Source organism: Schistocerca gregaria, chromosome 9 (genome assembly GCF_023897955.1).
Source record: "Schistocerca gregaria isolate iqSchGreg1 chromosome 9, iqSchGreg1.2, whole genome shotgun sequence".
Taxonomy (NCBI): Eukaryota; Metazoa; Arthropoda; class Insecta; order Orthoptera; family Acrididae; genus Schistocerca; species Schistocerca gregaria.
Genome location: NC_064928.1, coordinates 235800350 through 236088707, shown reverse-complemented (window position 1 = coordinate 236088707; position 288358 = coordinate 235800350). Strand labels below are relative to the sequence as shown.

The following is a 288358-nucleotide window of genomic DNA, read 5'->3' as shown; positions in this document are numbered from 1 at the left end:
TGATCTGGCAGCTTGTCATTACCGGATGACTTATTGTTGGCTTGATCCTTTACTGCTAGACGAATCTCTTGCCAGCATGGCATTCTATTTTCCTCTTCTTCCACTTGTTGCTATTCAGTTAGATGACACGCCTTAGCATTCTCTTAATATAATAATACTTAAAGTACTTTGCCCAGCGATGTAACCCTCCTTCCTGTGACGCCTTTAGTTCACAATTTTTTCCCCTACATTGTGTTGTGTTGTTATTGATTGAAACTCTTTTCTAAGATTATTGGTGCTGGAATGAGATTTTCACTCTGCACCGGAGTATGCGCTGATATGAAACTTCCTGGCACATTAAAAGTGTTTGCCGGGCCGAGACTCGAACTCGGGACCTTTGGCTTTCGCGGGCAAGGGCTCTACCAACTGAGCTACCCAAGCACGACTAACGCGCCGTCCTCACAGCTTTACTTCTGCCAGTACCTCGCCTTCTACCTTCCAAACTTTACAGCTCTCCTGCGAACCTTGCAACACTAGCACTCCTGAAAGAAAGGATATTGCGGAGACATGGCTTAGCCACAGCCACAGTTCGGGTCTCGGTCCAGCTCACAGTTTTAATCTGCCAGGAAGTTTCATATCAGCGCACACTTCGCTGCAGAGTGAAAATCTCCTTCAGGAAACATCCCCCACACTGTGGCTGTGAGGACAGGGCGTGAGTCGCGCTTGGGTAGCTCAATTGGTAGAGCACTTGCCTGCAAAAGGCAAAGGTCTCGAGTTCGAGTCTCGGTCCAGCACTCAGTTTTAATCTGCCAGGAAGTTACATTACTGGTGCTTCTGTAGATTAGCTTGCTTTCATTAGCGTTATCCCATGATCCAGTGTCCTGCAACTGCCTTTCAAAGCAGCTTCTCTTCTTTGCTTTCAGAATCTGCTTTTCTGTACTTCTTTTTTCCTACTCTTGCTCTTCTAACCTGAATCTTTTTTTATGCTTCATTCATTTATCTAGTTGCCCTTTCTCTCTTCATCATACCATTCATGTCTTCTGGTTTGTTGTTCGATAGCAATCACTGCCTATGCTGCAGCCTGTATTTCACTTCCAATTTTATTCCACGTCTCATATAGATTGTTGGTTTATTTCTGTAGGATTACTTTCAATCTATTTTCCAAATTAATGGCTAGGTGTTCACCTTTATTTGGGCCCTAAAGTTTTCAGGTATTACACTTACTTTGCCTATCTGCTTTAACTTTATGTTTAATTTTTGCTATGAGGAGGTCAAGATCACTGTTTATAATAGCACCTCTGAAACTAAGGCACAGTAGTCCATCAGAACCATGCCGGTATACATTAATCTATGATCGATTTGGTTCCCAGTATTGTCGTCTGGTGACACGCTGATCACTTCATGTATATTTTTATGCTGGAATAACGCGCTAGGAACCGTCATAATAAGTGATGCTGAATACTGTATCGGAAGGAATCCATTGTTATTACTCTCTTTAAGGAGGACCTGTCTATTAGTGGTAATGGAGAAGATCCTATCCTACCTATTTTAGCACTCATATCTATTACGACCATCTTCAAATCACTTCTAACAGACTGGCGGTATGTTTTCTGCAGTTACTCAGAAGATCTCCTTGTCTTCTGTTTTCTTGTCTTCGGTAGGAGCATGTGCATTTATGTAACTGTGGTTTTATTTTCATGTAACAAACCCTTGGGGTTATTGCTTTAAATCCTATCTCTAGTTATTCATTGCTTTGATTGACTGTAAATCAACATATATATGTCAGTACTGCGGCCGCTGTAGTTCATAACACATTTCTGTTCTGGAAGGTACCCTGTCTAGCTCATCTTATCTTATGGTAAGTTTTCACTATTACGAATAAAAATAAAACACAAGAAAATGTTTACGACTAAGGATGTGGAACAATAAACGTTCACACCGAAGGTAAATGTTTCAAATCAGGTGTCACGAATATAATGACTACTTGAGTACTGAAACACCAAGAATGTACTGCAAATTCGAAACACAAGATAACTGTATTTTATCGTAAATTTCGTTGTCTTCACCTATTTAAAGGCTCAAACAGTGACGGCCAATGACACGTGGATGGAAAATTTCATTTCCCGAAACTCTTTCCACAACATAACATCGGTGACCAACAAAGCCATCAACAATTGGCAACGTTTGCAGGGGACGAGGGACATTGCTGAGGCGTAATACGAAAGAGTTAATTCGGTGCTTACGAATCTCTTCGTGTTTGCCGTGGAAAGACTACGCATCTTACATGGTAAGCGTAAACTGTCTTTCACTGTATCTTTTTAACGTTTTTCTTAGTTTGACTCCCGAGATTTGAAGAGTTCAATGATACACGATGCGGTTGAGGAATCCCCAGCTTCGTTTCGCTTCTCGGTAGTACAGTAGTGACGTGTTAGATTTGTAGAGACCGCAATATCATTGACTCAAGTACTTGTAAGGGTGCGTTAAAGAAAAGGCGTGAATATTCTCTTAGATGTATACTTTTTCTCGCTTCACTGATAACATCGACACAGGAAAATGTCTAAAATCGCATGGTTTGTCATTAGTTGTATTTCGTGTTTCATCATAAACGTGAAAATTATTGAGTAAACCCAATATTTCCTAGGAGAGATCTTCTGTGATCCCATAAGTGACTAACATAAATCCTGTCATGCATCTGCAGTTGCGTTAGGGCTTGGTAAATTAAATTTGATTCCTTAGAGTGGAGCTAATTCAAGGTGGTATTTGATTCGCCTTTTTGATTACATATACGGTCAAACCTTCGACTAGTGCGTCAGGCACTCTTAAAATTTTGTATTCTGTTTACAGCATATTTCCCTTATAATTCAGATAATATGTTGCAGCCCATGACTGTTATTAGAAATTCTACTTAATTGTTAATTTTTCTATTTTATATTTCAGTCAGAATGAGTGACTGTAAACTTTCATTTCGTATCATTCATTAAGATATGAATTCTATAGATATAATGGTATAGTGTCCTTAACGTTCAGCGCTGTTTCTACTAACCTAAATAGTGTATCAGAGTATGAGACACCCTTTTATGCAGAGCTGTTAGAATATTGGGCAATCCTTTAATGAAAATTTCGCATGAATAGCATACTGAATACAGATGATTGATACGAAGACAATGTGAAGTAAGAAACACACCTCAACTTCCCAGAGAAGTGTCGCAGGAGATCCCATTAAGCTTATTGAGCCTTTTTGCATTGATGCATCGTTTTCCTGTCAGAGAAAGTGGTTCTGGCTCTGACGAGGTGAGGAGCGCTTACGGCGATAACAGAAGTTTGGAGGATTCTGAAACTACACATAATTTACTTTGGAGTTTCAGGCAAATGGATGCCGGCCGGAGTGGCCGAGCGGTTCTAGTCGCTACAGTCTGGAACTGCGCGACCACTATGGTCGCAGGTTCGAATCCTGCCTCCGGCATGGATGTGTGTGATGTCCTTAGGTTAGTTAGGTTTGAGTAGTTCTAAATTCTAGGGGACTGATGACGTCAGCAGTTAAGTCCCATAGTGCTCAGAGCCATTTGAAGAAAATGGATAATGGAAATACTTCCTTTTTGGGGATGTAGCAGACACCTGAAATGCCCGTGAAAATGTAATTTGGCATTTCATATTTGACCATCTGATTTTCTTCAAGGCAGTATGTTTTGTGATCAACGAATTGATCCTCCTAGATTACGTCTTTCTGTGTGAAATATGGACGATAAACAGTTTAGGCAATAAGAGAATGGAAGCTTCCGGTATGTGGCGTTGAAAGAACAGGAAAACAGGCTGCCATCGATGCAAGGTATTCGTCTCCCAGTAAAGAAACTAGTCAGCAGTAAGTCACATGGCAACGTAAAGCTTTTATCTCACTTTATAGGGTGTGATGGCCAATGGCCTTGCCGCAATGGTAACACCGGTTTCCGTCAGATCACCGAAGTTAAGTGCTATCGGGCTGGGCTAACACTTGAATGGATTGTCATCCAGTCTGCCAAGCGCTGTTCACAAGCGGGGTGCAGTCAGCCATTGTGAGGCAAACGGAGGAGCTACTTGAACGAGAAGTAGCGGCTCCGGTCTCGGAAACTGACATACGGCCGGGAGAGCGGTGTGCTGAGCACATACCCCTCCATATCCGCATCCAGTGACGCCTATGGGCTGAGGATGACACGGCAACCGGTCGGTACCGTTGGGCCTTCATGTCCTGTTCGAGAGTTTTTAGGGTGTGATGGGGAACATCTAATTCATTACATGCACTCCTTGATCTCACATATATCGACACAGAGTGTCGTCCGAGATGATTGACTGTGATTTACAAAGGAAAGTTGACATGCTGGAATGTTCCAACTGTAGGGGAATCAGATTATTGAACATCACGAAAACCTTTAGTACTAAGAGCAAATAGCAGATGTCAGACAGGCTTTAACTCTGTGAAACAACTATTGATCAAATATCCATCCTGAGGCAGGTATTGGAAGAAACACGGTAAACTAAAATTGTAACGCGTCAGTTTTTTTAAGTCTTAAATTAACGTACGAAACAATAAAAACAAATAAGCATATTGAAGCCAAGGATGAACTGGGTAGACAACAACATTTCAAATGCCTCGCAAAGTTTGACTGTAGGAAAATTAGCATGGAAACTACGGATACAAAAGAATTTAACACCAGCTTTCGAAACTAGATGTTTTCTGAGGCAATGGTTTCTACTCTAGGCACAACAGACAATAGAATGTTTGAGCTTCCTCGTATACAGATGATGTTGATATCATCGCAAGAACGGAACTAGCTGCTAGGAAAACATATAGGGCCCTGTAGGCAGATGCAATGGAATTGGAACTGGAAGTGTACATAAGTCAACCAAAACATATGCGAATAATACCACCAGGACTAAATATAATGTTTGAAATGGACCAGGGCAAATAGAAATCGTTGCTGAATTCGTCTTCTGGGAACACTAGTAATATTACAAAATGATATTAATACGGAGATAACGCTGCACGTCACCCTATCTAGTAAATGCTATTATGGGCTGAACACACAACTTAAGTACAGAAATATGCCTTGATGAACAAAGCATCAATGTACAAACCTTTAATACTTCTCGAATTAACATGTCGCTCAGAAACCTGGACACTGACCGACACTGTGAACAGTTTATAGGATGTTTGAACGAAAGGTGTTACGTAAAATCCATGGGGCGTCTAATGATGGTGGAGCATGAGGTAGATCATATAATTTTGATCTTTACAGGTTATAAACAGGGTGATTTTTTTCACCGTGTACTAACTCCAGGGATTGATCGATGAGAGGATACAGAACTAAAAAGGTTTAATGAACTTACGTCCGTGATTGCATGGTTCCATGCTAAAGACCATTTATTCAATCTTACTTTGTTACAGAGACTGCAGTCTAACACTTGATGTACTGTGCAGCCACAGTTACAGTATGAATGGTTTCTTCCTAGACGGTGGTACTGTCTCTCATACTCATGTCCTGGCGCCCTCTCCTGTCATAGTAATTGGTAATGTCCTGTGCGCTTCACCTCCCTTGCTGTCTCGCCGTCTGGTGGATGTGATACGGTGTTGTACACAATGGTTCAGTATTCGAATCGAGAGCTTGCCGGCATGGTGTTTACTTATGGAAAGGCAAATGGCAGCGGACGGCGGTTAGAAAGGTTGTATGAGCGGACATTTCCTCGCAGACAACGACCACAGCATTCAATGTTTGCACCAGTATTTCGCCGTTTGTCTGAGATAGGGTCGTTTCAGGAAGCAGGAAACCATGAAGGATGCACCCGAAATGTTCGGAAACCAGCTTGAATGAAAACACTATGGAAGGCGATCGCCGTGTCAGTACCAGGTACTTGGTTAGCCAGTACAGGGACAGCCAGACGACCGTGTGGAACATTCTCCACGACAAGTTTTTACTATTCATATCACTTAAAGCGTGTGCAGAGCATACTAGCAACAAAATTTCCACGTTAGGAGTAGTTTTGTCACTGGTTTCTTCATCAGGCAATCATTATTCCGGGCTTTGTGTCTTTCATACAGCTCACAGACGAAGCCACCTTTACGCGGAATAGTATTGTCAACTTTCATAACAGTCGTCTTTAGATTAGTATGCAGGACCCCATGGTATGGACACAGCAAATCATCAGCATCGGTGCACCCGCGTTGTGTGTCCAGGATATTGGCGACCGTATTTTGTGACCAACGTTCCTTCCTCGTCGCCTAAAAGGGCGGAACTATCGGTGTTTCTTGCGGGTGACTAAGCCTCCCCCACTGGAAAAAGTGCCATTGATGATTCGAAGCGTTATGTGGCTGCTACTTAATGGTCCCTCAGCCCACCTCTCCTTAACACCCGGATGCATCTCAGCCGTGTCCTCCCTGCTCGATGGATCGGACGAGGGGATCCAGTTGCATGGCTTGCTCGTTCACTGGATCTCAAGCCGTGACATTTCTGGTCTCAGAAGTACCATGTACACAGGGCCCATTCCAGATGTGGAGACACTGGAGCAGAGCATTCATGCTGCCTTTGACACAGTTCGGTTGCAGCTTGGCCGATGCGAAAGTGTGAGACAGAATATGCTACGGTGCGTACACGCATGCGTTGAGGCACATGGAACCCATTCCCAACACATACTCTGATTGTGGTTGCCCGGTACAGCGCATATTAGACTGCAGTCTCTGTAACAATGTGTTGTTGTTGTTGTGGTCTTCAGTCCAGAGACCGGTTTGATGAACCTCTCCATGCTACTCTATCCTGTGCAAGCTTCTTCATCTCCCAGTGCCTACTGCAACCTACAACCTTCTGAATCTGTTTAGCGTATTCATCTCTTGGTCTCCCTCTATGATTTTACCCTCCACGCTTCCCTCCAGTACTAAGTTGGCGATCCCTTGATGCCTCAGAACGTGTCCTACCAACCGATCCCTTCTTCTTGTCAAGTTGTCCCACAAATTCCTCTTCTCCCGAATTCTGTTCAGTAACTCCTCATTAGTTACGTGATCTACCTATCTAATCTTCAACATTCTCCTGTAACGCCACATTGGTTCAAATGGCTCTGAGCACTATGGGACTAAACATCTGAGGTCATCAGTCTCCTAGAACTTAGAACTACTTAAACCTAACTAACCTAAGGACATCACACACATCCATGCCCGAGGCAGGATTCGAACCTGCGACCGTAACGGTCGCGCGGTTCCAGACTGAAGTGCCTAGAACCGATCAGCCACTCCGGCCGGCTCCTCCCTTCACGGGAATAAGCTTCGGCTTATTAAGCCTCTCCTGGCGCATTGGATGATCTCCTCCCGGAGATTATTTTAACTCGGCTGCGTATTGGGCACTGCCTTTTTGGCCATCGTAATTTGCTAAGTGGCGCTACCGCACCACTTTATACGCTTTGCGCCCACATTTTAACTGTCCGTCACTTGCTGCTGGAATGCCATTTTCTTAAAAATTTACGTTCCAGCTTGGGTTTGCCATCTGATTTATCAGTCGTTTTAGCGAATGAGGCACGGGCTGCCGACCTTGTTTTACGCTTTATCCCCCGAAGAAATATGGCGAAGGCCATTTACTTTTTAGTATTGGACTTCCATTTCCGCATGCTGTTTTTTTAGCCATTTTTCCACGTTCCTGTTTTTATCTGTCTCCTGATCTGTCAATTGGTACTGACGTATAGTAGTTTAACTCCCCTCTATGTTCGTGTTCTATATGTTTTTGACTTGGGCGTGAATGACCCCAGTGGTTTTTTGCTTCCTAAAGCAAAACAAAACAGATCCCATGTCTAAGATTCTCTGATATAACAATTGATTAAAAGTACTTTTCCCAACAACACTCCTTCCTGTGAAGCGATTAGTTCATAATTTTTGCAGTTGTAAGGTTATTGACATTACGGTAAAATACTTTGCTTTCATCAGCATTATCTTACAAAGTCTGGCAACTGTCATTAAAAAAATAGTTTCTCTTCTTTGCTTTCAGAATCCGCTATGCTGCTCAGCTCTCTCCTCTGCTCTTGCTCTCCAAGCCTGTATCCGTTTCTAATCTTCATTCATTTATCTCGTTCCCCCTCATTATCTGCATCATACCATTGATTCCTTCTGGTTCGTTGCTACATACCAATAATAACTTCTTCTGTATTTCATATCTAATAGTGACCAGGCCAAATATCTCACGAAATAAGCGCCATACGAAAAAACTACAAAGAACGAAATTTGTCTAGCTTCAAGGGGGAAACCAGATGGCGCTATGGTACATCCGCCAGATGGCGCTGTCATAGGTCAAACGGATAACAACTGCGTTTTTAAAAAAATAGGAACCCCATTTTTTTTACACATTCGTGTAGCACCTAAAGAAATATGAATGTTTTAGTTGGACCACATTTTTCGCTTTGTGATAGATGGCGCTGTAATAGTCACAAACATATGGCTCACAATTTTAGACGAACAGTTGCTAACAGGTAGGTTTTCTAAATTAAAATACAGAAAGTAGGTACCTTTGAAAATTTTATTTCGGTTGTTCCAATGTGATACATGTACCATTCTGAATTTATCATTTCTGTCAACTCATGCTGTTACAGCGTGATTATCTGTAAATACCACATTAATGCCCGCATTTCGTGGTCGTGCGGTAGCGTTCTCGCTTCCCGCGCCCGGGTTCCGGGTTCGATGGCTGGGTGTTGTGTGTTGTCCTTAGGTTAGTTAGGTTTAAGTAGTTCTAAGTTCTAGGGGACTGATGACCAGAGATGTTAAGCCCCATAGTGCTCAGAGCCATTTGAACCATCTGAGGCACATTAATGCAATAAATGCTCAAAATGATGTCTGTCAACCTCAGTGCATTTGGCAATACATGTAACTACATTCCTCTCAACAGCGAGTAGTTCGCCTTCCGTAATGTTCGCACATGCATTGACAATGCGCTGACGCATGTTGTTAGGCGCTGTGGTGGGTCACGATAGCAAATATCCTTCAACTTTCCCCACAGAAATAAATCCGGGAACGTGAGATCCGGTGAACGTGCGGGACATGGTATGGTGTTTCGACGACCAATCCACCTGTCATGAAATATGTTATTCAATACCGCTTCAGCCACACGCGGGCTAAGTGCCGGACATCCATCATGTTGGAAATACATCGCCATTCTGTAATGCAGTGCAACACCTTGTAGTAACATCGGTAGAACATTACGTAGGAAATCAGCATACATTGCACCATTTAGACTACCATCGATAAAATGGAGGCCAATTATCCTTCCTCCCATAATGCCGCACAATACATTAACCCGTCAAGGTCGCTGATGTTCCACTTGTCGTAGCCATCGTGGATATTCCGTTGTCCAGTAGTGCATATTATGCCGGTTTACGTTACCGCTGTTGGAGAATAACGCTTCGTCGCTAAATAGAGCGCGTGCAAAAAATCCGTCATCGTCCCATAATTTCTCTTGTGCCCAGTGGAAGAACTGTACACGACGTTCACAGTCGTCGCTTTGCAATTCTTGGTGCATAGAAATATGGTATGGGTGCAATCGATGTTGATGTAGCATTCTCAACACCGACGTTTTTGATATTCCCGATTCTCGCGCAATTTGTCTGCTACTGATGTGCGGATTAGCCGTGACAGCAGCTAAAACACCTACTTGGACATGATCATTTGTTGCAGGTCGTGATTGACGTTTCACATGTGGCTGAACACTTCCTGTTTCCTTAAATAACTCTTCGGCGAACTGTCCGGACACTTGGATGATGTCGTCCAGGATACTGAGCAGCATAAATAGCACACGCCCGTTGGGTTTTTTGATCACAATATATATCAACACGGTATCTACCTTTTCCGCAATTGGTAAACGGTCCATTTTAACACTGGTAATGTAATACGAAGCAAATACCGTCCTCACTGGCGGAATGTTACGTGATACAACGTACTTATTCGTTTTGGCAATCACAGCGCTATCTATCACAAAGCAAAAAAAGTGGTCCAACTAAAACATTCATATTTCTTTATGTACTACACGAATATGTAATAAAAATGGGGATTCCTATTTTAAAAAAAACGCAGTTGTTATCGTTTTATCTTTGGCAGCGGCATCTAGCGGATCAACCATAGCGCCATCTGGTGTCCCCCTTCAAGCTAGACAAGCTTCTTTTTTTGTAGTTTTTTCGTTTGACGCCTATTTCGTGAGATATTTGGCACGGTCACTATCAATGGACCACTCTGTATGTAGGTGTATTTTTCTGCTGCGCTGATTTCAAGCTATTTTGCAAATTAGTAGCCACGTTTTCATCCTTCCTTGGTTTCTTAAGTTCTGAGATATTATACTTATATAGTTTACTTCCTTTACCTTAGCGTTAATTTGAAATTCTCCCTCCATCGTTTCCTATTAGGAGATAAAGATCAGTGTTCCTATTAGCATCTCTGAAACTACGACACTGTAGTACATTTACAGCCATACCGATAGTGTCTTGAAGAGAAGATATAAGATGAACATCAACAAAAGCAAAACGAGGGTAATGGATTGTAGTCGAATGAAGTCGGGTGATGCTGAGGGAATTAGATTAGGAAATGAGACACTTAAAGTAGTAAAGGAGTTTTGCTATTTGGGGAGCAAAATAACATGATGGTCGAAGTAGAGAGGATATAAAATGTAGACAGGCAATGACAAGGAAAGCGTTTCTGAAGAAGAGAAATTTGTTGACATCGAATATAGATTTATGTATCAGTAAGTCGTTTCTGAAAGTATTTGTATGTAGTGTAGCCATGTGTGGAAGTGAAACATGGACGATAAATAGTTTAGACAAGAAGAGAATAGAAGCTTTCGAAAAGTGGTGCTACAGAAGAATGCTGAAGATTCGATGGGTGGATCACATAACTAATGAGGAGGTATTGTGTTGGACTGGGGAGTAGAGAAGTTTGTGGCACAACTTGACTAGAAGAAGGGATCGGTTGGTAGGAGATGTTCTGAGGCATCAAGGGATCAGCAGTTTAGTATTGGAGGGCAGCGTGGAGGGTAAAAATCGTAGAGGGAGACCAAGAGATGAATACACCAAGCAGATTCAGAAGGATGTAAGTCGCAGTAGGTACTGGGAGGTGAAGATGCTTGCACAGGATAGAGTAGCATGTAGAGGTGCATCAAACCAGTCTCAGGACTGAAGACCACAACAACAACAACAACAACAACCGATATCTATTAATGTATGATCTGTTCGGTTCCTACCATTGTTTTTCTGGAGACACTCAGGTCATTTTATGTATAATTTTATATTGGAACCATGCCCTATAAATTGTCACGTTAAGTGATGCTGAAAAATTTATCAGACGGAATCCGTTGATATTACTTCTAGCATTCATGACTCCCGTTACCACCTTTATATCATTCTTTGGAGACTGTCGATGAGTTTTCCTCAGTTTCTCAGAAGGTGTCCTTGTTTCTGCTGTGTTTTCCTCAGGGGAAATTAGGAGATTGAAGTTAAGGAATGCCGACTTCATTCGCATAAAACATACCTTAGGACTTACTGCTTTAAATCCAATCACTAGTTATTCAGTGCTTTGAGTGACTGTAAATCCCACAGCAAAAATGTGTTGACTGTTGTGGCCACTGTAGTACAGAGTAGACTTTTTTTATGTACCTTGTCCGGGCCTAGTTATCTCTTGCGAGGTTTTTGCCATTAAGAATAGAATTAAAAACGCAAGAAAACGATTACGACTATGAATGTGGAACAATCGACTTTGCTGTGGGAGATGAATGATTTCAATTGAGGTATCGCGCTTATAAGGACTACTTGATGTTATTATAATAACTGTAAGTAACACCAACACTGTACCGGAAAGACGCAAGAGGAGCAATCTGCATTATATTATAAATTTCATTTTCGTCATCTATTTTACGGTCTCAAACAGTGAAAGCCCGAGATATGTGGGGTCAAGTTTAGCAGGGGATACAACCCGTCAGCTTTGACCAATGACGTCAGAATTGGCCAGAGAGCATGTATTACAAAGATGAAAGAGCTGAGAAGAACGTTCAGAAACAAAGGAATGCAAGAGAGAAAAACTGTACTTCAAATATACAAGGGCCAGAAGCATTTTCACTTTAACGATATCACGTGTTTGTATCTTAGTATTTCTCCGGAAAATACAATGGAAAGAAATGAATGAAATATATTACTAGCAAAGAATACATCACGTTACATGTATGTCAGTTGTATCTCGAAACTCTTTAGAACTGTATTGCTTAAGTGCAGTACGGGATACAAGTTCAGCGTACGTCGATTTCTTAGTTTCAACTAGCATTGCTGTCCTGTTGTTCACCTGAACTATGTATCCCCTGCTTCACTCAACCGTAAATGAAACACCGGATACAAATTAAAAGCTCACTCGAAGTGTGTTGTTAAGTACAGTACGGAATACGAGTTTGTCGTAAGTCGATTTCTTCGTTTTCACTAGCGTTACTGTCCTGTTCTTCACTTGAACGGTGTACCCTCCGCTTCAGTAAATCGCAAGTGGAACACGGGATACAAATTGTAGATGTGTTGTTTATTTCGTTTCCGCTATTACTAACAGTCTTTTCTTACGTACATATCAGTACTGCTGATGACCGAAGGACCTACGTATGTAATATATGTATACCAGGCTTCCGTTGACCTCTATATATGTACACTGGTAACGAAAAGGTGGAAATATACGTACGTTACATTTGAAACCTGTACCACAACTGAACTACACGGAGACAAGAAGACGACACATGTAGAATTTGTATCCCGTACTTCACTATGGGGCACAGTTTTCTTGTTGCCTTGGACGCTAATAGTATCCCATATAGTGTCGGTGTAAAAGCGAAGTGAAGGACGGGATACAAATTTTCGTCGTGTCGTCAGTGTAAAGGCGAAGTGAAGGACGGGGTGCAAATTTCAGTTGTGTTAGGGCTTTCGCCTGTGGTATAGCAAGTACACATTCCAAAATGTCGTATTGATACTAGTGCTGGGAAACGAAAGAAGATCGACAGCCGAGAAATTTCTATTACGTACTTCACAACACGAAAATACACATAATGGTGGAACAAAACAGTGAAATATGTCAAAATAGTGAAATACAGTGAAAGAAGCAAATGGAAAAGTGAACTTACCACACAGAAATATCGAGGAATAACCGAAGCTCGCCTAGACAGACAGTAACGAAAATTACATACCCACAAACAGACAAATCCATTCCTATAAACGAAAATAAGACAGTATATATTGTTCTACGATTACAAACGAATACTACAAATTACCTCAATATCATTGCGAATAATTTTAATGTACAATGATAGCGCTGTTCCGGGACACAGAACTGTTTTATTATCTATGCCTCGAAGTGAAGACATTACTATCTATGACTAATGTGTGACGTCATTGCTCAAAGCCAACGGGTTGTATCCCCTGCTTCACTAGACCCGACATGTGGATTGAAAAGTTCATCTCCGGCAACGATAAAGCACTGTCTCTACTGCGAAACATCGGTGGCCAGCAACGCCGTCAACAATAGGAAATGACTGGACACTACGAGTGACGTTGCTAAGAGACAGTCTGAAGCGTAATACGAAGGAGCTAATTCCGTGCTTACGAATCTCTTCGCGCTTGCTGTGGAAAGACTACGTATCTTACGCGGTAAGTGTCAACTGGTTTTCATTTTATTGCCGGCTACTGCTGCTATTACTTTTTTCTCAGTTTCACTCCCGAAATTTGAAAAAAAGTCGCAGCCCGCCCAGAGTTCAATGATACGCGACATGGTTGAGGAATACGCAACTTCGTTTCGTATCTCGGTAGTCTAACAGTGGCGTGTGAGATTTGTAGAGACCGCAATATTGTTGGCTCAAGTAGTTTTAATTGTTAGTTAAGGAAAGGGCGTAACTGTTCTCATAGATAGGACTATGGAAATGCTGTACACTCTTCTGTCGTCCCTGTCAACATCAATATAGGAGAATGTCTAAACTTGCATTGTTTGTCATCAGTTGTATTTCGTATTTTATCTTAACAGTCAAAGCTATTGTTTAGACCGAATATTTGCCAGCAGAGAAATTCCATAATGGGGCTTAGTTTCTGGTCGCACATGTTAATGAGATACATCCTATCATGCAGCGTAAGCTACATTACGACTTGGTAATCGCTACGGTTGCAGGTTCGAATCCTTCCTCGGGCATGGATGTGTGTGGTGTCTTTAGGTTAGTTAGGTTTAAGTAGTTCTAAGTTCTAGGGGACTGATGACCTAAGAAGTTAACTCGTATAGTGCTCAGAGCCATTTGAACCATTGTTTTTTGACTTGGTAATTTAAATTTGATTCCTACGAGCGGAGTTATTTCAGGATTGTGTGCGATTCGCCTTCGTCATTACACATATAATGCTCCTTCGACTATTGTATAAGACACTTGATAATTTTGTGTCCTGTTTTTAGCATATTTCCCTAGCATATAGATAAAGTATTACTGGATTGTTGGTTTCAGTATTTTATTTTTCAGTTGTAAGGAGTCACTGTAAAGTTTCATTTCATTTCTTCCATTAAAGATACAAGTCTCACAGATATAACTATATAGTCTCCTAGATGTACAGTAATGTTTCTACTGATCTACATACACTACTGGACATAAAATTACTACACCAGGAAGAAATGCAGATGATAAACGGTTATTCATTGGACAAACATATTATACTAGAACTGACATGTGATTACATTTTCATGCAGTTTGGGCGCATAGATCCTGAGAAATCAGTACCCAGAACAACCACCTATGGCTGTAAAACGGCCTTTATACGCCTGGGCATTGAGTCATACAGAGCTTCGATGGCGTGTACAGGTACAGCTACCCATGCAGCTTCAACACGATACCACAGTTCGTCAAGAGTAGTGACTGGCGTATTGTGATGAGCCAGTTGCACGGCCACCATTGACCAGACGTTTTCAATTGGTGAGAGATCTGGAGAATGTGCTGGCACGGCAGCAGTCGAACATCTTCTGTATCCAGAGAGGCCTGTGAAGGACCTGCAACATGCGGTCGTGCATTATCCTGCTGAAATGTAGGGTTTTGCAAGGTTCGAATGAAGGGTAGAGCCAAGGGTCGTAACACATCTGAAATGGAACGTCCACTGTCCAAAGTGCCGTCAATAGTAACAAGAGGTGACCGAGACGTGTAACCAATGGCACCCCGTATCATCATGCCCTTTGATACGTCAGTATGGCGATGACGAATACACGCTACAAATGTGCGTTCGCCGCGATGTCGCCAAACACGGATGCGACCATCATTATGCTGTAAACAGAACCTTGATTCATCCGAAAAAATGACGTTTTGCCATTCGTGCACCCAGGTTCGTCGTTGAGTACACCATCGCAGACGCTCCTGTCTGTGATGCAGCGTCAGGGGTAACCGCAGCCATGGTCTTCGAGCTGATAGTCCATGCTGCTGCAAACGTCGTCGAACTGCTCGTGCAGATGGTTGTTGTCTTGCAAACGTGGCCATCTGTTGACTCAGGGATCGAGACGTGGCTGCACGATCCGTTACAGCAATGCGGATAAGATGCCTGTCATCTCGACTGCTAGTGATACGAGGCCGTTGGGATCCAGCACGGTGTTCCTTATTACCCTGCGGAACCCACCGATTCCATATTCTGTTAACAGTCACTGGATATCGACCAACGGGAGCAGCTATGTCGCGATACGATAAACCGCAATCGCGATAGGCTACAATCCGACCTTTATCAAAGTCAGAAACGTGATGGTACGCATTTCTCCTCCTTACACGAGGCATCACAACAACGTTTCACCAGGCAACGCCGGTCAGCTGCTGTTTGTGTATGAGAATTCGGTTGGAAACTCTCCTCATGTCAACACGTTGTAGGTGTGGTCACTAGCGCCTACCTTGTGTGAATACTTTGAAAAGCTAATAATCATTTGCATATCACGGCATCTGCTTCCTGTCGGTTGAATTTCGCCTCTGTATCACGTCATCTTCGTGGTGTAGAAATTTTAATGTCCAATAGTGTAGTTCATCAGACCAACTTCTAAGTGTTTCACGCACTTCTTTAAGGAAAATCGTAACTTATGATTCCCATGATTTGCGTCCAAATGGATGATAAGAGGACTTAAGTAAATTAAGAAGCAAATCTCACCATCCAGGACAACTGTCGTAGAAGATCCCATTAAGTTTTCTGATGTTTTTACTAGGCTGCACCATCTGATATCATGAGATGTGGTTCTGGCGGTGGCGAGCTGAGGAGCCCTTACAGCAACAAACAGAAGTTTGTAGCAGTGTGGATACGCTAAAATTATGCACAATTAATTTTAAAGTTTTAGGCAATCTTACGGAACGTCTACTGAAGAAAACTTTCTTTATGGGCAGTGTCTTGAATGGAGGACATAAGGTGAACATCAACAAAAGCAAAACGAGGATGATGGAATGTAGTCGAATCAAATCGGATGATGCTGCGGGAATTAGAGTAGGAAACGAGACGCTTAAACTAGTAAATGAGTTTTGCTATTTGGGAATCAAAATAACTGATGATGGTGGAAGTAGAGAGGATATAAAATGTAGACTGGCAATTGCAAGGAAAGCGTTTCTGAAGAAGAGAAATTTGTTAACATCGAGTATAGTTTTAAGTGTCAGGAAGTCGTCTCTGAAAGTATTTGTATTGGATGTAGCCATGTAGGGAAGTGAAACGTTGGCGATAAATAGTTTATACAAGAAGAGAATAGAAGCTTTCGAAATGTGGTGCTACAGAAGAATGCTGAAGATTAGAGGGGTAGATCACATAACTAATGAGGAGGTATTAAATAGAATTGGGGAGAAGAGGAGTTTGTGGCACAACTTGACTAGAAGAAGGGATCGGTTGGTAGGACATGTTTTGAGACATCAAGGGATCACCAATTTAGTGTTGGAGGGCAGCGTGGAGGGTAAAAATCGTGGAGGGAGACCAAGAGATGAATACACTCAACAGATTCAGAAGGATGTAGGCTGCAGTAGGTACTGGGAGATAAAGAAGCTTGCACAGCATAGATTAGCATGGAGAGCTGCATCAAACCAATCTCTGGACTGAAGACAGCAACAATAACAACATGGGAATTTAGCAGACCACTAAAATGGCCACGAAAGTATAATTTCGAATTTTACATTACGGCCTGGATGTGTAATATTTTTAGTGTAGTATTTTTTCTGAACAAGTAATTTGTCCTCTTGCATTACGTCTTTCTGTTGTTTTTTTGCCGACTAATAAAACACAGTATTCGAACAATGAGCTAGTGAGACCAGTACAAAGAACTGACTGCTCCTCCTACGTGGCTGTACATCCCTTGACGAGCCTTCGCCTCTCCAGGACATCATTACATTCATCCCCGTCTATCGTCTTGCTTCTCCATCTCGGACACCAACAATTTTTGAATCTTGTTGAACGTAACTCTTCTTTTTGACAATTTAACAGATTCGCTGTAATGACTAAGAAAGCATACTTCTCCATTTCAGATTACTGAATTACCGTCTTATATATCCTAGAGTAATGTATTTCCTGATGAACGAATTGATCCACCTGCATTACCTCTTTCTATTAAATTTTTTGCCGACTAGTAAAAATTCAACAATGTACTACGCAATGAAATGTCGAAAGCGGAAAGATTTACGAAGTTTGTTCAAAGGCACAGTAAGCCGTGTATCGACTCCTGCTATACCTTGTACACTCCTGGAAATTGAAATAAGAACACCGTGAATTCATTGTCCCAGGAAGGGGAAACTTTATTGACACATTCCTGGGGTCAGATACATCACATGATCACACTGACAGAACCACAGTCATATAGACACAGGCAATAGAGCATGCACAATGTCGGCACTAGTACAGTGTATATCCACCTTTCGCAGCAATGCAGGCTGCTATTCTCCCATGGAGACGATCGTAGAGATGCTGGATGTAGTCCTGTGGAACGGCTTGCCATGTCATTTCCACCTGGCGCCTCAGTTGGACCAGCGTTCGTGCTGGACGTGCAAACCGCGTGAGACGACGCTTTATCCAGTCCCAAACATGCTCAATGGGGGACAGATCTGGAGATCTTGCTGGCCAGGGTAGTTGACTTACACCTTCTAGAGCACGTTGGGTGGCACGGGATACATGCGGACGTGCGTTGTCCTGTTGGAACAGCAAGTTCCCTTGCCGGTCTAGGAATGGTAGAACGATGGGTTCGATGACGGTTTGGATGTACCGTTCACTATTCAGCGTCCCCTCGACGATCACCAGAGGTGTACGGCCAGTGTAGGAGATCGCTCCCCACACCATGATGCCGGGTGTTGGCCCTGTGTGCCTCGGTCGTATGCAGTCCTGATTGTGGCGCTCACCTGCACGGCGCTAAACACGCATACGACCATCATTGGCACCAAGGCAGAAGCGACTCTCATCGCTGAAGACGACACGTCTCCATTCGTCCCTCCATTCACGCCTGTCGCGACACCACTGGAGGCGGGCTGCACGATGTTGGGGCGTGAGCGGAAGACGGCCTAACGGTGTGCGGGACCGTAGCCCAGCTTCATAGAGACGGTTGCGAATGGTCCTCGCCGATACCTGAGGAGCAACAGTGTCCCTAATTTGCCGGGAAGTGGCGGTGCGGTCCCCTACGGCACTGCGTAGGATCCTACGGTCTTAGCGTGCATCCGTGCGTCGCTGCGGTCCGGTCCCAGGTCGACGGGCACGTGCACCTTCCGCCGACCACTGGCGACAACATCGATGTACTGTGGAGACCTCACGCCCCACGTGTTGAGCAATTCGGCGGGACGTCCACCCGGCCTCCCGCATGCCCACTATACGCCCTCGCTCAAAGTCCGTCAACTGCATATACGGTTCACGTCCACGCTGTCGCGGCATGCTACCAGTGTTAAAGACTGCGATGGAGCTCCGTATGCCACGGCAAACTGGCTGACACTGACGGCGGCGGTGCACAAATGCTGCGCAGCTAGCGCCTTTCGACGGCCAACACCGCGGTTCCTGGTGTGTCCCCTGTGCCGTGCGTGTGATCATTGCTCGTACAGCCCTCTCGCAGTGTCCGGAGCAAGTATGGTGGGTCTGACGCACTGGTGTCAATGTGTTCTTTTTTCCATTTCCAGGAGTGTATTTAGATTTCATTGGTTTTCCTTTTCTTCCCCTGACATGTTTATTTGATATGTTGTCTGTCATTAAGTGGCTGCTTGGTTCTCTTTTCCCTCTGCTATCGATATCTGCGTTTGGTTCCGGGAAAGTGTTATGAAGGAAGTGAGGTCTTTGACAGGTTGTAACTTTGTGTGGTGGCGCGGAAGTAGGAGCGTTGAGCGCTCGGAGAGAGTCTGGTGGACACGGGAGGGCAGTGTGGCTCGCCAGCGCGGACCAGGCGTGATCGGTTGTACCGAGTCGCCACGTGACGTATGTCGGTTGTGTGTAACGAGCGGGTCGAGTTGACGGAAGAGCTCCCCGCGGGTTGGTTGTACACAGAATCGCCCCACGATTAGTTGCTGTTCATTTCACCTCGGTGGGACGTTAACAAGCTTCTTTAAGTGCTCCGTTTCGACACTGGAGTTTAAAATAGAGACACCTACATGAAGGAGCGGTCAATACTCGTCAACGTTGCAGAGAAGATGTGAACTCCGGCGACAGAGCGTGTTGTCGCGTAACCCTGGCGTGTTCGGTACGCTGGCGACGCATGCGCGGTCGGATGTGTGGATCCTTGCCTGTTCGAGCATAATTGCAAGTTAAGTTAGTGGAAGGCTTACTCATTAAGTAATAAGTTTGCGTAACCAGTGTCTCTTCTGCCTTGTGGCCTTCAGCGATCGGGTTTCCTGTCCCCGGCACCGGTGTAATTGAAGACAGTGATCTTTCCTCCTCCTCTCGTTACTGCACGACGGGAGGTGTTGTTTCGCTATTGTGCCGCGTGTTATGAGTAAATTCATGCTTCTTCTTGGTTGATCGTGTGGTCGCTCATTCAGGACTGCGTGGTGTAATGTTTCCTTGCACGAGGTTAGCTCTAATTCTGTCAGCATGTTAAGCCATCTTATTACAAGTTTTCGCTGGCTAAAGGTCGGTGCAGTGACCAGCCTGAGAGTGGCAATTGTGTTTACGGGTGTATTTAAATTGTTCAGTATTCTGTCTAGCCTGTGCATTCCTGAGTGGGTGATTTGTGGCCGCCTTACACGGGTCCGTCATATTTGTAATGCTCTAATGATATTCCAGGACACTTTTGTTTAAAAACTTCTTTTAAATTCCTCCATTCCTCTATTGACAGTAATCGTGTGTTTGCTGAGACTTTTGATTTTTTTTTAATGGCGGTGTAGGTAGCTTCACTACCTCACCGTACCTTATTAACAAAGTTCTGTATTTACTTTAGTAGCCTGTTTACTAATGTTCTTTAAATTTATATTAACTGTTGTATTGCTATAAATTACTGGATTGCCGTTAGCGGCGTGTTTTGAAAGGCTGTTTTGCCGTAGTGTTAGCTTCTGTGTTTTAAAAAAAAATTAGCTGTTGTGTTGCTATAAATGACTTGACTGCCGTTTTTTAAAGTAATGTTTAACTATTGCGTTGATATAAATTATTTGATTGCCGTTAGCGGCTTGTTTAAAAGGCTGTTTATTGCCGTACTGCTAGTTTCTATAAGATATCAATAAAGCATTTGTGTGTGAAAATGTCAACTCGACAGTAAACTACTAGAAATTTGGCCCCGTCTCCCAACTTGTCCTGTGGCTTGTAGTAACCGTAACCACTGTGTCACACAGAAACTTGAATTCACTGTTGGCAGAACGGGTACGAAGAGCTTGGAAGTAGATCTAACTTAACCAAGTTTAGTAGTGCGTTGGCACTTCAACAGGAAATTTTTGACTACACGGAGGCGATAGCTGTACTTTCTGTAGGTTGTAATCACCAATGGAAAAATTTGTAGCTTTCTTGGCTATTACTGTTTCATTGTTTAAAAGTAAGTGGAAGAATCCCGCATTGTTATCGACTACGTCAGTAATGTTGAATGTCCTTCCAAACTCTCAGCGAGACTGTCCCCTTCCTGCCGCAGATGTTTCGTCGTGTGGTGACCCGTCTGTTCCGCCAGGAGCTAGACTTCTGTTTTGGCCACCTGTTCAAGAGGAAGAGGCGCACTGCCGATAAAGATCCGGAGGGACAGGAATTCTGCTTTAAGGAGCCGACGAGAGAGGAATCGCAACTCGCTGTCGTTGCCGTGGGATGGTAAGATAATGTACCTAACTGTGGTAAGCGTTGAAACACTTTAATTTGCGGAATATGAGGATTTTTCGATGTAGATTTCACTGAAAATACCTCTCGTTTGACATCAGATAGTAAGTCGAACAACCACGTCAATAAGGATAGGCATTTACATACAGGGACAATTAAGAGATCTTAGGGATAAGTAAGTCACCGTTGTGTTAGGACTGTCGTACTCTCAATTGAAATAGATGTGGATCGGCAACTAAGTAAACATTTGACTGTCACAATGCGTGGAAAGAGAAAAAAGATGGTATACAGATTTTGGGTACCTTCCTTTTCTGTTTCTCTGCCGAATTATTTGCGGGTTTTGCAGCCAGTGTAAAAAGTAAATTCAAACGATTTGTTTAGAGATATAATTAACTGAATGAATATATGAATGAATCAGTCAGTCAATCCATCGTTGTATGTGGACGTCGAACAAGCTATTAACAAGCACGGCAGATACTATGCACAATCCACAATGCTCAATGAACCATACAGTTACATGAAGTTGATAGATTAATGTAGAAACAAGTCAGGGGTGTTAGCTTTCATGCAAATCCTTTGTGGCAGTTGGAATAGCATGCAGGAAAGTAAAACTATTTTGCACATGTTCCTACACAGATAAACGATACACTAGTTAACTACTCACTGACTCTTACTGTCTCAGAATTCAGAGAATAGGCATACTATCCTGCCTACGACGAAGACGTAAGGCGATATACAGGTAAGGCGTCAGAGGCGAATGATCGACGAAAAAATAACAATAAATTTGCACGTTTCTGTGCAGTGGTAATCGTCCATTAAATTGCTTATTTTTCCCTCCCCTCCCCTCCTTTCCTCGTTATGACTCTCCTTCAATAAAACGTTCGTGGTTTTCGATCAAACAAACATGATTTACGACTGGTCTTAGAATCGCAGCGTCCACTTGTTCTCTGCCTTCAGGAAACAAAATTTTGTCCTCACGGCCGCTTTGCGCTCTCGCGTTTGTTTCCGGTGCGTTTTGACCTTTCCTCCGAGGATGACATTCTATTATGTGGGAGAGTCATGTTGCTCATACAGGATGACGTTCTTAGTCAATTCATCTCCCTGACTACCTGCCTTCAAGCTGTTGTAGCTCATATTTTCGTTCCTTGCATGACCTTTTTCCCTTTGTACCGTTTACATCTCTCTGTCATTCACTCTGACCAGGGCAGACTTCCTCTAACTTATTGGGCAGCTACCTAATCCCTTCTGCTGCACACCATCCCAGTACCTGTCCGAGAGGTGCCCTCTTTGCTGAACTTCTGAATCAACTTAACCTCCCCTGTCTTAACACAGGAGCACCCATGTTTCTTCGAGACTCCACGCATACCTGTTTCCATTTGGATCTCACCTTCTGCACTGCCCATCTTTCCCATCGTGTGGTCCGTTCTCTGTGACACGTACTCGACACCCCATGGATTTTAATACCTACACCGAACTTTTCTTTTGTTTCCTTTACTGCTTGCTCAGTATACAGATTGAATAACATCGAGGATAGGCTACAACCCTGTCTCACTCCCTTCCCAACCACTGCTTCCCTTTCATGCTCCTCGACTCTTAAAACTCTCATCTGCTTTCTGTACAAATTGTAAATAGCCTTTCGCTCCCAGTATTATACCCCTGCCACGTTCAGAATTTGAAAGAGAGTATTCCAGTCAATCCTCCGCCCCAGGGTCGGACAATATTCACATTAAAATGTTGCAGAACCTTTCTCTTGTGGGCAAGCGCTTTCTGCTTCATACGTACAGCCACATACGGGCAGAGGGCTCGTTTTCCACGCCCTGGAGTGAAACCACTGCCGTACACTTACCTAAGCCCGGTTTGGTCAAACACTTTCCTTCTAGCTACCAACCCATGTATCGGACCAGCTGTGTCTGCAATATGATGGTACGTATGATTCATGTCCGGCTTGTATGGTGGCTCGAGTCTCCCAATTTCGAGCACGCCGTTCTGCAGTTGACCATCTCGTGACTTTGTCCAACCATGTCTTGAACGGCCTTCTGCGAAAATCGCAGACTGTGGCCGTGCTCTTCCATTTGGAGAAGGCCAACGAAACCTGCTGGAGGACTGGTATCCTCCGCCCCCTCTACACGTGCGGCTTACGAGGTCGAATGCCTCGTTTCCTTCAAGAATATTTAAAAGACCGAGTTTTCAGGGTGCGTGTGGGTTCTGCCTTGTCGGACACTTTTATCCAGGGAAACTGTGTTCCTCAGGGTCCCGTCCTGAGCGTGGTACTCTTTGCTATCAGCATTAACTCTATAATGGCCTCCCACCAGGAATCTCCGGCTCCCTTTTTGTTGACGATTTCGCCATATATTGCAGTTCTCCACGAACTTGTCGAGCGGCTCCTCCAGCGATGTCTCGATCGACTTTACTCGAGGAGAATCGACAGTGGCTTCCGCTTTTTCACTGTAAAACCGTTTGCAGGAATTTGCGGCGGCGCAATTACTCTCTTCTACGGTCTTTACATCTCGGACCTGTTACACTCCCGTTCGTTGAATGTACGAAATTCCTGGGGCTCATACTCGACAGAAAGCTTTCTTTGTCCTTCCACGTGTCTTACCTTGCAGCCCGCTGTGAGAGGTCTCTCAGTGTCCTACGCGTCACCAACGCTACCTCCTGTGGAGCAGGTGGAACTACGCTTCTCCGTCTGTACCGGTCCGTGGTCCCTTTCTAAACTAGACTACGGTTGTTAAGTTCATGCATCTTCACGTCCGCCCTCTTCCGCCGTCGCCGACCAAAGCGATTCGGTGGCTCAGAACAGGATTCGTGGTGACAGAGCCTGTTGCTAGGCTAACACTGTGTTGGTATAACACAGCCACGCATTCTCATACAACGGAACCGAACAGTGAGCCAGAGACTGCGCAATGAAATCACCAGGTTTAAGAACACAATTATAAACATGGCTGTGAGACGCAACGGTACAACAATATAATTTTTATAATACAGAAGGCAGGTTGCAACACGATTTTACTTTAACCTGGATTTTCGTACAGACTTTGGGTATCTTCATCAGAAAATTGAAACAGTTAGCTAACAAGATTACAAAAGCATTAACATAGAGAAAAACCAAGAATACAGATTATTATACTGAGAGTTGGCAATACTCTCTTAGGATGTAAAGGTTTGCTACAGCGCGTATACACAAGCTCTGGAATCTGGGATATTGTTGTCGCGCCTCGCAGCACACGGATTAACTGGTGGCAGTTTGGAAGGAGCCCGCCTGCTGCGGTGCGCACGTGTGTTGGGCGAGGGGTCGTCGCCGAGCTGCCGTACTGCCGTGTCCGCCAGCAGCGACACAGGATTTGGTATTCAGTTGATATTTTTTTATAATTTGCAGCGCACTTATTAATTTAAAGGAAAGGGTTTGTGTATGTGCGTAGCAGCAGACGGTAGTTTTGATAATGATAGGAGTTGAATTCTTAAGGGAAACCATTGTTAGATTAAGTATTGATTTTTGTCATTGATTTCTTTTCTAATTGTCAGGGAATTGTTTCACTATGTATTCAATTGAGAAGTATTTCAGTCTGTCTCAGGAATTTGATTGATTTGTAATGTTGCTTTAATGCCACTGGAGGCAGATTTACAAACAATGCGATTGTTCAAATAGCTTCTAGCGTTTTGTTAATTGAAAGAGAAAGAATCGCTTCCAGAATATAGATTTTTGTTTGCGTTATCATTTATTGAGTTTAGATTTGACCAAACCCTTTTTCTTGAATTATATGTAGTTGCAGTAAGCAGCAGCAGCCGCAGCAACAGCACGAGCCGCCATACAGAACGCGCATTGCACTCAGCATGAATAACAGTCTTTTTTATGTTTTTGTTAAACAATGGAATGCAGCAGATCAAGCAGTGGCAGCAGAAAGACCAAGTAAGTTATTTGTTGCGCACAGGACCAATAAAAATAAAATAAGAGTTTAGGCGATCTCTGTAATAGTAAATTTAACAAGAGTACAAGCAAGATATTTTCAGTAGAAAACTCGAGATAAGAACATATAGAGCTCGCGACTTTCAATACTGAAGAGATTTATGAGGAGATTATACTCAGTTGTAGTAACAGATGAAATGATTTCCTCGTAAATCTCTTCCTCTGTTAGTTCTGGCTTCCCACGCCCGGGTTCCCGGGTTCGATTCCCGGCGGGGTCAGGGATTTTCTCTGCCTCGTGATGGCTGGGTGTTGTGTGATGTCCTTAGGTTAGTTAGGTTTAAGTAGTTCAAAGTTCTAGGGGACTGATGACCATAGATATTAAGCCCCATAGTGCTCAGAGGCATTTGAACCATTTTATTTCTTCCTCTGTTACCACAGGTGTTTAGAGACTCCACTAGATCTGTCCGGTGTAATAACCTTGTATCGCGTTTCCTGTCTATGTTTGTTGTTTTGTAATCTTTTTAGCTAGCTGTTTGAATTTTCTGGTGAACACACCGATAGTCGGTGTCGAAGTCAGGTTACAGTAAAATCTTCTTGCAAACGGCAGGTTATTTTACACAAATTATATTAAGCACAGTGATAGAGTATCATCACATATTCACACGAAGTATGGCAGAATGACATGTTGAAAGTGTGTCTAATAATTAACTGATGGAGATGCCATGAAGTTTTCTCAAGCATCTCAATAACATTCGATAGTGTGATACGATAAATTCGCCGCATTCTAGCGGCTTAACGTTGTATTATCCGGGAAAATCTCGAAATTCACGACTCGTCCATTATCTTATCGTTATTAAGTGTATATACACTCCTGGAAATGGAAAAAAGAACACATTGACACCGGTGTGTCAGACCCACCATACTTGCTCCGGACACTGCGAGAGGGCTGTACAAGCAATGATCACACGCACGGCACAGCGGACACACCAGGAACCGCGGTGTTGGCCGTCGAATGGCGCTAGCTGCACAGCATTTGTGCACCGCCGCCGTCAGTGTCAACCAGTTTGCCGTGGCATACGGAGCTCCATCGCAGTCTTTAACACTGGTAGCATGCCGCGACAGCGTGGACGTGAACCGTATGTGCAGTTGACGGACTTTGAGCGAGGGCGTATAGTGGGCATGCGGGAGGCCGGGTGGACGTACCGCCGAAATGCTCAACACGTGGGGCGTGAGGTCTCCACAGTACATCGATGTTGTCGCCAGTGGTCGGCGGAAGGTGCACGTGCCCGTCGACCTGGGACCGGACCGCAGCGACGCACGGATGCACGCCAAGACCGTAGGATCCTACGCAGTGCCGTAGGGGACCGCACCGCCACTTCCCAGCAAATTAGGGACACTGTTGCTCCTGGGGTATCGGCGAGGACCATTCGCAACCGTCTCCATGAAGCTGGGCTACGGTTCCGCACACCGTTAGGCCGTCTTCCGCTCACGCCCCAACATCGTGCAGCCCGCCTCCAGTGGTGTCGCGACAGGCGTGAATGGAGGGACGAATGGAGACGTGTCGTCTTCAGCGATGAGAGTCGCTTCTGCCCTGGTGCCAATGATGGTCGTATGCGTGTTGGCGCCGTGCAGGTGAGCGCCATAGTCAGGACTGCATACGACCGAGGCACACAGGGCCAACACCCGGCATCATGGTGTGGGGAGCGATCTCCTACACTGGCCGTACACCTCTGGTGATCGTCGAGGGGACACTGAATAGTGCAGGGGACACTGAATAGTGCAAAGTACATCCAAACCGTCATCGAACCCATCGTTCTACCATTCCTAGACCGGCAAGGGAACTTGCTGTTCCAACAGGACAATGCACGTCCGCATGTATCCCGTGCCACCCAATGTGCTCTAGAAGGTGTAAGTCAACTACCCTGGCCAGCAAGATCTCCGGATCTGTCCCCCATTTAGCATGTTTGGGACTGGATGAAACGTCGTCTCACGCGGTCTGCACGTCCAGCACGAACGCTGGTCCAACTGAGGCGCCAGGTGGAAATGGCATGGCAAGCCGTTCCACAGGACTACATCCAGCATCTCTACGATCGTCTCCATGGGAGAATAGCAGCCTGCATTGCTGCGAAAGGTGGATATACACTGTACTAGTGCCGACATTGTGCATGCTCTGTTGCCTGTGCCTATGTGCCTGTGGTTCTGTCAGTGTGATCATGTGATGTATCTGACCCCAGGAATGTGTCAATAAAGTTTCCCCTTCCTGGGACAATGAATTCACGGTGTTCTTATTTCAATTTCCAGGAGTGTATATATCTTAATCCAAAGAATGCTTTAGTAGGCTTTTTGATTTCATCAGATCTTATAAAAGGAAAAAGGCAGTAAGTTAAATGGATTTAGAGTTGTGGGATTCATTACATAGATATAGACAGATATGTTACATTAAGTAGCATGTTTCAATTTACCAATATTCATTTTCAGAAGGGTAGAAATACTTATTTGAAGTTGGATACATTGATTGACATTTCAATAACCGTTGAATAATTTTGCATAGCCGATAAAATTGAGGACTATTTGAAGAGTTCAGCTCATGAGTAAAACGTGGCAGTAGAACAAATGAATTATTATTTACTTTATTCTTGTGATTCTTTTTTTCAGTGATTTGTCCACATCTGTATTTCAGCTTCCTGCGAACCCAATACAGCAAGCAGCTGACATGGAAGAACAGTGCGATTTCGATAGAGATTTAATTCATAACCATAATAAACAACTTACTGGTGATGACTTTGTCGCAATTGTTTAAGATTTACCTGCAGAGGAATTTATGACATCAAGGATGTTGGCATGTAGAATGGCGTCGTCATATTATGGACGTGTGTCAACGACAGCAAGCGGTAAGTAACTCCAATAGTTGACAAATTTATCTTCTGAAGCTGATAATAAAAAATGTGTTAGAAAAAAGTAGTGATGTGTTTCATTAGGAAATATTAAGATTATCAGTCGTGTTTTCACAAACTGATGATAAATCTGGACTAGTGCAATGTGTGTTGATGGTCAGTAGCTTTCTAGTTATTTTACAGTAATAGTAACTGTGTTGTTGTTTAGTCTTGGGAGTATTGAATCTGTCATAATCTCCAGAGCTATGACAGCTTCTCCAATGAGGTGACATATCTTTGGGATTAAAAATTTGGACACTAAGATTAACCACAATGCATTCAAAATTTGACGTCGGAGCGAGATCAATCACAACGCATCTAGCATGGGTGGTACTAAGCGAACAACACGAGAAATTACTCCAGCAAAGGCGGCGTTTGTGCTTAGTGTACTTTGCATTTCCCTGCTGGGTCCTGGTCAAGAACACCAGCGTACACTGTAACGTTGTGGAACGTTGCATCTTACAGTGAGTTGCGATATCAACACAGTATGGCAAATGGCGACATTCGTATATATCTCCGTACAAAAAATTAAAATGAAGAGTAGCCACCATCAAGGAGAGGTATGCTTCGAGTGCTGAACAACAAAATCGTATGCCACGAATGTCCTGGAGAGCAGCTCTATAAGGCTGTTAGATGATAACTAGTGTCAGACTGTGCTGACAGTGCTTTCTTTACTTTTCGTAAGATTCGAATAATCTAGTTTTGAAGGACCTCCAGAAGATCGAACACATCTTCCGGCAAACGAGTTCGAGAACGTACTCACCCCATCTATTAGCAGTTTGAGAAACGTGCAATGAACGTCAGATGCTGTGGAAGATTTTCACTGACTTGAAAGAGAAGAGGACAGGATATTTAAGAATCCTTATAAAGGGGAGGCTGTAGGAGCTGTAACGAACTCTGATATACAGGGTGTTACAAAAACGTACGGCCAAACTTTCAGTAAACATTCCTCACACACAAATAAAGAAAAGATGTTATATGGACATGTGTCCGGAAACGCTTAATTTCCATGTTAGAGCTCATTTTAGTTCCGTCCACCTACGCTCAATGGAGCACGTTATCATGATTTCATACGGAATACTCTACCTGTGCTGCTAGAAGATGTGCCTTTACAAGTACGACACATGTGGTTCATGCACGATGGAGCTCCTGCACATTTCAGTCGAAGTGTTTGTACGCTTCTCAACAACAGATTCGGTGACCGATGGATTGTTAGAGGCGGACCAATTCCATGGCCTCCACGCTCTCCTGACGTCAACCCTCTTTTGACTTTCATTTCTGGGGGCATTTTAAGTCCTTGTCTACGCAACCCCGGTACCAAATGTAGAGACTCTTCGTGCTCGTATTGCGGACGTCTGTGATACAATAGGCCATTCTCCAGGGCTGCATCAGCGCATCAGGGATTCCATGCGACGGAGGGTGGATGCATGTATCCTCGCTAACGGAGGACATTTTGAACATTTCCTGTAACAAAGTGTTTGAAGTCACGCTGGTACTTTCTGTTGCTGTGTGTTTCCATTCCATGATTAATGTGATTTGAAGAGCTCTAACATGGAAAGTAAGCGTTTCCGGACACATGTCCACGTAATGTATTTCCTTTCTTTGTGTGTGAGGAATGTTTCCTGAAAGTTTGGCCGTACCTTTATGTAACACCCTGTATGTAAGGCAACCAATCATAGTCCCCCAAACAGACTCAACTGTTTGGGGGACTATGATTGGTTGCCTTACTTATATCTCCGTGCAAAAACATAAAATGAAGAGTAACCACCATCAAGGAGAGGTATGCTTCGGGTGCTGAACAACAAAATCGTATGCAACTATATTTACCACCGTGTTGAGTATGGTATAGAATGATAATTAATTTTGACACCACTACAGTAAGTCCAGGGAATGCAGGAAGCGTGAAATAGTCAGTAATGAGTATGACTGAGCCAGTAGTTGCAACAGGGATTTACAGCAAATAGACTTTCCTACAGTTCCATTTCATTTGTTGGTTCTCATAGAAGACATATAACTTCTTGCACACGCAGCTTGGATTGGAAGACGTGCTATTCATTTCGCATGCAAATGAACATATTAAGGGTAAGACGTACAGAGGCCAGGATGAAGAGCATGTTCTACATAGAGCACATAAGTGTGGTATGCCGTATTCACCCATATAAGAATATATTTGCTGCTCTGAAAAGTAAGGAGTTTGAGCAGAAGATATTCAGTCGCTCCTTAGAGATGATATAATAAGAATTAAAATATAAGGAATAGGGTTCTATATATAACATATGTGTCGTTTCAGCACCGATTACGCCCAAATCTTCCATCGTTTATGCTAATTTAGCCTTAAGCAACTCATTTTGTGAGAAACCAAGACGCATATCATCGAAGTTGAACTGTGGATTATTTATAAAGCGCTGTATACAGATTTATCCCTTCACACATCCTCTTTCTTAATTTACAAGGCAAATTAATCCAGGATTTTGAAGGTTCTTAATACATAAAGAGCATTTATTAAATAGGAATTTGATTTCACTGTTTAATTTCTTTGCAGATGAACTGCGTAAATTTTGAATCGTTTCAGCGTGGACGGTAACTTACAAGTGATAAGAATTGCCGTCGCAATATTAACTTGCATTGAAAATGAGGAGGATGTTCAGTCCAACAATTCATATTGTACGTCAACTTCGGAGAAATACGCAGAGGAAGGAAAGGTACTATAATTTTAGTACACATATCTCATAGTAATTGTTCTTAGCACAACCACACCAAATAGTTTTTTCCACACAAAGTTGGTTTGTTGAACACAATATTACTAGTAAAAAAATCACAGCTTCGAAAACATAAATATATCTACCTATTTAGAATTGACCAATAACGCAAATACAGACCAAGTGAGTGCAGATTTCCTCGTGCTACGTTACTGGAGTTTAGATCCATTCACCAGACCTCTCGTCCATCAATGTGGCACATACACATCTAGCAACATAGATGTAGCATCGTCGTTAGCACAACTACACTAAATAGTTCTTTTTTCCACACAAACCTCGTTTGTTGAACACGGGGGGCATTCCTCGTAATCATGCGCGTGTTCATCTATAGATCTTCAAGGGCTTTAGTTGTTACCAAAAGCATGTGAAACTATTGTAGAATATACTGAATGTTTCAGTTGGTCCATATATTTAAACGTAATGTATCAGTATTTTCGTGGAACAAAGAATTCGACTGACAGTTCTAACATTCTGCGTGGTGTCTGTTTGTTTTAAGTCGTGTCTCCCTACCACTTTCGTGCAACGACGCTCTGAGCCTGTTTGTTAGGGAACTGACTAATTTGAACCTGGGACCTGTTGCTGGTAAGGAGACGCCAGACCACACATGACATGTAGGATTCAGAATAGTTCAGTGAGACTAGCGAAGATATAATCAAATACTTAATGATTTCAGCGTCAGCTCCACTGCACTCCCTGTAAAAGAATCTTAATTCTAACTAAATTTAGTGGTAGGGGTTCAAGGCTTTCCTATTTTTAGTTAGCTGGTAAAATAACGTCGAAAAAGCAGTTAAGTTTATCATTGTAAATTTTATTCTACTCACAAAACATTGTTTATAAATTGCGCCCTTGATAAAAGGAAATATTTTAATACAGGATGATAAAAACCAACTGCGTTCAAGAAAAATGTGAATGAATATTCCCTGAATGGGTTTTGAAGTTCTATAATGGACCGAAGGATGACCTATGCCATATCACATCTATAATCTAGGTTTAAGTTAAGTTTCATAAAAGAGAAAACTATCAAAATGGCCTACAGTGACCCTCAATTATCTTTAATTACTTAACTTGTCGTAAATTACCGTGGCTGATGTGGCTTCTCAATAGTTATATAACAGAAAAATCATCGCGTTACACATTTTAACTTCTAATAGCAAATGTGAATACCACGAGGTTCAATTGACGATGGACACTAGTATTACGCAAAAAGCGGATGAAACAATGAGACTTCTGCAGTTCTGAGTGAAGCTTTATGCGGCCTTATGAGGTATCGCGTGCGTTCATTACCTTGTCGCTGGTTAGGCAGCATCATGGTGCGGCAGGCGGCGCAGCTCCACACACCTCGCCGTCTCGGAAGCAGCTCTCTCCCAACTTCTCCTTACTACAATTTACTGAAGTTGATTTAAGAAAAGCTATCTGGCTGTGTTTTCAACTGACCGATCAGGGTCTGTGTTAACCTTAAGCTCCGCCTACAAAAACTCTGCCTATCCAATGAGAAACGTTATACTTTTCGTGGTGGGGCAATGTTTTTAATGTTTGCTACGTAACAGAGACGCGAATAAGTCTCACGCTAAAACTTGCAGCTGGTGCGGCCCTTTTAGTGTTATCGTAAGATCTATATTGTTCTTGTGGAGGGCTCTATCTTCTAACGTGGGCTGGGGGGTGGTCTTGGCGGTCGGCTGGAAACGTGGGTGTCCGTCCCTTATTGTAGAGCCTTCTAGCTTACACGAGTTTGCTCTCGGCTTCTGTTCTCATTTCTCCCCTCGGAACTGCGTCTCTTTCAGAGTGGGAAGGTATGACATGCATTTAGGCGTTCTTGTGTTAGTCTGTGGTATTCCATTTGCTCACTCGTTGATCGTATTACTTTGGTTAATTTAATGTCAGGATTTATTAGGAGCTGTGTGACATACTGCCGGATTTGCTATCATGTCAAGGCTTTCATGGGAGGTGTTGGATTTGCTTGACACCTTACACAGTATCTTTTTCTGATTCTTTGGTCTTTCCAGTTCCGCTACAGGGTCGGCATTGTTATATCGTTTGTGGAAATGATATGTGAAAGTGGCTGGAGACTATCTTGTTGCCAAGAGTCCGCAATGCAATGTTAGCGTACACAACAGGAAATTAAAGAGAACCGGCAAATCCTTGACAGGATAAATATTGCTGTAGCGCGGCCCTTCTTAAAAGCTAACAGCGTTATAATTGCTTCTGTGAGTGTGTAAGCCCAAATGTAATAAAGGAAGTGCAATAAAGGTTAAGTCTTATAACATCAAAGAGTCCTATGTAGAACTGATTTATTATTTCTTAAGATCAATGCTGTTCTTGAATACATATGATTCCAAATGCGACCATTAATAAAATGTTCCAGATTTAGAACCTATAGTTCTAAAGGCAGCAGATAATCAAGTTGAAGAGTGCTACAATCATTTAATCAAAATAGCAGAGGAGTAGTAATCGTTTCTTGTATGTTGTCATAAAACTAGGAGTACTAAACGAAGTAAATTCCTGTTTCAAGGACACTTTCACAAGTGTTCCCACCTAATCATAATCTTAAAATCAAAGCTAAAAATTAACATTTGTAATCGAAAAATGAACGTAAATAACCAAGAACCATGATCCTAAAATGACAGTAAATAATTAAGAACCATTATAAGACGATAGAAATACATTACACTTCACTGATTCTTAAATCTTGCAAGAAATAAAACAGATTTGACTTTTCAGACAGTTGCTTTGTTGTAGCAATTACTGCTGGTCACATAGACGTATTGTGCTCAATCGATACTTCATATTTGAATATATGTGGTTAAGGACACCAACAGAGAAAATATTTCCGATGCTGAAAGTTTTATTAATCCATTTCCACCATTAATTCCGCACTGGATTTAAGCCATGAGCCACATGAAGTGGTCGGTAAGTTGGGCACTGGTGTTGGCAAGTGAGAGGCGGTTGTACTGAAAAAATTTCAGCAGCTTTTTCTATTACCGCCAACTCAAATTTCGTAAACAAGTCTTGGGTTCTATGGAGACCTGAAAGACCTTAAGTTCTCTGGAGAGCTCGGCGTCAGGCATGAGAAGCTGAGACACCTGGGACACCGCGGTCTCGTCTTTGAATAAAGTGATCTCACTCCGACTGACACCATCATTGGCTGACAATATTTAGACCTAGGCCAAATAAAAGCATTCAGTCGGTTAAGGCCGTAAAAGTTGAGCAGAAACGCATTGAGTAATCGTTAGAGACTTCTGAATTTTCGGGGTGAATAAATATTAAATGTGAAGGGAAAGCGCACTATGTCTAAGAAACAACACTTACAGGCTCTGAGCACTATGGGACTCAACATCTGAGGTCATCGGTCCCCTAGAACTTAGAACTACTTAAACCTAACTAACCTAAGGACATCACACACATCCGTGCCCGGGGCAGGATTCGAACCTGCGACCGTAGCGGTCACGCGGTTCCAAACTGAAGCGCCTAGAACCGCACGGCCACATCGGCCGGCAACACTTACAGCTAGGTAGTTAAAAGCGGAGAGAATATTACTATGTGCCCATTTAGCAATTAACGCTACCGCACGTTAGTAGAGACTGGAGCTACTTAAGGTACTTTAACTAGGGCGCTTACTTGATGTTTGTGAACTTAAACTAGAACATCACTTAGAGCCATGGCCATAGAAAAGTATCTTACGTAATGCCAGTCTGCTGACTTCGTACCTTTATCTAGGTTTGCAGTTTAGAACGCGGAACTTAACCGCTTTATTCTTGACTGGCATTAGCCTGATGAAACCTTACAGTGGAATACGAGAATACTGTGGTACCCTTGCTAATAATCATCACTTTACACGGTTTTATCAGTGCTGAGATGGAGCAGCCCCAGCAACAAATTTTACTTCTGACACCTTAGGACTCAAACTGAGCAAAGCGGACACAATGCCTAAACACATGGTGCTTCTTAGTACATGGGACTGGTCAAACGTAAGCAACACCATAATATAGATACACAGAGTTCGTTCAGTAACACCTACTACATTAAGAAACAACACACGACGAGAATTGTAAAGCCAAGATGAGATCGACACAATGGCACACGTTCAAAATAGTTCAAATGGCTCTAAGCACTATGGGACTTAACATCGGAGGGCATCAGTCCCCTTGACTAAGAACTACATAAACCTAACTAACCTAAGGACATCACAAACATCCATGCCAGAGGCAGGATTCGAACCTGCGACCGTAGCAGCCGCGTGATTCCGGACTTGAAGCGCATAGAACCGCTCGACCACAGCGGCCGGCCAATGGCACCCGTTAAAATAGATGCGCTCAGTACACAGTTAACGGCAAAACACCACGAGACTACTCAAGACATGCAGTGGCCACGTCAAAACAACAACGTAAGGTACACAAACGTGCGTGCAATGTACACACGGCCAAAAGGGTGAAACCCGTTCCTAATTGGTCGCCAGGCGAATCTCGCTACTCACTGGAACACGGACCCGCGACTCTCACGCCCTCTGACGACGCAAACAGAGCAGCAGCCGACCGCGTGACAGTTTGAAACACAGCGGTGCTGACGGTCTTTACTATGACGACCACATTCATGTATACTTGCTCAAGCAGCCACACCGTACACAAGCGAGGCTTACTGGTCCTTTGTTTCCGGGTGACTTGCAAAACTCGTTTCTCCCACGTATCAACTGACACCGCATCTGATATGGGCAATCAGTACAAGATTTGAGCCTGATCCAACAAAGAGAACGATCTCAAAACAGAATACGTAATATATACTGAGATGGTATCTGTTCTTTCGGACATGTCCGAAAGAACAGATACCATCGGTGACCATGCAGCTCGTTAGAATGAAATTAAAATGAACTCTTACGGGAATCGGCAACGCGCCCTGAGTAATGAGTATAATGTGCTGGGGCACTACGAATGTAGTGCGGGACAATACGATGAGAACGTGGGTTTCACGGGAGGCGTGCCAGAGAGAAATCCCTGCAGTCGCGCTATCCTCTGTGTCTTCGGTGGCTCAGATGGATAGACCGTCTGCCATGTAAGCAGGAGGTCCCGGGTTCGAGTCCCGGTCGGGGCACACATTCACATCTGTCCCCGTTGACGTATGTCAACGCCTGTAAGCAGCTAAGGGTGTTCATTTCATTGTAAGAATACGTAATACAAAACATCAGGCAGTCAACCCACTAGTGACTGACCCTCCACTCGGTATGCCTGTGAGAAACCAAATAAAACGTTACCGTCACTTATCGCCAACCATACATCGTTTCGGAAACGGTCGGAACCGAGCCAAACCCAATTTACGGATACGTAATACGTGAATGACTAGGTACTCACGCATACACACTTACGCTCACAAGCGCACACACACACACCGACGATACACCCACACAACCCACCGCAAAACCACGCAGACATCAGATTGTCGTTCTAGACAAGAAGACCCTAACTACGTGTGACAGAATATACACTCCTGGAAATTGAAATAAGAACACCGTGAATTCATTGTCCCAGGAAGGGGAAACTTTATTGACACATTCCTGGGGTCAGATACATCACATGATCACACTGACAGAACCACAGGCACATAGGCACAGGCAACAGAGCATGCACAATGTCGGCACTAGTACAGTGTATATCCACCTTCCGCAGCAATGCAGGCTGCTATTCTCCCATGGAGACGATCGTAGAGATGCTGGATGTAGTCCTGTGGAACGGCTTGCCATGCCATTTCCACCTGGCGCCTCAGTTGGACCAGCGTTCGTGCTGGACGTGCAGACAGCGTGAGACGACGCTTCATCCAGTCCCAAACATGCTCAATGGGGGACAGATCCGGAGATCTTGCTGGCCAGGGTAGTTGACTTACACCTTCTAGAGCACGTTGGGTGGCACGGGACACATGCGGACGTGCATTGTCCTGTTGGAACAGCAAGTCTCCTTGCCGGTCTAGGAATGGTAGAACGATGGGTTCGATGACGGTTTGGATGTACCGTGCACTATTCAGTGTCCCCTCGACGATCACCAGAGGTGTACGGCCAGTGTAGGAGATCGCTGCCCACACCATGATGCCGGGTGTTGGCCCTGTGTGCCTCGGTCGTATGCAGTCCTGATTGTGGGACTCACCTGCACGGCGCCAAACACGCATACGACCATCATTGGCACCAAGGCAGAAGCGACTCTCATCGCTGAAGACTACACGTCTCCATTCGTCCCTCCATTCACGCCTGTCGCGACACCACTGGAGGCGGGCTGCACGATGTTGGGGCGTGAGCGGAAGACGGCCTAACGGTGTGCGGGACCGTAGCCCAGCTTCATGGAGACGGTTGCGAATGGTCGTCGCCGATACCCCAGGAGCAACAGTGTCCCTAATTTGCTGGGAAGTGGCGGTGCGGTCCCCTACGGCACTGCGTAGGATCCTAGGGTCTTGGCGTGCATCCGTGCGTCGCTGCGGTCCGGTCCCAGGTCGACGGGCACGTGCACCTTCCGCCGACCACTGGCGACAACATCGATGTACTGTGGAGACCTCACGCCCCACGTGTTGAGCAATTCGGCGGTACGTCCACCCGGCCTCCCGCATGCCCACTATACGCCCTCGCTCAAAGTCCGTCAACTGCACATACGGTTCACGTCCACGCTGTCGCGGCATGCTACCAGTGTTAAAGACTGCGATGGAGCTCCGTATGGCACGGCAAACTGGCTGACACTGACGGCGGCGGTGCACAAATGCTGCGCAGCTAGCGCCATTCGACGGCCAACACCGCGGTTCCTGGTGTGTCCGCTGTGCCGTGCGTGTGATCATTGCTTGTACAGCCCTCTCGCAGTGTCCGGAGCAAGTATGGTGGGTTCTGACACACCGGTGTCAGTGTGTCCTTTTTTCCATTTCCAGGAGTGTAAGATATCTAGGCGATGCTTTCATGATCCAGAAGTGATTAACAACACACGGACACACGGAAGAATACTCGCAACTCTTCCCCTTGTTTGCAGATTACTTGATAGTAGGCAGCTCTACTTTGCTGCACGTGACGGTGGGATGGGAAGCTGGCACGACATCTACAGAGGTGACTTCAGGCCTAGCGATTTAAGGAGGAAAAACCTATCGGAGAAATGCTATAGGCGGCAAGTATTGTTGACAAATTCCACTCTACTGCATGTCAAGAGACTTACCACCACCTCTCTGGGCGCTGCATCGCCTCTCTAGCGAAACCAGCAGTCTGGGAGAATAACTTTGGCATAGCCCCGTGGGCAGTAGGTGGCGGAATTTTGAAATCCTCAGATAGCAGGACAACTCGACACAGCCTCCTTCCTATTTTGCAACTTAACTGCCGTTGATTCATAAATACGCACCCAGGCGCCCCCCCCCCCTCCCCCCCCCCCCCCCCCCACAAACACATACAGGTACATGTACTCTCACTGAGAAGTGAGACACCATATTGTTGCTCTTGCAACCTTCGGTCCAGCGACTGGTGCTATGCAGCTCTCCCTGCTGGGTTTAAAGAATAGATTAACAGACAGTATAGTGTAGGTGAAACATTAATTCAAATCCTGCTAAATTATTCGTGTATAATTCATCAAGGTGATAGTAAACGCTCTTGAAATCCGAAGCCGGCCGCTATTGCCGTGCGCTTCTAGGCGCTTCAGTCCGGAACCGCGCTGCTGCGATGGTCGCAGGTTCGAATCCTGCCTCGAGCATCCATGTGTGTGATTTCCTTAGTTTAGTTAGGTTGAAGTAGTTCTAAGTCTATGGGACTGATTATCTCAGATGTTAAGTCCCATAGTACTTAGAGCTATTTGAACCATTTGAATTCCGGGCTTTGCAGACAGGCGTGGCAACACAGAGGAAGCACGCTGACTCGGCGAGTAATCACAGCACGCAGCTCGGCCTTTTTGAAATGCGACGCCTGCAAAAGGGCGACTCTTGATCAGAAGACACAGTGGCAACGGGAGTTCCTGCGGAACCCTATAGTACAAGTGGTGTCACAGTTCTTGCTACAGATGTTTTAAATCCACTGCAGCATTAACTACTATATATCCTGTGATGTACCTTTTGCATTTCTTGCTTTTGTGTTTTCGTTTTCTTCAAAGGCAAAGAGAAAAGGCGAGGCGGTAGCCCAGTGTAGAGTCTGCGCCTATCGTCATGTACTTTTGATTTTCAACTGTTAAAAAATCTAAGATGTTGAACCGTGGATTTAATTTCAAAGGATACTCTTAAAAATTTATTCTACTTATTAGCTATTCACCAAGAACATTAACACATTTACTCACACTATGTGAGCGTGGAAGTAGTTGCCAGGGAGTAACTGATGAAATCAAAATCAAATTGCTTTTAACAAATAGGAATTTTATTCCTAAAAGCTTTTTTTTGTTTTTTTTTGTTTTTTGTTGGGAACAGTTTTGGACCTTGCCGCTCCCTTTTGACGCGGCCGTAGTCACGACCGCTCACAACCACCTCTCAAAGACTACACTGGTGCAAATCTGCAGCACACCAGATGACCTTAAAGTAAAAGTTTTAACAATTCACACAAGCACACAAACTAGGTACCCAGTAGGAGGGATGGAAATGGTATGAAACACTAAAATTAAAAGATTGACTTACCACCGAGGGTGCAACTTGATTTTAACTTCTAAGAAAAGTCTTACGGTGGGAGGGTGGCAACTTTATATAGTAAAATGATCATTTAAATAAAAGCACATGAAATATAAAACTATACAAGGTTGGCCAAACGAGTTACGATGCTCTACAGTACGCAGATACCGCCTCTCAAGATGATAGGCAAGATCAAAACTTGTTTCAGAAATTGGGCCGTTACACTCCAAGCAATAAATTCGTTAACACACCGAATCCGACAAACGTGACAGAGGCAGCTCCGAACGACAGACAGACACTAACTGCCTCACAAATTCGGACGAGAGAGACCAGCAAGCTGGGGACGGGAGACTGACCCAGAGTCACCCCAGACTGACTCCTGCCGAGCTCATAACGCCCCTTAAATGCACGTGAACAGGCAGCCTTTCCCGCTTTCCCACCAGAGGGAGACACCAAAGCCGCGATTGCCACAGCGACGCCACCGCCAGAAACGGAGGGCGACTGCTTCACACTACGCGCTGCGGCGCGCTCTTCAAAACAGCAGTTTTTACCACGGCTCAGATGTTTTTCCAGTTCCTTGGTAAGAGGAAGGACTCGCTCTCTGTTAATGAACGTAGGTAGATGCACGTTATTTTAGAGCGGGATCGGCGATACCCATTTTGGTTGTGAGAATAAGTAAAAAGTCTGTATTTTTTATGCTTGTAGAGAAAATAATATTGTCGTATTTCACCAGTGAAAAATTGAGTTATTATTCCAAGTATTACTGTAATAAATAAAAATCCAAGAAGCCGACGTGTGTACTTCAGAGTTATTACGAAGACCCATTACAAAAGAAATGATGGACACGATCAAGATTTTGTAGGTGGATACAGCTATCGGACATAGTCTTATTAATTGGTAAGCATAAATCCCCAACAAGAGAAAGACTATTTGGTTTCATGGAACTAACATGAACAGATTCTTTACCTACTTACAGGCGTAATTCAGATTATTGTGCTTGTCCAACAAGCCGAAAAATTAATCTCACTATTTCCATATATCTAAACATTTATTATATTTTTTTATTACATTAAAATCCGTAAACCAAATTTTGCTTGGGTACTCTGCTGCACTTTACAGTCTACATAGACGCACTTTGGGCTCTGTAAGCATTTTTGAAAGTCATCTCCGTGGAGCAGCTGATGAAGCAAAATGTGGCTAATATGAATTATTCCGTCTCCCTTACTCCACCTCTCACTTTTCTACTACTGGAGCTCATTTTATTCGGCTTGTGGTTATTGAGTGGCAGAGGGAATAAACCCAAAGAGAACAGAGAATTATTACAATGCTTTTTACTATTTATACATGTACTGAATTGTCCTTTTTATCTGAGGCACATATCATAATCACTAATTCATTTAACAAGAATACGATTGTCAAAGATAATAATATGTCATGGGTTCAAAGTCAAAAAATCCGAAAAAACGTCAAATAATCATGAATTTTTTACATACACACATAATATATTCGTGAAATGTTTACACAGTCTTGCTTTATTGCTTCACTTGGTCATGTTTATTAATATTTAAATCATTTCTCTTTCGCCGTGTGCGTAGCACTATATCGATAGATATTAACTGGTCTTGCACAGACGGAAAAAATTCTATCACACGCTTTTTATGACGGCTGGCCAGGAGACGCTACAAAGTCTTGAATTATCACGATAAAATTTGCATAAGAGTTCTTCTAGGCTCTCTGGGCGATACTTATTAGCACAATGATTTGTTTATGTCTTGCACGTCCAGAACTAAGTGAATGCTTGTGCCTGGTTTTTCTACAGCTAACAATAGACTACTATATGTAGAATTTGATGATTCTATGATTCGCCAGTCTAACATTTTGCTAATTTCTTTGGTTACTGCTTCTTTCTTTGGCCAAGGGTCAGAACAATAGTCTCTGCAAAATCCTTAAGAGGATAAACCTCCATATAAACGTAATCATTTATGATACCAGGTTTGTTGTTGTAATCTTTAATGTACCTAGACAACACTTGGTATAGTTCCTTTTGTTGTTCATTTGTCAGATTTTAGATTGTAATAACATCACTAATTTCTAATCCTTTTTCTCGAGTAGAGTTATCCTAACAAAAATCAGCTGTGATATGCAGCTACTTTGGACCAGCATGTCTGGTATTAATACGCTGACAACATTTACTAAACAACTTTGGCGTTTTTACTGGATCAACCTTTACACTGCTACTATTGCTTTCTAAATAAAAGCTCCTGCCTCCATGCCCATGATGGCTTTCCTTTCGCACAGGAATTGCCATCCCCAGTATCTGTAATTACATATACATGTACATCTTTTATTGAAGCTTTAATCATGGCTTGTATTACCTTACTCTTGCCAGATTTACATTCCCATGGTTCACTATTTAACTCATTCTTAATGTTAATTCTGTAGTTATACCATAGCACTAACACATTGCTTGCCATCGAGCCTTCCTCTTTCTCTTTGACCGGCCTCGGAAAGCTAAGATTTGTCGGACCCAGTTTGATGAAGTAGAAGGTAAGCTTCATGGGTCATCAGTAGCTTCGAACACTATTATTTGGCTGTGTCCAGAACCTGGATGGCCTCTGTACAGGTTGTGAATTTTTATCATTAATATTAATTGGTTCTGTATCTGCAAATTCTGCTCAGTTCCTATTGCATCAGCGGATGGTTGCCAAGAACATGAGTTGTTATTACGCCACTGTCCATTTAAGATTCCTGTTATTGGTATGGGTATCGGAATTAAAATTATCATCGTACCTTCTCCTCCCACTAGCATTGTGCTGCATACCATTACTGTTATTTTGATCTTCATAAAATGTTCAGGTGGTCCTGGAGGATATAAAAAATTTCTATTCCCATTACCAAAACGATTGTCATATTCATTCATATTGCGATTCTCATTATTATTATTGTTGCCCCTACTAAGTTGGTACCAATTAGAATGGCTTCTTCAAGCTTTTTCATTAGAATTATTATATCCATTGTCGTTAAGGTTTCAAGTCTTCTTGAATCAAATCTGATGAAACTATCATGGACAAAAAATGTTCCAGGTCCGTGTCTGGCATATAAAACAGATCTTCACTAATGTCAACTGCTAATTTTGCTTTAAGGACCCAGAAAACTCCTCTGTGCGGGACTATCTCTTCCCAGTATCTAGTTCTGTTAATATAGCGTTCGAAATATATTCTTAAGCTGCCTTTTTCGTTTTGTGATATTCAGGACTATACACCTCTTGACGCAATTTTTCTTGTTTATTCGTTGATAAAAATTTGATTACAAACATTCTTTAGGATTCTTCGTACGTTATTCAATCCTCTGCTGCTTTGTTGGGTCACAGAGCGGAATCTCTGGTTATATGCCATACAACAAATCGTCAATGGAACGTTGTTTCGCATATCATAAAGGCCTTCTGCTTTTTTGATTTTCAATCCGACTTGGAATTTCGATTAATTCCAACCTACAGTCTGCTTCGCAAAACTTTGTTGTTGATTGTTTTACAATCGGCTTTCAACGCTTCTATGACTTCATGAGTGTTAAATTCGTATTTCTTGGTAACTCTTTACGCTGCTGACGTTATCTTCGATGTCACACGCATATTTATTTCGGTACTTTTAGTCTCCATCCACTCAGACATATCGTCCTCCCACTTTCTGAATTGCTTCACTAAATGTTAGTCAATCAATTTCTTACTTTCTACTTCCAGTTATAAAACTGTTCCAAATTGATTATTTCTCTTCTTAACTAAATCATTTCCATTAAGATTTGAAAATGTTAAATACCTGTCCAGTTATATTCAAGGGTTTTCACAGGTTAAAGCTTTGTCAAATAAAATCCAATATTTTCTCACCTTTCAATATATTTCTACAGAGTAGAACCTATCCAGTACAATGATAGACATCAGTGCTTCCCAGAGCGACACACAATGAACAGTAACAGGGAGAGAGATAAACAAAGAGTTTCATTGTATTTATAAGAACATGAAAACAAAAAAGTCTCATCTTTAGCTTCCATAGCCTATAGGTTCTTAGGAAGCTAATTATTCCAATATTAATACTGTCAGAGAAGAGGCTGAGTAGCACAGTCCTGTAGTGGTTATGATCCTAAATTGTTTGCATGGAGGGTCGTGAGTTCGAAACTCATCTGGACTGTAAAACTTTAATTTCTATATTCGGTTCGAGTACATTCTAGATGTATCTACGAATGTCAAGAATCATTGTACTGGAAAGTTCTGTAACTGTGTATATATTGTATGTGTTCGGGCCGGAGGCAGTCCGCTCCGGGCTGTTGTGTGTGCAAGTGCTGAATAAACTTTCGCTAAGTGAAGTTAGTGTTCGTCATTCATGTAGTTACACCTTCTACGTAATAATTCAATATGTTAAATATTTGTTAAAGTATACAAACTAATTACTTATATTAGTAAAAAAATCTTAAATTACGACGTACGACCACGTAAGATTGGTTACAAAATTTCAGTTGGTTTGGCTGTTGTCAAGTTTTTAACTTTTCATTTGAACACCCCTAATATATTTCTGCATTTTTCAATCAAGGATTACTTCTGTAGTCCGTGATTGGCGTTTATTGAGAGCCAGAATTTCAAGTAATGTTTATTTTCAGCCTTTAGTTACTCTATGGAGAACATAATGTTTAATATCACAAGAATGATATTCCATCAGATCATATTTACCAAAAGTGTGAAGTCTTTCTTTGTCAGTCTCTAACTACTTTTATGTTCAGTTAGTCTAGTAGTCATAGCTCTACCTGACTGACATACAAATAATTTGCCACACAAATTTCATGGAATCCTAGAAATTCCGCTCTGTTCAATAAATGAAATATTATATTTACTGTTGGACAGAACCTGCAGAACAGTTTTCGTAGTACAAAAAATTGGAGTTCCTTGATTTTAGTTTGCTGGCAAGTAACTAACAAATGCCATTAATATATAACATGGAAACCCATCTGTTTTCAGTTGTGAAATAGCACCTTCTTAGGAGAATACAAAAGTGCTATTATCCTGTCTAAATATGTTACTACTGAGTATGTTATCAATTAGGATAGGACTAAAACCAGTATGTATTGAATTCCTTTGATTATATTTAACTCATTTTCCAAATATGATTTCTGATGCAAATAGCTGGTGGTGCTCCATGGAGTGCAAGGATGCATGTTTGTATGTTACAGAACCATGGAATACGGCCAGTATTAGTGTTGTCTATAGAAGTTACTTTAACGTTAATCCTTAATTAAAGCTTTTGATTGATGGCGTCAGTAGTAAAGTCTAAGAAGTGGACTGAGTCTCCACCTACCTTCACCGTAAACTTAATTTTAGGGTAGTGTTAAATATGGAAAAATACTGTTTTTATTGTCTGGTGCTACCTGTCCACAAGCACAATACATTTTCCACATACCTCAAGAAGTATTCTGTTTTAGAACTATACCTATAACTAAGTAAATTCTGGTATAGATCAGGATCTAGGAGGAAGAACTTATGAATTTATATTGCTGAAGCGCCAAAGAAACTGGTATAGGCATGCATATTGAAATACAGAGATATATAAACAGGCGGAAGACGGCGCTGCTGTCGGCAACGCCTATATAAGACAACAAGTGCATGGCGTAGTTGTTAGATGGGTTACTGCTGTTGCAATGGCAGATTATCAGGATTTAAGTGAGTTTGAAGGTGGTGTTATGGACGGCGCACGAGAAACTCGACACAGCATCTCCGAGGTGGCGATGAAATGGGGATTTTCCCGTACGACCAGTAAACCACGAGCCTCAGGAATGCGGTAAAACATAAAGTCCCTGACACCGGTGCAGCCGGAAAAAGACCCTGCAAGAACGGGACCAACGACGACTTTAGAGAATCGTTCAACGTGACAGAAGTGCAACTGTTCCCCAAATTACTGCAGATTTCAATGCAGGGCCATCAACAAGTGTTAGCGTGCGAACTATTCAACGAAACATCATCGATGTGGGGTTTCGCAACCGAAGGCGCACTCGTGTACACTTGTGACTGCACTACACAAAGTCTTTCGCTTCGCCTGGCCCGTCAACACCGTCGTTGGACTGTTCATGACTGGAAACATGGTGCCTGGTCGGACGAGTGTCGTTTCAAATTGTATCGAGCGGATGGACGTGTAGGGGTATGGAGACAACCTCATGAATCCATGGATCCTGCATGTCAGTAGGCGGACGTTCAAGCTGGTGGAGGCTCTGTAATGGTGTGGGGCGTGTGCAGCTGGAGTGATATGGGACCCCTGATACGTCTAGATACGATTCTGACCGGAGAAACGAACGTAAGCATTCTGCCTGAAGACCTGCATCCATTCACTCCCCAGACATGAACATTATTGAATATATCTGGGATGTGTTGCAACGTGCTGTTAGAGAGATATCCACCCCCTCGTACTCTTACGGATTTATGGATAGCCCTGCAGGAATCATAGTATCAGTTGCTTCCAGTACTACTTCAGACATACCAAGTTGTTTCGCGGCACTTCTGCGTGCCTGCTGGGGCAGGGGCCGTATGTGATATCAGGAAGATGTGCCAGTTTCTTTGGCTCTTCAGTGTAATACTCGTGATTGTATAATGGGTTTCCACTGGCAAGTGGTGAATTTTGATTAATAATTTTGAAGGAATGTGTTGCTGTCCTTCAGACAGAAAGAAAGGTTTATTACTTTGTGGTAATGGAAATGTAAGTTTCTTAAGGTTCTGTTCTCAGTGTGTGTCTGTTTTTAATAGCTATTAGCGGGCTCGCAGCGGCTGTGGGAAATACTGTCTCCATTTCCTTGTATGCTGACGACTTCTGCATTTACTACAACTCTATTGGCGTTGCAGCTGCTGAACGTCAGCTACAGGGCGCAATCCGCAAGGCGCAGTCTTGGGCTGTAGTGCATGGTTTTCAGTTTTCCGCGGCCAAGACCTGCGTTATGCATTTCTGCCGGCGACGCACTGTTCACCCGGAGCCGCGGCTTTATCTTGACGGCGAGCTTCTTAAAGTGGTGGAGTTACATAGGTTTTTTGGGGTGGTTTTTGATGCCCGGTTGACTTGGCTGCCTCACATTCGGCAGCTTAAACAGGCGTGTTGGCGGCATCTAAATGCTATGCGATGCCTGAGCCACACCAGGTGGGGCGCCGACCGATCTACTCTCCTACGGCTTTACCAGGCGTTAATCCAATCCCGTCTGGACTACGGGAGTCTGGCTTATGGCTCAGCATCCCATCTGCGTTGCGGGTGCTGGACCCAATCCTCTACAGCGGGATACGCCTTGCCACTGGTGCCTTCCGAACCAGCCCTGTGGACAGCATACTTGTGGAGGCAGGTGTCCCTCCACTGCGGTTACGACGCCAACAATTACTGGCTGCTTATGCTGCCCATGTTTTTAGCTTGCCCGGGCATCCAAATTATCGTGTCCTCTTCCCGCAGTCAGTCGTTCATCAGCCAGAACGTCGGCCCCGGTTGGGTTGTCCGATCGCCGTACGTGTCAAACAGCTTCTTTCCTGGCTTGGGTGTTTCCCTGTACCACCTCTTTTCCGGGCCCCTCTGCGTACACCCCCATAGTGTGTGCCTCGCCCTTGCCTTTGGCTCGACTTGGCACAGGGCCAGAAGGACTCAGTCCCTCCGGAGGCTTTTATTCCATCCTGGCCACGTATCAGGGCTCTGGCGTTGTCTATACCGACGGTTCGATGGTTGCTGGTCGTGTCGGTTATGCACTAACTCTAGGGGACCATTCTTAACAACGTTCGTTGCCGGCTGACTGCAGTGTTTACACTGCTGAGCTGGTCGCCATCTTTCGTGCCCTAGAGTATATCCGCTCCTGCTCAGGTGAGTCCTTCGTTACCTGTAGCGATTCCCCGAGCGGTTTACGAACTCTCGACCAGTGTTTCCCTCGTTCTCGTCTGGTGATGGCTATCCAGGAGTCCCTGCATACTCTCGCCCGTAGCGGCAGGTCTGTGGTCTTTGTTTGGACCCCAGGCCAAGTTGGTATACCCGGCAATGAAACTGTTGACCGCCTGGCGAAAGAGGCGACCAGTGCGCCATCTCTGGAGATTGGCCTCCTGGCGGCTGATTTGCGGGCAGTCTTACGCCGCAAAGTTCTCTCGTTTTGGGATGCTGAATGGCGCGGTCTGGCCACCCCTAACAAACTCCGCGCCGTCAAGGACACGACGACTGTGTGGCGGTCATCCATGCGAGCCAACCGCAGGGACTCAGTCGTCCTTTGTCGGCTCCGCATTGGCCACACCCGACTCACGCTAAGTTATTTACTGCCTCGTGAGGATCCCCCTCTTTCTCGTTGTGGGGCGTCCTTGACGGTGGTCCATATTCTGTCGGAGTGCGCCCTTTTAACCGTGCTCAGGCAGACTTTTGCAATGCCTGACACGCTCTTTGCTCTTTTATCAGGTGACTCTGCCATGGTGGACTTGGTTTTGTGTTTTATTCGGGCAGGGGTTTTTTATCCTTTAATCTGAGTTTTTTAGTGTTGATTCTGGCTTTTAGCCTCTGATTTTAAACTGAGTTTTTAAAGTGTTCTTGGTGGTTGGCTTTTCCTCTTTTTCTCTACGGTCGGCCGACCACCGTCACACTGTGTGTTTTAATTTGTTTTGTCTGGTCTCTGTCAGAGTATTTCATGTCCTGTGTTTTGTCTGCTGTCTTTCCTGTTGTTCGTTTTTTATTCTCTTCGGTTGGTTTTAGTTTTTATGGAACAAGGGACCCATGACCATAGTAGTCTGGTCCCTTTAATCCCACAAACCAACCAACCAATCTCTCTCTCTGTCGCTGTCTGTCTGTTTCTCTCTCTCTCTCTCTCTATCTCTCTCTCTCTCTCTCTCTCTCTCCTTCTCTGTGTGTGTATGTGTGTCTGGTTGTGTGTGTCTAATATTCAATAAGCTGTTATCTCCATACAATTAACAGTTTACATTCCACCAAGGACCTTTCATTACCATATTCTACTACGTGCGTTTTTGTGTATAGTCTATAATGAAATTAATATTCTAATAAATTTTTGAATTCTAGTGCTGGGTTAGCCGGCCCTGCTGTATTCAGGATTAGCTTGGGGAGAGGGAGATGGAGGGTTAGCGTAGTGCTCGTATGCCTGTAAACCTGTAAACCATAGGCTACGACCATCTATCTAGGTCATCACAATAAGAGGCAGTGAAAAAGAGGGGTATGTTTACTAAAAGTTCGTCGCACTGCTGAAGGGACTTTCCTGTTATAGTTGTCTTTATTCTTTGCACAAGTTGGTACTTACTTCTTTGACGGCGAGAATACACAAAGCTGTTTTAAACAAATGTAGATAACATTCCATCAGAATTTCTAAAATCATTAGGGGAAGTGGCAACAAAACGACTATTCACGTAGGTGTGTAGAATATACGAGTCTGGTGACATACTATCTGACTTTCGGAAAAGCATCATCCACACAATTCCGAAGACGGCAAGAGCTGACAAGTGCGAGAATTATCGCACAATCAGCTTAACAGCTCATACATCGAAGCTGCTTACAAGAATAATATACAGAAGAATGGAAAAGAAAATTGAGATTGTTCTAGGTGACGGTCAGTTTGGCTTTAGGAAAAATAAAGGCACGAGGGAGGCAATTCTGACGTTACGGCTAATAATGGAAGCAAGGCTAAAGAAAAATCAAGACACGTTCATAGGATTTGTCGACCTGGAAAAAGCGTTCGACAATATAAAATGGTGCAAGCTGTTCGAGATTCTGAGAAAGTAGGGGTAAGCTATAGGCAGAGACGGGTCATATACAATATGTACAACGACCAAGAGGGAATAATAAGAGTGGACGATCAAGTACGAAGTGCTCGTATTAAGAAGGGTGTAAGACAAGGCTGTATCCTTTCGGCCCTACTCTTCAATCTGTACATCGAGGAAGCAATGATGGAAATAAAAGAAAGGTTCAGGAGTGGAATTAAAATACAATGTGAAAGGATATCAATTATACGATTCGCTGATGACATTGCTATCCTGAGCGAAAGTGAAGAAGAATTAAATGATCTGCTGAACGGAATGAACAGTCTAATGAGTACACAGTATGGTTTGAGAGTAAATCGGAGAAAGACGAAGGTAATGAGAAGTAGTAGAAATGAGAACAGCGAGAAACTTAACATCAGGATTGATGGTCACGAAGTCGATGAAGTTAAGGAATTCTGCTACCTAGGCAGTAAAATAACCAATGACGGACGGAGCAAGGAGGACATCAAAAGCTGACTTGCTATGGCAAAAAAGGCATTTCTGGCCAAGAGAAGTCTACTAATATCAAATACCGGCATTAATTTGAGGAAGAAATTTCTGAGGATGTACGTCTGGAGTACAGCATTTTATGGTACGAGTAGTGAAACATGGACTGTGGGAAAACCGGAACAGAAGAGAATTGAAGCATTTGAGATGTGGTGCTATAGACGAATGTTGAAAATTAGGTGGACTGATAAGGTAAGGAATGAGGAGGTTCTACGCAGAATCGGAGAGGAAAGGAATATGTGGAAAACACTGATAAGGAGAAGGGACAGGATGATAGGACATCTGCTAAGACATGAGGGAATGACTTCCATGGTACTAGAGGGAGCTGTAGAGGGCAAAAACTGTAGAGGAAGACAGAGATTGGAATACGTCAAGCAAATAATTGAGGACGTAGGTTGCAAGTGCTACTCTGAGATGAAGAGGTTAGCACAGGGGAGGAATTCGTGGCGGGCCGCATCAAACCAGTCAGTAGACTGATGACCAAAAAACAAAAAAAAAAGCATTCATGGTGCTCAGAACGTTTCTTCACTGTCCTGCCTCTTGCTCCTTTATACACTTCGCTGCAACCACTTTATAGACTGTCGCAAAGTGGACACAGTGAAGCGGGATCATGCTAAATTATTCAGCGACTTGCTGGCGTAGCGAAGTCCTCTCAGGTTGCGGAGTGTCTGGGAAGATTCAGGAGGTGTATTCTACCTACTCCCACCCCCTGGTGAGTAGCTGGTGTGTCACACTTTTCACCCTTATACAGGCGTCGTTGGTGACACGCATTGCCGCTACAGGACGAATTAATGGCCGTACTTGTTCGTTACTCACCCGCCATCGCTGATTCGTAAGGGTGTTTCCGATCTAGTGTTTGCGACGTGGGCTGCCGGAGAGGTGACACGAGAGAATGTGAGTGCATTTTGCAGGGTGTCTTCTAGATGGTGGAGAGTCTCTAAGACACAGTAATGTGGAGAGCTTGTCAGGAGCACCATTCAAATTCGAGTTAAGTGGAGAGATCATAACTTTACGTGAAGCGAAGAAAGGATTTCTCTTCCTAATCAAATGAAACATGTCAAAATTCTCCAAGGTAGGGACTAGGTATTTAGATTATGTTCCAGAACGAGTCTGATTTGAAATCATTTCCCATTGCATGAAGGCACCATTTTAATTTTTAAATTACACGTTTTGAATCAGTTCGCTTAGCAAAACACGTTTTGATCGAGCCACTTTTTAATATAACATGATTTGGAACTTTAATTTCCCTTTTTTCATTTCCCTTTTTTTATTTCCCTTTTTTTCATTTCCCTTTTTTTATTTTACTGTTCGACTCGACAGTAAGAAAATGAAGTTACTGAGATGTTGTTGGCGATAGATCGATGTTACAGTCTTGCACTTACCCATTCTTCATCGTGCGAACAATCTCAGTGATGCTCGAACAGTCCACGGTTGTACTGCCGGTCCATAGTGTCCAACGGGCACAATATTTCGGCGATCAGACATGTCGCCATCGTCAGGTGCGGTGACGAACTGAGCTCCTTGGGCGGGCGGCCGTCCTAAATCAGAGGCTCAGCAAAGAAAATGAACGAGCGACCAGGGCGGACGAGGCAGTTACACCGACGCCACGACAGACGCCGACGCCAGCCTCTCAGCGACCGCGGGCGCTCGGCGGCGGCGCGGACCGCGGAGAGAACGCCTCGTCGGGGATGGGGATTTAGGACGGCCGGTCACCCTCAGGAGCTCAGTTCGTCAGCGCACCTGACGATGGCGACATGTCTGATCGCCGAAATAGTGTGCCCGTTAGACACTATGGTCCGGCAGTACACCAGTGGACTGTTCGAGCAAGAAGTACGCCCGGAGAAGTTGAAGAATCACATCAGTCTCTCTTGCCGGCCTACGAGTTTCAGCTGATGTCGCATCGATGTAGGGTACCGAGACATAAAACAGCAGACTATCATTCTCCTTGCAGTTGTCTCCAAATCTTGTTTTCAACAGCTTATCGATACCCAGTGTCTTAGCGTCATGTAATTCTCTCATTTTGTCAAAGGAAATTCGACTTCACTTTTCTTGTGTACATAGCTCCGCGTAGTCAGCGCGTATACAACTAAACCAATAGAGCGCGCCCCACTAAGCACAACAGCGCAGGCGCAGCGCTCGTCCGTCTCCGTACTACGAGATGGCGCTGCCATAGAGACGGACCAAATTCTGCTTCCGCCGATCACCGTACTTATATGTAATGCAGCCAATGAGATTGCTGCTAATGTAGAACCTATCCTCCTCGCGGATCACACTCGCGCAGTGATACATGAACGCGCGAGGTATTATAACGAGTGTGCAGACCTCCGATTAGTTAGTCTGCATTTGTCTGTACCAGTCTATAGTCAAGTTTCAGTATGCGCCTAATAAGATTATCATATTCCTGTACATAGCCATGAAGAGAAATGTATAGACACTTTGTCAAGTATCAGAGGTACGTGATAATAAGATTAACGTACCAAGACCAAAGGAACTTCAGATTGTCAATTGTAAATAGCATCCAGTACCAAGTTAAGTTATTTTATGCTTTGTTATTATTTCAATAAATGTGTGTGAAAATTAATTAAGGTCTGTTTAAAGTTGGTCACCGTCAATCTGCTACTCGAAGCGTGCAAGTGGCATTTCTATCGTCTGACCTAACGGCAGAAGATAAATACGCCACGATAAGACCGCGAGACATGTTGCTGTCACTCGCCTACTTCGTTAGAGCGACAAGTCAAATAATCTGATGGTGTGTGTACCGAAGGTCTTACAGTACGCACACCACAACTTTCCTTCATAATGCTTTTCAGTTATTCGTGATTTTGGAGGTGTAACATTAATCACATATTTGAATCTGCTTTCTTGTTCCACTTAGTTCGGTATGCAGTAAACTTCATTGTTTGCTTTCACCAGGTGGAATACTGGGATGCTTCCATATTTGAATCTGCCTTCTTTGTGATTATATGGCGGCTCAAAATTATTTAAATGTGGATCTCGACTGAAGTACCTGAAACAAAAATACGTCTGATCACGTCATAAATGCAGATACTAAGGCTCCACACAAATAACACACCAATGAAACGACATTACAAATGTCCCTGAAAATAATCATTCGTGAAATAAACCAGGTGTCATTACTTACTGAGTTTCCTTTTCACGCTGTCTTTTAAATTTTCTCATTCTAGTTCCTTTCTCTCTCTCTCTCCCCTAACGGCTCAGAAGCCCTCCTTTGTAATCGAAAGTGCACAGTCATGGATTCAAACATCATTTTATGGGCAGTAAGATGAAAATAGCGTAAAGAGTAGGCAAAAGAGCGGGCTAATAACACAGGCTGGGAAACCTGTCCTGAACATAATACGTTTTGAACCGTTGCGTGTGGTGTACATAATACAATTTGATCCGATTCGTATTTTTTTAGCACCAAACTGCTATGGGAAAGAATATGAAATGACCCAATATGATTCAACAGCATTAAAGAGCTGATTGGGATGACAATGGATCAGACTCTGTTCTGATCTGTGATGCGTTTAATAAGTTTTGAAACAATGCTGCTCATACAGGGTGTTTAAAAAATGACCAGTATATCTGAAACGGCAATACAAACTAAACAAGCAGCGATAGAAATACACCGTTTGTTGCAATATGCTTGGGACAACAGTACATTTTCAGGCAGACAAACTTTCGAAATTACAGTAGTTACAATTGTCAACAACAGATGGCGCTGCGGTCTGGGAAACTCTATAGTACGATATTTTCCACATATCCACCATGCGTAGCAATAATATGGCGTAGTGTCTGAATGAAATTACCCGAAACCTTTGACAACGTGTCTGGCGGAATAGCTTCACATGCAGATGAGATGTACTGCTTCAGCTATTCAATTGTTTCTGGATTCTGGCGGCACACCTGGTCTTTCAAGTGTCCCCACAGAAAGAAGTCACAGGGGTTCATGTCTGGCGAATAGGGAGGCCAATCCACGCCGTCTCCTGTATGTTTCGGATAGCCCAAAGCAATCACACGATCATCGAAATATTCATTCAGGAAATTAAAGACGTCGGCCGTGCGGTGTGGCCGGGCACCATCTTGCATAAACCACGAGGTGTTCACAGTGTCGTCTATGGGAGTTTGTACCGCCACAAATTCACGAAGAATGTCCAGATAGCGTGATGCAGTAATCGTTTCGGATCTGAAAAATGGACCAATTATTCCTTTGGAAGAAATGGCGGCCCAGACCAGAACTTTTTGAGGATGCAGGGACGATGGGACTGCAACATGGGGCTTTTCGGTTCCCCATATGCGCCAGTTCTGTTTATTGACGAAGCTGTCCAGGTAAAAATAAGCTTCTTCAGTAAACCAAATGCTGCCCACATGCATATCGCCATCATCAATCCTGTGCACTATATCGTTAGCGAATGTCTCTCGTGCAGCAATGGTAGCGGCGCTGAGGGGTTGCCGTGTTTGAATTTTGTATGGATAGAGGTGTAAACTCTGGCGCATGAGACGATACGTGGACGTTGGCGTCATTTGGACCGCAGCTGCAACACGGCGAACGGAAACCCGAGGCCGCTGTTGGATCACCTGCTGCACTAGCTGCGCGTTGCCCTCTGTGGTTGCCGTACGCGGTCGCCCTACCTTTCCAGCACGTTCATCTGTCACGTTCCCAGTCCGTTGAAATTTTTCAAACAGATCCTTTATTGTATCGCTTTTCGGTCCTTTGGTTACATTAAACCTCCGTTGAAAACTTCGTCTTGTTGCAACAACACTGTGTTCTAGGCGGTGGAATTCCAACACCAGAAAAATCCTCTGTTCTAAGGAATAAACCATGTTGTCCACAGCACACTTGCACGTTGCGAACAGCACACGCTTACAGCAGAAAGATGACGTACAGAATGGCGCACCCACAGACTGCGTTGTCTTCTATATCTTTCACATCACTTGCAGCGCCATCTGTTGTTGAAAATTGTAACTACTGTAATTTCGAAAGGTGTATTTCTATCGCTGCTCGTTTAGTTTTTATTGCCGTTTCAAATATACCGGTCATTTTTGAAACACCCTGTATATACGCTTGCTCTTAGCTTAGTACTTCGTATGTTCACTGTCAGTGACCTGGAAATTGACATAATGATGAGATCTGCCAGTTCCTCCTATTATCTAAAAACTAAAAGGACATACGTTCTTTCTGGTTGCATCTTCTCTGCCATTTATAGAGTACGAATAAGAATTCTGTTTGGCAAAAAGACTTTAATTACTTTCCGTATGTACATACTTAATGAGTTATTGATGAAGTTACATTAATTAAACCATACACATACAATGACGGGTACGGTCTTCATAGCAGGTCCATGTATTGCCATACAATGACAGATACACTCTTTACAGTTCTGTACATGCAACATGTGACTGTTCTGTAGTTCGCTGATTTCTACAACAGTTCTACATCTATACTTTCAGATGACACTAGATGTACGTTGGTGAAATTGTAGCGTGGATTTGAGCTTCCATGAATTTAGCCTGTTTTTTTTTGTGAGCTCAGTTAGTGACAACGTGTTGTGGATGGTGAGCAGTCAGACTGAGTGCGTTATGTAAGGGACTGAGGCAAATTTTAAAAATTTTTTGTTCCATTCTGTTCTTTGCTTCTGGTGTTGTGACTTACGATAATACAGCCAGTGGGCCTGTTACTAGACACACACCTACCCGTGCTCTGTTGACGCGGGTAACATTCCCGCAGTTGGTACTACTGAGCTGAGTACTTTATAGTAAAGACAATTCTGACAGAGGGACGTGCTACACTGTCCTTCTGCCAGCCAATTGGAGGGCTAGAAACGCTCACGTGGGGGACGCAAGTAGGCTGGCAAGAGAGTACTCATACCATGCGTTCCATCTCTCGCCTATCAGCTATCCTCCGAACCAGACGCGTTCCTTGTCTGCTCTTTTAGGACACCATGTCCCCAGTCTGGCTGCGTCAGTCTCGCGTCATCGCAGGACTGTAAGGTTTGGAGCAGACAAACTCCCAAGTGGCACAGCTATTCCTTTTGTCATGGTCTTTATTTTAGGAAACGTCCTGAAAAACCTGGATACCCACATCCCGCCTCTGTCCTAATTCAGCCGTACTGGTGTCAGCTACAAAGTTGAACTTCTTTGGTATAACTTGGTACATACTTTTTCGGCTAGTTACCGTTTATTGATCATAAGACAGAGATAGTGGTATGTTGCACAATTCTCACGTGTTAGTGTGGTGTCACTATAAGAGACCACTCTTGAGATGGCCATCAGAAGACCGTCAAGCACGAACGTCAGCATCTGGCGCCGCGCCTGCCCTCTCCAGGAAGATTACACGACACCGTTGCCCTCTCCGGCGCTGGCATAAAAGACACTGACGACAGCTCTCAGAGGCCAGTTCGTCAGCACAGATTATCTCCCCAGTTCGACGCCTCAGCTTCACGGGACAGCGGCTGCCGACGGCACAGTTAGGTCTGTGACAACCGGCGTGGCTAGAGAGGTAGTTTGCTACTGAGTTGACGAAAGACTTCATCCTCAGAGAGGAGATGCTTATTACGCTCTACACGACTGCTTTTCAAAAGACAAGCAGATGTGTTTTATTATTCAGTCATAGCACTGGCTGTTGATATGCTGTAGTGTGCCCAGCTAGCCTGGTCTGTGTCACGCTTCCTAGTCTATGAGTTACTGTCGTGACCACCCGAGATACAACAGTCAGCCTTCGACGCGCTCTTCCGTGCAACGTCGTGCTTGCACACAAATGGCTGGTAAGTGCCGTCAGTGGTGTGTATGACCCTCCCTCGCCCTGCCGCCGATCTCTTAGGTCCACCAGTCGGCATACGGCGACTGGCCTACTGTACTCCACAACTTCACCGTCATTGGAGGCCGATGTCACGTCTCTTCTTTGCCGCGGCGTCCGGCGTGGGTCTGTACCGACATCGGCGTTGCCGGCTTCACCATCGCTGACGGTCCACGCCGTGTTGCCGACCTCGCCGACGACGACATTTTTGGGCTCTTCCACGTGACGCGGGATATTCCGAAACTAAGTCTGGCTGTCATGATCTTTAACATTTTCATGCAGCGACAGCAACTGATATTGTTTATATAAGAATATACAGTCTACGTTAGTAATAACGTCTTCTTTAGAACCTGTTTTTTTTCTTTATTGTTATTTTCAAACCCATACAAACAGGCAGGCTGTCAGCAGCATGTTACGCCGCTCTTCAGCCATAGAGTGGATAAATAAACAACAGAAAGAATACACAGACGTGACATAACGGTGGGTAATAAAACAGTAGACACATACAGACAAACACGGAGCCGTTCACACTCGACGATAATCCACACTACAAACTGTTGTCACGACGCACTAACACTGAAGATGGCGATGGCACAGGTGAACGATGGAGTGTGACGGTGAACACTGAACACTAAACACGACGGCACACACGAGACACTGATGGCGATGATCTCCAGCGCTTGAATGTCCACTTAGCATGTGCGAGTCCAGGGACCTGCCAAGAGGGGAAGAAGGGTGAGGTGGGGGAGAGGGGAGAACAAAGATGCCAATGGCTGAGGAGATGGGGGGAGGAGGGGAGAGACAGGGGAGGGGAAGCATGGGGGAGGAGTGGGGAGAAATGGAGGAGGGAGGGAAGAGGGAGACAAGGGTGGGAGGGTGCCCAAAGGAACAAAAACAGGAAGAGGGAGGGAGGATCAAAGTTGGTAAGAGGGGTAGATGGATGGGAGGAGGGCATCATCAGGTAGAGGGAGCGGGTAAGGAGAGAGCGGAGAGATGGAGACCGGGTGGGATGTGGGAATACAGGCGCAGCAGCAGGTAGGGGTGGGAGAAGATGGGCGAGACAAGCAGGTGAGGAGGATCGAGTTTGCGGAAGGTCTACCGGATCCATGTCCTTTCAAGGAAAAGGAGGTGGGGGAACGGAATGAGATCGTACAGGATCTGCGCGGGGGAGGGGAGACGGAGGCGATAGGCGAGGCGGAGAGCATGGCGTTCAAGGATTTGAAGGGATTTATAAAAGGTAGGGAGGCCGAAGATCCAGGCCAGATGGGCGTAACGAAGGATAGGGCGGATGACGGTTTTATAGGTGTGGTGGATGGTGGAGGGGCCCAGACCCCACGTACGGCCGCAAAAGAGCTTGAGGAGACGGAGTCGGGAGTGTGCCTTGGCTTGGATTGTCCGGAGAGTCCAGGAGAGTCGACGATCGAGGGTGACGCCATCCTACAGGATGCAACGAGTAGTACTTACATAAAATATTATTTAAATGTTTGCCTAAAACAGGCCATGTCCTAAGTCAATTTCATAAAACTTGATGCATAAGCATAAGGTTTTGTCACTGCTACTAAACAAGCTGTAGCAAATTCACTTTAAGCCTGTTGTATGGGCCTCGTCGTGTGACTAGAGACAGCGGACCGCGAAGGCTTCGCGGTCTGCCTCGCAGAGGGCGGCGCAGCATGCGCAAGACGTATAGAATCAAACTCTTATCACGACCGCGTCACATAACTTTTTTGCTATGAATTAATTTTATATTTTACTATTGTAAGTTAATTACAATATCCAGCATGACTACGTTTTACAGTCTACTACAGAGCCTTATAAACTGACCAATAAATCTCGCATGAACATCTGTGGGAAAGGTCCTATTATTACAGAAACTGTAATGGTCACATTATGAATTATTGTAAACCTAATTTAGGCTGGAAGCCTTCGAAGTATGCCCTATTTTTTTGAGATACAGTTGATCGTTCAGTGAATTGACTATCTGTAATTATGTGTGCATAAATTTGTAGTCCCTCAAGCGTGTCGAGTCTATATCCCGTAACTTCATGATGTGATAGCTGTATGTCACGTAATGGTTTAGGTGTATGAGCCCTTTGCACCAGATGTTCCGCAAACGCTGACCCCCGTGTTCCTACCCCCTTTATTTGAAGATGTTCTTTAAACCTTACTGCTATAGCTCTGGCTGTTTGACCTATGTAATAACATGGGCAATCATCACACATAATGTTATATACGCCTGATTTCGCTGACTTGTCACCGTCTTTCTCAAGGGAATGAACCAAATTTTGCTTTAAACTATTACTCGTCGAGTAGGAAATTTTGAAACCTGAATTTTTCAACAGGCGCCCTATCTTGTAGGAGACATTACCTGTATAAGGAACCGACAGCCATTTCTTGGTCTGATCTTGGGTTTGAGTATTTGTGTTTACTAAAGCAGTTGTCCTTTTTCGCATTTTCTTATGATATAACTGTCTCACTATCTTTGGATCATAGTCATTATTCTGTGCAATACTCTCGCGAATTTGTAATTCTTTTTCGAGGTTGACATTTGACAACGGAATAGAAATCGCCCGATGAAGACTGGCTGTCACGCGTACTTTTGCCTTCTGCACGCTGCCACCGCTGGACGTTGATGCGGTCAGTTTTTTATGTTAGTTAAATATTGAGACATTTTTCCTTTATTACAGTCTATGGTCTCTAGAAATTTTGGTCTCCCATCTTTTAACTACACCTGAAATGCGCTATGGAGCGAATCGGCGGCGGGATCGGCAGGAAGCCGCTGCTGCTAAGGATCCTGAAGTGGATAACGCCGCTCTAATCCAGGAAGACGTTAATGCGTTGTTATTACAGATGCAGCCACAGGAATAGATTGCTGACGTAGTACGTCAAATTATAACCCGAAAAAAATTACTTGATAGACAAGACTTCATGCATCGTAGTCGCTTTACTCCAATAACATCGCTCAACGTCATGCCTGAACTGTTCGCTACTGCCAAACTGTCACAACAACTAGTTCACTTCCGATTCCCTGTCCAGCTTTCTTTCTCGATGCGTTTCGATTCCAAATCCTGGGACTAGGTCGTTTATTTCGTATTTCACACACACACACACACACACACACAAACACACACACACACACACACACACACACACACACACACACACACACACAGGATGGTCCATTGATAGTGACTGGGCCAAATATCTCACGAAATAAGCATTAAACTAAAAAACTCGTCTAGCTTGAAGGGGGAAACCAGATGGCGCTATGGTTGGCCCACTAGATGGCGCTGTTATAGGTCCAACGGATATCAACTGAATTTTTTCAAATAGGAACCCCCATTTTTTGTTACATATTCGTGTAGTGCGTAAAGAAATATGAATGTTTTACTTGGACCACCTTTTTCGCTTTGTGATAGATGGCGCTGTAATAGTCACAAACGTGGTGTCAAGTAACATTCCGCCAGTGCAGACGGTATTTGCTTCGTGATACATTACCCGTCTTAAAATGAACCGTTTACCAATTGCCGAAAAGGTCGATATCGTGTTGATGTATGGCTATTGTGATCAAAATGTCCAGCGGGCGTGTGGTATGTATGCTGCTCGGTATCCTGGACGATATCATCCAAGTGTCCGGACCGTTCGCCGGATAGTTACATTATTTAAGAAAACAGGAAGTGTTCAGCCACATGTGAAACGTCAACCACGACCTACAACAAATGATGATACCCAAGTAGGTGTTTTAGCTTCTGTCGCGGCTAATCCGCGCATCAGTCGCAGACAAATTGCGCGAGAATCGGAAATCTCAAAAACGTCGGTGTTGAGAATGCTACATCAACATCGATTGCACCCGTACCATATTTCTATGCACCACTAATTGTATGGCGACGACTTTGAACGTCGTGCATAGTTCTGCCACTGGGCACAAGAGAAATTACGGGACGATGACAGATTTTTTGCATGCGTTTTATTTAGCGACGAAGCGACATTCATCAACAGCGGTAACGTAAACCGGCGTAATATGCTCTATTGGGCAACGGAAAATCCACTATGGCGGCGACAAGTGGAACATCAGCGACCCTGGCGGCTTGGCGGGTTAATGTATGGTGCGGCATTATGGGAGGAACGATAATTGGTCCCCATTTTATCGATGGCAATCTAAATGGTGCAATGCATGCTGATTACGTACTTAATGTTCTACCGATGTTACTACAAGATGTTTCACTGCATGACAGAATGGAGATGTGTTTCCAACATGATGGAAGACCGGCACATAGCTCACGTGCGGTTGAAACAGTATTGAATAGCATATTTCATGAAAGGTGGATTGGTCGTCGAAGCACCATACCTTGGCCCGCACGTTCACCGGATGTGACAACGCAGGATTTCTTTCTGTGGGGAAAGCTGAAGCATATTTGCTATCGTGATCTACCGACAACGCCTGACAACATGCGTCAGCGCAATGTCAATGCATGTACGAACATTACGGAAGGCGAAATACTCGCTGTTGAGAGGAATGTCGTTACATGTATTGCCAAATGCATTGAGGTTGACGGACATCATTTTGAGCATTTATTGCATTAATGTGGTATTTACAGATAATCACGCTGTAACAGCATGCGTCCTCAGAAATGATAGGTTCACAAAGGTACAGCCGGCTGCGGTGGCCGTGCGGTTCTAGCGCTGCAGTCCGCAACCGTGAGGCTGCTACGGTCGCAGGTTCGAATCCTGCCTCGGGCATGGGTGTGTGTGATGTCCTTAGGTTAGTTGGGTTTAGGTACTTCTACGTTCTAGGGGACTGATGACCACAGATGTTATGTCCCATAGTGCTCAGAGCCATCTACATCTACATCTACATGACTACTCTGCAATTCACATTTAAGTGCTTGGCAGAGGGTTCATCGAACCACAATCATACTATCTCTCTAATATTCCACTCCCGAACAGCGAGCGGGAAAAACGAACACCTAAACCTTTCTGTTCGAGCTCTGATTTCTCTTATTTTATTTTGATGATCATTCCTACCTATGTAGGTTGGGCTCAACAAAATATTTTCGCATTCGGAAGAGAAAGTTGGTGATTGAAATTTCGTAAAAAGGTCTCGCCGCGACGAAAAACGTCTATGCTGTAATGACTTCCATCCCAACTCGTGTATCATATCTGCCACACTCTCTCCCCTATAACGTGATAATACAAAACGAGCTGCCCTTTTTTGCACCCTTTCGATGTCCTCCGTCAATCCCACTTGGTAAGGATCCCACACCGCGCAGCAATATTCTAACAGAGGACGAACGAGTGTAGTGTAAGCTGTCTCTTTAGTGGACTTGTTGCATCTGCTAAGTGTCCTGCCAATGAAACGCAACCTTTGGCTCGCCTTCCCGACTATATTATCTATGTGGTCCTTCCAACTGAAGTTGTTCGTAATTTTAACACCCAGGTACTTAGTTGAATTGACAGCCTTGAGAATTGTACTATTTATCGAGTAATCGAATTCCAACGGAGTTCTTTTGGAACTCATGTGGATCATCTCACACTTTTCGTTATTTAGCGTCAACTGCCACCTGACACACCATACAGCAATCTTTCCTAAATCGCTTTGCAGCTGATACTGGTCTTCGGATGACCTTACTAGACGGTAAATTACAGCATCATCTGCGAACAGTCTAAGAGAACTGCTCAGATTGTCACCCAGGTCATTTATATAGATCAGGAACAGTAGAGGTCCCAGGACGCTTCCCTGGGGAACATCTGATATCACTTCAGTTTTACTCGATGATTTGCCGTCTATTACTACGAACTGCGACCTTCCTGACAGGAAATCACGAATCCAGTCGCACAACTGAGACGATACCCCATAGCTCCGCAACTTGATTAGAAGTCGCTTGTGAGGAACGGTGTCAAAAGCTTTCCGGAAATCTAGAAATACGGAATCAACTTGAGATCCCCTGTCGATAGCGGCCATTACTTCGTGCGAATAAAGAGCTAGCTGCGTTGCACAAGAGCGATGTTTTCTGAAGCCATGCTGATTACGTGTCAATAGATCGTTCCCTTCGAGGTGATTCATAATGTTTGAATACAGTATATGCTCCAAAACCCTACTGCAAACCGACGTCAATGATATAGGTCTGTAGTTAAATGGATTACTCCTACTACCCTTCTTGAACACTGGTGCGACCTGCGCAATTTTCCAATCTGTAGGTACAGATCTATCGGTGAGCGAGCGGTTGTATATGAGTGCTAAGTAGGGAGCTATAGTATCAGCGTAATCTGAAAGGAACCTAATCGGTATACAATCTGGACCTGAAGACTTGCCCGTGTCAAGCGATTTGAGTTGCTTCGCAACCCCTAAGGTATCTGCTTCTAAGAAACTCATGCAAGCAGATGTTCGTGTTTCAAATTCTGGAATATTCCATTCGTCTTCCCTGGTGAAGGAATTTCGGAAAACTGCGTTCAATAACTCCGCTTTAGCGGCACAGTCGTCGACAACAGTACCATCGGCACTGCGCAGCGAAGGTATTGACTGCGTCTTGCCGCTTGTGTACTTTACATACGACCAGAATTTCTTCGGATTTTCTACCAAATTTCGAGACAATGTTTCGTTGTGGAACCTATTAAAGGCATCTCGCATCGAAGTACGTGCCAAATTTCGCGCGTCTGTAAATTTTAGCCCATCTTCGGGATTTCGCGTTCTTCTGAACTTCGCATGCTTTTTCCGTTGCCTCTGCAACAGCGTTCGGACCTTTTTTGTGTACCACGGGGGATCCGTTCCATCTCTTACCAATTTATGAGGTATGAATCTCTCAATTGCTGTTGCTACTATATCTTTGAATTTGAGCCACATCTCATCTACATTCGCATAGTCAGTTCGGAAGGAATGGAAATTGTCTTTTAGGAAGGCTTCTAGTGGCACTTTATCCATAGAGAATGGCGTATTGTATCACAGCCGTCCACAATACGAGCACGAATAGTCTCTACATTTGGTACCGGTGTTGCTTAGACAAGAGCTTTCAAAATGCCCCCATAAATGAACGTCTTAGACAAGAGCTTTCAAATGTCCCCATAAATGAAAGTCAAGAGGGTTGAGGTCAGGAGAGCGTGGAGGAATTGGTCCGCCTCTACCAATCCATCGGTCACCGAATCCGTTGTTGAGAAGCGTACGAACACTTCGACTGAAATGTGCAGGAGCTCCATCGTGCATAAACCACATGTTGTGTCGTACTTGTAAAGGCACATGTTCTAGCAGCACAGGTAGAGTATCCCATGTGGAATCATGATAACGTGCTCCATTGAGCGTAGGTGGGAGAACATGGGGCCCAATCAAGACATAACCAACAATGCCTGCCCAAACGTACTGTAGAGCAATGAGTCGCATGTCAACACAAGCACCGAAGTCAACATCACCTTCTTTCAATTGGGCCAACTGGCGGTGAATCGAGGAAGTACAGTACATACTGACGAAACTAAAATGAGTTCTAACATGGAAATTATGCGTTTCCGGACACATGTTCACACAACATTTTTTCTTTATTTGTATGTGAGGAATGTTTCCTGAAAGTTTGGCCTTACCGTTTTGTAACACCATATAACAATGCTAACACACAGCAATAACCAAACACTACTGGCTCCTTCTGCACAAGATGCGATTCAGTGACTTTTACTTAGTTATTATGATCACAAAAATCGGCTGAAATTAGGTAAGCTCCAGTGGATGAAGCCAAATTTTTGAAGGCTTTCAGTGAATCGTTATGACTGGGAAACTGGAGTCGTAAATAAAACAGTTCTATACAGGGTAATGGTATACCGTAGTGGTTGTTGTAGAAACCAAAAGTGCAGAAGATTGTATGATAGTATCTCGTCACGTGTAACGAATTTTTTTATTTTTTAAAATATAATCAAAGGAGTTTCATTATCATTTTTATTCAGTTAATTGGTTTATATACCGTTTTGAAACGTATATTACCTTGCCATGTCATTTTCATCAGCGTATTGACTTTTAATTTGCTCTAGGTTTTCTTCCTTTCATTCTACTGTTCGTGTTGCCCATAATCCCAAAGCTGGGACTGCTTAACAGTTGATAACGCGGTATCCTGTATAGCCAGTGTGAGGACAGTTCCAGGTAATCAGTGACAGAGAGAAATTACAGTCAGATTTTAGCGCTAAAACTGAAATTTTGCTGCCGAAAGTGGATATGTAAACAAGCAAGTTATGAAATTTATTTGTCTTGTGTTTGCTCGTAGAAGTTAGTCTAATCGCCGTGAACTTGAAATTTATTTGTCTTGTGTTTGCTCGTAGAGGTTAGTTTAATCGCCGTGAACAAAGCGATCACGATTTTAGTTCTGTCACAGATTATCGATCGCCGGATTCTCAGGTATATTGCACATCACGAGATTGCGGGTGGGTTAGCATGTGCGTTTAAATTCAGGCCTAAAAAAAAAAGTCGTCTGCTGTCGACAGAGCACCTCGCGACATATCTCGCGGCGGCAGCTGCTAGCAGTGGGAGTAGCAGTATTTCTGAAGTGACCTGCAGCATTTGTGCCTCGCCTGTAACCGAACTGTAGCTGATCAGCCCATGTGGCTACACTGTAGTGCGAAGTGGCAGATGTCATCTGTCAAGTAATTTTGATCGGGCTACAGGCACATAGCAAGTGAAACTGCAGGAAGTACCCCTACTGCTTCTGCAGTGCATGTGGTGGTCAGTCCACCCTAATTGTTTTGAGCGGGAGGGCCGGGTCACATGAGCAACATTCACAGTTTATAACAACAAAACTTTTCTTAAACTTTTCTTCAGGAAGTAAAATTTTATCTTTAAAATTTTTGTGACAAGGTGAGTTAGCAAACAATCCTTACAAGGGCGGGCAAGCGCCCTATTCAAACAACATTAATCTTTAAACAGGCATTAAGTGACTCGCAAGTTAATTACATTCTCTACACAGTAAAGCTCGGAAAAGGAGACTGCAATAATGAGATAAAGTTTAATCAATCATGGATATCACAATTTTTGCTAAAAAAAAATTACAAACAGATACACCCCTTCGTGACAGATTTTCAAACCAGGTGACGTCACATAGGCACGGGAAAATTCAAGTAGCAGAAGGGGGGATCACTGGAGCGAGACCAGAGGCGGCTGCACCCACGACCCACAGCAAGCGGGCGAGCTGGTCAGAGTCCCGCACACAGTACACTCTAACACACTGACAAGAAGGTCTTGGAGCCCGTGCTACTATACAATTTCACAGAAAGGAGGGGGGGGGGGGGGGGGAGAAAACGGCAAACATTAATTCCTCAAACGTAAAATAACTACGATGTATAAAATGATAGCCTACTTCACGAACATTGAAATAAAATAGTCAAGGGTGAATCAATTACTAATGCCCTTGACGTAACCTTAAACGACGAGGGCGAATAGCATAATACCAAGTTAGCTTAGGAATTTAAACTACACTAGTAGGTTAACATATGCTCACTGGAACTGGGGAGCTCATGTAAATTACCCCTTAACAGGATACTGATAAACTTAAACAGTCAAGTAAGGCTACCATTTCACTGTTTACGAGTGAACAAGTAATACAATTAGATAACACAGAACGTACAGATTCAATGTTAAGCCTGTGTTGCAAACCAACTGTAACAACGTCCACACAGGAAAAAATCTTACAGTTTCACCATACTGGCTTATGCCGTCCGTCACTCGGAACAGCAATAGTAGCAATTAATACACCTCGCTTACTCGGACTGTATCACATCACAAAGTCCAGATAAATCTTTGAACAAACACAACAACACGTGTTTACTTAAACAGCGCTAAATAGAGGGGACCTTTTGGTTGGCAAGAGGTTTCCAGTCATCGTGCCGATACTCGGGAAGCAAGTATCAGTATAATATGCGCACCAGAAACTTGACAAGCAATTCTCACCAAATCTTTTATGAAATCCTTTACAGATCCAAATCAGGGTCGCACGACTCTATTCGGGTAATGTGGCCGGGTCCAGTTCCAACACTACAAGCCAGGTTCGGTCTTGCAAACGTGTCAGACTCTGTGTCGTGCCCGGCCTGCTCAACCGCGCTCCCCCTGATTCTAACGCGCCGCGCGGCTCTCCGGCTGCCCCTCTCTAGCGCAGCGCGTCCGTCGCGGCCAAAAGCCACGTCAAACGGCCCAGCCCAAAGATCACACCATGCCGACCCGATCGATCAATCGATACGAGCCGGTATGGCTAAGCGCAAACAGTGGCTTTTGTACCAAATGATGCTAGCACCCTTCCTGCGCTTCCTGCAGTTTCTTTTCTTTCTTCATTATCGGAAGAACCCAGCCAGAATGTTACCACCTTTTAACAGAACGTCTGAACTGTAGAATGCACTTGCTTCTGGCTGGAAAGTTTTCTGTTAAATGTAACTAAACTAAAACTTTCAGACGTGCATACACCTTTGTCGAATCACCAGATGCCTTGCGCGAACTCACAACAATTAGTGCCCTGCATAAGGTATTAGCACAGCGCTACTCTGATAAAAGGAGTGTCAGTTATTACAGCGAACGTTTGTCCACTTTACGCAGAAAAATGGTGATGACTTTGAGGGTTTCGCCGATAGGATACGAATAGTGTCTTGTCGTCCATATTCACTAGGAATGAGTTCCTGAACTTTTCAGGCGGTGATAGATTATAAGTGTGCGGTTTAGTGAGTCAGTTCACTGTTTTGACAGTAAGCACGTGTCTCAGTCACGAGGAACTTTAGGTGTGAGGCCTCCCCCACAGGGACCGATAGAACCATGTTCAAGGGCGTCAAAGATTAGCACCCCTAGCAGATGGTTCAAATGGCTCTGAGCACTATGGGACTCAACTGCTGTGGTCATTAGTCCCCTAGAACTTAGAACTACTTAAACCTAACCTAACCTAAGGACATCACACACACATCCATGCCCGAGGCAGGATTCGAACCTGCGACCGTAGCAGTCATACGGTTCCGGACTGCGCGCCTAGAACCGCGAGACCACAGCGGCCGGCACCCCTGGCAGAACCAGCAAATGTTTGGGAAAACTTCTGTGCTTTGATGTCGAACCCCGGACACTGCCAAGATTGGACTTTCTAGTTGGTCCGCTCAGCTCTTTATCGATTGCAATTTCATATCAGAATAAGCATAAGTAAATCAGAAACAGGAGAAAGGAAGTTTCATGTGCTCGCATGAGTTGCAAATTTTGGTCAGAGAAATGTTGAAAATCCATGTGGTTCCATATTGGCTAGTGTTGAGGAAGTAATGAAAGTATAAGTTCAATGTGATAAGGAGTTTAGGCAGAAGTTGCCAGTGAGAAATGTTCCCAGAATTATTAACTTACCAAGCAATGTGTAACGAGAGAAGTTAGTACATTCGTCTGAGTCACAACAGAATCTTTTGCATCCAGTTCTGGAGAAATATGCGTGGCTATTCAAGAAATGGCAGTACCTTCCATCATCTGACCTTGTACCACATGAAATTCCCGTAGAAGACGTTAGACAGATTGCTCAGAAACCAGACACACTACTATATCACCTTAAGTTTCTGAAGGCCCACCACTGACTCGTTTTGACTCTTCAAAGAGCGCGGAACCTTTGCTGCTTCATGGATGTCACTCCGCTATACACACCAACAGCATCGGAAGAGAAAGAGGACGGATGTATAACGAAAACATTTCAAATCTTACACAGTTTTATAAGCTGTATGGTGAAGTATTCATAATTTTTAACGTTTTCACTATCTTAAAACTCAACTAAATAATAGAGCTATATCAAATTTCATGACTCTGATGCAAATACCAATCAATACAAGGCCTCTTAAAGTTGTAGTATAGAGATTATGTTCTACTGTTAGTTCCATTCTAAAAGTTCTAGATGGCAATGTTTAAATGCAGGCGAGCTAAATCCTTTTCTGTGATTATAGCCAACTTAATTACATTCATAAAGAAATTACGAAGATTCTAAATCGATGCACAACAATGTTATAAAATATTATGTGTCCGAGAAACCGGACGGTTAGAGGCCACTACCGGGGCATAGGGCGAATGACGGCAGGTGGTCTCTCGGCCGTCCGCTGGGCCAGCATATAAAGACAGCCTGAGAGGCAACGACTTCGCTTCACTTCGCACCCAGCTACTATACGATCCGCGTCAGTCAAACGCCGGCTTACAGGCTGCCTCGGGTGACGTCACAGCCAGACTGTTACGAAACACGTCGTCTGTACAAATAGGAAGTGAACTCTCGAGGACTGTACACCGTTCTGGACTGCTAGGATTTCGCTGAAGTAACTGTTTGTGTGCCACCCGTAATGTTAAAAAGTCCACGTGGCAAGTGGTCATACTTATTTTCCACTTTTATGGCGAGCAATTATTTTGATTATCAGAAATCAGGGAGGAAGACTATTTAATGGGTACTTACCATAGGGGTCGCCTCTTCACTGTTCATAGTGTTGTTTAGGATAGACACATTTATTATTAGTCTTATCTTCAGGAGTATTACCATATTGTGCCTGTGAAAGTCCATCAAATATATCTATCAATTAGAGCTCAAAATCTTCATTTATAATCATAGTTCCTGATCCCACTGAGTGAGCAGAGAACTTCAGTGGACTTGCAGACTGGAAACTATAGTCAGTATGTTCTTCATCGCCTTCTGGCTGGCCACAGAAATAGTTTCCAACCTCTCATAGTAGACGACGCTGCTGCCACACAATGTAGGTAGAACATACCTTCCCCTCGTCTTGCATCCTCCTGCAGCCTTACAGTTATCAGCTAGCCACGTCAGCTGAGACATGCTGCACTTTTTTCACTCTCCTTTTTGTAGCGGCACCACAGTTTAAGATAGGAAATGTTGTGGTTGGCAGGAGAGCCAACACCGTGTTACTAGAGGAGGCCGAAAGGCACACGATTTAGCTCACGCAGGCTGGCGTGAGGTCGGGAACAGGACAAGGAAATTAGAATTTAGAAACAACGGACGTAGCTGGTGGAATACTTAACTTTAATCCATTCAGGATGAACGTCGCTCTTGACGGTACATATTTCACAATATCAATAGTAACTGATAATGGCGCCTTGCTAGGTCGTAGCAAATGACGTAGCTGAAGGCTATGCTAAACTATCTTCTCGGCAAATGAGAACGTAAGTAGGCAGTGAACCATCGCTAGCAAAGTCGGCTGTACAACTGGGGCGAGTGCTAGGAAGTCTCTCTAGACCTGCCGCGTGGCGGCGCTTGGTCTGCAATCACTGATAGTGGCGACACGCGGGTCCGACGTATACTAACGGACCGCGGCCGATTTAAAGGCTACCACCTAGCAAGTGTGGTGTCTGGGCGGTGACACCACATTCCTCCCCCGCAAATCGGCGTACGGTTGTGGCATAAAGCTTCCGCCCGCCGTGGGGCGGACCCCATGTTGACGTATGCGATGAGGTGGGGTGCGTAACAACAGGCGAGGCTGTGCCACCCGCACCCTGCCATTTGGACCGCGGGGAGCTAGGAAACACCTGAAAACCTGCACGCCAACATGCGGTGTATGCGCCTGCAGAGAGACAGGAGGGGCCGAAGGGTCGACCTCCATCGGGACGGGGCACCCGACGGGCGAAGACGACATATGGTCCGGAGCGGGCAAGAGTTCCATGTCGGAGGACAACTGATCACGGGAAGCGATCGGCGACGCGTGACCCAACTCAGCCGGCGAGCGACCATCTCGGGGCTGAGAGCGATACGAGGACAAAAAGAGCAATAACGCGTCCTCCCAAGAATGCGACTCTTTCAACTTCAACATCTGAGACTTGAAAGTCCTGACCAATCGTTCAGCGGCACCGTTTGACTGTGGCGAAAACGGCGCGGACGTCAGATGTTGAATACCATTGGCCTTGCAGAATGACCGAAATTCTGCGAACATGAATCGTGGCCCATTGTCGGAAATAATAGTCTGTGGAAGACCTTCAATGCAAAAGATAGCGGATAACGCTTGGATGGTGGAAGATGACGTCGTGGAAGACATCCGGACAACAAAAGGAAAATTACTGAATGTATCAACCTCAACCAACCATCGAGCATTCCACAATCGACCAGCAAAATCGATGTGTAAGCGTTGCCAAGGGGAAGTGGCTTTTTGCCATGCAAAGAATTTCCGCGGCGGTGCTGATTGTTGTTCGGCACACACCATGCAAGAAGAGCACATATTCGTAATCGCGGCATCGATTCCGAACCAAGTACAGTGCTGACGAGCAAGTTGTTTCGTTCTCACTATACCACAATGTCCTTTGTGGAGAAGCTGTAAGACAGAGGACTGTAACGAATGTGGTACCATGACCCTGGACTGATCATTATCAGAACGAAACAGCAAAACACCACGTCGTACAAAAAGTCTCTCCTTATGGGCAAAAAATCGGCGAACCAACGGGTCCCCGATCCGTGACTTTGACAAGGGCCATTGCGTAGCAACAAAACGCAGAACGGGAGCAAGGACAGGGTCGGCAGCTGTGACTGTAGCTACACGACGAAAATCAATCGGAAACGAGTCGACCACGTCACCGTTTCCGCATCAATGAGCATGCAAGCAAGTTCGGAGGAATCGAATGCCCTATCCTCAGCAACAGGCAAGCGGGACAACGCAGCGGCGTTTCTGTGCTTAGCAGTGGACCGATATAAGATACTGTAGCGGTACTGCGAGAGGAAAATAGACCAGCGATTGAATTTCTGCGCTGTACGTGGAGGTACATGCTTGGTCGGATGAAAAAGCGATGTCAAAGGTTTGTGGTCTGTGATTATGGTAAAGTGACGACCATACAAGAAATTATGAAAGTAACACCAAATACGAGAGCCAACGCTTCTTTCTCGATCTGTGAATAATTTCTTTGAGCAGACGAGAGCAATTTGGAGGCAAAGGCAATAGGGCGATCGTGCGATCCATCTTTGTGCGCAAGCACAGCATCGATCCCGAAATCCGAGGCATCCACCATCAACAAGAGGGGCTTCTGGGGATAGAATGGCGTAAGGCAAGTATTGGAAAGCAACGCCTATTTCAACCGGCGAAAGGCGCGTTCGCATTCCGTCGTCCACACGAACGGAACACCTTTACGGCGTAAGCGATGAAGCGGAGCTGAAATGGAAGAGGCATGTGGCACATATCTGTTATAATACGTAATTTTTTCCAGCACACTCTGTAGCTGCTTCAAAGTCTGCGGCGAAGGCAAGTCCTGTATGGCACGAAGGTGCGTGGGACTGGGATATATGCTTTGGGCATTGAGTACATGGCCCCAGTATGGCAAGTCACGAGCAAAAAACACACATTTGTCCTTCCGCAAGCGAAGACCATTTTGTCGCAAGGCCTGAAATAATGTTCTGAGATTGGCCAAATGTTCGTCTTCCGTCTTGCCAGAGATCACAGTATCGTCCAGATAATTTGCTGCAGTAGGGACCGACGCACAAACAGTTTGTAGATATTGCTGAAACAATGCAGTGGCAGATGCACACCCGAATGGCAGTCATTTGAATTGGTACAATCCAAGATGCGTGTAAACCACCAAAACGCGCTGGGATTCTTTGTCCACCGGTATTTGCAAGTACGCATCTGCTAGGTCCAAGTTCGAAAAATATTTACCCGGGCACAGTTTGTCAAAAAGATCTTCCGGGCGGGGTAAAGGAAAAGTTGCAATCACTAGTTGTGGAATCACTGTTGCCTTGAAGTCCACACAAAGTCTCAACATTCCGGAAGGTTTTGGCAAAAGTACTAAGGGTGATGCCCAGAGAGTAGCCCGCACACGGTCAATTACACCTTCTGATTCCAAATCGTGTAATGTTTTTGTGACCTCATCATGCAATGCGTGGGAAACATTGCGCGCTCTGAAAAATTTCGGTTGCGCGTTTACTTTCTGTTCCAAATGTGCTTTATAGTTCTTAGCGCAACCGAGGCCCGGTGCAAAAAAGTCATCAAATTCTTCACATAGACGAGAAACACTATCTGAAGGCACCGTCTGGTTCACTGATAGGACCTGATTTACTATAGAGAAGTTAAACAACTGAAATAAATCGAAACCAAACAAGTTCACTGCAGAAGAAGAATGAAGGACGTAAAATGACACAAGTTTTGTTTGTCCTTTGTATGTTGCAAGAAGGCTGCACTGTCCTAACACAGGGATCTCTTGACCTGAATAGCTAGTTAACTTAACATTTGCGGCACGCAACGGAGGTGTGCCCAACAGTTTGTAAGTGTCTTGATTGATCAGTGAAACTGCAGCTCCGGTATCAAGCTGGAATGGTATCACTTTGCCGTTAATGTCCAAGTCTACAAAACGTTTATTGTCCTGCTGACGACAAGAGCGACTGTCTCGTGCAACGTGAACTGACACTGCTACATAATCACTTGCGACTTGACGGGAGTTCTGGCGATGTTGACGCACACTATTTTTGGGACGAACACGGTCACTGTTAGAGAGAGTGGCACTGGGCGGAGTGGAATGAACTACATGAATTCCCATGGCCGAAGCTTCGCGAGCCTGAGTATCCTTGGTTCGATTCCGATTCCGGCGCGAAGCAAAGGGCCTGGAACGGCTTTGAGCTTCCGATCTGAGCTTTTCTGGCAAACACTCTGAACATGTCCTTTTTTATTACGATAAAAGCAAATAGCTTGGCGTGACGGGCAATTCTCACGCGAATGTTTAGTAGCACACCGCGGGCATGATTTGATCACTGCATTTGCTTGCCGGCGCGGTACACGTGGCTGAGAGCCTGGCGGCAGCGGTGCGGCCGGGCGCGAGGGCTGTTTACTGCTCCGTGCAGCTCGCCCGGCGGGCCGGTGAACCTGACACACTGCTGGCGAAGTTTCAAATGATTCCTGAGCAAAGTCAAGTGTGTCCTGCCGATCCAATATGTCCATCACTTGTTGAAGGGACGGATTTACTAGTTTCAAAAACTGTTCCCTTATACGAACAACAGAAACGTTATGTGAAATTGTATCACGTACCATAGTATCTGAGTATGGGAGTTCACATTGACACTCAAAATCACAATCCATAGCAAGGCCTTCCTTGCAAGGTTGCAACTCACTCCCGATTAGTCTGACCTGCCGTACGTTTTGTACGAAAGATGGTATACCTTTTCGCAACTACATTGACTGATTCCTTGAAATATGCATCTAATGCAGACAATATTTGTTCGTAGGACAGAGTTGGTACGTCGCGTCGGGGAAATAATTTGACTATCACACGGTACGTTTGTACGCCGACCGAAGACAACAACAATGGCTGCCGCTTGTTATCTTGAATTCTGTACGCGGCGAGATGGAATCCAAATTGGCGTGACCACTCAGTCCAGCTTTCCAGTGCAGCATCAAAAGGTCGAAAAGTGGGTGCAACAGCGTGTTGCTGCTGCGTTAGAGGTGGAGCGGCGGCTGCCGCATCGTTTTGCATCGCACGTTGACCCAGGACGAGCTGTCCAAGGGCATCCAGTAAGGCCTGCGTCTGCTGATTCTGTAAGCGATAAAATTCGGACAGTAAATCTGGAGATTGTGGCGAAGCCATTACACAAGTAAATCAGGGCAATATCGATAAGAACGCGGTTGTGCCTCGTCGCCAATGTTGTGGTTGGCAGGAGAGCCAATACCGTGTTACTAGAGGAGGCCGAAAGGCGCGCGATTTAGCTTACGCAGGCTGGTGTGAGGTCGGGAACAGGACAAGGAAATTAGAATTTAGAAACAACGGACGTAGCTGGTGGAATACTTAACTTTAATCCATTCAGGATGAACGTCGCTCTTGACGGTACATATTTCACAATATCAATAGTAACTGATAATGGCGCCTTGCTAGGTCGTAGCAAATGACGTAGCTGAAGGCTATGTTAAACTATCTTCTCGGCAAATGAGAACGTAAGTAGGCAGTGAACCATCGCTAGCAAAGTCGGCTGTACAACTGGGGCGAGTGCTAGGAAGTCTCTCTAGACCTGTCGTGTGGCGGCGCTCGGTTTGCAATCACTGATAGTGGCGACACGCGGGTCCGATGTATACCACCGGACCGCGGCCGATTTAAAGGCTACTACCTAGCAAGTGTGGTGTCTGGCGGTTAGATTCAGTGCAAAATTTCCAGTGCACAAGTTACGGAAAGGTGTTGGCCTGTTGACAGTAAGTTACGCAGACCAGCGGTTGCTAAGTAGAATGGAGGACACAGTGCTGTCGAACCGCTGAAAACAGTAAATGCAGCAGTTTGTATGTTGAAAGTTACAGTGAGAAGGGACCCACTGGCGCAACCCTGGTGTTGTGCATATGTGACGGAGTGGTGCGTTAGCAAAACAGAGTTGCACGGCTGCATATAAGTAGGTGCCGGTTTTCTAACAAGGCATTGAAGTGTGACAGGTCTCCTGGACAGCAGGGCATGTCACACCACACTACATGCAGCAGAAGATGGGGCATCAGCATTCCAGTCCCCAGCGGGTCACTGGTTCGACTCTCTGAGGCCAACGTGGGGCATTCAAATGTTGCAGCTGTCCTGGACGATGGGGTGTGTCGCACCACCAGCTACACGCAGCGGCACATGGGGCGTCATCGTTCCAGTCCGCGGCAGGCCACTGGTTCGACCCTCTGAAGCCGACGCTGGTCTGTTGCCAGCCAGCCAGCGGTGCGCCACTCTACGGCTCGCTACCGCGGGCAGTCGCCCTGGCTTCCATATGCCGGAGGCATCCCAAGGCGAGAGCTGCAGGTTCAGATGCCGGATTATGGGCGCTCATTGTAGCTGTGACCTCAGCTATGCTAGCGGGGGAGAATGCAGCGGGCCACTTGGCGGCTCCTAGTGGAGCAGTGGTGAGTCAACGGGGAAGAACACCACTGAGCCGGCTGTAAGTGCAGCCCTGACGATGTGGTCCTGCAAGGCCGACACACAGCAGCACGTTGCACTGGGTCGCTGGTGCGGTGGCCTCAGCGTTGTGGGACCCTGTGACGCAGACCAAGGTGAATGGGGCAAACAAATAAATCATGTGGAAAGTTATCACCGAGTTTTAATACGGATCCTCCTGGCACCATTCACTCACTACATTTGGTGTCAGAATAGCAGACGTCGTCTGTACATTACAACGTTCGTGCCCGCCGCCCGTGTTACATTCAGAAGATCTGGTGAGTTTTGATCAGTTTTCTTTTAAGTACTGGAGGTTTTTTGGTTTTTTTGAGTATGGCTCCTGGCAAGCAACATTTTTAAATGTTGTGCTTGGGCATATTATTTTGTCATCAGAGTAAGTGTTAGTATGTTTAGGGAGTAACATTGGTTTGTGGTGTGTAATTATGTGTGAATTTGAGGTTGATGGTAGTGAGGTGTAAGGAATCTGATTATTTTTGTAGTTAAATGTTTTGATTTTTGGGATTTTATAGGTTGAAGAGGCACTAACTGGGGATGAAAGCATCACAATGGCCCTTGGGGTCGGTGACAGTTGACTTTCGCAATTAAAGTCCGATTTAATGCATGCATGGAGGTGGTACCATAGGTGAGCGAGGGCTGCAACATGGTCCTAGGAGAAGATTTCTTCGATCAACATCATGCCAAAATCGACCTTGGACAACGAATTGTGGAACTTGGTGGATAGCTAGGGGAAACTGTTGTCAATGCAGAACTGTCGCGAGGGATGTTCAATGTAGTGAACAAACCAGCTGAATCGTGTACATTAGCATTAAGGCTTAATTCGTATGAGTGTGTGTCTAGTGGCACCGGGATGTCGCTTTAGGTAAGTGTGGCGCCAAATCTACCTGTGGGTACGGTATGTGTTATTGAACCATTTGAAGATAATGAATTTTTGTATCCTTTGGGTTGTTTTGTGAAACATAGTATTGTACACGTACAGGAGGTGAACGACGGACGAATAGTTCCCGTGAATGTGGATAATTTTAGCGCTGTAGACGCGAATTTGAGGCAAGGAGTTTTAGTAGCAAATTTGGATGTGCCAGGTGACGAAGACTGGTGTTTGAGAGGTAGGCGAAGCGATCAGCCACTAACTGCCGGTAGAATGGAGGACAGAGGGCCGTCGAACTGCTGAAAAGAGTAAATGCAGCAGTTTGCATGTTACAAGATACAGGCAGAAGGGGTCCACTGGCGCAACCCACGTGTGCGTACGCGACTCGTAGCGGTGTGTTAGCAAAAGAGAGGCACACAGCCGTGTATACATAGGTTCTGGTTTTGTAACAAGGCAGTGAAGTGTGACAGCTCTCCTCGACAGCGGGGCACGTCACACCACCAGCTACATGCAGCAGCAGACGCGTCATCAGCGTTCCAGGCCCTGGCGCGTCACTGGTTCGACCCTCTGAAGCCGATGCGGGGTCCGTCGTCAGGCAGTCAGTGGCGGGCCCCTCCATGGTTCGCTACTGCGGGCAGTCGTCCTGGCTTCCAACATACACTCCTGGAAATTGAAATAAGAACACCGTGAATTCATTGTCCCAGGAAGGGGAAACTTTATTGACACATTCCTGGGGTCAGATACATCACATGATCACACTGACAGAACCACAGGCACATAGACACAGGCAACAGAGCATGCACAATGTCGGCACTAGTACAGTGTATATCCACCTTTCGCAGCAATGCAGGCTGCTATTCTCCCATGGAGACGATCGTAGAGATGCAGGATGTAGTCCTGTGGAACGGCTTGCTATGCCATTTCCACCTGGCGCCTCAGTTGGAGCAGCGTTCGTGCTGAACGTGCAGACCGCGTGAGACGACGCTTCATCCAGTCCCAAACATGCTCAATGGGGGACAGATCCGGAGATCTTGCTGGCCAAGGTAGTTGACTTACACCTTCTAGAGCACGTTGGGTGGCACGGGATACATGCGGACGTGCATTGTCCTGTTGGAACAGCAAGTTCCCTTGCCGGTCTAGGAATGGTAGAACGATGGGTTCGATGACGGTTTGGATGTACCGTGCACTATTCAGTGTCCCCTCGACGATCACCAGAGGTGTACGGCCAGTGTAGGAGATCGCTCCCCACACCATGATGCCGGGTGTTGGCCCTGTGTGCCTCGGTCGTATGCAGTCCTGATTGTGGCGCTCACCGGCACGGCGCCAAACACGAATACGACCATCATTGGCACCAAGGCAGAAGCGACTCTCATCGCTGAAGACGACACGTCTCCATTCGTCCCTCCATTCACGCCTGTCGCGACACCACTGGAGGCGGGCTGCACGATGTTGGGGCGTGAGCGGAAGACGGCCTAACGGTGTGCGGGACCGTAGCCCAGCTTCATGGAGACGGTTGCGAATGGTCCTCGCCGATACCCCAGGAGCAACAGTGTCCCTAATTCGCTGGGAAGTGGCGGTGCGGTCCCCTACGGCACTGCGTAGGATCCTACGGTCTTGGCGTGCATCCGTGCGTCGCTGCGGTCCGCTCCCAGGTCGAGGGGCACGTGCACCTTCCGCCGACCACTGGCGACAACATCGATGTACTGTGGAGACATCACGCCCCACGTGTTGAGCAATTCGGCGGTACGTCCACCCGGCCTCCCGCATGCCCACTATACGCCCTCGCTCAAAGTCCGTCAACTGCACATACGGTTCACGTCCACGCTGTCGCGGCATGCTACCAGTGTTAAAGACTGCGATGGAGCTCCGTATGCCACGGCAAACTGGCTGACACTGACGGCGGCGGTGCACAATTGCTGCGCATCTAGCGCCATTCGACGGCCAACACCGCGGTTCCTGGTGTGTCCGCTGTGCCGTGTGTGTGATCATTGCTTGTACACCCCTCTCGCAGTGTCCGGAGCAAGTATGGTGGGTCTGACACACCGGTGTCAATGTGTTCTTTTTTCCATTTCCAGGAGTGTATGACGGAGACATCCCGAGGCGAGAGCAACAGATTCGGACACCGGATAGAGGCGCTCGTTGTCGCCTCGATCTGTCTCGGCGGCTCCCAACTCTGGCGCGTGCTCCCGGACTCCAACCGCGTCCTGACGTAATCGACGCCGTAGCTGCTACTGCCACAGCACTCGCGGCAGAGTAGGGACGCGATGCGATATAACGTCAGTGCCCGTAGATTAAAAAAAAAAAAACCTGAAAAACTTACGAAAAGGCGTTCCTCGCGTAGTCGTTGTATCTCAATTACAAGTCCGCAGCGTTTCCATTTATGCGACCTCGTGTAATTGATGCTTTTTGTTATTAACATTGTATTGTTAATTGCCCTGGTTTACAATAGTTATTAATTCTTCTCTCGTTCGCATAGCACTCACCACTGATTGCGAGGAAACATTTTAGTTAACAGTTTTTTCTTTACGCTGTTGTCTCGTTGCTATAGAATTGTTGTACTGGTATGCAGCGAGATCCAGAGATACTCTTTGATTCAGTCTTTGTAAGATTGCGTCGTAATACGAAAATATTTTAAAGTTCACTTCTCAACTAATTACGTGAATATTTGCACTTTAATGAAATAGTCTTTCATGAGTATTCATTGGTTTAGTCGTTTATCAAACTATTTAATGATGTAGTCCACACCGGGTATTTAACTGGTAACGAACAGTTTATTGTTATTTTATCACTGAATACTTACAAATCCCGAACCACACGCACACGGAATAGTTTAGTTAAGTCAATCCGATTGAATTATAGTTTCTTGGCTATTACCACAACTCAACACTTTAGCGTAATTGTTTTATTTTCATGATGTCGTGTACATGGGTCCTACTCAAGACTAACTGCGTGTATTGTTTCATAGAATGGTCACTTCTCCTTAAGGTCCAACTAATTTAAAGTCATGTTCAGTGGTCCACTAATTCCGTTATTAGATTTCAATTAACCCGTAGTGCACGGTTAAATGAGTCTACCTGTTCCTGTCTCAGTTCATAAAATCAGTTTCTTAAGCCGTGAATCCCGTCACACAACAAACACTTCTAAACTCAAAAACAATCTCGTCACGATTCGCAATCTCAATCATTCAGATCAGAACCGCTCTCGTACGTCTGCACTGGATGAGTTCAAGGCAAGCGACTTCTTCTATGGTACAGCATTGTAGGCGCATTGAATTTCTTCGTTGCGCTTACAACTCTCTTCACACATAAGAGTTATCTCTGATAAAATTACTTTGGACTTAACTTTTGAGATATTAATTTCACATTTGTCACATGGATATTTGTCCATTGCTGAAATACGATGTTTCTTCTGTCTCTTTCGCTATCAAATATGCTCAGTGATGTACAATGTAATTGTTGACAAAACTCTTTCGTGTTAGCTCATCGGCAAATATGTCGTAACTGCCAAGATAACTTTCCCTACTTCATGTTCTTTCTTAATTGACTTTAAGGTGGTCGTTGGTGTGTTACACAACAGAGCACCGCTGAGTCAATGGGGAAGAAGACCACTGAGCAGGCTGTCGGCGCAGCCCTGACGATGCGGTCCTACACGGCCGACACACAGCAGCGCATTGCACTGGGTCGTTGGGCGGTGGCCTCAAAATTGCGGGACTCTATGACGTGGACTGAGGTGATGTGGCACTGTAGTTGAAACAAATAAATCATTTGGAAAGTTCTCGCCGAGTTTTAATACGGCACCTCCTGGTACCATCCACTACATTCGGTATCTTCCTGCTACATTTGGTCATCTAGATACATTCAGTGGCAGAAGTCGCCACTACATTTTTGAGATGTAGCTATTCCATTTCAGCTACCTCATTTGCTACATTTCTTTCTCCTTTTGTCAGTTAAAACCAATAGTTCTAATGAACGAGATTTTCACTCTGCAGCGGAGTGTACGCTGATACGAAACTTCCTGGCAGATTAAAACTGTGTGCCCGACCGAGACTCGAACTCGGGACCTTTGCTTTTCGCGGGCAAGTGCTCTACCACTTGAGCACTTGCCAGCGAAAGGCAAAGGTCCCGAGTTCGAGTCTCGGTCGGGCGCACAGTTTTAATCTGCCAAGAAGTATCAATAGTTCTAATGCTATTCCCGGACTTGTATTTCATCTTGTCTTCTTGTCTGACTTAAGTACTTCATCTATGGAAGTTTCCCATTTATCTTGTGTTTTATTCCTATACCCTGCATCAGTCAATTGTTGCTGAAGGCTGTTTCTGAAACTTGCAACAATCTCTGGTTCTTTCAATTCATCCATTTCTCTTATCCTTGATAGACATTTACCATACTCATTGAAACCACATATGTGGGTCAACCATAAGAACGCTGTATACATGGAAGAAGCCTGGAGATACTAAAAGGTATCAGATAGATTATATAATGGTAAGACAGATATTTAGGAACCAAGTTCTAAATTGTAAGACATTTCCAGGGGCAGATGTGGACTCTGACCACAATCTATTGGTTATGACCTGTAGATTAAAACTGAAGAAACTGCAAAAAGTTTGGAATTTAAGGAGTTGGGTCATGGATAAACTAAAGGAACCAGAGGTTGTATAGAGTTTCAGGGAGAGCATAAGGGAGCAACTGACAGGAATGGGGAAAGAAATACGGTAGAAGAAGAATGGGTACCTTTGAGGGATGAAGTAGTGAAGGCAGCAGAGGATCAAGTAGGTAAAAAGACGAGGGCTAGTAGAAATCCTTGGGTAACAGAAGAAATATTGAATTTAACCGATGAAAGGAGAAAATATAAAAATGCAGTAAATGAAGCAGACAAAAAGGAATACATACGTCTCAAAAATGAGATCGACAGGAAGTGCAAAATGGCTAAGCAGGGATGACTAGAGGACAAGTGTAAGGAGGTGGAGGCTTATCTCACTAGGGGTAATATAGATACTGCCTACAGGAAAATTAAAGAGACCTTTGGAGATCAGAGAACCACTTATATGAACATAAAGAGCTCAGATGGAAACCCAGTTCTAAGCAAAGAAGAGAAAGCAGAAAGGTGGAAGGAGTATATAGAGGGTCTATACAAGGGCGATGCGATGTACTTGAGGACAATATTATGGAATTGGAAGAGGATGTAGAAGAAGATGAAATGGGAGATACGATACTGCGTGTAGAGTTTGACAGAGCACTGAAAGACCCGAGTAGAAACAAGGCCCCCGGAGTAGACAACATTCCATTGGAACTACTGACGGCCTTGGGAGAGCCAGTCCTGACAAAACTTTACCATCTGGTGAGCAAGATGTATGAGACAGGCGAAATACCCTCAGACTTCAAGAAGAATATAATAATTCCAATCGCAAAGAAAGCAGGTGTTGACAGATGTGAAAATTACCGAACAATCAGTTTAATACGTCACAGCTGCAAAATACTAACGCGAATTCTTTACAGACGAATGGAAAAACTAGTAGAAGCCGTCCTCTGGGAAGATCAGTTTGAATTCCGTAGAAATGTTGGCACACGTGAGGCAATACTGACCCTACGCTTATCTTAGAAAATAGATTAAGGAAAGGCAAACCTACGTTTCTTTCATTTGGAGACTTAGAGAAAGCTTTTGACAATGTTGACTGGAATACTGTCTTTCAAATTCTAAAGGTGGCAGGGGTAAAATACAGGGAGCGAAAGGCTATTTACAATTTGTACAGAAACCAGATGGCAGTTATAAGAGTCGAGGGACATGAAAGGGAAGCAGTGGTTGTGAAGGGAGTGAGACGGGGTTGTAGTTTCTCCCCGATGTTATTCAATCTGTATATTGAGCAAGCAGTAAAGGAAACAAAAGAAAAATTTGGAGTAGGTATTAAAATCCATGGAGAAGAAATAAAAACTTTGAGGTTCGCCGATGACATCGTAATTCTGTCAGAGACAGCAAAGGACTTGGAAGAGCAGTTGAACGGAATGGATAGTGTCTTGAAATGAGGATATAAAACGAACATCAACAAAAGCAAAACGAGGATAATGGAATGTAGTCGAATTTAGTCGGGTGATGCTGAAGGTATTAGATTAGGAAATGAGTTACTTAAAGTAGTAAAGGAGTTTTGCTCTTTGGAGAGGAAAATAACTGATGATGCTCGAAGTAGAGAGGATATAAAATGTAGACTGGCAATGGCTAGGAAAGCTTTTCCGAAGAAGAGAAATTTGTTAACATCGAGTATAGATTTAAGTGTCAGGAAATCATTTCTGAAAGTATTTGTATGGAGTGTAGCCATATGTAGAAGTGAAACATGGACGATAAATAGTTTGGACAAGAAGAGAATAGAAGCTTTCGAAATGTGGTGCTACAGAAGAATGCTGAAGATTAGATGGGTAGATCACATAACTAATGATCAAGTGTTGAATAGGATTGGGGAGAAGAGAAGTTTGTGGCACATCTTGACCAGAAGAAGGGATCGGTTGGTAGAACATGTTCTGAGGCATGAAGGGATCACCAATTTAGTATTGGAGGGCAGCGTGGAGGGTAAAACCCGTAGAGGGAGACCAAGAGATGATTACACTAAGCAGATTCAGAAGGATGTGGGTTGCAGTGGGTACTGGGAGGTGAAGACGCTTGCACAGGATAGAGTAGCATGGAGAGCTGCATCAAACCAGTCTTAGGACTGAAGACCACAACAACAACAACATGTGAGTCTCCATGCTACAACACAACCATAGGCCTGGCAGATGTTACTCGTATTGTATTCTGTCCAAACATACATACATACAGAAACAGAAGAAATAGAAACGATGTTGTTAAAAATATTGACTTGTTTTCTGCGAATGGTCTCACAGACACTTTTGAAAAGATACACATCACTCATTTCTGCACGTCTAGAGTTCTGCGCTACACACAGAAAGGAAATAATAATAATAAGAAGAAGAATAATAATAAACACAGCGACTGCGTAGAAGCGATGAAAAAAACAGATGCCTATAAATCTAGGATATAGGTAAAAATAGGAACAGATAATACAAATATTAAAGAAAAACTAAAAGAAAAATATAGACAAAGACTAACAAAAATACTGAGCTGACAGCAAGAAACAAGACAAAAGCTATAAATACTTGTCTATACCATTATTGACCTATTCATTTGGAGTAGTGAAATGTAGTAACACAGAACTAGAAGCACTCAATACACTTACACGATCACAATGCCACAAATATAGAATACATCACATACATTCAGCAACAGAAAAATTCACATTAAGCAGAAAGGAAGGAGGAAGGGGATTTATCGGCATGAAAAACTTACATCATGGACAGGTAGACAATTTAAGAAAATTCTTTATAGAACGAGCTGAAACTACCAAAATACACAAAGCAATCACTCATATAAATACATCGGCTACACCATTGCAATTTCATAACCACTTCTACAACTCTTTAGATCACACAACATCAACAGATACAAAGAAAGTAAATTGGAAAAAGAAAACACTACATGGCAAGCACCCGCATCATCTAACACAGCCACACATCGATCAAGACGCATCCAACACATGGCTAAGAAAAAGCAACATATACAGTTAGGTAACATATACAGTGAGGTGGAAGGATTCATGACTGCAATACAGGATCAAACAATGAACACCAGATATTACAGCAAGCATATTATTTAAGATTCCAATACCACAACAGATAAATGCAGACTTTGCAAACAACAAATAGAAACAGTAGATCACATCACAAGCGGATGTACAATACTAGCAAATACAGAATACACCAGAAGTCATGACAATGTAGCAAAAATAATACATCAGCAACTTGCCATACAACATACAACAAACAGAAGAAAACAGGAGAAAAAATTGAAAAATACATCCAAACTGGCTGAGGAAGTCAAGGACATGTGACATAATGATAAAGTTGACATTATACCAATTATACTATCAACTACAGGAGTCATGCCACACAATATCCACCAGTACATCAACGCAATACAGCTACATCAAAACGTATATATACAACTACAGAAATCTGTGATTATTGATACATGTTCAATTACCCGAAAATTCCTAAATGCAATGTAACATATACCATACAGTTAAAAGGAAGTCACACTTGATCAAGGCCCACGTCACTTTCCATTTTTAATCAGACATAACGTCTGAGAAAGTAAAGAAATAATAATAACAAATATAACAAATAGTGAGGAAATAATAATGCAATATTGAAAATTCTTAGATGTTGATATTGATGAGAATTTAAATTGTAAGAAGCATATTATGGAACTCCTAAAACAATTTAGTTCAGCGACATTTGCACTTAGAATCATTCCAAATCTTGGGGAGAGCCAAATCAATAAGTTGCCAAATTTTACATATTTTAATTATTATACTATAATTATTTAATTTAATAACGTCATATGGAAAAATGTTCTGAGGCTATTCATTTTCAAGAAAAATAATATGTGGTACCCACCCATGGCTATCTTGTAGACAACTTTTTAAGGAGTTAGGCATTCTGACTACTGCTTCACTGTATATTTATTCCCTTGTGAAAAAATGGGTAAGGTACAGTCTTGCATTCCACATTGCAAGTACGGAAAATGAAGTTTGGTTTTGGGCAGTCAGTCAATATTCCTAATAGTGACAGGTTGCAGAACAACGTAGTGTTCTGTGTGTACAGGTGTGCCACTAAATATAATTACCATCGAAGCTCATGTACATTGTAAGGCACAGTGATTGTCAGAGTGTTTTTGTGAAAATATCAGTAACAGTCTGAGGCTAAATACCAGTAAAAGATTTCAGCAAAGTACTATATTATGAATTTTCTAGAAATTTAACCAGAATGTGACATGAATTAATTTTTATGTTCATTTACTCTGTTATCACTATGACAATTCTGGTACAGTGATTGTTTGTAAGACTAAGACAAAGAGTAGCTTTATTCAGGGTCAACAATTTAATGTGAATCACTTGCTTCATGGCCCAATTATATATACAAATTCCACTGAAAACAGATTGCTTTCTCACAGATGAATTGTTAAATGTACCGTATAGCATGGATTTCTCATCGTGTAGCATCAATTCCACATATTTCCGTTGAAAATTAAATTTCCACATGGTTTTGATAGTCTGAACCGAAACTTACGTATTTTGATACCATAATGAATTTCACACATTTCTCAGATACCAACTTCACGCTTAGAAACACGAGTTTAAGTTTTAACAGGAACGTTTCAATACATAATGTTCAAAATGTAATTGTATGTACAAATTAATTTGCGATGTGAATGTAAAATGACTCGTACACGTCATAACAATCTGTCGTACAAAATGATCAGTGGAGAATGTAACTAACGAACATGTTAGTTGCGGAGAAGCTAAAACGTAACCTTTGGAAGAAGCAGTAAACCTCATACCCAGTGTACCCAGTATGTTTTGAACGCCTTTGCTACTAATATTGTCATTATTCTCTAAACACACAGAAATAAACACTTCACTACAGGTTTGTTTCCAACGAACTGCATATTTCTTTTCTCTTATTTTAGTTCATTTGAGATAAACCTACCAGAAAACCATGAAAAATTACTTACCAGAACTCGTTGCTCTTGTTATCATTTCCTTGGAACCGGAAGCTGTCATATAAAGCACCACTAAAATTTTCGTAGGACCTTCAATGGTGAGTGGCACACGTTACACTTTCTTTCTTTCACGACAAGGCACTGGTCATTAAGAGTAAATAATTTCTTTATAAAATTTTCAGATCCATAAAAAAAATCAAGATAAATCGAGTCACTGATTTCGGCAGCTGAAGAAGGTAACTCACTCGCGTTTACGACAAACTAAGAAACTCGAACTATTCAGCGTCCAACAAAGAAAACATATGTCCGAGAAAGAAAGGTGTGATAAGACTTATATGTGGCTCAAATATTTTTTGAACTTATCACCTATACAAACAGAACAAAATAAAATGCTCATTCTGTGTCGTTAACACAGGGATGTCAAGAAGCGGCATTTCTTACACACAAAATACAAAACAACCAACGAGGAATTTTACTATGAGACCCAATGGTCGAACAACACCTACCCTTGTGCAGGTTATCTGACAGGTCTGTTCTGATACCAGGCTGGAGATGGTGGTATAAGAGATTTTAAATGGTCGCATGGGTGTAACTAATGGAGTAAACCAATTTAAGCCGAAATTTCACGTCGAACTAAAACCAGTATCTTACTGGAAAACACTATATTTTATGATAAAATTAAAATTTAATTACTGCAATTCTTATGCAACGCCTCGCAATTGAACTGTTATGTTCACACCAAAATTAGACTTCAGCCTACTCTACAGGTGACTGTGTGACGCGTCGCACCTATTTTGTATTCACACCCCATAGTTTCGCAGACGTACGACCTGTCACCTGCCAGACTTGGGGCCATGCTGTAGATCAGTCTCCCATCACAGCCAGATCTTCTCCATTCTGGCCAGTGCTAAGGACTTCCTGCCACTTTACCACTGTCTGAACTAACCACATGGCCACAAATCTTCATATCTTCTACAGTGTTGCCTGTAACGGTGACAGCGTTTCAAACTAAGTTATCAGCTCTCATATTCAAATTATAAATCCCAGCATCCAAAAAATCACCCCCCCCCCCCGAAAAGAGTAAAAAGCATGAGTGTAATTGTGATTTTAGGTAATCTAGCATGTATAGTGCTAATCACCAGTGGGAAGTACGTGAAGCGTTGGAAAGAGACTACTATCAACATTGATTACGCCTTTTGAAATTTTGTTAATTATTCAGAGTATGGAATCTGCGTCATTTGGAAAAATGCAACCCATATGGAAGATGATGATCTCGTTAACTTCAGATTAATTCTGCTAGATGTGATTCGTATACGTGTTGTCATGCAAGTTTAGTTCTGTCTTCAGCAGAGGCGCTACAGCCTCTTAGTGAACTGTGAGCTTCTTGAGTTGACACTGATTCTGATAGAGGTACCACAGAGACTTGTGTTCCCTTAAGTTCCCAGAAGAGTTGCAGATGTAAAGCTGTCTTTCATTAGTTACTCTCAATCAAGCAGATAATCGCCGTTTGGAAATACCTGCCCTCACAAGCATCTCGATAACATACAATCTGTAGTGTAGACAATATCATTTATTACAATTAACTCATAACACATAAGTGAAAAATACTATGCATCTGAGATAAGAGACAGTGAAAGTTAATGTCACCACCAGTTCCGTGGCAGTCGCTTAAGGAAATGTTTATTTGGCAGGTGGTCCACCACCATGCCTACTCAGATTCTCAGTCCCTTTTTGCCATATCCCAATAATAATATCACTGAGGAAACTCTTTCGTAATGTTCTGCATTATTATTTTTCTAACTCTCGAACGAGGCTACAACTTATATGGTCATCGTACGGTGACAGACGAATCTCACAGCTACAAAGAAAATAAGATGTGTATTAGGGACATGTTAGCGGTGCATGTAATACTACTACTTCTAAAGAACAGTTTGTGATCCATTAAACAGAAATTGCTGAGTATAGGGTAGAATTTTTTTTTTCATTTTGATATTAGTGGCCTGTTCTATCAAGCGCCGCCCTCCGCACGCAGAATGCGTAATACGTATTTTTATAAATATTTTTGTGTTAAAATAGTTAATAATGATATTAACAGGAATACGCGTTGTCCTTTGACAACGTGTGCCCGACCACACCTATTTCGAGGTGGTGATTACCTCGACAGGTGATATTACATTGTTTCATCTGTATGTACAATAATGGCCGTTAAAATTGCTACACCACGAAGATGACGTGCTACAGACGGAAAACTTAACCGACAGGAAGAAGATGCTGTGATACATAATTAGCTTTCCAGCGCATTCACACAAGTTTGGCGACACCACAACATGCTGACATGAGGAAAGTTTCCAACCGAATTCTCATACACAAACAGCAGTCGACCGGCGTTGCCTGGTGTAGCGTTGCTGCAATGCCTCGTGTAAGGAGGAGAAATGCGTACCATCACGTTTCCGACTTTGATAAAGGTCGGATTGTAGCCTATCGCGATTGCGGTTTATCGTATCGCGACATTGCTGCTCGCGTTGGTCGAGATCCAATGACTGTTAGCAGAATACGGAATCAATGGATTCAGGAGGGTAATACGGAACACCGTGCTGGATCCCAACGGCTTCGTATCACTAGCAGTCGAGATGACAGGCTTCTTATCCGCATGGCTGTAACGGATCGTGCAGCCACGTCTTGATCCCTGAGTCAACAGATGGGGACGTTTGCAAGACAACAACCATCTGCACGAACAGTTCGACGACGTTTACAGCAGCATGGACTATCAGCTCAGAGACCGCGGCTGCGGTTACCCTTGACGCTGTATAACAGACAGGAGCGCCTGTGATGGTGTACTCAACGACGAACCTGGGTGCACGAATGGCAAAACGTCATTTTTTCGGATGAATCCAGGTTCTGTTTACAGCATCATGATGGACGCATCCGTGTTTGGCGAGGTCGTGGTGAACGCACATTGGAAGCGGGTATTCGCCATCGTAATACTGGCGTATCACCCGGCGTGATGGTACGGGGTGCCATTGGTTACAAGTCTCGGTCACCTCTTGTTCTCTTTGACAGCACTTTGAACAGTTTACGTTACATTTCGGATGTGTTACGACCCGTGACTCTACCCTTCATTCTATCCCTACGAAACCCTTTATTTCAGCAGGATAATGCACGAGCGCGTGTTGCAGGTCCTGTACAGTACTTTCTGGACACATAAAATGTTCGACTGCTGCCCTGGCCAGCACATTCTCCAGATCGCTCAGTAATTGAAAACGTCTGGTCAATTGTGGCCGAGCAACTGGCACGTCACATTACGCCAGTCACTACTCTTGATGAACTGTGGTATCGTGTTGAAGCTGCATGGGCAGCTGTACTTGTACACGCCATCCAAGCTCTCTATGACTCTATGCCCAGGCGTATCAAGGCCGTTATTACGGCCAGAGGTAGTTGTTCTGCATACTGATTTCTCAGAATCTATGCACCCAAATTGCGTGAAAATGTAATCACATGTCAGTTCTAGTATAAAATATTTGTCCAATGAATACCCTTTTATCATCTGCATTTCTTCTTGGTGTAGCAATTTTAATGGGCAGTGGTATACTTGGAACCATAGGGTGAAAAGTGGGAAATTCATACTTGTTACATCCTCTACTCACTGATACAGGTCGAAGTGTATGAAACAGCTGTAAAGAAAAGTTGAATTACAATGAGCTGCAAAACGGGACCTTAAAGTAAAGTGACAAATTACATACGATAGACTCCACTGTGGCCTGTTAAACGCACAGTCCTCAACGTATCCCCTTTCCTCAGAGACTGAACACTGAGGATGTAAACTGATATAGCCTCGTCAGTCCTGAGATACATTTTATGAATGACAAATTTATGTTGGTTCTCAGTGCACTGTCCTTGACCCACATAAGAGTAAAATAGTAAATTTAAAAAACTGGTGTGATTCTCCAAAATTTTAGCAAATTCTCCAAATGAAGACTATTTATGTTTATAAATTGCTATACATGTGCAATATTCAGGAAACTCGATGTTAATGAGTTAAAAAGTATGACAACGATGTTACTGAAAATCAAAACTACAGTCATTGCCGAATGCAGAGCCATTGCTACATCGGAAAGAAACCATCGCTTCTCTGTTGTGAAGAAATAAACAGTCGTTTATTCGATAGAGCAGGGTACATTAGAGAATTACAACATATTGTAAATATATTCTACCGTATTATTTTTTCACCATTACTAAATGTACTATCCTGATGTGTTTTTATTGTAATTAGGATCCAGTAACCCCATCACCAGGTTTCTGGTAGAGCAGAGACAGAACCGCAGTCGAAGCATTTGCTTTGAAATTGTCAGAGAAGTGAGACGGCGTCAGTTGGGAGCTGGGCGGCAAGCAGAGCCAGCTTCTCGCTAGACGCTGATCTGGGCCGTCTTGGTGATCCAGTCAAGTACGGATGTGACCCTCGTGTAGGCGCCGGGCACCCCGGCAGCGCCGCAGCTCTTCGTCAGATAGCTGGCTACCCCGATCTGCTTGAACCCTCCGTCGGTCTTGAGAACCAGAGCAGTGCCACTATCTCCCTGCAATGCAGACAGTTGTTTACTTACACCTCTCCTGCAATTATGAAATGAGCTTACCAACAGTATTAACCCTTGAACTAATGGATTGATGCATAAGTTCGTAGCGACAGATACACATGACAGCTACTTTCGTCACAAAAAATATGTTCTCCTTTACAATTTACAACGCTGGTGACTTTAGAAAACAGGTGGTTTTGACACGAAATCGTCGAGCCTGTTCGGTGCGAATTTTCATCCGGAAAGGAAGTTCCTTGAAGGTTGTTCGATGTTGTTGTTGTTGCGGTCTTCAGTCCTGAGACTTGTTTGATGCAGCTCTCCATTCTACCCTATCCTGTGCAAGCTTCTTCATCTCCCAGCACTTACTGCATCCTACATCCTTCTGAATCTGCTTAGTGTGTTCATCTCTTGGTCTTCCTCTGCGATTTTAACCCTTCACGCTGCCCTCCAATGCTAAATTTGTGATCCCTTGATGCCTCAGAACATGTCCTATCAACCGGTCCCTTCTTCTTGCCAAGTTGTCCACAATCTTCTCTTCTCCCCAATCCTATTCAATACCTCCTCATTAGTTATGTGATCTACCCACCTAATCCTCAACATTCTTCTGTAGCACCACATTTCGAAAGCTTCTATCCTCTTCTTGTCCAAACTATTTATTGTCCATGTTTCACTTCCTTACATGGCTACACTCCATACAAATACTTTCAGAAACGGCTTCTTGACACTTAAATCTATACTCGATGTTAACAAATTTCTCTTCTTCAGAAACGCTTTCTTTGCCATTGCCATTCTACATTTTATATCCTCTCTACTTCGACCATCATCAGTTATTTTGCTCCCCAAATAGCAAAACTCCTTCACTACTTTAAGTGTCTCATTTTCTAATCTAATTCCCTCAGCATCACCCGACTTAATTCGACTACATTCCATTATCCTCGTTTTGCTTTTGTTGATGTTCATCTTATATCCTCCTTTCAACACACTGTCCATTCCGTTCAACTGCTCTTCCAAGTCCTTTGATGTCTCTGAAAGAATTACAATGTCATCGGCGAACCTCAAAGCTTTTCTTTCTTCTCCATAGATTTTTCTTTTGTTTACTTTACTGCTTGCTCAGTATACAGATTGAATAACATCGGGGAGAGGCTACAACCTGTCTCACTCCCTTCCCAACCACTGCTTCCTTTTCATGCCCCTCGACTCGATAGAGAGTGGAAGACTTGGAAATCTAAGGAACAGGATCAGGTAAATAAGGTGGGTGCGGAATGACTCCCCAGCCCAGCGCGTGTGTAGTGTTTTTTGTCAGTCTAGCAGAATGCGGGCGGGCGTTATCGCAGAGTAGCATCACTTCACTGAGTTTTCCTGGTCGTTGTTCTTGGACTACGCTTGCAAGACGCCTCAGGTTTTGACAATAAGTGTCAGCTGTGACGGTTATACCGGGGCAAGCAATTCACTACATCGTCACAGTTCCACCAGATCTTTTGTAGATGGGCGCAGGTCATGATACGAGGAGTTGCTGCTTTATTTGGGCTCAACCATTCCTTTCTTTTCGTTATATCATCATGAAGGCGTCATTCCTCGCTACCAGTATCGATACAGGGCAGCAATGGTCGGAGTTGTTCACGAGCCAGTTGATGACGAACGAGCAGAGGCACACACAGGACCACCAGGTGCTTTTTGTGCTTTTGGCTTGGAGCATGCGGTGTCCATATGCCCGATTTTTGAATCTTCGTCATTGCATGCAAATATCGCACGATGGTGGAATGATCGCAGTTTATCACATTTCGCAATTCCAAAGTACACTGACGTGGGTCACTGTGGGTTTAAAAGCTTAAACGATCCTCATCAAACCCCGTAGGTCTCCATAAACCTTAAGCGTCACTACTGTCAAAACGATTCTCCATAAAACGAGTAAATCATTTTCTTGATGTCCTCTTTGCAATGTCATTGTTGCCACGGAAGGCACAATTGCTTCTTGCTGTCTCCACTGCTGTCATCCCCAACTGAATTCAAGAAGAAGATATGGCGGAAATTTTACGATTTCTTCACGTGGCACTCCATTTCCTAGCGTCAGCATGCTCCACTCACTGTCTCCAAATGAAAAAATGACAACATGTAAACTCAAATAGTAACAGTGATCTACAAATAAAAATGACAATCGGTAAATAAACCGGTAATCAGAATACCAACGAACAAAACAAAAACGCTACAAACGTATGCGCCAACCTAATGTATACAGAAATAATAATTAAATCAAGACCCTCCGCTGCCGAGAGGCGTTGATATACATCAACGGGGACAGCTGAAAATGTGTGCCCCGAGCGGGACTCGAACCCGGGATCTCCTGCTTACATGGCAGACGCTCTATCCATCTGAGCCATCGAGGGCACAGAAGATAGTGTGACTGCAGGGACTTATCCATTGCACACGTATTGCCTGAACTCTTACGAGACTCGGTAAGATTGTCTGCCGCGAGTAATGAGTGTAATGGGCAGGGACGCTACTAATGTAGTGAGTGGACAGTAAGTTGGGAATGTGGGTCTCAGGGGAGCGTGCAAGGGATAAGTCCCTGCAGTCACACTGTCCTCTATGCCCTCAATGGCTCAGATGGATAGAGCATTTGCCATTTAAGCAGGAGATCACGGGTTCGATTTCTGGTCGGGGCAAACATTTTCAACTTTCCCCGTTGATGTATATCAACGTCTATCGACAGCAGAGGGCCTTGATTTAACTATCATCTCATTCTCGAGCGCTGAATGGTCACCGTTAGTATCTGTTCTTTCGAACATGTCTGAAAGAACAGATACTAGTGGTGACAAATGCAGCGTTCTAGAATGAGATGATAGGTAAATCAAGACACTGTATCTGTCCGAAAGAACAGATACCATCTTCATATAAACTACAGTATAATGGATGTACCAGGAGCGTTGGACTAGTCTTAAAAAGTTGTGTGCTCACCAATGACACAAGTGTGCTGATGAAGGACACAAACACGTCAATACCAGAAACATTCAGTACAATAATGTAAATGCTTACACTACAAAAAACTTTCCCTTCTGACAAAAATCTATAGTGTGCGATTCCGGATATCAAGGACATGAGTGGGTGCACGGTGGGTGGGGCGACGTTCCTTGGGATCTAGGAGCATAATAAACTAACGTGGCGTCAGCATGCCGATGTCTTTAGCACTGTGCCTTGCACTTACAAATCTCTCCACGAGGTGACATGCTGTGTCGACTGCCAACACATGTTGCGAATATACACTCAATATGGACTCAGTGAGAAATCTTCTAAAGCAATGCTGTTATGATCAGAAAGCACTTACTTCCCAGACGTGGTTATTCGCTTAAGTAATGTTGACAAACGTATCTGATACAGAAGCCTCTTCTTTGACGGAGGAACTGTTAAACTATAATGCAAGTAAATATACATCCTAGTCGTAATTGAAGTTATTAGCAGGAGCCATATGTGGAATTCACAACCGAGACGGGTCAACGACATTTCCACTGAGGTACTGCTGATATTAACAAAGGTAAAATTGTCTCTATAAAGATGGAAACATTAGTTACAGTCAGTATCCATTACATTCTGCTGATGACAACTCTCTTGTAACATTGCACACTGGACAGTGAATGAATGTTGAGTTACATTTGAGCGAGAGTGATAAGAGCATTTAAAATTTCGTAAACATTGAAGCAAATCTTACGTATTGTGCACCAAAGTTATATTTTTGCACATAAAGAATTAGTTAGCTACGCTTTTAAATAAAATTCTCATTGGTCTTAGGCCTAATGATTCGTTACAGTTTGATACTGCTGCTCCACAGTTATCATTGTCAGTAGTTTTGTGGAGTGCCTGTAAAGCCAGTTATTTATTAATCGTTCTTCTAGTGTCTAGTAGACAGTCATGTGAGGGCTTCCTTTTGTTACATCCACCAGATGCAAGACGAGAAGAATGGCTTCTTGCACGTTTCTGTGAGATCAGTTACGTGCCTGATCTTACTTTCACCTTCTCTACGGTAGGAGTGTGATAGGACGAAGACTATTCGTACATTTTGTCCTGAAGGACAGTTCTTGACACTTTCTTAGAAGGTTCTCGCGACATGCATGGCGTCTTTCTCAGACTACACCAATTAATATTCTCCTATATTTCTGTGCCAGTCTACAGCCACTCAAATAGTTCTGTGACCAACCAGAAAGCCATTCATTCTGTGCTTCTGATGTTCATGTTATTCAGACGTGAAACAGATAGTATAGATTTGAACAGACATAGAACCTACAAGTGATTTGTATTAGATATATTTCGTGAACAATCTGAAGTCAACTAGTATAGTATTAATGAATCACACCTTCTGATTTGCTTTACCTGCAAGTTATGCAAACGTAGTTTTTCCTCTTCATAACAGTTCACATTCCAGCAGGAATATCTACATCTGCATCTGAACTCTCCAAATGACGATGAAGTACTTGCCGGAGGGGGGGGGGGGGGGAGAGGGGAGGCGGACTATACCAGTTATAAGCCCCCCTTCGCATTCCATTCACCAGCGTATCACGGAAAGAATGGGTGCTTACCCGCCGATGTGCGAACTGGCATTTATGTGATATATCCTTAGCTGGTGGTGGCGTATTCCTAGATTCGTCACTTGAAGTTCGTTCTGGAAATTTTGTAACTAGAAAATTTTGTGAAAATTAAAACTATGTTGGACCGAGACGCGAACTCAGGAAAGGCCCCGAGTTCGAGTCTCTGTCTGGCAAATAGTTTTAATCTGCCACGAAGTTTCGGACCAGCACACACTTGGCTGCAGAGTGAAAACTTCGTTTTCTAGCTAGACTTTCACGGAAGAGTACGCACCTATCTTCGAGCTCGTGTCAGCATCATTGTTACCCTCTCCCGGGGCTCAAATAAAACAGTGACCATTCCTACTACCCTTCTTTCTCCCCGTTCAATATCCCTTCCTTGGTTCGCATCCCACAGGCTTGTTAGTATTGCAGAGTGGATCATACGAACTCTTTGTATGTAATCTTCTTTGTATACTAATAACATTCCCCTCACATTCTAGCAATGAGGCCCAGTCCGTCACCTGCTTTATCTACGACTGAGCTTATGTGATGGTTCCGTTTCATACCACTACAAGGTGTTACACCCAGGTACTTGTGTGAGTGGCCTGATCCCAACGGTAGCTCATCGATCAAAGGATTCTATATTTTTTCGCACAGTTTAACATTTCTCAATACTTAAACTTAATTACCAGTCTTTGCAATACTTTGAAATCTCGCTAAGATCTGAATGTTTGTACACCTTTTATCAGACTCTCCTTCGTTACAAATAACTACAGCATCTTCAAGAAGTCTCAGGTTACTAGTAACATTATCTACAAAAAAGCACCGTCCGAGAAGGCCTTGAAGGTCCAACAGTACCGACCGGCCACCGCGTCATCCTCAGGCCTTAGGCGTCACCGAGTACATACCGAGTGCAATACTGCATAGCAGTCAATTTATTGTGCGACGTGTCTGTGAAAACGTCAAAGGAATTATTGTCATTACGAGAAGAGAAGCGCCAGTCAAAACGGCATCCATGTTAAATTTTTCATTGCAGTGTAAGTTCTTCTACTAATTGCCATAAATTCAGATTTAAATGGAATTGGTGTATGGACTATTTATTTAGTGTAGAATCTATGTCTCACTCCTTCATGAAGTTATTTAATTTTCTTTATGTTTTTGCCAAATAGAGAGTTCACAGTCACGAATTCTTTCGTCGAAATCGGACGGAAGTTGTATGCGGCGAAATATTTTCTCCGCGCCACATTCTACTGGTAAATGCATGATAAACTACGGTCACTTAGGAAATTCATGTTGAGCTATCCAAAAGTAATTATATTTTGAATAGGCATTTACTCTCCCCTGCAATGCAACTTCCGACTGATCAGACGATCCAACAAGAGGCAGCCGCACACGGTCGGCGTTCGCAAATATATTTCCACCGCTGATTATAGCTATATGTTACAGCACAAAAGTAAACATATTGTTATAATTAGCGACTACGAACGGGGACGTTTATGTATACACATTACGTAAACATATCGTTATAAGGTGAGCACTGCTCAACGCTCGTTCTTCAAAATCCTCCATGAAAAAATTCGCTATTGCTGGTGATGGTGGCGAACTCATGGTTGTTCCATCCGTCTTTTCATAATAATTTCCACTGTATAAAAAGTAAGTGGTCGTCAAAGTGTGCCGGAACAACTTCAAAATTTCTGAGGGAAAATGAGCACCCAACAGTTGTAATGTGTCATCCACAGGTACTTTGGTGAACAGAGAGACCCCGTCGAGGCAGACCATGGTATCACTTGGGCCTATCTTCATCTGTTTTATGATATCAACAAAAATTTTTGAATTCTTAATATGATGTGGGCAGTGGCCAACTGTAGGCGCCAACAATTTAGTTAAGTGTTTTGCAAGCCTGTACGTAGCAGAGCCAATAACGCTAACAATCGGTCTCAACGGGAAGTTGTCCTTATGAACCTTTGGCAAACGTACAGTTTTGGTGGCCTAGGTACTCTCGGCCTTAAGTCCTTCACCAGTTCGTCGGAGAGGCCAGAGTTTTTTACTAGCTCCCTTGTCTTCCTGTTGATCGCCGACGTGGGATCCCATATGAGAATCCGATATGTGCTATCCTCCAGTAACAATCCAACTTTCTTGTGGTAATCTGTAGCATTGAGGATTACCGTGGCGTTCCCCTTGTCAGCAGGTAAAACAACTAGATCTTCATCTTTCTGTCTCTGTCTCTCCTCTCTGCTGATGTTTGACTTAGGCGGCTTGGAGGTCGCTAAAATTCGGCTAGTGGCAAGCCTTACGTCCTGCTTAAATTGGCTCGTTGTGCAAGACTACGGCGATGAAGTAAATGAAAGGCATACAGTAAGAAAAAAATACTAACTCTTTGTGTAACAGACTCAGTTGAAGTCAAAATAATCCTAAAAAGTTGTTTAGCTAAGGAATTATGAGAAATTAGTTAAATATTACAAAGTATTCAAAGGAAACAGTTTAGGAGAACTGATACAGTGTCTGACAATCTGAAATTATGTTGGTCACAGGACAAACCACAGAGACTAATTAGATACACACATGACAACTATGGTCATTGTGGAATACAAATATGTACCCAAAACCTACAGGAAAATGTTTGTTATTGTAACGTAGATAGAAAGGTAAGAAAAGAATTATGAAACTGTGATAAGTGTCAGTGAGTCAAGGTAAGTAATAGGACACATCAAAGTGAAATGCAATACATTATTCCTGTAAAACCTTTGCACTATAGAACTTTGCCAAAATGTAAATGCAGACAATATTATATTTTTGTCACGTTTGATGTTTTCTTCTAGTATACCATATTATGAAAGCTACAAGGAAAGAAATCATTGGAAAAACTGAAAAAAGATTATTTTAAGAATGTAGGGAAAGCAAAAGTTATTTTATCAGAAAATCGTTCGTAATTTTTGCCAAAAAACTGCAAGTCATTTATAGCTAAACATGTTTTCAATTCAATTTATAGTTCATTACTGAATTCAGCAGGGAGATACATGCATGAAATTCGTCATTGGTCTCGTACACTTTGTAGCCATAAACATCCAACATGGTATGAGCACATAAATGCTTTTGAAGATATTACACACACACACACACACACACACACACATATATATATATATATATATATATATATATATATATATATATATATATATATATATATATGTTGGATGTTTATGGCCACAAAGTGTACGAGACCAATGACGAATTTCATGCATGTATCTCCCTGCTGAATTCAGTAATGAATTATAAACTGAATTGAAAACATGTTTAGCTATAAATGACTTGCAGTTTTTTGGCATATATATATATATATATATATATATATATATATATATATATATATATATATATGGTAAACATTAAGTCCAGAAACACTTTCAAATATTTATTGCACAGATACCAAACATCGTAGAGATATACTTATGTCATTTTGAAGAGAAACCCTGAACGTTTTTTTCGTGTATACTGCCACAGCGTAGTTTGGTAATTTGCCGATAGTCAGCGCTAGTCGCAAACATGGCTATTTCAGATGCGCACCGAGCATTCTCTGTGTTGGAGTTCGACAAAAACAAGCGGGCTACAGCTGTTCAGCGGATGTTTGGTATCAAGTACGGTAATAAGGCACCAACAAGGAAGATCATTTACCAGTGGCACAACAAATTCGTTACGACGTGTCGCTTGTGCCTGGCAAAGAGAAGCGGACGTCCCAATGTGAGTGAAGTGAATGTGGAGCACGTACAAGAAACATTAATAAGGAATCCAAAATAATTGGTGTGTCGTGCATCCCTTGCCCATGTTGCAGCAATGGCTGATGCCTCAAATGCAACTGGACTCTCCATTCATCTTTCAGCAGGATGGGTCTCCACCCGATTTTCATCACGAAGTTCGTGGGTACCTGAACACAGAGCTGCCACATTGATGGATCAGCTGTGTTACAGAAGAGGACAGCTGTTTCATGGAACGGCCTCCCCAATCACCAGATCTCACTCCGTGCGACTTTTTTCTTTGGGGACACATTAAAAATCTGGTGTATGTGCCACCTCTACCACGTGATGTAGCAGAGCTCCGGGAGAGAATACGGGAAGCGACTCTCATAGACGATCCTGCCACGCTGGGACGGTTATGGCAAGAATTCAATTACCGTACTGACGTCTGCCTGGTCATTCACGGTTCACATATAGAATGCCTGTAAAGTAACTTTCACAGTTTCTCTTCAAAATGCAATCTGTATGGCATCTGCACAATGTTTAGTCCTGGTGCAATAAATAACTGAAACTGTTCCCCTGACTTTATGTACACCCTCTATACGTGAATGGGCGAGTGTGTGTGTGTGTGTGTGTGTGTGTGTGTTTCTGTATAGAGCCTATATAAGTGACAAATACTCCATAATTTATTTTGGAAACTGTAATTAAAATTCGTTTAGTTTACAAGAATTGGATACAATTAAATTATTATCAAAGACCAATGGCTAATAAGACAATTTAGGATACAAAAAATGTGAACATCATAAATATTTTTCATTCAAACAGAAGAGAGGTAGTATGGATAGTAAGAGATAACAATGACAGATTTAAAGATAGAGAAGGGGGATGTGGCATAGAATCTTTCCTCAACACAATATACTGTTGATATATTGCAAATGAAACAGTGAAAATAATGGTAATTATGTAGATGTCCATAGTTCTGACTAATCTCAAATGCATTCTTCAATTTTCGATTAGTATAAGAAAACACGCAATTTTTGCAGTGAAAACCCTTTTCTTTTAATTTCAAATTCGTTAAGAATTTTTACCCTTCTTTTTATATGGTTTCGAAGATGTAGCCCCTGTAGTTTTCTACGTTTGGGATAAATCACACGATTTACACTAGGATGCGGGTTTTCCGAAATTTCGAATGGAGCAATGTATATGTCGATAAACTTTTTTAGTTCTGTATTTAAAATTTTGCGCATTTCATGTGATATCACCAGTACATAGTCGCCAGCCTTCAATATTGTTATTTTTGCTTTACCATCATGTCTTCTCTTTAGTGTTTTCCCCTGTTTTCTTATAGTATCTTTGTCAGATTCCGTACATTCCTGTGCAGGACAAAGTCCGTTTGACTGTTCAGGATGTCACTAAACCAGCCCAAAGACGACAACCATGCACGAGCACAGCCTACTAGATGGAGGGGGTTCGACATCCGATGAATTCCACTCATTCCACCAGGGAGGAGGTACACGCGTTGTGTTGTCTGTAGTTCAACCATGCCTAGACGGTCAATACTGCGGTTCAATCGCGTCCGCAATGTTACATTGTGCTAGGAAGGGCTCTCAACAAGGGAAGCGTCCAGGCATCTGGGAGTGAACAAAGCGATGTTGTTCGGACATGGAGGAGATACAGAGACACAGGAACTGTCTATGACATGCCTCACTCAGACCGCCAAAGGGCTACTACTGCAGTGGATGACCGCTACCTACGGATTATGGCTCGGATGAACCCTGACAGCAACGCCACCATGTTGAATAACGCTTTTCGTGCAGCCACGGGACGTTGTGTTACGACTCAAACTGTGTGCAATACGCTGCATAATGCGTAAATTCACTCCCGACGTCCATGGCGAGGTCCATCCTTGCAACCACGACACCATGCAGCGTGGTACAGATGGGCCCAACAACATGCCAAATGGACCGCTCAGGATTGGCATCACGTTGTCTTCACCAATGAGTGTCGCATATGCCTTCAACCAGACAATTGTCTAAGAAGTGTATGGAGGAAACCCAACGAGGCTGAACGTGGAAGTTCCCTGCTGTTTTGGGGTGGCAGTATGTGGGTCCGACGTACGTCACTGGTGATTATGGGAGGTGCCATAACGTCTGTACGATTACGTGAATGCCATCCTCCGACTGATAGTGCAACCATATCAGCAGCACACTGGCGAGGCATTCGTCTCCATGGGCGACAATTCGCGACCCCATCGTGCACATCTTGTGAATGACTTCCTTCAGGATAACGACATCGCTCGACTAGAGTGCCCAGCATGTTCTCCAGACATGAGCCTCATCGAACATGCCTGGGATAGATTGAAAGGGCTGTTTATGGAAGATGTGACACATCAACCACTCTGAGGGATCTTCGCCAAATCGCTGGTGAGGAGTGGGACCATCTGGACCAATAGTGCCTTGATGAACTTGTGGACAGTATGCCACGACCAATGCAGACATGCAGGCATGCATCAATGCAAGAGGACGTGCTACTGGGTATTAGAGGTACCAGTGTGTACAGAAAAATCTGGAGCACAACCTCTGAAGGTCTGGCTGTATGGTGTTACAATTCCACTATATATATATATATATATATATATATATATATATATATATATATATATATATATATATATATATTACTAACGTATATATATATGTGTTAGTAATGTTTCCCTTATGTGTAAATACACATACTCACCTTCATTTTCACATCTCCTCTGGTATACAGAGCCAAGATACAGACAAATTTTCATGATAAAGTTTCTGATGCTGCTGTTAGGGACATGACCATAGTCATCCATTCTGCCGATCTTGGTTCATGTCAGATGCTACCCACCTTAATGTTTGAGGCTCCCACTTTCTTATTCTTACTGTATTGTCTTGTAACTACAGCTATTCTTTCTATCTCCTTCTGTTGATGAGCAGTAGTTTCAGCTAAACTTCTGCAACAGTACCAACTTTCTCTCTTTCCTTGCATCGAGATATTTTGAGGCACTGTCCTTCCCTAGTTGCAGCGTTTGAATAATGCTTATCTCTTGTTCCTGTTACTAGTAAGTACGGTCTGTCTTTTGCAAATAATCCATTATTAAGCTATGTTACTTTTCAAAACTAAATGATATTCCTTTTGAAAGCTAAACTGACATCTGATGATTAACATAAAATTTGCTATTTAACATAATCCATGTGGTAAATATATTTTATGTTAGACAGTTAAATTATATCTGAATATCCGAAATTATGTCAATTGTCGTTGTAGGAAACTTATTTTGTCATTATGAAGATGAGTTAGTGTTCGTACAATGTCAGTTCATGCACAGCACTTGTATTATGATAGAAGAACTAAAATCTGGCTAAGAACTGAAGTTTTCGGAATCCTACTTCATACATGATGATGAGTTTGAAATTGTTGTCTTAGTAACATTATGTAAAAGATGCTACGAAAACAAGAAATCTGGTTTTTCAGAACTTACAGACGATGAAGGTGTTGTTAATAATAGGCAATAAATGTAATACTTTTCGAATGAATAGCTGAATGAAATACAGTGTGTTACAAAAAGGTACGGCCAAACTTTCAGGAAACATTCCTTACACACAAATAAAGAAAAGATGTTATGTGGACATGTGTCCGGAAACGCTTAATTTCCATGTTAGAGCTCACTTTAGTTTCTTCCACCTACGCTCAATGGAGCACGTTATCATGGTTTCATACGGGATACTCTACCTGTGCTGCTAGAACATGTGCCTTTACAAGTACGATAAAACATGTGGTTTATGCACGATGGAGCTCCTGCACATTTCAGTCGAAGTGTTCGTACGCTTCTCAACAACAGATTCGGTGACCGATGGATTGGTAGAGGCGGACCAATTCCATGGCCTCCACGCTCTCCTGACCTCAACCCTCTTGACTTTCATTTATGGGGGCATTTTAAGTCCTTGTCTACGCAACACCGGTACCAAATGTAGAGAATCTTCGTACTCGTATTGTGGACGGCTGTGATACAACACGCCATTCTCCAGGGCTGCATCAGCACATCAGGGGTTCGATGCGACGGAGGGTGGTTGCATGTATCCTCGCTGACGCAGGACATTTTGAACATTTCCTGTAACAAAGTGTTTGAAGTCACGCTGGTACGTTCTGTTGCTGTGTGTTTCCATTCCATGATTAATGTGATTTGAAGAGAAGTAATAACATGAGCTCTGACATGGAAAGTAAGCGTTTCTGGACACATGTCCACATAACATATTTTCTTTCTTTGTGTGTGAGGAATGTTTCCTGAAAGTTTGGCCGTACCTTTTTGTAACACCCTGTATATGTATTGAAATATTTTGCAGTTTTTTATGAACATATTGCTTACAAAATTATCTATTATATGAAGTTGATGGGTTTAGGAATGAGTTGAGATGATATAATGAAAGACAATCTCTGTGAGATGTGGAAGATACTTTATGATGTTTTTGATGTTGTGCAGATGATGATGAAAAGGTTTAAATCTGAATTTAAGAAACTTTATTCATTAGTGATTGACTATGACAGAGTTCATAGAAAAACAGCTTGATATGCAGTTATGTAGGTACTAAATACCAAATTTTAATAATATGTCTCTGTATATGTTAAGTGATGATATGATTACTTTATTTTATGGACCGTATTAAGTTATGCTATTGCTGACTCTGACCTGTTCTTTAGGTCAATATGTTTTGCTTTAAGAAATTCATGTTTGCCAAGTCCTTCCATATTAAGTTAATCCCACGTATTTGACCTTTATACCCATTTACTTATGTATAGCTGGAAATGTGACCAGAAATTAATAAGTTATGCTTTCTGTAGCAGCCATCACATTCATATACAGTGACAATTATTGAATCGTACGAAAAGAAAACTAAAATTAGTTGCAAACTACTGCGTGCGCACACTTTATTCAACATGTAAACGTCACTATGGATATTCAGATATTGGTAAAGACATGTTCCATATGCCTGCCATCCTTGACAATGATGTGGCGCAAACGAATAACGAAATTCTGCATGACGTGCTGGAGTTTTGGAACATAGATGCTATCGATGACCTCTTGAATAGCTGTTTCCAGCTCAGCAGTCATTTTGGGGTTATCACTGTACATCTTCTCGTTAATCTAGCCCCACAAAAAGGAGTCACATGTGTTCATATTAGGAGAATATCGTAGTCAATCCAGTGGTCTCTGGGTATATCAGAGCAAAAATGTGGTCTCCAGAGTGGTCCTTCAGGATACCAAACACACTCAATGCTGCATGAACTGCATCTTGTCGAAATCAGGGTCACTTTGGATGATTGGGATGAAATTATCTTACAAATCTGCATGTACCATTTATTAGTCACTGTGCCATCAAAGAATGTTGCACTGATTATTCTGTGACTGGACATTGCACATCACAAAGTCATCTGTTGAGGGTGAAGAGACTTCTCGATCCCGAAATGCGCCAATTATGCTTATTGATGAACCCATCCAAACGAAAGAGGTCTTCGTTGCAAAACCAATGTATATATGTAGTACTAACTGCCTTCATGCTCAACGGCCAACCATGGAGTTTGAACGTTCTAATGCAAATGGTTCAGAAGTTATGACGATTTTATTTCATATAGATCAATAATTGTCACCCTGTATAAGGGACATTCTACTATGCGAAGCAGAAAAAAGCATTCCCACTAATGTAACAGAGTATTTTACCAGAGTAAGATATGAAACACGACTAATGTATTTGAAATAAGATAAAAATCAAATATAAAGGACTCAAAAATGATAAAATTGAGTGAAGTGAAAGAAAACTTGATGTTTGTACCATTTTCTTGTAATGAAGTGAAGAGAGACCTTAATGCTCCTGTACTAATCTGCTATTATAAACACCGAAAAAGTGAAGAAAGTAAACATGCAAAATTGTTAAGGCTTTCGTGGCTACTTGTTGACAAACTGCCTATTGGCTTCTGTCTTGGGTTCTTCGGCCTTAGTTCATCAGATGAACGTTGACTGAAGAGCCCGAGACAGAAGCCAATAGGCAGTTTGTGAGAGTACATATGGCTTTGCATGTCAAATGTAAAGAGCTTCATTTTATGAAAAACTTAAGTATTAAATGTAATTATGTCTAGTAGTATTTAATTAGTCAACCAATCATTCTCTAATCCTATGTGCAAAAGGTCATTTCATGTATTTGGTTTAAAAAAATACTTAATCATCATTAGGTCTATATAAGGCAAACACATTTCAGTAAGGAAAGTAATTTGCTTTTTATTTTCAAAACACAACTTTGAACGGTTTCATTATATTAGTGATGTAGTTTATTTTTGCATGTGCATGCTTACAAATTTCTTGGTGGGCTATTGTAATGGAACTGCTGAACACACCCCATTATTCACGAAATATTGTATATTACGATACTATGCAGGTGAAAGTAATGACCCTCATGATACACAATCAATATTATACCTACTGTTTCTTATCATCATTCAAAAAGGTAAAACTATAATCACGATTTGGAAATATTAACATTCTTTGTAATTATATGAATAATTCTGAAAACATTTAACAAGGTAGTAAATTGTATTAGACTCTGGGTTGTAAAGACCGATATATACACATATCTATGTATTATGTCTTTATTTATCACAGCACTTGATCTGCATTTGTAACAAGCAGTAATCAGTTTGTATCTAACTGAGCTGCGAGTCAGTTTTAGTTGTGTAATGACATACTTGATCAGGTTCTGGAATCTGGTATGGTGCAGTTATTATGGAATGAGATAGAAACAGTCATGTTGAGCAATATTTTTTAAGTGTCTTCTTCGAATCGTGCAAAAAATACTGACTGATATTAAGAAGTCAAACAACAAACATTGATCAAGAAAGTGAAGCGAAATCTGTCTCTGATATGTTATCAAATTTCACCATACATATATGAAAGCAACAACCAATAAATCTTGTAGGAAGCGAGATAATCGAACTGGACAACCTGCTAAAGAAGAATGCTACATCAATAAGACCTGAGTTAAGTAAATTTGCTTTTAACAGCCACTTGTTCATTTTCTATTATTCCACAAATAACTTCATTGTAATTAAATGGCAATGTTTGCCATTTTAGTTGGTTTTGATATTATTGCCGCCAACAGAGCGAGTAGGCCTGCTAAAGTATCAACAAAGTTATCAGTCAAAAGTCTTAGAGAAGAAATGCATCTGTTGGTTTCACCTCCTTCCAGCCTGTCACACTGACATCTGCTGACAGTAAGATATTAAAAGCAATTAAAAAAACGCGGACTGGCTGTACCTGCTTGCTTGATTACAACATATTCTGAGAGGTCATCAGTGTGTGCAAGCTGACTGAGTGTCTTAGTTACCAATAGCAAATTCTGTTAATTCAATGAAATAAATTGTAACAATATTAAGTAATAATTTTAACTGCATGAAGCATTTACGTTTAAACAACAAATGCAGAGTTTCAAAATTTGTAGAATTATCAGTTGCTGATGGTTAAGCGCTCAAAATGAACTACACTTTCTACTCACAGCGCAAATGCCATTGTAGTCGTTTCCAGCTCATAGCGTACTTTCAGTAATGTAGCCTGCACTGTAGAACTCACTGCATACTGTGTTGGGAACAACCGTCACCTCAGTCCATAGAAGATTCTGCGGACAGCAAGGTTCTGCAACCAAAAGAATTTCATCATGTAATATGTATGTCTCCTTACCAACATGAATATCCAGTTACAGTACACATCAGTAGAGACATTAAATAATAAATAAATAGTAATATTTCCAAGTTATTCGCAGTGCAGGGTCTCTGAATGCTGAGTTGCTGAAATCACAATAATAATTTTTACAATAATTGAGGTGAACATTGTTAGATTAGTTACTAATTCTATTTGTCTAATTTGTTCCATTGTCGTAGAGATTAAATCAGTTTTCACGTCACAAACAAATTACAAGCTCGTGCACGTAGTTGAATACTTGCTATTTAGAGATGAATGGAAACCACAGAGAAACATACAACATTGTACTATAAGGTATATTACACATTAGTCTTCAGCAAATCATGTGATGCTGTTGAGACTTATTTCAACTACACAAAACTATTAAGATGTTATCATTTTATATGTAATATAATTGATCAGTTTGGTAAAGGAAGTTGTACAAAACAAGCAACTGTCGATTTAATGATAGTTACCTTCCACAACTCTTGACATGTCTTGATACCAGGGGTGACTGTGTGGCGCACTCCTTCTGTAGTTAATTAGAGCTTTACTGAAGAATATTGAAGTAAATATTTTTAATGTGTTGGGTTTAAATTTCCTTTTTCAAATCGGTGATGGACTATTTAAAAATTTTGCCAGCAGTTATGTGTGCTGGTGAATTTGAGAAATAGCAGTCATATCGGTGTACACTGTCACCGCTCACTGCTCTTCTCATCCACGACATGTAAGTAGGAGGTAATAGAGAATTTTACTCAGAAAAATGGTAGTGAAAACAGCAACTTGACCAGAGTAATTACTCACTACATGTTTATCTTTTAAATCAGGTGGTCGATATTAATTAATGAGTGCACAAAACGAACAGGTGCCGTCAGTGCAGCATAGTGGGTGTACTGTTGGCTGAAAAAAGGCAAGTCATCATGGCGAGAGAGAAGCTACGTTTCTGGATATTTTTTAAAAAAATACAGCGTTGTTGAAGAAGCGAACACCCCTTATTTCCAAGCAGGACCTAATAACGCAACTGATTCTAATACTAAAATTCTGACAGATTTCATTCTGCAAGAGTCTCAGGTTGAGGTATCTATGGGAAGCATTACAATATTTAAAAAGATTAAAGGTGTTTGAGAGAACATTGGTATGGTCCGAAGTGATTGGACGTATCACGATTTGGCTTTGAAGTTATGTCAAAATACTCTTTGTCTTCACGAATATTGGATAAATAATGCTGTTTAAAGGAAAGTCGCATAGGAAGTGGATTTGTTTGGTGATTACACGTGTTTCTACTTTTGTGACACGCTCACAGGCTTAGGCACTGCAACACTCTGCGTAAGTAACTTGTCTTGCGTGTCGGTAGTTTCATACTGAGAAGGAAAAGTTACTTTCGCTAGTGCACTGCCATCTCTGGTCGAAGCAGTTGACAGTTTGTGCCATCCTTGTAACGAATGTAACCAAACGAAACTTGACGACACTCAGCCTCGACAATAGATCCATATTTCACTAGATTTGCCTTTGCTTTCTAGAATTACTATTTTCTAAATACATGTGTACAACATGCAGTTGGCAGTCATTTGAGTAAGACAGGTAAGTTTGACAGGTGGTTGGTGTATTTGGACTTCAGATTTGCGGGACCATAAAGGTAGATCTGTAAGCACGTGATCCACTTAGCCTTGGTAGACTACCACGGCCTGATGAAGGCGGTTTATGAGTTGTACATGGCGCTTCACAGTTTGGACCATGGTGCTTTTCTCTCGTAGGATGTCAGTGTGTTTAATTTTTTTTGACACGAGAAAGTTTATAAGTCAGATCCATGTAAAATACCAGAGGGAAGATCGACAAGGGTACAAAGTCATTTTTTATTTTTTAATACAGCTTCTAAATCGTGGTGAATTAATATCAGTGTTTACTATCATTTTCCATTTCCGCTGTACTTTCTTTCCTACAGAAGATTAACGTAATAAAATCTTAGCAAAGAGCACTAGTGAGGAAAAATCAAGAGATATAGAGATACAATTATTTCTTTCCTTGATTAACAATGCTGTAAAGTGTGCAAATTGCTGTAACAGTTTGTTCGATTTGTTAAGTATTATTTATGCTCCATTAAAAAAATCATATCAATATATATTTCAAACAATGTCTGACACTGTCTTTTTCAGAAACTCCATCTTGTCTGCTACAGTAATATTTTATATTATTATCCACACAGGAAGTGCAAAAAAGCCTGGAGGAATGACTCGAGGAGAAATGCCAAACTTTATAATCACGTAAGTCTATAGGAAAAATAAATGTAACATGTAGGAAAATTAAGGAATCCTTTGGAAAAAGTACAAGCAGTTGTATGAATATATAAGCTCAAGTAGCAATCCAGTACTGAGCAAAGAAGAGAAGCTTGATTGGTGTGGAGGATGTAAGACTGGCAATCGAATGGGAAGAGGGCATTGTGGAGCTAAGATGAGGGAAAAGAAACTGTGAGAAAAATTTGTTAACCCACTGACTATGCAACATTACTGTCACAACTTCATGTAAATTTTTATGAAATTTTAATAACTTTATTATGTATAACATCAGTTAATATGTGCCAAGAAGCATCAACAAATAGAGAAGAAAGTTTCACTCATTCAGTCCTGGAAGAAATCTGATATTTACGGAACAATTAAACAAGTTATAAGTAAAAATAAATAAGGATTTAACTATGTTCTTATATGCATAATTAGAATACTTAATCTTCATATAACTGTGAAGTACATAAGGGGTGAATTTGTTAAAGAAAATGAGTTGTTTACAAGACAACCAATAAGAAAACTTCTCGTGGCGACCAGTGGCGCACCTAACGCCACAGGACGATCCTTTGTCATTGGCTGGCAAGTTGGGAGCAACTGGTCTGCAGTGCAGGAGGGCAGCACTGGCAGCAGAGTAGGACACCAGTGACGTCGCGCTGCTAGCAAGTAAGTGTCCAGCAGCGCAGGGGTGGCATGCTCTCACCGGGGCTTGTCAGTCAGTTGGCAATCCTGGGTGGAATTGTAGCTACAATCAGGGCCACACCATATGCGGAGGTCTTCCGTGACCATCCTAAAAATCGACCTAGCTTATCAGAGACATTAAATACAGGATGGACGTACATTAATATTTAGTGTGTATTATCTGCGACAGAAATATTTCTGCTGAATGTAAACCTCATGTACACATCTCTGAATGTTCATCGTTTCATAATGCACAAGTGTTCGCGTTTGTTGGGCATCACTGTAAAAACATTAACAAGTGAATGTAACAGCGGCCGCCAGGATTTACAGGATTGTTGGTTAGTTATACTCCACTGCATAATTTAATACTACACTCCTGGAAATGGAAAAAAGAACACATTGACACCGGTGTGTCAGACCCACCATACTTGCTACGGACACTGCGAGAGGACTGTACAAGCAATGATCACACGCACGGCACAGCGGACACACCAGGAACCGCGGTGTTGGCCGTCGAATGGCGCTAGCTGCGCAGCATTTGTGCACCGCCGCCGTCAGTGTCAGCCAGTTTGCCGTGGCATACGGAGCTCCATCGCAGTCTTTAACACTGGTAGCATGCCACGACAGCGTGGATGTGAACCGTATGTGCAGTTGACGGACTTTGAGCGAGGGCGTATAGTGGGCATGCGGGAGGCCGGGTGGACGTACCGCCGAATTGCTCAACACGTGGGGCGTGAAGTCTCCACAGTACATCGATGTTGTCGCCAGTGGTCGGCGGAAGGTGCACGTGCCCGGCGACCTGGGACCGGACCGCAGCGACGCACGGATGCACGCCAAGACCGTAGGATCCTACGCAGTGCCGTAGGGGACCGCACCGCCACTTCCCAGCAAATTAGGGACACTGTTGCTCCTGGGGTATCGGCGAGGACCATTCGCAACCATCTCCATGAAGCTGGGCTACGGTCCCGCACACCGTTAGGCCGTCTTCCGCTCACGCCCCAACCTCGTGCAGCCCGCCTCTAGTGGTGTCGCGACAGGCGTGAATGGAGGGACGAATGGAGACGTGTCGTCTTCAGCGATGAGAGTTGCTTCTGCCTTGGTGCCAATGTTGGTTGTATGCGTGTTTGGCGCCGTGCAGGTAAGCGCCACAATCAGGACTGCATACGACCGAGGCACACAGGGCCAACACCCGGCATCATGGTGTGGGGAGCGATCTCCTACACTGGCCGTACACCTCTGGTGATCGTCGAGGGGACACTGAAGAGTGCACGGTACATCCAAACCGTCATCGAACCCATCGTTCTACCATTCCTAGACCGGCAAGGGAACTTGCTGTTCCTACAGGACAATGCACGTCCGCATGTATCCCGTGCCACCCAACGTGCTCTAGAAGGTGTAAGTCAACTACCCTGGCCAGCAAGATCTCCGGATCTGTCCCCCATTGAGCATGTTTGGGACTGGATGAAGCGTCGTCTCACGGGGTCTGCATGTCCAGCACGAACGCTGGTCCAACTGAGGCGCCAGGTGGAAATGGCATGGCAAGCCGTTCCACAGGACTACATCCAGCATCTCTACGATCGTCTCCATGGGAGAATAGCAGCCTGCATTGCTGCGAAAGGTGGATATACACTGTACTAGTGCCGACATTGTGCATGCTCTGTTGCCTGTGTCTATGTGCCTGTGGTTCTGTCAGTGTGATCATGTGATGTATCTGACCCCAGGAATGTGTCAATAATGTTTCTCCTTCCTGGGACAATGCATTCACGGTGTCTTATTTCAATTTCCAGGAGTGTATTATTGTTATTCTGCCCGGTAATTATTGAATTATTAGTTTGTGTTTTTACAACAGTGAATATTTCAAAATAATTTAGTCTATGAAAGAAGCCAAAGGTTCGAAGTATGTTCTGAAAATAGGTACATTTATTTGTGTAAATCATGTATCTAAATTCATTAAGAACTCACCTAAGAGTATTACAACATAAAGAAAAATCTTTCTTCCTCCAGGAAAAATTCGTATCTGTAAGGATTAACAGTTCACAGCAGTGTTGTGTTGATTTGTAGATAAGCTAGCATTGTTAATGTATACTTCTGATTATATGTTACTTTACACATCAAAATACCAATTGAATATATTGTGCGTATTTATTTCGGACTCCCTTACGAAAGAAAGTAGCTGATGTTCAGTTAGGAGATTTACAATTATGATAATGATGGTGTTACTGTATTTGGTGCAAAACTATAATGAAACACAAAGTATGGTTACATAATCTTGTCGTTATATCATGGAAGAGATAGTTCTGTAACATTTAACATCATATCAGTCCAGCTGAGCCACAATGGGTATTTTTATGATAGTACACATGTCCAGCAGAATTTCAAAGCTCGAACCATACCGCAAAAGAATCTCAAGAGGCTGTCTTCACAGTAGGACAAATGTAAGACATGAAAGTTCCTGACTGATTAAATTGTATGCCAGACTGAGACTCAAACACAGGACCCTTGCCTTTTGTGGGAAAGTGATCCAACAACTAAGCTACCCAAACGCGACTCATTATCAACAAAAGGGTGAGGTCCCGTGTTTGAATCCTTGTGTGGCACACAGTTTTAATCACCAGAAAGTTTTTTATCTGTGGATACTGCGATGAAGAGCAAAAAAGTCCATTCTTTAACTGTAAGACAGGCTGTAAGACTGTAAAACACAAACGCACTTGCATACAAATATAGGATTTTAAACCTGAATATTAATGAGAGCTGATCAGACATACGAAAAGTAACAGGGGAAGAACGACGGATATTAAAGACGCAGATACCAAAAAGAAAGACAAAGCGGGCTTCAAGAGAATAGCAATTATATGAGCGTTTGAATCTTGGGAAAAGATAATTCGAACAGGATCGGACAATAACGAGGAACTAAGTACAAAAGAGAATTCAGGGGGTTGGAACCCTCAGCAATAGCTACTCTGTTACGCCAGAGCTACCTTCTGCGTTCACAGATCCATACGATAAAATGGTCTGCTACCATCGTCCATTTCATTATCTGCTATGTGTTTCAGCCATATCGTCTGCATTCTGCATCAACTACGTTATCTAATAAAACATATTTGGAGTATAGATGTTTGGTTGACAGTGGAGAAGCATGATGAGCAACGTGATGAGCAGATTAACTAAGAGCCTTCCATATTGTACTGGTCATTGTATGTCACCTTAATAAGAAATCCGTAAGGGAAATTTAAAACCTTCTAAGGAGCTCAAGTGCGAAACTGTTCATATGACTGCGAAGTGTTAACACGAACGAACAAGCACACGTAAATCAACACCTGATAGACCTCATGTACTGACAGAGAGATACTGTCGAGCATTGTAGATGTTAGTTGTAAAAAATCACATGAAAACAGGGAAAGGAATCAATCGTGGGTTCCGAAGTACTACGAGCATTCCAGTTAGCAAAAAATGGCTCTGAGCACTATGGGACTCAACTGCTGTGGTCATTAGTCCTCTAGAACTAAGAACTACTTAAACCTAACTAACCTAAGGACATCACACACATCCATGCCCGAGGCAGGATTCGAACCTGCGACCGTAGCAGTCGCACGGTTCTGGACTGCGCGCCTAGAACCGCGAGACCACCGCGGCCGGCTCCAGTTAGCACAACGACTGTGTGTAGAGAGGTAAAAACAATGGGATTCAATGGTCGAGTGGTTCCTCATAAGCCACAAAATTCGCATGTTCATGTAAGCAACGCTAAGCGATGTCTGCTGCGGTCTGAAGAGTGATGGCAGTGGTCATTGGATAAAGCACTCCGTCTGCAGGCCACAAGTGGCCCATCGGGACCCTCCGACCGCCGTGTCATCCTCATTTGAGGATGCAGATCGGAGTGTGGTCGGCACACCGCTCTCCCGGTCGTTATAATTGTTTTCTTTGACCGGAGCCGCTACTATTCGGTCGAGTAGCTCCTCAATTGGCATCATGAGACTGTGTGCATCCCGAAAAATGGCAACAGTGCATGGCGGCCGGATGGTCACCCTTCCAAGTGACGGCCATGCTCGACAGCGTTTAACTTCGTTGATGTCACGGAAACTGGTGTATCCACTGCAGCAAGGCCGTTGCATACTGGTAATTGGAGTGACGAATCGTCCTATACCTTGTGGCAAACGGATGGAAGGTTTCGGATTTACCCAATGCCTGTAGAACTTTATCTGGCATCATGTGTATGAGTAATATGGAGATTCTTCGATGACTCAAACGGGAGTTCCTGGACAGAAGGCAAAGTTCTTTTTGCGCAACATTGTCGAGAAAACTTAGATAGCCAGCATTTGGAGCTGGCTGCAGAACGATTGAACTGATGCCAACATACATTTCGCCAAGAGCCATGAAGGTAAGATACAAGGAAATGGGACTTACATGGAGTCATACAGACAGTCATTTTTCCCTCGCTCTATTTGCAAGTGTAGCAGGAAAGGAAATGACAAGTAGTGATACAGGGCACCTCTGCCACGCACCGTATCGTGGATTGCGGAGTATGTACGTAGACGTAAATTTCGAAGTGCCGCAGTGAAGTGTAGAACAGATGCTATAATACACTACTGCCATTAAAATTGCTACACCAAGAAGAAATGCAGATGATAAACGGGTATTCATTGGACAAATATAGTATACTAGAACTGACATGTGACTAAATTTCCCACAATTTGGGTGCACATATCCTGAGAAATCACTACCCAGAACAACCACCTCTGGCCGTAATAACGGCCTTGATACGCCTGAGCATTGAGTCAAACAGAGCTTGGATGGCTTGTACAGGTACAGCTACCCATGCAGCTTGAAAACGACACCACAGTTCATCAAGAGTAGTGACTGGCGTATCGTGACGAGCCAGTTGCTCGAACACCATTGACCAGACGTTTTCAATTGGTGAGATATCTGGAGAATGTGCTGGCCAGGGCAGCAGTCGAACATTTTCTGTATCCAGAAAGGCCCGTACAGGACCTACAACATGCGGTCGTGCATTATCCTGCTGAAATGTAACGTTTCACAGGGATCGAATGAAGGGTAGAGCCACGGGTCGTAACACATCTAAAATGTAACGTCCACTGTTCAAAATTCCGTCAATGCGAACAAGAGGTGACCGAGACGTGTTATCAATAGCACCCCATACCATCACGCCGGGTGATACGCCAGTATGGCGATGACGAATACACACTTCCAATGTGCGTTCACCGCGATGTCGCCAAACACTGATGCGACCATCATGATGCTGTAAACAGAACCTGTAATCATCCGAAAAAATGACGTTTTGCCATTCGTGCACCCAGGTTCGTCGTTGAGTACACCATCGCAGGCGCTCCTGTCTGTGATGCAGCGTCAAAGCTAACAGCAGCCATGGTCTCCGAGCTGATCGTCCATGCTGCTGCAAACGTCGTCGACATGTTCGTGCAGATGGTTGTTGTCTTGCAAACGTCCCCAACTGTTGACTCAGGGATCGAGGCGTGATTGCACGATCCGTTACAGCCATGCGGATACGATGCCTGTCATTTCGACTGTTAGTGATACGAGGCCGTTGGGATCCTGCGCGGCGTTCCGTATTACCCTCCTGAACCTACCGATCCCATATTCTGCCAACAGTCATTGCATCTTGACCAACGCAAGCAGCAATGTCACGATACCATAAACCGCAAGGGCGATAGGCTACAATCCGACCTTTATCAAAGTCGGAAACGTGATGGTACGCAGTTCTCCTCCTTACACGAGGCATCACAACAATGTTTTACCAGACAACGCCAGTCAACTTCTGTTTGTGTGTGACAAATCGGTTGGAAACATTACTCATGTCGGCACGTTACAGGTGTCGCCACCGGCGGCAAGCTAGTGTGAGTGCTCTGAAATGCTAATCATTTTCATATCACAGCATCTTCTTCCTGCCTGTTAACTTTCGCGTCTGTAGCACGTCATCTTCGTGGTGTTGCAATTTTAATGTCCAGTAGTGTAGTAACGGTGAAAGAGGGTTCGCATATTACTAGCGTGATAATCAGTCGTGAGGAAGACTTGAGAGTACCAGTGTCAGAGGTATTTGGTGAGCCTGTGCCTTCACCAAACCACTACGAACTCCAAGTACGAAGAGAGCTTGTTAAGTCTAGAATCGATTTCAGAACAGTGCGGCGCCTACAACGATGTGTTCCATTTGCCGGGCGATCGGTTAACGCAAACAACAGTCGTGAATCACCAGCGAGCGTTACTACCAAAAGCAGCCGGTACAATTACCAATCAACGACGTTACAGAATTCTGCACGCCCAGCAAGAGGCACAGAGAAAGAGGTTGACAGGATGTTAGCAGATGGAATAATATCACCTAGTAATGGTCCTTGGAACTTCCCGTTAATCATGTTGTCTAAGAAAGTAGACGCAAGCGGACGACAGGAGTGGAGAGTGGTTGCCAGCTATAGAAAGTTAAATATGTCTCGGTGTGGTGTATTCTCTTCCCCTATAGACGACATGCTAGACAGCTTAGGAAAAGAAAAAGACTCTACAACATTGCACCTGACAAAGGGATACTGCCAAGTGCGAAAGAGACCACGAGGAGACTGCGTTTAGCACGCCCGCAGGTCGCTTTGATTACAATCAGATGGCCGTGTGATTAAAGGTGGCGCCATCCTTGCTCCTAAGGTTGATTGACACTGAGTTGACAGGAATACAGGCTAACCAAGTTTTCATGTATGTAGATTATCTAGTTATATATCTAGATTATCTAGCTCGAGGAATATAACTTCCAATTGGTAGCAGTGTTCGAATGGTTAAGACAAAACACTTTTATGGCTTCAGACAGGTAAGTGAGAAGTCTTGGGAAAAGCAGCCACTTTTTACGGCATGTGTTCATGACCAAGGGACTTCAGCCAGATCCGTCCAAAGTGGAAGCCACCAGGAAATACCCGCAACCACAAACGACAACACAGCAGAAAGCGTATTTAGTCCTTATAGGATACTACAGGCTTTTTTAAGCAACTTCAGGAAGGTAGCCAAATCATTGTATTTCTTATAAGATAAGGGAGTTTCGTGTAGCTGAGCGACTCAACAGGAAGAAGCTTTCAAACAATTAAAAGAGAAAATAATTAGTCATCCATATTACTGTTCCCTGACTCTGAACAAAGAGTTTATAGTGACGATGGACGCGAGGCAGCACGCTATTGTTTCGGTTCTGAGTCAAGGACCAGTTGGCAAGGACCTACCAGTAGCCTTTATATCGCGGACACTCAACAAGCCTGAACAAAATTATAGCCCTGTGGAGAGAAAGCTACTCACAATAGAGAGAGCGATGAAGTACTTTACACCTTACATGTTTGGAAGACTTGACAAGATATCTACATCTACATCTACATCTCCATCTACGTGGATACTCGGCAAATCAAATTTAAGTGCCTGGCAGAGGGTTCATCGAACCACCTTCAGAATTCTCTATTATTCCAATCTCGTATAGCGCGCGGAAAGAACGAACATTTCTGATTTGCCTTATTTTGTCGTGGTGATCGTTTCTCCCTCTGTAGGTCGGCGCCAACAAAATATTTTCTCATTCGGAGGAGAAAGTTGGTGATTGGAATTTCCCGAGACGATTCCGTCGCAACGAAAAACGGTTCTCTTTTAATGATGTTCAGCCCGAATCGTGTATCATTTCAGTGACACTCCCTCCCATATTTAGCGATAATACAAAACGTGCTGCCCTTCTTTGAAGTTTTTCGATGTACTCCGTCAGTCCTACCTGGTGAGGATCCCACACCACGCAACAGTATTCTAAAAGAGGATGGACAAGCCTAGTGTAGGCAGTCTCCTTAGTAGGTTTGTTACATTTTCTAAGTGTCCTGCCAATAAAACGCAACCTTTGGTTAGCCTTCCCCACAACATTTTCTGTGTGTTCCGTCGAATTGAAGTTGTTCGTAATTGTAATTCCTAGGTATTTAGTTGAATTTGACTGATCACAAGCTACCCGTGTGTATCGGTAGTATTTAGAATATGTCGTCCCGCCTGATGAAGTTCAGGTTGAAATTAGAAGAATATCATTACCAGATTTGGTACAAAGAGTGCAAACAATGTAAGATGGCAGATACGTTGTATAGCTTTCTAAATGCACGTGGGGTAGGAGGTGGCCCAGCAACTAGAGCAATGGAAAGCGCAGTGAGTGGGGAAGACAACGCTGTAGATACGGTTAGCCCAGCTGAGGCAGCGTCGACCTACTGATAACGCGAGGAGGCAGCAGTGCGCTCCGAGCTTCGGAAACACCGGTAGGAGCACCGCAAAAGGAAACAAACGAGCTGGAATTCAGTAATGAGGAGAAGTCAGCAACAATGAAGCAAATGCACGTCTCCAATTGGAGGACATCAGGGTATGGGTAGTACGTACGAGAGAGTATAGCAATACTGCAGCTGGCCGGGAATGAAGACAGACATGGAGAAGTTTATTCGCGAGTGCGAAAGTTGACAGAAAAATAAAATTACCCAGGCTAAAACTAAGCAGCCATTAGAGTTAATGCCCACCCCTGAATTTATATACGACACGTGTGATGTGGACGTAGCTGGACCGTTACCACAGACGCTGGTTGGTAACAAGTATCTTCTGACATTCCAAGATCCACTGCCAAAATTCGTTGTGGCAGAGCCGCTGGAGAGACAGGTGCAGATACCGTCGCGAGGACGTTGGTAGAGAACATTATCTTAAAATTCGGCATACCAACCACACTGCTGAGAGACATGAGTAATAATTTCGTGAGCGACAGGATGAACGCGTATGGAGATCACTAGAGACTGAGAAGCTGCAAACTACGAGGCAACACCCGCAAACAAAAGTACACTGGAGCGAACGCACAGGACGTTAGCTGAGATGCTCAGACACTACGTAAACAGAGACCAGACAGGCTAGGACGTGTGGGTGGTATTCGCAACATTCGATTTTAATACAACATCTGGAAGTGCAACAGGGTGTACGTTATTTGAATTATTCTTCGGCAGAAAATGCAATCTACTGCTATGTTTTCAAAGAAGCATGTCGAATGTTATCTATAACTCCAATGATAACGTCGCAGAGATACGAAAGAGGATGCAATTGTTACACCAGGGCCGCCATTCAAGAGAACAAGGAAAGGAGTAACATTCAGAACGATAGAACGCAGAACGCAAAGACGTTTACGGTGAGCGGCCTAGTGCCACTAAAAGATGGGAGCGTAAGAAGGGGTATATGGAGGAAACTGGACATCCAATGGAGAAAACCCTACCATGTAGTCCCTGTAGACGGGCCAAATGTGACAACTGGGATAAAAGGACAGAAATGTACAAAGGTACATGCAAATAGGCTGGAAGGATTCTTTTAATATCAGGCGAATGCAGTACGAGACTTTTTGCGATGGCTAATCATAAGTGGTGTGGTAACCAGCATAGCGGAACCAATTGACACAGAGAGAGACACACGGTTAGAAGGATCCCAACATCATCGACTGTGTGCGACCGGCTCGTTCCATGTGCAAAACCGGAAGCTGGTCGCCAGCGAACAACACTGACAGTTGCGGCGCAAGAAAGCCTTCTCGAAACGGTGCAGCTCGACGCCGTCACAAGGTATACCCCGCGACACTTACACTAATGACCATTAAAATTGCTACACCACGAAGAAATGCAGATGACAAATGGGTATTCATTGGAGAAATATATTATACTAGAACTGACATGTGATTACGTTTTCACGCAGTTTGGGTGCATAGATGCTGAGAAATCAGGTGAGCGGCCTAGTGCCACTAAAAGATGGGAGCGTAAGAAGGGGTATATGGAGGAAACTGGACATCCAATGGAGAAAACCCTACCATGTAGTCCCTGTAGACGGGCCAAATGTGACAACTGGGATAAAAGGACAGAAATGTACAAAGGTACATGCAAATAGGCTGGAAGGATTCTTTTAATATCAGGCGAATGCAGTACGAGACTTTTTGCGATGGCTAATCATAAGTGGTGTGGTAACCAGCATAGCGGAACCAATTGACACAGAGAGAGACACACGGTTAGAAGGATCCCAACATCATCGACTGTGTGCGACCGGCTCGTTCCATGTGCAAAACCGGAAGCTGGTCGCCAGCGAACAACACTGACAGTTGCGGCGCAAGAAAGCCTTCTCGAAACGGTGCAGCTCGACGCCGTCACAAGGTATACCCCGCGACACTTACACTAATGACCATTAAAATTGCTACACCACGAAGAAATGCAGATGACAAATGGGTATTCATTGGAGAAATATATTATACTAGAACTGACATGTGATTACGTTTTCACGCAGTTTGGGTGCATAGATGCTGAGAAATCAGTACCCAGTTACTTTGTCTCTCAAGCTGATCTGCATCATCCTTCTGTACCAACACATCTCCAGGGCCTCTAGCACTCTTCTCTCCCAATCGTCCTAGTTTCACATCCGTATAGGGCCACACTCCAAACGAAACCTTTCAGGATACGTTTCCTTATTTTCAGACGGATTCTATTGCTTGTGAGTAAGTTCCTTCTCCTATTAAATGCAATTTTGCCCTTTTGTATTCTGGTCGTAATTTCTTTCTGGCTCCTACCATCTCTTGTGATTTTGCTTCCCATGTAAGTAAATTCCTGAGTCACTTCCAGCTCCTCTCTTCCAATTCTCATTCTCAGAAGTTCATATTCTGCTCCTGTACTGCAGACCATCACTTTAGTCTTTTTCTTGTTTATTGGTTCAAATGATTCTGAGCACTATGCGACTTAACTTTAGAGGTCATCAGTCGCCTAAAACTAATTAAACCTAACTAACCTAAGGACATCACACACATCCATGCCCGAGGCAGGATTCGAACCTGCGACCGTAGCGGTCGCTCGGCTCCAGAATGTAGCGCCTAAAACCGCACGGCCACTCCGGCCGGCTTTTCTTGTTTATTCTCATTCCATTGTTCTGAGGACTTCCAATAGATCTTCTTTTGTCTCCGTGACCATAGAAATATCATAGCATAACGCAGCATGTCTGTTTTCTGCCAATTAAATTTGATCTCACGGCCGTGGTAGCCGAGATATTCTAGGTGCTGCAGTCCGGAACCACGCGGCTGCTACGGTCTTAGGTTCAAATCCTGCCTCGGGCATGGACGTTTGTGATTTCCTTAGGTTTAAGTAGTTCTAATTCTAGGGGACTGATGACCTGTCCCATAGTTCTTAGAGCCATTTTGAGCCAATTTTGATCCCCACCTCAGTAGTTTCTCAAACTTGGTCTACAGCTTTCTGGATGTAAGCATTAAATATACACTACTGGCCATTAAAATTGCTACACAAAGAAGAAATGCAGATGATAAACGGGTATTCATTGGACAAATATATTATACTACAACTGACATGTGATTACATTTTCACGCAATTTGGGTGCATAGATCCTGAGAAATCAGTACCCAGAACAACCACCTCTGGCCGTAATAACGGCCTCGATACGCCTGGGCATTGAGTCAAACAGAACTTGGAATGCGTGTACAGGTACAGCTGCCCATGCAGCTTCAACACGATACCACAATTCATCAAGATTAGGGACTGGCGTATCGTGACGATCGATTTGCTCGGCCACCATTGACCAGACGTTTTCAGTTGGTAAGAGATCTGGAGAATGTGCTGGCCAGGGCAGCAGTCGAACATTTTCTGTATCCAGAGAGGCCCGTGCATGACCTGCAACATGCGGTCGTGCATTATCCTGCTGAAAGGTAGGGTTTCGCAGGGAACGAATGAAGGATAGAGCCACGGGTCGAACGACATCTGAAATGTAACGTCCACTGTTAAAATTGCCGTCAATGCGAACAAGAGGTGACTGAGACGTGTTACCAATAGCACCCCATACCATCACGCTGGGTGATACGCCAGTATGGCAATGAAGAATACACACTTCCAATGTGCGTTCACCGCGGTGTCGCCAAACACAGATGCCACCCTCGTGATGCTTTAAACAGAACCTGGATTCATCCGAAACAACGAGGTTTTGCCATTCGTGCACCCAGGTTCGTCGTTGAGTACACCATCACAGGCGCTCCTGTCTGTGACGCAGCGTCAAAGGTAACCGCAGCCACGGTCTCCGAGCTGATAGTCCATGGTGCTGCAAACGTCGTCGAAGTGTTGGTGCAGATGGTGGTTGTCTTGCAAAAGTGCCCATCTGTTGACTCAGAGATGGAGACGTGGCTGCACGATCCCTTTCAGCCATGCGGATAAGATGCGTGTCATCTGGACTGCTAGTGATACGAGGCCGTTGGGATCCAGCACGGCGTTCCGTATTACCCTCCTGAAGCCACCGATTCCATATTCTGCTAACAGTCATTGGATCTCGACCAACGCGAGCAGTAACGTCGCGACACGATAAACCGAAATCGCGATAGGCTACAATCCGACCTTTGTCAAAGTCGGAAACGTGGTGGTAGGCTTTTCTCCTCCTTACAGGGGGCATCACAACAACGTTTCACCAGGCAACGCCGGTCAACTGCTGTTGGTGTTTGAGAAATCGGTTGGAAACTTCCCTCATGTCGGCACGTTGTAGGTGTCGCCACCAGTGCCAACCATGTGTGAATACTCTGAAAGCTAATCATTTGCATATCACAGCATCTCCTTCCTGTCGGGAAGATGTCCTGTCGCGTCTGTAGCTTGTCATCTCCGTGGTGCAGTAATTCTGATGGCGAGTAGTGTATATCCCCAACCCACCATTTGGCGGATTCTGCAATATGAAGGATTCCATCCGCTTCATTTACAACGCGTCCAGGCACTGCAACTGCAGAACTGCAACAAGCACATGGGGCTTGAGTCGCACTTTTTGCAGGAATCCACTGCAGATCGAAGCTTCACAGCGAGTGTCCTCTTCAGCGATGTGGCTGTATTCCCACTCTAGCGTGTAATGAACGTTCACAACCCGCATACGTGGGCGGATGTGAACCCACATACACGAACGCATGCCTCACAACGCTAATTTACCCTTAAAGCGAGGGCAGGCATCGTCGGAGACTCTAATTAGGTCGTACATTCTCGCCTGACGGTAGCACGTATCTTGTATTCAGGTTAGAGGTTCTCCTGGACATGCTGACTGATGTTCCCATGCCTGTTCGTCACCGCATTGTATTTCAACTCGACACGGCTCCCGCGTTTTTCAGCTGGCAAGTGGGGGCACATCTACAGGCAATCTTTCCCAGCTGCTTCATTCCGTTCCGACAGTTTCGTTTCAGCCTCCCTAGCGAGTTGTTCACTGCTGCGCTGCACTTCCGTTCAAATGGTTCTGAGCACTATGGGACTCAACTTCTGTGGTCATCAGTTCCCTAGAACAGAACTACTTAAACCTAACTAACCTAAGGACATCACACGCATCCATGTTCGAGGCAGGATTCGAACCTGCGACCATAGTGGCCTCGCGTTCCAGACTGCACTTCCGTGTTTACATCTGTGTGCTTGTACTTCAGCGAGTGCTGTCTGTCCGTTAATCTCCGTATTAGTTCATATTCCTCGTGATCTGATCGCTCCTTCTGGTCGTGTGGCTACTAATTGGAATTTCGGTTGCTAACTGAAATTTCGTAGCTGGATTAACCATACCTACAAACCTCAGGAAGAATACTCTGGTATTTGCTTTTGATAAGGAATTACGTCCTGTTCAGCTGACATCCCTGGAAATAGATGAATGGGTTATACAGGTAACTAACAATAACCTATACCTTTCATGAATCACTTACCTCACAAAAATCTTAGTTACTCGAACTACTGCAATACAGCGAGCGCCAATACTGGCAGCTAAATAAAAGATTCAAACTAATGAAGGCACTAACTACTGATAGGCAGAGTTAGCAGATGAAAGATTTTGATAGAGAACAAACAATGTATTTACCTTAATAGTGTTCAAAAGTCATTATATATATCCAGTCTTACAAATTTACTGTCTCTGTCCAGATCATCCGCTCTCAAAACTCCGCCATCTCACTCCCCACATCTGCCACTGCTGGCGGCTCACCTCTAACAGCCCAACGCTACGCGCTGTTAACATCCAGCTGCCCAACACTACAATAGCAAACAACAATGCAAACCATCCACAGACTGGGCACAGCACAGCCAGTGATTTTCATACAGAACTCTACGTGGCATTACCAATAAAAAAACGTAAACAGCCTACTTAGAAGCGGTCTAAGGCGCTGCAGTCATGGGCTGTGCGGCTGGTCCCGGCAGAGGATCGAGTCCTCCCTCGGGTATGGGTGTGTGCGTTTGTCCTTAGGATAATTTAGGTTAAGTGGTGTGTAAGCTTAGGAACAGATGACCTCAGTAGTTAAGTCCCGTAAGATTTCACACACATTTCAACATTTTTTGTAGAGCTGACATTGATTATAAAACCGTGTCTTGAAACTTCCCATTGAAATTGAAAATGATAAGATTAAGGAAGCTCTTTCAGATTACGGGGACGTTAAATCAGTTGCAAATGAAAGATTGTCGCCTCGCTTTAAACTACAATGTTTCAACGGGGTCCGCTGTGTAAACATGAGCGTTAAGGCACATATTCCATCTCATATAACTGTTCGTGGATATAAGGCACAAATTGTTTGTACAGTCAGGAAGCCAAATGTCATTGTTTTTGTGGATGTTGTTGTGGTCTTCAGTCCTGAGACTGATTTGATGCAGCTCTCCATGCTAATCTATCCTGTGCAAGCCCCTTCATCTCCTACTGCAACCTACATCCTTCTGAATCTGCTTAGTGTATTCATCTCTTGGTCTCCCTCTACGATCTTTACCCTTCACGCTGCCCTCCAACGTTAAATTTGTTATCTCCTGATGCCACAGGATATGTTCTACCAACTGACCCCTTCTTCTAGTAAAGTTGTGCCACAATCTTCTCTTCTCCCCAATCCTATTCAATACCTCCTCATTAGTTATGTGATCTACCCACCTAATCCTCAACATTCTTCTGTAGCACCACATTTCTAAAGCTTCTATTCTCTTCTTGTCCAAACTATTTATCGTCCATGTTTCATTTCCATACATGGCTACACTCCATACAAATACTTTCAGAAAAGACTTCCTGACACTTAAATCTATACTCGATGTTAACAAATTTCTCTTCTTCAGAAACGCTTTCCTTGCCATTGCCAGTCTACATTTTATATCCCCTCTACTTCGACCATCATCAATTATTTTCCTCTCCAAAGAGCAAAACTCCTTTACTACTTTAAGTAACTCATTTCCTAATCTAATACCTCCAGCATCACCCGACTTAATTCGACTACATTCCATTATCCTCGTTTTGCTTTTGTTGATGTTCGTTTTATATCCTCATTTCAAGACACTATCCATTCCGTTCAACTGCTCTTCCAAGTCCTTTGCTGTCTCTGACAGAATTACGATGTCATCGGCGAACCTCAAAGTTTTTATTTCTTCTCCATGGATTTTAATACCTACTCCAAATTTTTATTTTGTTTCCTTTACTGCTTGCTCAATATACAGATTGAATAACATCGGGGAGAGACTACAACCCTGTCTCACTCCCTTCCCAACCACTGCTTCCCTTTCATGTCCCTAGACTCTTATAACTGCCATCTGGTTTCTGTACAAATTCTAAATAGCCTTTCGCTCCCTGTATTTTACTCCTGCCACCTTTAGAATTTGAAAGACAGTATTCCAGTCAACATTGTCAAAAGCTTTCTCTAAGTCTCCAAATGAAAGAAACGTAGGTTTGCCTTTCCTTAATCTATTTTCTAAGATAAGTCGTAGGGTCAGTATTGCCTCACGTGTGCCAACATTTCTAAGGAATCCAAACTGATCTTCCCAGAGGACGGCTTCTACTAGTTTTTCCATTCGTCTGTAAAGAATTCGCGTTAGTATTTTGCAGCTGTGACGTATTAAACTGATTGTCCGGTAATTTTCACATCTGTCAACACCTGCTTTCTTTGGGATTGGAATTATTATATTCTTCTTGAAGTCTGAGGGTATTTCATACAAGTGGCTCTCTTTTCTCCAAAGATCTCTTTAATTTTCCTGTAAGCTGTATCTATCTTACCCCTAGTGAGATAAGCCTCCACATCCTTACATTTGTCCTCTAGCCATGCCTGCTTACCCATTTTGCACTGTCTGTCGATCTCATTTTTGAGACTTTTGTATTCCTTTTTGCCTGCTTTATTTACTGCACTTTTATATTTTCTCCTTTCATCAGTTAAATTCAATATTTCTTCTGTTACCCAAGGATTTCTACTAGCTCTCGTCTTTTTACCTACTTGATCCTCTGCTGCCTTCACTACTTCAACCCTCAGAGCTACCCATGCTTCTTCTACTGTATTTCTTTCCCCCATTCCTGTCAATTGTTCCCTTATGCTCTGCCTGATACTGTACAACCTCTGGTTTAGTCAGTTTATCCAGGTCCCATCTCCTTAAATTCCAAACTTTTTGCAATTTCTTCAGTTTAAATCTACAGTTCATAACCAATAGATTGTGGTCAGACTCCACATCTGTCCCTGGAAATGTCCTACAATTTAAAACCTGGTACCGAAATCTCTGTCTTACCATTATATAATCCATCTGATACCTCTTAGTATCTCCAGGGTTCTTCCATGTATACAATCTTCTTTTATGATTCTTGAACCAAGTGTTAGCTATGATTAAGTTAAGCTCTGTGAAAAATTCTAACAGACGGCTTCCTCTGTCGTTTCTTAGCCCCAATCCATATTCACCTACTATGTTTCCTTCTCTCCCTTTTCCTACTGTCGAATTCCAGTCACCCATGACTATTAAATTTTCCTCTCCCTTCACTACCTGAATAATTTCTTTTATCTCATCATACATTTCTTCAATTTCTTCATCATCTGCAGAGATAGTTGGCATATAGACTTGTACTACTGTAGTAGGCATGGGCTTCGTGTCTATCTTGGCCACTATAATACCACATGTCGTATATGTAACAAAACCGGCCACTTCAGACGGGAATGTCCGCAGCGTACTTTTGTTCTTAAAAGTAATGTGATACAACTTAAATGGTCTATTACCAAAGAATAGACCGGATCAGCTGGTTGAGGATGTTAATGCAGCGGGCCAAGCTGATGTCTCCCTTTACGAAAACAGCCAATTTCCCCTTTTAACAACAAAGGGAAACCCTGTTACCACTACTCGTGAAACTGAAATACAATCGAAAAAATGACCTCTGGAGACAACTGATAGTTGTGACCCAAGACCAAAGAATGTTCGGTACGAAACGGTCCTACACGAGTCACTGGAGGAAATTAAGAAAGTTTACAAGGAAATCTGTCTGCTAGCGGTACAAGAGAAAACCTCAGAAGTAGAAAAAATGGAACAGTAACTAATAAACTGATTGAAGTGTTATTCCATGCTGAGCCTGCCGAGAAAACTGTTAATAGTTTAACTTAACACTGAATCACGGGAAACTGAATTAGTTCATGAAAACAACTACATAGTGCCAGCACAATGGCGCAGTCTTATTCTGTCACCACTATAGACATAAATAAAATAAAGTCCAGTTTGAAATTTTCGGCACTTAAGAAATTTTTGTACGAATCCGCGACTGATTTTGCACTCTTACAAGACGTTCTAAGGTCGGGTTTAGTAATTCCCGGTTATGCCAGGAAATTCTCACCGAGCTGACAGGGCATCTTTCTTCAAAGATGAAATGACTTACATGTTAAGGAAAAATCCAAGGCAGTTATTATTTGGAGACGATTTTAATTGTGTTTTAAATCGAAAAGATCATTTACCTAACTTTAATGTCTCAAGTGAACTAAAACAAATAATTACTGGTTTGGAATGAAGGATATGTTGGAAATCAAATAACCCTCCATTGTTAAGGGCTTTTATGTCACGGCAACATCTCGTAGCAGGATTGATAGATTATACATTTCTAACAATCTTGAAACTTCCGTGACAAAAGTAGAGACCATTCCTACGTACTTTTCAGACCATTGAAGTGTCTTAGCTTGCATAAATCTAACAAGACAGCCAGTTCCCCGATTCAAGAATCAATGGAATTTGAACATTTCCTTCTTAGTAAGTAACGATTTAGAAGACGTGATTAAAGACGCATGGGCAATATGCCTGCGTGCTTATAGTAGATATGCTACTGATATCGCTTGGTCGGTTAAAATAGCGAAGCCAAATTTAGAAAAGGTTTTTATTCAGTACAGTTCCCAGAGCGCAAGAGAAATGAAATACACTATAGAATATTACTATTCCGTTCGGAGAGATCTATATGATCAGGTCTCTGCAGATTACTCACTTCGGATTTCGGATAGCAAACATCGAAAAAGCCAAAGCCAAGTTACTTAATACGAAGAGAAATCAAGTGGAATTGTTGAAAACAAAATGGAAGGCAGATTTGGTGTCAGAAGACGAAACTACTTCCCTGTATCATTTAGTGAAGTATTCGAAGAATGGAAGAAGGACTTTTATTGATGAAATTCGCACAAAAAACGGTACGATTCTCAAAACTCAGCAGGATATCATGGACGAGATTTATCGCTATTATTACGAGCTATATTCTGTAAATCAAAGTAGTGATGCGTCCTTGGAAGAATTCCTTGACATCCTAGACCCACAGCGGACAGAAGGTGACAACGAAAATTTTCTCGAGGGAGTCAGTGAAGAGGATGTGTATGCCTGTGCGCCTCACCACCAAAAAATCCCCAAGACTGGACGACCTGCCAGCAGAGTTTTACATCCGTTACTGGCCAATAGTGGGTGCGAAAATCACGGAAACTGTAAGTCATGTTATTCAGGGTAAAATGATTCCTGCTGAGTTTAAGGAGAGTAAAATTGTTCTTGTGCCAAAAAACAATGGAAACAAAGATTTAAATAATTTCCGTCCAATTTCACTGCTGAATTCTGATTATAAATTAATAGCTACAATAGTAAGCAAGAGAATTTCATGCCTTACAGATAAAATTACTAGCAAACATCAGAACTGCGAGTAAGGCAGAACCATTTTTCAAACTCTAGCTGAATTCAGGGATATCACTGCAATAACTTCTATTAAGTGTGCTTTATGTTTTTTTTTAATTTTTATAAACCCTTCGATATAGTTAATCATGAACATCTTCTACAGACGTTGAAGAAACTAGGTTTCAACGGCAGGGTCATGGACTTCATAAAGAACATAGCAACTGGAATAAATGCTAAAATAGCGATGAATTATCAGCAATCCAGGCTGACAGAAATAAAACGAGGTGTTCCCAAAGGGAGTCCTCTCTCCACGTCGCTCTTCGCCATTTCAGTGGTACCTTTCCTTGGACATGTCCATGCTAGATTAAAAGGATTAACATTATCAGGAAATAAACCAGTTATAAGAGCCTATGCTGACGAAATAGGGGTCATTATACGGAATGATGAAGAGGTAACCACGCCAGCAACAGTGATTGATACGTACTGTAGAGCATCTGCAGCCAGTGAAAACGAAAAAAAAGTAAGGTGTTAAATCTCAGAGGTTTTGAGAATGCCAACGTCGAGTGAGCAAAATTAGTCCGACAACGTAGAACACTTGGGATCACCCTGACAGCATGCCCAATGAAAATGACGGCTTTAAATTCGAAAGCTCCAGCAGATAAAATGCGAGGAGCCATTATAGAGAATTAACTCGATATATGAACCAAGTTCAAAGAACGAAGTATATCAACTCATACATCATTGCTAAAGCTTAATATACTGCCCAGCTGTTTCCAGTACCGAGAACGATAGCGAGGAGAATAACATCCAAAACAACAAACTTTTTGTGGGAAAGTGAAGTGTTCAGAGTACCTGCTAAAGTGGCCACTTTATATCCTAAAAATGGTGGACTAAGATTAAATGATATAATGGATAAAGCCTCTGCACTTTTTATCAGAAGGGAAGTTAATTTAATAAGAGACTTGTGAGAAAGCATAACCAGCCAACTTTTCGAGATCATTAAACCTCGAAGCCTGCTTCCCCCGATTGACGTGTAGAATGTCAAAAGTAGTTAACAGCATGTGAGGGTTTTCTATGTTGAGTTCAGTTATGCAAGTGCCGAAATCATACAGTCACGACACTTAATATCAAGAGTCATAATGCGGGAACGAAAGAAAAGAGAAGGGAGGAACAAAATAGGACGGCAATTTCCAAACATTCATTGGATTGAGATTTCGAAAAACATTAGTTCTAATGTATTTTCAAGACACTTAACAACATAGTTGGCACCAATAAAAGACTGTACGCAATCGGATTCTGTGAAACAAATTTATGTCGACAATGCCATCTAGCTGACACAATAATTCACAGATACACTTGCAGCGGTCATATGAATAGTTGGAAGCTGATCCGAGAGCAAATAGCTCTGATTACAAGGACATCTCCTGAGAGTATATCGCTGTCATTGATGCATAGGATTGAAGCACGCAATTTCCCAGAGGCGAAAAATAACGCTATGTTCTGGTTGCTGGGTAATTTTGTTGATTATGTCATTAACAAACTAGGATTTGACAGAACGATAGACCTCAAGGTACTCATGCTGTGTGAATGCTACAAAATTAGAAGGTATTCGAATCACAAGAGAAAGTTCGGTAATATGTTAAAAATTATATTTGAAAGAATGGACATTGGTTAATATAAAAAAGAAGACTGTGTTGACAGTGATGTATTGTAGTTACCTTAAGGAGATTATTGAAATGTTTACTGTAAATTTATTGTGCATGTTTTTTCCACTTTAGAAAGTAGTTTTTGAAATTTTGTAAGCTAACATACAGAACCTATGTGACAGTCAGATTCTGTGTCTAATAGTGTCAACATCTAAACATTAGAGCTGCATTATTGGTTTATAGTATGTATATGAAAATGTCTTTATGTATATGGAAATGTCTTTATCGATTGGTTAAAACCGTAAGATTGTATCTGATATAATGTAATATTCAATGGCTGGCAAGTTGCTATGTTCATTTTTGAACTGTGATGTTCAAGTCAGTTTCCCAGTGAAAGATCTATTACATAGGTCTGATCACTTCAGTTAATTAACATTCCATAAATGTACAGAAAGTGTAGTTGGAAGGCTAGTCACCTTTATAACATATCTTTTCCGCCATTCTCAAGTATTTAAGAGATTGTCTAATAAAATTATTAAATTGTTTTTATGTGCGATAGGCATAAATCTTCCATATTCTGTATAAGTTTTGGTGACTTCCATAAAATTGCATGAAATGCTCATAGCTAGCCCGACTGAGCTGAGAAGGTAAAAGATCGGTTTCTTCCCTTAACCTGTCTCTCAAGCAGACGATTTCATTTTATACATTAATATAGTAAAAATTATCCCAAAATCTCGCTGATATCCTTCATAAAGTGATATTTATGCTTCTGTAAAGATTAGAGCACATGTAATTGAAAGTGCAGTTGTTTATTCATTCATGTTTGAATGTCTTTAAAAAACTTTTCTTGATCTTCAATTAATTCTTTCTTGTAATTTAGTCAGTAACATAATCTCCTGTTGTATTTCTTGAACATCAGCATAATTGCAATGAACAAATTGTTGTTGTTTAAATCATTTCATGTAGAACATGTGTGCATGGTTAGTACATGTACTTAGTATGTATTTGGAATGTGTAACATTGTTCCTTAAATAAATGTTTATAAAAAAACAAAAGAAAGATTGCTGAGTGGTCTGTCACCCCTCAACTTGCACTATTTTCCATCTGCTGCTTTCCTGGGTCATTGCCTTGGACTAACGACAATATAGGCAATTGAGGTAAAACTTCTACCGCTCCTTCAGATGGCTTAATTCGTCCCACTTCTATGACCTGATACGGTCCTTGGTATAGGGTCAAGACACTTTTTGTCCTCCATCGCTAAAACCCACTGCTGTAGTTACTACTGTGGTGACTTGCCCAGTGCTTCCCACCATGTCTGATCGAGCTAAACCAGAAATGGAAAGATTTCAGAGCATGGAAGAAATAACCCCAGTATTGTCTAGCCAGTCCTCAACTAGCCCATGGTAGTAATTTTGTGCCCAAAGAGGTCACTTAGAATTTGTAGCGATTTGAAGTCTATGATGATGATGATGATGATATCCAATTCCTAGAGAAGAGGAATTGTTGGAAAAAAGGGCTGGGAGGAAATGTTTTTCCGAGATCCCACTGACGACTATTTTCAGTAGCCTGTGATGATAAAACAGTTTCTAGTGGTTAGTACACAAATTTCAATTTTGAAGATGTGTTAGAAAACCATATAGAGAGTGCTAATATAGTGATGGGAGATTTTAATGCACAGGTAGGCAAAGACAGAAAGGGATTTGACCACGTATTGGGATGTTTTGGACATGGAGGCAGAAATGAAGAAGGGGAAAGGCTCCTGGATTTGTGGTAGAGGAATGGAATGAAAATAGCAAACAGCTGATTTATGAAGAGAGAAAGTCATGTTATCACCAGATACAGTTGGGATGGAGGAACCAAGAGTGTAATTGATTATATTCTAGTAGATAGGGAATGGGGAGAGACAGTAACAAATGTAAAGGTAATTCGAAATGTGAGTGCAGATGGAGACCATAGATTACTGGTGGGACAATCGAAAATGAATTTTACTAAATCGAATAAATGAAAAGATAGATAAGGAGCTGAGTGAAGAACAGCATGGGTTTAGGAAAGGAAGAAGCATGATCGACCTGATATTTTCTATATCCATCAACTGATGGAAAAATGTTGGGAGTATAAAAAACGGGTGATAATGGTTTTTATAGACATAGAAAAGGCATATGACTCAGTTGACAGGGACAGACTCTGGGAAGAAATGAAGAAGATAGATATAGAAGATGGATACATTTATGTTATAAAGACAATGTACAGAGGACACAATTTTAGAATTAGAACACCATTGGGGAACTCTGAATACTTCGAAATAAGACAAGGACTTAAGCATGGAAGTATTCTATCTCCCGCACTTTTTAATGTTATGATGGAGGGAATGAATAGGGCAGTTAAAGATATAGTAAAAGACGAAAAGATTATTTTTGCAGATGATATGGTAATATGGGGTGATAAAGAGGTTACAGCTTAATGCCTGGAAGGAAATAGTGAAAAGGTGTAGATCAAAAATAAATAAAGATAAGAGTGAAGTAATGGTATTTGGAAGAGAGAAAGGGATCAACGGAAATATTACCTTGAATGGAGAACCCCTCAAAGTTGTAGAAAGTTTCACTTATTTAGGGAGTGAAATATCTAGGAATGGAAGAATAACTAACGAAATTAATAGGAGGTTACAGAAGGGAGTCAATTTCTATCAAACAATAAAATACCTGATTTGGAATAATGAAGTTTCAGAAAGAGAAAAACACCTTATGTATAAGAATTATAACATCCCTATTGTCACCTATGGTGGAGAAACATGGGCAATGACAGGAAGGGACTGGAGCAGACTGCAAGCAGGTGAAATGAAATTTCTCAGAGCATTTAAGGGAAAAACAAGAATGGACAGAGTAAGGAATGTAGATATTAGAAAGGACCTTAAACAAGGAAGTATGAGAGAAGAAATTGAAAGAAAGAGACCAAGATGGTACGGACATGTTAAGAGGATGCATGGGCAGAGACTCCCCAAAATTATGGAAGAGCTTAAGATGGATGGTAAAAGACCTAGAAGGCGCCCAAGAACACGGTGGAAAATGGGAGTGAGAATATCTGTAGAGAGGAGAGGTGTGACCTGGCAGCAAGTGGAGGAAGAAAAGTGGTGGGAGGACCGAGCCAAATGGAGAGGACTCATCAGCACCCAGACCCGGAAGTAGCTGGAGCGGGATTCGGATATAGATAGATAGATAGTACACAAACTAGCATGCCATTCGGCGTCACAATCTCTTCCACTGCACTTTAGAGAAATCTTTAGCACCTCATCCAGTGTATGACTTAACTATCCACACGTTGTATAACCAGTCTCAAAAATAGGTAGAAGTTAGTTGCCACAAAATTCTGTGACTGAAGAATTAACAATACATTCCACACAGCTTTAGACAGGATACTTCATTATGTACAGCTGGTTACATTTGCAAATGCAGCACAAAACACAACATCGTGTCTAGCAACGACAAAAGTGTACGAAATGGGGAAAACTGCTCGTGATGCTGTCTAGTGCGCATCCCTTTACGTGATTGTAATTACCATACTATCTTTTACTTCGTTTAGATAGGGGTCAAAAAGTGAACTGAGGCAATAAACTTACCACTCTCATTAATATATCCCCAGCCGCTGACCTGAGCGCGTTGTCCCACGAAGGATTCGTTGACCTCGAGAACAGAAGGTAACGCCACCACGTTGATGTAGCCTAAAAGACAAAATATTACGAATTATATATTTATATTTTCTAAATTTGGAATGCAGTATATTAGTACCCACACTGAATGAATTTCACACATCAAAAAAGTTTTGCATCACCTCGGTTCCGAGAGTTCTGGAACCTGTACAAAAAAATGGTTAAAAAGGCTCTGAGCACTATGGGACTTAACATCTATGATCATCAGTTCCCTAGACCTTAGAACTACTTAAACCTAACTAACGTAGGGACATCACACAACATCCAGTCGTCACGAGGCAGAGAAAATCCCTGACTCCTCCGGGAATCAAACCCGGGAACCCGGGGAACCTGTACAGAAAATTGGAATGGAGATCAACATAAACATCGTTTCCGCCCTTTTTATTGCTCATGAAAACCACACATTACGTGTTGTACCATCACACAGAGAGACCTTCAGAGGTGGTGGTCCAGACTGTTGTACTCAGCCGTACCTCTAAAAACCAGCAGCACGTCTTCTTGCATTTATGCATGACTGTATTCGTCATGGCATACTATCCACAAGTTCATTAAGGCACTGTTGGTCCAGGTGGTCCCATTCTTCAACGGCGATTCGGTGTAGGTCCCTCAGAGTGATTGGTGGGTCACGTCGTCCATAAACAGTCCTTTACAATCTATCCCAGGCATGTTCGATATGGCCATGTCTGGAGAACATAATGGCCACTCTAGTCGAGCGATGTCGTTATCCTGAATAAAGTCATTCACAAGATGTGCACGATGGGGCCACGAATTGTCGTCCATGAATACGAATGCGTAGCCAATATGCTGCCGATATTGTTGCACTATCGGTCGGAGGATGCCATTCACGTATTGTACAGCCGTTACGGCGCCTTCTATGGCACCAGCGGTGTACGTTGGCCCCACATAACGCCACCCCAATACAGCAGGGAGCCTCCACCTTGCTGCCTTGCTGGACAGTGTGTCTAAGGCGTTCAGCCGACCGAGTTGCCTGCAAACACGTCTCCGACGATTGTCTGGTTGAAGGCGTATACGACACTCATCGGTGAAGAAAACGTGACGCCAATCATGAGCAGTCCATTTGGCAATTGTTGGGCCCATCTCTACAGCATTGCATGGGGTCGTGGTAGCAAAGATGGACCTCGCCATGGACGTAGAGAGTGAAGTTGCGCATCATGCAGCCTATTGCTCACAGTCTGAGTCGTAAAACGACGTCCTGTGGCTGCAAGAAAAGCATTATTCAACATAGTAGCGTTGTTGTCAGGGCTTCTCCAAGCCATAATCCGTAGGCACCTGTCATCCACTGCTGTAGTAGCCCTTGGGCGGCCTGAGCTAGACATGTGATCGACAGTTCCTGTCTCTCTGTACCTCCTCCATGTCCGAACAACATCGCTTTGTTCACTCCGAGATGCCTGGACACTTCTATTGTTGACAGCCCTTCCAGGAAAAATGCAACAATGCGGATGCGATCGAACCGCGGTATTGACCCTCTAGGCATGGTTGAACTACAGACAACACGAGCCGTGTACCTCCTTCCTGGTGGAATGACAGGAACTGATAGGCTGTCGAACCCCCTCCGTCTAATATGTGCTGCTCATGCTTGGTTGTTTACATCTTTGGGCGGGTTTAGTGACATCTGTGAACAGTCAAAGGTGCTGTGTCTGTGATACAATATCCACAGTCAACAGCTATCTTCAGGAATTGTGGGAACTGGGGTGATGCAAAACTCTTTTTGATGTATGTACTTCAACTTTGCCGTCTACTTATTAGTTGGCAAGGTGTTCTGACCTGCAATGTTTTGCTATAGTAATAGATGCGGTTATCAGAATAATAGTGGGCGATGATTCTAAATGGATTCCAGTTTTTCCGTGAAAGCCTGCTCACAAAGAAACCCTTGTTATACGGTCCTGAACTCTGCAATACAGTATAGCCACCTACACATCAGACTCCTTGTCAAGTCATGTTTGACCTGACATTCACAGTGGTTACTTTGTTTTATCTTCACACTCCTCTTGCTATTTAGCGTCTCGGTAGTGGAGGAAGAAGAATAAGTACGAGTATTTGTCTTTACACTAAATAACATCACAATTATTTTTACCATTTTTAATGTGAACGACGGAACCGAGGTGAGCTCTGTGTACTCTGAGACGAAACGGAGTCCAATAAAGTTACTTCATTTGTAGACAGGATGCAGCTCTTAATCTAAAGACAATAAATGCTACTGGTGGACTCATCGAAACAATCACACTTAGTAGCGAATATTGTCAAGCACATGTGTCAATGTGTTATTTAAATCATATGCCAATGAACTGTCGTGAGTGTTTTATGAAAGTGAATTGCTTCAAAGTAATTTAAGAATGTGGATGTCTGAAATGCAATGTACTTTTAAAAAGAAATTAAAGAACTAAGTTTGCTGAAAGAACAAAGCGCCTGATCTTGATGAGCTACTGAAAAGAGCGACAATGTACTTTTATACTGTTCTGTTATTTGGATTCAAACAAGAGAAATATTCTCAATAATTACGAACGAAAAAGTGTAACACACTTTCAGTTACTTAATTACAAGATAATCATACCAGATCGATATTTTAATGTATAGTAAATGCCTAATTCCATTTCAGTTTTGTTCTAATCCAGCACTATACATCATTGTGTGTCCGCCCCCGGTAGCTCAGTGGTCAGCGCGACAGAATGTCAATCTATTGGCCCGGGTTCGATTCCCGGATGGGTTGGAGATTTTCTCCGCTCAGCGTGTTGTCCTAATCATCATCATTTCATCCCCATCGACGCGCAAATTGCCGAAGTGGCGCCAAATCGAAAGACTTCGACCCGGCGAACGGTCTACCCAACGGGATACCCTAGTCACACGACATTTATATCATTGTAGAGTTAAGTGAATTGAAAATGCCTTTTCCATTAACGTATTTACCGCTCAGCGCACGGATCTGAGAAATTAATGTCAGGTTCTCCAATCACACACGATAAGCACACGTAGAATGCTATCGAATGTGTCAATTAAGTACCGTATAGTGTGGTCGCTATACCTGTCGTAGCCAACAAAATAATAGCTGATTGCACCAACGTCAATTAAAAGTTAACCACGGTTAAGTCGGAATTTAACCCTGGTCGACGCAAAATTTGACTGCACCAATCTCGTTTAAAATAAAATGATTGAGATAATCGTGGCTGGAGACTCGTTCATCTTGAGTAGATTGCGGTTAAAATGAAGCAAATACATGCCGTTTTTAGGTGGAGGCACGTTTTCATGTTTTAAATGGTACAGAATATGAAGAAATATTATATTTTGACCATGTAAATCTTAACCGCAACCCTACTGGTGTACTTTGGGAAAAGGGAAATCTTTCCGAAGATTACCTTAACAGGAAATCAGAAGACAGATTTCGTCTTTAAAATGAAACATTGTGTTGTTTATTAGGTCAAATCAACGTGATTTCGCAATTTCATACTTACTGGAACAACCCTGTCTCGTCTACCAACAATCTTCTAATGCCATTAAGGGCATATGCATCTGGTGCATTTCATATAGTTATTGATAACTGGGCTAATGTACATAGTACAACAGCGCAAATAATGTTTAGTAATGTATCGGGGATCATAGCAGCAATGTCTCCGCAATACAAAAAGCTTAAGTCTGCTGGATGGATTTCCTGGTGCCTTTGGTACAGTGAATTTCAATACCACATAGTTCTGATTGCATTTGTCATGGTTAAATATCAAATAACAACATCTGTATATATGCTCTTTGAACAGTGCGTACCAGTTCAGAAACATAGCTGCATAATTGAAACCATTGCCTAATTGGTAGCTTCGGGAGCTGCGAAAAAAAGTAGCTGGATTTTGTTCACCCCCTTTTAACATATTAAAATTTTCACCTTTTGTTTTCTAGAAGATTTTGGGTTTCTCTTCTTAATTCAATAGAATTATTACGTGAAGTACTATTATTTACTGTAAATAACATTTTGGCTGCAGTTCTTTTTGCAAAGGTCAATGCCTGCAATGTGGTCCCAGTGGTAACTTAACTATCATCAGCCTATGTATGAAAGAACACACAGGAAGCACACTCAGAGTTGTGTCATTAAGAAATTTCGTGTAAATATACACTCCTGGAAATTGAAATAAGAACACCGTGAATTCACTGTCCTAGGAAGGGGAAACTTTATTGACACATTCCTGGGGTCAGATACATCACATGATCACACTGACAGAGCCACAGGCACATAGACACAGGCAACAGAGCATGCACAATGTCGGCACTAGTACAGTGTATATCCACCTTTCGCAGCAATGCAGGCTGCTATTCTCCCATGGAGACGATCGTAGAAATGCTGGATGTAGTCCTGTGGAACGGCTTGCCATGCCATTTCCACCTGGCGCCTCAGTTGGACCAGCGTTCGTGCTACACGTGCAGACCGCGTGAGACGACGCTTCATCCAGTCCCAAACATGCTCAATGGGGGACAGATCCGGAGATCTTGCTGGCCAGGGTAGTTGACTTAAACCTTCTAGAGCACGTTGGGTGGCACGGGATACATGCGGACGTGCATTGTCCTGTTGGAGCAGCAAGTTCCCTTGCCGGTCTAGGAATGGTAGAAAGATGGGTTCGATGACGGTTTGGATGTACCGTGCACTATTCAGTGTCCCCTCGACGATCACCAGAGGTATACGGCCAGTGTAGGAGATCGCTCCCCACACCATGATGGCGGGTGTTGGCCCTGTGTGCCTCGGTCGTTACAGTCCTGATTGTGGCGCTCACCTGCACGGCGCCAAACACGCATACGACCATCATTGGCACCAAGGCAGAAGCGACTCTCATCGCTGAAGACGAAACGTCTCCATTCGTACCTCCATTCACGCCTGTCGCGACACCACTGGAGGCGGGCTGCACGATGTTGGGGCGTGAGCGGAAGACGGCCTAACGGTGTGCGGGACCGTAGCCCAGCTTCATGGAGACGGTTGCGAATGGTCTTCGCCGATACCCCAGGAGCAACAGTGTCCCTAATTTGCTGGGAAGTGGCGGTGCGGTCCCCTACGGCACTGCGTAGGATCCTACGGTCTTGGCGTGCATCCGTGCGTCGCTGCGGTTCGGTCCCAGGTCGACGGGCACGTGCACCTTCTGCCGACCACTGGCGACAACATCGATGTACTGTGGAGACCTCAAACCCCACGTGTTGAGCAATTTGGCGGTACGTCCACCCGGCCTCCCGCATGCCCACTATACGCCCTCGCTCAAAGTCCGTCAACTGCACATACGGTTCACGTCCACGCTGTCGCGGCATGCTACCTGTGTTAAAGACTGCGATGGAGCTCCGTATGCCACGGCAAACTGGCTGACACTGACGGCGGCGGTGCACAAATGCTGCGCAGCTAGCGCCATTCGACGCCAACACCGCGGTTCCTGGTGTGTCCGCTGTGCCGTGCGTGTGATCATTGCTTGTACAGCCCTCTCGCAGTGTCCGGAGCAAGTATGGTGGGTCTGACACACCGGTGTCAATGTGTTCTTTTTTCCATTTCCAGGAGTGTATATTCATATCTCCTGGTTTTATGAAATGCGCCATTTTTGTATGTTGTAAGTAAATAACCTTTTCACTGTTGATGAGCAGTTTTGGAAAAATCTCCACTTTCATTCAAATGAAATTACGAAATTAATCTCTGTCTAAAAAACTATGTGATGAAGCAACCATTTTAGAGTGATGATAGTCAACGCAGCATCGGGAGTATCTATGTTACCCATGTGACAACTGTCATCGCAGTTTATAGTTTAACTAAATATTATTAAACTGGAAACCGAAAGTGGGATGAAGATTCAATTTAGTTAACGAACAGTGTCTACTAGAAGTCCATATACGTTGCACGCCATTATTCACTGGTCAAGCCATTGACAGGACCTGGATCTTCTTAACCTACACCTTAACTTCAAATTTCAAGAAATTAGGCCTCCTTTTCTTGCTCTGCATATCGTATATACTCACATTACGATAACAAGCTGAAACACGCGCGTAAGCTCAATACCAAGATATGTGTGGATATGCTGCTTCAGCCAATTTGTACAAAGTTGAGTATTCGTCAATAAATGTTTGTGTCCTTGTCACTAATAGTTATCAGTGTTCCCGCGTTCCACTCGTTCTCTTCTCCTAGCGTTTCCCTCAGTGCACTACATTTAGTTGAGGACGGCGACGAGTAAAATAACTCTCTGTGGTCGCATCAAAAGTACGATACAACAGCTGGCGCCGAGGATGGGACAGGATCTCCGCAAGATACAGCATTAATTTTTGTTTTTGCTCCCTCACCTACTTACTCTTGCTATTTCTTTTTACACTTCTAGTACGTTAGTATGTGGACTTTTGACCCACGATGGACACTACTACTGAGATGAGTGTGACATATCGTGTGTGGCGTCTAATCCAAACTCATTATAGGGAAGGGTTACTTAGTTACAGAGCAAGCAAATCCAGCAGTTGCTGCAAACCATGATGCAGCTAACACAACAACAACAGGAGGATCTACAAACCGCCTCAGCAACAGCCACCATCAGCCATTCCACCATTTCGAAGTTCCTATAAACAGCATAAGGACTGGTCGGAGTACTTAGTTGATGAATCATACGGTGTCACGCCAACTGCAAGGTGCGACGAGCAAAGCATTTTTTCTTTCAGTAGTGGGCATGGGAGTTTACAGGCTCACAGTGACATTGTTTTTTGACATATAACCATAACAGGTAGAGTATGACACTTTTCTTAGCAAGTTAACCACTTACTTTGATGAAGAAACACTCGTGACTGCTACAAGGTTGAAACAATTCTGCCTTCAGTGGGCAGCAGTTCACGCTCATAAAAAGTGGATCACTGCATTACAAGACCTCACTGGGCGTCGCAAATTTTTGTGTCGTTGTGGACAATCATACATATATGGCACTCTGTGTGACGCTATAACTCAAAATACACTACTGGCCATTAAAATTGCTACACCAAGAAGAAATGTAGATGATAAACAGGTATTCATTCGACAAATATATTATACTAGAACTGACATGTGATTACATTTTCACGCAGTTTGGGCGCATAGATCCTGATAAATCAGTACCGAGAACAAACACCTCTGGCCGTAATACCGGCCTTGATACGCCTAGGCATTGAGTCAAACAGAGCTCGGATGTCGTGTACAGGTACATTGCCCATGCAGCTTCAACAGGACACCACAGTTTATCAAGGGTAGTGACAGGCATGTTGTGACGAGCCAGTTGCTCGGGCACCATTGACCAGACGTTATCAGTTGGTGAGAGATCTGGAGAATGTGTTGGCGAGGGCAGCGGTCCATCAATTTCTATATCCAGAAAGGCCCGTACATGACTGAAACATGCGGTCGTGCATTATCCTGCTGAAATGTAGGGTTTCGTAGGGATCGAATGAAGGGTAGAACCACGAGTCGTAACACATCTGAAATGTAACGTCCACTGTTCAAAGGGCTGTCAATGCGAACAAGTGACAGAGACGTGTAACCTAATGGCACCCCATACCATGACTCCGAGTGATACGCCAGTATGGCGATGACGAATACACGCTTCCAATGTGCGTTCACCGCGATGTCGCCAAACACGGATGCGACCATCATGATGCTGTAAACAGAACACGGATTCATCCGAAAAAAATGACGTTTTGCCATGCGTGCACCCAGGTCCGTCGTTGAGTTCACCATTGCAGGCGCTCCTGTCTGTGATACAGCGTCAAGTGTAACCGCAGCCATGGTCTCTGAGCTGATAGTCCATGCTGCTGCAAACGTCGTCGCACTGTTCGTGCAGATGGTTGTTGTCTGGCAAACGTTCCCATCTGTTCACTCAGGGATCTAGACGTGGCTGCACGATCCGTTATAGCCATGTGGATAAGATACCTGTCATCTCGACCGCTATTGATACGAGGCCATTGGGATCCAGCACGGGGTTTCGTATTACCCTCCTGAACCCACCGATTCCATATTCCACTAACAGTCATTGGATCTCGACCAACGCGAGCAGCAATGTCACGGTACGATAAAGCACAATCGCGATTGGCTACAATCTGACCTTTATCAACGTCGGAAACGTGATGGTACGCATTTCTCCTCCTTACACGAGGCATCACAACAACCTTTCACCAGGCAACGCCGGTCAACTGCTATTTGTGTATGAGAAATCGGTTGGAAATTTTCCTCATGTTAGCACGTTGTAGGTGTCGCCACCGGCGCCAACCTTGTGTGAATGCTCTAAAAATCTACACATTTACATATCGAAGCATCTTCTTCCTGTCGGTTAAATTTCGCGTCGTTAGCACGCCATCTTCGTGGTGTAGCAATTTTAATGACCAGTAGTGTATTTCTAACGACAGAATTCGCGCTGCTACTTTAAAACAACATGATCCTTCTTTGGTCACAGTATTATAGTTAAGGTTAAGGGCGTGGTCTAAGGGAGCCGGCACGGTATCTGAGCGTGTTCGGTCAGAGGGATAGCTGCCCTCTGTAATAAAAAAAACTGAGTTAATTGATCAACAACGACCTTCAACGGATGTCCTACGACGTCCGCCCCGAGCAGAAGCAACGAACAAAACCGAACAAAATGATATATAACAAAAAAAAGTGGGGTAGCGTCTTTGATTCATAATCAAAACGTCTTCGGTCTCGGGTTCGATCCCCGCCACTGCCTAAATTTTGATAAATAATCAGCATTGGCGGCCGAAGACATCTACATCTACATCTACATCTACATCCGTACTCCGCAAGCCACCTGACGGTGTGTGGCGGAGGGTACCCTGAGTACCTCTATCGGTTCTCCCTTCTATTCCAGTCTCGTATTGTACGTGGAAAGAAGGATTGTCGGTATGCTTCTGTGTGGGCTCTAATCTCTCTGATTTTATCCTCATGGTCTCTTCGCGAGATATACGTAGGAGGGAGCAATATACTGCTTGACTCTTCGGTGAAGGTATGTTCTCGAAACTTTAACAAAAGCCCGTACCGAGCTACTGAGCGTCTCTCCTGCAGAGTCTTTCACTGGAGTTTATCTATCATCTCCGTAACGCTTTCGCAATTACTAAATGATCCTGTAACGAAGCGCGCTGCTCTCCGTTGGATCTTCTCTATCTCTTCTATCAACCCTATCTGGTACGAATCCCACACTGCTGAGCAGTATTCAAGCATTGGGCGAACAAGCGTACTGTAACCTACTTCCTTTGTTGTCGGATTGCATTTCCTTAGGATTCTTCCAATGAATCTCAGTCTGGCATCTGCTTTACCGACGATCAACTTTATATGATCATTCCATTTTAAATCACTCCTAATGCGTACTCCCAGATAATTTATGGAATTAACTGCTTCCAGTTGCTGACCTGCTATTTTGTAGCTAAATGATAAGGGACCTATCTTTCTATGTATTCGCATCACATTACACTTCGCTACATTGAGATTCAATTGCCATTCCGTGCACCATGCGTCAATTCGCTGCAGATCCTCCTGTATTTCAGTACAATTTTCCATTGTTGCAACCTCTCGACACACCACAGCATCATCTGCAAAAAGCCTCAGTGAACTTCCTATGTCATCCACCAGGTCATTTATGTATATTGTGAATAGCAACGGTCCTATGACACTCCCCTGCGGCACACCTGAAATCACTCTTACTTCGGAAGACTTCTCTCCATTGAGAATGACGTGCTGCGTTCTGTTATCTAGGAACTCCTCAATCCAATCACACATTGTTCATTAAACGACTGTGGGGAACTGTGTCAAACGCCTTGCGGAAGTCAAGAAACACGGCATCTACCTGTGAACCCGTGTCTAAGGCCCTCTGAGTCTCGTGGACGAATAGCGCGAGCTGGGTTTCACACGATCGTCTTTTTCGAAACCCATGCTGATTCCTACAGAGTAGATTTCTAGTCTCCAGAAAAGACATTATACTCGAACATAATACGTGTTCCAAAATTCTACAACTGATCGACGTTAGAGATATAGGTCTATAGTTCTGCACATCTGTTCGACGTCCCTTCTTGAGAACGGGGATGACCTGTGCCCTTTTCCAATCCTTTGGAACGCTTCGCTCTTCTAGAGACCTACGGTACACCGCTGCAAGAAGGGGGGCAAGTTCCTTCGCGTACTCTGTGTAAAATCGAACTGGTATCCCATCAGGACCAGCGGCCTTTCCTCTTTTGAGCGATTTTAATTGTTTCTCTATCCCTCTGTCGTCTACTTCGATATCTACCATTTTGTCAACTGTGCGACAATCTAGAGAAGGAAGCACAGTGCAGTCTTCCTCTGTGAAACAGCTTTGGAAGAAGACATTTAGTAATTCGGCCTTTAGTCTGTCATCCTCTGTTTCAGTACCATTTTGGTCACAGAGTGTCTGGACATTTTGTTTTGATCCACCTACCGCTTTGACGTAGGACCAAAATTTCTTAGGATTTTCTGCCAAGTCAGTACACAGAACTTTACTTTCGAATTCATTGAAAGCCTCTCGCATAGGCCTCCTCACACTACATTTCGCTTCGCGTAATTTTTGTTTGTCTGCAAGGCTTTGGCTATGTTTATGTTTGCTGTGAAGTTCCCTTTGCTTCCGCAGCAGTTTTCTAACTCGGTTGTTGTACCACGGTGGCTCTTTTCCATCTCTTACGATCTTGCTTGGCACATACTCATCTAACGCATATTGTACCATGGTTTTGAACTTTGTCCACTGATCCTCAACACTATCTGCACTTGAGACAAAACTTTTGTGTTGAGCCGTCAGGTACTCTGTAATCTGCTTTTTGTCACTTTTGCTAAACAGAAAAATCTTCCTACCTTTTTTAATATTTCTATTTACGGCTGAAATCATCGACGCAGTAACCGCTTTATGATCGCTGATTCCCTGTTCTGCATTAACTGATTCAAATAGTTCGGGTCTGTTTGTCACCAGAAGGTCTAATATATTATCGCCACGAGTCGGTTTTTTCATCCGGCATAAGAAGTCAGCCTCATTCTGCCAACGGCCTTGTCAAAGAGGGCGGAGGAGCGGATAGAGGTTCAGGGCACTCTCTTGTCCTAGGGGTGGGAAATTGCCCCTAAAGGCGGAAGAATCAGCAACGATCAACGACATGAGGATGCACAAGGCAATGGAAACCACTGCATGAAAGACACGTAACGTGTATCCACAAGACATGTGGCCTGTAGTTGAAGAGGTGTCATGATGATCTCTCCATTGGCAAAAGATTCCGGAATAGTCCCCCATTCGGATCTCCGGGAGGGGACTGCCAAGGGGGAGGTTACCATGAAAGAAAGATTGAATAATCAGCGGAAGGATAACGTTCTAAGAGTCGGGGCGTGGAATGTCAGAAGCTTGAATGTGGTAGGGAAACTAGAAAATCTGAAAAGGGAAATGCAAAGGCTCAATCTAGATATAGTAGGGGTCAGTGAAGTGAAGTGGAAGAAAGACAAGGATTTCTGGTCGGATGAGTATCGGGTAATATCAACAGCAGCAGAAAATGGTATAACAGGTGTAGGATTCGTTATGAATAGGAACGTAGGGCAGAGGGTCTGTTACTGTGAACAGTTCAGTGACTGGGTTGTTCTAATCAGAATCGACAGCAGACCAACAGCGACAATGATAGTTCAGGTATACATGCCGACGTCGCAAGCTGAAGATGAACAGATAGAGAAAGTGTATGAGGATATTGAAAAGGTAATGCAGTATGTAAAGGGGGACGAAAATCTAATAGTCATGGGCGACTGGAATGCAGTTGTAGGGGAAGGAGTAGAAGAAAAGGTTACAGGAGAATATGGGCTTGGACAAGGAATGAAAGAGGAGGAAGACTAATTGAGTTCTGTAACAAGTTTCAGCTAGTAATAGCGAATACCCTGTTCAAGAATCACAAGAGGAGGAGGTATACTTGGAAAAGGCCGGGAGATACGGGAAGATTTCAATTAGATTACATCATGGTCAGACAGAGATTCCGAAATCAGATATTAGATTGTAAGGCGTACCCAGGAGCAGATATAGACTCAGATCACAATATAGTAGTGATGACGAGTAGGCTGAAGTTCAAGAGATTAGTCAGGAATAATCAATACGCTAAGAAGTAGGATACGGAAATTCTAAGGAATGACGGGATTCGTTTGAAGTTCTCTAACGCTATAGATACAGCAATAAGGAATAATGCAGTAGGCAGCACAGTTGAAGAGGAATGGACATCTCTAAAAAGGTCCATCACAGAAGTTGGGAAGGAAAACATAGGTACAAAGAAGGTAGCTGCCAAGAAACCATGGGCAACAGAAGAATTACTTCAGTAGATTGATGAAAGGAGGAAGTACAAACATGTTCCGGGAAAATCAGGAATACAGAAATACAAGTCGCTGAGGAATGAAATAAATAGGAAGTGCAGGGAAGCTAAGACGAAATGGCTGCAGGGAAAATGTGAAGACATCGAAAAAGATATGATTGTCGGAAGGACAGACTCAGCATACAGGAAAGTCAAAACAACCTTTGGTGACATTAAAAGCCACTGTGGTAACATTAAGAGAACGACGGGAATTCCACTCTTAAATGCAGAGGAGAGAGCAGATAGGTGGAAAGAATACATTGAAAGCCGCTATGAGGGTGAAGATTTGTCTGATGTGATAGAAGAAGAAACAGGAGTCGATTTAGAAGAGATAGGGGATCCAGCATTAGAATCGGAATTTAAAAGAGCGTTGGAGGACTTACGGTCAAATAAGGCAGAAGGGATAGATAACATTCCATCAGAATTTCTAAAATCATTAGGGGAAGTGGCAACAAAACGACTATTCACGTTGGTGTGTAGAATATATGAGTGTGGCGACATACCATCTGACTTTCGGAAAAGCATCATCCACACAATTCCGAAGACGGCAAGAGCTGACAAGTGCGAGAATTATCGCACAATCAGCTTGACAGCTCATGCATCGAAGCTGCTTACATGAATAATATACAGAAGAATGGAAAAGAAAATTGAGAATGCGCTAAGTCACGATCAGTTTGGCTTCAGGAAAAGTAAAGGCACGAGAGAGGCAATTCTGACGTTACGGCTAATAATGGAAGCAAGGCTGAAGAAAAATCAAGACACGTTCATAGGATTTGTCGACCTGGAAAAAGCATTCGACAATATAAAATGGTGCAAGCTGTTCGAGATTCTGAAAAAAGTAGGGGTAAGCTATAGGGAGAGACGGGTCATATACAATATGTACAACAACCAAGATGGAATAATAAGAGTGGACTATCAAGAACGAAGTGCTCTTTTTAAGAAGGGAGTAAGACAAGGCTGTAGCCTTTCGCCCCTACTCTTCAATCTGTGCATCGAGGAAGCAATGATGGAAATAAAAGAAAGGTTCAGGAGTGGAATTAAAATACAAGGTGAAAGGATATCAATGATACGATTCGCTGATGACATTGCTATCCTGAGTGAAAGTGGAGAAGAATTAAATGATCTGCTGAACGGAATGAACAGTCTAATGAGTACACAGTATGGTTTGAGAGCAAATCGGAGAAAGACGAAGGTAATGAGAAGTAGTAGAAATGAGAACAGCGAGAAACATAACATCAGGATTGATGGTCACGAACTCAATGAAGTTAAGGAATTCTGCTACCTAGGCAGTAAAATAACCAATAACGGACGGAGCAAGGAGGACATCAAAAGCAGACTCGCTATGACAAAAAAGGCATTTCTGGCCGAGAGAAGTCTACTAATATCATATACCGGCCTTCATTTGAGGAAGAAATTTCTGAGGATGTACGTCTGGAGTACAGCATTGTATGGTAGTGGAACATGGAATGTGGGAAAACCGGAACAGAAGAGAATCGAAGCATTTGAGATGTGGTGCTATAGACGAATGTTGAAAATTAGGTGGACTGATAAGGTAAGGAATGAGGAGGTTCGACGCAGAATCGGAAAGGAGAGTAATATGGGGAAAACAGTGATAAGGAGAAGGGACAGGGTGATAGGACATCTGCTAAGACATGAGGGAATGACTTCCATGGTACTAGAGGGAGCTGTAGAGGGCAAAAACTGTAGAGGAAGACAGAGATTGGAATACGTCAAGCAAATAATTGAGGACATAGGTTGCAAGTGCTACTCTGCGATGAAGAGGTTAGCACAGGGGAGGAATTCGTGGCGGGCCGCATCAAACCAGCCAGTAGACTGATGACCCAAAAAAAAATTATATTAACTGAAGCTCAGGACAATTATGATTTAGCTTTGTGTGTGATCCAAATGTCACGTATGTAGCGACAGAATTCGCGCTGCTACTTTGAAACAAATGATCCTTCTTTGGACACAGTGTTATAGTTAACTAAAGCTCAGGACACTTATGATCTAGCTATGTGTGCGATCCAAATGTCATGTATTAACGAATTTCATAAAGGCAGAGTTAGTAGAGCTGTAGAACGTAAACAGTCCCTTTTCCGCTAGGCCCATGTGACACATGTCAGAATGCCAGTTGACAGAAAAATATAGCAAAGTCTTTGGTGTCCATAAGTGTACTCTATTTGTCACGACTCTATTTGTTATACTTGCAACACAAAAGGTCATGTTCAGTCACTGTACATGAAAAAGCAGCGTGGGCTGCAAATTCCGAATCAACATACTGTTACACCAGTTCTGATAATAAATGTTGAAACGGCAGAGCGGGACACAGAACAGTGTGACCTGGTGGCTATAGTGAATGTTGTGAATCGCCGCCCAAGTGCAAATCTCAGCAAACACCAGCTGGATGGCTTACATGTGCCAAACAAGTCACGCCGACGCAAACACAGGTCCACTATTAAATCTTTGCGCACTTCACCTGTCACGCACTGTAGTAGCTCGAAGCAACACGCAGGAAGTGATGGTTGTTGCTCGGATGTGGAAAATAGTCGGGACAAGGTGTTTGCCACTTTGGCACTAACATAAGAAAGATGTCAAATTGCAACTGGACTCTGATGCTTCAGTTACACTTCTGAACAAACTTTCTTACGAACTCTGGTACCGCGACGCAGAATTTGAATCCACGCCAGACGTCATGGCCGTCGATGACCAATAGAGGTTTCTGCACCATCGCTCCTTAAGCTGACGTGCGCCTCCTGGACCCCTTTTAGTGTGAGGGTGCCACAGTGGAACACGTGGTCGCAGAGGACAATAGCGGCGCCCCAGATAGCGTACTTAAGCGCCTGCCTCGCGCTCAGCGAGTTCCTGCCTCCTCCTCAGTGCTCCCTCTCCTCCCCTCTCCTCCTGAGCGGCTTCCCCCACCTACTCCCCCTCCCTCTCTTGTGCTCCCTTTCAGTGTCTCTGCGCTCCCTCCTGCCCTGTCTTCCCTCTTCCTCTCCCACCCCACGTGTCTCCTGCCTCTCCGTGTACCCGCTGACGCCCCTCCTCTCTTCATCCTGCCGCTTCCCCTGCTGCCCCTTGCTCTCCCCTCCTTTTCCATCCTCTCTGACCTTTCCCTCGGCAGGTCCCACCTGGCAGTGTCTGCTACAGGTGGGTTTTAAGTGTGTTGTTCTGGAGTGTTTTTAATACTGTGGCCGACTTTTAACCTGTGCATGTGCATTCAGTCTCTTCTCTGTGCTTTAAGAATCGCCAACTGTGTTTTTTAACTTTAACTGTCCCCCATGAACGTCTCCATGTCAGTCTGTTTTTACCTACATTTTCTCCCTTTACTCTGTTTTACGTTCCCTTTTTTTTATCGCCTTCTGCATGTATCATTTTATTCTTCCTTTAGTTGCCTGTCACTCGGCTGAAGAGCAGCGGATCGTGCCACTGACAGCCCTTCCCTGCCCATATCGGGCAGGAGAATGAAATCACAATAAAAGAAAGCTCAGCCAGCAGTCTAACATCGCGTGCGTCTCAGAACATATCGACTTAGACAGCGTCTTGACTTTCGTGCTTCTATTCCAGTGGATGTGTTCATCTTGTTTGGTTCGTTACATTGTTGTCTGTTCTTGTTGTTTCATAACGTCTTCGTCGGTCGTGTCCGTTCTCTCCCATTGTGTTGTTGTTCATGGGCCGCTCCGTGGGTCCCACTACGTTTCCGTCACTACTACCCCACGACTGTTCCGGTCGCCGTTACAACATTTTTGGCGACGAGGTAAACTGCAATCGTTGTTGGTACGGAGGCGAAGTTGGTCTGCCTGGTGGAGCAACAGCAGCAGCTCATGCAGCAGCAGCAGCTCCAGTTAGACATCTTACAAAAGTCGTTACAGTTGCTAACGGACAAAGTTGATGCCCAGGACGCGATACCGCAACAGCCTCTGAGCCCTCAGGTGTCTGATGCTTTCCCGCATCTGCCATCGTTTCCACCCTTTAATAACGCAAAAGAGGACTGGAAACCTACTTACATCGGCTAAAACAACATTTCACGGTTTTTCAAGTCACAGACGACTCCTTGCAGCAGTTGTTGTTTTTGTCTTTGGCCTTTCTGGACGCTTTCTTTCTTCTCTGCAAGTTCGCACCGTTGTCCGATCCTGTGGCTCTCTCTTTCCAGGAGATCTGCCTTTTGCTGACAAACTATTATTCTCAACGTTATCATGTGGTCGCCTCTCGGCTGGAGTTCCACCAGTACCTTAGACAGCCTGGTCAATCATATGATTCCTGGGTCACGGAATTGCAGGGTCTCAGCCGCCGATGCGATTTTACGTGCACCAATCAGCAGTGTAAGGCTTTGTATGCGGACTCCATGATCTGGGATGTTGTGGTTCAGCTGGCTCCCAATCATGAGGTCTGTACCGCGGTGTTGAAACTCGACAACCCCTCCTTGGAAGAGATTCTCCGCATTGCCCACTCCTTTGAAATTGCTCAAGTGGCTAACGAGTGTCTTGTGGCGCGACCCCAGGTGGCGGCGATCGCGGCGTCACGACGGGTTTCGCCCTCACGACGTCGACGTGGCCCGTCCGATTGGGACCAAAGCTGTCGGGACTCCTCGTTGTTCGACACCTCTATGGCATCGGCGCCTTCGGTCGCCCCTCGTCCCCAGTCGCGCGGCTCACTTCCATCTATCCAACAGTGCTTTAATGCGTATTCGCGGGCTGATTGTCCCCACCGCTGGAAAACGTGCACGCTGTGTCACAAGGAGGGCCACATCCGATCGGTTTGTCATTGTCGCTCGACTCGATCCAGTCCTGCCCCTCCTGGGCCTCAAGATACCATCCATGCTCTGCAATCGGTAGTCCCACAGGATGACCCATCAGCGCAGAAGCTTTTCCTCAAGCTCCGCTTTTTCACAGAGAATGTCAGTTTTCAGGTCGACACTGGAGCCAATGTCTCCCTGATTAATATGGTGACATATACGCGGCTGGGCTCTCCTGCATTTTCGCCTCCCTCTCGCCATTTGGTCGCCTACAGAGACAGTGCCACTCCCCTTTGTGGGCAGTTCGTCGTCCAGGCGACGTACAAGCGGGTTCCATGGCTCCTTACCCTCTTTGTCGTCGACCATCCGTCGGCTTCGAATATATTTGGCCTGGATGCGTTTCAACTGTACAGCTTTTCAATTTCCGACGAAGTTAAGGTCGTTTCCACAGCTGTTCCCTTTCAGGACTTGACGATCTGTGGTCCACTTTTGCTTTGTTGTTTGCACAGGACCTCGGATGTGCTTCCGGCTTTCATGCGCATATCACCCTATGGCCGGATGCACAGCTTTGCTTTTTCCGGGCCCAGCCCCTTCCAGTGGCCTTACGGCGAGCAGTCAAGTAGGAACTTCATCGGTTCCAGGCCGCTGGCGTGCTGGAACCTGTAATTTACAGTGAATGGGCGACACCACTGTTGGTTATACAGAAACCCAATGGGTCTGTTCGCCTGTATGGGGACTTACACGTACCCCATTCCCTGATAGGAAGACCTCGCCGAGCTTGCTGGGGGAGAGTATTTTTCCAAGATCGACCTGGCTGAGGCATACCACCAGTTGCCCTTGGATGCCGAATCTCAGAACATCATGGTTATTAAGACTCCTTTCGGATTGTATAAGTACAAGCGCCTTCCCTTTGGTGTCTGTTCGGCGCTGGCCGTTTCCAGCAATTCCTGGAGCAGCTTACACAGCCTATCCCATCATGTGTGAATTATCTGGATGACATCTTAGTCACCGGGCGTTCCCTCCAGGAACATTTGCAAAACCTCAGCGCCTTATTTCATGCTCTACAGTCTTCTGGTCTCCGCTGTCTGCTGGACAAGTGTTGTTTTTTTCAACCGGAAGTGGAATACTTAGGCAAGATGGCATTCACCCTTCAGGCCGTAATGTCGCGGCCATTGAGGCCTTTCCTCGTCCTAAGGACTTATCAGAACTGCAGGTGTTTTTGGGCAAGGTTACTTATTACTTAAAGTTCTTGCCACAGGCTGCCTCCGTTGTTCAACCCTTCAATCACTTGTGTCACAAAGGGGTACCTATTGTTTTGACTCCTGTCTGTGACCAGGTTTTTCTCCATTTAAAGTCGATGCTGAAGTCCGCCCCTTGCCGCTCTCCCTTCTCTCTAGACCGCCGTTTGGTTGTGGTAGTTGATGTGTTTGCATACAGCATTGGGGCCGTCCTTGCGCACCAGGATGCCGATGGCTCTGAACATCTCATCGCTTATGCCTCTCAGACATTGACCCCAGCACAACGGAACTACTCCCAGATTGAAAAGGAGGCCCTGGCGATCGTGTTCGCCGTCCAAAAATTTCACACCTATCTCTTTGGGGCAAAGTTCACCCTCCTGACGGACCATAAACCCTTGGTTACACTTTTCAGGCCCACTCTCACCTTCCCAAATGGAAGGCTCAATGTCTCCAGTACTGGGCGACACCACTGTAATTATGCTTACACCATCCGGTATAAGCCCACTGCCCAGCATGCTATTGCCGACAGTTTGTCACGTGTCCCAGCCGAACCCAATCCTGCCGTTGGCCAACAGGAGGTCCTCTGCTTTCACATTGATTCCACCTGCCGGGATGCGCTGTACAGTCTTCCTCTTATGGCTGCTGATGTTGCTGCGGCTACCCGCCACGACCCTGTCTTCTGGCAGGTTCTCAACTATGTGGTCCATGGATGGCTGTCCTCTGATACACGTTGGATGCAGTCCTATTTTAGCCCCTGGCGCCACCTGTCCCACAGGCCCTCCGTGGTCGATGATTTCCTTTTGTTGGCCACGGAGTCGGATGCCAACAGGGTGGTCATCCATCCAGAATTGCAGCTTCGGGTGCTCAGTTTGTTACACCATGGGCAGTAGGGGATGTCCCATATGAAAGTTTTGGCTCGCCGGAATGTGTATTGGCCTGTGTATTGGCCTGGCAATATTGAGCGCCTGCTCCTTGGGTGTATGGTATGTGTGCGTCACCAGCAGAGCCCCCCTCAGTCGCTTGCACCCTGGCCTGTGCCTCGCCGGCCCTGGCATCACTGGCGTCCCAGATGTCATGGACGTCAAAGACCCACAGAGGTCTGGACCATCGTGTTGTAAGCTGTGGCGGTGCACGCCTCTTGGCCTGCATTTAGTCTGAGGGTGCCACAGTGGAACACGTGGTCCCAGCCGCCAATAGCGGCGCCCCCAGTAGTGTACCTATGCGCATGCTTCGCGCTCAGCCAGCAAGACGATAATTGTAGCCAAAACCACCTCTTCCTGCCACCTCCTTGATTTATATCTCGCCATCTATGGCCTCCTATCGCCCTCACCCCCACTGTTAAGTACCTTGGCGTCACCCTCGACTGTCGCCTCTCCTGGACCCGCCATGTCCGGACAATCCAAGCCTGCTCCCGACTCCATCTCCTCAAGCCCCTTTCTGCCCATATGTGGGGTCTGGACCCCTCCACCATCCTCCACACCTATAAATCCCTCATCCGCCCTATCCTTTGTTACGCCCATCTGGCCTGGATCTCCGCCCCCCCCCCCTACCTTTTATAAATCCCTTCAAATCCTTGAATGCCATGCTCTCCGCCTCGCCTATCGCATCCGTCTCCCCTCCCCCATGTGGATCCTGTACTATCTCATTCCTTTCCCCCACCTCCTCCTTTTCCTTGAGAGGATACAGATCTTGTACACCTCCCGAAAACTCAATCCTCCTCACCCACTTGTCTCGCCCATCCTCTCCCACCCCCGCCTGCTGCCGGGCCTGTATTCCCACGTCCCATCCCGTCTCCATCTCTCCACCCTCCTTACCCTCTCCCAAGATGGCTTCCGCCATCTCCCCTCCCTGATGATGTCCTCCTTCCCTCCATATACCCCTCCTATCAACTTTGATCCTTCCCCCCACTTCCTGTGTCTTTTCCTTTAGGCACCCTCCGTCCCTTCTCTCTCCTTTTCCCCCATCCCTCCACCCCTCTTCCCCCGGGCTTCCCCTCCCTCTTCCTCCCTCCCCCCTATCACCTCCGCCCGTGGCATCTGCTCTCCCCTCTCCCTCTCCTCCTCTCTTGGCAGGTTCCCGGACTCGTACACGTTCAGTGGACTTTCGCGCGCCGGAGATCATCGCCATTAGTGTCTCGTGTGTGTGCCTTCGTTTTGTGTTTACGTCTTCCGTTGGTCGTGTCCGTCCTCTCTCGTTGTGTTGTTGTTCGCGGGCCGCTCCGCGGGTCCCGCCGCGCTTCCGTCACTTCAACCCCACGACAGTTCCAGTAGCCGTTATAACACGAACGGTTAGGATCCCCAATACTGGGTCCTCCTAAGCGTATATTGTCAGCTCATAACTGACAGGAAATTCCAGTTTTAGGAATTTTCTGTGTGCCAGCTACTTTTCAAGGTTTAACGAAGACAGCTTTGTTCACAGTGCTTTCTAACAAATACTTTCAGAATATTTCTGGCTTAGATTCTTTTGACATTTTGGGATTGTCAGTCCACAATTCAGTGCTGCAAATTTTAACAGATGTGCCTACAGACAAAGCTTCAATCTCCATGTGACAAATTTAGTGAACTTTTTAGAGACTGTCTTGGTTGTGCGAACAATTTTTTACCTCATGTGTCACTTAAAGACAATACACAACCAAAGTTTTGTCGATATAGGCAACTGCCCATTGCCATAAGGGAACAGCTCGCTGAACAATTACAGCAATGGCAAGCTGATTGGGTGATTGCGCCATATCAGTGGAAGTCAGTGGCCTTCCACATTAGTCGTCCTTCGCATACCTTCAGGACCTCTTCGACTTTGTGTTAATTTTAAGTCGACTGTGAGCTATCAGACTGATAGACACGTTCCTGCTGCCCCGGCCAGAGGACCTGGGGCACTAATTAGGCGAGGGTCGTAATTTGTTCCATATAGACTTGGCGCGTGTTTACTTCCTGTTGCTTTTGGATGACTACTCAAACGAATTTCCGGTTATTAACAATCATCCTGGGTTATTTGCAGTTCAACGGTTACCCACCGGTAGTGCCTTAACATCGGCGATTTTTCAACACATTCGAGAACAAGTAGCTGCCAAGGTGCCTTTTTGCTCTAATTACCTTGATGACATTTTCGTGTCTGGAGATTCTGTGGAAGAACATTTAGCCAACCTCGAGTGCCTTTTTTAAGTACACTACTGGCCATTAAAATTGCTACACCACGAAGATGGCGTGCTAAAGACGCGAAATTTAACCGACAGGAAGAAGATGCTGTGATATGCAAATTATTAGCTTTTCATAGCATCCACCCAAGGTTGGTGCCGGTGGCGACACCTACAACGTGCTGCATGAGGAGAGTTTCCAACCGCTTTCTCATACACAAACAGCAGCTGACCCGCGTTGCCTGGTGAAACGTTGTTGTGATGCCCCGTGTAAGGAGGAGAAATGCGTACCATCACGTTTCCGACTTTGACAAAGGTCGGATTGTACCCTCTCGCGATTGCAGTTTATCGTATCGTGACATTGCTGCTCGCTTTGGTCGAGGTCCAATGACTGTTAGCAGAATATGGAATCGGTGGGTTCAGGAGGGTAATATGGAACGCCGTGCTGGATCCCAACGGCGTCGTATCACTAGCAGTCAAGATGACAGACATCTTATCCGTATGGCTGTAAAGGATCGTGCAGCCACGTCTGGATCCCTGAGTGAACAGATGGGAACGTTTGCAAGACAACAACCATCTGCACGAACAGTGCAACGACGTTTGAAGCAGCATGGACTATTAGCTCGGAGATCATGGTTGCGGTTATCCCTGACGCTGCATCACAGACAGGAGTGCCTACGATGGTGTACTCAACGACGAACCTGGGAGAACGAATGGCAAAACGTAATTTTTTCGGGTGAATCCGGGTTCTCTTTACAGCATCATGATGGTCGCATCCGTGTTTGGCGACATCGCGCTGAACACACATTGGAAGCGTGTATTCGTCATCGCCATACTGGCGTGTCACCCGCCGTGATGGTATGGGGTGCCACTGGTTGCACATCTCGGTCACCTCTTGTTCGCATTGACAGCACCGAACAGTGGACGTTATATTTTAGATGTGGTTCGACCCGTGATTCTAGCCTTAATTAGATCCCTGCGAAACCCTACATTTCAGCAGGATAATGCACGACCGCATGTTGCAGGTCCTGTACGGGCCTTTCTGGATATAGAATATGATCGACTGCTGCCCTGGCCAGCACATTCTCTAGATCTCTCAACCTCTGGTCAATAGTGGCCGAGCAACTGGCTCGTAACAATACGCCAGTCACTACCCTTGATGAACTGTGGTATCGTGTTGAAGCTGCATGGGCAGCTGTACCTTTACACGCCATCCGAGCTTTGTTTGACGTATCAAGGCCAGAGCTGGTTGTTCTGGGTATTGATTTCTCAGGATCTATGCACCCAAATTGCGTGAAAATGTAATCACATATCAGTTCTAGTATAATATATTTGACGAATGAATACCCGTTTATCATCTGCATTTCTTCTTGATGTAATAATTTTAATGGCCAGTAGTGTAGTTATCAGCAGGCCTCAAGTGTCGCATAGACAAGTGCTTTTTTTTCAGACGGAACAGAATATCTGGGACATGTCATTAATGTGCAGGGATTCATCTCACCCAGCCTCATTTGCGAGCCATAAAAGGGTTGCCGCTCCCTAAAGTGTAAAGGAAATGAGCTACTACTTCTTATTCGTTCCTTTCGTCTCTCGAATTGCAGCCCCGCTTCACAAGCTACGGAGTAAGGATGTTCCATTTGCGTGGCCAAGAAATGACAGTGGCTTTTTGCTCAACTGAAACGAGCACTACTTAGTAAAACGTGCCTCATATATTTTGATCCGCCTATTTCAGCGGTATTAAAGGTAAATACATGTTACATTGGCCTAGGCGCCATTCTGTTGCATCGTGTCAGATCAACCGACCACATAATAGCATTTGCCTCGAGACTACGAAGATTAGGCAAGTTACAGTAAGAAACTTCCTGCAGATTAAAACTGTGTGCCCGACCGAGACTCGAACTCGGGACCTTTGCCTTTCGCGGGAAGGTGCTCTACCAACTGAACTACCGAAGTACGACACACGGCCGCTACTCACAGCTTTACATCTGCTAACATCTCCTACCTTCCAAACTTTATAGGTGGTCTCCTGCAAACCTTGCAGAAGGTAGGAGGCGAGATACTGGCAATAGTAAAGCTGTGAGTACCGGGCCTGAGTCGTGCTGCCGTAGCTCAATTGGTAGAGCACTTGCCCGCGAAAGGCGAAGGTCCCTAGTTCGAGTCTCGCTCGGGCACACAGTTTTAATCTGCCAGGAAGTTTCATATCAGCGCACACTCCGCTGCAGAGTGAAAATCTCATTGTGGAAATTACAGTAAGATTGCAAAAGGAGCATTGGCGGTCATTTATGGTGTAATCAAGTTTCATGATTGCCTCTATGGAGAGAAGTTTTACGTGATCACGGATCATAAGCCACGCACTTCACTCTTTCACCCAACCAAGCCTGTTCCGCCACACGTGGAGCAGAAATTGCTACGATGGGCTTTATTGCCGTCGAATTACAACTACGAAATTTTGGACCACGCTACGGGTCAATGTCGCAACGCCGATGTGTTGTCAAGGTTACTAGTGGGGAAGGATGGTCAGTTCACAATTTGCCCATGTCACTGCAGTGTGGTGTTTAGTGTAACACACTGAGAATAACCAGGCCCAAGTCAGCATACCGTGCGCACTGCAGCAGGACGTTGGGGTATTGTGAGGATAAAGCAGCTTGCTCAGCGCTATTGTTCTTGGCCAGGGATGGATGGACAGATTGAAGACATGATGTCACGTTGCTTTGCTTGCATGGAGCAACAGACGGTTCCGCCTCTGCGCTTTTCTGACTCGCCACACACTAGTGCTCTGTGGAAACGCATCCATATTGATTTTGCTGGACCTATCTGGAACTCGCGATGTCTTATTCTAGTGGACGCCTTCAGTCGTTTTCCTTTTGTGACTCTAATAAACTCTACGACATCAGCCAGTAATGTCAGAACATTTATTTAATTTTTTTGCAAGTGTTAGTGTCTGATAATCGACCGCAGTTCACCTCACAGGAATCTGAGTGTATGGCCAACAGTACTAAACATGCGACTACAGCGCTGTTCCACTTGCAGTCAAATCGTCAAACTTAACGTTTCATACGAACATTCAAGGCAAAGATGGTTAAATTCCGTGGAACTCACCCACTTCCTGTGGGCCTACTGTGCGATGCCTTGCGATGGACCACTCTGACCGCTGGCATCGCACCTTGATTCATCTGCTACACCCACCAACGAGGAGTGCCGATCAGTACAAAGACTCACATCTTTAGGTTCAGCGCGCTGTACTCTTCAGGACCTTCTGGCCCCAACAAGTGGCAACAGAGGACCGTTTCGTGAGTCCTTGGACGCAACATGTTCTTGGTTCCTTCCCTTACAGAATCACTGTTCAAAAGGCCCCAGAGCCAGCTTCACCCCGTGAGACTCTGTGATCCTCCCACTGTGTTTAGTGGTACAGAACCAGCACGCAGCCAGGAGCCAAGGTCACAGCCATCTGTCATGGATCAGATGGCAGCTTAGCTGAGGCAGTTCCCATGGGGATGGACACAACCTCCTCTCCGATGCCATCATCATAACCACCCATGTCACAGTGGGCTATGGTTCTGCGCCCAGCTGCGTTCCTCTCCAATCGCCGTCCTCCACCAGTTGAGACCCTGAGCCTGCATGTAGGCGTGCGCCCTCCCTGCAGTTTGCAAGGCATTCCCATAGGGGCTCAGGGTGAATGTTGGGACATAGATGGGAGCCTGTCCCCGGCTCCAGTACCCGTGCCTGTCCCGTCTGTTGTGCCCTCACTCAGACCTCCCTTCCACCATCAGTTTTGCACCACAAGTATGTACGACCACGGGAGGGACATTTGAGGGGGGAGGGCAGGAGTATGGTGTTGTAAGCACAGACCACACCACCAGGGAGCACATCAGCCGTGGACAGGTTGACAACTCACTCCAGAGAGCGCATATAGCCCAGCGACCGCCGCACCAAGAAGTTGCAGCGGTGACGTCACCAGGGCGGGCAGTTCCAAGTCAGCTCGACGACCGAGAAGTCCTCCTCCTACTTGCACACTTCACGTTGAATGCTTTCAGCGAGTCCTCACCAGCCCGCCGTCAGTGAACATTCTAGTGGGACAAGAACTGTTTACTATCCATCCTTAGCTTCTGGAATGGTAGCTGAACTTCAGGATCTGTTGCCTGAGCCAGTTTGTAGAAAGCTGCGTGTCACTAGTCATTATTAGTGTTTCAGTGTTCTCCTTGTTCTCCTCTCATAATGTTTCCCTCATTACACTATAAATACTTGAGTGTGGTGACGAGTAAAATCTCCTTGTGTGGTTGCATTGAAAGTAAGAGACAGTTGTGTTACAACTTCTGCACCACTTGTTAGCAGCAGACACAGTGCCTGCGCCAAACACTGAGACGGCGTTTAGTTTTGCAATTATTTATTGAACTTTCTTTACAGTTTCTCCCTCGTCGTCGCTGCCCAGGCCTGTGGATCCCTCCGCCTGGCTGCTGCTGTGCAGATTCTCCGACAATGCGAGGAACGCGCCGCGCTGATCGCACTCTGCAGCCTCAGGCCACCAGTACTCCGCTGAAGCCAGGATGGCCTGTGGTTGAGATGAACTCGTCGCCGTGAGGTCAGCTGCCGACGCCTGCTGCACTGGCGGCTGGGAAGCCGTCAGTCGCGATGTCCGCTAGATTCCGCCGTGTACGGACCACTAGCCGTGGGGCCGGGTTGCCGTGAAGTCCGGGCGTCAGTCCCCGGCGGCGCCTGTGACCGAGACCACGCTGCGGCCGGTCCTGCTGGAAGTTCTCGCTGTAGTCAGTCAGCCACGGTGCCGACCGGACGCGGGCCGCCCTCCAGAGCTGAAGCTGACATCTGGCGGTAAACAGATGACTCCTGCGAGCCGGAGCAGACTTCCGGAATCGTCACCTACATTCGGACACGGACCACGTCCGTCCTCAGATCCGAACTACTTCCTAATGGCTTCTGTCTGTTGCTGCCTGCTCTCCACTATTTATATCCGGCAGGAGGACGTTTCTACCCTCGGTTTAGCTTTTTGTTATTATTCCCGCAGTATATTGCAGCGTAACATAGCGTTCTGGCCTCATTTCCCCTTACTCAGCACTCTCCAGGCTTCGCTCAGCGTTCGGTCTGTGTGCGTCCTTGCGTCAGTTTGTCGGTAAGCTGCTGCTGTCAGCAAGGCTGTCTGTGCCTGCCTACTTCGCAACGCCTCGGTCGCTGGCGTGCCTCTGTTTTGCCATTCTCCACTGCGTGAAGCAACGCTTACTACGTTTGGCCGCAACAGTTGGTTTGGGACAGCATTTTTGCTGCCAATGAATACACGTTACGCCCTCACAGGCCATGTACCTTGACAAATTTCTGCCAACAAGGCCCTTATCACGTGATGCTCTGAATGACTGTACTTGAGTGTATAATGAACGTTTTCGTTTGTGACACATGGAGTTGACCGTAACTAAATTTCTAGCTAGCTGAACACGTTTTGCTAACAGGAATTTGACGTTGGAGTAGTGGAGAGACAGCTTAATCGTGATTAAACTTTATCTGTGACCACAGGACTTTTGGTTAACTTGGTTCCTAGTAGCCGCTGGTGCATTCGGCCCTAAGGGACCGTATCAGCTGAGAGCAATATGTAACCGTGGTGGACAGGCCATCGGAGAGTGACGCCAGCTGGTTTGGGACAGCATGATTCCTGTCAATGATGGCAGGCCACGCCCCCCCCCCCTCCCCCCCCCAGTCAGTCTATGTACCTTGACCAGTTTCTGTCAACGAGGCCCTTATCAAGTGTTACTCTAATAAATCAAAATAAAAAATGTCTTAGAACACAGTTAATGTAGTACAAATCATACAAATTAAAATGAGATTACAAATAGGTAACAAGTGCTTTACAGGAGGGTGCTTTGTAGACTGAACTAGACGTAATAAAATGGCAAAAGTATAGCAACTCGTCATTACAGTATAAACACTAATGTGAATAACGCCTTAACCTACACGACAAACATTATGTACAAAATGAGTTTAAAATAAATCGCAAATGTTTTGCGTTCGGGTACAGAGCAGAGTAAACAGCATATAATTAACTGTTAAATCCGTACATTTTATAAAAGTGGATTTACGTATGTGTGTATGCATGTTCCAAATCTCCTCATAAACCATGAGACCGATTTCAAGCAAACTTGGTACACATATAATGTACTCTCCGGTAACAATCGCTATGGGGATATGAACCATCTGCCTATTATAGTTCATGAGATAAGGCGTGATAAACATTGAGAGGCAGAAAAACTTCATCATTTAGCATATACACTGATGCGCCAAAGAAACTGGTATAGCTATGCATATTCAAATACAGAGGTATGTAAACAGGCAGAATACGGCGCAGCGTTCGACAACGCCTGTATAAGACAGCTAGTGTCTGGCGGTTACTGCTGCTACAAGAGCAGGTTATCAAGATTTAAGTGAGTTTAGTGTTACAGTCGGCGCACGAGCGATGGGACACAGCATCTCCGAGGTAGCGATGACGTGCGGACTTTCCCGTACGACCATTTCACGAGTGTACCGTGAATATCTGGAATCCGGTAAAACATCAAATCTCCAACATACACAATGTGATCAAGAGTATCCGGAGACCTAACTGAAAATGACTTACAAGTTCGTGGCGCCAGCCATCGGTAATATTGCAATTCAATATGGTGTTGGCCCACCCTTGATTACAGCTTTCACTCCCGCAGGCATAAGTTCAATCAGGTGCTGGGAGGTTGCTTGGGGAATGGCAGTCCGTTCTCTACGGAGTGCTGCACTGAAGAGAGTAGGCCTGGTACGAATTCAGAAGATCCCAAAGGCGTTCTATAGGATTTATGTCAGGACCCATTACAGGTATGTTATTGTCGTATAACCACTCCGCCACAGGTCGTGCATTATGAACAGGTGCTCGATTGTGTTGAAAGAAGCAGTCGCCATCCCCGAATTCCTCTTCAACATTGGGAAGCAAGAAGGCGCTTAAAACATCAATGTAGGCCTGTGCTGTGATAGTGCTATCAAAAACAACAAGGGGTGCAAGCTCACTCCATGAACACGACCACACAATGACACTACCGCCTCCGAATTTTACAGTTGGCACTACATACGCTGGCAGGTGACGTTCACCGGACATTCGCCATACCCACACCCTGTCATCGGATCGCCACATCGAGTACTGTGATTCGTCACTCCACACATAGTTTTTTTCACTGTTCAATCGTCCAATGTTTACGCTCCTTACACCAAGCGTCGTGTCGTTTAGCATTTACCAGCGTGATGTGTGGCTTATCAGCAGCCGCTCGACATTAAATCCAGGTTTTCTCACCTCCCGCCTACCTGTCACAGTACTTGCGGTGGATCCTGATGTTGTTTGGAATTCTTGTGTGGCCTGGATAGATTTCTGCCTATTACACATTATGACCCTCCTGATGGCGGTCTCTGTCAGTCAACAGACGAGGTCAGACTGTGCGCTTTTGTGCTGTACACGTACCTTCATGTTTCCATTTCAGTCTCATATCGGAAAGAGCAGACCTGGATATGTTTAGGAGTGTTGAAATGTCGCATACAGATGTACGACACAATTGACACCCAATCACCTGACCACGTCCGAAGTCCGTGAGTTCCGCGGAGCGCCCCATTCTGCTCTCCCACAATGGCTAATGACTACTGAGATCGCTGATATGGAGTACCTGGCAGTAGGTGACTGCTCATTGGACCTAATACGAAAAACGTATGTTTTTGGAGGTGTCCGGATACTTTTGATCACATAGTGTAGCTGCAGCCGGAAAAAGATCCCGCAAGAACGGGACCAACAACATGACGGAAGTGCAACCTTTCCGCAAAATTGCTGCAGATTTCAATGCTGGGCCATCAACAAGTGTCAGCGTGTGAACCACTCAACGAAGCATCACGGCTACGGGCTTTCGGAGATGAAGACCCACTCGTGTACCCTCGATGACTGCACGACACAAAGCTTTACGCCTCGCCTGTGCCAGTCGACACCGACATTGGACTGTTGATGACTGGCAACATGTTGCCCGGTCGGACGAGTCTCTTTTCAAATTGTATCGATTGGAAGGACGTGTACGGGAATGGAGACAACCTCATGAATCCATGGACCCTGCATGTCAACAGGAGACTGTTTAGGCTGGTGGAAGCTCTTTAATGGTGTGGGGCGTGTGCAGTTAGAGTTACATGGGACCCTTGATACATCTAGATACAACTCTGATCACCTGCATCCATTCGTCTCCATTGTGCATTCCGACGCATTTGGGCAATTCCAGCAGGACAATGGGACATCCCACAAATCTAAAATTTTACAGGGTGGCTCCAGGAACACTATTCTAACACTTCCGCTTGCCACCAAACTCCAGAGACATTTCAAACATGAACATTATTGAACATGAAACTTCCTGGCAGATTAAAACTGTGTGCGCGACCGAGACTCGATCTCGACCCTTTCGGGGGGAGTGCTCTATCAACTGAGCTACCCAAGCGCGACTCACGCCCCGTCCTCAAAGCTTTACTTCTGCCAGTACCTTGTCTCCTACCTTCCAAACTGTTTTAATCTGCCAGGAAGTTTCATATCAGCGCACACTCCGCTGCAGTGGGAAAATCTCATTCTGGAAACATCCCCCAGGCTGTGGCTAAGCCATGTCTCCGCAATATCCTTTCTTTCAGGAGTGCTAGTTCTGCAAGGTTCGCAGGAGAAGTTCTGTAAAGTTTGGAAGGTAGGAGACGAGGTACTGGAAGAAGTAAAGCTGTGAGTACCGTGCGTGAGTCGTGCTTCGGTAGCTCAGATGGTAGAGCACTTGTCCGCGAAAGGCATAGGTCTCGAGTTCGAGTCTCGGTAGGACACACAGTTTTAATCTGCCAGGAAGTTTCATATCAGCGCACACGCCGCTGCAGAGTGAAAATCTCATTCTGGATTATTGAACATATATGGCATGCCTTGCAATGTGCTGTTCAGCAGAGATTTTCACCCAGTCATGGTCTTACGTGTTTATGGCCAGCCCCGCAGGATTCATGTCAGTTCCCTTCAGCACTACTTCAGACATTATTCGAGTCCATGCCACGTTGTGTTTCGGCATTCCTGCGTGCTCGCGTGGGTCCTACACGATATTAGGTAGATATACCAGTTTCTTTGGCTCTTCACTCTAGTTTCAATACATTAATTGTTTCGTACTATGTCACTCCTGTGGTCGAATGAAGGAAATCCGTGACACCTGGCAGTGCTTTTGACACTTTCAACTGTGAAGGACAAACGACTGTAGGTGAAAACGACAGGCGTCTATAGAACTGTGAAGAGGGGTTACCTTAGATTCGTTTAAGAAATCACGTTGGACACAAGCGAAGCAGCTGCGCCCAGCCAACAGAAATTGTTTCATAATTTTAGGGATGTTTTTACAACTACATGGAAATGATATTTTTTCGGCATTACATTACAAACACAGTTTATATTTTGTTTTCGCTTCTAATAGAAAACTGGCGAAGTGAATGCCCAGGTAATGTCGGGTTTGTCAGCTAGTGCTATGTAACAATTAGTTATCACGTTATGAGATAATAATTAATGCATCAAATTACATCTTACGTGTCGTTAATCTACTCAGGAGCTAGGGGAAATGGTGTAAGATAAAGAGGGTCAGTGGTAACCAGAAGATAATAAGTAACATGGAAGGTTAGCAGAGGACAGCAGGGATGAAAATACAGAACTACAACGTGTGAAGAAATCGTAAATTAAAATGTAATGATTTAATGCAAAGTATACCTCATGTCAAAAGGTAACACTCGAAGGTAACAGTAAGTATAAAATTGTGAGTGATACGTAAAACAACTAAAAACAATGCAGACGAATCATCAGAGATCAGCTCAGGAGAAACGTGAAGGAAGGTAAACCAATGATGGCAAGTAACTGCTGATATTTCTTTCTCTTTCGATTTAGTTTTAAAGTTCCTAATAGTGTGGTCGACGTAGCGTGTTTTAAATTTATTACATTCAATGCTATAGCTGCCTGCTCATTCGAATTTTTTCTGTTAGGAACGATAGTTTTTTTCCCGGTACTGTATCTTCCTGAGAATCACCGTCCTGATATCCGAATAGGAGTACTATTTTACCTTTGGAAAATTTTATACCACAGGATAAGCCAACAAGGAAAGTTGCATACCATGGAGCAAAACAATGGACGTTGTTTCTACTTATTTTCAGCCGTCTGCACATTCAGCACAGCAAAGCTGTTTTGGCTAATATTACACGGGTAGCTCACTCAGTCATCGAGGCTGTTGCCGTTGCAATAGTAGAAAGTTTGATTCCCTCCTTTTTTCGTTATTTAATAGTATCAGAAACACACATTATAGCTTATAAGTTATACAAAATGTTCCAAAACATAGTGCTATAAGCATTACAATTACAATTAAATGCGGCGTGACCAGCATGCAGCAACTTCGTATGCTTCCTTGGTGGCATCGATGATATGGCGAGCATGACGTTGGGCATAGGCTGCAGAGAAGAAGATGACTCATTGTCCGCCCTTCGCCACGTTCACATGCTGTGGAGTCGCATGCAAATCACCACTTTATCGAGTTGGTCTTCGTTCTTCCAACTCCAGAACGCAGCGTTTTGAGGGTCCCTCCATATTGACCACCTTTCTTCGTGTCCTGGTGGGAGGCTTTCGGTCGGGTGCCTGGATCTGGAATGCCATGAGTTGACTCTGAAGTTCGAAGGTGTATCAGTGAGACTTTCAATTGAAAGGAGAAAGCTTTTCCTTGACTTGATCCTTGGTACTGCTGGCTGATACCCGTGCAATGCGTGGGTCTTCAGATACAATGCCATAGACTTGGATGTACATTCACGACGGATATCTGGAGGTGGGATGCCCGCTAGGCAATAAAATTTATCTAGTGGTGTAGATCTCAAACATTCCATAATGCGTCTGCAGGTTTCATTCAAGGCGATATCCACTTGTTTAGCATGACTGGATCTCCAACAGACAGGGCAAGCAAATTCTGCAGCTGAACAACAAAAAAAGCTACAGCAGAAGTTCTTAAGATGCGTCGATGCGTCCCCCAGGTTGTACCCAATAATTTCCGAAGAATGTTGTTCCTTGCAGATATCTTCCGTTTGGTGTTCAAGCAATGTATTCTACAGGTAAGTGCTCGATCAAGAATTACTCCAAGATGTTAGGGAGTGAAGCAGTGTTCTAATTGGTTACCTTACCAGAACACCTGAAATTTCCTTGGTGCATGTCTATTTCTAAGACGGAATGCACAAATCTGTGTTTTTGCTGGGTTTGGCTTCAGCTGGTTGTCTTGGTAATAGCTACGTAGAATTTCTAGACCATGGGAGAGCTTCTCTTCAACATGTTCAAAGGATGTTCCTTGAACTGCATAAATAAATCTCTTTGTCCTTTGTGGGCAGGGCTCATCATTTGAGTAGATGTTAAAAAGTATAGGAGCTAGCACATTCCCTTTTGGACGGCCGTTCTTTACATTCCTCCATCTGCTCCGCTGACGTTGAAATTCAACCAATTCCCCTCTTTAGAAACCCGAAATTATTTTTGCCACTCCCAAATTTCCCTCTGTAGTGGGTGTCGATATGGTATGGATATCGGTATTCTTTAGACACACAAGCCACCCACCTTAGCGACATCCAAAGTTCATGTGTAGGGTCGGTGGGGGGGGGGGGGGGGGGGGAGGGGGGTGTATCCCCACCTATTCCTGGTTCCCATTCATTATACAAAACTGCACAGAGGTCTTCATAAGTTTCTCAAGGGTTTCACAAGATGACTACTTGAAAATTTCGAGACATACAGTGAATCGACACCTATCTCTGTAAGTTCCGATCCGTGGTGTAGCTGCACTAGGGAGCTGGCATATCAGAACTTGTAAGCAAATAACTCAGCTATTAAAACTGTTCACGCCTGCAGCTAGGCAACCCAATGAACAGATTTATAGAGTGGGCTCTTGCCTCTCGTTCCCTGGACAGTTAAGGTCAGCGATTTCAGTGAACTGCATGCGCTTATTAACATTTCCTGCATCATAAATTGTTTTCATATTAAGCACTTGTAATATGAGGTGCTATATCAATTGATACCTGCTTTTTTCTGTACGGGTTGTAATTTTCATGTAGTCGTCTTCTGAAACCTTACAAATAACCCTGTATCAATTATCGATTTGCATAGCAATGAGGAGTAATATCATTAACACTGATATATATTCAATGAGGCTTGGTTTTTAATTGTAAACTATTTTTAATATACTTTCGTACATGTAGTTAATTAATCTACATCTACATATATATGGATACTCTGCAAATTACATTTAAGTGCCTGGAAGAGGGTTCATCGAACCACCTTCTCAATTCTCTATTATTCCAATCTGGTATAGCGCGCCGAAAGAATGAACACCTATATCTTTCCGTACGAGCTCCGATTTCCCATATTTTTCGTGGTGATCGTTCCTCCCTATGTAGGTCGGTGTCAACAAAATATTTTCGCATTCGAAGGAGAAAGTTGGTTATTGGAATTTCGTGAGAAGATTCCGTCACAACGAAAAACGCCTTTCTTTTAATGATGTCCAGCCCAAATCCCGTTTCGTTTCTGTGATACTCTCTCCCATATTTCGCGATAATACAAAACGTGCTGCCCTTCTTTGAACTTTTTCGATGTACTCCTTCAGTGCTCTCTGGTAAGGATCCCACACCTCGCAGCAGTAGTCTACAATATGCCGGACAAGCGTAGTGTCGGCAGTCTCCTGAGTAGATCTGTTTCCAAGTGTCATACCAATAAAACGCAATCTTTGGTTAGCCTTCCCCACAACATTTTGTATGTGTTCCTTGCAATTTAAGTACTTCGTAATTGTAAGATCTAGGTATTTAGTTGCATTTGCGGCTTTTAGATTAGACTGATTTATCATGTAACCGAAGTTCAACGAGTTCCTTTTAGAACTCATGTGGATGACTTCCTCACACTTTTCGTTATTTAAGGTCAACTGCCACTTTTCGCACCATTCCGATATTTCTTCTAAATCGTTTGGCAGTTTGTTTTGATCTTCTGATGACTTTATTAGTCAATAAACTACAGAGTCATCTGCAAACAACCGAAGACAGCTGCTCAGATTGTCTTCCAAATCGTTTAAATAGACAAGGAACACCAAAGGGCCTATAACACTGCGTTGGAGAACGCCAGAAATCACTTCTGTTTTACTCGATGACTTTCCGTCAGTTACGAAGAACTGTGACCTCTCTGGCAGGAAGTCACAGATCCTGTCACATTACTGAGGCGATATTCCGTAAGCACTCAATTTCACTAAGAACCGCTTGTGTGATACAGTGTCCAAAGCTTTCCGGAAATCCAGAAATAAAGAATCAATCTGAAATCCCTTGTCAATAGCACTGAGCACTTCATGTGAATAAAGAGTTGCTTGTGTTTCACAAGAACGATGTTTTCTAAATCCATGTTGACTGTGTGTCAGTAGACCGTTTTCTTCGAGGTAATTCATAATGTTCGAATACAATATATGATCCAAAATCCTGCTGCATATCAACGTTAATGATGTGGGCCTGTAATTTCGGGGATTACTGCTACTACCTTTCTTCAATATTGGTAAGACCTGTGAAACTTTCCAGTCTTTGTCTACGGATCTCTCGTCGAGCTAACGGTTGTATATGATTGTTAAGTATGGAGCTAATGCATCAGCATATTCCGAAAGGAACCTAATTGGTATACAGTCTGCACCACAAGACTTGCTTTTATTAAGTGATTTAAGTTGCTTCACTATTCCGAGAATATTTACTTCTACGTTACTCATGTTGGCAGCTGTTCTCGATTCGAATTCTGGAATATTTACTTCGTCTTCTTTTGTGAAGGAATTTCGGAAGGCTGTATTTAGTAACTCTGCTTAGACAGTACTGTCTTCAATAGTATCTCCATTGCTATCGTGCAGAGTAGGCATTGATTGTTTCCTGCCGCTAACATACTTCACATACGACCAGAATATCTTTGGATTTTCTGCCAGGCTTCAAGACAAAGTTTCGTTGTGGAAACTGTTACAGTTAACTATTGTAAAATTCGCCTCCATCGCCAATTTGAATGTTGTCTGAGCAACGATTTGTATCCATCTACACCAACTGTTCAAACATCTATGCAACTTACTTCCTCATTTTATTGTCACTGGTTGAGTCCAGGTAGATTCGTATCAGTAACTATTAAAATGTATTTGAAGCCTTTTGTCCTTGAGAATATTGTTTCATAACAATGAGATCTGCCTGCTGGCAAGTTGTCCACACATCATACTATAACATGTCTAAAAGAGAATTTTTTGTGTGGTGTCACCGCCAGACACCACACTTGCTAGGTGGTAGCCTTTAAATCGGCCGCGGTCCGTTAGTATACGTCGGACCCGCGTGTCGCCACTATCAGTGATTGCAGACCGAGCGCCGCCACACGGCAGGTCTAGTCTACACTCCCTAGCACTCGCCCCAGTTGTACAGCCGACTTTGCTAGCGATGGTTCACTGACTACGTACGCTCTCATTTGCAGAGACGACAGTATAGCATAGCCTTCAGCTACGTCATTTGTTACGATCTAGCAAGGCACCATATTCTTCAAGAATGTATTCTGAACTGATAATATTGTAAATCGTGTGCCGTCAAGAGCGACGCTGATCATTAATGGATTAAAGTTAGGTATCAAACTAATTACGTCCGCTTTCTGAATTCTAATTCCTTGTCATGTTCCAGACCTCACGTCAGTATAGTCCTTCCCTCCTAACGCCAGCCTGCGTGAACTAAAACGCGTGCATTTCGGCCTCCTCTAGTAACACGGTGCTGTCTCTTCTGCCAACCCAAAATTTTGCACACTGGATTGTGTAGTTCTCAAACTACTGTCTCCATAATGATTTGATTAAACATCTATCTCTAAGCTTAGAAATTCACATGTGACCTTCCTGGCAGTGGCCGATGGTGTGAGCAGTCATAGTTATCACAGTTTGTATGTTGCAGAGATCGATTGTTCATTCTTCATGCTAAATGTAAACTCCTTCACCGTTGCTGTGTTTGGCATCTAATTTCAGTTTAATAACTGTTTTGCCTTTCACACTACTTGGGGTTTTTGGTCTTCCATTTGCTTCTTGTGCACATCAGGAATATATTTCAACATACATTTCTCTACCTTCTGGTACATAATTCTTGGGTATTGAGGTTCTTACGAATATTCTGTTCGGTAAACTGGATGTTGTTTCATATCCTCTACTACCAGTATTGTCCGCCTGGTTAAATGTATAGGATGTCTACCTGCCATATGTGGCTTTTCTCTGTTGACTCCGTATATTTTATCTATGTGAACATCACTGTGTCTATTAATGAAAATGGCAATCAGGACTTCGGTTAGAGAGGGAGGTTCAGTACCTGGTTTAAGTATTTCTCTGAGAGTTCTTATGGACAAACTGCTCTACCTTTAGCATCATTATTTCCACTGAATGGCCTTCCTTGTTTTGATGACTTTACACTTTGTCAATATACTGTTGTGTATGAAACTGATTTCAGTGCAGAATGCAGTCTACTGCCGTATAGTCTTACAGGCACACACCTGCTAATGAATGGCATTTTCTCCTCATATATCCACAACTTTTTCAGACTTGTCAACCATTCTATTTACCATACTGGTTAACCTCAGAAGGTTTCTAGTGATGTCTTTGCAAGTTCTTTTTCCTTATTGGTATTTACATGAAATCTTTCTTCAGTATCTTACAACATTTTTTTCGATTTCATGAACTTCTACAATTATCAGTATCATGCCATCTACAACACTTCCCTAAGTTTGCATATGTCAAGTATGACTTTTAAAACTTTTCTTGATATTTTGCATTTCTGTAGTACAGCTTTTAAGATTCTTGTTTATTGTTTCAATTTTCACATCCACAGTCAGATAAATGTTCTGCCCATGCACCCTACTACCCTTTACTGAAGGTTAAATAAGAAGACTCAAATCCTACCACTGCCCATGTGGCATGGTAGCTGCACAGAGCCGTCTACTATTTATGTCTCGGTTACTCATGAAAACATAAACTGCACTCTCACACTTCTTACAGTAACATACCATAAATAATTTAGTTTAAGGATTGAGAAGAGTTTCTCTGTATAAACTATATGGGAGGACGAAGCTTCTTTATGCTGCACAACTCATGGAACCCAACTCTCCCTCTCTCTCTCTGAAATTCTTTCTAATGTACTTGATATAATTTCCCCCTAAATTCCAAAAGATTGAAAAAAAGATGGTGAAATATTACGAACTAAGTACAGGGTAAAAATCGTAGAGGGAGACCAAGAGGTGGATACACTAAGCAGATTCAGAAGGATGTAGGCTGCAGTATGTACTGGGAGGTGAAGAAGCTGGCAGAGGATAGAGTAGCATGGAGAACTGCATCAAACTAGTCTCAGGACTGAAGACCACAACAACAACGCATTCCGATACCTGAAGCAAATGTGTGTTTGTCAGACACCTGTTCTTATTAAATCCCTATGGCAAAATTCAGCACTGGACGAGGCCCATATTACACTAAAAGAATTTTAGCGCATATCTTTTACAAAAGCCGTTTTACAAAAGTATGACAGTGTAGTAGGATACATTTAGGATACATTTATTATAACTTTTGTAAAAAGAGCACTGTTCTAGCTTTTATTACAGTTTGTCAGAGAACCATGACAGTGTAATATGGGCTTAAGCAAATCCCGCATTTTAATGGAGAAGGGTAATCAGTGATCATCCTGACCCTTCCTGCCAACTAAGTTCTGTAACTCCTGAGATACCAGATGAACAGTAATACTAAACTTCTCTGCCTTCTCACTGACGATACCACTAGTCGCATAACTGCCCAAGCAGACAAATCATACCTATTGCTCTTACAAAGACTCACATTCACTCATTCCAGTCATGCGCAGCAGTTTAAATAATAGGAAAAGGATACAGGGATGACATCGGTGCACAGACATCAATATACATATTGAGAATGAAGAAGACTCATTTCATCTGAATGAGATGTATCTGATGGATCTGTCTCAATATGGCTTCAGCACGTTTCGAAACATGTCAATAAACATTAGAAACAAGTTGTACTTGGTCACAAAAAATGGTTTAAAATGGCTCTGAGCACTATGGGACTTAACATCTATGGTCATCAGTTCCCTAGAACTTAGAACTAATTAAACCTAACTAACCTAAAGACATCACACAACACCCAGCCATCACGAGGCAGATAAAATCCCTGACCCTGCCGGGAATCGAACTTCGTCGCACTACGTTTTAGTTCAGCCTACTTAAATGGAAGAGCCATAAGCAGAACTTCATTTTTGCTGTATATATATATATATATATATATATATATATATATATATATATATATATATATATATATATATATATGGTGTTCCATTTAACATGGCTGGGCCAAATATATCACCACAAAATAAGGGTTTACGAAAAAACTATAAAGAACGAAACTTGTCTAGCTTGAAGGGGGAAACCAGATGGCGCTATGGTTGGCCCGATAGATGGCACTGCCACTGGTCAAACGGATATCAACTGCGTTTTTTTAAAAGTAGGAACCCCCTTTTTTTATTACATATTCGTGTAGTAAAGAAATATGATTCTTTTAGGTGGACCACGTTTTTTGCTTTGTGATAGATGGCGCTGTAATAGTCACAAACATATTGCTCACAATTTTAGACCAGCAGTTGGAGACAGGTAGGTTTTTAAAATTAAAATACAGAACGTAGGTACGTTCGAACATTATGTGATACATGTACCTCTGTGAACTTGTCATTTCTGAGAACGCATGCTGTTACAGCGTGATAACCTGTAAATACCACATTAATGCAATAAAGGGTCAAAATGATGTCTGTCAACCTCAATGCATTTGGCAATACGTGTAACGACATTCCCCTCAACAGCGAGTAGTTCGCCTTCCGTAATGTTCGCACATGCATTGACAATGCGCTGACGCATGTTGTCAGTCGTTGTCGGTGGATCACTACAGCAAATATCCTTCAAATTTCCCCACATAAAGAAATCCGGGCACGTCAAGTTCGGTGAACGTGAGGGCCATGGTATGGTGCTTCGACGACCAATCCACCTGTCATGAAATATGCTATTCAATACCGCTTCAACCATACGCTAGCTATGTGCCGGACATCCATCATGTTGGAAGCACATCGGGATTCTGTCATGCAGTGAAACATCTGGTAGTAGCATCGGTAGGACATTACGTAGGAATGCAGCATACATTGCACCATTTAGATTTCCATCGATAAAATGGGGGCCAGTTATCCTTTCTCCCATAATGCTGCACCACAGATTAACCAGCCAAGGTCGCTGAAGTTCCACTTGTCGCAGCCATCGTGGATTTTCCGTTGTCTAATAGTGCATATCATGCCGGTTTACGTTACCGCTGTTGGTGAATGACGCTTCGTCGCTAAATTGAACGCGTCCAAAAAATCTGTCACAGTCCGTGTAATTTCTCTTGTGCCCAGCGGCAGAACTGTACACGACGTTCAAAGTCGTCGCCATGCTATTCCTGGTGCATAGAAATATGGTACGGTTGCAGCCGATGTTGATGCGGTATTCTCAACACCGACATTTTTGAGACTCCCGATTCTCGCGCAATTTGTCTGCTACTGATGGGTGGATTAGCCGCGACAGCAACGAAAACACCTACTTGGACATCATCATTGGTGCAGGTCGTGGTTGACGTTTCACATGTGGCTGAACACTTCCTGTTTCCTTAAATAACGTTACTGTCCGGCGAACGGTCCGGACACTTGGATGATGGCGTCCAGGATACCGAGCAGCATACATAGCACACGCCCGTTGGGCATTTTAATCACAATAACCATACGTCAACACGATATCGACCTTTTCTGCAGTTAGTAAACGGTCCAATTTAACACGGGTAATGTATCATAAAGCAAATACTCTCCGCACTGGCTGATGTTATGTGATACCACGTACTTACACCTTTGTGACTATTACAGTGCCATCTATCACAAAGCGAAATAGTGGTCCATATTTCTTTACGTACTACACGAATATGTACTAAAAAATGGTGGTTCCTATTAAAAAAAAACCAGTTAATATCCGTTTGACCTATGGCAGCGCCATCTAGCGGGCCAACCATAGCGCCATCTGGTTTCACCCTTCAAGCTAGACGATTTTCGTTCTTTGTAATTTTTTCGTTTGATGCTTATTTCGTGGACCACCCTGTATATGTATTTGATGAGTTAAAAATATACATATCTTGCAGAATTAGGTATCTTATGTACTTGATGAGTTAGAAATATACATATATTACTGAATTAGGTATCTAAAATTATGTATGTATCATAATTTAATGTTGTGTCATAATTTCGAAGCTGTCTGTCAGGGGCTATTCTAGAAGTCGGTCGAAGGGGGGAGGGGCTTATGGGGGGATGGTGGTTGGGAGAGTGGAATATGGCTTAACAAAAGGAGAGTTTGGGTCCTGTACTGACAAATTGGTAAAATTTGGTGTTGTTTGAACTAGTTTTTGTTTACTGTTTTGGAGTTCAGGGTAAAAAATGTGTATTTTAAGTAGTAAGACGCCTATTTTAAGTTAAATGATATTTATTGGTTTAAGTAGTAAGCTCTTTGCTGCACTTATTCTTTTGTTAAAATGTGTTTAGAATACATTGCAACCTATGTTGCTACATAATTATAAAACAATGATTGAATCTGTTGTGGTAATATATTCGCTGATCTCTGAAGTCATTTTATCCAGTGTAATATGATACTCCATGGGGGGGAGGGGGGCTATGGCCCTCATAGACCCCCCCCCCCTCTGCCACTGTCACTACCGTCTTTCAAGAACTTTCGTATATTAACGGTTCTGAAGAATCAGCATTCACAGTTCGATAGCGTTTCCCATTTATTACATATGTCGTACTTATATAGCAGATAGTGCTCAAGTAGGTATATAAAAACATCTGAGTATTCTAATATAATGTTGTGTCAAAATTTCAAAGTACTCTATAAAGATCTTTTGGAGGTATTATGTTTTGAAGAAATGAAAATTTACATATGTACTTATACAGAAACTGCAAATGTTACTAACTGATAATCTCTGCAAGTTGTTGACCAGTTGCTTTAAAGTTTTGACACAACTTTCTATTGCGAAATGCAAATATTTTTATTTAGTTGTTTTCGATTATTATTTACAAGTAAGTTTAATAATAGAGGAACCTTGTTACAAAAAAAATCTCCTGAAGTTACACACAGAGACACATAGAAACGGGTACCGTAAAATACGTCTGTATGAGAATGCAACATTGTGTCGAATTTTCAAAGAAATCAGTCAAGAACTTGCAGACATGAATAATTTTGAACAAACGAACATTTATATTTTTATTTATATAGACACACATTTATAATTTACTTAGGGATCGGTTTCATGTTCATTGTCATTGAAAATCGGCGGTATTTCTTCACCATCTTCCACTTACAGTAAAAACTGTTGTAATAACCTTATATATCTGATAACTGATTTACCGCATTTTTGTTTTTTATCATAGTTATGACCAATCTAAAAAAACCTTTATGATATTCTCTGTATCCCTGAAACTCACATTGTAAAACATTTTTATTGTCTAACTGCCCCTAGGCCACTGTATTGTAAAGTTCTCTGATAGTTATCAAATGTGATTGCATGCTTTGTTTCTCTCATAGTGCTGACAAAATTTACTCTTTAGTAGTAACTTAATTCTAGATACATTACTACTGTAAAAAATATTTCTCTTTGATGATGTGCGTGTCTTAGAGCATCGTTTTACGCCAAATATACAAACCTAAATTTTCTCCTTCATTTCTGGCCCTCTCCAGTGACTTTGGCCTTTCTTTAATTTTTACTGCCGCCTCCCAGTAATTCCTTGGGTGGTAGACTAGCTCAACACTTTCTTTGTTGCAACATCTATTGTGCGGCTCTCACCAACAGTGGATTTTTTACTTGTCCTATCCATAAGAACAAAATATTTTAATCTGTATCGTTCACCCACAATGGAAAAAATTTAAACAATTTTAAATAGTACTACTTATTTACATTTGTGCTGTGTATATTGCATTATTTGTTCTAAGCCACTTTGCCACTTTTGAAAACGAGATAACATGTTTCTTTCTGAAATATTCCCATTTTCCTTACGATGCCACTCAATGTTTTGTATTTGCTCTTGTAGCTCATTTGATGTCTCAGCACGCAATTTTTTCGTTATCCTAATTCATATTGTACATCTGTAATTTTTTGAAATTGAATTTTGGAACGTTCAGTGTTCTATGCCTTCTTCCTATGCTTTTAGTCGATTTTATAACATACTCCACTACCTGTTTTAGTGTCGTGTCTATCCCAATTATTCTTTCACCTTTCTTTATGTAATTCTTTTCAGTTTTATCTGCTCAGACAGACAAGTATGTCAGTGTCTGTTTGTGTACCTTAAGTTTGAAGTCAATGAATGTTCTCGTCTCTTCTGCAAATTGTTCGAACCTTGGTGCTATTTTTCCGATAGTTTACATAGCTTCCCTATTTCCGTAGTAATTTTTTCTTTGAGATTTTCCATAAAGTTCTTCTTAATCTTCCAAATTTTTTGTTCTTTTGGAGTAATTCCAGGCCTTCGCCAAACTGATTGCTACATATTTCACTACTTTGCCGATTCGCTATTCAACCATTATCACTACTGAATCTTATTATGGCGGTAGTATACACAGAAATTAAATCCTCTAGTGAACTATTTACGTTTGCTAGTGTTTATAAACATTCAAGTGAACTCTTTCTTTCATTTCAATAGACTATTTCCAATCCTTAGCCAAAATTGCCGCTTTCTCAGTACTTCCACTTTATTTCCTAGCCCAAATCAATGGAAACATATTCTTAGGTTTTATAATTGTTTTCTGCTTAACACACAGAAAAAAATGTCACTGTCCGCCAGTTGTTTGATCTGAAATACAACAGGACCACTTATAATTGTTTTGCTTTTACTGCTTCTGCTGCGTGCCTCTTACTTTTTATGAGCATCGTCGGCCTGCACCTTGTTTAGTGTGCATGACAGTATGGCTGTTGTGACTGCAGGCTCCTCTGTCCACTGCTCCATATCCCGCAACACTTCCTCTTCTCTGTTCCCAAATTTGACTGTTCGTCGTGACGCCTTATCTATTCTTTCAGGAAAAAGAAGTAAAACTCGTAGTCGTAATTCCATCTTATAGCTTTTGCTTCCATTTGCTTTTATCAAATGTGGCACTTCTTCAGAGTTCCTTTTCATTACACGCAACACTTTGTAGTTCTATGTTCAACAGTTCCTCACTCACTGTTTACCTGATATGCACTTGGCCATTGGTAGACAACAGAGGTATTGAAGAAGATTCTTTGTTATATTCCCTAAAAAAGTGATTCTTTATGCTGTATTAACACTGCCATTATCTATACAATCCCTTTAATAAATGATATATCTAAATTTCTCTGTTTGTTATAATTATACTCACAACAGATGTCGTATCTTAAGTTCCTGGTATCTAGGAAGTGTCTATGTTGTCTTTGTTATTTCGAAGTCACGTTTCCGTGAATGACGCTTTTTTGCTTGTCGTCAATTGGCCGATAGACGTAACGATGGAGGAGACTACATTGTTACGTATTTCACGCATATTTCGATGTGGGCTGCTGATGGTACGAGATTTCACCGATCTTACTACCTGCTGTGTGGCTTCTCTTTTCATACTCCGATAGCCTGTTGTGATTTCAGATGACGTACTGCACATGAATGATTTTAGTTGACAAGTGGGTACGTTAATATATGGAACATATCACACGTTTTGTTGGCAGCATTTTTATTTTCCATCGCATTCTGAGTTCTGTGATACACAGAATCATCATCATCCTCACACCGAGATTCTCCACCTCACTTTACTTGCTTTTAAATGAGTCGCCCGGTTGTGCTGAAGGCAACCTGACCGGGAAAAAGTTATTGTCCCAGTGCAAAAGCTCCTGTTAAAAATATTCGTGTAGGATTGGGCTGAGTCCGGCAAACGGTCTTGATCTGCGTATCTAAGTTGCGGGGGTCTGATGGACCTAACTGTCCATACGTTTTTCCTGACAGAACTTTCCACTAAATCCGCCTAATCGCAACTCAGTGACGAATCTGTAAGAACTGTCTATTAGGACCACAGTTGTGTTACAATTTCTTCGGCAGCTGTTGTACAAGTAACTAACATACGACGGACCGTTGTCATGGTATCTGACTGAGCACCAGATCAAACAGGCCAGAGATGGTTATTGTAACAGGATAAAAATTTATTCGTGTAACACAAATGGCTACTGACACAACACCAATTTAAGCTACGTTTTCCGTCTTCATATGTAAGCGCTGAAAGACGCGGTCCCCTACCGATGCTTAGTGAGAGGCGTCTACGTGGAAAACAGATAATATTTCATCTCGTTCAGCTTTTCACTAACGGAATGCCTCCGTTAAATTTAGCAAATGCTTACCAAAGATAAGTGAGCAGGAGAGTACAATGATCCTACTTTGCAAGCCTTTTAAAATTTACTCTACAATAACCATAATATAGGTGTATCTTAGAAGAAAGATTAAGGAAAGGCAAACCTACATTTCTAGCATTTGTAGACTTAGAGAAAGCTTTTGACAATGTTGACTGGAATACTCTCTTTCAAATTCTAGAGGTAGCAGGTGTAAAATACAGGGAGCGAAAGGCTATTTACAATTTGTACAGAAACCAGATGGCAGTTATAAGACTCGAGGGACATGAAGGGGAAGCATTGGTGGAGAAGGGAGTGAGACAGGGTTGTAGCCTGTCTCTGATGTTATTCAATCTGTATATTGAGCAAGCAGTGAAGGAAACAAAAGAAAAGTTCGGAGTAGGTATTAAAATCCGTGGAGAAGAAATAAAAACTTTGAGGTTCGCCGATGACATTGTAATTCTGACAGAGACAGCAAAGGACTTGGAAGAGCAGTTGAACGGAATGGATAGTGTCTTGAAAGGAGGATATAAGATGAACATCGACAAAAGCGAAACGAGGATAATGGAATGTAGTCGAATTAAGTCGGGTGATGCTGAGGGAATTAAATTAGGAAATCAGACACTTAAAGTAGTAAAGGACTTTTGCTATTTGGGGAGCAAAATAACTGATGATGGTCGAAGTAGAGTGGATATAAAATGTAGACTGGCAATGGCAAGGAAAGCGTTTCTGAAGAAGAGAAATTTGTTAACATCGAGTATAGATTTAAGTGTCAGGAAGTCATTTCTGAAAGTATTTGTGTGGAGTGTAGCCATGTATGGAAGTGAAACATCGACGATAAATAGTTTGGACAAGAAGAGAATAGAAGCTTTCGAAATGTGGTGCTACAGAAGAATGCTGAAGATTAGATGGGTAGATCACATAACTAATGAGGAAGTATTGAATAGAATTGGGGAGAAGAGAAGTTTGTGGTACAACGTGACCAGAAGAAGGGATCGTTTGGTAGGACATGTTCTGAGGCATCAAGGGATCACGAATTTAGTATTGGAGGGCAGTGTGGAGTGTAAAAATCGTAGAGGGAGACCAAGAGATGACTACACTACGCAGATTCAGAAGGATGTAGGTTGCAGTGGGTACTGGGAGATGAAGATGCTTGCACAGGATAGAGTAGCATGGAGAGCTACATCAATCAGTCTCAGGACTGACGACCACAACAACAGGTGTATAAAATTGTATTTAGTCTTATGTCAAAGATCGAATAACATCCTTGTCTTACTGTGTTCATCCAACCATCCCTTCTCCTTTCCCAGCATGAGAGATAGTCTGCAAAGGTATTAAAATGTGAATGGGATCCACTGCTGCAAAGGTATTAAAATGTGAATGGGATCCACTACGATCTTGTCTTTCGTAATTGTTACAAATTGCGTTTCATGAGTTTCCTGAACCAACTATCGCGTTCTCATGTTGCAGACGTAGAAGTTGTGTAGTCTGCTGTCTGGAATACTCTTTCTATTCTGTTACTGTTCAGAGGTAGCTCCCTGAACATTATGGAAACTTTCTGACATTCTACAAGTGCAATACGTTACTCTATGTTACACACTTCGTTTTTTTAAGAGTTTTCTCTCGGCAAAAACTGCATTTGATGTTCTCGATACAGTAGAAGCCATCGACACCGAACTACTTCACTGCCGGCGCTGACGACTGGAGGAGTCGTTTAAGCTGCCACCGGAGCGAGGAGGCTCAAAGACTTCACACCTTCTCAGGTGTTTTACTCGCTCGGGAAGGGCTGCACTGAGTAAAGTCTGATGGACAGCAAGAAGAATGCCAACAAGTCACATACGTGCAGACACTTGCCCTTCCTTCAGAAGCCAGTGAGCGTTTTGTTGTGTGGCTGCCTCCTTGACAATTCAGGAATTCCGCGAAGCACTTGCGCAGTTACATGGGGATACTGAAGCCAACTCGGAACTGCCGCAACATGAACACGTCAGAGCAAGAAGGGAGTTCCTGAGTGACAGGACGACCACTACAACATCCGAAATTTTCGCCCTGTACGAACACTGGGAGGCTGACGTGGGTCAACCGTTGAGTGTAGTTGCAATTTTGATCCAACAATAACAACACTGATACAATGGGAAATTAGGGCAGTCTGTGAGCTATGCGAGTAGCCAAGGAAGATCCAGTCTGTGACACAGAGAGAAGTCAGTCAGACATTCAGGGTGTCAGGGAGACAGTGATGACATAGCGATCGTGCAGCGAGTTGGTCTTCTGACTGGTCTCAGCTTATGGGAGACTCTGTGTTTGGATGTCGGGTCAGATCCGTACTTCCATTCGAATGCCTGTTGCCACCTTGCGCGATATTTATATTCGCGCCAGACTGAACGGCCGAATTCTTGTGATCCAGTTGTTGAACCTTTAAGCATTCAACTGCACAGTGCACATTCCTTGTCCGAACCACGCCTCTGAACATAAGGATAACACTACTTCAGCTAGCACGACAGACCCACAACGGACTCCTCAACCGAGGACCGAGGCATGCACTCAGTCACTGTGCTAGATGGAACCAGCTCTTAAGCTGCCCTGAACTAAAAACCATGGAACATGAAAGCTGCTGGCTGTCAAATCGTCACCGCGCAACAGCGAGATGACGACCTTGCGTCTGCCGCTCACGCCTTCACGCAGAAACTGACTCCATCGAGTTGTGGGGGGGGGGGTCATTCACTCCAACTACTCGCGAAAGATAGATTCGTGTCTATGCTCAGCCAAATGGAAAACACACATTCCAATGTAAAAATGTAAGCTTTCTACTATATTGTAATGAAACGAAAATATGATGAAAATATTAATTTATGTTGTATGGATACTGATTCTTTTATTTACTATACAATAACAAAAGGTTTTATAAAGACATGAAATCTATGGTAAATGAGTTTGGCACAAGTCATTATCCAGAAAGTAACATATATGAAATTCCACAATTAATCAAGAAAATTGTAGGAAAAATAAAAGTGGAAAACAATTATGTTAGAACATGTTACTTTACAATCGAAAATGTATGCATATAGTGTAGAAGATTAAGAATATAGAAAATCTGAAGTAGTTAAAAAATTTGTTGAGAAATAATTACTTTTGACAGTTATAAAATTTTTTAAAGTGACAGAATAAAACAATAGACTAAAATGATTTTGATTAGATGATCTAAACACATTATATATAGCTGAATGTAATAAAATTGTATTAGACTTTGACAATGATAAATGGTTTATATCATAACATAGAATACTCAACCACATGGTCAATATTAAAAGAGTTAATGTCTGAATAAATAAAACCAAAAATTAATTTTTAAACATGTTTGTGTTTACATAAATTTTTAATATCTTTTTTTAATATGATAAATTCTGACACGATTTCAAATATTCTATCTTTTACAACAAATTTTCTGCAAAAACATTGAATACTTTGATAGTACTTATTTTTATGTTATCTGATACACAAAACATATTCTCCTGTCCTTTGTTTGTTTACTGTAACATTATGAATATACAAAGAAGAATTTTTACATCTTTTGTAGGAATGTCACAAGTAAATGTAATTTTATTTCAATTTTTGATAAGTTCCTTCTTATACACTAATACAATTCATTTTTGAAGGTGTATTTTGTTTTCTTATATTTATTTCCTTATTAATTTCATTTTCATGTTTATACATTGGACAAATCACTTTATTTGTTCAATCCATTTATAATAAAAAATTGAGTGTTTTTAAAAAAAATTAAATTGAATAAATTTTGTCTATATATAAATAGACTCATTTTTAGATTTAAGAAAAAACTAACTTACACATAACAATAAAGAAGCATTAATGATTGTGGATGAAAATAATAATCTGTGACTGCAAGGGAAAATATAGCCAAAATATTACAATGTAAGGATACTGACAAGCAATTAGAAAAAGTGTCCATGAAGATGAATGTAATATATTTGAAAATTTTAAAGCTGTCTTGGAGGTTAAAAAGAAATTTAAAATCTTCACTATTTATCAGTGAATCCGGATTATATTAATTAATATTAAAGTGAAAAAATAGGAAATGAACAAATTTAAAAAGAGGTTAGTTATTACATTTCACTTTCAATTCAAAAACATGGTGATAATAAATTAAAGGATAAACGAAAAGGATAAAAAAAGAACAAAAACCACTCTATGAATGTATAACAGATCATTTAAAAGATCTAAATAAAATTAAGGATATGATGAAAAATGAGCTACAGATATAGAAATTGGAAAGAAATATGTGATTTTCCTTTGATGTAATAAACCAAGGAAACAGAGAAACAGGTACATTATTACATCATGTGGTCCATAAGCAAATGATCAGAATTTAAAATCTATCTTTGCTATTTTAAGAATATACGATTATAGTTTTATAATAAACTCATTATGTTATTTGAAAACATTTTAAAAATATCCATAAGCAAATACATATTATAAGAAAGGAACATCCACTTATGGAAAATTAATCATGTATACAACTCAGTAAACACATTTTAAGAATGAAAGAAGGATTTGATATTCCTTTTATTGAAATTATTTAAATATTTGGGAAATTTATTTACAACATATACTGGATGATGATGTATTTACTCTTGCGACTGATGAAACCGTTTTTAGACAAATGACTGGAAAAACAACCGCAACACAGCGTTCTTAAAAATAAAGACAAATTTAGAACTTCTTTTTTCATATTCGAATTAAAAGTCACATTCATAAATATTGTTATAACGATCTTGTGAACAAAATTGATTACTGCAATTGGATTCAGTGACTTCAAATTTAAAATTCTCCACTAATGCTGACATAATGTCATTCATATTAACCTTTATTTTAATATCAAAGTATACTATATCTTTTTAATAAAGCAATAAGTGCAATGAATATTATATTCATTACCAAACTTGTTAAGCTGTCAGTAGCGAACTCTATTTATATATAAAAAAATTACTGACTGCATTGAATTAAAAATCCTGCTTTAATTCTTATGAAAATTATTTATCCCATTTTCTATTTTTGGGTCTAAAGATGACAGGAGTTTGGATATCTTTAAATTTTGTTTCTAATGACTGTAATGTTATTATTTTTCAAATCTGTATCTAGTCTCAGATTTTCTGCTTCAGCTGACAATAATTCTTCCTTAATTTTTAGTTCTAGCGATTGCATTTCTTTAATTCTTGTTTCCAATGAGTCTAATTACTTTTAAATATTCTTTAATTTTTAGATCTGTTGATGACTGAATGTTATATTTTTAATTTCTGATAAAATATCTTCAGATTTTGAAGTTAATCCTTTTCTTATTTTTGGTTCTAACAACTGAATATTTTTGATTTTCAGTACTAATCGGCTTATCACCAATCTTCGATTATCGAATTCTTACTTAATTTTTGGTTCTAGTGACTGGATATCTTCGATTTTTAAATTCTGCATTGACTTTAAGATTTAACTAATTTCCAAGAATTTTCATTTATTATATCTAAAGTTTCATTAATGTCATAACCATTTAGACACACCCCTAACTATGCTTTAGCTGGTGATGATAACATTTCAAAGACAAAGTAATAACAAGTGACTGCAAATAAATTCATTAAGCCTTGGTATTCTTTTTGCATTAAAAGTCACATTTCCAAAAGTTTACTAATTCTTTCGGTATAGAAGAAGTGAAGAAGAAGTGAATCAAAAACGAATCCAGTGCATACCAACATGATCGGATGTATCTAAATTAAGTATTCCATTAGCTGATTTTCTTTTTTAATATTTCTTGATGCATTTTCATTGTCTCTTCAATTTATAAATTCTTCTTTTAAATAATTATTTACCTTTATATTTGGTCTAGCTTTTCTAACAATTTCAGAATCATATTATTAAGGCCAAAAAACAATAATTACTTGCATTTTTACATTTAATGTCTAAATTCATCATTTATGTTCAACAGTTATATTTATTATTATTTTAAACGTTTATGTCAAATGTTTACATACATCATTCTTGATCAATGTTTAAAAAAATTCTTAATCTCTTCTCTGTATTTACTGTTATTAATTTTTCTTTTAGTATCTACTGTAATAAAACAAATTCGTTGTTCCTCCAATACCAGCAACATATTTTTTAAATCGTCAAATTCAAAATCACCTAGAATAGGCTCATGACAAAATGTGAGCAAAATTTGTGTCACTGTCTCTGAATATACTTAAAAAATTAACATACATTAACTAAGTGCTTTGGTATTTAGGAGAATATGTCTGAGTTAAATAAAAACAATCTATTCCTGCATGTTTACCTCTAGTAGAATATTCTCTAAATATATCCAGATTTTCATGAATGAAATCTTAAAATATAATGACTGTATTATCTTCACATTCATCTAACAGAAAAATTTCTTTAATATTTTCAATAAGAGTAATAATCTTTTTTTACTAATTTTACCTTAAAGGTTTTCACAAATTTCCATAAATTGTTGCTCTACAATATATTAATAAAAACGTTTTCCAAGTTTCCAGTTTATTAACACCAAATATTACATCAAACGTAATAAATTATACAGTAACAAGGAAATGATAGGAATTACTGTTGATCTATAGAGTTTGAAAAACTGAAAATTTTATGCATTTGAGAAAAACAAATATACACATTAAAAAAACATAAAATTTTAAGCAGAGTTACTGCTTAAAATGGTGTTATGTTGTTTATGAATTAAGATTCAGTGGTTAAATCAATGAATCCAATCAAAAAACAACTGGAAGTACTTTACGAGAAATAATACCATTTCAATTACTAAATATAAATTTTAATCTGACTAATGGAATGTCTGCTAAACATATGGATCATTTTGACTGAGAAACTAATATTATTGCTTCCTCTACACCAAATGCTGAATCCGGTGTTCCATGTGATATCAAACTCATTCACCTATTCCATGATTTCATTTTCAAACAATTGAGTTCTTCTATTTACTGTTCAAGTTTATGCATATTAGAGGAAAATAGGATAATGTCGTCAACAAAGTGAAGGCGCTTACATGTGGTCTGCTAACACATTCTTCATTTAACTGAGTTTAGGAATAATATTCTAGAAGTCTTGAGAACAGTTTCGAGATCTTCTTGCCTGATTCTTTCTTCAGTCTGAAGCTTCTAACTGTTGTGGAGTATAATGGAAGCTATAGCATTTTCATACATACTCGTCAGTGTGCTGATAGGGATTGAATCAACACCTTGTTTCTCAACAGATGTAAGTAGAGATTTTTTTGAAACTAAGTCACAAAATTTCTCAGAAGCCACGAATATGATTCATATGGTTTATTGTCATTTGCTACTGTGGTTAAAAGGTTCATTAACGACCTGTATTTGGTCCATTTCGCTATATCAACTTATAGATGGATGGTTGGTTGATTTTCGGGCGAGGGGACAAAATCGAGGTCATCTGTCACATCGGATCAGGGGAGAATGTGGAAGGAATTTGGCCATGCCCTTTCAGAGGAACCATCCTGGCATTTGCCTGCACCAATTTAGGGAAATCACGGGAGCTTAAATCAGGATGGGCAGACGCATGTCTGAACCGTCGTCTTCCCAAATGCGAGTCCAATGTGCTTATCATTGCACTACCTTGATCAGTCCACTTATAGAGCCAGAATTTTTTTGTCTATAGATGTGGTGATAATTTTGCTGAGTATACTGTACATTGTGGAGAGGTGTCAGAGCGGTGCATAATGTTGCGTCTTGTCCACTCCCTTTTTTCCGAAGTTCACAGTCTTCATTTCAGTGAAAATGTTATCCGTTACGAAAAGACAGACGCGTTTTCTATCACTGAAACTGAGTGAGAAGGTACACTGCTTAAAATTCTGAGCTTGTAATTGCAGCTAACTAGATTGCAGTTGTCGTCCATTTGTCAAATTACAGTGTAGGCAATCCGTCGTCTCCAGTGGTTATCTGTATAGTAATAACGTAGATTTATTTGGTTTCTTTTACCAGTAACGTTTTCTTCTGGGAAAATACCTACGAAGCATTGAAAATGCCTGTAACATAATTTCTTCAAGAGGTACAGCCAAACCACTGAGCAGTGCACCAACCCTCAGACGATACATGTGCACTTTGACGTGGTTGGCCATGCAACTGGAGTAAGAAATCAGCTAGATGAAGTTACTCTGTAGCAAGTCGTTGGAGACTGATGCTCGATTATGTCAAAACACTAAGGAAAAAAAATAGCTCTGAGCACTATGGGACTTAACATTTGTGGTCATCAGTCCCCTAGAACTTAGAACTACTTAAACCTAACTAACCTAAGGACATCACACACATCCATGCCCGACGCAGGATTCGAACCTGCGACCATTGCGATCACGCGGTTACAGACAGAAGCTCGCCTAGAACCGCACTGCTACATCGGCCGGCCACTAAGGAAAAATCTAAGATCCTTCTGCGAAATTCTGCCGCTAGAATCTGGATTGACCTTATTGTATTTTGAGCAGTTACCGCCAAAGTAGATGAATATATCAAGCCCGATGCTCCAAAGACTGTGTGGAAACCTCAGTTTACAATAACTCTGAGAAAAGTAAATTCTCTTGCATTATTATAAAGGTTGGTCCGGTTACACGTTTCAGTGCAAATATCTCTGGAACAACAACAGATACTGATAAACGGCGTCACTGGTATGAATAAGGCAGAGGATCATGAAAGTAAATACTATGAGACAGACTGAAACGTAAGAAAATTTTATTTTCAACACAAATCAATGTTTTTTTAGTGGACAAACTCATATTATTGCTGACGCAATCATAACATGAAAAATCACAAAAAGAATGGTTGCACCACAATACGTCAATTTCGTACCCGAGAAATTGCAAAGTGAATTTGATGCTTGAAGTAGACGAAACGAGCCGCTATTGCACATAGCGAGATGCAAGTGTGAACCCCATGTTGCTCGTAATCGCAATGTGATTGACGTACTACGATCCAATACATGGTTACTTATTGCTATTTACACTGTTATTCGGTGGACTGAAATCAATGCCGCGGTCAAGTCACACAAGTATGTACAATTACCATGTGCTCAACCATTACTTCTATTTAACCTAGCCAGTGGTATTCGGTTTTTCGTTACCGTTATGTCCATTATAGCTGTATAGTAAAGATAAATAAAGCACAGATAAGAAAACCCTTTCTTTATTTTTCATTGTGGATGGCTGGACATCTGTATTGTTTCCAGTTCACGTTATACTAGTGTAAACACCAATTGCCCAGCATTTGTTGCATTGTAGTATGTCAGTCACATCGCTATTGTGAAGAATGTGGGGTTCACACTTACGCTCCAGTACGAGCAATATCGGCGCATTTCGTTTATTTTAAGTGTCCACTTAGTATTTTCTTAGTATGTAATTGATGCATTGCGACGCAAAAAACGCCATTCTTTTTGGGATTTTTCATGTTATTGATTGCTTATGAAGTAATATGGGAATGTCAATTTCAAAGAAAAACGTAAATTTGTGCTGAAATTAATATTTGCTTACGTCTTAAAAAGTCTCAAAGTATTTGCTTTTCTGAGCCCCTGGCTACCAGTCATAGCCATGAAAGTCGTTTTTGATTTTCTGTTGTTACTCCAGAGATACTTGTGCTGAAACACCTAAGTGGGCCACCGTGTGTGTATACATACGCAAACAGTATAAAAAAAGTACTGAATAAACCAATAACTGAAAGGAAAGCAGCTATACAGTGTATTAAGAAAAACTATCAGGCTGGAGGCTCTTCCACACTTTCATCAAATGACATTTGTCATTTCCATCACTATGTTCTCTCTCTCTCTCTCTCTCTCTCTCTCTCTCTCTCTCTACGAACAAGAACGCTACGTTATTTTTGCGCCACTCACTGTTCAGAGGAGCTTCCTCGGGCAGGAATATGACAGCCACGTCATAACTGTAATAGGATGACGTGTTGAATTCTGGGTGCACCTGGGCCCAGCTTGAGACCGCGATCCAGGCGGTGGACTCATCCTGATTCCGGTAGATGCCTCCCAGGCGGACGGTCCACTTGCTGTACCTGCAACAATAAATTTGTTGTTTCAAGTTATGAAGCAAACTATCGTTGCTACTAATATTTATGTATGACTGTTGGTAGTCAGTATTAGCGACATACAAAAGAAGATGAAAAATTAACTACACCCTGTCAATCTGCATTCCAAGTTTTGTGTATCTACATACATACTCAAACACAATAAAACCTCAACAAATTTGATTACACTTTATTTGATTGATTTTAGTAATATATCTTGACATTTTTGTAGTCAGTATTTTGGAATATTTCCCAAATGACTGAAGAATGCTGACCGCAAGCACTTGCATAAGAAAAGAAATAAAATCGATTTCTTAAGGGCTACGCAACTGAGAAGGCTTTTTACACGAGAAGATCTCTCAAAGACATCTGATGAAGCAAATCACAACATACTTTTAATTAATTTAGAATATTAATTTGTGATTGAAGGGTGGTTCAAATCTTGTGTCTGTCTAAGAAGCAAATGATGAGAAAAAGAAAGAGTATTGTGTTAAGTTACCAGGCATCATACAACTGGAAACTAATTACATATGGTGTACCACAAGACCTTTACGTTTGTTGGATATATCAGAGACCTCTCGTCAGTAACATTAACACTTGTCAAGATTGTTTCGTTTCCAACAAACAGTTTTGAACAAATGGCTTTTGTAATTTTCATTGTCATTAATAAATGTTTCATAGACAATTCTTTCTAATTAAACTTTGATGAAACACATTATATGCAGCTCATAGCTTGTTTGAGGTTTCCGCCCTGTGAGCTCCTAAACTTCTTGGTATTAATACTTGGTAATAAATTTAGAAGTTTCCTCCACTGGGTTTTCCTAACATTCTTGGTATTAATACTTTATAATAAATTCTTCAGACGTACATGATATAAAAATAGAGAAACTATCATACTTTGCTTACTTTCATTCAGTATTGTCACAGCGGACCTTTCTTTCCTTTGGTTAATTCAAAGTGCCAAGCTAAATATTCTCTATTCCAAAAATGTGTAATATGAATCGTTTCACATGTGAACTGAACAACTTGGTGCTAAGTCTATTCAAACAAGTAAGGATATTAACAACTGCCTCCCAATACATTTATTCCTTACTGAAATTTGTCATAAATAACACAATGTTTGTCAGACCAAGTGATTGGATCATGGAAATAATAATGATACAAATAATAATAATCTTCAAAAAGATTTAAAGTCATTATTTTGCTACAGGAAGGTAACCATTATTAATGGGCACACGTTTTCAGTAACTTGTTATCAGCCTTAAAAAGACTAACTGCTGATGAACTTCTGTTTAAGAGGAACCTAATTTTTGTTTTCGTGACCAATTCCTTATACTTTGTTGACGAATTTCTATGTAGAAGTGACTGATGTGTTTATTCACTGATCAACCAGAATCGACCTTCTGTCGATACAAGCCCATGGAGACGACAAAAATCTGATCAGATACACGCACAGTGCATGTAAGATCAGTGAGCGTGCTGTCCGTGTATGGAATGGGAAAGGCGTGCCATCTATCTGAGTTTGGCTGGGCGCAGATTGCGATAGCTTGGAGGCTCGGCACGAGCATTTCAGAAACAGCACGACTTTTTGGGTGTTCGAGGAGTGCTGTGGTGAGTCCTCGACACATGGTGAAACCAAGGTGAAACCATGTCCAATCGTGATTGGACGGCCATCCCTCATTACAGGAGTCGCACATCGTGGGCTGGGCAGGCTGGTAAAACAGGACAGGCGCCAAACTGTGACTGAACTCACATCGGACTTTAGTGTTGGGCCTAAGCCCATGAAGTTAGTGTCAGTATCTTTCAGACACTTTTTGTTTTAACTGTTATATGTTTTGTACCGATAAAAATTACTTAGAATTCCTTAAAGCAGTGAAAAGTTAAAACAATGTATTGTTGAGTCACTATAGGGTTGTATAAACGTTTCATACAACAAAAATCTGAAAAACATTATTAGTCTCCACTGAAGAGTTATTCAGTCACATTACTGATGCCTGAACAAAAGCGAAAAATGATTATTATCTCTTGTACATTGTACATTACTGCTACCGAAGCTAGTTTATAAGATAACACTCGATTGTTCAAACAAGCACAAAACAGAGCTATGATTTTGGGTTGTGTTAATGAATTGCTAACAAGTCAAATACTACATATGGTGCTCAGAACTGCAATAATTGTAGGTTGAGACTAATATTCTACGAGAGGTGTTCCAGATTTAGCCAATTGGTATACCAACTACACTGACGAGCCAAAACATTATCACCATCTGCTTAATAGCTTGTTTGTTCGTCTTTATAAAGAAATACATTACTGATTCTGCCTGTCAGCGATCCGATTGTTGCCTTGTATGTTTGTGGAGGTATGTGGCATTATATATCTACGCATCATGTCATGTAATTCGTGTAAACAGCGAGCTGCCAATTTGCGTACGCGGTGATGGCACCCGATAGCGACCCAGATGGGTTACATACGATTTACGTCAGGCACGGTTTTGTCTCAGAGATGTGGGAAAATATACAACTGAAAGATGACATCCCCACGCCTGGGTTCCCGGGTTCGATTCCCGGCGGGGTCAGGGATTTTCTCTGCCTCGTGATGACTGGGTGTTGTGTGATGTCCTTAGGTTAGTTAGGTTTAAGTAGTTCTAAGTTCTAGGGGACTGATGACCATAGATGTTAAGCCCCATAGTGCTCAGAGCCATTTGAACCATTTTGCCCCAAAGATGACATCGCTTTCCGAGCAGACATCAAGCATGAAAGGATGCAGGTAATTCGTAGCTGTCAGCGTGATTTCGAGTACTACCACAAGTTCCATGCAATCGTAGTAGACTGCTTCCCACAGCATAACACTTCTACCATCAGTAAAGTGCTGCTCGTTTCGAGCCACCTCGATGACATCGTTTGTGGAAACGACAACCGACCTAGTGTAGCAGAAATGTGGTTCACCCGAAGAGTCGACACGTTTTCATTGATCAACGATCTAATCCGATGTTCTCATGCCCACTGCAATCGTAAATGTTCAACAATGTACGATGAACGTGGTACTATGAAACACTTGTGCGTGCATCAGCACTGCGCTGTTTCGGCAGAGATTCCCACAAATCTCCATCTGTCCTCCATTACTGCCTCTGAATACCACGTTTTGTGAAGAATCGTGGATGTCCAACCATTTAAAGCCTAGTGGTAGTTTCACTGTCCTTCTACCTCTTTCCGTAGGTCCTAACGACAGTAGCAAATTAAAATTCAACCGCTTCGCCGATTGAGAGATACTCGTCCACAGGCTCTGGGTAATAATAATCTCCCCTTTGTCAAAGTCGCTTACCTCAATGGGTTTCCCCATTTGCAGCCCAGATCTTCGCTAGAGTCTGTTCACTTCAATACTTTTGTTACCGTGTCACGTGCCGGCAACGCCACCAGAGGGCATCCAACGTCGCGAGTGGGCAGTAGTCATAATGTTTTAGCCTATCAGTGTAATCTCTTCTATGGGAACTGAAGCAATGAATCCTGAAACGGATGTTCAGTGTATCTGAGTGTGTGGTGCCTGACGTAAAAATAAACAGCGTGTTACAAAAAGGTACGGCCAAACTTTCAGGAAACATTCCTCAAACACAAATAAAGAAAAGATGTTATGTGGACATGTGTCCGGAAACGCTTAATTTCCATGTTAGAGCTCATTTTAGTTTCGTCAGTATTTACTGTACTTCCTCGATTCACAGCCAGTTGGCCCAATTGAAGGAAGGTAATGTAGTAGCAGTAGTAGTTTTATTCATCCGTAGATCTCTTTTTACAAGGATATAGGACATGTCAAAGTATTTACAAGCTTAGATCAATTTACAATAAGCTAATTCGTATACACATATATTTACAGACTTCTAGTTAGAGACAATCATTAGATTTTACTCCTGGTATACAATAATTTATTTACAAATAACTCATTAAATAATGTAATGCCACACTATTCACTCATATTTCACTATCAGTCACTGCACACACTATACACACATTGTTTCATAACACTTCACTCACTACATACACACACACACACATACACACACACACACACACACACACACACACACACACACACACACACACACACAGGTGATCCTTGGGCCATTTTCTGTACTGCAAGTTCCCATTTGCTATCCTGAAAAACTGAGTCAGCATCCCTTCATAATGAGTGAGATGTTGAGCTCAGAAAGAGGAAGAGGTGTTTGTATTGTGCTATGCATAGCTTGAGGGGAGAGTGTCTCTAGAAAGGAAAAAAGAAGAAAAATAATAAAGTGAAGGTGTTATGTGGAATATTGGATGTTTTATAATCATTATTATTATTATTATTTGTTTGTATAACATTTTTTTATCAAACCCCTACTCTGCTTTATCTAAATAATCCTTCACTGTATAAAATGTATTGCATAACAGGTACTTTTTAGCTGCCTTCTTAAATAAGAGTATTTTTGAAATTTCTTTAATCTCTTTTGGTAATTTATTGTACAGTTTTATTCCTTGGTAGAAAATGCTGTTTTGAGTTTTATGTTTATTTTTTCTTGGTAAATGTAAGTTGAGTCTATCTCTTGTTGCATGGTCATGGACAGAGCTGTTTGTGCAGTAATTGCCAATGTTACTTTTGATGTGTACAACTGACTGGTAAATGTGTTCACATGGAGCAGTTAAAATTCCCAGTGTTTTGAACAGATCTTTACAATGAGCTCGACTACTATTTCTGGTTATTATTCTTATGGCTCTTTTCTGGAGTTTGAAAATTGTGTTCATATTTTGTGGATTTGTTCCCCAAAAAAGAATGCCATAGCTAAGAATTGAGTGTACATATGAATAATATGTAACTAAAAGACACTGCATGTTACACACAGATGATAGAATTCTAAGGGCATAACATGCTGATGACATTCTGTTTGCAAGTACCTTTGTGTGTTCGCACCACTTCAGCTGAGAGTCAATATTCATTCCTAGAAATTTTGCATTTGTTACACAGTCTATAGAGGTGCCATCTACATTTAGTTTAACATTGTCATTTTTCCTCTTCAAACTGAAGTTCATGGCATTAGTTTTCTTTATGTTTAATGTCAATTTGTTGCTTATTGACCAATCGTAAACTTCCTTGAGAGTTTCATTTGCTTTCTCGGTAAGGAGTTCTCTTGTTCTCTCAGTGACTATAATATTGCTGTCATCAGCGAAGAGAATTTTCTCACCATGAGTAACACTACTGGGAAAGTCATTGATGTATATCAGGAATAGTATTGGTCCTAATATGCTACCTTGTGGAACCCCTATATTAATATGTTTTGGTTCTGATAAGTATTTTACTAAATGTTTAGATCTATTTGAAGTATGTGTTATCTCTACTCTTTGTACCCTATCTGTTAGGTATGATCGAAACCAGTCATTAGCTACCCCTCTTATTCCTAATGCTTCTAATTTATTTAATAGAATCTTGTGGTCGACTGTATCAAAAGCCTTAGAAAGATCCAAAAATATGCCTGTGACACACTCATCTTTATCAAGAGCATTAAGTACAACTTTTGTGAATTCTACTATGGCTGACTCCGTATTTTTGCCACTTCGAAAACCAAACTGTGATTTGCTTAAAAGATTGTATTTATTCACATAATTCATTAATCTGTCTTTCATAATTGCTTCTATTATTTTTGAGAATGCTGACAGGAGGGAAATGGGCTGGTAATTTTCTATGTCTTCTGCATTACCTTTCTTAAGCAAAGGTACAACTCTTGCCTGTTTTAGCTGCTCTGGAAATGTCCCTGATGTGAAGGATTCATTCATTATATTTGTTAATGGGCCTTGTATAATCCCTATGCATTGTTTCAGTACACACATTGGTACATCATCTAAGCCTTCTGACTTTTTATTTTTTAGCTTTTGAACAGTTTTATTGACTTCATTCTCTGTGGTTGGAAGTAACATCATTGTATCTAGTGCAACAATTTTTGCAGGTGTTATATTTGTTTTGGGGAATTTTTGCTGTAACTTCTCTGCAATACTTGAAAAATGCTCGTTTACATAGTTTGCTAAGTGTTGTGGATCATTTATTACCTTATCCCCATCCCTTAGCAGTATGTTATTCTGCGTTTGTTTGCCTCTCCCCGTTTCCTTTTTTATAGCATCCCAGACTGCTTTGCTTTTATTCTCTGCATTATATATTATTTTGTCATTAAATGACTTTTTTGCAGCAATCAGCACCTTCCTATAAATCTTTTTGTATCTATGATAGAAATTTAAGAATTCTGGATCATTGTGAATCTTTTTCATGGAACTGAGGTGTTTAAGTGTTTGGGAGGACTTCTTAATACCTGCTGTTATCCATCTGTTTTTGTGAGATGTTGATACAGTCATGCATACTTTGGGAAATGCTGTTTCAAAGTTCAATTTAAACAATGTGGAGAATTTGGAGAATTTCATATTCACCTTGGTTTCCTTATACACTTCATCCCAGCTTTGTTTTTCTAGTTCTTTTGAAAAATCTTTTATTTTGATTTCTGATACATGTCGTTTATAGGCTTGTAGTTTAGGGAATGATTCGATGCCTGATTTTACTGTTGTTATTTGACAGAGATGGTCTGATAGTCCGAGATCATTTACAGCTACATCACATTTTTCCCTGTCTATATTTGTGGCCACATGGTCAATTACTGATGCAGTCATTGTAGTTACCCTTGTTGCACTATTGACCAATAGGGACATGCCAAAACTTTGAAGGATATTTATGAAGGTGCTGCTGGATTCATTTATGATATTAGTGTTGATGTTTATGTCCCCATGTTGACTTCGGTGCTTGTGTTGACATGCGACTCATTGCTCTACAGTACTAGCATCAAGCAAATCAGTATGTAGCATCAACAGGTTAGTGTTCATCACGAACGTGGTTTCCAGTCAATGCAATGTTTACAAATGCGGAGTTGGCAGATGCCCATTTGATGTATTGATTAGCACGGGGCAATAGCCGTGGCGCGGTACGTTTTTATCGAGACAGATTTCCACAACGAAGGTGTCCCGACAGCAAGACGTTCGAAGCAATGGATCGGCGTCTTAGGGAGCACGGAACATTCCAGCCTATGACTCGCGACTGGGGAAGACCAAGAACGACGATGACACCTACAATGGACGAGGCAATTCTTCATGCAGTTGACGATAACCCTAATGTCAGCGTCAGAGAAGTTGCTGCTGTACAAGGTAAGGTTTACCATGTCACTCACTATATGGAGACTGCTGCGGGAGAACCAATTGTTTCCGTGCCATGTACAGCGTGTGCAGGCACTATCAGCAGCTGATTGGCCTCCACGGGTACACTTCTGCGAATGGTTCATCCAACAATGTGTCAATCCTCATTTCAGTGCAAATGTTCTCTTTACGGATGAGGCTTCATTCCAACGTGATCAAATTGTAAATTTTCACAATCAACATGTGTGAGCTGACGAGAATCCGCACGTAATTGTGCAATCACGTCATCAACACAGATTTTCTGTGAACGTTTGGGCAGGCATTGTTGGTGATGTCTTGATTGGGCCCCATGTTCTTCCACCTACGCTCAATGGAGCACGTTATCATGATTTCATACGGGATACTCTACCTGTGCTGCTATAACATGTGCCTTTATAAGGACGACACAACATGTGGTCCATGCACGATGGAGCTCCTGCACATTTCAGTCGAAGTGTTCGTACGCTCCTCAACAACAGATTCGGTGACCGATGGATTGCTAGAGGCGGACCAATTCCGTGGCCTCCACTCTCTCCTGACTCAACCCTCTTGACTTTCATTGATGGGGGCACTTGAAAGCTCTTGTCTACGTAACCCTGGTACCAAATGTAGAGACTCTTCGTGCTCGTATTGCGGACGGCTGTGATACAATACGCCATTCTCCAGGCCTGCATCAGCGCATCAGGGATTCCTTGCGACGGAGGGTGGATGCATGTATCCTCGCTAACGGAGGACATTTTGAACATTTCCTGTAAGAAAGTGTTTCAAGTCACGCTGGTACGTTCTGTTGCTGTGTGTTTCCATTTCATGATTAATGTGATTTGAGGCGAAGTAATAAAATGAGCTCTAACATGAAAAGTAAGCGTTTCCGGACACATGTCCACATAACATATTTTCTTTCTTTGTGTGTGAGGAATGTTTCCTGAAAGTTTGGCCGTACCTTTTTGTAACACCCTGTAATCACAGCGCTGGATTGTGACTTCCATAATCAATGAAACACGGTAAGTACTGTTTTTATTAATTTATTGCTAGTATAAGCAGCGACAGTGGAATTTACATGTTATATACACAGTATATAAGAGAAAATGATCAGAAACAGTCTGGAAAGTTTATAAGGTGTTTCCATTTCTTGATTTTATGTTTACAGTTTCTTCAAAGGCAAAGAGAAAAGATGAAGCTGTAGCCCAGCCTAGAGCCTGCGCCTACCGTCATGGCTTTTTGATTTTCAAGTGTTAAGAAATCTAAGATGTTTTTCCTGTTCTTCGGAAAGAGGAAGGACCCCCTTTCTGTTAATGAACGAATGTAGGCGCATGTTAGTTTAGAGCGTAATCAGAGGTAGTCATTTTGGGTTGAGAGAGTAAGTGAAAAATTTGCATTTTTGATGTGTGTACAAGAAGTAGTACATTCGCATCTCACCAGTGAAAAATTGAGTTGTCATTCCAAGTAGTCCTGTAATATAAGAAAATCCAGGAAGCCCACCTGTTGTACTTGGGAGGTACTAAGAAAATCCGATTACAAAAGGAATGATGGACAGGGTCAAGATTTTGTAGACGGATACGGAAACTGGACGTAGTATTATTAATCGATAAGCAAAAATATACATGAGAAAGACTATTTCGCTAATCTGGAACTGCCACAAACATATTCTTTACTCATTTACAGGCCTGGCTGTCCTTACTGTGCTTATCCGACTCGCCAAAGGATTAATGTAATTATTTCCATATATCTTCACATTCAATATATATTTTTTATTATATTAAGAAGTGCCGACAAGTGACGGGCATGATACGTAGTGGGTAGAACTGTGAGTCCTAGTACTGTTAAAGCAATGAATATACATGTATGCAGATAATTTCTTTATGTTCCATGTACTCTGATGACATCACGGAGACGCTGACTAACACTGAAAAAACACTAACTGAAAGAAAAAGAAATAATAAATAAATTAGAAGGAAGAATACAACAATACCAAAAGTGGAAAACTGCATCTATATCTACATCCGTACTCCGCAAGCCACCTGACGGTGTGTGGCACAGGGTACCTTGAGTACCTCTATCTGGTATCCCCTCTATTCCAGTCTCGTATTGTTCGTGGAAAGAAAGATTGTGGGTATGCCTCTGTGTGGGCTCTAATGTCTCTTATTTTATGCTTGTGGTCTCTTCGCGAGATATACGTAGGAGGGAGCAATATACTGCTTGACTCTTCGGTGAAGGTATGTTCTCGAAACTTCAACAAAAGCCCGTACAGAGCTACTGAGCGTCTCTCTTGCAGAGTCTTCCACTGGAGTTTATCTATCATCTCCGTAACACATTCGCGATTACTAAATGATCCTGTAACAAAGAGAGCTGCTTTCCGTTGGATCTTCTCTATCTTTTCTATCAGCCCTATCTAGTACAGATCCCACACTGGTGAGCAGTATTAAATCAGTGTGCGAACAAATGTACTGTAACCTACTTACTTTGTTTTTGGATTGACTTTCCTTAGGATTCTTCTAATGAATCTCAGTCTGGCATCTGCTTTACCGACGATTAATTTTATATGGTCATTCCATTTAACATCACTTCTGATGTCTACTCCCAGATAAATTATGAAATTAACTGCTTCCAGTTGCTGACCTGCTGTATTGTAGGTAAATGATAACGGATCTTTCTTTCTGTGTATTCGCAGCACATTACACTTGTCTACATTGAGATTCAATTGCCATTCTACACTTGTCTACACTGAGATTCAATTGCCATTCCCTGCACCATGCGTTAATTCGTTCGTTCCTGCATTTCAGTACAATTTTCCATTGTAACAACCTCTCGATATACTACAGCATCATCCGCAAAAAGCCTCAGTGAACTTCGATGTTATCCACAAAGTCATTTATATACTGTGAATAGCAACGGTCCTACGACACTCCCCTGCGGCACACCTGAAATCACTCTTACTTCGGAAGACTTCTCTCCATTGAGAATGACATGATGCGTTCTGTTATCTAGGAACTCTTCAATCCAATCACACAATTGATCTAATAGTCCATATGTTCTTACTTTGTTCGTGAAACGACTGCGGGGAACTGTATCAGACTCATTGCGGAAGTCAAGAAACACGGTATCTACCTGTGAACGCGTGTCTATGGCACTCTGAGTCTCGTGGACGAATAGCGCAAGTGGGGTTTCATACGATGCTCTTTTTCGAAACCCATGCTGATTCCTAGAGAGTAGATTTCTAGTCTCGAGAAAAGTCATTATACTCGAACATAATACGGGTTCCAAAATTCTACAACTGATCGACGTTAGAGATATAGGTCTATAGTTCTGAAAATCTGTTCGACGTACATTATTGAAAACGGGGATGACCTGAGCCCTTTTCCAATCTTTTGGAATGCTACGGTCTTCTACAGACCTATGGTACCCCGCTGAAAGAAGGGGGGCAAGTTCCTCCGCGTACTCTGTGTAACATCGAACTGGTATACCATCAGGTCCAGCGGCCTTTCCTCTTTTGAGCAATTTTAATTTTTTATATCCCCCTGTCATCTATTTCGATATCTACCATTTTGCCATCTGTGAGACAATCTAGAGAAGGGACTACAGTGCATCTTCCTCTGTGAAACAGCTTTGGAGAAAGACATTTAGTATTTCGGCCTTTAGTCTGTCATCCTCTGTTTCAGTACCATTTTGGTCACAAAATGTCTGAACATTTTGTTTTGATCCACATACCGTGTACTAAAGGTACGAGGGCTGTCCAGAAAGTAAGTTACGATCGGTCGCGAAATGGAAACGACTATGAAAATCGGATAAAGCTTTGCAAAGATGTGTTGGGCAGTGTCTCTAGTATGACTCTAGGTAGAATTATGTCGCTCTTTTCATTCCTGGGCTCTTAGTGAGCGCGTAAAGATGTTACAGAAAATAGTGTCTCCCGCCAAGTACGAGGGCCTGGTGAGTTTTTCCCCCTGAAGCTATGCAACCAACATTACATAACTGTCGTGCGGTTTCTTCTTCAAGACAATTCTCGGCCGCATCCTGCAGGGGCAATGAAGATGTTCCTGCATCGTTTCAATTGGAAATGTTTGGTTACCCACAATACAGCCCGTAATTGTCTCCCACTGAGTTTCATCGCTGGTCACATGAACCGCTGTCTATGAAGACAATATTTTGGCACAGACAACGAGCTGTAAGCCAGTGTGAAGGATTGGCGGAAAGCACTAGCGGCTGCCTTTTATGATGAGGGTATTGAAAAGTTGGTGCACCGCTACGGCAAATGTCTGAGTCAGAACGGTGACTACGTAGAGAAGTAGCTGGAAGGTGTAGCTAACAAATGAAACATTTCTGATATTCACTGTGGTTTCCATTTCGCGATCCATCGGAACTTACTTTCTGGACAGGCCTCGTACAATAGAGGGATGTACCAGTTACAACACAACAAGAAGGCAGGACTGCGCAATGCATGTAGGAAATGCGTTCCTAGTAGACCTATTAGAAAATCCAAGCGCCTTTTTCCTAAAATCCAGAACCTAAAGCTTCAGAGTTTACCCCATTTGCAATCAAGTAGACAGAATGACATTTGTTTATCAGTACGAAAAGCCTAATGAGTAAACAACAATTGTGATTAGAATTACATACATCTGAACATGCATTCCGTAGAGCGCGAAATAGCCCGGAAGTAAAATTGAAACAGAAAAAATGTTAATTTTGGTAACTCCAGAGGCGTAAAGATTTCTGTAATGGATGGACAAAACAATGAGGAAATGTCATTTCAAAATCAAAATGCCATTGTAGTCATGCGGCGATTATTTGAATGTTGGGCGCGACGTGCCATTGTTGACAGGCGTAGGCCAGAAGCGACTAGGGAAGATATGCAAGCCTTATAGCAGGTTGAAACGACAAGCGCTTAAGGCGCGTTGAACGCGTGCAAAATTTTTTGATAATGTTCACATGGTGCTCGCTTGTCAGGCGTTGAACTCGCGTTGCCACCGCCGCCCTGGTTCACTCTGAGTTCTACATTTGTCGAAGATGGACGTAGAAACAGTTTTAATGGTGATTTTATACCGACAGCAAAAACGACGCGGCAGAAGACGGAAATATTTGGTCCACCCAGTTTTTTCAAACTGGCTGACTGAAAGCCAGTAGATAACTTTGTATCCTAAGGTAAGGCAATACGGACCCGAATTTTTTAACTATTACAGAATGTGTGTCAAATCGTTTGATGATTTACTGGCTCTCATAAACGATGACTCGTAGCAGATTAAAACGCTGTGCGATTTTGTATTTCACCAGAAGAAAAATTCGCAATTACATTGAGGTAAGGTTTTTTATTAATCGACACACTAATGTATAAATCAGTACTTGTTTAGGGTAGAAAATTTGAAGAAAAAAGGACTTTTTTTACTTGCAGAATAACTGTAACTCCCATTTATGGCTAGCATTGGTTGGTGCTGGCCATGGAGTGTGTGTTACTGGCCATAGAGGTCCCATTTTGTTATTTGGCACACTAGACTGCTGTGATCTATGATCATGATATTGAAAGCCTTCGGTAGAAGCTTGACTACGCTGCTCTTGTCGCAAATAATTTGTTTCTTGTGGTAACGGACTATGATAATCTTGATTTTCAAAGGACTAACCTAACCTAATGTAACATATCCTAACGTAACCGAGGGGTCCTTGAAGGAAAATTTGCTTTTGCACGATTAAATTATAAAAGCTAATTTTAGTATGAAGTCGTCTATATTTCGTTTTTTTAAATCTCTTTAACGAGTGAAAAACAAAACAGCTTCTCTTCATCGTCATCTTCTTTGGGTTCTGACATATTTTTCTGTGCTGAACTTTGCTCAAATATGCTCGCAAATCTTTCGTCAACAGAACTAATTTTTTGTTTCTTTCTTGGAGCAGATTTAGGATTCTTAAAGGCAGAAATTACTTCTACGTCAGCAGCTTCTGTCGAAGCTGCTGCATTATTTGCATCGTAACTACATTCTGTATCTTTGTTGGCTACAGATGCCTGTAGAAATCGTAGTCTATTACAATGAATATATGAGGAATTTTTCGAAGCTTCTGATCCAGATGTAACAGTCTTCATTTTCTTTATCTCTCTCAAATAATTATCTCGTATACTCTTCCATTTCTTTTGCACGATGACGCTGAAAAAAAAATTAGTAATAGTTGACCAGCCGGTTTTATGTTTTTTTTTCAGATATTTAGCCACAGGATGTTCACCTGAGACATTAAGCTACGATTACAGAATTGGCAAATCTACTGCGACGACTTTAATACCACATGTATGCGAAACTATTTGGAGAAAATTGAGACCCATTCTTACGAGCGAACCAACGAAAGAAAATAGGCATGAAATATTCACGACATTGTAAACGAACGCAGAGTTTTCCAATTGTCTGGGAGCCTCAGACGGGAAACATATACGGTTAATCTAGCCTGAACACACGGGTTCAGTGTACTATAAATCCAAAAATTATCTTTCGGTAGTTTTGTTGGCGCTAGCGGATGCAAATTATTATTCTGTATAGTTTGACATAGGTGCTTACGGTAAAAACAGTGACTCAGGCATATTCAAGAATTCTTCAATGTACAAGAAGCTGACAGGAAGGTCATTAGACCTACCTGAGCCAAAGGCAATGTTAATACAAAATAGAACAACAATGTTGCCATACGAGATAGTGGCTGACGAAGCTTTTGGCATGATGGGGAGTTTAATGCGGTCTTATGGGGAAAGGTCACTAACTTACGCTAAAAAATATTTAATAACCGTTTGACATTAGCACGCCGGTATGTCGAATGTACTTTTGGTAAAATTTGCAATAAATGGCGTATTTTGCATAGGCCATTAGATGTTAAACCGGTTTTGCAGAAAAGATCGTCAATCGATATGTGCGTTTCACAATTATTCGGAAAGAGGGATGGCCATAATTATGAAGATACTCTTCATACTCCACCATTGGAAAATCTAGTCTCACATAATACCGGCTGGGCTGTGCGATAGGCGGACAATGTTCGAGTACATTTAACAAATCATTTCATCAACGAAGGAAAAGTTGATTGGCTACATCGCAATACTTAATTTGAAACACATGCTTATTGAAAATGTAAATGTATGTACTCACATAATGATATCATCTCCTTCACAGAATATGAGAACGAGTTCTTCCCAAGCCCTTCTCCTTCAGTTCTTACCTGAATAGATGCTACTTGCCATGTTCCATATCGCAGGACGTTTCTCTATTTCATCCAGAAATAATTCGGTATTAAAAGCTTGTGTTTCCATTTCGGACGATTTCTGGATGAACTGAGCGAACCATAAAATACGTCTATCCGCACCTAAAGTGCGCTCTACTGAACTGTAACATACACTACTGCCAATTAAAATTGCCACACCAAGAAGAAATGCAGATGATAAACGGGTATTCATTGGACAATTATATTATACTAGAACTGACATGTGATTACATTTTCACGCAATTTGGGTGCATAGGTCCTCAGAAATCAGTACCCAGAATAATCACCTCTGGCCGTAGTAACGGCCTTGATATGCCTGGGCATTGGGTCAAAGAAGGCGTGGACGGCGTGTACAGGTACAGCTGTGCATGTAGCTTTAACACGATACCACAGTTCATCAAGAATAGTGACTGGCGTATTGTGACGAACCAGCTGCTCGGCCACCATTGACCAGACGTTTTCAGTTGGTGAGAGATTTGGAGAATGTGTTGGCCAGGGCAGCAGTCGAACATTTTCTGTATCCACAAAGGCCGTATAGGACATGCAACATGCGGTCGTGCATTATCCTGCTGAAATGTAGGGTTTCGCAGGGATCGAATGAAACGTCCACTGTTCGCAATGCCGTCAATACGAACAAGAGGCGACAGAGACGTGTAACCAATGGCACCCCATACCATTACGCCGGGTGATACGCCAGTATGGCGATGACGAATACACGCTTCCAATGTGCGTTCATCGCGATGTCGCCATACACTATGCGACCATCATTATGCTGTAAACAGAACCCGGATCCATCCAGGTTCGTCGTTGAGTACACCATCGCAGGCGCTCCTGTCTGTGATGCAGCGTCAGGAATAACCGCAGCCATGATCTCCGAGCTGATAGTCCATACTGCTGCAAACTTCGTCGCACTGTTCGTGCAGATGGTTGTTGTCTTGCAAACGTTCCCATCTGTTCACTCAGGTATCCAGACGTGGCTGCACGATCCGTTACAGCCATTCGGATAAGATGCCTGTCATCTTGACTGCTAGTGATACGACGCCGTTGGGATCCAGCACGGCGTTCCATATTACCCTCCTGAACTCACGGATTCCATATTTTGCTAACAATCATTGGATCTCGACCAACGCTAGCAGCAATGTCACGATACGATAAACCGCAATCGTGACAGGCTACAATCCGACCTTTGTCAAAGTCGGAAACGTGATGGTACGCATTTCTCCTCCTACACGGGGCATCACAACAACGTTTCACCAGGCAACGCCGGTCTACTGCTGTTTGTGTATGAGAAATCGGTTGGAAACTTTCCTCGTGTCAACACGTTGTAGGTGTCGCCACTGGCGCCAACCTTGGGTGGATGCTCTGAAAAGCTAATCATTTGCATATCACAGCATCTTCTTCCTGTCGGTTAAATTGCGCGCCCGTAGCTCCTCATCTTCGTGGTTTAGCAATTTTAATGGGCAGTAGTGTAGAAAACCAATGATCTCAAAGCAAGCGGCGACTCGCGCTGACGATAGACGAGAGCTAGCGCAGCGTTCAACGCTCGCTTTATGAAAACGCCCGTTAACATGTGTACGACCTGAATAACATTTAAGTAGTTGTAAACGCGTTAAGCGCTTGTCAAGTGAAGCTGATCTTATTTCGAGCCTTGACAGAAACAATACAAAAAGACATGAACGCAATGAAAACAGACATAAATTCAAAAATGTCGAGTTTAGGCACAATTCAAAGAGATATGACTAACATGAAAGCAGACATGACCACAGTGAAGTCCGAGTTCGGGAAGGTAAATACAAACATGACACACATTTCAGACGAGGTAAAAAATTTGCGCACAGAACTCAATAATATGGATACGAAGTTGACACAGCAGATTTCGCAAATCTGGATAGGAAAATTAATAAACAAGTACAAACTTGATAAGAGTTAGAAATTAAAAGGCTCAGTGGCAGAAAAATTTGAAACACTCACACACACATATGGACAGGAGCTCTCCGGAATGAGAGAAACTCAGGATAATTTAGAGGTAATGCAAAAGAATACGCAGGTTAATATAGACAATGTACAATCAGAAGTAGCGAAGCTGCGCTCTTTCTGAGACGACTTACGAGAAAATGTAGAGAAAATCACCGTGGTGATAAGATTACTTAAGTTAGAATATAAAAGAATCAACTCAGTATTGTCCAACTTTACGAAAAAGTAAAGTATGATACGAAAGATGAGAACACAACGTTTGCAGAAAAATGCGTATGCGAACAGTGTACCTATGTAGAAGCGGCAAAGGAAGTAACGGGGGACAACGAAGAAGAAATTTTAAAACGCGTAGAACATGATATCAAACAGATAGAACAGAGATTACTGGATGAAACAGTTAGCAAACAAAGGACGATACTATCATCGCCGGGGGCGGTAAGCGGAACTATAAACAGCCGTCCGCTGGTGGGAGAAATCACTGGTGAGGACAACAATGCACGTGGGACGAGCAACAGGCAAAACTTTTATGAGACAGCTATGTCATCACCGCATGTAAATGCTGTTCCGTCCTGCTGGACAGCGTTGTTAATGGACGAGAGTTAAATAAAACATTGACAGTTTCCTTTATTTTCAAATTAAACAAAGCGAAGACACCCTGTAGTCTTTGTCCGAATGTACTGCCTAGGACTTGGACAGAAGCTCAGAAGATCAAGTACGTGGTAGGACACGCAGAAGGCGACGCCCTTTTGTGGGTTACAGAGATACCGGAACTCCTCGAGACATGTGATCAATGTGAGAATGCATTTTTAGATAGGATTGGATTGGATTGTTTGGGGGAAAGAGACCAATCAGCGAGGTCATCGGTCTCATCGGATTGGGGAAGGAAGTCGGCCGTGCCCTTTCAATGGCACCATCCAGGCATTTGCCTGGAGCGATTTAGGGAAATCACGGAAAACCTAAATTAGAATGGCCGGACGATTTTTAGATAAATACTGGTCAAAAGCTATCCAGGAGAGATTAAGACGAGAGGTATTCAACCCATTATCATATCATCCAAAATTCTGGGGGCTAAGAAACTATTCTCAAACATATCTAAACAAGACCCGCTACTGGAAAATTCGATACTTCACGCTGATGCATTGAAAATCATAAACAACAAGTTGCCTGCAAATGTTATGGATAAATTAGTAACCATTCCCGAATATGACCTCGAGTATTTTCTCTCAGTGCTCGGCTCCATAAATCTAATTCTTGAGGATGCACAAGCCATGCCTAGATATCGTAACGGTACTGAACACCCAAATGGGAGGAATAACTACGATAGAGGCAACGGCTTTGGAAACTATAATGATCCTATGAGTATGAATGAATGGCATCCTTATGCACCGCCGCGCCGCAACGGAAATCAGCACATTCGGTTTATCTATCAGCCACAGGGTGACCGAAGGTACGAAAATAAGTATCAGCCCCATTGTTATGGATAGGGCCGAGATAGAAAAAATTGAGAGAAAACTTTGATACTAGGCGACAAGGAAATGAAAATTACCAGGAAATAACAATAACCGAGCATGACTAGAGGACGAAGGCAATGGGCTGTCAGTGTGCTACAGTAATAATATTAGCGACACAAACACGAACACGAACAGAAATAGAGAAGAGGAAGTAGAGAGTGAAACAAGCTTACACGTATAGCATATCCATAATCTATTTGTAAGGTATGATAAGGAAATAGAAATGAGAGATTTGTTGACTGAAGAGAAAGAAACAACACGCAAGGTAAGTGAAATTATTCAAGCAACAATAAAGGTAAAGGTGGGAAACATAGATATACCAGTTGTTTTGGATAACTGGCGCGCCCGCAAGCCCGATGTCAACCAGCTTGTTTAAAGAGATAGAGCGGGAAGTAAATGTACCTACGCTACCCGTAAACAACTGTTAAGATCATAACGCCGATGGGAAGTAAATCTAAAGTTACAAAATTACAGGCCAGCATACCCATTAGCATATGAGTTTTAGAAGGTAGGATGTTTGTCGCCTCCTCCCTCTTCTACTATCCTGTTTGGCCAATAAGGAATGTTCAGTTTTCTTCAACTACCTAACATGCGAAGAATGACATGCAACCTAGCGAATAAAAATTTTCCTTGTATTTTGATATTGTACTTTCGTAAGACTTAAATATCTATAGAACGAAAGGAAACCTTCGATATTCCTTGCGGAAACACGGAATATACAACAAGAACTAAAACAACTATACATAATACTGAACGAATGAAAACCATCAGATGACGTAGTTGTACTACATCAGGCGCAAAAGAATAAGGATGATGGAAGGAATTCACAGCGAGCGAGATTTAAGCGAGAGTCACGAGCGGTGAAACGTACTGGGACGTGCAGACGCACTTAAAGCTGAGCATACATTAACAACCGTATGTGAAGCGCCTAATAGCTGATCGCACGGGGCAGAGTATGCAAAATGCAGAGTTGAGGTCAGCGTCACCTTTAAGGACAGCCGGCTGTAGTCGAGACGCGCAGAGACACACAGCGCATCACGACGGAAACCGTTTTTAAGCTAATCGGCATCGACGGCGCGCAGCCAGCTGGGCAAAACAAAAGCGATACGAAATGGAGTACCTATCAGCTGACAACTACAACGTAAATCAGCTATACAAACAAAACGAATAGAGACATTTATTCCCAAGTCGCAGACTATACTGTAAAGAACACTAATTTTAAGAGCATATCACTAGCTTAAGCATAACGTAGTTTTAAGAAGCGGAGCGAGTCGATGCAAGTAAACTTATAGGAGCGTAGAATACGCTAAATTTGTGTACTTAACATAGGCCATTGAGTGGACATAGTTAGAAATAAGTATCAGAATTCAAAGTAGAAGATAATATACACAAGAAATGACCTATCCGACTATATACAAGAGGATTAATACAAGTTTGAAAGAGAAGTAATAACAAGTGTATGTAAAAGAAAACGATTACAACAGAACTTTAGAACTAAGTGACTTACATACAGCACGCAAGTAAGTGACGGTTGAATACCCTGGTCTACTGCCGTCATTCGAAATGACTTATTCAGCCAGTTTTAGTGGGAGCTAACGTTTATCAATCTGAGCCGAGGCACAGCTTTTTGTCGCATGTGGTCCTCACTGTATGGGATCGTTCTTCTTTCCTAGGCTTAGTGCAGCGTTCCACGCTATTTCTATTAAAAATATTATTTTACATACAAACACATGAAACAATAACTATAAAGGAATAAATTGAGTCTTTTCAATTTATCCATTATTTAATTAATAATATCGTAAACAACAATTTTTCTCCTTCATTACAACTGACCTTTTTACTTGAAATATTATGTAATGGAAATTGCTTCGTCAACTTACGTTCTTTGTTCTTATTTCCATACTTTCTGAGAATCGCTCATTTCCGTTATTGTAAAACTCTAATAATGTTTCGCTTCTGCAATAACACTCAACCGAGAAAAATCGACGTCGTTATGGAACACAGCAACCTTCCACGAAAACAAAGAATAATAATAAAATAAAGATTAGCAAGAGACTAACCCACGAAGTTCACTAACGTAGGTCGAGTGAGTGAGGCGAAAATACAGTACTGGCCATTAAAATTGCTACACCAAGAAGAAATGCAGATGTAAAACGGCTATTCATTGGACAAATGTATTATACTAGAACTGACATGTGATTACATTTTCACGCCATTTGGGTGCATAGGTCCTCAGAAATCAGTACCCAGAACAACAATCTCTAGCCATAATAACGACCTTGATACGCCTGTTCATTGAGTCAAACACAGCTTGGATGGCGTGTACAGGTACAGCTGCCCATGAAGCTGCAACGCGATACCACAGTTCATCAAGAGTAGTGACTGGCGTATTGTGACGAGCCAGTTGCTCGGCCACCATTGACAAGACGTTTTTAATTGGTAAGAGATCTGGAGAATGTGCTGACCAGGACAGCAGTCGAACATTTTCTGTATCCAGTAAGGCGCATACAGGACCTGAAACATGCGGTCGTGGATTATCCTGCTGAAATGTAGGGTTTCGAAAGCATCGAATGAAGGGTAGAGCCACAGGCCGTAGCACATCTGAAATGTAACGTCCACTGTTCAAAGTGCCGTCAGTGCGAACAAGAGGTGGCCAATGGCACCCCATGCCATCCTGCCGGTGATACGCCAATATGGCGATGACGAATACACGAGACCCAAGCGCGTTCACCGCGATGTCACCAAACACGGGTGCGACCATCATGATGCTGTAAACAGAACCTGCATTCATCCGATAAAATGTCGTTTTGCCGTTTGTGCACCCAGGTTCGTTGTCGAGTGCACCATCGCAGGCCCTCCTGTGTGTGATGCAGCGTCAAGGGTAACCGCAGCCGTGGTCTCCGAGCTGATAGTCCATGGTGCTGCAAACGTCGTCGAACTATTCGTGCAGATGGTTGTTGTCTTGCAAACGCCCCCATCTGTTGACTCAGGGCTCGAGACGTGGCTGCACGATCCATGCGGATAAGATGCCTGTCATCTCGACTGCTAGTGATACGAGGCCGTTGAGATCCAGCAGGGCGTTCCGTATTACCCTCCTGAACCCACCGATTCCATATTCTGCTAACAGTTATTGGATCTGGACCAACGCGAGCAGCAATGTCACGATACGATAAGCCGCAATCGCGATAGGCTACAATCCGACCTTTATCAAAGTCGGAAACGTGATGCTACGCATTTCTACTCCTTACACGAGGCATCACAACAACGATTCGTCTGGCAACGCCGGTCAACTGCTGTTTGAGTATGAGAAATCTGTTGGAAACTTTCCTCATGTCAGCTCGTTGTAGGTGTCGCCACCGGCGCCAACCTTGTGTGAATGGTCTGAAAAGCTAATCATTTGCATATCACAGCATCTTCTTCCTGTCGGTTCAATTTCGCGTGTGTAGCACGTCATCTTCGTGGTGTAGCAATTTTAATGGCCAGCAGTGTAGGTTAACATAGTGTTAGCTGACAATGATAGCGTCAGTGCTTTTTTCCTGTGAAGCCTTGACGTGACGTCACATGACTTGACGGGCAATGTGAACTGGCCTTAAACAGTGTCATCCCGAGATCACGTGACAAGTCTAGCTTCATTTCGACAACATGTGCGGAACAGAATGCTCACTCCAGAGATATTTCTACTCTATGGTTGTGCTAACTGCTATTTCAACTCACCCAACGATATTGTGTGCTGCGGTGAGGACTGCAGTTGAGGTGATGAGGGACCCGGCACTAATATACTTCTCGTCGGCAAGCACAAGAGCCTGGTGAGTGAACTGGCCGACACCTGCCGGGTGGCCACCTACGATGCGGCCGTGTACCTCTTTACGTGGAGTCCACGCATCTGAAACAAGACGTGGCGCTGTGAAAGATTTCTGTTGAACTCTGTACTCGTCTTTTCAAAGCTGAGATCTGTTGCAGACACTTATCTACATCTCGTCGGGGGGAGGGGGTAGGTACTGGGCTGGAGGGGGTAAGGGGAACCTTCTGGGAAGGACACTTACTACTGTAGGAATGAGCAAAATAATCGATGTATCTGAATACCGACACTTTTCCAGGAACGACATCTATACTAGGTGGTCCACTGATAGTGACCAGGCCAAATATCTCACGAAGTAAGCATCAAACCAAAAAACTAGAAATAACGAAACTCGTCTAGCTTGAAGGGAGAAACCAGATGGCGCCATGGTTGGCCCGCTAGATAGTGCTGCCACGGGTCAAACGGATATCAACTGCGTTTTTTAAAAAATAGGAACCCCCAATTTTATACATATTCGTGTAGTTCGTAAAGAAATACGTATGTTTTAGTTGGACCACATTTTTCTCTTTGTGATAGATGGCGCTGTAATAGTGACAAAAGTTTAAGTACGTGGTATCACGTAACATTCCGCCAGTGCGGACGGTATTTGCTTCGTGATACATTACCCGTGTTAAAATGGACCGTTTACCAATTGCGGAAAAGGTCGATATCGTGTTGATGTATGGCTATTGTGATCAAAATTCCCAACGGGCGTGTGCTATGTATGCTGCTCGGTATCCTGGACGACATCATCCAGGTTTCCGGACCGTTCGCCGGACAGTAACGTTATTTAAGGAAACAGGAAGTATTCAGCCACATGTGAAACGTCAACCACGACCTGCAACAAATGATGATGCCCAAGTAGGTATTTAGCTGCTGTCGCGGCTAATCCGCACATCAGAAGCAGACAAATTGCGCGAGAATCGGAAATCTCAAAAACGTAGGTGTTGAGAATACTACATCAACATCGATTGCACCCGTACCATATTTCTATGCACCAGGAATTTCATGGCGACGACTGTGAACGTCGTGTACAGTTCTGCCGCTGAGCAGAAGAGAAATTACGGGACGATTACAGATTTTTTGCACGCGTTCTATTTAGCGACGAAGCGTCATTCACCAACACCGGTAACATAAACCGGCATAAGTGTATGCTGATTTCCTACGTAATTTTCTACCGATCTTACTACAAGTGTAAGTAGGCTGTTTAGGTTTTCTTATTGGTAACGCCACATAGCGCTCTGTATAAAAATCACTGGCTGTGCCGTGTGCAGTCTGTGGCTAGTTTGCATTGTTGTCTGCCATTGCAGTGTTGGGCAGCGGCAGCTGGATGTTAACAGCGCGTAGCGTAGCGCAGTTGGAGGTGAGCCGCCAGCAGTGGTGCACGTGGGGAGAGAGATGGCGGAGTTTTGTAATTTGTAAGACTGGATGTCATGAACTATCATATATATTATGACTATTAAGGTAAATACATTGTCTGTTCTGTATTAAAATCTTTCATTTGCTAACTATACCTATCAGTAGTTAGTGCCTTCAGTAGTTTGAATCTTTTATTTAGCTGGCAGTAGTGGCGCTCGCTGTATTGCAGTAGCTTGAGTGACGAAGATTTTTGTGAGGTAAGTGATTTGTGAAACGTATAGGTTAATGTTAATCAGGGCCATTCTTTCGTAGGGATTTTTGGAAGTCAGATTGCGTTGCGCCAAAAATATTGTGTTTCAGTTTAAGCACAGTCGTGTATAATTGTTCAAAGAGGACGTTTCACATAGACCAGTCTTGTATAATTTTTCTAAGGGGACGTTTCATATGTCGACCCTTAGCCAAGGATACCTCACTGGAATCTTCTGATTTTTTTCCTTGTAGTTTGTGTAATTAGTGTAGCTTTTGTTTATTGCTGGCGCGTAATCATAGAGAGAATTTCCTTTGTAGTTGCAGTCTTTCATGGTTGTACAGCAAAATAGTTGTGGCATGCATGTAGTTTTGCACAAAGTATTTCGCAGCTGCGCTTGCAATTAACTAGATATTATTTTCAGTGATATGTTAATGTGTTCTCTTATTTTTGCTTTTCAAATTGTGCTTTTTTTGTGTTGTCGTGTGAAATATTGTGACAATAATGGCGTGTGAAAAACGTAATACTAGGCTCCAAAGTAAACTGAGAAATGACAGTGAAGACGAAAGCAGTGTGTTAGCGCCACCATGTAATGAATTAACTAATGTTCAAAGTAGTAATTTGGTAATTGTGCATAGGGAAATGGAGCGGGTTGCAAATAATGGTGTAGGCAGTGAAACACTTAGTGAACAGGAAAGCGTTATCGATCGATCGGTCGGCAACAGCTCGCCTCAGGATTCCGAAATGACAGGACACAATATTGCAAATACTGTAGATTCAGGTTTTGCGTCCTCACCGTTTTCTCAAATAAGTGAAGACACATTTTCTGTTTTTCAAACTGCGAATATTGCCGGTTCAAATGCATTGCCGAATAGGACTAAGGAACATGTTTCAGACACCAGTGCATTGTTATTACAATTAATGCAACAAATGGGACAAAAGCTTCAAAAGTTAGACACAATGGAACAAAATCAGAGACAAACACAGCAAAAGCTTCAAAAGTTAGACACAATGGAACATCATCTTCAAACGTTAGACACAATGGAACAAAATCTTCAGAAGTTAGACACAATGGAACAAAATCAGAGACAAACACAGCAACAGTTGGACACAATGGAACAAAATCTTCGGAAGTTAGACACCACACTTGAACAAACACGTAAAGATTTAACTACTGAGTTACATAACATTGAATCGAAATGTCAAAAAATCTGTAATGACGTAAAAACACAAATTTGTGAGCATTTTCAACCTATTTTTTTCGCGGCATGAAAACTCATTACAGAATCACGAAGCAGCCATAAAAGAATTGCAAACTGTTGTTCGTTAAAATCACGACACCTTGCAAGCTAAAATGGACTCAGTTGCATCCACCGATTCAGTTACGCAACTTGCAAGAACTCAGGAAAACTTAAAGGACACAGTAAATTCGATTTCAACACAAATAGACACTCTGAAACTTGGTTCAGAAAAACACACTGAGGAAATGTGTTCACTATCGGAGAAAGTAGCCGAACTTTCGGATCAGTTCACTAATTTATCTACGAAGGTAGATGATAATTTGAATGACACAAAACCGGTAGTCTTTAATGACACAGAAGAGTGCGAACAAATTAGGAAATTCAAACAAAGTCTGAATCAAATTAGTACGCAACACCAAAGAGAAATCCGGGAAGTACAAGATCAGCTGACACAGGTAATACAACAATTACGTATTTCAGAGGACACTCGCGCTCTAATACGGGAAGAGGGACATAGAAATACGGAACAGCCACAAAATAATAACACAGGGCACTTCGGAAATTACGAAAGAAATTGGCAAAGTACACCGAATTTTGAGATGGAACCGCCGAAACGACGTAACAATGACCGATATGCGACCCGCCGACACGATGGTTTTGACTATAAGCTGTTCATTACTACACGTAAATTCAAAACATTTAAGAATTCTGGCAACGACATTCATCCACAAGCGTGGCTCCATCAATTCTCTCATTGTTTTCCTCCCAACTGGTCACTAGAGCACAGATTAGAATTTATGTGTGGCTACTTAGAGAATGAACCAGCTGTAAGAATGCGATCGGTCATTCACGATTGCCACAGTGAAGGAGAATTTTACCACGCCTTCCTCTCAGCATATTGGTCTCAAACTACACAAGACCGAGTAAAACATAGCATCATGATGATGAAACACTTTGAACAATCTGAATTTTCCAGTCTCGTCAAATATTTTGAAGACATGTTGCATAAGAATCAATATCTTTCAAACCCATATAGCCCTTCAGAACTCATCCGCATTTGCATAATGAAATTGCCTGAACATTTAAGGAATATTATTTTGGCAGGGCGTTGCAAAGACGACATTGAAGCTTTTCAAGATCTCTTACAAGAATTAGAAATTGACACAGACAGTCGGGGGATGCGAAATCAGGAAAACAATCACTACAGTTCACATCCGTCACAATTCCGTGACGACAGAAACAATAACTGGACACGACAAGTCTATTCTTATAACGCAAATCGTGACCAAAACAGACACCACCCATATGACAACCACTGGCGGAGTAATAATAATTACAGAGAAAGATCGCATTTCAGTAGTAATGAACATGACAGAGACAATCATAGAAACAGACAATATGGCAACCAGAACTATTATCGTCACGGGAGACGGAATAACTTCAGACGCAACGGTCCAGCGCGCAGTTACGATTCAGGGAGAAATTCTCCACCACGTGACCGACAAGAAATTAATTACAGAAATTACCAACATGACGACAGACGATATGATCTTAACGACAGACCTGAATTGCATCAGAACTGGCGGGATTCAAACAGAGGAGGGCCCTCTCGACAAGGTGAATTTGTAGAAGTTAGGTCTCCTAATCCCATTAACGACGCGCGCCAACGAAGAAACAGACAATGACTCGCACCGCAGGCAGCCGCGTGCGCCGGCTGGCTCAGAGAAAAATAACATAGACGCTAACCTTCAGAAAAATTTTAGCATTCCTTACCGACGTACACAACATGATAACTGCTTTGAAGTTAAAACTCTGCGAACTAGAAAGGGTAAATGATGGCACCACATTTCACATGTAAAACCGTTTATTGAAAGATAATCTGCTTTTTAACTTTGTCTTTGCCATAAAGCTGTTCACATCACGTCACTAGTATACTTTGTCACACTAAGAATCTGTTAACATGCAACAATGTTTTGAAGTTAACTATCCAGACTAGAACTTAGAGAACTTATTTAGACAGTATTTACGAGTGCATTGTTATAGTGAACAGACATCACTGTGTTATTTCGTGTGTACATTCTTGCTTGTTAGTTGCACGATTACGTAACGACTATAAGGCTCACATACTTAGAACATTTACCAGTATTGCTAATGAGATTTTAATGCAACATTTTGGTTTACTTGAAAATACATTCTGGATTTAAAGTACTTTCTGTGAGATACCAGATGATACAGTGGTTAGTTTATGTGGCAGCTACACGATTTTATCACGACGCTACTAATGAGTGATAATTTACAATGTTGCTTTTGCGGTGTATCTGTTTTATATCTGCACAGTTTTTCTGAATTTTTCTGGAAAGTAATACATGTTTTAGTAGTAACGTTTGTGGTATAGCTACAATGAGACAGCCTTTTCTGTAGCACAACAATACGTACAGTACAGTACTTACTTCATCACGGCAATAAGCGTAATAACTAAGATATCTATACGCAAAGCATTTCAATTTCGTTTATCATGAGGTAAGTGCATTGACTTCTGCAGAACTTAGCTTTCGGAGGACAATAACTACGACACTTCCACAGAGATTGTCTTACAGCAAGACGCACATTTAGCGCTACAGGATACGCATTAAACTATTTATTTTTCAACATATTTGAATTAGAAAGAAAGTTTTCCATGACACATTTCATTCCATTGCTGTAATCTGTAACACCTGAGGATATAATTACATTATTCCTCAGGGGGGTACACGCTTACTTTGTGTACCATGTGTTTGGCAAGCACAAGGAGCCCTAGCTAATATGGTATTTGTTTATACAAATTTACACGTCGGTACCATATTTCTCTAATACAGAATTACACAGCTATCTGATGATTTAACTGAGAGACAAACATTTTTTTACTACATCAGTGACAGATGTTTACGTAATTATACGGTTGGATTACTTCACACTTATGAAATTGTATTTTGTCTGTACTTTGAGGACAGTTCATATTTTTCCAGAACCATTGTGACACTATGAGAGCTTTGAATGATATATTTGGTATCTGATCATGATTTTTAAAGTACGTTTGGGGTAGATGACACTTTTGACATGAGCAGAGAATTTTTTTTGGCTTTGAAATTATTGCAGAAAGCTATGACATTTTTGAGATTTGACTGAGGTGTTATGATGTTATTATTACGACGACGATGTGAATTATGCTGCTGAGGTATGTTTAAGCTGATGCTATATGATTTATTTGGTTATGCTACGTATCTGTTATGATGAAATATTGAAGAAGTGTTGACGAATAAGGTAAGGAATAATGAGTAGTGGTTAGGGACTCTGGTTTGTGAAAAAGGTTGTTGGAAACCAGGAATCGTACTTTAAGAGTTATGAAAACTATGTATATGCGTGAATGTATCACTATGCTGTCGAAAATTTTTGAACACTATTATTTTTAAATGATTTTATTTCTACAGATTTGTAACGCAAATTCTTGACCTGTGAAATTTTTTATGTGAGACTGCCACTGTAGCGGAAACTGGTGTCGTAAATATTTCGATAAGACAGTTAAGTGACCACCTGCATGTAATGCGTCGTGGGCACCCAGCTGCGCGACAACCACCTGACAAAAGAAAGCCACTAGTTTGTGCCTTTCAGAGGCACAGGTAAAAAAAAGGGAGGCCATTATCCTCGCTATTGACATTCCTTGTAGAAAGCACCGCAAATACGACACGCTCATTACTGAGAAAGATACTTACATCTGACACCTGATTATAACAAACGTCTTTCTACAAGAGTTGAGAGAATTCTACTAACTTATGAAATGTCACATGACTATTGAATGATATTTTTATGCTTTGTCCATAGTTGCTTATTTCATTTGATATCTGTTTTCCAGCTGTGTTGCATCATTGATTTTATAAAATAAAATTAAATGCATTTGCTAATGTGAACACTTTCTGCCAACAGATCTATTAAATAATAATTTTATGATCCACATTCTTCCAAAAAAGGAGCACTTGGAAAGGAAAGAACAATAAGAAGGGACTAGTAACAGTAACTGCATATATAATTTTCTTTTCCAGTACTTGGTAATTTTTTTTAGAATTAGTATTTGTAGTGTGCCACTTTAATTTCATAGACATTAAGATGTGAATATACATTTCTCTCATCTGCATTGTTGTCTTTAGTGTACTATTTTTTTCTGCTTGTGGGTTTGTCATATTTAGATATAAGTTATTGCATTTTCTGCTGCTGTTTGCTAGGCATAGTCCTACTAAATTTCACTTTGCATTACTCTGTTAAGCCAGTTTTACTACTGATTTATTTTTTCTTGTTTGCTGCGCATTGCCTTATATTAGTTGTAATACTGCTGCCTTTTTTTGCCAATTTCCATTTTTTTCATTGCTGTTTGTATTAATTGTTTTGTGCTGCTGCATTGCCTCGTCCCTTAGTTAAGCATCTGAGCTCAGTAGATTTAAGTTAGCTTAAGAGGGGGTAGCCTATATAAGAGAATGAGTTGCGATGGATTTGAAGAAATGCACTGTGAGGTTATATGAGAAAAGTACAGAAAGCAGGTATAGATAGGACTTTTTGGAAATAATGAAGAACGAAGGGAGATCTCTTAGAAGTAAAGAAAGTTTTGTTTGCAAAATACTGCAGTAAAACAAACCCTGCCCTTTCCTTGTGTTATCCCACTATGTGTTTGTGTACCCTTGTGTATTTATGTTCTTCCTGACTTTATATGTTTATCTGATAAGACTTATGTTGCAGAATTTTTCTAATACTAAGCTACATTCACTATGATGAGGAATACTGTTATCCTCAAATATAATTTGCATTAATAACATGTTACTTACTTTGTAATGTTTACACATTATTTATTCTGTTTCGTTCTAATGCTCATGTGTGAAGTTGATGTTTCAAAAGTTATTCTGATTTTTTATGTATGTACTTATGTCGTAATTTTTGTAACACTGATGTATTTGCTATTTCGATTCTTTTGTAAAGCCTGTACTACTACAAATGTTATGTGTATTGTTATGTTCTTTAATGATACATTTTCTACCTTTGTTAATGTATTCTCATATTATAAAATTGTAATTGACACCAGTTCACCAAATTAAGTAACTTGTAAATTACATTTCACTGCACACGTTTCTGTTGGTCATAGTATATGGACAATATGTGAGAAGTAGGAACTGATAGTGTTTGCAAGTGTATTGATAATTCAGCAAGGGACTGGTTAACAGCATTGCTGGTTCTAAAAACAATTCCAAAAAACTTTGTGAGTGGATAAGTGGTGGGTTATGGACTTACTATATTATCCGCAAGACTCTTCAATGGTGATTGTGCACCTGCACAGTCAAACAGATGGCTGCTGGCTATCTCTAAAAGGACTGAAGTGGGTCTACACCTTTGATGACTCCCCAATACCATAATTTCTACAGGGACTCCAGTGGGTCTGCACCTCTGATGGCCCACCAATACCGTAATCTCTACCAGGACTACAATGGGTCTACTCTGTGACGACCTACCTACCAATATTCTTGAAAACTTCGACTGACTCTGCTGTGGGTTTGCTCTGTTGTGGCCCATTACCTGTCTGCATGTCAAGAGTCAGCACTGTCTTTCCATTGGAAGGGCAACACTACCTCTTCAAGACTGCATGGAAATCCACTACTTCCATGTGCATTTTCTTTTACTACTTAGACTTTGAGAAAAACATTGCAATTTTACTTTGATTCATCAGGACTGTCTTTATGGACTGTGAGAAAATTTTAGCTTTTGACCAACATTGTATCGATAAGTGTGTGCATTTCATTTCTTTGTTATTGTAATTATGAAAAAAATTTTCAAATTTATATTGGCCACTGCCCAAAACAATTTGTAAATTTTTTGTGGGGAGCATGGGGGCTATGTAAGTAGGCTGTTTAGGTTTTCTTATTGGTAATGCCACATAGCGCTCTGTATGAAAAATCACTGGCTGTGCTGTGCGCAGTCTGTGGCTAGTTTGCATTGTTGTCTGCCATTGTAGTGTTGGGCAGCGGCAGCTGGATGTTAACAGCGCGTGGCGTTGCGCAGTTGGAGGTGAGCCGCCAGCAGTGGTGGACGTGGGGAGAGAGATGGCGGAGTTTTGTAATTTGTAAGACTGGATGTCATGAACTACCATATATATTATGACTATTAAGGTAAATACATTGTCTGTTCTGTATTAAAATCTTTCATTTGCTAACTATACCTATCAGTAGTTAGTGCCTTCAGTAGTTTGAATCTTTTATTTAGCTGGCAGTAGTGGCGCTCGCTGTATTGCAGTAGCTTGAGTAACGAAGATTTTTGTGAGGTAAGTGATTTGTGAAACATATAGGTTAATGTTAATCAGGGCCATTCTTTCGTAGGGATTTTTGGAAGTCAGATTGCGTTGCGCCAAAAATATTGTGTTTCTGTTTCAGCACAGTCTTGTATAATTTTTCTAAGGGGACGTTTCACAAGATGTTTCACTGAGTGACAGAATGGTGATGTACTTCCAACATGATGGGTGTCCGGCACATAGCTCGCGCGCGGTTGAAGCGGTATTGAATAGGATGTTAAATGACAGGTGGATTGGTCGTCAAAGCACCATACCATGGCCCCCACCTTCACCGGATCTAACGTCCCCGGCTTTCTTTCCGTGGGGAAAGTTGAAGGATATTTGCTGTAGTGATCCACCGACAACGCCTGATAACATGCGTCAGCGCATTGTCAATGTATGTGCGAACGTTACGAAAGGCGAACTACTCGCTATTGAGAGGAATGTCGTTCCACGTATTGCCAAATGCATTGAGGTTGACGGACATCATTTTGAGCATTTATTGCATTAATGTGTTATTTACAGGTAATCACGCTGTAACAGCATGCGTTCTCAGAAATGCTAAGTTCACAAAGGTACATGTATCACAATGGAACAACCGAAATAAAATGTTCAAACATACCTAAGTTCTGCATTTTGATTTAAAAAAAAGCTACCTTTTACCAACAGTTCGTTAAAATTGTGAGCTATATGTTTGTGACTATTACAGTGCCATCGATCACACATCGTTAAAGTGGTCCAACTAAGACATTAATATTTCTTTACGTACTACACGAATATGTATTAAAAATGGGGATTCCTATTTAAAAAAAAACAAAAAACTGTTGATGTCCGTTTGACCTATGGTAGCGCCATCTAGGGGGCCAATCATAGCGCCAACTGGTTTCCCTCTTCAAGCTAGACAAGTTTCGTTCTTTGTAGTTTGACGCTTATTTCGTGAGATATTTGGCCCGGTCACAATCAATGGACCACCATGTATACATCGTCGATATTCAAACTAGGGATACGCCGATAAACTGATATTTAATACCGACTTTTTGGAAGCAATTGTCTGTCTTTTCTTGATTCATGAGGACTACAGTTCTCCTCACCTGATTTTTTGCCTATTCCAGCTACTACCAATCTTTGCAATCTGACAGTAAATTTCCTACAACTGGCTTAATTTAATTTCGTATTCATTACTACAAATGAGCACTAGATTTGAACATGAATGTACCTGTAAAGCATATTGATGAGAGCTTATTACTGCCGTGTGTCATTTCTACCACTGCAAATGACAGGTACAACAAGGAAAATGCACACCTTTGGTGATAGCACTATATTAGAATGGTGCAATTTATCATCCCCTGTTCGCTACTATGGGGCGGAATGCGCACTTCTCTTACCCCCAGACTGCATCAATGAAAGGCAGATGCACCGTAACTGTAGCGTACACTTTGCGCAGAAATCACACACATTACTGCACTGTCATTTAATGGAAAATAGACTCTGCTGTCTGAAATGTTTAGTCGTCATTTCACATGTGTTTTGCCAGAACACACTGAAAAGTACTTAATATGCTAAGCATCTTGTCTTTCGTCCGAAAGAGTTGCTTCCTTCGTAAACTTGACTGAGCCAGTTAACAGAAGCAGACCGACCTGGGAACATATTAAACGGGAGATCTGTTAATGTCTAGAAGAAAAATATGCTTGTTTATGTATGAAAAACGTGCTCTCTCTGATAAAATATTATTTCGGAACGAGAAAAGTCTACACCTTTACGCGTTTCGAACATAAAAATACTGATAATATATTTCTGTGTAGCAAATACTAAGAATAACAAAGACTATAGCCAGGCGGTGTGGCCGAGCTGTTCTAGGTGCTTCAGTCCGGAGCCGCGCTCCTGCTACGGTCGCAGGTTCGAATTCTGCCTCGGGCATGGATGTAGGTGATGTCCTTAGGTTAGTTAGGTTTAGGTAGTTCTAAGTCTAGGGACTGATGACCTCAGATATTAAGTCCCATAGTGCTGAGAGACAGTTTGAACATTTTTGAACAAAGACTATATTATGTCAAGGAATTTCTGTATAACTGTGGGATAAAGACTTGGAGGAATAAAATGAATACATTGGTGTCAGCTCTAGAATCTATTAGCTGCTTTTGTTAGAGGTTGCTTCTGAACCCACAACTTTGTTAATTGTACGTAATTTTTTATCACAACAGATGTATAAAAAGTATTCGTCCTTTAAATCTCATTATATACCTCTCCCTACATGTGAATATACTTAAGTGGGAGTAATTAATTATCGCTAGAACTCTATCATTGGCCATCTGCCAGTCTTAGGTCTCAATGGCGCACTGGCAGCCATTACATGAAATGCCATTAATCACCCCCAAGATAACAAGAAAAAAAATTGAATGTTCTGCTATCAGGAAAAGAAAATATTTTTTGGAGAAAAGTTTTCATTAAATGCACATGACGCACGCAAACATAATAAATAATATCACTCTCAGGCTTGCTTATGAGTAAATTGCTAACTGTTCCCACTGCCACAAATATTGTTCAGATCATAACTAGCAGTATAAAATGTCAGTGTTTTGTTGTGTGCATACTGTAAGACCTTCAGTACACATACCATCAGATTATTTCACTTGTCGCTCTAACGAAGTAGGCGAGTGTCAGCAACATGTCTCATAGTCTTATCGTGGCGTATTTATCTTCTGCTGTTAGGTCAGACGGTAGAAATGCCACTTGCACGCTTAGAGTAGCAGACTGACGGTGACCAACTTTAAACAGAACTTGGTTAATTTTCACACACATTTATTAGAATAATAACAAATATAGAATTACTTAACTTTATTCTGCATGCTATTTACAATTGACAATCTGAAGTTCCTTTGGTCTTGGTACGTTCATCTTATTCTCACATATATCTCTGATACTTGACAAACGTGTCTATACATTTATCTTCAAGCCTATGTACAGGAATATGGTAATCCTATTAGGTGCACACTGAAACTTGACTAGAGACTGGTACAGGCTGGTGCAGACAAATGTAGACTAACTGGAGGTCTGTACACTCATTATAATACCTCACGCTTTCATGTATCACTGCACGAGTGTGATCCGCGAGGAGAAAAGGTTCTGCATAAGCACCAATCTCATTGGCTGTGTTACATATTAATACATGGATCGGCGGAAACAGAATTTGGTCTGTCTCTAAGGCAGCGCCATCTCGTAGTGCGGAGACGGACGAGCGCTGCGCCTGTGCTGTTGTGCTTAGCGGGGCGCACTCTACTGGGAAATTTGTGTATGCGCTGACTACGCGGAGCTATGTACACAGCATGTTTAACAAAGAATTTACGTATCATTGAGGATAATAGTGATGTTACGTAGGTGATTGTATCGGGTATCTCTCTGCAAAAATGTTTATTGACAGTTTTAAGCAAACTACGGTATTTTTAAGCTGTATGCGTGTGTTGACAAAATATGTAAATAGTTTCATCCCAAACTACTATCTTTACTCAGATTTACTTGGCTACGTAGGAACATCGATGATTGTTAGCATATATTTTAGCCGCTACCAGGAGTATGCGAAATATACACGACATCGCGATTTACAAATACTTTCATCCACGATTCCAAACGTTAAAAAACCGATAATTTTCATAAAAGAGAGAGGGAGAGAGAAGGAGAGAGATGACATACTATCGGCTAGTATTATTGGCTGCATTAATTAGTTTTTAGTAAATAAAGTGACTTTAATATACATCGTGTGTCTTTCATCTGTTAATGTTGAGTATAATAAAGTATTTCTCAATTTTTAAATGTTTGATTAACATTTCTGTGACTTGAATCAGTTTTTTTTAATATGTGTAAGTATTGAAAATATCGACCTTTATGTCGTAATATCTTACGAATATAGACAGAATGTACTGGGTGACCAAAAACTCAGTATAAATTTGATAACTTAATAAACCATGGAATAATGCAGATAGAGAGGTAAAAATTGACATACATGCTTGGAATGACATGGGGTTTTATTAGAAAAAAAAGTATTGCTAGACGCGTGACGGATCTCTTGCGCGCGTCGTTTGGTGATGATCGTGTGCTCAGCCGCCACTTTCGTCATGCTTGACCTCCCAGGTCCCGAGACCTCAGTCCGTGCGATTATTGGCTTTGGGGTTACCTGAAGTCGCAAGTGTATCGTGATCGACCGACATCTCTAGGGATGCTGAAAGACAACATCCGACGCCAATGCCTCACCATAACTCCGGGCATGCTTTACAGTGCTGTTCACAACATTATTCCTCGACTACAGCTATTGTTGAGGAATGATGGTGGACATATTGAGAATTTCCTGTAAAGAACATCATCTTTGCTTTGTCTTACTTTGTTATGCTAATTATTGCTATTGTGATCAGATGAAGCGCCATCTGTCGGACATCTTTTGAACGTTTGTATATTTTTTGTTCTAATAAAACCCCATGTCATTCCAAGCATGTGTGTCAATTTGTACCTCTCTATCTACATTATTCCGTGATTTATTCAGTTTTCAAATTTACACGGACTTTTTGATCACGCAGTATATCGATATTTTTAGAAATTTTCCCATCCCTATCTATTGGCTCGAGCACCGTGATCTGACAGCGAGGCTGTACAGAGCAGAGCAGTGTAGCAGTGTGATAGTACGCAAATGCGTCGCACCACAGACGCTGTAGCGTGTTACTCTTCATTTCACTTTCGTGTTCGTTCACTACACAATTGGACTAATCAAATCAAGTGGCATCACAGATGTATTACACATCAGGACCACATAAACGATAGGATGAGAAACAACTCAGTCGTTCGATGGAAAAGCAATGTAGGTTGTTCCAGATTTCTATTTTCTTTTACCAAATGAAGGTGCAGTCTGTAGCTGTTTCCCCTTTGTAGCACATCACTTCGTGACTTCCACCTTTCCTTCTGGTTTCAGATACTTAATCATTATAAATAGTCTCGTTCTTTCAACAAGTGTCGTGAACCTTGGGAACAGAAACTTTACCTTAATATTTGGTTTCTACATCTACACCTGCATGATGACTCTGCAATTCACAATTAAGTGGCTGTCAGAGTATTCACCGAATCACCTTTAAGGTATTTCTCTACCGTTCCACTCTCGAACACCAGCACGTGAAAAATGAACACTTAGATCTTACCGTGCCAGTACTTATTTCTCTTATTTTATTATGATAATCATTTCTCCCTATGTAGTTGGGCGAAAACGAAATATTTTCACATTCTGAGTAGAAAGTTAGCGATGAAACTTCATGAGAAGATGTTGCCGCAGCGAGAAAGGCCTTTATCTTAATGACTGGCACTCCAATTCGTGTATCATATCCCTGGCTCTCTCTTCCTTATTTCGCGGTAATAGAAAACAAGCTGTTCTTCTCTTAACTTTATCAATGTCCTTCGTCAGTCGCATTTGACGTGGATCCCACATCGCACATAAATCCTCCAGAAGAGGGAGGACAAGCGTAATGTAAGAAGTCTCTTTGGTAGACATGGTGCATTTTCTAAGAGGTTTGCCCGGGTTCGATTCCCGGCGGGGTCAGGGATTTGCTCTGCCTCGTGATGATTGGGTGTTGTGTGATGTCCTTAGGTTAGTTAGGTTTAAGTAGTTCTAAGTTCTAGGGAACTGATGACCATAGATGTTAAGTCCCATAGTGCTCAGAGCCATTTTTTTCTAAGAGGTCTGCCAATAAATCACAATCTTTGGTTTATTTTTCCCCACAACATTATCTATGTGCCCATTCCGATTTAAGTTATTCGTAATTGTAATTCCAAAGTATTTAGTTGAATTTAGCGATCTTAGTTTTGTGCGTTTTATCGCATCACTTAAATTAAGAGGATTCTTTTTAGTGCACATGTGGATGACTTCACACTTTATGATACTAGAACGTAGACTTTCACGGCCGGAAATGTCATATCCATTATGATTATCCGGCCTGTTGTGCCGCGGTCGGTTAATGAATTTTGTCTCAATTCCCAACGTTTCGTCTCCGTCTGCGGGAGACATCTTCAAGCGGGTCTGTAGCTCGATGGAAGCTCCAACACAGCCGCTGACTCGCTACTGACTGCCGTTAAATTCCGTGTCCGCGCGCTCCCGCGCCGCGGCGTGACGTCACGTGACGGCACAAAATTCATCAACCGACCACGGCATAACAGCCCGGATAATCATAATGGACTTCACACTTTATATTATTTAGTGTCAATTGTCACTTTTCGCACCATGATGATATCTTGTCTAAATAACTCTGCAATTTATTTTAATCATCTGATGGCTTTACTTGACAGTAAACGCCAGAATCAGCTGCAAACAGTCTAAGACGACTGCTCAGCTTGTGTCCTGAATCGTTTGCGTAAATCGGGAACAAAAGAGGCATATAGCACTTCCTTGAGGAACGCCAGATAGTACTTCTGTATTACTCGATGAGTAATTAGAAGTCGCTTGTGAAGAACAGTGTCAAAAGCCATCTGGAAATAAAAAAAATATGGAATCAATTTGACGTCCTTTGTCGAAAGCACTCATTATTTTGTGAGCATAAAGAAATAGTTGTGTTTCACAAGAACGATATTTTCTGATTCTATGTTGACTATATGTCAATTTTCTTTGACGTTGTACTATGCAGAGATCATACATGGTTTAAACAAAGACTGCACTGCAGTCAACAATGTGCGAGTGGGTAAGCAGTAGTCGAGTGTTGGGGTCCGTGGGTGGAAGTCGGGTGTGAGAGGCTAGAGAGAGAGGTTGCTCGGTAGTGAGGCCGGAGATGAGTGGCAGAATGGCACTCAGTGTTTGATGTTCATAAATGTTTATAAATTGAGTGATTTAATTAATAAATTCCAGCAACCATGGGACGCTGACGTCAGCGGCCAACTGATCAACAACAAGCTCCACGGCGAGGGAGTCGCTGTTATGACGCTGTTACTACAATTCCACCAAATATGCAGAGACAACGAGTCTACTGTCCCCGGCGGCTTCGATGCCACAGCACTATAATTCATTGAAAGCTACGAATACGTGTGATTTGCGTCGCATCATATAGGGAAGTGTAAAAGCAGAGTAAACAGTGAAAGTGTTATTGTTATTGTGGTGGTATATCCCCGGCGGCATCGATGCCACAGGCCAGTGCGTAGTGAAGCAGCGTGTTTGTGTGTGATTTACGACTCAAGATATAGGCAGGGAGCTAAAGCAGAGTAATTAGATATGAAGTGCTACGTAGAAAAAAATGTATTTTCCATGGTGATTGTTTGTTTATGGATTACTTTCCAAGGTATGTGCCTTTTGTCAATTTCTTGTATTACTAACCCTGTAAACTGTGTGCCATAAATATAACAGTATCGCATTTTCAAAATATGCTGCCACTTGGAGTGTTAATTTATGTGGGGTAGTAATAAAATATTTTCCTGTGAATATTGTGTAGTAGTTAGAGTTGTCTGTTTATTATTTTGTTTATTGTTTGATCACATTCATTCAGTTAGGCCTATGTTTCTATTCATTCAATACAGTGACTATCTGATCATTAGTATTTAATTCATTAGAAAAAAAATTCATGAACAAGCTAATAGACACTTGTTATTTGCGTATCACAATTAGCCATACTATTTATTTGGGACGTTACAGCATTGCGTTTCATGTTGCTATGTTAATTCAATGACATTATGTAGTGCGCACAAGCATTTGCTATTAACCTGACTTATCTTGTTGCTAATTAATGAGTGATTTAATGATATAATTTGATTAATGTACTGTGATTAAGTGATACGTGAATTTCTTAAACACATTTTTCTTTACACAAATGAAAATTATTCTTAATGACTTGAGGTTCTCCATTAATAAGCAAATAGTTTTGACTGAATAACGTAATTTTACATTTTTTTCTTTTTTGGCTTTTTATATATCTTTCTACTTTAATATTCAAATCTAATATCACCATTACATTTTTTCATATTAAAGTAATATTTTGATGGGGATATGTAAGGGTACAGTACCCTTACGTAGAATCGAGTATGCACTGTGCAGAGATCATACATGGTTTAAGCAAAGACTACAGTGCAGTAGTCGAGTGTTGGAGTCCATGGGTGGAAGTTGGGTGTGAGAGGCTAGAGGGAGAGGTTGCTCGGTAGCGAGTCCGGAGATGAGTGGCAGAATGGCACATAGTATTTGATGTTCATAAATGTTTATAAATTGAGTGATTTAATTAATAAATTCCAGCATTTAAGAAAGGAGATGTTATCGTTTAGTAGTTTTCACAATAACGGAAGTGGACAACAATGAGTCTCATGACACTGAGGAAAGATATATATTATGTTAAAATAATTAAAACATAACTTCATCTCCAGCGTATGCAAATAATATAGTTTGGTACGAAACTGGGGGGAGGTTACAACGTTATTCATAATCTTTGAACCCAGCATATGTTTCAAAATCCTACTGCAATTCGACATTAGTGATATGGTCTGTAGTTCAACGAATTACTCCTCTTTCCTTTCTTGGGTGCTGGTATGACTTGTGTAACTTTCCAGCCATTGGGTACAGATAAATCTACAAGCGAGCCATAGATTTGATTGCTACGTAAGTATGGAGCTATTGTATCAGCATGCTCTCAAAGTAATCTGACTGGTATACAGTCTGGACCATAAGACTTGCCTTTCTTAACTGTTTTAAGCTGTATTAAAAATATCTGCTTCTAAATTACTCATGTTGGCAGTTGTTCTATATCCGAATTTTGGTATATCTGCTTCGTGTTTAAGGTGTCAGGCAAATCCAACACCTTCCATGAAAACCCTGACATGATAAGCAAATCCGGCAGTATGTCACATAGCTCCAAATAAATCCTGACATTAAATTAACCAAAGTAATACGATCAACGAGTGAGCAAATGGAATACCACAGACTAACACAAGAAGGCCTAAATGCATGTCATACCTTCCCACCGTGAAACAGACGCAGTTCTGAGAGAAGAAACGAGAACGTAAGCCGAGAGCAGAACCTTGTTAAGCTAGAAGGCCCCACGATAAGGGACGGACACTCACGTCGCCAGCCAACCGCCAGGAGCACCCCCAAGCCCATTTAAAAGATAGAGCCCTCTAGAAGAACAGTATAGATCTTATGATAACACTAAAATGGCCACACCAGCTGCAAGTTTTAGTGTGAGACTTTTTCGCGTCTCTGTTACGTTACAAACGTTAAAAACATTGCCCCACCACGAAAAGTATAACATTTCTCATTGGATGGACAGAATTTTTGTAGGCAGAGCTTAAGGTTAACATCGAGACCCTGATTGGTCAGTTGAAAACACAGCCAATTACCTTTTTTTTTTTTAAACCAACTGCGGTAAATTGTAGTAAGGAGAAGTTAGGAGAGAGTTGCTTCCGAGACAGCGAATTGTATGGAGCTGCTCCGCCCGCCGCCCCCTGACGCTGCCTAACCAACGACAAGGTAATGAACGCACGCGATGCCGCATAACAGCGCATAAAGCATCACTCAGAACTTCAGAAGTTTCATCTGTTAGACCCCCTTTTTACGTAATACTAGTGTCGATAGTCAATTAAATCTCATTGTGTTCACATTTGCTACTTGAAGTAAAAATCTGGAACGCGATGATTTTTCTGTAACGTAATTATTCAGAAGCCACATCAGCCACTGTAATTTACGACAAGTTAGATAAGTAATTAAAGATAATTGAGGGTCACTGTAGACCATTTTGATAGTTTTCTCTATTGTGAAACTTAAATTAAACCTAGATTATAGATGTGATAAGGCATAGGTCATCCTTTGATCCATTGTAGAACTTGGATACCCATTGAGGGAATATTCGTTCACATTTTTGTTGAACGCAGTTGGTTTTTATCATCCTGTATTAAAACATTTCCTTTTAACAATAGTGCCATTTATAAATAATGTTTTGTGAGTAGAATAAAATTTCCAATGGTAAACTTAACTGTTTTTTCGACATTATTTTACCAGATAACTAAAAATAGGAATTCGTTGAACTCCTTCCACTAAATTTAGTCAGTATTAAGATTCTTTTACAGGGAGTGCAGTGGAGCTGACGCTGAAATCATTAAGTATTTGGCTATATCATCGCTAGTCTCACTGAACTCTTCTGAACTCTACATGTCATGTGTGGTCTGGCGTCTCCTTACCAACAACAGGTCCCAGGTTCAAACTAGTCAATTCCCTAAAAAAACACGCTCAGAGCGTCGTTGCGCGAAAGTCGTAGGGAGACACGACTTAGAACAAACAGACACCACGCAGAATGTTAGGCGTTTTCTTTTGTGAAGATGTTCCGACGTAACATCAAGCGCCGGCACGTCAACCAGGAACTTCACAGCAGAGAGGGCTGTGAGACGACGTCAGCCAATAGTAGGCTGACCGACCCCTCTCTAGGACGACACCGAGTCAGGAGCGCCATCTGGGCGAAGAGAACATAATCGCCGCTGCACCTGGTCGCAGCCTAGTTGAAGTCTAGGCAATTAAGAGCTGAAAATACTGAAGAAACTTCTCATTTGCCTGTCACCCATTGCTTGCGATGCCTCTTTGTAATTTCGGAACGTTAAATATTGTCATTTATCCAACTGTAATAAAAATTCATTAATACGATTTGCTTATATTGTTGTCTAGCAATCCGACTAAGCGCGTTTCCTAGGCACCCCATATGAGATGAGTGGTCAGGGCGCAACAGAAGGAATTTTGAAATCCGGTGTTTAGTTACTCTGCACACCCCATTTCCATGAAAAGTAGCAAATTTTTCTTTAAACTACAACACTTTGTTCGTACATGATGGTGTCGGAGAGTGAAGACGACTACCTGATATAGTTTGATATCTAGTCTCTATTAGGCTGCCCAACTTGACTTTCTGCTGCTGAAAAACCTAGCGTTTTTTCAGCGTTTTGAGTGCTTAAATGAAATATAGCTTTCAACGTATTTCACCGCATCTGGAAGAAAATCCGGGATTACAGTGACATTGTACACTGATATCACTGCTGTTAATACATTTCTTCGACATTCGTACTTTCTGGGATCTCTCGCACTAGCTGCTCTTTTACACAATTCAGACAGAACTTACTGGCAATGAATCTCAGGGACCCATAAGCAGAGTCGACGTCACACAGACAAAGCTGTGTGTTTAGTCCTTTTGTAACTGGGGTGTTCCCAGAGAAATAAGTAACATCTGCATTACCCAGCATTATTAGGAGGCGCACCCTGTTCTTTACTTCAAATGGCCTAAGTTTATTACCATTTGAAAAGAAAAATTCCCAGCAATCCGTCCTCCTTAGACTTTCGAAAACACCAAAGAGAGATTTTATTGATGTAACGAAATCTTTTTGCAAAAGACAACCATCTGTCTCTATAACAGCGACCGTTGCTGAACAGATGTCTAGGAATCTCTTTAGAGTATTCTCCTGAATTGTAAAATTAATTCCGCTACGGTCGCAGGTTCGAATCCTGCCACGGGCATGGATGTGTGTGATGTCCTTAGGTTAGCTAGGTTTAAGTAGTTCTAAGTTCTAGGGGACTGATGACCTCAGAAGTTAAGTCCCATAGTGTTCAGAGCCATTTGAACCATATTTTTTTTGTAAAATTCATTCAAAATCCACTACACAGAAGTTAATTTCTTGGAACTTTACAGTTCATGGTATCAAAGATGTCGATAACGAGTGCAATAAAATTACTTTAAATGTATTTGTGAAAAATATACTTCAAAGTCTGGGATGTTGGTCGTGAAAATCTGACATGTTTGTTTGATTTGTTGTCTGTCATTAAGTGGCTGCTTGGTGGTCTTTTCTCTCTGCTATCGATATCTGCGGTTTTGCGTCCGTGAAACTGCTATGGAGGAAGTGAGATCTCTGACCGGTGGTAACCTCGTGTGGTGGCGCGGCAGTAGGAGCGTTGAGCGCTCGGAGAGAGTCTGGTGGACACGGGAGGGCGGTGTGGCTCGCCAGCGCGGACCAGGCGTGGTCGGTTGTACCGAGTCGCCACGTGGTGTATGTCGGTTGTGTGTAACGAGCGGGTCGAGTTGACGGATGATCTCCCCTCGGGTTGGTTGGATACAGAATCGCCCCACGAGTAGTTGCTGTTCATTTCACCTTGGTGGGACTATAACAAGCTTCTTTAAGTCCTCCGTTTCAGCACTGGAGTTTAAAATGGAGACACCTAACTTGAAGGAGCGGTCACTACCCGTCAACGTTGCAGAGAAGACGTGAACTCTGGTGACAGACCGTGTTGTCACGTGTCCGTGAGGTGTTGTGTACACTGGCGACGCGTGCGCGGTCGGATGTGTGGATCCTTGCCACCGGAGATCGTGTACTGCCTGTTCGAGCATAATTGCAAGTTAGGTTAGTGGAACGTTAAGTCATTAAGTAATAAGTTTGCATAACCAGTGTCTCTTGTGGCCTCCGGCGATCGGGTTTCCTGTCCCCGGCGCTGGTGTAATTGAAGACAGTGATCTTTCCTCCTCCTCTCGTTACTGCCCAATGGGAGGTGTAGTTTTGGCAGTTTAATTGTTTCGCTATTCTTTAGTGTGTTATAAGTAAATTCATGCTTCTTGTTGGTTGATCATGTGGTCGCTCATTCAGGACTGTGTGGTGTAATGTTTCCTTGCACGAGGTTAGCTGTAATTCTGTCAGCAAGTTAAGCCATCTTATTACAAGTTTTTGGTGGCTAAAAGTCGGTGCAGTGACTAGCCTGAAAGTGGTAATTGTGTTTACGGGTGTATTTAAATTGTTCAGTATTCTGCCTAGCCTGAGCATCCCTGAGTGGGTGGTTTGTGGCCGCCTTACACGGGTCCGTCATATTTGTTATGTTCTAATGATATTCCAGGACACTTTTGTTTAAAAACTTTTTTTTTAAATTCCTCCATTCCTTTATTGTCATTAACTGTGTGTTTGCTGAGACCTTTGATGTTTTTTAAATGGCTGTGTTGGTAGCTTTACTACCTCACCATAATTTATTACCAAAGTTCTGTATTTAGTAGCCTGTTTACTAATGTTGTTTAACATTTTTTAAAGTTTTGTATTGCTATAAATTACTTGATTGCCGTTAGCGGCGTGTTTTGAAAGCCTGTTATTGCCGTACTGCTAGCTTCTGTGTGTTTCCTTAAAAAAAGATTTTTTTTTAAATTGTGGTATTGCTATAAATTACTTGATGGTCGTTAGCGGCGTGGTTTCAAAGGCTCTTATTGCCGTACTGTTAGCTTCTATGGCTTTTTTTCTTTTTTTTAGTTTTAAACTGTTTAGTTTTAAACTGTTGATTGCCGTTTTTAAAAGAAATTTTAAAATTGTTGTATTACTATAAATCACTTGATTGCCGTTAGCGGCATGTTTAAAAGGCTGTTTATTGCCGTACTGCTAGTTTCTGTAAGATATGAATAAAACATTTGTGTGTGAAAATCTCAACTCGACAGTAAACTACTAGAATTTGGCCCCGTTTCCCAACTTGTGGTGTGGCTTGTAGTAACCGTAACCACTGTGGGTATCAAGCTGGTTTTTTTTACCCATTAGACAGCGTAATGTCTCTATCTATGAAATGGTTCCTCAACAATTTTAACGGAAGTGGAACATCGAAGAAAACCCTTACATCCCTGTTATCGCCTGCTGGATTTACGATGGACATACAGTTCCAAAGTTTTATATTTTTTCCACCTGTACCACATATCACAGGTGTAACATACTGGGTGAATCAGGACGAAAGGTACATCATTTGAGAGGTGATACTAGTGGTGATTCTGAACAAAAACCTCCTAATGCCCTTTTCTCATCCATTTCCGGATAAACCAATGAAAACAACTAGGAGCGGCAAACGTGTTGCGTCGTCCTTACTGACCGTGTCAGTAGGCAGTTCACCTGCGCATGGTGCAGTTGCTGACCTCAAGTCTCAGTCCGACAGTGCTTTTCGTAGTGCACGGTACTGTAGTGTTGTTACGTGAACAAAGAATACAGTTTTGTGGAGTGAAAATGCCACGGATCTTCATACATGCAGAGTATGCTGACATGGTGTTTGGCCAGTCGAAATTCTAGAGCTGCTGTGCGACAATACCAACAACGATTTCTGAATCGCAGAGTGACAGATAGCAGGATGTTTATCAGGGTGTTTCACGGATTGCGTGAGCGTGGTACACTTCCCAGCGTAAATGTTGTCTCTGAACGTCCCGTACAACAAACTCCTAATGCAGTTGAGAACATTATTCAAGTAGTGGAACGCAACCCTACTACTAGCTCTAGAGGAATTGCTGCCCAACTTGGTATTCCACAAACACGAGGACTACGCACAGTACACGAGCACAGTCTGTATCCCTTTCATCTGAATGAAGGAGATGCTGCCTCCCGGATAGAATTCTGTCAATGGATCATTGCCAATGTGCGATTAATTCCACGTATGAGTCAACATTTACCCGCAACAACACTCACAACTCTCATATATGAGCTAATGAAAATGCGAACGCCATTGTGGAAACGAATTTTCAACAACGTTTCTCAGTCAACGTGTGATGCGTTATTGTTGATGACCAACTCATCAGTCCAGTTGATTTAGATAACCGTCTTACTGGGACACGGTATCTTGAGTTTCTTCAAAATGTGTTACCAGAATACGTGGCGGATATCCCTTTGACAACACGAGCTCGTATGTACCGTCAGCATGACGGAGCTCCTACACATTCCGTACAGCCAGTGACACAGTATCTCAACACAGCGTATCCTGGTCGTTGGATCGCTCGCCGTGGAGTCATTGCTTGGCCTCCGAGGTCACCCTATCTTACCCCTTTGGATTACTGTTTGTGGAGGTGGCGGAAGAGCTATGTCTACAAGCGCAGAGCGGAAACAAGAGAGGAACTTCTCGTTCGTACACTACTGGCCATTAAAATTGCTACACCAAGAATATGACGTGCTACAGACGTGAAATTTAACCGACAGGAAGAAGATGCTATGATATGCAAATGATTAGCTTTTCAGAGCATTCACACAAGGTTGGCGCCGGTGGCGACACCTACAACGTGCTGACATGAGACAACTTGTCCGTATTTTACTCCTGCAGTAATTTGCTGCATCTTTTCAGTTTCTGTTTCCAAATGATGCTTCTTTATACCTATAAATACTTTTCGAATTTTAGTTTTATGAGATGTTCACCTTATGTATCATGAAAAGACAAATTTCATTTCGATAACGTATTCCACAAGCCAAAGAGTGAGTAAGTCTCCAGTGAAGTTGGCATTGTAATCTATGCCCAACTTCCTTCAGCTTACAATGTGCCTAACAATTAAACGTGTGTCAAATTTTCTGAGTAACGTAACCTGTTAATATGTGCAATGTGTGCTCATCGTTCAGAACGATATCACTGATTTTTATTGTGATACCTATGTTAAATAATCCTGTTCTAATATTAGTTTGTGTTCCGGGAGAGTTATAAAGAATTATGTACTTATTTCTTCACCCTGATTTGCTTGAGACCGCTAACAAAGTGAAACTTTCTACATGATTTTCGATGTATGTTGAGCGAATTTTAACCATGTGTGTATTCCTAGTATTCACGAAATAAAATATTTTATCTTGATTATGTTCTGCTACAGAGAGACAAACTTCTCACTATCTTGTAGTGCATTGCTGTGGGTGTTATGTATCTGCCTCAATATTTTTAGTGGTTTACCGATTCCAGTCGCCGAACAACTTTTCTGTGATGAAGAATAACCTACCATTAATTCTGTGGCTCGAAACTATTTAGCATTACTTATTATTCCCACCAGGTTTCCCAGTTTACAGGATTTTTAATTCAAAGAGCTGTTAAGGAGTGTATTAGAACTCTCCATTATATTGGAAACAATATAGACAACTTAACAAGATTCTTTGCGTTGTGTAAGAATGGAAATAAATAAGCACCGACATATCGACAGTAATAGTCTGAGGGCGAAACATGGAAGCGTGATTCTAAGCATTTTTGCGAGACTAGTAACAAAGAGGGCGAAACTTGGGAGCGCGACTTTAAGTAGTGTCGGTCGAGAGGTCAGAGACAGAAGACGTGTCGCGCTGCCCTCACGCCGGCGATGACAGCACTTACCACACTCAAGGCTTGATTTAATTTATATAGCCAGGAGAGGTTTAGATGGCTTAACCACGCTGGAAGATTGAATTCAAGGTAAAATTCGCAAGATAGAGTAAAGCGCAATTACAATGTTAGGCTCGTGATTGTTAGTCTGAGTTTGCAATAATCCCATGATTTGCTTGTCGGTTAAAGAAGCAGCCTTATCCTCCAAATAAATATGCTGTGGTTATTAAATGTTAAGGTAACTTTCAAATTGAAATAGTTATGTGGTACTCAGCCATTATTGATGCTTATGTCATTGTCAGGAATTTCGCCATTACCAATATTTGTCAAACTATGACCAATAGGTCATGATGATTTCTGAGCTCTTAAATAGACTTAATTTATGAAATCTCTTCTTAAAAGTTATTTAATAGTTAACAGGACCCAAGCTGACTCATTATTATTCAATTTATTCTTAGTAACACTAAGCTTTAGCCGCTGCTGCTGCATTCTGCTGTGAATTACTGTAAACCACATGGAAAAAAGCAGTCATCTAAATAGGTGAGTGCAAAACTTACAGCCAAAACAGAGACACTGACACACCACAGCATGTCATGTACAATAATCTATTCATTGTTATATGTTCATTTGTTCCAGTAGTTTCTCATATTCAGATACGCAGTCAGATAACTTATCCAACTATTAGTTTTAAGTTTTTCATGTAACGATCTGCTGACGGCCTAAATGACAGTGAAACTGACACTCACACAAAACGCAAACAGTGTTATGCAGGTTACGTTCCGATTAATGACAGCTCAGGTTGCTTATCGAGTCCATTTTCACGGACGAAAATAGGTTCTATTTGTTGTAGGAACGTCACATATTTGATGTAGCTACGTTAAATATTAGTTGTAGGTACATTACAACCTGCAGGATGCTTTTTGACAGGTATATAAATATCTACAGGGTCATTTTGGTCATTTATACAAGTATAGCTACTTCCGAATTAATTTTGAGCTGAAAATACCTTTTAAACTTGTTTTAGTGAATTCATTGTTTAACAGATTGAGCAATGAAGGAAGAAGAATTACATGGTAAATCAATCGCACTCTGACAGAATTTTCAGTCGAGGATATGAAAGAAAAATAAATTTCTTGTGTTTGAGTTTCCTAGAGGACTGAAACATTAGGTGAATAAAATGTCTTTGTCATGTTTTTTGATTTAATGAACATTGTCTCAGGAGGTGTTCCATTTTGTCGAATGATATGGGTTTCGTGTGCTGTCAGTATATTTTGAAAGATTAGAGGAGACAAAAATTTATTAAAGTACTCAGTAAAATAAACCCTTATGTTCTGTAGGGGCTCCACTGTTTTATTTTAAAACGGAATGTGTGTTTCGTGTTGCATATGACTGGTTTATGCACCCGTGGTCTATGGGTAGTGTGTTTATTTACTAATCAAACAGGTCTCAGTTTTGTGTTGAAACCTCACCACCGCTTAAATTCTGAAAAAACTCATCAGCAATGGGAGCCGAAGGCGTCCGGCATAAGAAGTCACCCCCATTCTGCCAACGGATTTGTCAAAAGATGGTGCAGGAGTTGTTAGAGGTTCAAAACATTCTCTTCCACTTGAGTTTGGAAACTGCCCCTAAGAGCGGAAGAATCAGCAATGATCAACGGCATGAGGATGCAGAACGCAATAAAACCACTGTATTAAAGACATATAACGTGTGTCCACAAGACATGTAGCCTGTAAATGAAAAAGGGTCATGAAGATCTCTCCATTGCCAAAAGATTCTGGAATAGCCCCCATTCGGACTTTTGAAATTCTAAATAGTCTGGCGAACGAGGTATCACGGAAAGTACTGACAGCATTCTGAGGGACTTTAACGACTAAAGACAAATGCTGAACATGTCCAATTACACTGATCCTATACCGCCTGTGCGTGGACAGGTCGACTTTCAGTTGCAATCCGCCACGTGCAGGACCAGGGGGAACGGGGTACACTAATCTAGGCCAAATAGCACCGGAATTGACGTAGGTTAGTACGGTAGTTGTAGCTTTAGATATAGATATAAAGTTAGGAATCTGCAGCGACTAGTAGATTAGGCCTGCCCAGTGTCAGGGGCACGCTCATAGGGATTATCTCGATGGGCAGGGCCTAAAGTAGTAGGTTTATATCTACGCTGACACTCCTGTAACGCTGCAGGCAGTTAGGAATTAACAAGTAGGTAAGAAAACTAACAATTAGCTAGTAGTATAGATTAATAGCTGTAGTCTGCCTATTACCCTGTATTGTGTCCTGTCTGTAGCTCACAACAATAAACACAGTATCATTGTAATAACAATAAAAATAGCTGCTGAATATATAACATTGTAGTATTATTGTTGTTGTTGTTCTGGTCTTCAGTCCTGAGACTGGTTTGATGCAGCTCTCCATGCTACTCTATCCTGTGCAAGCTTCTTCATCTCCCAGTGCTTACTACAACCTACATCTTTCTGAATCTCCTTAGTGTATTCATCTCTTGGTCTCCCTCTACGATTTTTACCCTCCACGCTGTCCTCCGATGCTAAATTTGTGATCCCTTGATGCCTCAGAACATGTCCTACCAACCGGTCCCTTCTTTTTGTCAAGTTGTGCCACAAACTCCTCTTCTCCCCAATTCTATTCAATACTTCCTCATTAGTTATGTGATCTACCCATCTAATCTTAAGCATTCTTCTGTAACACCACATTTCAAAAGCTTCTATTCTCTTCTGGTCCAAACTATTTATCGTCCATGTTTCATTTCCATACATGGCTACACTCCATACAAATTTCTCTTCTTCAGAAACGCTTTCCTTGCCTTTGCTAGTCTACATTACATATCCTCTCTACTTCGACCATCATCAGTTATTTAGCTCCCTAAATAGCAAAACTCCTTCACTACCTTAAGTGTCTCATTTCCTAATCTAATTCCCTCAGCATCACCCGACTTAATTCTACTACATTCCATTATCCTCGTTTTGCTTCTGTGGATGTCCATCTTATATCCTCCTTTCAACACACTATCCATTCCGTTCAACTGCTCTTCCAAGTCCTTTCCTGTCGCTGACAGAATTACAATGTCATCGGCGAACCTCAAAGTTTTTATTTCTTCTCCATGAATTTTAATACCAATTCCGAATTTTTCTTTTGTTTCCTTTACTGCTTGCTCAATATACAGATTGAATAACATCGGGGAGACGCTACAACCCTGCCTCACTCCCTTCCCAACCACCGCTTCCCTTTCATGCCCCTCGACTGTTATAACTGTCATCTGGTTTCTGTACAAATTGTAAATAGCCTTTCGCTCCCTGTATTTTACCGCTGCCACCTTCAGAATTTGAAAGAGGGTATTCCAATCAACATTGTCAAAAGGTTTCTCTAAGCCTACAAATGCTAGAAACGTAGGTTTGCCTTTTCTTAATCTTTCTTCTAAGATAAGTCGTAAGGTTAGTATTGCCGCACGTGTTCCATCATTTCTACGGAATCCAAACTGATCCTCCCCGAGGTCCGCATCTGCCAGTTTTTCCATTCGTCTGTAAGGAATTCGCGTTAGTATTTTGCAGCTGTGACTTATTAGGCTGATAGTTCGGTAATTTTCACATCTGTCAACACCTGCTTTCTTTGGGATTGGAATTATTATTTTCTTCTGGAAGTCTGAGGGAATTTCGCCTGTTACATCTTGCTCACCAGATGGTAGAGTTTTGTCATGACTGGTTCTCCCAAGGCTGTCAGTAGTTCTAAAGTAATGTTGTCTACTCCCGGGGCCTTGTTTCGACTCAGGTCTTTCAGTACTCTGTCAAACTCTTCACGCAGTATCTTATCTCCCATTTCGTCTTCATCCACATCCTCTTCCATTTCCATAATATTGTCCTCAAGTACAACGCCCTTTTATAGACCCTCTATATACTCCTTCCACCTTTCTGCCTTCGCTATTATTATGACCCACTAATCATTAAGGTGGTGGGCTCCTTTTGTATAAATGTTATAGATGTTGTCAATAAGGATTTTTTTTAAGTTCTAGGGGACATGACCTCAGAAGTTAAGTCCCATAGTGCTCAGAGACATTTTTTGAAGAAAGAAAGAAGTACAAAAATGTTAAGGGAAATTCAGGAACACAGAAAAACAAGTCGCTGAGGAATGAAATAAACAGGAAGTGCAGGGGCCTAAGACGAAACGGCTGCATGAAAAATGTAAAAAAATCGAAACAGAAATGATTGTCAGAAGGACTGACTCAGCATATAGGAAAGTCAAAACAACCTTGGGTGAAATTAAAAGCGAGGATGGTGGCATTAAGAGTACAATAGGAATTAAATGCGAGGATGGTAGCATTAAGAGTACAATAGGAATTCCACTGTTACGTGCAGAGGAGAGAGTAGCTAAGTGAAAAGAGTACATTGACAGCCTCTACAAATAAGGAAGAAGGGATAGATAACATTCCATCAGAATTTCTAACATCATCTTGGGAAATGGCAACAGAACGACTATTCACGTTGCTGTCTAGAATGTATGAGCCTGGCGATATACCATCTGATTTTCCGAAAAACGGCATCCACGGAGTTCCGAAGATTGCAAGAGCCGACATGTGGGGGAATTATCACAAAATCAACTTAACAGGACTTGCATCCAAGTTGCTGACAAGAATAAGATACAGAAGAATGGAAAACAAAATTGAGGATCTGTTAGGCGTTGATCACTTTGGCTTTAGGAAAGGCAAAGGCACCTGATAGGCAGTTCTCACGTTACGGCTTGTAAATGGATGCACGACTGAAGAAAAATCAAGAGATGTTCATAGGATCTGTCGACATGGAAAAGGCATTCGTCATTATAAAATGGTGGAAGATGTACGAAATTCTGAGAAAAATGAGCGTAAACTACAGGGAAAGACGAGTAATTTACAAGAACGAAGAGGCAAAAATCACAGTGGGAGATGAGGAACGAAGTGCTCGGATTAAAAACGGTGTGAGGCAGGGGTGTGGTCTTTCGCCCCTATTGATCAATCTATACCATGAAAAAGCAATTACAGAGATAAAGAAAGGTTCAAGAGTGGAGTTTAAATTCAAAGTGAAAGGATGTAAATGATAAGTTTCACTGATGACATTGCTTTTCTGCGTGAGAGTGAAGAAGAATAAAGGACCTGGTGAATGGAACGAATAGTTCAATGAGTACAGAATATGGATTGAGAGTATGTCGAAGAAGGACGAAAGTAATGAGAAGTAGCAGATGTGAGAATAGCGAGAAACTTGACTTGAGGATTGGTGATCAAAAAGTAGGAGAAGTTAAAAATTCTGCTACCTAGCTAGCAAACTAACCCATGACGGTCGGAGCAAGAATGGCATCAAAAGCAGACTATCTCTGGCTAAAATGACATTCCTGGCCAAGAGAATTTTACCAGAATGACATATAGGCCTTAATTTGAGGAAGAAACTTCTGAGAATGTTCATATGGAGCACAACACAACATCTGAGATGTGGTGCTAGAGAGGAGTGCTGAAAATTAGGTGGACCGATAAGGTAACGAATGAAAAACAAAAAAAGACTGATTTTTACCTTAAGTAATTGTAGTAAAGATAAATCCCCAGGGTGGGAGATAAAGATGTTTAAAATCACAGTTTTTTTCAGGCCTACAGATTCGTGTTTGTAGTATATTGTCACAACAATTTTAGACGCTGACAAATCGTAGAGGAGTTTTGTTCTGTTGTTTTACATAATGGCATAAATTTCCTTAGTTTAATTACACTACTGGCCATTAAAATTGCTACACAAGAAATGCAGATGTAAACTGGTATTCATTGGACAAATATATTATACTGGAACTGACATGTAATTACATATTCAGGCAATTTGGGTGCATATATCCTGAGAAATCAGTATCCAGAACAACCAACTCTGGCTGCAATACCGGCCTTGATACGCCTGGGCATCGAGTCAAACAGAGCTTGGATGGCGTGTACATGTACAGCTGCCCATGCAGCTTCAACACGATACCGCAGTTCATCAAGAGTAGTGACTGGCGAATTGTGACGAACCAGTTGCTCGGCCACCATTGACCAGACGTTTTCAGATGGTGAGAGATCTGGAGAATGTGGTGGCCAGGGCAACAGTCGAACATTTTCTGTATCCAGAAAGGCCCGTACAGGACCTGCAACACGCAGTCGTGCATTATCTTGCTGAAATGTAGGGTTTAGCAGAGATTGATTGAAGGGTAGAGTCACGGGTCGTAACACATCTGAAATGTAACGTCCAATGTTCAAAGCGCCGTCAATGCGAACAAGAGGTGACCGAGACGTGTAACCAATGGCACACCATTCAATCACGCCGGGTGATAAGCCAGTGTGGCGTTGACGAATACACGCTTCCAATGTGCATTCACCGCGATGTCGCCAAACGCGGATGCGACCATCATAATGCTGTAAACAGAACTTGGATTCATCCGAAAAATTGACGTTTTGTCATTCCTTCACCTAGGTTTGTCGGTGAGTACACCATCGCAGGCGCTCCTGTCTATGATGCAGCGTCAAGGGTAACAGCAGCAATTATCTCCGAGCTGATAGTCCATGCAGCTGCAAACGTCGTCGAACTGTTCGTGCAGATGGTTGTCGTCTTGCAAACGCCCCAGGGATCGAGACGTGGCTGCACGATCCGTTACAGCCATGCGGATAAGATGCCTGTCATCTCGTCTGCTAGTGATACTAGGCCGTTGGGATCTAGCACGGCGTTCCATATTACCCTCCTGAACCCACCGATTCCATATTCTGCTAACAGTCATTGGATCTCGACCAATGTCGCGATACAATTAACCGCAATCGCGATAGGCTACAATCCGAGCTTTATCAAATCCGGAAACGTGATGGTACGCATTTCTCCTCCTTACACGTGGTATCACAACAATGTTTCACCAGGCAACGCCGGTCAACTGCCGTTTGTGTATGAGAAATCAATTGGAAACCTTCCTCATTTCAGCACGTTGTAGGTGTCGCCACCGGCGCCAACCTCGTGTGAATGCTCTAAAAAGGTAATCATTTGCATTTCACAGCATCCTCTTCCTGTCGGTTAAATTTCGCGTCTGCAGGATGTCACCTTCGTGGTGTATCAATCTTAATGGCCAGTAGTGTAGAAGGCTATGTAGGAGAAGACAGCACAGAGAAACTGATGCTGTTACAGGTCAGAAAACCAGCTGCAGTGTGCGTCACATTGAAGTTCCGACACAGACACGGTCATCAGTGCGTGACGTTATCAGGTGCAGGTAGGTCTGCTGTCCAGGTGGTGTTGGTGTAACCAGATGCCGCCACATAGCCTGCTCGTTCCGAGAAGCACAGAGGCGGCCACCAGCTTAACGTCTCCATCCGATGGACTGGTCACCATGAACAGTGTCATATGCTCTCACATAATGAGACACTGTGGACACGTTTGGATGTTCATCCAGGACTCTGGCGGAACTATTGGTGATCAGAACCTTTACGCCACCATCTCACCCGCCACAGCGAACCAGATACTGGCAGGGATAATCTTCCACTACCAGTTTTCCAACCGGTAACCCTCCCGAGTAGGGAGCTACAGGACAAGCAATCTGGGTTGCGGAGATTGATGCTTGTTGTGACGTGGGAGTATGTAGAAAATAAACTGGACTTACAGGGTGAAAAGTATTTAAACCGACAATCTCTGGGAGGTTGTAGGGGACATAAAAACAAATATTTTTCCTTAATGTCATTCTTTCCTATGAGGATTATTTAAACCGGTGGAGGCCGTATTACGATCTTCATTTGTTAGAGGTCGTATTACGCTCTTCAGTTGCAGGCAACTGTTGTCCACCAGTGTAGTAGAGCATTGTCTCTGTTTACTAATGGAGCGATACACCTGTAGTGAGTACAGTGATATGGTTGGTGCGTACTACGTACCGAACCAAAACGGACGAGCTGCACAGAGGGTTTATCAACAACAATATCCTAATCGCCGTATCCCGCATCATACGGCCTTTGCTGCTGTACCAACGTCTGCGTGAGACCGGGTCATTTGGTAGATTACCTGGACAGGGACGCCGTCGCACGGTAAGAACGCTGCAATTTGAGGAATCTGTCTTGCAGCATGTCGAGAGGGATACTTCAATCAGCACTCGTGCAATTGCACGTAACATGGGTACGAATCAGACGAATGTAAGAACAGTTCTTCGAGAGCAATTGTTACGTCCATTTCACTTACAGCGTGTCCACAACCTGGAACCAGTTGATTATCCACCCAGAGCACAGTTTTCGCAGTGGTACCTGGAACAGTGTGAAATGCATCCTACATTTCCATCCTCTGTGGTGTTTACCGATGAAGGAACGTTCGGGCGTGATGGAGTCTTCAACATGCACAATTCGCATGTTTGGAGTGAGCATAATGTAACATGCCACAGTTACTAGCGCTCATCAAGTACGGTTCTACGTTAATGTGTGGATCGGTATTGTTGGAAACTGTTTAATTGGGCCGTAGCTGCTACCTAGGCCATTAAATGGCAGAAACTATTACAATTTTCTTGCCAGAGCATTGCCAGAATTGCTGGAAGACGTCCCGCTCTCTACAGGACAACGCATGTGGTTCAAACATGACGGGGTGCCGGCACATTTCAGTCGTCGTGTGCGTAGATTCCTGGACCGACGGATCGCAGAAACGTTCACTGGCAGAGGTGGTCCTGTACCATGACCTGCTCGATCCCCAATAGGTCCCCTCTGAACCTTTTTGTGTGGGGAGAGATGCTCAACCTTGTTTACGCAACTCCTGTTGCATCAGAAGAGGATCTGGTTACCCGGATAGTAGAAGCAGCAGAAACTATTCAGGATATTCCTGAGGTTTTAGCCCGTGTCAGACAGAACATGATCCGACGGTGTAACCTTTGTTTACGTGTAGGTGGAGGCATTGTTGAAAATCTACTCTGATTGAAATTGGGTTGTGTTAATGTGTTGTCTCTTGGTCAAAAAAATGGAAACATCTTTGTTGGTTTAGTTAATTTGCCACCAGAGAAATCTTCCTCTACCGGTTTAAATACTCCTCATAGGAAAAAATGACATTAGGGAAAAATATTTGTTTTGATGTCCCCTACAACCTCCCAGAGTTTGTCGGTTTAAATAGTTTTCCCCCTTTATAAAGTAAGAGATATGAAAATTCTGTGCAGGATCGTGAGAGAAACAATATATTGAAAAATCTGAATGAAAGAAGTGGCAGGACGACAGGACACACGGTAAGACATTAGGAAATAAATTCAGTATTACTAGAGGGAATCACTGAGTGCAAAAATGGTAGAGGAAGGCAGATTGCAATACATGTAGTTTTTTTTATAGCAACACATCATATGTATTACATTTCAACTACAAACTGGTCTTCGTTTGTCACGAAGTGGACTTCCTTTTGCAACAGTTTTATTCATCGTTCATAAAAATAATCTATTTGCTGTACTAATTACATACAAGTATTTAAGGATGTTTGACATAAATTTTACTCTGAGATGAAGGATTGGCAGGGGAGAGGAAAGAGTAGCAGTTACAAACTGATCAGGATAAAATAAGAGAAATGAAATGACGCATAGATTAACGCGTGGCAATGGAAAAAAATGCTCCAAAAGTTTCTACTAAACCAGCTTCCCATTTTACACGTTTCACTGTGGAATTTAATCTTTATTATAGCGAAACTCACCCAGTCTGTTAGTACTCGGCTTCGCCGTAACTACCAACAGCGCGGATACCAGCAAGTATGAGACGCGCACATCCATTGCTCCGGCTGAAGTGCTACTAGCAGCAAAGGAAAGAACTCGGTGCCGGTAACAGCAGCTAACTGAAGCTAATTGCTTCTATCTGCCACTATCTGCCACTATCGCTATCTGACGAAGCAGGTCGCCCCTACATATCGTGCAGTTCCAGGAGCATTACGTCTCGATAAGGTCTGGCTATCATTTCAGAACTTTACAGCTTGTAATATGGCTGAGGTAAGACACAAAGGAACTACAAACACTGACTGCGATTGGACTCTGATTTAAATCAGTGCGAAAAGTTGAAAGTTGGTACCAGAGCAAGATTCGAAAAAAATGGTTCAAATGGCTCTGAGCATATGGGACTTAACTGCTGAGGTCATTAGGCCCCTATAACTTAGAACTACTTAAACCTAACTAACCTAAGGACATCACATACATCCATGCCCGAGGGAGGATTCGACCTGCGACCGTAGCAGTCGCGGTTCCAGACTGAAGATCCTAGAACCGCTCGGTCGCAGCGGCCGGCAGCAGAATTCGAACTGGGTCTCCTGCTCGCTAGTCAAATTCGCTGATCACTGCGCCACCTGGGCGCAGTGGTCATAGGAACTGCACGAAATAACCTAGCAGGTGTCCCGTAAGACCGGCATTTCTCAACTTACCCACATGACACGGATATAGTGTCCCTCGTCCATTACCCTTATTCCTCGCGGTATTTCGCCGATTACCCTAAGAGCTGGAGCCTAGTGTGCATGTGCACTGAAGAGATCATTGGCCGTCCTCGCCTCAATTATATCCATGTCCAGAAGAAGAGACACTACATTATTGAAATGAGATAAGGAATCAGGGTTACTTGTAAAACGTTTAGTAGCTCTCAGAGTTACATTTCTGCGTCCTTTGTTTCAGGTTTCACATGAACTGCATGAAAATGGTGGCAGACCAGGAGAAGGCGTAATGTGTCATCTGGCGTTCCAAATACAAATCTGTGACAACGGCAGTGCGACACCAGGATGGGAGGGCATCACTGGCAGACATAAGCTCAATGAAGTAGTTCAGAACCTTCAAAAGAGCAGGCAATACCAACGAACTTCATCTAAAATGGAGCCCCCACCTCCACCATGAAACTGAAACAGGTGTTGACAGAGTGCAAGCTGCCGTGGTGGTAGTACACCTGAAAGCTGGAGTCTGAACGTGTGGGAAGTGCTGCTGTATAGGATTCAGAGTAGGGTGGGTGAACACCAGAAGGGAGGCGACCAAGAAAAGCAGTTAATTGAAGAATATTTGTGATGTATTCTAAATAACACAGAACAAAATGGCCTCGGCCCTGGGTCAGAGGTAGAGGCCGACCGCCTGTCGAAGAGTTCCTTTAATAATAATAAATGAACAGGGAACGTACAAGGTAGCCGTTCTGGTTTCGTGAGGCTGGTGGCCGGTCTTAGCGAACAGGGTCTGGGGCAGATGGGGAAAACCATAAGTTGTGGCTGAAGTCTGGAACGTAAGCGAGAAGAACGACTGCACTCTGCCGTCCAAGACTCTCCAGCGACCACACAACTCACTCCATCTCTGCATCGCCTGTTCATTAATTGGTGGCGTGGGTACACCAGTTCTTCTAAAGAAATGCAGCACACCGGTGTTTTTTCTGTAATGAACTGCTTCTGTGCTGTACAGCAGACGGGCTTCCCATGCAGACACTGATGAAGTTATACTGGGAGAGTAGTTGAAGTATTCAACGCAAAACAAAGATTGGAACAAAATTCTTCAAGAAATCGTAAACATCCCTTGACCGCGGTGCCAGCCTGTACCCCATTCGCCCTCCCATAAGAACTGGTGCTTACACGTTTACAAAAGTGTGCCAGCCACTCCCTCGAGAAACGAGTTGCTCAGTTAGTGGATGTACAGCCTATGGAAGGGCTCTGTTACAACAGACTTTCTGCAGTGTTGGAAAGCTATCACAACAATTGAGTTGGTACAAATTTTCAGAATGTTGTGGAACTGCTCGAAAGCCAAATAATCCACCAGGACATGTTAATAGTAACTCTTTAGCGGTAGCATAGTGAGTTTTTGCATTGAAAATACCTTCTGCCCATAAATCGCTTTAGGGTTATTGGCATGTAGAAATTCTAAATTCACTGTTACTTGTTTATACAGAACCAAAATTTACATTCCGACTCTACCATAAAAAAATTTACTAACAAAATCGCAGTCTATTAAATATTGTGGTACCCACTAAAAGAAAACATGCCACTTGTGTAAAATGATTCAATTATTCACAATACACAAGTCATTCTATGAAGTAAGACACTTCACTTAGAAAGTTACATCAACATGATTCACCACTTAAGCACAAAATCTGTTCTCTAGATTTATATAATCACATTTTTAATATTAAAATTACTTGTAAACCATCAAACGTAAAGGTAGACGTGATCTGACACTCATAGTTTAGACACTGGAATCCTAATACAATGATGAAATAGCATCCGTAAATAATAATACATAACAGTATCTTACTGGGTAAGTAGAAATAATCAATTTACAATGGCAGTTCCTCAGAGCACAGACTACCCGAACATATTAAGAAATTGAGTGTGGTGGTCCAGCAATGATGGCCTGAACATATGAGACTGTGATCCAATGAAACTGCCGGAGGGGTTTAGCATCACAAGAGATAATAGTGTCACTGACTCAGCAAGATAGTGAGAAATTGATAGGGGAGGGCAAAAATAAGCTGTGTAGTGTCAGCGGCCACCACCCAGTGGCATCGGCAGGCGATGATGATGGTGACCTCGCCAGCTCAGCAGTACCAGAAACTGTTCCACTGAAAGTTTGTGTGAACTACTATCAGTCTACTGTGTTGATAAACAAGGCAGAAATACAGTTCGTAGATAGTAGAAGTAATCACTGAAATATTTAGTCACTATGTTGACCCCATTACCCCGGACTACTAGCAGACATACACACATACAGGGTGTTACAGAAAGGTACGGCCAAACTTTTAGGAAACTTTCCTCACACACAAAGAAAGAAAATATGTTATGTGGACATGTGTCCGGAAACGCTTACTTTTCAAGTTAGAGCTCTTCAAATCACATTAATCATGGAATGGAAACACACAGCAACAGAACGTACCAGCGTGACTTCAAACACTTTGTTACAGGAAATGTTCAAAATGTCCTCCGTTAGCGAGGATACATGCATCCACCCTCCGTCACATGGAATCCCTGATGCGCTGATGCAGCCCTGTAGAATGGCGTGTTGTATCACAGCCGTCCACAATATGAGCACGAAGAGTCTCTACATTTGGCACCGGGGTTGCGTAGACAAGAGCTTTCAAATGCCCTCATAAATGAAAGTCAAGAGGGTTGAGGTCAGGAGAGCGTGGAGGCCATGGAATTGGTCCGCCTCTACCAATCCATCGGTTACCGAATCTGTTGTTGAGAAGCGTATGAACACTTCGACTGAAATGTGCAGGAGCTCCATCGTGCATGAACCACATCTTGCGTCGTACTTGTAAAGGCACATGTTCTAGCAGCACAGGTAGAGTATCCCGTATGAAATCATGATAACGTGCTCCATTGAGCGTAGGTGGAAGAATATGGGGCCCAATCAAGACATCACCAACAATGCCTGCTCAAACGTTCACAAAAAATCTGTGTTGATGGCGTGATTACACCGAAGTCAACATTACCTTCCTTCAGTTGGGCCAACTGGCGGTGAATTGAGGAAGTACAGTACATACTGACGAAACTAAAATGAGCTCTAACATGGATATTAAACGTTTCCGGACACATGTCCACATAACATCTTTTCTTTGTTTTTGTGTGAGGAATGTTTCCTGAAAGTTTGGCCGTACCTTTATGTAACACCCTGCAGAGAGGGATGCGAACAGCAGTGTTTGTCATAGTTACACAAGACATGATCCGTATCACTTCAGGCAGGGGGGTTGTCTTCATAGTCTTGGACGTTATTGAAGTTAGTATATGTTAAAATTCAGGATTAAGTAAGGAACATGCTTTTTTTTCTCCAAATAAATTCCTGCCCGAAGATACAGGCCTACAAAGATGATACTGTGAAAACCATTTTGAAAATGATGTATCTCTGTAACAATACTAGATATTTTGTTAGAGGTTTTTTATTTGAAAGATAATTGCATTATGATAACAATGGTATCCTCAGTTTGGACGTATCTGTCAAAGGTCTTTTACTGCCGCCTTTTGAATTTTTTTTATAATTTACAGAAAAAATTTATTTTCAAAAATGCCAATCCAGGAAAGTTAGATTTTTTCTGTTGATTAGCACCATGTAGCATATTCTCTGCAAAGGAGAGCTTCCACTTTTCAGTTGGACAAGTTTTGTTTTAAAAGATAATTTTTTTAGCTTTCGAGGATAATGTATGTCTTCACTAAAGTTGTTTCTTACTAAATTCTTTGTTACAATGTTTATTTCTATGTCTCTGTTGCAGTTATTTCTTATATCTTTCCTCGTTGCTATTATTTCTTTCTACTTGCATTGTTGCAGATATTTCTTTTACTTTGTTGTAGTTTCTTGTCGGTTTTTTGCTGTGGATGTTCATTGCAGGATTTTGTACTGTAGTTGTTCAGTGCTAATTTGTTTACTGAAGAGGCTTCTAACAAATCTCATACGATCCAGTGAGTTATGTGTTTACGTGAGGAATTTGGCAGTTGACACAGCTGCAGTGTGTTTTGTGAAAAGGACTGTTTGAAATGTCTTCTGACTCTGGTCACAGGAGAGTGAAGTGTGCTGACTATTTGGATATCCATTAAAGAGTGATATGTAAGACAAATAAAAAAAACAGCCTTTGTTCAGGTTGGGAGTAAGTGTTCTCATTTGAAGACTCTGTTTCAAAAAGTGAAGATGTTTCCAATGACGACTTTTTGTGCTATAAATGTTTTGACAGAATTACAACAGTGATAGTATCCGAACAAGGTAAAGCCTCCCATGGTGCAGATGATGCAGATTTTGCATCAATAGAGGAAGAATTAAATACCCTGAAGCAGTCAACTACAGAGGCAGGTGTTAGTCCTGTTAAGAAACCATGGTCAATGAAGCCGAGTCGTATGCACTATGCCTTATGAAAGCGCACAGAAATTACTAAAGCTATGGATGAATACACTACAGAAAAACTGACCACACTCTTCAAAGTAGAAATTCCATCTTCAGAAAGAAATGAACCAAAGCATTGTTACACCTGTTGCCAGGAATCTGTCACGAGTATCAATTCAGCTGTTGAATATTGTGCAGCCTACAGTGACAAGTGCAAGTTTTAACTATTATTCCAGAGACATTTTCAAAGGAAACAATTTTGAACCACGTTCCATCAGTATCAAAGCACATGATGAACAAATCAAGAAATGTGAGGTCTGTAAAAGTAGTCTTTGAAAGACCATATCTGTATTATGGTCATCCTAAAGAAGCGGCTCAAGTTCAAATAGTGCCGTCATTTTATCTGGAAATGGGACTGTTCTTGCCATAGTGCCAACAAATAAGACGCTATAACTGTAACGGTTGAAGGTCAAAATGTTGTGAAAGTGAAGATGTACATGGCTCGCGCTATTAAAGAGACTTTTTCAATTTATGATAACAACTATGCTATTTCACATATTAGAAAATCAAAGTTTTATGTACTACGACCTAAGTGGATAGTTCAACACCAACCTACATACGTCTGCTTATGAGTGTACTTTGTGAATTTTGAACTTTTGTGTGGTAACTTTGAAGAACTTACTGGAGGAGAATGCGACATATCGCATCTTGGTTGAGCGTGTGAAGTCATTAGTAGTTTGCAACATAAAGCGAGAGAGACTTGTTTGTTTCAAGAACGTGGTGACTGCCCTGCAAAGGGAGGACTGTCTTTACAGACACTTTGCTTGGAAGACGTAGCAGATAACTGTGCGCAAATTACATATGTGACACTCAGCTGGCGGCTACACGGGTAGCGGAGGCTGTGTGGAGTGGACTGGGCGGTTTTTTAGGTTAGAAGGCCTCGGGAAAGTACGGGGTGGGCTGCAATGTCAAAGGGTGCATGGCAGTTACAGGACGTGCTTGGATCAAGGAACAGTCGGAATTATAGTTGTAAATTGTAGTTGCGCTGGAAAAGTCCCTGAGCTTCAAGCGCTAATAAAAAGCACAGAAGCTGATATCGTTATAGGTACAGAAAGCTGGCTAAAGCCTGAAATAAGTTCTGCAGAAATTTTTACGAAGTCTCAGACAGTGTTCAGGAAAGATAGATTAGGCAGAATTGGTGGTGGAGTGTTTGTGTCTGTCAGTAGTGGTTTATCTTGTAGTGAAGTCGAAGTAGATACTCCGTGCGAATTGGTATGGGTGGAGGTTATACTTAACAGCCGAATTAAGTTAATAATTGGCTCCTTCTACCGACCCCCAGACTCCGATGATACAATTGCGGAACAGTTCAGAGAAAGTTTGAGTCTCGTAACAAATAAATACCCCACTCATACGGTTATAGTTGGTGGGGACTTCAACCTACCCTCGGTATGTTGGCAAAAATACTTGTTCAAAACCGGTGGTAGGCAGAAAACGTCTTCCGAGATTGTCCTAAATGCTTTCTCCGAAAATTATTTCGAGCAGTTAGTCCACGAACCCACGCGAATTGTAAATGGTTGCGAAAACACGCTTGACCTCTTAGCCACAAACAATCCAGAGCTGATAGAGAGCATCATGACTGATACAGGGATTAGTGATCACAAGGTCGTTGTAGCTAGGCTCAATACCATTTCTTCCAAATCCATCAGAAACAAACGCAAAATAATTTTATTTAAAAAAGCGGATAAAGTGTCACTAGAAGCCTTCCTAAAAGACAATTTCCATTCCTTCCGAACTGACTATGCGAATGTAGACGAGATGTGGCTCAAATTCAAAGATATAGTAGCAACAGCAATTGAGATATTCATACCTCATAAATTGGTAAGAGATGGAATGGATCCCCCGTGGTACACAAAAAAGGTCCAAACGCTGTTGCAGAGGCAACGGAAAAAGAATGCGAAGTTCAGAAGAACGCGAAATCCCGAAGATGGGCTAAAACTTACAGACGCGCGAAATTTGGCACGTACTTCGATGCGAGATGCCTTTAATAGATTCCACAACGAAACATTGTCTCGAAATCTGGTAGAAAATCTGAAGAAATTCTGGTCGTATGTAAAGTACACAAGCGGCAAGACGCTTGTTTTTCGAAATTCCTTCACCAGGGAAGACGAATGGAATATTCCAGAATTTGAAACACGAACATCTGCTAGCATGAGTTTCTTAGAAGTAGATACCCTAGGGGTTGCGAAGTAACTCAAATCGCTTGATACGGGCAAGTCTTCAGGTCCAGATTGTATACCGATTAGGTTCCTTTCAGATTACGCTGATACTATAGCTCCCTACTTAGCACTCATATACAACCGCTCGCTCACCGATAGATCTGTACCTACAGATTGGAAAATTGCGCAGGTCGCACCAGTGTTCAAGAAGGGTAGTAGGAGTAATTCATTTAACTACAGACCTATATCATTGACGTCGGTTTGCAGTAGGGTTTTGGAGCATATACTGTATTCAAACATTATGAATCACCTCGAAGGGAACGATCTATTGATACGTAATCAGCATGGCTTCAGAAAACATCGCTCTTGTGCAACGCAGCTAGCTCTTTATTCGCACGAAGTAATGGCCGCTATCGACAGGAGATCTCAAGTTGATTCCGTATTTCTAGATTTCCGGAAAGCTTTTGACACCGTTCCTCACAAGCGACTTCTAATCAAGCTGCGGAGCTATGGGGTATCGTCTCAGTTATGCGAATGGATTCGTGATTTCCTGTCAGGAAGGTCGCAGTTCGTAGTAATAGACGGCAAATCATCGAGTAAAACTGAAGTGATATCAGGTGTTCCCCAGGGAAGCGTCCTGGGACCTCTGCTGTTCCTGATCTATATAAATGACCTGGGTGACAATCAGAGCAGTTCTCTTAGATTGTTCACAGATGATGCTGTAATTTACCATCTAGTAAGGTCATCCGAAGACCAGTATTAGTTACAAAGCGATTTAGAAAAGATTGCTGTATGGTGTGTCAGGTGGCAGTTGACGCTAAATAACGAAAAGTGTGAGATGTTCCACATGAGTTCCAAAAGAAATCCGTTGGAATTCGATTACTCGATAAATAGTACAATTCTCAAGGCTGTCAATTCAACTAAGTACCTGGGTGTTAAAATTACGAACAACTTCAGTTGGAAGGACCACATAGATAATATTGTCGGGAAGGCGAGCCAAAGGTTGCGTTTCATTGGAAGGACACTTAGAAGATGCAACAAGTCCACTAAAGAGACAGCTTACACTACACTCGTTCGTCCTCTGTTAGAATATTGCTGCGCGGTGTGGGATCCTTACCAGGTGGGATTGACGGAGGACATCGAAAGGGTTCAAAAAAGGGCAGCTCGTTTTGTATTATCACGTTATAGGGGAGAGAATGTGGCAGATATGATACACGAGTTGGGATGGAAGTCATTACAGCATAGACGTTTTTCGTCGCGGCGAGACCTTTTTACGAAATTTCAGTCACCAACTTTCTCTTCCGAATGCGAAAATATTTTGTTGAGCCCAACGTACATAGGTAGGAATGATCATCAAAATAAAATAAGAGAAATCAGAGCTCGAACAGAAAGGTTTAGGTGTTCGTTTTTCCCGCTCGCTGTTCGGAAGTGGAATAGTAGAAAGTATGATTGTGGTTCGATGAACCCTCTGCCAAGCACTTAAATGTGAATTGCAGAGTAGTCATGTAGATGTAGATGTAGAGAACAATAAATCAATTAGGAAAAGTGCAGCCTTTGACAGTTTCATTGATGAACTTGGTAAATGGTCAGTGAAACCAGTAACATAGCATCATCTGAAGCATTTGCAACAACACAACACTGCAGAAGTGAAAGGGTGAGTATATGTTTAGTGCTTCACGGTGGTTTTGCTGAGAACTGGTCTGTAATTCTCCCACAAGCAGTACAAGGATATCATTGGAGCAACGACCAGGTTGCAATTTTTACAAGAGTGAAATACACACATCCAAAAACGTTTTGCATCATCAAAGTTCCCAGAACTCTTAAAGACAGGCGTTGACTGTGGATACTGTATGACAGACACAGTCGCTTTGACTGTTCAGAGGTGTCACTAAACCCGCCCAAAGATGTAAATAACCAACCATACGTGAGGAGCACCAATTAGACGGAGAGGGACCGACAGCGGATCAGTTCCTGTCACTCCACCAGGAAGGGGGTACAAGGCTTGTGTTGTCTGTGGTTCAACCACGTCTAGACGATCAATACCGCAGTTCGATCGCGGCCGCATTGTTACTTTGTGCCAGAAAGGGCTCTCAACAAGGGAAATGTCCAGGCATCTGAAACGAAGCGATGTTGTTCGGACATGGAGTAGAGACAGGATCTGTCGATGTCATGCCTCGCTCAGGGCGCCCAAGGGCTACTGCTGCAGTGGATGACTGCTACCTACGGATTATGGCACGGAGGAACCCTGACAGCAACGCCACCATGTTGAATATTGCTTTTCGTGCAGCCACAGTACGTCGTGTTACGACTGAAACTGTGGGCAATAGGCTGCAACTTCATTCCCGGCGTCCATGGCGAGGTCCATCTTTGCAACCACGACACCATGCAGCGCGGTACAACTTGCCGAATGGACCGCTGATGATTGGCATCAAGTTCTCTTCACCGATAAGTGTCACATATACCTTCAAGCAGACGATCGTCGGAGACGTGTTTGGAGGCAACCTGATCAGTAGGAATGTCTTAGACACACAGTCCAGCGAGTGCAGCAAGGTGGCGGTTCCATGATGTTTTGGGGTGGCATTATGTGGGGCCGACGTATGTCGCTGGTGGTAATGGAAGGTGCTGTAACGGTTGTACGATACGTGAATGACATCCTCGAGTGATAGAGCAACCAAATCGGCAGTATATTGCAGTATATTGGCGAGGCATTCGTCTTCATGGACGACAATTCGCGCTCCCATCGTACATTTCTTGTGAATGACTTCCTTCAGCGTAACGACATCGCTCGACAAGAGTGGCCAGCATATTCGTCAGACATGAACACTATCGAGCATGCCTGGGATGGATTGAAAAGGGCTGTTTATGGACGACTTGACCACCAACCGCTTCTAGGGATCTACGCCGAATCGCCGTTGAGGAGTGGGACAATCTGGACTAACAGCCCTTGGTGAACTTGTGGATAGTACGCCACGACGAATACAGGCATGTATCTATGCAGGAGGACGTGATACTGGGTGTTAGAGGTACCGGCGTGTACAGAAGTCTTGAACAACACCTCTGAAGGTCTTGCTGCATGGTGATACAACATGCAATGTGTGGTTTTCATGAGGAATAAAAAGCGCGGAAATGATGTTTATATCGATCTGTACTCCAATTTCCTGTACAGCTTCCGGAACTCTCAGAACCAAGATGAGGCAAACCTTTTTTTGATGTGTGTATTTACTCAAGCCTTTAAATGAAGTGATAGAGAATATCAGGTTGATTTGGGCGTCTATTCTGAAACCAAATGCTGTGAAAGCATGCCACTCAGAACTGTTAATAGCGAATAGCGAGTCAGCAAGCAGAAACGTGGGTTCAGAATGAGATTTTCACTCTGCAGCGGAGTGTGCGCTGAAACTTCCTGGCCGATTAAAACCGTGTGCCGGACCCAGACTGGAACTCGTCAATCTGCCAGGAAGTTTCAGAAACATGGGTTTTTGCTCCACGTCCAGATATCTCACTCGCGTAATTAGCTGTACGGCCATTGTTAGCTGCCACTTCGCTTTGTCACCATAGAAAAGGTGGTGGACTGGCTAACATTACGTATGTTCAGATTTATCACTGACATATAGGTTCCAGTTTGAATCTGGAACTCATTTGCTGATATGTGGTGTTAATTGCGATAATCACCTTCTTCAAAGTTTTGGCAGCTTCAGGAATCTACATTATATTATCAAAAGCTCCCGGACACGTACTAGTGTGGACATTAATGTTAGGTGTGTCCTGCCTTTGTCTTTATGACTGACTGATCTCTGCTGGGGACATTTTTAATGAGGCGTCTGTATGTGTGTGAAGGAATGGCAGTCAGTTCTTGCTCATGAGCCGAAACCAGGGAGTGATGTAGGACGCTGGGGTCTGAAGCGAAGTCGACGTTCTAACTCATCGCAGAGGTGTGACAATGGGTCCAGGTCATGACTATGGGCATGTCATTCCTTTTCGGATTAGTTATTGTCCACAAACTATTGGGACAAGTAAACTGTCGTGTAGCAGGGGGCATTGTCACACTGATGCATGATCGTCTCTGAACACTTTCTACATTGTGTGCAGTACAGAAAGCTGCAAAATGTATTCCGCATTGGTGTTCCTCCGACATTTAGCGTTTTCTTAACCGCTATAATGGAACCAAAGCGTAGCTGCACAAAACACCTGCATACCACAACACAACGACCTCAATATCTCACTACACATGGTGGCACATAACATTCTCTGAGCTGTAAAGGATGGCTTGTGCCACCGAATTTATCAGGATGACCAAATATAGCGGGAAGACTCCAAATGTAGTGGGTGGGTGCCAGGAGTTGCCGTATTAAAACACGGCGAGAACTTTCCAAATGATTTATTGTTTTTTAGCTACAGTGCCCCACTCACCTCAGTCCTCATCACAGGGGTCCGCAATGCTGCTGAGGCCACTGCCCCAGCGACCCAATGCAGCGCGCTGTGTTGAGCCTACCCTGTACGCCAGCCGCAGAGTTTCGATTACGTCTGGATGGCTGCGCCAGCAGCCTGCTCCGTTGTCTTCTTCCCCGTTGACTCAGTGCTGCTCCACTAGTAGCCATAGGCCGGCCCCACTGCTGCTTTTACCTCACTGGCGACAGCTGAGAACGTAGCAGCAACGACTGCCCCCGATCCGGAGTCTGAATCTGCGGCCCTCACCTCGGGAAGTCTCCAGCGTGTGTCAGGAGCCGAGACGGCTGCCTGCGGTAGCGAGCCAAAGGGTGGCCCGCCCTGGCTGGCTGCAGAACCTGCGTTGGCCTCAGAGGGTCAAACCAATGACGCGCTGTGGACTCGGACGCTGTCACCCAATCTGTTGCTGCGTGTAGCCCAGGGGTGTGACATGGTCCGCCGTCCAGGAGAGCTGCCACACTTCAATGAATCTTGTTAGAAAATGGCGCATATTTATACTCTGCTATGTGTTGTGGTTGGCAGGAGAGAAAACACCGTTTTACTAGAGGAGGCCGAAAGGCACGCGTTTTAGCTCACGCAGGCTGGCGTGAGGTGTGGAACAGGACAAGGAAATTAGAATTTAGAAACAACGGACGTAGATGGTGAAATACTTAACTTTAATCCATTAAGGATGAACGTCGCTCTTGACGGTACATATTTCACAATATCAATAGTAACATAATGTCGCCTTGCTAGGTCGTAGCAAATGATGTAGCTGAAGGCTATGCTAAACTATCTTCTCGGCAAATGAGAACGTAAGTAGGCAGTGAACCATCGTTAGCAACGTCGGCTGTACAACTGGGGCGAGTGCTAGGAAGTCTCTCTAGACCTGCCGTGTGGCGGCGCTCGGTCTGCAATCACTGATAGTGGCGACACGCGGGTCCGACGTATACTACCGGACCGCGGCCGATTTAAAGGCTACCACCTAGCAAGTGTGGTGTCTGGCGGTGACACCACATTTCTCCCCCGCAAATCGGCGTACGGTTGTGGCATAAGGCTTCCTCCCGCCGTGGGGAGGACCGCATGCGATGAGGTGGGGAGCGTAACAACAGACGAGGCTGTGCCACCCGCACCCTGCCATTCGGACCGCGGGGAGCTAGGAAACGCCTGAAAACCTGCTCCAGGGTGCACGCCAACATGCGGTGTATGCGCCCGTAGAAAGACAGGAGGGGCCGAAGGGTCGACCTCCATCGGGCCGGGGCACCCGACGGGCGAAGACGAAATATGGTCCGTAGCGGGCAAGAGTTCCATGTCGGAGAACAACTGGTCACGGGAAGCGATCGGCGACGCGTGACCCAGGGAGGCGCCCGGCGGTTGCGGCGACGCGTCCATTGCGGACGTCGCCGGCGGGAGAACAGGCGGCGGCGGCGGTGGCGGCGGCGCGTCGCCATGGGGCAAAATGGAAGGCAGCGTCGGTAACACCTGGGGCTGAGGCGAGTCAGTAATGGGTCCCCGGGGCGCTGACCGAACGGCACCGTCGCTGAAAGCAGATGGCGAGCGGCAGAGCCCGTGCGACGACAGAGGCGCAGCTGATTGAGATGCCGGCGCACCTCATCAGGGGCCCCCAAAACCAGATACATAGCGCGTCCGAGGCAGCAAAGAAGGCGCCCTTCGAGCCAACGCCGTGAACCTCGAGAGTGGCGATAGTAGACAACGTCGTCTGGAGCAAAAGCAGGTGTCTGCCGCTGCACAGGAACCTGATGCGACGGATGTAGCAAAGACATCAAGGTTCGATGATGACGACCGTGGAGCAACTCAGCCGGCGAGCGACCATCTCGGGGCTGAGAGCGATACGAGGACAAAAAGAGAAATAACGCGTCCCCCCGAGAATGCGACTCTTTCAACATCTGTGACTTGAAAGTCCTGACCAATCGTTCAGCGACACCGTTTGACTGTGGCGAAAACGGCGCGGACGTCAGATGTTGAATACCACTGGCCTTGCAGAATGACTGAAATTCTGCAGACATGAATTGTGAGCCATTGTCGGAAACAATAGTCTGTGGAAGACCTTCAATGCAAAAGATAGCGGATGAAGTCGTGGAAGATATCCGGAGGAAAATTACTGAATGAATGTACCACAACCAACCATCGAGCATTCCAGAATGGACCAGCAAAATCGATGTGTAAGCGTTGCCAAGGGGAAGTGGCTTTTGGCCATGGAAAAAAAATTCTGCGGTTGCGCTGATTGTTGTTCGGCACACACCATGCAAGAAGAGCACATATTCGTAATCGCGGCATCGATTCCGAACCAAGTACAGTGCTGACTAGCAAGTTGTTTCGGTCTCACTATACCCCAATGTCCTTGGTGGAGAAGCTGTAAGACAGAGGACTGTAACGAACGTGGTACCACGACCCTGGACTGATCATTATCAGAAAGCAACAGCAAAACACCACAACGTATGAAAAAGTCTCTCCTTGTGAGGAAAAAATCGGCGAACCAATGGGTCCCCGATCCGTTACTTTGACAATGGCCATTGCGTAGCAACAAAACGCTGAACGGGAGCGAGGACAGGGTCGGCAGCTGTGGCTGTAGCTGCACGACGAAAATCAATCGGAAACGATTCGACCACGTCATCGGTTTCCGCATCAATGAACATGCAAGCAAGTTCTGAGGAATCGAATGCCCTATCCTCAGCAACAGGCAAGCGGGACAACGCAGCGGCGTTTTCGTGGTTAGCAGTGGACCGATACAAGATATCGTAGCGGTACTGCGAGAGGAAAATAGACCAGCGATTGAATTTCTGTGCTGTACGTGGAGGTACAGGCTTGGTCGGTTGAAAAAGCGATGTCAAAGGTTTGTGGTCTGTGATTATGGTAAAGTGACGACCATACAAGAAATCATGAAACTTTGTAACACCGAAGACGAGAGCCAATGCTTCTTTCTCGATCTGTGAATAATTTCTTTGAGCAGACGAGAGCAATTTGGAGGCAAAGGCAATAGGGCGATCGTGCGATCCATCTTTGTGCGCAAGCACAGCACTGATCCCGAAATCCGATGCATCCACCATCAACAAGAGGGGCTTTTGGGGATCGAATGGCGTAAGGCAAGTATTGGAAAACAACGCCGATTTCAACTGGCGAAAGGCGCGTTCGCATTCCGTCGTCCAGACGAACGGAACACCTTTACGGCGTAAGCGATGAAGTGGAGCTGAAAGGGAAGAGGCATGCGCCACATATTTATTGTAATATGTAATTTTTCCCAGCTCACTCTGTAGGTGCTTCAAATTCTGCGGCGAAGGCAAGTCTTGTATGGCACGGAGGTGCGTTGGACTGAGATGTATGCCTTGGGCATTGAGTACAAGTCCCAAGTAGGGCAAGTCACGAGCAAAAAACACACTTTTGTCCTTCCGCAAACGAAGACCTTTTGCCGCAAGACCTGAAATAATGTTCTGAGATTGGCCAAATGTTCTTCTTCCGTCTTACCGGAGATCACAATATCGTCCAGATAATTTGCTGAAGTAGGGACCGACGTACAAACAGGTTTTAGATACTGCTGAAACAATGCAGGGGCGGATGCACACCCGAATGGCAGTTCTTTGAATTGATACAACCCAAGATGCGTGTTAACCACCAAAACTCGCTGGGATTCTTTGTCCACCGGTATTTGCAAGTACGCATCTGCTAGGTAACAAACACCAGTTGACATTGACATTTTGCCTTATGATATCTGAACATTGTGACTATTCTACATTTTTTGCTACTACATTATGATACGGTGTGTATATTTTATGCACTTAAAACTGTCTATGTTTTTGACCTAATATGTTTTCTGTCATGCTATGCTGTATGCTTAATTATATCACTAGAAAAAGTTTTCATTTAATGAGTATGTGATATTAATCCTTATTCATCATTTTTCAGAAAGCAATACCGTGAAAAAGAAATAAATTAAACAACCACAGTGGTTTACTACGAAATGGAAAAAGCAGCCTCGCGCATATGTAGTATTGTTATATCAAGTCCCATGTAAATGTTTTAAAAATCTCTTAATATTTATCTTTCTCATTAAAAGTAACTTTTGGCAACCATTCATTTCAATTTAAAGAATTTACTAATTTCTCCAATCCTTGGTCATCCCGATTATTGAAAGGAAAAATCAGTTGCCTCTTTTTATACATGACAAATCTATCGGGCACATTGCACAGTGCTGCGCCAGAAAAATTTCTTATGGGAGCAGATATATACGCGTTATCTGGCGACCTAATTGAGGTAAGATGTTTCAATTTATTCAGAATGAATTTTCAGGGTCATGACGCAGCACTGCTGACGTCCTAAATTTACCAGTTTAAATTCACTGTCATTATAGAAAGGTTATAAGTGAGCGACAATTTTTTATTGACAAATTAGTCATATTTTATTATTGATAGGTTACGGAATTTATTTTGTGGGGAGGTTACAGTATTGCGAATACATAGAAAGAAGGACCCTTTATTGTATGATTATATGATACTGGAACAAAATATCTGGGAGCATGCGTGTGAAACGATTTGAAGTGGAATGATCATATAAAATTAATTGTTGGTAAGGCGGGTACTAGGTTGAGATACAGTGGGAGAGTCCTTAGAAAATGTAGTCCATCAACAAAGGAGATGGATTACAAAACACTCGTTCGAGCTATACTTGAGTATTGCTCATCAGTGTGGGATCCGTACCAGATCGGGTTGACAGAGGAGATAGAGAAGATCCAAAGAAGAGCGGCGCGTTTCGTCACAGGGTTATTTGGTAATCGTGATAGCGTTACGGAGATGTTTAGCAAACTCAAGTGTCAGACTCTGCAAGAGAACCGCTCTGCATAGCGGTGTAGCTTGCTCGCCAGGTTTCGAGAGGGTGCGTTTCTGGATGAGGTATCGAATATATTGCTTCCCCCTACTTATACCTCCCGAGGTGATCACGAATGTAAAATTAGAGAGATTCGAGCGCGCACGGAGGCTTTCAGACAGTCGTTCTTCCCGCGAACCATACGCGACTGGAACAGAAAAGGGAGGTAATGACAGTGGCACGTAAAGTGCCCTCCGCCACACACCGTTGGGTGGCTTGCGGAGTATAAATGTATATGTAGATGTAGAGATCGAAACGGGTGGGATGCTCCCTTTCCTAGATGTTTTGATTAGAAGATGAGGTGACGGCACTTTGGGCGACAGCGTGTGTAGGAAGAAGACGCACGCCGATTTGTACCTACATGCGGCTAGCTGCTACCACCCGGAACAAAAGAATGATGTGCTCAAAACTCTTGTACCCAGAGCTCACACCATCTCCGACAGGGAAAGTCTCCAACAAGAATTGGACCATCTGAAGACCGTGTTTCGGAGGAACGGTTACAAGGAAGGGCAAATTCGGAAGGCTCTACATTCTATACATGCAGCACCGGTGGAAACTGAGGGCGAACCTCAGGAGGAGGCGGCCTTGGCTATAATTCCGTTTTGTGGTGCCTTATCCGGAAAAATTGGACGCATTTTACATTAACACCACGTGAAAACAATCTTCTGTCCTCCAAGCAAAACCAAGAACCTTTTTGGTAGTGTCAAGGACAACCATGGTCTACGTAAATCTGGGGTTGATCAGATACCTTGCCAATGTGGTAGTGTATACATAGGGCTGCCCATTTGTACGATTGAGGACTGATGCCGAGAACATCGACGGCACACTAGACTGCAGCAGCCCAGTAAGTCGGCAATCGCTGAGCATTGCCTGTCGATACCCCACAGCATGGATTATGACAAAATCAAAGTCCTCACACAGACTTCCAAATACTGGGACTGTCTCATCAAAGAAGCCATAGAGATCAGAGTACAGGAGCCACACTAAATCGTGACAGCAGTTACATCCTTAGCAAGGCATGGGGACCCGCGATCACCCGGATTAAGAAGAAAAAGGATATTTCCAAGAGTGTACCGACTTCGGGGCAGGAGGGAAGAATAACGAGAGCGGTGCCGGCAGACCCTCCTGAACGAAAAGACATTGGACGCAGCGCCCAGACGGCGGGGAAACGGACGCTGCACCTGGACCGCGCGCGGGTCGCGGAGCGCACCTGATGATGGCAACGTGGTCGATTGCCGAAATATTGTGTCCTATGCACACTCATACCAGGCTGTTCACCCGTGATTTATTTCGTCCATGAAACTTCGCATCAGAGTCGTGAGCACACCTTCAGCTGTGAACGTTTTAAGGAGATTTTGCGCATGCACAACTGGCGTGACGTGATTGCCTTATGGGCCAAATACACACGCATTTGATAAACAATGTGCATTGTTAAATGTGTGCACATCTAGCCCTTAGCACTCAAGCTTATGTCAGTGACACCAGGTGGTAGCACACTGGAGAAGATTCGCTTCCCGTTAATCCTGCTAGACGGCAGCACACTCGTCAGATTTGCCAAATCACTCACTATATAGTGAAATTAGACCGGACGTCAGTATACAGTGTGTTTGAAAAAGAGCTCCGTAGTTTTAATGTGTCATAGAATATGTACAAAGTGACATACACTATTCTTCTAGTTTGTGGTGTTTGATTCATCAACTCTCCAAAGTTATGCTCCCCTGCAGTTGGCAGGTCTGACATTGAGACGGCACCAGTGGTTTTTCTTCCTGTTTTCCCTCAGTTAACTCCAGGAATGCATGCACTGAAGTGCAGACCATCTTAGCAACTATGTCTACTCTGCAACAGAAAGCGCAGTGTGTTATTTGGCTTGTGAAAACTGAGGCAGAGCATCCACATGAAGTTCTTCAGTATCAACGTGACTCACCTAAAGTTAATGTCTGGTGCGGTTTGATGGAAGATCGTATGATTTGTTCTTTCATTTTTGTAGGAAAAACAATAAATTGGAACGTTTACTGTGGCATTTTGACAGTCTACGTCCTTCCCCAAATGGATCATACTGAGATGGAAAAGGGGCTAGTGCTTTTCTAACAAGATGGAGCCCCACCTCATTAACCTCATTGCAGTAACAATGTGCAGCGACGCTTGACATTCGCTTTCCAGGAAGGTGGATAGGCCACCACGAAGCCCAGACTTATCCCCAATGGATTTTTTCTTTTGGGACCACATGAAAAATGTTGTGTACGGTAAAAAGATCAAAGACAACAATCACTTACGGGAAAGAATCGTCGCAGCCGTTGAGACAGTTACACCTGAAATGTTGGTGAATACATGGCGAGAAGTGTAATGTCGTCACGACGTGTGAGGGTAACAAATAGATCCCACACTGAAGTCTACTAACATTAAACAAAACTTGAAGGAATTCTCTTTCCTGATATGTACATATAGATGTAATTTTTGACTAATTTCCCCATTAAATTTGAACTGAAAACTAGTTATTTCTTTTCCAAACACGCTATTTTGTGGGATTCTGTATGAGATATAGTATATTAAGTTTTGGATTTTATCATATAGTAATCCATTTCAGGCTGTCAGAACCACAAAGCACATGATCGTCTTTTGTGAGACTTTAGCATTTATTCATGCTTCTGACATATGATGATGGGTCTGGTTTACCTATGCTGTAGGCCCACAATTTCACACTCTCATATTTATCTGAATCTAAAAACCTGTGAATACCTAGAATATATGTTCAAATGTCCTTTACAGATTTGTTACTCACGTGACGTCAAAAGACAAGTCCACATACGAGGTGACTTAACCCATCCCAGATATACATTCTTCTCTTATTGCTTATCTACTAACTACATAATAATCCCCATCTCCTATTCAACTGGCGGATTCGCCTGTTACAACACGTAGTGGTCAGTCCCGCATTGCATGGGGATGTCGAGATACTTTTGATCAGGTAGCACATTTGTGTGATAGAGTGCACAGGTGTTGAATATCGTGATGTGTACACTTTTTCGTGATGACACACAGGAGATAGATGCCCAGACATCTTCATCTTCATTTTTTCTGAGAGTTTGCCACATCAAGCAGTGTATTCCATTTCCGTCTACCTTGTATGGCGCCGGCCGGTGTGGCCGTGCGGCTCTAGGCGCTTCAGTCTGGAACCGTGCGACCGCTACGGTCGCAGGTTCGAATCCTGCCTCATGCATGGATGTGTGTGATGTCCTTAGGTTAGTTAGGTTTAAGTAGTTCTACGTTATAGGGGACTGATGACCATAGCTGTTAAGTCCCATGGTGCTCAGAGCCATTTGAACCTTGCATGGCCCTGTGCTACACCGCACGCCTCCCTCTGTCGTTCCAGTGTAGCCGGGATCTTCCTCTTTTTCTGTGTTATGGAGGTCTCCAGAGACACATTTTAATGGGCTATCTGTCCTCTGACATTCTTCTAAGATGTCCATGCCGTTTATTCTCAGTTCTTTCTACAATATCTTTTGTAACTCCCATATGATTTCGTATCACGTCATTCCTTATTTTGTCTCTTCTTGTTACTTCAGAAGTTCATCTCCGAAACTCCATTTCCATTGACTTCAGTTTCTTTTCATTGTCCTTGTATACTTACCACAGTTTAGCACCATACAGACCAATGCTCTCTATGATGATTTCGTAGATCTTCTTTGTGTAGTTTTAGTCTAAATAATGGAGTGTAAATATTTAACTCACACCTTTTCCTTTCTAATTCTGTGCTTTATTTCCTCGTTGCTTCGCTAAATACTTGTATGAATGGCTACACTTTTGTGTAGATCCATTATACATAACAAGGGCCGTTCTATACCTCGTACAACCAAGTATTCAATTTTTGTAAAGTTAGTTTCTACGCACCATGGCTCATACTGCTCTTCAATCATTCTCAGCATATCAGACATATCCTCCTCTTCCTCGGCGAAGATGATCTTATCGTTTTTGGTGAACAGGATGTTCTCATGTTTTTGCACTTCCTCTTCCCATTTTACAGTGTCTGGACTTTTTGCAAGAAAAGCACTTTGCGTCACAGCGTATGTAGTGGAGCTGTATGTGTTCGTCGTAGCTCTCAGGTGGACAACTCCGATAGATGCAGTGCCTGAGCACGTGCTGACAACATCGTGGCGGATGTGCGATCTTTGTGGGTAGTCGCCCGGGCGGAAGGCCGACAGAGGCTTCGGAAGTCAGTGCCAGGGCAGTATAAGTGGAACCAAGCTACGTCTTAATCTAACCAGAATGACCAGAATACCACATGAAGCTGGGCCCTGAGAGCACGAAGATACAGTCTGCCCACCTGTTGATTGTTGTTTACTACGTCGACTGTAGTCCGCTTAAAATTACTTCACGGTTGACATTTCATCCACTGGAGCTGTTTTCCTCCAATCAGATCTCTCAACGTCATGCCCGAATCGTTCCAGTTCCTCCCTGAGATTCTTTCTTGATGTCTTTGGGTCCCGACTAGTGAGTCTGTCACTTTTATTTCGATTTCATCTCATATGATAAGGTCATCACAAACAACTTAGCTGCACGTAGCAATGCTAACGAAATATACCCGTTTCATACAGTACACTAACTAAACACTACTAGATACTTCCGCACAGAACGCGATACATATGCGGATATCCTGATCACAGAGGTTGACTTGAAGTAGATACGTTTCGCAATACACTGAGTGACACAGAGTTTTTGAAGGCTGCAATTCATAGTTGTGACAGCATGATGACATCAAAAGTTTAACAACTTTGGGCAGTGTTGTGCTTGAGCGCAATGGTTACTTTATTAGCATGTTATGGTGAGGGTTGTAGGTTCGAACCTCGTCAACCATTAATTTTTTATTTCTATATCTATCAAAGGAGTTTGATGAACATACTGGTCATTTAACTGGTTTAAATGTAGATTTTTATTTCTAATTTTTAGCCACTTCATTTTCATCATCGTATTGATTTCTCTATTTCCTCTTATTTTTCTACCTATCATTGTTTTTCCGTCTGGAATCTGCCTTTGTCGTCTATAATCTGCAGCCAAGTGCCAACTATGACTGATCGTCGGTTGGCAACGCGGCAGCTCGTGTAACCAGTGAGAGGATAGTCTCAGGTAGTCAATTACAGCGAGAAATTACTGTTTACGTTTAGCACTGAAACTGAACGTTTTCTATCTTGCATTTCCTCTTAGAGGTTAGCTCTTCGTAACCGTGAACAATGCGTTTATGATTTTAGTTGTGCCGAAGATTGTTGACCACAGCTTTTCTCTTTATATTACACATCACGAGGTTGCGGTTGCCTTACGATATGAGTTTAAATTCAGTGCTGCTTACCGCGTCGCCTGCAGCAGTTCAGTCACTGGTCACTCATAATCAGCTGTTGACAGAAATACCTTGCACCGGCCACCCTCAACATTGTTCCGCATTACACGTTAATAGCATTTGCGAAGTGACTTGTCGTCTTTCTGTGCACTAGACGGCGGCCGATGCAACACCATAGCAACAAATGACAGATGTCAAGTATAAAGTAATTTTAAACTGACTATAATAAACATGGTATCTATGGCCACAACGTTTTCATAGACTTGCTGTGCTTCTACATCTACATCTACATCTACATCCATACTCCGCAAGCCACCTGACGGTGTGTGGCGGAGGGTATCCTGAGTACCTCTATCGGTTCTCCCTTCTATTCCAGTCTCGTATTGTACGTGGAAAGAAGGATTGTCGGTATGCTTCTGTGTGGGCTCTAATCTCTCTGATTTTATCCTCATGGTCTCTTCGCGAGATATACGTAGGAGGGAGCAATATACTGCTTGACTCTTCGGTGAAGGTATGTTCTCAAAACTTTAACAAAAGCCCGTACCGAGCTACGGAGCGTCTCTCCTGCAGAGTCTTCCACTGGAGTTTATCTATCATCTCCGTAACGCTTTCGCAATTACTAAATGATCCTGTAACGAAGCGCGCTGCTCTCCGTTGGATCTTCTCTATCTCTTCTATCAACCCTACCTGGTGCGGATCCCACACTGCTGAGCAGTATTCAAGCATTGGGCTAACAAGCGTACTGTAACCTACTTCCTTTGTTGTCGGATTGCATTTCCTTAGGATTCTTCCAATGAATCTCAGTCTGGTATCTGCTTTACCGACGATCAACTTTATATGATCATTCCATTTAACATCACTCCTAATGCGTACTCCTAGATAATTTATGGAATTAACTGCTTTCAGTTGCTGACCTGCTATTTTGTAGTTAAATGATAAGGGACCTATCTTTCTATGTATTCGCATCACATTACACTTGTCTACATTGAGATTCAATTGCCATTCCGTGCACCATGAGTCAATTCGCTGCAGATCCTCCTGCATTTCAGTATAATTTTCCATTGTTGCAACCTCTCGATACACCACAGCATCATCTGCAAAAAGCCTCAGTGAACTTCCGATGTCATCCACCAGGTTATTTATATACTGTGAATAGCAACGGTCCTACGACACTCCCCTGCGGCACACCTGAAATCACTCTTACTTCGGAAGACTTCTCTCCATTGAGAATGACATGCTGCGTTCTGTTATCTAGGAACTCCTCAATCCAATCACACAATTGATCTGATAGTCCGTATGCTCTTACTTTGTTCATTAAACGACTGTGGGGAACTGTGTCAAACGCCTTGCGCAAGTCAAGAAACACGGCATCTACCTGTGAACCCGTGTTTAAGGCCCTCTGAGTCTCGTGGACGAATAACGCGAGCTGGGTTTCACACGACCGTCTTTTTCGAAACCCATGCTGATTCCTACAGAGTAGATTTCTAGTCTCCAGAAAAGACATTATACTCGAACATAATACGTGTTCCAAAATTCTACAACTGATCGACGTTAGAGATATAGGTCTATAGTTCTGCACATCTGTTCGACGTTCCTTCTTGAAAACGGGGATGACCTGTGCCCTTTTCCAATCCTTTGGAACGCTTCGCTCTTCTAGAAACCTACGGTACACCGCTGCAAGAAGGGGGCCAAGTTCCTTCGCGTACTCTGTGTAAAATCGAACTGGAATCCCATCAGGACCAGTGGCCTTTCCTCTTTTGAGCGATTTTAATTGTTTCTCTATCCCTCTGTCGTCTACTTCGATATCTACCATTTTGTCAACTGTGCGACAATCTAGAGATCTGTGCTTAAGAAGCAGTTGAAGAAGATGCTGCTTAGTGCAACGCTTCACTGAGTACTGCTCATCTCTCTGAGCTCTTACCAACTGGGATTAATAAAAGAGACAGGGAAGAGCCAACAAACAGCGGCGTGTTTCATCACGTTGTTGTTTAGTAAGCACAAGAGCTTTACGAAGATTCTCAAGGAATTCCAGTGGCAGACCTTAAAAGAGATTCGCTTTCTATCATGCAAACGTTTAATACTGAAATTCCGAGAGACTACTTGCTGTTATGTGTCGGGTAAAATATTTCTTCTTCTCATGTAAACTGACGGAAAACAAATCGCAACACCGAGAAGGAGTTTTGGGACGTAAACGAACTTTGGTGGGAGTGTTTCTAGATCTGGATGATGACCTCTACCAGTCCGCCCCGGTAGCTGAGTGGTCAGCGCGGCGGACTGTCAATCCAAAGGGCACGGGTTCGATTCCCGTCTGGGTCGGAGATTTTCTGCACTCAGGGACTGGGTGTTGTGTTGTCGTAATCATCATCACTTCATCCCCATCGACGCGCAAGTCGCCGAAGTGGCGTCAAATCGAAAGACTTGCACCCGGCGAACGGTCTACCCGACGGGAGGCCCTCGTCACACGACATTTCATTTCATTTACCTCTACCACATACTGTGGTATGAATGGGACAGTGTTCAAATGGTTAAAATCATACCTAACTGGAAGAGTGCAGAGAGTTGAAAAAAACAGTTCATATAATATGCAAAAAACTGGTGATTTCTCAAACTGGGGAACAACCAAGAAATGGGGTGCCGTAAGGTTCGGTCTTAGGTCCTCTTCTGTTCTTAATATATATTAATGACTTACCATTCTATATTCACGAAGATGCAAAGCTGGTACTTTTTGCCGATGATACAAGTATACCTATCACACCCGACAGACAAGAATTAACTGATGAAATTGTAAACGATGTTTTTCAGAAAATCATTAAGTGGTTCTCCGCAAATGGGCTCTCATTAAACTTTGACAAAACACAGTATATACAGTTCCACACAGTAAATGGAATGACACCATTAATAAATATAGACTTCGATTAGAAATCGGTAACTAAGTTAGAATATTCAAAATTTCTAGGTGGAAGCATTGATGAGGGGTTGAACTGGAAAAAACACACTGAGGATCTTCTCAAGCGTTTGAGTTCAGCTACTTACGCTATTAGGGTCATTGCAAATTTTGGCGATATACATCTGAGTAAATTAACTTGCCTGTTTTCATTCTCTGCTTTCGTATGACATCATATTCTGGGGTAACTCATCACTGAGTAAAAGCGTGTTCATTGCACAAAAGCGTGTAATCAGAATAACTGATGGAGCTGATCCAAGATCATTCTGCAGACCTTATTTAAAGAGCTAGAGATCTTCACTGTGGCCTCACAATATATATATTCACTTATGAATTTTGTTATTAACAATCCGAACGAATTCAAAAGAAATAGCAGTGTACATGGCTACAACACTAGGAGAAAGGATGATCTTCACTATTCAAGGTTAAATCTAACTTTGGCTCAGAAGGGGGTAAATTCTGCTGCCACAAAAGTATTTGGTAACTTACCTAATAGCATCAAAAGTCTGACAGATAGCTATATAGGATTTAAAAGGAAATTAAAAGAATTTCTGAATGGCAACTCCTTCTACTCATTAGATGAATTTTTGGATATAGTAAGAGGGTAATTCCCCAACCCCCACAAAAAAATTGAGTGTCATGTAATATTTTGTGTAATGTAATATCTTGTATAGACACCTTTTATTAACCTGACACGTTCCACATCATTACGAGGTGTCGTATTGCTTAACTATGGAACAAGTACAAATCTAATCTAATATCGTGCCAGTCGCACAAGATTGGCGCCTGGCACTAAGTAGCACCTCTTTGAGGATGCAAATCGGATTTGTTTCAATTACACGATGTAATGGTCGTGAGCGTTAGTTGCCTCTGAGATTATACATTGTGAGTTGGTTAGTGAAGAATAATGCCTTTAAGGCGACAAAGGCGCGATTATCAGCACCTCGCTGAGTTTGAACGAGGCCGTGTAATACGGCTACGAGAGGGTGAATGTTCCTGCTGCGATACTGCAGAAAGACGTGCCAGGAATGTGGTCACGGTACATGATCGCTGGCAGTGGTGGTCGCTACAGTATACACCGCATGAACTCTGGGCTCCGGGCAGCCACATGGCACTCCCGAAATTGAACACCGTCGTGTTTGGCAAATTGCTCTTGCTCATCGTACTGCATCTGCAGCGGCACTCTGGGCAGCAATTGACACCACAGTGACACAACGAACTGTTACAAAACAGTTACTTCGGGGAAAGCTTCGAGCCAGAAGTGCATTGCACTGTCACCAAGCCATGGTCACGTGAGAGCTCATTGGAGGGCAGGATGTAGGGGAAGGCGGGGCAAGATGGGGAAGTTAATTTTAAACCCTTACAAAAGGGACAAAAACAAACAAATTCAAATAGGTCTGATTATCATTTGTTTATTTAACCAATTAATTACAATAGCATGCAAAGAAACCTGCAAACTTGTTACATTTAGTTAGAAATATCTCGATTTGAAACATAAACTACCAATTTCCCACCTTGCCCCATATCCGGGGTAAGATGGGGAACTAGCACGAATTCATCTCTAAAGCTTAAATAAGGGGTGGAATAACGGAATCATGTGACAATAAGGTTTTGAAACATGGTTCTGCGAATTGTAGAATCACGTATTACGTTTTATTTAGGCCTCTTACTTTCACATAGTACACAAGTGTGGACAGCCTCGTCATCATCACTTTCTGTCCCTGCACAAGTGTCGTGGGCACCCCGACGCTGAAACACAGATTTCTGTGGCACGTTGAACTGTAGAGCAGCACTGAAAGAACCCATATGACCTTCCATAACAGTATTTACAACGCTTTCCATTAACTCCAATGACCTATCTTGACGTTTGTCGCCGGTACTTGCGAACCATCTGAAATAAAACACGTGGAACTTACTATTGAGTCAGATCATTCCTGGTAATCTATATTATACAGTAAATACCATATTTCCAATAGTCAGTATTTAAAACAAGGCAAGAATAATGACTTTGGAGGTTTTGTGTGTTTTTATTCACCGTATAGCCTAAGGCATACTTTGTAATAAATTAGGAAAGTGTTGGAATAACGAATACCATTCTACACTCCTGGAAATGGAAAAAAGAACACATTGACACCGGTGTGTCAGACCCACCATACTTGCTCCGGACACTGCGAGAGGGCTGTACGAGCAATGATCACACGCACGGCACAGCGGACACATCAGGAACCACGGTGTTGGCCGTCGAATGGCGCTAGCTGCGCAGCATTTGTGCACCGCCGCCGTCAGTGTCACCAGTTTGCCGTGGCATACGGAGCTCCATCGCAGTCTTTAACACTGGTAGCATGCCGCGACAGCGTGGACGTGAACCGTATGTGCAGTTGACTGACTTTGAGCGAGGGCGTATAGTGGGCATGCGGGAGGCCGGGTGGACGTACCGCCGAATTGCTCAACACGTGGGGCGTGAGGTCTCCACAGTATATCGATGTTGTCGCCAGTGGTCGGCGGAAGGTACACGTGCCCGTCGACCTGGGACCGGACCGCAGCGACGCACGGATGCACGCCAAGACCGTAGGATCCTACGCAGTGCCGTAGGGGACCGCACCACCACTTCCCAGCAAATTAGGGACACTGTTGCTCCTGGGGTATCGGCGAGGAACATTCGCAACCGTCTCCATGAAGCTGGGCTACGGTCCCGCACACCGTTAGGCCGTCTTCCGCTCACGCCCCAACATTGTGCAGCCCGCCTCCAGTGGTGTCGCGACAGGCGTCAATGGAGGGACGAATGGAGACGTGTCGTCTTCAGCAATGAGAGTCGCTTCTGCTTGGTGCCAATGATGGTCGTATGCGTGTTTGGCGCCGTGCAGGTGAGCGCCACAATCAGGACTGCATACGACCGAGGCAAACAGGGCCAACACCCAGCATCATGGTGTGGGGAGCGATCTCCTACACTGGCCGTACACCTCTGGTGATCGTCGAGGGGACACTGAATATTGCACGGTACATCCAAACCGTCAGCGAACCCATCGTTCTGCCATTCCTAGACCGGCAAGGGAACTTGCTGTTCCAACAGGACAATGCACGTCCGCATGTATCCCGTGCCACCCAACGTGCTCTAGAAGGTGTAAGTCAACTACCCTGGCCAGCAAGATCTCCGGATCTGTCCCCCATTGAGCATGTTTGGGACTGGATGAAGCGTCATCTCACGCGGTCTGCGCGTCCAGCACGAACGCTGGTCCAACTGAGGCGCCAGATGGAAATGGCATGGCAGGCCGTTCCACAGGACTACATTCAGCATCTCTACGATCGTCTCCATGGGAGAATAGCAGCCTGCATTGCTGCGAAAGGTGGATATACACTGTACTAGTGCCGACATTGTGCATGCTCTGTTGCCTGTGTCTATGTGCCTGTGGTTCTGTCAGTGTGATCATGTGATGTATCTGACCCCAGGAATGTGTCAATAAAGTTTCCCCTTCCTGGGACAATGAATTCACGGTGTTCTTATTTCAATTTCCAGGAGTGTATTTACAATTGTATTCAACGTATAATGTACGTGTTTATAACCCGCAGCGGGGTAAACACATGAGACGATAAGAACGTAATGGTTGGACAAATAGTGTGGGCAAGACCGGGAAGCTCCCCATCTTGCCCCACAACGTCTTGCCCCCTACCTGTCAAGTTATATTACGCCTACATGAACACTATGCATTGAACTTTGACTACTGACACAGCAGTTTACTGTTAATAAGACGTACTATTCAGTGCTATATATACAGTCTGGACAAATGTTCACGAAACACTTGTTTTAGGACCTCGAAAGGTGTAAAACATTGCAGATCAGTATAACAATTGTAAGTACCTTGAAAAGCTCACAGGAACCGCCGCGAAACTAAGTTTCAGCAATGTCAACACACTGGGACCTATGTATTGATGATGTTGACGTAGCTATCCACAGATGGCAATACTCTAACTGTAGCTTATAGCCCTTCCCCGTCTTACCCCACCTCCCCGTCTTGCCCCGAATTCCCCTAGTTCTTTGGCAATTTCTAATGAAAACTGTTTCAGCCTCGGTGCCACGACGGCCTGGTGTTGGTTACATGAAGGCCAGCTGAGGCTCTGCAACCAATCTGTCTGCATGCGAGACACAATTGACCTACAACCGGAGTTTATGATATGGAATACGATTTCGCATGACAGCAGGAGCGCCCTCGTGGTTATCCCACGCTTCCTGACTGGAAATCTGTGCGTCAGTCCCGTGATACGACCTATTGTGCTGCCATCCATGAACAGCACTCCGGCGGTTGTTTTCCAACAAGATAACACTCGGCCAAGATTCTCTACGTAGTGTCCACAAACTTCCCCGACCCACCAGTGTGGCCGAGTGGTTCTACGAACTTCAATTTGGAACCATGCGACCACTACAGTCGCAGGTTCGAACCCTGCCTCGGACATGGATGTATGTGATTCCTTAAATTAGCTAGGTTTAAGTAGTTCTAAGTTCTATTGGACTGATGACCTAAGATGTTAAGTCCCATAGTGCTCAGAGCCATTTGAACCATACTGCCCCGGCTTACATTAACCTATGGCCTTACAGCGTTAATCACTTCCATATGTTACCTGGACAGATGTAAACCTGAAATTTCATTGTTGTTGTGGTTTTCAGTCCAGACAGTGGTTTAATGTAGCCCTCCATGCTACTCTCTATCATGTGCAAGCTTCTTCATCTCCAAGTAACTATTGCAACCTACATCTTTCTGAATCTGGTTAGTGTGTTTATCTCTGGGGCTCCATCTACAATTTTTATCTTCCACACTGCCCTCCAATACTAAACTGATAATCCCCTGATGTCTCTGAACATCTCCTACCCAAATCAATCCATTCTTCTAGTCAAGTTGTGCCACAAATTTCTCTTCACCCCAATTCTAATCAGTACCTCCTCATTAGTTGCGCAATTTACCCATCTAATCTTCAGCATTCTTCTCTAGCACCACATTTCGAAAACTTGTCTTCTTGTCTAAACTAATTATCGTCCATGTTTCACTTCCATATATGGCTACACACCATACAAATACTTTCGAAAAAGACTTCCACATACTTAAATCTATACTCGATGTTAACAAATTTCTGTTCTTCAAAAGGCTTTCTTTGCCATTGCCAGTCTACATTTTATATCGTCTGTACTTCGACCATTATCAGTTACTTTGGTTCCGAAATAGCAAATCTTATCAACTACTTTAAGTGTCTCTTTTCATAATCTAATTGTCTCAGTATCACCTGATTTAATTAAACTATGTTCCATTACCCTCGTTTTGCTTTTGTTGATGTTCATCTTATATCCTCTTTTCAAGACACCATCCATTCCGTTCAACTTCTCTTCCAGGTCCTTTGCTCTCTCTCTGATAGAGTTAAAATGTCATCGATAAACCTTGAGGTTTTTATTTCTTCTCCATGGATTTTAATTCCTACTCCAAATATTTCTTTTGTTCCCTTTACTGCGTGCTCTACATACAGACTGAATAACATCGGGGATAGGCTACAACCCTGTCTCACTCCCTTCCCAACCACTGATTCACTATCATGCCCTACCAGCTGATTTCTGTACAAATTGTAAACAGCTGCATTTGATTCAACATTGTCAGAAGCCTTCTCTAAGTCATCAAATCTTCTAAGATACTGTATTAATTATTTTTCGGTGTTGCGATTTTGTTTCCGTCAGTGTACACTGCACAGAATGACTACAACGGGAAAGCCCGTCAAGTTAAAGTTAATATGAAATCGCATCGACGCGACATGCACGAATGGAACGGGGTAGAAGGGTAAGATAGTGGTACCAGATGCGGGACCTAAACTGACGGCCAGCCTTGCCGTTACCGGCTCGCATTTTTAGTCCATCCGTATCTTGAGGGCCTCCACCCATTTCCACTGTCCTCTAGAGGCGGTGAAATGGTGAGCTGCTTCGCTGTGGCACTTTGTTTCCTCGTGTGTAGCCTTGACAGCGGACCAGTCACAGCTCGTCTGGGGCCTGAACTACCGCCTAGCCGTGCCGTTATCGGATCGCGGTTTTCCTCGGTCCGTATCTTGACGGCCTCTCACCCACATTGCTGTTGCACGTCCTATCTCCAGTGCCAGGAGGAAAACAGAAGGGCAGCCCATCCAGTGTCCAAGTGAGATGCTTATCAGTACACGGCGGACAATAATTGTGCATTCTGTACGAACCGTGATCCTCCTTCACTCATAGTTCCTGCTCACCTTGTCGATGACAGATTATTTCATCATTACATTTGATGATTCCTTGGGTGAAGTTCATTAAGAGGTAACACCACTGTAATGCCTTAGAAAGCGTTTCCTTGACTCTTTTATTTTTTCACTTTTCCCCAGGAGAGGATGTCATTTGTTAATAAATGTTGTTTTAATCAACTAATTGAAAATCTCCTAGGTGGTTCTCTTTGAAATGTTTTTCAATGTTGTGGTTAAATTTTGAAACACAAGGACTGAAAATTGTTGGAGTTATGCTGCATACCGTTTTGAAAAATCGTATTCGAATAAAGACTCGTTTGAAGTTTTTTAATGTTATATGCAAGAAAAAGTGAAGAAAATTCTACTTTTAGAAATTTTTTACCATTAATCTGCTATCCCTGGACGGCCAGTCGTAATGTTTGCGTTGCAATCGGAATCATTTCTGTTAGATTATCAAAGATCAATGGTTTCATATCAGAGCACACTCCACTGCAGAGTGAAAATTTCATTCTTGAAACATCCCCTAGTCTGTGGCTAAGCCATGTCTCCACAATATCCTTTCTTTCAGGAGTACTAGTTCTGCAAGGTTCGCAAGAGACCTTCTGTAAAGTTTCGAAGGTAGGAGACGAGGTACTGGCAGAAGTAAAGCTGTGAGGTGGGGGCTTGAGTCGTGCTTGGTTAGTTCAGTTGGTAGAGCACTTGCCCGCGAAAGGCAAAGGTCCCGAGTTCGAGTCTCGGTCCGGCACACAGTTTTAGTCTACCAGGAAGTTTCATATCAGCGCACACTCCGCTGCAGAGTGAAAATCTCATTCTGGAAAGGTCGAGACGGTAATATCGGTGGCGACGATTTCATGAACGCACAAAACTTTACAATTCCGCTTAGCCCTACTCGAAACAGCAAACACATTGCTAGGACGATTGGAAGTTGATTTCGTTCAATCTTACTACTTGGCATGACAGTTTCGGGGCTGTTTGGAGAAGCAATAATTATCTGTGAAGCGTAAGCCTCGACGACTTTGTTCTTGAAACATTATGTCCGTAATGCGCGTTTTACATTTCACGTGGTGGGAAATAACAGAGAAACCGAGAAGAAAATTTACAATCACATAGCTCAATCCGTATACTGGCCACAGTCTGTCAGTTTCTTACCAGAGGTACTGTCTCCCTCCGGACTGCTCTCAGCCTCACATCTATTCTTTGGACGTTTCGATGACATACTGTTTCGACGCCAAGTTGTATGCGATGTTTTCTAAGCTTTTCTACCCGAATACACTTTCTTACCACTCACTGTTGCTTGAAATACTTAAGTGTATGCCATAAAGCCAAAAACAAACTATCAAAGGTCAACACACCACACAAAAATCAAGACTCCAAGGGAAAGAGCTGTCTTTTTCGTAGATGTACTGATTCTTGCTGACATCAAGCTAACGTATTACTGTTCCGAAATGCTTCTAACTGTACCCAGGCATTACGGGAGGTATCGAGTTGACGCAGGCGATCCGTTTCGGGTCATCCGAGAGGCTATGCGAGGAACTCCGAATTCCGTAGATCAAATTTTTTTTTTCAGGAGTTGCCTCGTATTTGAGAAGGGTTTTCAAGCCGATAAAAATGAGTTTTTGTAAATTCTACGGTGGTATTACCCGTTAAGCGCTATAGATTGATATGACGCTATTAATTCATTACATGCTTTGTGGAAAGCTAGTATTGAGTTATAGTAACGAAGTCACGCGACGGGATTCGAATACAACTTGAACTTTCACGAAAGCTTCAGTCTTCGACTACATCGCGTACTTGCCAATTACTATTCAGTATTACCACGAAACTTGATCGAAAACTTCAGTACACTATTTGTCTTCCTTCGGAATGCCTCCACTGACCGAATTCTCGCAGTGGACCACATATGAACACTGGCGAGCGTTTGAAAACAAGTCACCTTGCAATGTTACTTTTTAAAGATTGCTAGATAGAATTATCTGTGCGCGAAATACAGATGGCGTTCGTTCTAAGAAATGGGACTTGGTCTTCGGACGTAGAACGAGAATGGACTCTAGCTTCAAAGGAGGTGGTAGGTGGTAGGTATTGCTCTCAACAGCGATGGCAGACTTGAAAGGCAGCTCCCAGCAGAGCACTTCTAGGGGCATACTTGCCGGCAGCCAGCTACGCCATCAACTGCTCAGCACTGGAACATTAAGGTCAGTGTAAGTTGCGGATCCAGCATCACCTTCGGTTTAGCAGTCCAAAGTTCGACGGAATTGTCATATGAATGATGGGTTCCATGTGGTTCCCAATTGTCTCAGTTGCATGGGTGACTAGTTTCTCTTAGGACTGTCACAAGCGTTGTTCTTGGCAAGTTGCAAGAAAATCGTTAACAAAGGGAAATTGCGTTTAGCAAATAACGAACACCCGCCAGTTATCTTTGTTAACCCTTTTCTGAATTATTTAAATTTCACCGTACTCAACTTTCAATTGTGCATCAATAATTTCATTTTATGTCATTTCCAAATTTTTGTGCTTTTACACTTTTACAAGAAATTCAGACTCAGCATCATGCTTATGATTGTTAAGACGTACAGGCAGCGCCCGCACGCCAGTCGGGAATGACAGAGGAGGGAAGGCTGTGAGGAGGAGTCAGCCAATCGCACGGTGGCCGACCTCCCTCCACGCGACAGCAGAGGCCCCTATGTGAAGGAGGACATAAGCGCAGCGACGACTGGTGACGGCCCAGTTTGATAGCAGCTTCAATGATAGGAACTTGGATGGCGGTGACCACGTTAGCCACTTGGATAGCAGTCCACGACAGACTTTAGTCAGAGATCAGCAGTCACAACAAAGACTGATTATTTCATGTGTCGCCCGTTGCTTGCGACACTCCTGTGTAACTACCAAAGTTAACTATTGTATTTGATTAATTTAATAAAACTCATTAATACTTCTTTGGTTGTTTCCCTAGCGAATCGAGTATGCAGGCTTCCTAGACACTACAAGGCTGACAAAGAGGCTGGGAGATAGGATGATGAACGTAGTTAGCTAACCCTCTATCATGATCAACGTTTTGCAATAAAATAATTACTAACACATCAACTTCAGTTTCACTGCTGGGGACTCACAAATTCCTGAAGAACTAATTTAATCCGTTGTGCACATTTAATGGTTCCTTCAGCGTGGATCAGTCTCACAGATAATTCCACCATTGAAAGTTTTCACAACACTGAGGTTTCACACCCTTACAATAAAAAATTTAATTAATTGATTTTTACCATTCAATTTAATAGATAGCGCGTTTTACAGATGTTAGGTCGCGTGGCGCTGTGGGTAATGCTTATAGTAATTGTTCCCTAATTAAGAAGTTGAAATGTCTGGTAGTTTTGTGCGTTTTTTAGATACCTATCCTTTTTTCAATGGCCTTAAAGCTATTTGTATGGACAGGCAGAAAGCGATGTGAACGTACTGTCCATACTCTTCCTTCCACAGGTCCACTTCTCAGCTCGCCTAAACTGAAATAAAATGTCATAGCTCTCTAACATTAATGTAAAGGTGTCAGGAACTAAGACGATTAATAAAAGTCAGCTATCATTTAATGTTAGAGTACGCACGCTATAGTCAACGCTCTTACGCAGAAGAATAAGTATCAAAAATCATTCAAACTTGTTTATCGTATTCAACACTCGAAACAGTTGAGACACTATTTCTACTGTCTGTTCCCATTTATGAAAAGTCAGTTTTAAAAGTGGAGAATAATCGCGTACACTTGCCATGCTGTTTTCTGTAATACAGCGGGCGGCACACGAAACGGAGAACAAAACACGGGTTTCCCAGAAAATTCACAATCCAATAAACTCTCTTATGCACAGTTATACGAATTCCACGCGATATACCATTCTACCGAAATCAGACAGTATTGACGCCATCCGAGGATTAATCGGACGCGAACAAGATCTCTGAGGAGCATACCACATTCCCGTATGACTGGAAACGATACAGTAAATTCCCAAGTGCGGACACCTCGCTGTTTATATATGATCCATGCGGACGGCGATGGGAACGATTACACCAAAATTGCTTCCAGCCTTGGCAGCAGAATCCAGCCAGCACTCTTTCTGAGTATGAAATTATTTATATTGTTGTTAGTTGAAGACTAACCACGATTTCAATTTTCGGTAGGGATCTCTGTACTTTATTTATCTTCCTTGAAATCGTCAACCCGTCAACTCTTAAATTTTCGACTCCAGAATTTTCCAAATGCTAGATGATCGAATGTGAACTGTCTCCGTTTTAACTGGCTCAAATGGTTCAAATGGCTCTGAGCACTATGTGACTTAACTTCTGAGGTCATCAGTCGCCTAGAACTTAGAACTAATTAAACCTAACCAACCTTAGGACATCACACACATCCATGCCCGAGGCGGGATTCGAACCTGCGACCGTAGCGGTCACTCGGTCCCAGACTGTAGCGCCTAGAACGCACGGCCATTCCGGCCGGCTCCGTTTTAACTCCGTACAATTGTGAACTTTACAATATTATCCTGAACCTTGGCACAGCTTTATTATTGCATACACTGAGGAGCCAAAGAAACTGGCACACCTGCCTAATATTGTGTACGGCTGCCGCGAGCACGCAGATATGCCCCAACACGACGTGGCATGGACTCGACTAATGTCTGAAGCAGTGCTGGAGGGAACTGACACCGTGGATCCCGCAGGACTGTCAATAATTCCACAAGAGTAAGAGGGGGTGGAGATCTCTTCTGAACATAATATTGCAAGGCATCCAAGATATGCCCAAAATGTTCATGTCTGGGAAGTTCGGTGGCCAGCAGATGTGTTTAAACTCAGAAGAGTGTTCCTGAAGCCACTCTCAAGCAACTCTGCACTTGTGTTGTATTATCCTGCTGGAATTGCCCAAGTCCGTCGGAATGCACAATGGACATGAATGGCAGCAGGTGGTCAGAAAGAATCCCTACGCAGGTGTCACCTGTCAGAGTCATATCTGGACCCATCAGGGGCCCCACAGCACTCCAACTGCACACGCCTCACACCATTACAGAGCCTCCACCAACTCGAACATTTCCCTGGTGACATGCAGGTTCAGTAGATTCATAAGGTTGTATTCCTACCCGTATATGTTCATCTAGTCGATACAATTTGAAATGAGACTCGTCCGACCAGGCAACATGTTTCCACTCATCAACAGTCAAATGTCGGTGTTGATTGGCCCAGGCGAGGCATAAAGCTTTGTGTCGTGCCGTTATCAAAGGTACAAGAGTGGGAATTCGATTCCGGAAATCCATGTTGATGATGTTTCTTTGAATGTTTTTTTCGCTGATACTTGTTGATGGTCCAGCATTGCAATCTGCAGCATTTTGCCGAAGGATCGCACTTGTGTCGCGTTGAACGATTCTCTTCAATCGTCGTTGGTCACGTTCTTGCATGATCTTTTTCCGGCCTCAGCAATGTCGAAGATTTGATATTTTACCAGATTCCTGATATTTTCGGTACACTCGTGAAATGGTTGTACGAGAAATTCCCCACTTCATCGCTGTCTCGGTGATGTTGTGCCCCATTGCTCGTGCGCCGACTATAACACCACGTTCAAGCTTGCTTGAATCTTGATAACCTGCCATTGCAGTTGCAGTAACCGATCTAACAAGTGCTCCAGACTCTTGTTGTCTTATATAGCCATTGCGACAGCAGCGCCGTATTCTGCCTGTTTACATAACTCTGTAATTGAATAGGTGATGAAAACAGTGCTGTTATCTTGACTTTGTAGCTTGATAACAAAATCTAGGTACGAAAATCTGGTTTTCCTCGACACTTCAAAACGTAGACGAAATACCTTCATGGTCATTTCAACCATATGTTTTTACGTTAAACTGAACCTAGTTCCAGAAAAAGAACTCTGAAACTTTAGTATTATGCGCTTCTAATACTTCGAAAAAACTGGAATATTTCAAGAAGTAAAAGAGGTAGCTTCATGAAAACGTCTACCATGGGTTTTTACAGTAAACTGCATGTAACTGCAAAAGCAGAGCTTTCTAGATTTGATATTGTGCGCCTCTTAGAATTTCATGAGAAGTAGATTTTTGAAGTAATTAATTAGTGAGTCATGTGTAGATTCTCAATTCTTTATTTTTTCGTTGTCTTACATAATCTGACAAAGTTTTGAAACAATGTTTAAACACTGAATTTTGTACAAGCGTTTGGTACAATCTTTTTGTTAGTGGCTCACAGCTTACATCAGGCACTCTGTTGTTCTGACCTTGCCCGAATGACTGGGACAAAATTGATACTTTGCTCTTCTCACTAGAGCCGGATTGCTTCCTCACAAAAGACGCAATGAATCTAGCTCCTTCTGATTTCAGTAGAACCTATTAAAAATCTCTAGAAATGAACTCTTTCTTCTTTTAATACTTAGTAATGAATTAAGATGCACAAAGTTATTTATATCATAGAGGAATGTATAGCTAGTAGATCAGTACCTATTTTGAAAAGAAAAAGAACCCATTTCCACGATCCCTACATTTATATTTGTGCTTGAGGATCTTGACAAGAGTCAAATGAAGCGAATAATACACTGACGGGAAAAAAATCTGAACACCAAGAAGGAGTTGTGTGACACAAACGAAAGAGGGTGTCTGTTCAGATTTCACGCCAGTCACGTAAGAGTGGTGCTGGGTGTGCCATTATGAGGATGCATATCAGGGCTGCTTTAAATACATGCTGTAATGGTTGTGATCATCAGTTAGCTATGAAACTGAATGTCGTGAGTTGATGTTACTCATGAATGCCATTAACGCGAGAAAGGCGCCGTTGCAACACCCTTACTGAGTTTTAATGAGGTCATGCAATAGTGCTATGACAAGCTAGATGTTGCTTCTGATTTATTGCAGAGTTTGTAGGAGTGTAGCCAATGTACATGATTGCTGGTAGCAGTAGTCACGAAAATGTAACGCTTGCAAGTAGAGTGGCCATGTGACAGTACCACGAGGGAAGACTGCAGCGTTCTGCGTATAGCTCTGGTGCATCATACTGCATCTGCAACAGCTGCTTGAGGAGCGATTGGCACCACAGTGACTCAACGAATTGTTACAAATCTGTTACTTCAAGGACAACAGCGACCTACAAGGAGACTCGCCACTCTTTGGTGAGTTTATGCTTGGCTACTACGGGGCCCCAGCTGTTGCAGCACCCCTTCCCTTTCAGTGTTGCATGTCTGTCTTCCTGTTATTCTTTGTACGTTGCCTTGGGAATCATGTCTGGGATATTTTTGGGAATGTGTTCCGAAGTTTTAGTATTCTGACATCAGAACAATCCCTCCATTGTTTTTTCTTTCTTTCTTTCTTCATTCTCCATCTCCTATCCTTCCTGCGCTTCGTCGTTTGAGGTTCATCTTTGTTTCTTCATGCTCCCTGAGCACTTCCGAACGCTGGCCCACGTGCCTGACGCGTAACAGGTGACTGGGTAACGCGTAATTCCCAGCTCCAGGTCGATGGGTAGGGTTTGTACATATCCTTGATAGAGGCCAGACTCAGGGAGGGGCGATTGTCTATTACTTTCCCAAATTGCCAATTGCCTCCTCTGTCTGGAGTTTGGGAGGTGTGACCTGAGGTGTAAACAGTCACCTAAGGTGGGTGACAGTAGTGCATCATCGGAGACGCTGTCAATCATGAGGGATTTTCTCGCAATGAGACAATCACCATCTCAGTCTACGTCTACTAAACGTAAACGAAAAGAGGTTAAAGATTCCAAGACTCTCGGTTCCTCATGGAAGAAGGTCAGTCCTTTGCTACAGTTAACCTGTTTATTATTCAGACTGGTGTTGATGCCATTGCAGGCTCTGTGAAACCCTGCTCTTGTTTCTGTAACTGCACTTTGCGTTTGGAGACCAGTTATGATTCTCAAGTCCAACAACTGCTTGCAGGTTTGCTCGTCCATGACTATTCCGTTTCTGTCGAGGCCCATTGAATTATGAGTTCTTCGTGTGGTGATATTTACACTAGGCTACTTGCCGGTCTGACTGAGGGGGAAATCCAAACTTACCTCTCTATTCAGGGCGTCGATACAGCCCATTGGGCAATGAAAATGTTTGATGCAACCTTACTGGCTACAAGCACTCTTTTCTCACGTTTAATAGAGTGGTGCTTCCATCGAAGGTGAAAGCAGACTATGAAGTCATCACGATCCGACTGTACAATCGAAACGCAATGCGCTGCTACCAGTGTCAGCGTTACAATGACATTCGAATGTCCTCTCGAAACATGGCGAAATGTGTTACTTGTAGTAGAGATGCTCATGAGGGCGATTGCGCACTTCGATCTCCCAACTGGATCGATTGCAACGGCGATCATGCAACCTCCTCCCGAGAATCTCCCGTGTATCTCGATGGGCGGGCCATCCAGGAGATCCAGGTGAAGGAAAAAATACCGTGTTTTTCCATCTGGCGTTTACGGTTGTGTCCTTGCTACACTTCGCTCCAAGAACGACATGACCACGCAGACTTGCGACCTCAAATTCAGCACCGTGGTTGTAAAATCGCCCAGTATCGCCCTAGCATCCCCGACTCCTTCTCCTTCAGATGTGCAACAAGTCACGAAGTCTTTCCCTCCGCCGGCGAAATCACCTGCTACACAACCGACAGGCTGGAAAGGACCGTTTAAGGAATACTACCACGAACACTTTACGTCCCTCCAGCTGACAAACATCTGAGTCTTCATCTGCCAACCGCAAAGGCTCCAAGAAATCAAACAAAGGCAAGCAATCTTCTCTTTCGCCGACTCAGAGATCCTCTTCAGCGGCGAAGCTGGTTCAAACTGCTAACCATTTTTCTGCCCTGGAATCCGACCCAGTGAAATTGCCGAAGCCTCTAGAGACCTCATGGAACAGGATCTACGCCCTGTAGCGAGGCACTCCGCAGCTGCTAAGGTGACAGCCCTTCATATTTTTTCTCCTCCCCTTCCCTTATGATGACTGCTCTCAAATGGAACTTTCACGGCATTAGGTCCAATAAGGAGGAATTAGGGCTGCTCTTGGGATGGTAGTGTCCACTTGTTTCCCGCCTCCAGGAAAAAGTGCGTCCTCGCGACTGCTTTTACCTCTCGCATTTCTTTCTGTTCGGGTTTCACGTTCCTCCTCGAGGATGGCCTTCCTCTTAAGGGGGAGTCATGCTGTACACCCGGGATGACTTGGCTGCAAGCTGTTGGAGTTCTCATTTCCGTTTCTTGCTTCACCTCTTCTCTTTGTAACAGTCACTCGGTGTCACCATGGCAGACTTCCTTCAGCTTATGGGGCAACTACCTTACCCCTTTTCCCTCCTCGGCGACTTAAATGCACACCATCCTCTTTGGAGCTCTTGGTTGATCTTCTCAATAAGTTCATCTGGCTTAACACTGGAGCCCCCACATTCCTTTCAGACTCCACACACATCTGTCGAGATACCGTTTTTTTTCTGAAGTCACTTATTTTCAAAGTCACACTTCTGCACTGCAGTAAGTTGTTTCAATATTTGTGCATATTCTTACTATGGGAGATATTTGTTGTTACCAGCATCATTTTAAACGGTTCTGAAATTTGTGGTATTGTTCTAATATTACACTATAGGTTTTAGCCCCTAGTGACAAACATTAAGAAATAGAATCACTTGTGTTTTATTTTTTTTTATTTTTTTTGACTACTCACACTTCTGGTGACTCGATCATAATGTATTATAGCAACTTCCACACTTTCAATCAGTTCCCTGTTGTTTAGTGTATGCTGTTACATAAAGGGCCGACCTAGATATACATATAAAAATTGAAGCAGGAGATTATACAACCAGATGATGGCTTATAAGCTGAGCATCAGAAGGTTATCTAAGCCACAAATCCCTTTTGTAAGTCTGGTATGTTGATCAGGAAGAAAATACTTGCAGCATTCTGGGCAAAGCATCTACTAGGAACTCCCCTAGTCCCACGTCATAAAAGCAACAACTTACACAACAACGACCTTTTTAAAATGTTGTAATCCACAATCTTAATTATTATCAACATCTGCAATCTATGTATTTATTAATATAAGTTTCCTGCAATCATTAGATATATTGCTAATGTAATATGGTGTGTCATCAGAACTATCAAAGTTTTCTAAAAGCCCAATAACATGTATGGCAAATCATATATGTAGGTGAAGGACGCAAGTGGAGCTGTGAGTCAGCGTTGTGGGATAGACGGACGACTTGCAGGTTGACACTTACTGCTGAACGTTCTATGATCCAGCACTTATACGTATAAGACAGACTGTTTTATCCTTTCCTATTAGTGTTTGAAGTGCATAGCATGAGCCAGAAATATATTTGGTATGTATGACGATTTAAACATGTTGTGGGACCACACAGCACTTGATGGAAGTCCGTAATAATACATAATCATTTCTTTCCTGAAGCCCAACTTTACCATGGTTTCCATTTTTTTGTAAGCTATTCCTGTTACTGTTTTGCAACCATTGCCAATTAAACTGATAGGCAATACTCACACCTGCCATTACCTGCCTTCCTTTGGTTTCGTGTTTACCTACCACATTCCTCTTTAAATGTGAAGTTGTTTCATCTGTACATATATCCTACATAGCAGATGGAACAGTTTCGTCATTGATGGTTGTCCCAAGTTTCTTAATAATACTGACCAAATATTATCTCCTCCAGGGACCTTGTTTCTTGACTTAGGTCTTTCATTATCAGATCCTTCTGGTAGCATCACATCTCTTTCATTTCATCTTAATTGTCATCCACTTCCTCTTTCCTTCCTGTAACATCGTCCTCAACGTTCTTGTACATTCATTTTACATATCAATCTTTCCTTTTCCTTAGTACTGGCATGCCACCTGATGACCCACTAGGGTAGCTGAGAGCGCTAATGCGCTGCTTCTTGGACTCTGGTAGGCGCGCCGGCCCCGATCGAATCCACCTGGCGGATTACTGATAACGGCCTGTATGCTGGCTAGCCTGAATGTGGTTTTTACGCGATTTTCCACATCCCACTAAGTGAATAACGGGTTGGTTCCCACGTTCCACCTCAGTGACATGACTGGCAGACATTTGAAAACGTTCAAATCAGGTCGACCGCACGTTGAAGTGGGACAAAGGCCCAAAGAAAATGGTGACTGGCATATCACCTGAACTTTTGACATCCATATCACAGATCTCCACAGGTTTCTTTAATTTTCCTGTGTGTAGTACCTATCTTTCGATCTATAACAAACGGTTCAAAAGCTATGCATATCTTCCAAACCATTTGAAGATTAGCCTTTTCTGATTTTCTGTCAATCACATCTTTTAGACATCTGTCCCTGTTCCAATTGAAGCATTCTCATATTTTCTCCTTTCAACAATTAAAATTAATACCTCATGCACTGTCCAGGGATTCATACTGGGCCTTCAAAGTATGCTCAGTTGACGTGGAAGTTTTCTGCGGAGACATCCTTGTATAAAATGTACTGGGTGAGCGGAATGCAAAAAACCACAGTCACAATTCGTGTTTTTGAAAATTAGCAACATGTTCTTCGTCAGGAGATAGCTGCCTGACAGGATAGCAACCTGATTTCTTTATGGTGGCGATCAAACTTGTCATTGTTCAGGTGACTTTACTTGGGATTCTAACATTTAGTTGCAGTGACATCATGTGGAGGGTGTAATCCACATGCGCAAATGAAGAAAATCGCTAATGAGGCACTACTGTGCCCCCTTCCCCCTTGCCTGCTCATGATGTGGGAAAGTGAAGCGGAGCCCACCTCGAACACGATCTCTTCTGAATTTTTGTTGTATGACTATGAAGGCGCTCCGCACATGACCTGCAACGTGCGGTCGTGCATTGTCCTGCTCAAATGTAGGGTTTAGCAGGGATCGAATGAAGGGTGGAGCCAAGGCTAGTAACACATCTGAAATGTAACGTCCACTGCTCGTAATACATCTGAAAT

The 288358-nt window shown here is 42.8% G+C and overlaps 1 protein-coding gene and 1 non-coding gene across 2 annotated transcripts; both read right to left on the bottom strand.

Annotated features, from left to right (window-relative positions):
• Positions 1-89887: 89887 nt before the first annotated feature.
• Positions 89888-245410, bottom strand: LOC126292252 (chymotrypsin BI-like). The gene is made up of 6 exons (XM_049986149.1): positions 245277-245410; positions 210235-210403; positions 188410-188579; positions 133492-133593; positions 106192-106328; positions 89888-90333 (listed from the first exon to the last, which is right to left on the bottom strand). Exons 1-5 carry the CDS (start codon positions 245350-245352, stop codon positions 106222-106224), a joined length of 624 nt encoding a protein of 207 aa, XP_049842106.1. The 5' UTR covers positions 245353-245410; the 3' UTR covers positions 89888-90333; positions 106192-106221.
• On the bottom strand, positions 92641-92715 carry Trnat-ugu (transfer RNA threonine (anticodon UGU)). Its single transcript has one exon. It is a non-coding gene; the product is annotated as a tRNA-Thr (tRNA).
• Positions 245411-288358: the final 42948 nt, after the last annotated feature.

Bases quoted from the DNA above. Each gene is read 5' to 3' on its own strand.
- LOC126292252 (XM_049986149.1), bottom strand. From the start codon at position 245,352: ATGGATGTGCGCGTCTCATACTTGCTGGTATCCGCGCTGTTGGTAGTT. The intron at 210,404-245,276 runs GTGAGTTTCGCT...GTCTTGTTTCAG, and splicing joins GCCGAGTACTAACAGACTGG to ATGCGTGGACTCCACGTAAA. The intron at 106,329-133,491 runs GTAAGTTTATTG...TTTTGGTTGCAG, and splicing joins GGGATATATTAATGAGAGTG to AACCTTGCTGTCCGCAGAAT.